This window comes from Homo sapiens, chromosome 4 (assembly GCF_000001405.40).
Source record: "Homo sapiens chromosome 4, GRCh38.p14 Primary Assembly".
Taxonomy (NCBI): domain Eukaryota; kingdom Metazoa; phylum Chordata; class Mammalia; order Primates; family Hominidae; genus Homo; species Homo sapiens.
Window position 1 is genome coordinate 206,043 of NC_000004.12, and position 217,890 is coordinate 423,932.

At 40.8% G+C, this 217,890-nt stretch overlaps 3 protein-coding genes, 1 long non-coding RNA gene, 1 other non-coding gene and 3 pseudogenes across 13 annotated transcripts, besides 6 other annotated features; 6 read left to right on the top strand and 2 right to left on the bottom strand.

Annotated features, from left to right (window-relative positions):
- The first annotated feature begins 6,557 nt into the window (after nt 1-6,557).
- On the top strand, nt 6,558-49,943 carry ZNF876P (zinc finger protein 876, pseudogene; annotated as a pseudogene). The gene is made up of 2 exons (NR_027481.1): nt 6,558-6,739; nt 47,518-49,943. The product of NR_027481.1 is annotated as a zinc finger protein 876, pseudogene (transcript).
- Nucleotides 12,514-13,601, top strand: LOC124900642 (zinc finger protein 141-like). The gene is made up of 2 exons (XM_047416470.1): nt 12,514-12,736; nt 13,252-13,601. Exons 1-2 carry the CDS (start codon nt 12,598-12,600, stop codon nt 13,353-13,355), a joined length of 243 nt encoding a protein of 80 aa, XP_047272426.1. The 5' UTR covers nt 12,514-12,597; the 3' UTR covers nt 13,356-13,601.
- On the top strand, nt 56,778-58,214 carry LOC100533733 (endogenous retrovirus group FRD member 1, envelope pseudogene; annotated as a pseudogene).
- Nucleotides 64,633-99,432, bottom strand: ZNF732 (zinc finger protein 732). The gene is made up of 4 exons (NM_001137608.3): nt 99,266-99,432; nt 89,987-90,113; nt 89,396-89,491; nt 64,633-66,588 (listed from the first exon to the last, which is right to left on the bottom strand). Exons 1-4 carry the CDS (start codon nt 99,266-99,268, stop codon nt 65,057-65,059), a joined length of 1,758 nt encoding a protein of 585 aa, NP_001131080.1. The 5' UTR covers nt 99,269-99,432; the 3' UTR covers nt 64,633-65,056.
- A 1,860-nt stretch (nt 99,433-101,292) lies between these two features.
- LOC105374336 (uncharacterized) lies at nt 101,293-103,748 on the bottom strand. Its single transcript, XR_925020.3, has 2 exons — nt 103,612-103,748; nt 101,293-102,189 (listed from the first exon to the last, which is right to left on the bottom strand). It is a non-coding gene; the product is annotated as an uncharacterized LOC105374336 (long non-coding RNA).
- Nucleotides 130,482-130,541: a silencer, noted in NCBI's record as "silent region_15096". NCBI's record gives its function as "represses an Ori minimal core promoter by ATAC-STARR-seq in GM12878 lymphoblastoid cells {active_cell/tissue: GM12878}" and the evidence as "EXISTENCE:reporter gene assay evidence [ECO:0000049][PMID:35858748]".
- Nucleotides 130,772-130,881: a silencer, noted in NCBI's record as "silent region_15097". NCBI's record gives its function as "represses an Ori minimal core promoter by ATAC-STARR-seq in GM12878 lymphoblastoid cells {active_cell/tissue: GM12878}" and the evidence as "EXISTENCE:reporter gene assay evidence [ECO:0000049][PMID:35858748]".
- Nucleotides 130,896-131,411: an enhancer, noted in NCBI's record as "H3K27ac hESC enhancer chr4:330727-331242 (GRCh37/hg19 assembly coordinates)". NCBI's record gives its function as "activates a minimal SCP1, AML or CMV promoter by ChIP-STARR-seq in naive and primed H9 embryonic stem cells {active_cell/tissue: H9 hESC(naive and primed)}" and the evidence as "EXISTENCE:reporter gene assay evidence [ECO:0000049][PMID:30033119]".
- Nucleotides 131,517-132,477: an enhancer, noted in NCBI's record as "NANOG-H3K27ac-H3K4me1 hESC enhancer chr4:331348-332308 (GRCh37/hg19 assembly coordinates)". NCBI's record gives its function as "activates a minimal SCP1, AML or CMV promoter by ChIP-STARR-seq in primed H9 embryonic stem cells {active_cell/tissue: H9 hESC(primed)}" and the evidence as "EXISTENCE:reporter gene assay evidence [ECO:0000049][PMID:30033119]".
- Nucleotides 131,522-131,621: an enhancer, noted in NCBI's record as "active region_21126". NCBI's record gives its function as "activates an Ori minimal core promoter by ATAC-STARR-seq in GM12878 lymphoblastoid cells {active_cell/tissue: GM12878}" and the evidence as "EXISTENCE:reporter gene assay evidence [ECO:0000049][PMID:35858748]".
- On the top strand, nt 131,772-178,826 carry ZNF141 (zinc finger protein 141). Of its 8 annotated transcripts, NM_001348278.2 has the most exons (5): nt 131,772-131,944; nt 137,740-137,866; nt 138,293-138,388; nt 166,622-166,965; nt 177,053-178,826. In NM_001348278.2, the coding sequence occupies exons 1-5, from the start codon at nt 131,942-131,944 to the stop codon at nt 177,086-177,088; spliced, it is 606 nt and encodes a 201-aa protein (NP_001335207.1). In that variant the 5' UTR covers nt 131,772-131,941; the 3' UTR covers nt 177,089-178,826. The 8 variants fall into 8 exon arrangements, with proteins under 8 accessions (NP_001335207.1, NP_003432.1, NP_001335209.1 ...); NM_003441.4 differs by having other exon boundaries at nt 166,622-178,826; NM_001348280.2 differs by lacking the exons at nt 166,622-166,965; nt 177,053-178,826 and adding an exon at nt 151,861-155,189.
- On the top strand, nt 144,115-144,210 carry MIR571 (microRNA 571). The gene has a single exon (NR_030297.1). It is a non-coding gene; the product is annotated as a microRNA 571 (primary transcript).
- On the top strand, nt 187,492-187,616 carry ZNF519P4 (zinc finger protein 519 pseudogene 4; annotated as a pseudogene).
- Nucleotides 189,096-189,775: an enhancer, noted in NCBI's record as "H3K27ac-H3K4me1 hESC enhancer chr4:388927-389606 (GRCh37/hg19 assembly coordinates)". NCBI's record gives its function as "activates a minimal SCP1, AML or CMV promoter by ChIP-STARR-seq in naive H9 embryonic stem cells {active_cell/tissue: H9 hESC(naive)}" and the evidence as "EXISTENCE:reporter gene assay evidence [ECO:0000049][PMID:30033119]".

Here is a 217,890-nt window from a genome sequence, read left to right on the forward strand (position 1 = left end):
GCCTGGAGGAAGTATGGGCCGTGTGTGTGTGTGTGTAACTGTGTGTGTGACTCTGTGAGTGTATGACTGTGTGTGACTGTGTGTGTGACTGTGTGTGTGTGGGTGACTGTGTGTGAGATTGTGTGTGACTGTGTGTGACGATGTATGTGTGTGATCCTGTGTGTGACTGTGTGTATGTATGAACTGTGTGTATGTGTGACTGTGTTTTTTTGACTCTGCGTCAGTGACTGTGTATGACTGTGTGTGACTGTGTGACTGTGTGTGGGTATGAGTGTGTGTGTGAGTTCATGTGTGAGTGAGTGACTGCATGAGTGCGTGTGTGTGACTCTGTGGGTGGTGTGGGAGACTGTGTGGCTATGTGTGTGACAGCATATGTGTCTCTGTGTGTGTGTCTGTGAGACTGAGAGACTGTGTGTGAGACTGTGTGTATGTGACTTTGTGTGTGTGTGTGAGTGTGAGTGTGCATGTGTGTAAGAATCCTTCCATGGGAAGGCATCAGAGGTGTCTTAGAGTGGCAGTGGACAGCAGCATCCATGCAGAAGGGGCAGCTTGTGGACAGAGTCACAGGCTGGTTAACTGGTGACAAATTCCTGAAGGTCCCTGACAAATTCAAGAAGAGCCTGTTCCCAGATCAGTGGGGTCTGGGTTTTGTGTTCACCTTTTCCCACTGCTCCAATGAGGCAGGACAGTGGGGCCAGATTGCATTCAACCATGGTCAAGGGCTCCCCTACAAGGTGGGGAGGACTAACTCCCTTCCCAGCCCAGGGACACAGAAGGTTAGAGCAGCCTGTCCAGTGGGAATTTGAGCTCAGACAAGGGAAGCCACTGTCTCAGAGTCACAGAGCAGGTCAGTGGCAGGCCCAGGTCCTGGATCCTCAAGCTCTTTGTCTCTGAAGAAATATTCCACCCCAGAGCATGAGAGTTATCTGAGCACTGACTCCCTGGCAGATGAGGTCATTTTGCCTGTTCTCTCTTTTCACCTTCATTGTGTGTGTGGTTTGTGTAAATATCCCCATCATATGGTGGAAAACTTAGGCTCAGAGAGGGGCAAAGGCCTGTGCAAGGCTACAGAGCTCAGAAGTGGCTAAGCAGAAACAAGGACCAGACAGAATTTCCCTTGACTTTGCTGTGGTCCATCTGGAGGTGGGGCAATTTACTGGGGGACAAGAGGCCATCAGCAGCCCTCTTGGTGGCCATGTGGGCTCAGGGGAGATGTGCATGTAGATGCTGGAGGCCATGATGTTTTCACCCTCGCTCATTTCTAAAGGGGCAAGAATCTTTGCATGGCACAGACCCCTCATTTGCCAAAATGACCCTCCCCTCCCTGCCTCTGGCCCCAGAGGTGAGTCACAGGTGGGTGAGGGTGGGGTCAGGCAAGGGCAAGGTGATGTTGCTAGCACACCCTTCAGGCCCTGCTTCAACCCACGACCCTTGGTCTAGACAGGACACTGGGTTTTTCAGGCAAAACCCAGATACATTGTATCAAAATTTGGATTTCAAATAATATTTTCAGGTGATTCACATGCACACTGATAATTTTAACTGGCAGTAATTCTATAAATGAAAGGGAAAAGAATATATAGATATATTGATTGTCAAAAATGTACAGTAAAGACTATGTTTCAATGCATATACATCTTATCTTACAAAAATAACTAAAAACAACAATAAAGAGGGGATAGGGAATGAGTTGAAGTAGAAATTAAACAGAAATAGGGCATAATTAGTAGATGTTGAGGCTGAGCATCATCTTATACTGAAGGGGTGGCCTGCCCCTCCACACCTGTGGGTGTTTCTGGTCAGGTGGGATGAGAGACTGAGAAAAGAAAGAGACACAGAGACAAAGTATAGAGAAAGAAAAGTGGGCTCAGGGGACTGGCACTCAGCATACGGAGGACCAAGGCCAGCACAAGTCTCTGAGTTCCCTCAGTATTTATTGATCATTATCTCTACCATCTTGGAGGGGGATGTGGCAGGACAATAGGGTAATAGTTGGGAGAGGGTCAGCAGGAAAACATGTGAACAAATGTCTCTGTATCATAAACAAGGTTAAGAAAAAGGTGCTGTGCTTTGATGTGCACATACGTAAACATCTCTGTGCATTAAAGAGCAGTATTGCCACCAGCATGTCTCACCTCCAGCCCTAAGGCGGTTTTCTCCTATCTCAGTATATGGAATATACAATTGGGTTTTACACTGAAACATTCCATTGCCCAGGGACAAGCAGGAGATAGATGCCTTCTTCTTATCTCAACTGCAAAGAGGCCTTCCTCTTTTACTAATCCTCCTCAGCACAGACCCTTTATGGGTGTTGGGCTGGTGGATGGTCAGGTCTTTCCCTTCCCATGAGGCCATATCTCAGGCTATCACATGGGGAGAAACCTTGGACGATACCTAGCTTTCCTAGGCAGAGGTCCCTGCAGCCTTCCACAGTGTTTTGTGTCCCTGGGTACTTGAGATTAGGGAGTGGTGATGACTTTAAACAAGCATGCTGCCTTCAAGCATTTGTTTAACAAAGCACATCCTGCGTAGCCCTCAATCCATTAAACCTTGAGTTGACACAGCACATGTTTCTGCAAGCACAGGGTTGGGGGTAGGGTTACAGATTAACAGCATCTCAAGGCAGAAGAATTTTTCTTAGTACAGAACAAAATGGAGTCTCTTATGTCTACTTCTTTCTACATAGACACAGTAACAGTCTGATCTCTCTTTTTTTCCCCCATATTATACTATTTTGGTTATTGTGTATAAGTTAAAATATTCTCTAATAAAACACTTGTATAAAAAGAAAAACTATAGCATTAGCTCTTAAGATCATGATTAGGTTTGGGGAGGAGGAAAAAAGGAAGTGGTTTGTGGGCAAAAACAGGGGTAGTTCTATTCTATAGTTATGCAATGTATTAGTTTTGTTACAACTTATTGAGCATTACATTAATATTTTATTGTGCATATATTTCTGTATGCGTGTTATACATCAATAAAATTTTAAATATTATTTAATCCTAACTTAATATTTCAGAATAATAGCAATGCTTGGTATTGTTTTGTTTGAAAGTGGGGCATTTACACTCAGGCATCATGAGATGGATACTAATATTCCAAGGTATTTACTCATGTCCTGACCCTTGGGCGTCCCCCTCAGTCTTTCATTTTTTATTTCAATTGAGTAAGTAACATGGTTTTAGTTTTGGGGAATGTAAATTTCTTACAGCAAAGTCCTTCCTCCACAACAATATTCACATAGCACAGTGGGCTGCACACAGTGTGCACTCAGTATGTGTGGAACTGGTTTGAATCAGGAACAAAACAAGTAGCAGAGGTCAGTTTTGCAAAGGATAGAATATGGGTAATACGAGTAAGACTGAAAGGCCACAACTCAACAGCAAACACGTTTTACATTAATTTGAGAAATATTTTCAACTGGTTCTCTGAAAGATGTTGGTTTACAGCAGACATTTTGGAGTATGGTTGCATATTGTAATCACCGGGAGAGCTTTAAATCACACTGCTGCCTGGGTCTCACTCTAGAGATTCTGGCTTAATTATTCCCTTGCAACTTGGGTTTGGGAACATTAAACAACACCACCCACATGCACAGCAGTTTATTCTAATGTGCACCCAAGGGTGAGAAGCATTGATTCAGGGTCAGGAATGCATTGGTTGTGTGTGATTTCTATGTGTGCTCTAGGCATTTGCCATATAGCTGCTCCTAGATGGGGGTCTTAGAAAACATCTTGGCCCTTCAAAACATACTCTGCTGGTTGGCTAAATTGCAACAGGGAAAAATATCAGCAGCTCTATCTCTATGTCACTTGCCTTCAGAGCAAAAGTTTTTTCAGGCACAGTAAGTTGATTTAGTCTGTATTAAAAATCACAGGCTGGGCGCGGTGGCTCACGCCTGTAATCCCAGCACTTTGGGAGGCCGAGGCGGGTGGATCACGAGGTCAGGCAGTCGAGACCATCCTGGCTAACACGGTGAAACCCCGTCTCTACTAAAAATACAAAAAAAAAATTAGCCGGGTGTGGTAGCGGGTGCCTATAGTCCCAGCTACTAGGGAGGCTGAGGCAGGAGAATGGCCTGAACCCAGGAGGCGGAGCTTGCAGTGAGCCAAGACAGCGCCACTGCAGTCCAGCCTTGGCGAAAGAGCGAGACTCCGTCTCAAAAAAAAAATAATAATAAAATAAAATAAATCACAAGTATCCTACCAATACAGAATAATGACACAAAGGGTTTGCAGATATGTGGAGTGCATTATAGGTGTTTTCATATTTATCCTATGATAAGAAATTAAAATGTAATGTTGGGCATTAATTTCCTACACTCAATGCTTAGCCATTTCCTCAAATCATTTCCAGTTTTTCCAAGAGACTTCAGAAGCATTCCCTGGAGTGAATTATTTCCAATGGTGAAGAGTACTGGATGGATGGAATGAGATTCTCAAAAAAAAATCTTGCTTCTATTTCAGAAATGTAACTCTTTAGCCCCTTGAAGGACCAGGAAACCTGGCTGAGTAGTGTGGTCTATGGAGGTGCATGGGCTTCAGAGACAACGTTGATCCTGAGTCCAAGCCAGCTGCTTAGTAGATGTGGGAGAGTTTTATACTTACCTGCAAGAAAAGACAAAACAAAATTGATTGCAAAAACAGAAATTAAAAAAATTTTTCTTATTGTATTCATATTCTTGGAAATGGCTTTTATAGTGGTTCCCATCAACAGACAGATTCTGTTTCCCAAACCTTGAATCTTCCTTATTTGCACAGGCCGAAGCTGTGCATATGACAGTGTGCCAGTTTGGGGCCCAGGCTCAAAAGGTCTTAAATGCTTCTGTTATCTTTTTCAGAATTTTTCCATGTCCATGAAAACAAGCCCATTTTAGCTTTCTGTAGGATAAAATAGCATGCTGAGAAAAGCCAAAGTGCGCCAGTTTACAGACAGCTCACTCCCAGAAGCAGAGCCACCTAATTCACCAGCAGCTGACCACTCACACCTGAAGGAGCCAAACTGAGCCCAGAAGAATGGCCCAGCTAAGCCCAGCCTAAATTTCTAACCAGCTCAACCCCCGAGAGAGAAGGCAGTCGAGGCTGGTTAGGAAAATAGGGACGGAGGGTCTCGGGAGAGGAAAAGCACCTGTGGGACTGCACCTGCCCCGCCCCTGTAGCTAGTGGGAAGAAATGTGGTTAAGAACTTCCTCTTATGCCAGGATGTTGCTCAGATGGGACTATCCCAGCTTAGACATAGGCAAAATAAATCAACCTAAATTTCCTTGTCTTCACCCAGCTCATTGTAAAGTCATTAACATGGTATTAGCATTGTGGTTTTAGCTTCTCCCCTGTAAGTTTCCCTTAGGCACTCATGGGTAATAACCAAAATGGAGTCACTGTGGTCAACCCCAGGCATGCGCAGATGCAACACCCTTGGTGGGGAACTTGACCCGTCCCATTTGGGTAGAACCCACAGAAGACTTCCTCGTTCTTGCCACATAAAAGACCCAGAACTCAGCCCCATTTCTGGCAACCTGCTTTCAGGTCCCCTCTTGCTGCTGAGAGCTTTCCTTTTGCTTAATAAATCCTACTCTGCTTTCTCACTCTCTGGTGTCCATGTGCCTCATTTTTCCAGGTCATGGGACGAGAGCCTGAACCTGGCTGAACTGAGGAGACCACCACACCAGCACCAAAGAGCAACTAGGAGACCGTGATATTCACGTGGACACTCTCAGCTTGCAGCCTCTGCTCTCTCTAGGGGCACTGTCCCACCCACCCTTGAGCCTGAGAAGAAAAGTTGGTAGAGAGGTTGTTCCCTCACTTCCAACAGAAAAGAGGTGTCCAGGCCCTCAATTCCCTGAGGTTAGAGCCCTCATGGCTGCACTCAATGTGGTGGCCACCTGCCATATGTAGCTACTGAGTACCTGGAATGTGGCTGGTTTGAAGTAATATGTGCTGCAAACAAAAAATGCACAGTGAGTTTAGAAGAATTAGACCAGAAATATACTTTATTTCTAATTATATATTGATCATGTATTAAAACAATAATATTTTGGATACAATAGGTTACAATTATCATAAACAATTTCACTTGTTTATTTTTATTAGTTTGGATGTGGCCAATGAAAAATTGTAAATTCACAAATAGCCAACATTTTATTTTTTAGAGACTTGCTTCTCTCTTCAAATCTCAGGTGTCCTACTCAAAAGACCAGAGGCCAGAAAGGTTATGAGATCTAAAATTTTAAAATAATTGTGATTATATTGTTTCCGTTTGTGAACAAGTGTGTCTGTGTGTGCGTGCGCGTGCGTGCACAATTTATAAACGGACGTAACCTCACACAACAGAAGTTTAAAAATGAACCCCCAACAGAGCCAGGCCTAGCACAGAAAGCCCTGCCTGAAAGTACCTGGAGACACGAGTCTGTCAGTCTTGCCTCATTAAGTGTATGGTCGAATTTCTGTCACTCGAATTCTGTCACTCAAAGCTTGAGGGCGTAGAGCTAGTAGTTGTATCCAATGAGGGCGCTGGACTGAGAACTGCCCAATCAGGCAAAGGAGGGGGCGGCATCCGGGATCTGGCGCCGCTTTTGCGTCAGGCTTCTGCCTGAGCTCGGTTAGGGCCTCACCGACCTGCTTCCACCCCTCAGGGAGGCCTCAGTGATTCGGCCACAGCCTCAGCCTCCGTCGCTCTGTGACCTGCGGGTATTGGATGATTCGTAGCTAAGACTCTACGACATCCCTGAAGCCGGGAAATGGTGAGTGTGCCGGGCAGGGCGTCCGGAGGCGACGTGGCGGGGAGGCCTTATCGGAACCAGCGGGAAATGGCGGCAGCGGTACCCAGTCTGCGAACGGAGTCCCCGCTGCCGCCGCTCAGCCCTCGGTCCTCAGTCCCCTCCGGTGAGGGACCCGCGCTCCTGTCGGGGGACCCGCGCTCCTGTCGGGGTCCCCGCAAGGCTGCTCTGGCCCAGCCTGCAGCCCTCCTTGTGCAGTTTTGCGCCCGCAGCCCCGCACCTTCCCCGGGCTGTGGGGTGAGGAGTAGCTCATCTGGAAGACGCCTGCGTCGCGTGCGCGATGCCGGAGTGGGAGCAGCTGTGGTCCGGGGGGGTCCTATCCCTACTTGACCCTGTTCGGAATGAGATCGAGGCCCCATCAAAACATAAGAGTTCATGTGAGCAAATGGGGACTCATTAACGGGACAGCGCAGGCCTTGGCTCATGGTTTGAGGACTGCCAGCGGGTCTTGAAGGAAAGGCTTTTGTGAGGTGTGTGAGGAAGCAAAGCAAATCACCCGCCCTCTCTAACTTGCCCACCAGTCCCCTTGCCCTGTGCGCCTCCTCCTCGTGGCTGTTCCTGAGTAGCATCTTTTAGAATACGCTAGTGTGTGCGCGCACAGCGCTTCGCTGAGTTCTGTGAGTAGTTCTGCCACATTATTGAACTTGAGGAGGGTGTGGGCGCCCCTGGTTTGTAGACAGGTGTTCAGAAATGAAGACGGGTGTCCAGAGGCAGGGACTGGCGTCTGCAGGAGGGCAGCTGTAGGAAGAGCGCTGAGCTTGTGGGGTCAGCACTGACTCTGGGTAGTGTCATTAGTGAGTTGCTGGACACCCCGTTGGGGTTGGAGCATTGACTGGTGTTGAGGAAACTCCGCAAGTTTTTTTGTCAGAAGAAAGACATGGCTGAGCCTGGGCTGGGGGGAGTCGCAGGTGTCCGCGGGAGACCTGACCGGGTTCTGCACATGCACTGTCCTGCTGCGCACTGTCCTGTTCCTCCAGGTCTCCTCCCGGGTAGAGAGGGCACTGAGAACTTGGAGGAAAGGAGTTCTGAGAAACATCCCTTCCCCGCACCCTGCTGCCGGCTGCCACCCAATGCTAACCCGCTCCTGAGCACGCCCACTGGGCATTCGCATGGCCACACGCGTCCTAGGACAGGGTTCTACCCTCAGGAATTGTGGCCATGGCAGCTTTGCTCCTACAGTTTTCTCCTAAGAATACACACAGTGCCCAGAAGACTCCACGCTCATCTCAACCCCAGATCTGCAGCAGGAATCTGTTTTCTTCACCTACCCAGGCTTCTGGACCACCTGATCCTAATCTCCTCTGCCTTTATGGACTCAGGAATCAGTCAGAGCGTAGTCTTGCCTGGGCCTGTACCTGTAGCACAAACCAGTCCTTTCATCAATCCTGCCCTGCCCCCACCCAAGGCTCTTGATAGCTCCTTTCTCTCTTATGCTCTTTTCTTACCCACAAATCCTCTTTCCTGTGCACACAGTTTGCTCAAGTGCATCCCTCATGTGCTACAAGAATTCAGATGTTAGTGAGTTCAAGACCATGCCTTTAGACTTGCCTGTTGTAGGACCAAATACAAATTAGAAGAGGCTTAATGCTTTCTCTTTAGAATGAGGGAAGAATTTTTGCTCTTCTCCCTTTTCTTAAAGCATTTAGTTTGAAAACTTTTATATTTAAACATTTTCTCTGCTTCTTTGAAAAATATGTAAATCATTTTTGTCAGTTAACTAGGTCATTTGTCTTTTTTGACTCAAAACTGTCTTTAGGACCTGGGAACTATTGCTAGGAAATGCGAATAGCAAGAATATACACCCTATGCCACAGTTTCTGTAGGCGAGTAGGAGGCTGCCTTCAGCAGGTACCTGGCTCCACATTTCAAAACTATGTCCTATCATGAAGATATGGGAAGTGTTTGTTTTTTTGTTGTTGTTTGTTTTTAATATTACCAATTAGAAAACCCAGATGACCTCCCAAATTAGTTGACGTTATTATAAACTGTGTATGACAAATGGTGCTGTCATGTCTTGTACTTGAGTACTAACGGTGACGTTCTTTCTGTATTTGCAATCTATTAGTAGATTGCCTGTGATGTACATCATATTTTGGTTTAATTAAATAACAAATCATTATCTTGCTCTAATATTATTTTGGAGAGTATTTTAGGATTGGAGATGATTTTGCTTTTAGTTATATTTTCCAAACACTGTCCAGAATTACCAGATGGTATACACAAAGTGCCCACCAGGCTTCCCTTTAGAGAAAACCTTCCTTCTAAGGATTCCAGCCACAATCCACAATTTTGTGGCAAAGTGCAGCAAAGTGCTCCACAAATCTGCAAACAAAAAGGTTTCTCTATTTGGGATCTACAGTCATTTCTAGAGCAGTTAGACTATATTTCTACAAAAATAACTTTTCAGGACAGCCATCAGTTATTCCACTTCCGTGTGTGCTCCTGGCATCTTCAGATCTGACACTGGTTCAGACATCATGGGGCCCATACACCCAACCAGGATCACACATGTGCATTGATTAAACCTGATAACTTCAATTCTGTCCCTTCTCCCCTTGCCCAAATGCCCACAAATGTCCATAGCTCACCAGCCCTCCAGGACCTAAATGTGCAGTTCCAAATTCTGAATTTATGTCCTGGGATTTGAGAGAAAAACAGCACTTTTATCTGAGAAATACAAGTTCTTTTAATTATCAGACCCAGAGACTTGTTAAAATGAGACCACAGTCCTACTGTTCCCCTCTTTGAACTATTTGTTTTTTGAAATTCCTTGCTATTGCCATCAGTGGCTATAAAGTAACCTAATAATACCACAATGGACACTATAACCCACACTCTGTGGCTTAACATATATAGCCAGCCACTAACCAATTTTAATTCTATAAATCAATAGGAATGTCTAACAACTTTGTATCAGTCTCCTCTCTGCCTTCTTTTTTGCCTTTAAAAATACACTTGTAACTGCTTCTAATTGGAGTGTATATTCAGGGCAGCTATATACCCCAAGGTTGCAATCTTCAAGCTTTGGCCCAAATAAACTCTCTACTTATTTACCCCAGCTTTTTCCTTTTAGGTCGAAATATTCTTCAGAATGTGTTGAAGGAGCCTCCATGAGAGGCTCTCTCTGGTTTTACTCTGTTTGCTGTAATCCCCAAGAATGCAGAGGCGCATTGATCCCACCTAGCATCTGCACATAAAAGCTGGCTTCTGCCTAGGAGTCACAAGACAGGGCCAGATTTTGGGTTGAAGACATACAGAAAACTCACAGAAGGCATTTTCTGCATCATGAAAAGTCAACATAGTCTTCTTAAACCCCACTTTCAGAGTGGAGTCTTTGAGTTTTCCAGGTCTTGTCACCTGTGTGAGAGGCTTCTGGTGTGAACAGAATCCTGTGGCAGAATCTGTAGGTGTTAACACGCACCTTAGCAGTGAGAGGTCAGGGCCACAAAATATACAGAGCCATAATCACAACCATAATCACAAGTATGCCATCCTGTATACTGGGGTACTGGAGTACTTTCATCTTTCCTCTTGTCTCAGAGTTAGCTGATCAGGGACAGTGCACATCACATCTGGATCCAGGATCTGCAGCTCTACCAGGGCAGTTCTGTTTTCTGTTTGCACTCCACAAAGTCAGCCTCAGTCTCTCCTGCCTGGATCACTATGGGGGGCTTCAGCCCAGGGTCACTGAGGACACTCTCACCAGCATCAGTGAGTTATTTGAGACATTTGAGGATGTCCAAAGCAGACTGGGGTCAGTCTGACAAGAAAGTCTAATTCTGGTTCCATTTCAGAGAAAGAGAAATGACTTATCAAGGGTTTGTTCCTCCCCTCACAGAAAGAATCTCATTGGTTCATAACCAGATAAGAGTTGTTCCAGTTTTCTGGTTCTGGAGACTCAAACTGATTAATAAGCTAATTGCTTCTATTTTATATGGTCATTAGAAAAAGAGACGAAGCAGTTGTGGTCCCTCCCATCAAGGAACTTGCAGTCCAGAGCACATGAATAAATGGTTGAATTCAGCATCATGTGTTCAGTACAGAGACAGAAACTGCATAGGAAGCTTAAGCTTCATTTGCATTACTTCCCTTTTGTTATTTTGTAAGTTTTGATCCCTCCACCTGAAGGGCTATTCTGGACAGAAGAGAAGTTGTTATTATTTGTATTGTTTTTAGCTTGCTAAGAATAAGTATTTAGCTTCTAATATAATTGGTCTAGAAAAACATAAGGGTTTTGGTTAAATTCCTTCTTATTGTATGTTGTAATATAGACAGGGAAGTGTCTAAAATAGATTAAAATTACACAAACTCTGGGAATAAAATCTCTCTTGGGCAGGCTTAGGAAAAACAAAACTGAAAATATTTAGTGGCCTAGAGAGCAGAAGCCTAGGACCCACCTTCTATCCCAACCCTGCCCAGATCCACCCTCTGCTGAATCTTGTCCAGGTCTAATCCACACTGAAATCTCTCACAGAACTGCTTAGAGGAGATAAGAGTTTGGGGTGGCTACTCCTACTGCCTCTCCAGAGCTGGTGCTCCCAATTTCCTGAAACACAAAAGCAGATAAATGGGGAAAATCCTAGGAATTACGGGACACTTAGTACCCATCTCCCAGGATGTTATGAGAATTAACACACATACTGTGAGCCTCCCAGCAGAGTGCTCTGTGACATACTTCTGCACACATAGTACATGCTCCATAAAGATCACATTAATGCATGTGCACATGTTTTTCAAATGCAGACTTACTCAGACGTTTCCACCATCTCCAGCCTCTGTAACCTTTGAAGGGCCTGCAGAGAATGCCATGTTTCAGGATGACGATTGGTGGTCTTCAGATGAAAAGTATTTGTGTTGGGGTAAGGGACCCTGTGTGCTGTGCCTGCTTACTCTAGCTGAGTGGTACTATAATGGATCTAGGGGGAGGAATATCAGCATTAATAGGAGACTTGCTATAAGAAGCTATATAATTCATGGACCCTTTTCAAACCTGCAGAATTTTGTCACAGTGAGGCCTAGAATAGCAAATAATTTATACGCACATTGAAGCTTGAAAGCCAGTGCTTAGCTAAGTGACTCTCAGCTGAGTCTTCTAATAGTATCACATGGACTGTTTGAAGAGAAACAGTCACTTGTTCCCTCCCCACAGATCCTGTCTATTGTTCTGGGTGGAAACATCCCTGTTTTTTAAACTAAAACATGATTCTACAGTGAGGGCAGGGTCAAGCATGAGGGCTTCCAGATACTTTAATGAGTGGTGAGTTTACCCTTTGTTCCAGGAAGTCACAGGGTCTACTCTGCTTGGTTTTGGTAGCAGCAGGTCAGTGTAGCCCATATTTCCATTGCAGCAACAGTAATTGCTCGCGTGCCATCATTTTTCCTAAGAGTTATAGAATACTTTAGAGAACATGACTGTGTTGAAAGTTATTTTATCAGATAATTACAGTCAGAACTAGCTCCCTTAACTCATTTCTCCTGTAGTCAATTTAAGAACTCTGTCACTGGCCGGGTGTGGTGGCTCATGCCTGTAATCCCAGCACTTTGGGAGGCTGAGGAGGATGGATCACGAGGTCAGGAGATCGAGACCATTCTGGCTAACACAGTGAAACCCCATCTCTACTAAAAATACAAAAAAAAAAAAAAATTAGCCAGGCATGGTGGCAGGCAACTGTAGTCCCAGCTACTTGGGAGGCAGAGGCAGGAGAATGGCATGAACCTGAGAGGCAGAGCTTGCAGTGAGCTGAGATGGCACCACTGCACTCCAGCCTGGGTGACAGAGCAAGACTCTGTCTCAAAAAAAAGAACTCTGTCACTTGATAAATATGTGTTTTCAGGAACTCTTAACATTCAGGGATGTGGCCATAGAATTCTCCCCAGAAGAGTGGAAATGTCTGGATCCTGCCCAGCAGAATGTATATAGAGATGTGATGTTGGAGAACTATAGAAACCTGGTCTCCCTGGGTGAGGATAACTTTCATGTGTAATTCCTAATATTCCCTCAGAGTTTTATTTTTTTTCCTTTGTAGAATGTTTCTTGGGAGCTTCTGCTTTGCGTGAATTAATTTCACCTTGTTTCTTCATGAAAAAATTGGGAGTCTGCTGGTGTAAAAAAAATCTTTAAGATGTTTCATCTTTACCTAAACCTTCTCTTTTATTGAGGGAATTTTTGTCCTTCACTCTAGATTAGTGGTAATTTTATAAATTCAGTGTTGTAAAATATCGTTTTCCACATCTTAAAATCCAATTTGTACCAATTTACCAATTTTTTTTATTCAGTAGTACTGGGTAGTGGAACTTAGAACCCACAGATTTGAAACACTTAAATATTCTAAAGAGCCTATCAGGAAACAATTTTTGGATTAATTTTTTAGAATCTTCCATAATTTCTCTTTTCTTCTTAGCATAGTACTAGGTTGGTAATTGGAGAATCTTCAGCAGTAGTCACGTTATTTTATCTTATTTTTTAAATAAAACAGGTGTTGCTCTCTTTAACTCAGACCTGATCACCTGTTTGGAGCAAAGAAAAGAGCCCTTTAATGGGAAGACACATGAGACAGTAGCCAAAGCCCCAGGTAGGTGAGAGTGAATGAAGGAGAGGACACAGGCAAGGGGACCAAAGGTGATGAAGGAAGTCAGGCCTTAAAATGTACTTTGGAAAGCACTTCTTCAATGCAAATAATTTCTGAAAAGGCTGCATTTTTTCTCATGTTCACAAATAGGGGCATCTTCAGCCCCATGCTGTTAAATCTTCTAAAAATTCTCTTTTTTCTTTTTTTTGAGATGGAGTCTTGCTCTGTCACCCAGACTGGAGTACAGTGGTGTGATCTCAGCTCACTGCAGCCTGTGCCTCCCAGGTTCCAGCAATTCTCCTGCCTCAGCCTCCTGGGTGACTGGGATTACAGGCATCTGCCAATACACCTAGCTAATTTTTGTATTTTTAGTAGAGACAGGGTTTTGCCATGTTGGCCAGGCTGGTCTCAAACTCCTGACTTTAGGTGATCCACCTGCCTCGGCCTCCCAAAATGCAGGGATTACAGGCATGAGCCACTACACCCAGCCCTCTTTTTTCTTTAGAGATCTCCCTTCAAGTTTACAGGGATAGCCAATGTCTACTTTATCACTTATAAGGGGCTGCATGATCTCACTGCTGTTCCATTGCTTTTGGAAATATAGGAATAATTGTGTTATTGAGGAGCTCTATGTTAACGTATTTTTTTCAAATATTGATTTTGTATCATGCCTAAATATGTAAGGCAAGTAGTGGACATATTGGAATTTGGTTCAGAAATCCCAGGAACACTAGGGACAGATGTTGCACCTTTTCTGCTTAGTGATTTTTAATCCTGTTGCAAATGTAATTCTACAAAAATTCTTTCTTAGCAATTTTATAAGAATGATAAGCATTTTCCTAAATATGAAAAATGTATTGTTGATTGTACTTCAAAATGTTATTGATTTAGTATAAACTGAGATTTGTAATTTAAACTCTAGATGTGTAAATTTTCAAATTATAATATAGTTTAAAGCATGGTTTTCCAACCTTTTGGCTTCCCTGGGCCACATTGGAAGCAGAATTATCTTGGGCCACACATAAAATACACTAACACTAATGATAACTGATGAACTTTAAAAAAAATTTCATAAATAATTTTTATGATAGCTACTGCAACAGATAAGTGAAATGTTCTTACATTCATAGCATTGGGCACCACTTGATTAAAGTATCTACTCACCTTCAAGATTTCTTAAATGCACTGTCATTAACTAGCTTAGAACACTGCTAAGTGTATATTATTATTTCTTAATAACTATTATCTTATACTTTTAGTAAGAAGCCTACTGGGGGCCAGGCGCAGTCGCTCACGCCTGTAATCCCAGCACTTTGGGAGGCTGAAGTGGGTGGATCACCTGAGGTCAGGAGTTCAAGACCAGCCTGGCCAACATGGCAAAACCCCATCTCTACTAAAATTGCAAAAATTAGCTGGGCGTGGTGGCAGGCACCTGTAATCCCAGCTACTCGGGAGGCTGAGGTGGGAGAATCGCTGAACCCGGGAGGCCGAGGTTGCAGTGAGCCGAGATGGCGCCATTGCACTCCAGCCTGGGCAACAGAGTGAGACTCCGTCTCAAAAAAAAAAAAAAAAAAAAAAAAAGAAGCCTACTGGGGTTTCATCATTGAGATCTATTGATATCTATATAAAAATGTGGGTCTCACACATACACCCACCCATATAAGTTATATATGTGTATTGTAAATTCTCACTTAACATTGTTGATAGTTTCATGGAAACTGTAAGTGAAGCAATATATTGTTTAAGAAAACTAATTTTGGCTCAGCACGGTGGCTCACACCTGTAATCCCAGAACTTTGGGAGACCGAGGTGGGTGGATCATGAGGTTAGGAGTTTGAGACCAGCGTGGCCAACATGGTGAAACCCCATCTGTACTAAAGATACAAAAAATTAGCCGGGTGTGGTGGCATGCACCTGTAATCCCAGCTACTCAGGAGGCTGAGGCAGGAGAATCGCTTAAACCCAGAGGCAGAATTACTATAGTTGAATTGATAGAAACAAGGTTATGTTTGAATGTCATATACCGACATTGTTTTATTTAAAGACGCAGTTTTCAAGAACCTATTTTGAACATTGAGTACTTACTGTACATCTGTGTTTGTGTGACATGGATTTTTCTGATAAATAAAAATGGTATAACTATATATTTAATGTATACAATGTAATGATTTGATACGCATGTACACTGTGAAACAAAATACAGTCAAGTTGATGAGCACATCTAGTACCTCAATTTTTTTTGGAGTAAGAACACTTAAGATCTACTGTAGTAGCAAATTGTAAGCATACATTACAGTATTACTAACTATAAACACAATGCTATTTGGCTAATCTAATGCTAATTTACATTAGATTTCTCAGACTTACTCAACTTATAACTAAAAATTTGTACTCTTTGAACATCTCCTCATATTTCTACCCTCAGGCACTAGCAACCACCATTTTATACTCTGCTTCTATGAGTGTACTTTTTTAGATTTCTCATCTAACTTAAAACAAGGAGTTTCTTTGTCTTTCTGTGTTTGGCTTATTTCATTTAGCATAACGTCCTCCAGGTCTATCCATGTTGTAAATGGCTACATTTCCTTCTCTTCTGGCGGAATAGTATTCTACTGTCTGTATATAGACACACACATACTATATTTTGGCTATTGTAAACAATACTACAGTGAACATAGGGCTGAAGATCTTTCTTCAAGGTACAAATTTTATTTCCTTTGGTAGGATGCCCAGAAGTGGTATTGCTGGGTTGTATGATATTTCCATTTTTATTTTTTACTGTTTTTTATGACGACTTTATTTATTTACATCTCACCAACAGCATACCGATTTCCCTTATATGTATGGTTTGTCTATTTTTGAATGGGTTATTATTATTGTTTTGCTTTGAATTGCAGAAGTGTCTTATACATTTTGGATATGAACTTCTTATTAGATATATGGCTTGCAAATAATTTCCTATGTTGTAGGGTTTAAAAAATTTTTTTTCTTTGCTGTGTGTAAGCTGTTCAATTTGATGCAGTCCCATTTGTTTGTATTTTTTGTTGCTGTGCTTTTGATGTCATATCAAAAAAGCTATTGCCAAGACCAATATTAACAAGGTTTTTTTTTTTATATATGTTTTCTTGAGGAGTTTTAAGGTTTTATGTCTTACATTTAAGTGTTTCATTTTGAGTTAATTTCGGGGTATGGTATAAGAAAATATTCTACTTTTATTCTTTCACTTGTGGATACCCAGTTTTTCTGGTACCATGTATCAACAAGACTGTATTTTCTGCATTGTATATTCTTGGTGGCCTTTTCAAAGATTAGTTTACCTTGTATTCTGGTTTTGTTTCTGGGCTCCCTATTCTGTTCCATTGGCTTTTGTATCTGTTTTTATGCACATACAATACTCTTGATTACTATAACCTTTAAATAAAATTTGAAATTAAAGAGTATGATGCCCCAGCATTGTTCTTTCTCAAGATTGCTCAGGTTATTTAAAGTTCTTTAAGCTTACACTTAAATTTTACAATTGTGTTTTCTATTACTGTGAAAAATGCCCCTAAAACTTTGATAGGGATCACATCGAATCTAGAGATCATTTTGGATAATATGATACTTTGACAGTGTTAGTTATCCTAATGGAATATATTTCCTTTATTTGTGTCTACTTCAATTTGTCATCAATCTTATTGTATTTAATGTATAATTTTTTTACTTCATTGGTTAAATTTATTTTAATTAAATTTCTTATTTTTATACTATTGCAAATAGAAATTGTTTCTTTTTTTGGAAAGTTTGTTGCTACTGTATGGAAATGCAACAAATATTTGTATGTTGGGCCAGGTGCAGTGTCTCATTTCTGTAATCCCTACACTTTCAGAGTCCAAGGCAGGTGGATGACTTGAGGACAGGAGTTTGAGATGAGTCTGGGCAACACAGTGAGACCATGTCTCAAAAAAAAAAAAAAAAACCCACAAGTATTTGTATGTTGATTATGTATCCTGATACTTTAATGAATGCATTTATTAGTTCAAACAATTTTTCTTGTTTTACTCTAGGGTTTTATATATATATGCATGATCATATTATCTACAAACAGTAACATTTTTACTTCTTTTCCAAGCTGTAGAGCTTTGTTGCCCTTTTCCTCGCCCAATTGTTCTGAAAGAAACTTCCAGTAACATGTTAAGATAGAAGCTGTGGCCCTGCAGACAGGCCTGCATATCTTGGCCTCAGCTGTAGTCTCTGAAGCAGCCCTGTGTCTGTACATTTGAAGGATCTAACAATGATTACAGTTTCTATAAACTATTTTTGACAGGTAAAGATCTCCCATTTGTTTGGTCCACAGGCTGATGAGATTACCTCTGGGGTTGCAGAGAAGAAGGATTGTAGCTGGGTCACAAGGGTGCTGCTGGGTCTGCTGTGGGGTCTGCCTTTGATCGTTGTGTTACCAGATATTTGGACAGTCATGGATTCTTTCTGGGCCATGGAAACATTAAATATCCTTGAGGACATTATATGGCAGGCAGCAGGGTAGGGTTTGAAGTTTGTCTGCATATGATGGGCCAAATATCAGGTGTATGAATGGGTTTGGCTTCTACTGACTACCTGGGAACAGTTTTCACAAGTCTCTATGTGGGTCCCTGAGTGTGTACAACTGGCCACAGACAGTGACTGTGAGGGCTAGAACTGAGTCACAGGGCTGCTTCAGGGAGCACAGCTGAGGCCAAGATATACAAGCCTGCCTCCAGGGTTATGGCTGGGTGTGTCTCCCTGCAGGTCTCTTAATGAGAAGGACCACTTGTGGACTGTAGCTGAGAGGAGTTTGAGAAAGGTTGCAGAACTGCTTCATAATCTTCAGTAACACCAGGCTCAATGTGCCATTTCCTTGTCTGTAGCCATGTCTGTGGGCCCTTGAGTTAGCCACCTGGGTGAGGGCCTGCTTTTTCTAAATAACCCTCCTTGATCTCTGGCTCCACTGAGGTTTCACAACCCTAACCATAGGCAAGCATGTTTCTACTTCTGTTTCCTAGTTTACTACTCAAAATATTGTATAAAAGTGGAATCATACACTGTCACTTTGTCGGTGTCTTATTTCACTTTAAATAATGGCTTTAAGATTTATTCTTATTGTAGCATCTCACAAGATATTTTCATTGAGGGCTAAAGAATATTTCATTGTATGTATAAACCACATCTTTTTAAATCATTCATCCATTGAAGAATGTTTGAGTTTTTTCAGTTTTTGGCTTTTGTAAATGATATGGTTTGGATCTGCATTTTCATTCAAATCTCATGTCAAATTGCCATCCCTAATGTTGGAAGTGGGGCCTGGTGGGAGGTGGTTGGGTCATAGGGTTGGCTTCTCACGAATGGTTTAGCTTAGCCCCTTTGGTACTGTCTTTGACATAGTGAGTGAGTTCTGAGATCTCATTTTTCAAAAGTATGTGGCACCTCTTCTCTCAATCTCTCTAACTCCTGCTCCCACCATGTAAGATGACTCACCGTCCCTTTGCTTTCTGCTATGATTGGAAGCTTTTTGAGGTCTCCCAAGAAGCAGAAGCTGCTGCACTTTCTGTACAGGCTGCAGAACCATGACCCAGTGAAACTTCCTTTTTAAAATAAATTACCCAGGCTCAGGCATTTCTTTATAGCAATGCAGGAATAAACTAATACAGTGAATATTGCTGCAGTAAACATGGATATGCAAATATTTCTTTCAGGTATACTTTGCATATTTTGAATAGATGCTCAGAAGTGGGGCTGGGCACCATGGCTCACCCCTGTAATCCCAGCACTTTGGGAGGCCAAGGCAGGTGGATCACTTAATGTCAGGAGTTCAAGACCAGCCTGGCCAACATGGTGAAACCCTGTCTCTACTAAAAATACAAAAATTAGCCAGGTGTGGTGGTGTGCACCTGTAATCCCAGCTACTTGGGAGGCTGAGCCACAAGAATCACTTGAACCCAGGAGGCGAAGGTTGCAGTGAGCTGAGATCATGCCACTGCACTCCAGCCTGGGCAACAGTGCAAGTCTCTGTCTCAAAAAAAAAAAAAAAAGGAGTGGGATTACTGGGTCATATAATAATTTCATTTTTAATTTCTGGAGGAACCTTTATACATTTTTCAGATGGTTGTATCATGTTTATTTCCACCAACAGTACACAAGGGTTTCAATTCCTCCATGACAAATGACAACATTTGTCATTGTTTGCTTGATATTGGCCATACTAATTAATGCACAATAATACCTCATTGTGGTTTTGCTTTACATTTTGCTAAAGATTGGAAATATTTTTCAATAATTGTTTGCTGTGTGCATTTCCTCTTTGGAGAACCATTTTTATCTTGTTCATTTGTTAATGATGTTACTTACTATTTGTTGATTTTCTTGAAGTTGTTTATTCTGGATGTTAGCTTCTGTCAAATATATGCTTTTTAATTTGTTTTCTTAGGTGGGACTCTTACGAAATGTTTATTTTAATATGCAAAGATAAATTTAATGTAGTCCCATTTTTCTGAGTTTTTTAATTTGTTGCTCAGATATTTGATGTTGTATGCAAGGAAACATTGCTGAGACCAAGGTCATAATCTTACTGTATTTTCTTCTAGAGATTGTATAGGTATATTTCCGACATTCAAATATTTAACTCATTCAAGACAGCTTTTGTATATGGTTTGCGGGTAGGACCCAACCTCAGTTTTTCCCATGTAGTTACAGAGTTTTCCAACACCATTTATTGAAGAGACTGTCTTTTTCTTGTTGTGCGGTCACAGCAACCTTGTTGAAGATCATTTGAGCATATACACAAACATGGTTTGGCTTTAAGTTCTGGGTTCTGTTCCATCACTATTTGTCTTCTTTCAAGTACCACACTGTTTTTATTTATGTAGCTTTGTAATCTGTTCTAAACAAAGGAAGCGTTGTGCCTCTAACTTTGTTCTTGTTTTCTAAGAATGTTCAGGCTAACAGTGGTCCTTTGATGTTCCATGTAAATGTAAGAATTTTAAAAAAGATTTCTTTAAAAAGTATCATTTGGATTTTCATCAGGATTACATTGAATTTGAATATCACTGTGGGTAGTATTGTCATTTAAAAATATTAAATCTTCTGACAAAGAAGAGTATGTTCAAGAGTCTGTTAAGTTTCACATATTTTTGGATTTGGCAATTTTGCTTCTGCTTTTGATTTCTAGTTTGATTCCATGTGGTATGAAAGGATGCATTGTGTAATTCAATCTTTAATGCGTACCAGGCTTAATAATTTGATGACAAAATAATGTGTACAACAAACCTTCATGACACAAGTTTACCTATATAACAAACCTGCACATGTATCTAGGTCTTAAAGTTTTAAAACGTAAGAGTTATTTTGTGTTCTAACAGGTTGTCTGTGAAACAACAACTACTCATTTTCTTCTCCACTTAGCCCTGACACAGTTTAGTCTACTTTCTGTTTCTAGCAGTTTAACTACTTTAGGTACCTTACATAAGTGGAATTATATAGTATTTATCTTTTTGTGCCTAGCTTCTTGCACATAAATAAAGTCTCAAAAATGCATCCTTAGGCCGGGCACGGTGGCTCATGCCTGTAATCCCAGCACTTTAGGAGGCCTGGGTGGGCAGATCACCTGAGGTCAAGAGTTTGAGACCAGCCTGGCCAACGTGGTGAAACCCTGTCTCTACTTAAAATACAAAAATTAGCCGGGTGTGGTTGCAGGCACCTGTAATCCCAGCTACTTGGGAGGCTGAGGCAGGAGAATTACTTGAACCTGGGAGGCAGAGCTTGCAGTGAGCCGAGATCATGCCACTGCACTCCAGCCTGGGTAACAGAGCGAGACTCTGTCTCAAAAAAAAAAACAAAAAAGAAAACTTGGTTCTTCCCACATATTTGCTTTTGTAGATGATGCTACAATGAATATGGATGATGGATGTGTAAATTACTCTTCATTTGATAACATATGCAAGGGATTATTTACGTGCTCTATTCTGTTTCACTGGTATTGTCTTTTTTTGATCCAGTTATAAAGTATTTCAATTACCATAACTTTATAATAGGTTTTCAAAATCAGGATGTATGATGCTTCTCATGTTCCTCTTTTTGACAATTTTTGAGCACTTCTGGCCTCTTTAGTTCTCATATGTCTTTAGGATTGCTTCTTTCAGTAATGTAAAATATGCATAGCTGCTGTCATCCAGAGTATACCACCTTTTTCTTCAGCACTCTATGTCAGGGGAGACAAAACCCATCTTTGACAGCACCCCAAAAACCAAAAATGTGGGCACATATTCTGCGTTTATCTTTTCTCTTCTGAGGAAGCATACAGTTGGGAGTTTCTCATTGTTGACCATGCTGTATTGGCAGGAGGTAAGGCTGTGCCGGACATAATAAAATTTTAATAAAATTTTTCTTCTACATGTTTTTGGCATTTTGCTCAAGTGAAGTAGTACACAGTCTTACTTATGTTTTGGAATTCCCACAAAGGCAATGTGATCAATATGATGTTAAGGTCATATACCTATGAAGAAATGAGGACCAGTGATTTTTATTTTTAAGCTTTGCAATTTAAATTGATATTTTTATTATTTTAATTTTTAATTTTTGTGAATACACAGTAGCTATATATATATATATATCTGTGGGTTACATGAGATTTTTTATATGGACAAGAAGTGCATAAAAATCACATCAAGGTAAATAGGTATTCATTATCTCAACTATTTGTCCTTTGTTTTACAATCTGATTTCATTCTTTTATTTTAAAATGTACAATTAAATTGCTTTTGACTATAGTCACTCTGTTGTACTAGCAACTACTAAATCTTACTCTTTCCAATTTTTTTGAACCCATTAACTTTCCTCACTTCCTCCCAGCCCCCTACTATATTTTCCAGCCTCTGTAACAATCGTTCTTCTAGCTTCATGAAATTAATTTTTAGCTCCAGCAAATGCATCAGAACATGCAAAGTTTGCCTTTATATGCCTGGATTATTTCTCTAAACATAATGATCTCTAGTTCCATATATGTTGTTGCAAATGACAGAATCTTATTCTTTTTTATGATTGAAAAGTACTCCATTGGCCAGACGTGGTGGTTCACACCTGTAATCCCAGCACTTTGGGAGGCCGAGGCAGGCGGATCACCTGAGGTCAGGAGTTCCAGACCAGCCTGGCCAACATGGTGAAACCCTGTGTCTACTAAAAACACAAAAACAAGGCCAGGAGCGGTGGCTAGCGCCTGTAATCACAGCACTTTGGGAGGCCGAGGCGGGTGGATCACGAGGTCAGGAGATCAAGACCATCCTGGCTAACACGGTGAAACCCCATCTCTACTAAAAATACAAAAACTTAGCCAGGCGTGGTGGCGGACACCTGTAGTCCCAGCTACTCATGAGGCTGAGGCAGGAGAATGGCGTGAACCCTGGAGGCGGAGCTTGAAGTGAGCCGAGATCGCGCCACTGCACTCCAGCCTGGGCGACAGAGTGAGACTCCGTCTCAAAAAAAAAAAGAAAAGCCAGGTGTGGTGGTGGTCACCTGTAGTCCCTGCTACTTGGGAGGCTGAGACGGGAGAATGGTGTGAACCCAGGAGGCGGAGGCAGAGCTTGCAGTTAGCCAAGATCGTGCCACTGCACTCCAGCCTGGGCAACAGAGGGAGACTCCATCTCAAAGAAAAAAAAAAAAAGTACTCCATTGTGTGTATGTACCACATTTGCTTTATCCATTCATGTGTTGATAGACAGGTTGCTTCTAAATCTTGGATAATGTGAACAATGGCTGCAATAAAAATGGAGGTACAAATATCTCTTTGATGTCCTGATTTCCTTTCTTTTATGTAGCTACTTAGGAGTGGGATTGCTGGATAATATAGTAGCTCTATTTTTCATTTCTTGAGGAACCTCTAAACTCTTCTCCATAGTGGTTGTACTAATTTACATTCCCACCAAGATAGTGCCAGAGTTCACTTTTCTCCACATCCTCATTGGCATTTTTTATTGCCCGACTTGGATAAGAGCCGTTGTAATTGGAGTAAGATAATATCTCATTGTCATTTGGTTTGCATTTATCTGATGATAAATGATGTTGAGCACCTCATCATATGCCTTTTTGTCATTTGTATGCCCTCTTTTGAGAAATGTCTATTCAAATTTTTGCCCATTTATAATCAGATTATTCAATTTTATCCTATAGAGCTATTTGTGCACTTTACGTATTCTCATTATTTTTTTTCTGATGGGCAGTTTACACATATTTTCTCTCGTTTTATGTGCTCTCTCTTAACTTTGTTAATTGTTTCATTTGTTGTTTAGAAGCTCTTTAACTTGATGTGATTGCATTTCATTTTTGCTTTGGTTGCCTGTACTTGCGGGGTATTATTCAAGACATCTTTCCCCAGTTTCCTGGGCTTCACCTGTAGAGCTTCACCAATGTTTTCTTGTAGGAGTTTCATAGCTTGAGGTCTTAGATTTGTCTCTAATCCATTTTGATTTAATTTTTTTATATGGCAAGAGATGGGGTCTAGTTTCATTCTTCTGAATATGGATATTCAGTTTTTGTAGCACAATTTATTGAAGACTCCTTTTCCCAGTACATATTCTTGACACCTTTGTCAAAAATAAGTTGGTTGTAGATACATGGATATGTCTCTGCATTCTCTCTTCTGTTTCACTGATCAGTTTCATGCTGTTTTAATTACTGTAGCTCTGTAGTATCATTTAAAGTCAAATACTGTGATTCCTCCAGTTTCTTTTTACAATGGCTTTGGGTAGTATTCTGATTCTTTTGTGGTTCTGTCTACATTGTAGGATTGTTTTTTCTATTTCTGTGAAGAATGTCACTGATGTTTTTCTAGAGATTGTATTAAATCCGTAGATTGCTTTGGGTAGTATGGACATTTTAAAAATGTTGATTCTTCCTATTCATGAGCATAACATATTATTCAGTTTTTTGTCTTTTTAAATTTCTTGCATCAGTGTTTTATAGTACTAATTGTAGAGATTTTTCACTTCTTTGCTTAATTCCTACATATTTAATTTTAATTTGTGGCTATTGTAAGTGGGATTATTCTCTTGATTTGCTTTTACATTGTTCACTGTTAGCATACAGACACACTTTTTTTTTAGACGGAGTCTTGCTCTGTCGCCCAGGCTGGAGTGCATTGGTACAATCTCTGCTCACTGCAACTTCTGCCTCCTGGGTTCAAGCAATTCTTCTGCCTCAGCCTCCCACATAGCTGGGACTACAGGCATGAGCCACCACACCTGGCTAATTTTTGTAGTTTTTTTTTTAGCGGAGACGGGGTTTCACCATGTTGGCCAGGCTGGTCTCAAACTCCTGACCTCAGGTGATCCACCTGCCTCAGCCTCCCAAAGTGCTGGGATTACAGGCGTGAGCCACCGCGTCTGACTGAGTTTTAATCTTATATCTTGACTAACCAATTCTAGTAGTGTTTTAGTGAATTATGTTTTTCCAACTACAAGACCACATCATCTGCAAACAAAGATAATTTGACTTCTTCCTTTCCAATTTGGATGCCTTTTTTTTTCTCTTTCTCATTGCTCTAGCTAACACTTCTAGTACTATGTTGAATAACAGTGGTGAAAGTGTGTATCCTTTGTGCCTCTTCTTTTATCTTCTTCAGATGCAGACATCTTATGAGAATGTTTTTGGGTTTAGGTTCCCAACTTTACAAGGTAATTTGTCCTTAGCCATCCTGTTGTCTTTTCCTGGTCCTAGGCTTCAGAACTGTCTGGGGAAGATCCCAGATGCCCACGGTAGCAATGTCTCTTGGAGTGGTTAGGGCATAACAGTTACTGCAGCATCTCATCATAGTGGACGGCCTGAGGTGTGGGGTGGACCCTCTCGGAAGCAGCTGGGTGCCCTGGTACTCAGAGCACTCTTGTGGTTTACACTTCATTCAAAAAGCCACATCCTTGTGGCATTAAGATTTTCTTTTTTTTTTTTTTTTTTTTTTTTTTTGAGACAGAGTCTTGCTCTGTTGCCCAGGCTGGAGTGCAGTGGGACAATTTCGGCTCACTGCAACGTCCACCTCCTGGGTTCAAACGATTGCCCTGCCTCAGCCTCCCAAGTAGCTGGGACTACAGACATGCGCCACCATGCCCGGCTAATTTTTTGTATTTTAGTAGAGACAGGGTTTCACCATGTTGGCCAGGATGGTCTCGATCTCCTGACCTCATGATCCACCCACCGCGGCCTCCCAAAGTGCTGGGATTACAGGCGTGAGCCACCGTGCCTGTCCAAGATTTTCTTTCTCCCAATCCAGTTTCCATTTTTTGGAGACACATTGCTCTTCAGCCAATGGAAGTCTGATATTGAGGGGAAAGGCAGAAATAATTTCTATCATCTGGATTTTTTCAGAATTGTGAAAGGAGAAAAAGATAGTATCCCCAAAGACAATGAAAGTCCATTCTAGCAAGATGGTGCATGGATGACCTGCAAAAATAAATAAATAAATAAATAATAGGCACTCCAGGCACACAGAGGCACAAAGTGCAGAGGCTCTTGGTCATTGAGTATTTCAAAGAGAAAGATGAAGGTAGGAGGACGTACATCATAAGACATTCAGCCCGATTTGACACTTGAGTCAGACATATCATTATTCCAGCCAGTACTGCCACTCCTTGGGTTTGTCATCTTGAAAAAATGTTTACTTATTTCAACTTCCACTTTTAGTAACTGTACAATGCATTTTATTAGTAGTGCTTGAAAAATAGGAATGTGAATTTTAAAAATGTCTAGTGACATATTTTATTTCTTAAAAATTCTTTCATTTTTCCCTTGAGAGTGTGTAATAAGTTTTTGGGATCTGTACATTTTGGGAATGGTTTCATACAGAACCTCAGGGCTTAGTTATGGGAATATTACTGGATAAACAAAAGTAGGAAACAGTTCTCTTCCTTTATGGCTGTGGAGAAGTGAATACATTTTTAGAAGAAATTTTGGTAGATAAATTGGTGATTTACAGAGATGTGCCAAAATATCAGTTTTTCTGCATGGTAGAGAATTTGTGATAATGAATAAGTCTGCTCTGTATCTTGTTATCTGGATGTCTGAATTTAGTGTTAAATTTTATGGAATAGGACTTGACATTTCTTAATGTTCATGTATGATTACCTATTTGTTATTATGGAAATAATACCTAAATGACATATTTATTGTCTGAAATAGATATTTTGGCTTTTCTTGTTGAAGTATAAGATGTAAGTGCCTTACAATCTCCTTTCCTCCTATAAACATAAGCAATGAGTTGGAGGAATTTTGCTGGACTCTTTAAACACTGAGTTCTTTTATATAAAACTAAGTGAATAATCTTGACTGGGAATCAGAGACCTAAGCCTGTTGACTGCAAGGTAAGGCCAATCTTGACCCTGCCAAAGGAGGTCATCAATAGCCCAGTAGTTTCTTCCTGGGAACCTTTTCTGCAGGTGTCCCAGCCTGGCTCAAATTAGACATGAAAGGGGTCTTTATACTGAGAAGCTACAGAGCCCTGGAAAGCTGAGGATCCACAGGCAGATGCAGAGAGAGTTGGGAAGGGAGGAGGGTTGTGATGTCCTCTGAGAGGGTGTAATTGTTATTGTCATCGGGCTGTTTCTAGATATCATCAAATAAATTCTGATGTAGGTAAGAAGTGACTTTATTTTAAGGAGTATTGCAATGGAAAAAGCACCAAGCATAAGATCTGCAAGCACCTCCAAAATGAGACAGATAAAGGCTATTTTTCATATGGAGGAGCAAACAAGATTAGAAAGAAGATGGCAGAGGGCAGAATGGAGAACAGCAAAATCAGATTCAAGATTAGAGAATGTTTCACCCTGAAGTCAGCCTGTTCTTGGGAGAGGTATCAAGAGGGTTGTATGCTGGCTCAGACTGAAGGTGGAGCATAGTCCAGTGGCCTGGGGGAAGGAGAAAAAATTGAGCAGTTTGGTTAACAAGTATTCTGTTTGAACACTGAAGACAAAAATATTTAATTGTTTATGAGGGAAAAATGAGAATGTAGAATCTGTGAATTTGTGATATGTAAAGAGGGAGCATCATAAAAGTCATAATGAAGAGGGCATTTCTTTGCAGTAAGCTTTTCTTGCAGAACACAAAGGATTTGAGAGATGTTAGTCTAACTACCATGATTCACTGCCCGCCTCATGTTTTCCCTGCTTTCCTTTGTCCTATACATTTTTTCCTTTTGGCTTTTACAGGGTTGTATTCAATATAATAACCTGGTAAACATAGGTAAAGTGTTTTTGCCAAATTCTGTGAGTAGTTTTTTTCAAATCCTTTAACTTGAGGGAGGGAGTTATGGAAGCCCATGATTTATAGACAGTTGCTCTGAAGTATAGGTGGGTTCCCCTGGGGCTTGTGACTGGCAGGTGGAGTGGAAGCAGTGTTGTGGGACTAAGCCCTGAGCCAGTGGGGTCTATGCTGACCCTGGTGTTGTCAGAATTGAGTTGTTGGACACCCAGTTGGTGTTGGAGGATTGGTTGGTGTTCAGCAAACTCCATATATTTGGTGTTAGAATAAAGATATCAGGGCACGTGTGATAGCTCACGCCTCTAATCCTAGCACTTTGGGAGGCCACAGAGGGCAGATTGCTTGAGCTCAGGAGTTCAGTGCCAGCCTGGGCAACATGGTGAAATCCCATCTCTACCAAAAATCCAAAAACATTAGCTGGGCACGGTGACACATACCTATATTCCCAGTTCCCTGGGGGTGTGCTGAGGCAGGAGGATCGCTTGAACCCTGGGTGCTTGATGCTGCCATGAGCCAAGATCATACCACTGCACTCCAGCCTTTGTGACAAAGTAAGACCCTTTCTCAAAAAAATTAAGATATCATAGCAGTCTTGGTTGGAGGGAGACACTGGGTCTGTTGTAGAATGGAGAGGCTTTTTTGTTTTGTTGTTGTTGTTGTTGTTTGCACACAAGTTGTCACACAGTGAATTCTCCTGTGATTCTAGGTCTCCTCCAGGGGTCGCAGGGGACTGAGGACTTAAAAGGAAGGAGTTCTGAGGGCAGACTCTTCTCTCCCCCTGCTGCTACAATGTGATTTCTGCACATTCACACACATACATGCTAAGCAATGGTATGGCCATGCTTCTTTCATGACAAATCTTCACTCAGGAATTGTGCTGAGAAAACCTCTGTTTCTAGAGTTTTCCACTAATAGGCCACATAAGTATCCAGAAGATTCATGGCTTCTTTCTATCTCCCAGATCTTGAATCTGCACCAGTAACCTCTTTCCTGCAGTAGCCTAGGCTTCTGGATCACCTGACCATCTTATCTCCCTGCATGCACACATTTATAAGTCAGAGCTGTCCTGCCTGGGCCAGTATCTGTAGCACTAACCAGTTCTTTCACCAACTGTGCACCAACCCTCACCCATGGGTTCTTGATAGCACCTTTTCTATTCTGCATTTTTCCCCCACAAACCCTCTTTCCTGTGAAGACAGTATGCCCACGGTTACCCTGCAGGCGCCTAAATTCAGACCATGCTGGAAATCAGATGTCCATGAGTTCGAAGCAGAGTTTTCAGATGTGGTTATTGTAAATATAAGTGCAAAATAGAAATGAGACTTAGTCCTCCAACTGGAAAATAAAGGAAGAGCATTTACTCTGCTCCCTTTTCTAAAAACCTTTGATTTAGAAACTTTTTATATGTAGATTACTTCTCTGCCATTTATCTTTTTTGTTGTCTTTTAAGTATCTAATTTATCTCTATTGGAGGTCTAATTTTTATTATTTTACTATGCTAACGTTGGGATTAGTTATTTTTCAAGTGTTTTGAGGATTAAAGTTTCATTATTTGAGATCTTTTTTCTTAATATAAAAATATATTACTATAAAATTCTTAGAACATCTTTTGTTACATTTCAGTTTTGATATGTTCTGTTTCTATTTTCAGTTTTCTCAAGATACTTTGTGATTTTTCTTTCTTTTTCTTCTTTACCCAGTGGTTGTTCAGAAGCATGTTGTTTAATATACACATATTTGTAAGTTTTTTACTTTTCCTTATATTGATTTCTAGTTTTATAAAATTGTGATTTAAAAAACATGATATGATTTCAATCTTTTTAAAAATGAAAAGACTTGTTTGTTTTTGTTGTGGGCCAGATTTATGATGTGTCCTGGAGAATGTTCCATGTGTGTTTGAGAAGAATATAAATTATACTGTTGGATGAAATGTTCTATACACGTCTGTTAGGTGCAGTTTTATAGTGCAATGCAAGTACATTGTTTTTTCACTAGCTTTCTGTCTGACTCATGTATTAAGTAGGGCAGTAAAGTCCCCTATTATATCTGTCTGTTTCTTTCTCCAGTTTTGTTAATATATGTTTATATATTTATGTGCTCCAATGTTTGGTACATATATATATTTAATTATGTTTTGACAAATTAGGCTCATCACAATACAATAAAATTCTTTTTTTCTGATAGATTTTTTTCTAGAAGTCTATTTAGTGTGATGTAATTATAGCCACTCCTACACTCTTTTAGTTATTATTGGCATAGAATATTCTTTTTCATCCTTGTACCATTAACCTATGTACGTCCTTAAACCTAAAATAAGTCTCTTGTGCACAGCATATTGTTGACTTTTTAAATCTATTCAGACATTTTGTGAATGTTTCCTTTTTTTTTTTTTTTTTTTTGCTTCAATAACAGAATATCCCAGAGTTCGTAATTCATAAAGAATAGAATTTACTTAGCTCAGACTCCTGGATGCCAAGAAGTCCAAGAGCATGTCATTCCCATCTGATGAGAATCACATTTCCACATCACAACATGACCAAAGGGTTGAGGATGACAGAAGGTGTACACCAGTGCTCACTTTTATAATAGACCCACTCTCATGATGACTAATACACTGTGGTAATACTGATACTAATCCTTTCATGACAGTAGAGTGCTCATGACCTAATAACTCTTAAGGGCCTCATTTCTTAATTTTCTCACAATGTCAGTTAAATTTTAACATGAATTTTGGAGGGGACGCTCAAACTATAGCAATGTGTTTTTATTGGATAACTAAATCTTTATATATTTAAATGAATTACTGATTGATAAGAACTTACTGCCATTTTCTTACTGTTTTCTGACCATTTAGTAGTTTGTTTTTTCATTGTTTCATGCTGTCTTCCCCTGTATTTTCTTGAATTTTTGTTGTTTTTGTTGTTATATGCATTCTTTTTCTTTTGTGTGTAACCACTACAGTTTTTTTTGTAATTTCCAGGAAGCTTATGTAAAACATCTCATAGTTATAAAATCTAATTTCAGATAAGAATTTAGCTTTTGGTTTGTATAGATAGGGTCTTGCTTTGTTACCCAGTGTAGTGCAGTGGTACATTCATAGCTCAGTGCAGACTTGACCTCCCCAGGCTCAAGCAATCCTCAGCCTCCCAAGTAGCTGGGACTACAAGCACATGCCACCATGTCTGGCTAATTTTTTTAGTATTTTTTGTAGAGACAGGGTTTTGCCAAGTTGCTCAGGCTGGTGTTGAACTCCCGGGCTCAAGCAGTCCACCTGCCTTGGACTCCCAAAGTGCTAGTATTACAGGCATGAGCCATCAGGCCCAGCTGCTTCTTTTTTTAAAAGACTAAATAGCTTTCTGAGATCTTTATTTAATTTTATTTATGTACTTATTTAAGAGACAGGGTCCTGCTATATTGACCAGACTAGTTTTGAACTCCTGGCCTCAAGCAAAAGTTAGCTTCTATGTATAGAAAAATTAAACAATTTTACTCCCTTCAACATAGTATTTATGTCACACTCTACATCTTTTTATATCGTATACCCTTTAACAAATTATTGAAGCTATATGTAGTCTTAATAATTTTTTCTTGTAGCTTTTATACCAGAGTTAAATGTGATTAATTCATTCACCATAATTAGTTTTATAGCCTTCTAAATTCGACTATGTATATATGATTTTCAGTAAGATTTATAATTTTGTTGTAAGTTTGGATTCCATTACAACTTAAATTCTCATTAGCATTTGTTGTAAGTCAGGTCTAGTGATTAAAACTTTCAACTTTTTTTTAATCTGAGAAGATTTTGATACTTCATTTCTAAAGAACAGCTCTGTCAGGTATCGTCTTCTTAGTTGTCAAGGTTTTTTCTTTTTCTTCCTTCATTTGCATTTTAAATATATGGTTTCACTCCTGTGTGGCTTGCATGGTTTTTGCTGGGCAATCTGCTGATAACCTTATAGGAGTTCCCTTGAATGTGAAGAATCTCTTTTCTCTTGCTTTTTTTTTTTTTTTTTTACTTTTTACTCTTTATTTTAGGTTTTGCAGGCAAACCCCAGGTAAAGGGTTTTCTTTTTTTAATTTTAATTTTTGTGAGTATGTAGGACATGTATATATTTGTGTGGCACATGAGATGTCTTGATCCAGGCATGTAATGTGTAACAATCACATAATCAAAAATGGGGTATATCCATCCCCTCAAGCATTTATAATTTGGGTTATAAACAATCCAATTATGCTCTTTTAGTTATTTTAAAATGTGCAACTAAATTATTATACTCATACTGGGTATTACTCATTCTTTCTTTTTTTTTTCTTTTTTGTTTGTCTTTGAATTTTGGCAGTTTAATTATAATGTGTTCTGGACAATTTCTGTTAGATTCTTCTTGCTATAGACATTTTGAGCTTTTAAATTTAATATCTATATTCCTTCCAAGATTGGGAAGAATTTAAGACATTATATCTTTAAACAATTTAAAAATTTTTTTCTTTCTCATGAACCTCCTAAAATTGTACATCCTTACCATTGATTATGAAATATGGGGGACAAATGCTTTATTCACTCGCATTCTTTTTTTAAATTCTAACTAGGAACTTTCAAATAACTTTTACATTTGCTGATTTTTTTTTTCCTGTATAACGGAGTCTCCTGTTAAAGCTTTCTCTTAAATATTTTAGATCTCCTATTGTGTACTTCAGCTCCAGCATATCTAACTGGTTCTGTTTTAATGGTTTCTCTTTATTATAATTGTGATTCTGTTCATACGTTGTTGCAAAAAAAATTTAGTAATGTGTGGTTTTTTTGCATCTCATTGAGATTCTTTAAGATAATTATTTTGAATTCTTAGCCATTTTTTAGATCTGTGTTTTACTGTAAGTGGTTACTAGAGAATTTTTAGTTTCTTTTGGTGGTGTTACATTTGCCTGATCTTTCATGGTCTGTGATGCCTTGTTTTTATGTCCTTGCATCTGAAGGAGTAAATATCTCTTGCAGTCATTATAGATTAGTTTGGGGTGGTAAATATTTTCTCCTATTGGATCTCTGTGCTGATGAGATTTCCAGTGAGTTTGCAGTAAGGTGCATTGGATCTGGATCACAGTGAAGTTCATGCTTGGCAGACCTGTTATTAGGGCATCAGACTGTTGTGGATTCTGTCTATTTTCTAGGAAGACTGAACTTTCTTCAGGATCTTGATCAGTAAGACTGGTGCTGAGAAAAAAAAGTCTCCAGTTGTATATGCAGATGACAGAGCTGATATAATCCATGTGAGCAGGTATGGCTTCTGCTGTGTGGCTCTTGCTGGGTTTTTAGAAATCTTCTAACCCAGTCATTGGACAGATTCCTAGATGAGAAGTACTGACCCTTGGTCACAGCTGAGAGGGTGTGGAACTGATTCATAGGGCTGCTTCAGGATACACAGCTGAGACCAAAGTCTTCAGGTTTGTTTCTGGGTTCACGGCATTTCTCCCTCCAGATTCCTGGGTGGGCAGGACTGCTCCCAGACTTTAGTTGACAGGGACTGGAGGTAGGTTTTGGGACTGGAGGTAGGTTTTGGGACTGGAGCTGGGTTTTAGGACTGCTTCAAGATTCACAGTGGGAATAAAGTCAGCCAGCATGCCTACAGGGGCACATATAGGTGTGTTTTTTGGCAGGTCCCAGGTTAGGAAAAACTGCTTCTGGACTTTGGTTTCATGGACTGGGAGCCAGATGATAGTGCCACATCAAGATCCACCATTAAATAAATATCGGCAAGCCTACATCCAGGGGCACAGATGGATGTTTCTGTCGGTTCCTGCATGTGCAGGATTTCTTCCACATCATGATAGATGTGTGCAAGGGGCTAATTAGGAGACTACAGAGAGGAGCAACATCTAAAGTCCTTTCACCTGAGACACAGGACATTATGAATCCTCCTTGGTGTCTTGGCAGATGGTGCTAGTGGCATAAACAAAACCAAATGGCCTACAGCTATACTTACAATGAGAATTAATCATATTTTATTTTGTAGCTGGGACTATGATGGGCAAGCATGCCACTCAAGCAAGGGCATGCCCTCTCAATACAGCCCTCCTGTCTTGGGTTTACACCTTTTGACATGGATTCCAAAGTTCCTATAAAGGTTCATTTGCCAGGGCATAACTGCTGCATTTTTTTATAACCATATAAGATTTAGGTAGAGAACCTCCTATTCTGCCATCTTGCTATGTCACTCCCCTTGTATGTTTTACTTTGATTGTTCTGTGTCAAATATTTTTTATTTCAAATTCAAAATGTCTGAAATAAAATGCTTAAATTTTCAAATTGTGGAATAAGTAAATGTATTGAAATGCCTCATTCTCATCAGAGCATTTTATTAATTATTGAGATTATTTTCTTTTATTGCTGTACCTTGAATGCCAAAGATTCAAAATGCCAGCTCTTCATAAGTACATAGTCACAGTTGAAAACTGTAAAGGATTGTTTTTATGATACATCTATATGATATTCAATATTTTAAAGGTCAGAAATTTTTATTCTTGTTTTCAACCCCATTTTAGTGGTTTGTTTTTAATCTTTATATTTGTATGGTAACTTTAAACCCTGTACCTTGGCCAGGGGCAGTGTCTCATGCCTGTAATCCCAGCACTTTGGGAACTCAAGGCGGGCAGATCATAAGGCCAGGAGTTCAAGACCAGCCTGACCAATGTGGAGAAACCCTGTCTCTACTAAAAACACAAAATTAGCCAGGCGTAGTGACGCATGCCTGTAATCCCAGCTACTTGGGAGGCTGAGGCAGGAGAATCACTTGAACCCAGGAGGCGGAGGTTTCAGTGAGCCAAGATTGCAACATTGCCCACCAGCCTGGGCAACAAGTGTGAAACAATGTCTCAAAACAACAACAACAACAACAACCTCTCTACCTCTTATGACCATGTGGTGTTTAATTCAAATAAATATCATTGGGTTTCACTTCGAGCAAATTAAAAAACATATATATAAATCAGACATTTCTCTTGCCAAGAAAGTTATCTATGTGGTATTTGCCTGTATATATATTGCCCCTACGTTGTTTATAAATTATTTATCAGCCAGGCACAGTGGCTCACGCCTGTAATCCCAGCACTTTCGGAGGCCGAGGCGGGCGGATCACAAGGTCAGGAGATCGAGACCATCCTGGCTAACATGGGGAAACCCCATTTCTACTAAAAATACAAAAACAAAATTGGGCCAGGCGTGGTGGTGGTTGCCTGTAGTCCCAGCTACTCAGGAGGCTGAGGCGGGAGAATGGCGTGAACCCGGGAGGTGGAGCTTGCAGTGAGCCGAGATCGCACCACTGCACTCCAGCCTGGGTGACAGAGCAAGACTCCATCTCAAAAAAATAAATAAATAAATAAAGTATTTATTTACTTGGGTGTTCATCATTGTTTTCTTGTGTGGGTGAGTAGTCAGTGTAAAATTACCATCTATTATTTTATTATGTTATTCTGTGAGAGAAACACTTTTCTTACTTGAAGGTGATTTTTAAAGACTGTAACCTTTTTAGGTAGATCTAAATATTTAATTGTGATGAAAAACATGAAAATGCCAGGGAAAAGAAAGAGAGATCAGACTGTTACTGTGTCTATGTAGAAAAGGAAAACATAACAAACTCCATTTTGATCTGTCTTTTGAACAATTGTTTTGCCTTGAGATGCTGTTAATCTGTAACTTTAGCCCCAACCCTGTGCTCACAGAAACATGTGCTGTATGGAATCAAGGTTTAAGGGATCTAGGGCTGTGAAGGCCATGCCTTGTTAACAATATGTTTACAGGCAGTATGCTTGGTAAAAGTCATCACCATTCTCCATTCTCAATTAACCAGGGGCACAATGCACTGCGGTAAGCCGCAAGGACATCTGCCCAAGAAAGCCTGGGTATTGTTCAAGGTTTCCCCCAACTGAGACAGCCTGAGATATGGCCTCGTGGGAAGGGAAAGACCTGACCATCCCCCAGCCTGACACCCATAAAGGGTCTGTGCTGAGGACGATTAGTAAAAGAGGAAGGCCTCTTGCAGTTGAGATAAGAGGAAGGCCTCTGTCTCCTGCATGCCCCTGGGAACGCAATGTCTCAGTGTAAAACCCGATCATACATTTATTCTATTCTGAGATAGGAGAAAACCGCCCTGTGGCTGGAGGCAAGATATGCTGGTGGCAATGCTGCTCTGTTACTCTTTGCTACACTGAGATGTTTGGGTGGAGAGAAACATAAATCTGGCCTACGTGCACATCCAGGCATAGTACCTTCCCTTGAACTTATTTGTGACACAGATCCCTTTGCTCACATGTTTTCTTGCTGACCTTCTCCCCACTGTCACCCTGTTTTCCTGCCACATTCCCCTTGCTGAGATAGTGAAAATAGTAATTAATAAACAAACACTGAGGAAACTCAGAGACTGGTGCCGGTGCAGGTCCTCCGTATGTTGAGCACCGGTCTCCTGGGCCCACTGTTCTTTCTCTATACTTTGTGTCTGTGTCTTATTTCTTTTCTCAGTCTCTCATACCACCTGATGAGAAATACCCACAGGTGTGGAGGGGCAGGCCACGCCTTCATCTGCCACCCAACGTGGGTGCCTTTCTCTAGGGTGAAGGTACGCTAAGAACATGAGCAGTGAGGACAAGTCGACGAGAGATTCCTGAGTACATCCACGGTCAGCCTTGCGGTAAGCTTGTGCGCTCAAAGGAACCCAGGGTAACGATGGGACAAACTGAAAGTAAATATGCCTCTTATCTCAGCTTCAGCAACCCACGGCGGTGGCGCTTAATCCTACAGCACCACCTAGTGGACAATGTAGCACACTGTATGAAATCATTGATTAAGCCAGAAAACAGGGAGATCTTGAGGCATGGCAGTTCCCAGTAATTTTACAACCGGTACCAGCCGGGGAAGAGACAAGTAGGAGTGCCTACCCAAGCTGAGGCTAGATATGAATCTTTCACCTTGAAAATGTTAAAAGATATGAAGAAAGGAGTTATAAACAATATGGACCCAACTCCCCTTACATGAGAACATTATTAGATTCCATTGTTCATGGAAATAGACTTATTCCTTATGATTGGGAAATTTTGGCTAAATCTTCCCTTTCACCCTCTCATTTACAGTTTAAAACCTGGTGGATTGATGGAATGGAGTACAAGAACAGGTACGAAAAAATCAGGCTACAAATCCCACTGTTAATATAGATGTAGACCAATTGTTAGGAACAGGTCCAAAGTGGAGCACCATTAACCAAAAATCAGTAATGCAGAATGAGGCTATTGAACAAGTAAGGGCTATTTGCCTCAGGGCCTGGGAAAAAATTCAGGACCCAGGAACAGCCTGCCCTTCTTTTAATTCAATTAGACAAGGCTCTAAAGAGCCATATCCTGACTTTGTGGCAAGATTGCAAGATGCTGCTCAAAAATCTATTACAGATGATAACACCCAAAAAGTTATTGTAGAATTAATGGCCTATCGAATGCAAATCCAGAATGTCAGTTGGCCATAAAGCCATTAAAAGGAAAAGTTCCAGCAGGAATTGATGTAATTATAGAATATGTGAAGGCTTGTGATGGGATTGGAGGAGCTATGCATAAGGCTATGCTAATGGCTCGAGCAATGACGGGGGTCACTTTAGGAGGACAAGTTAGAACATTTGGGGGAAAATATTATAATTGTGTTCAAATTGGTCATCTAAAAAAGAACTGCCCAGTCCTAAATAAACAGAATATAATAAGCTATTACAGCAAAAAATAAAGAGCCACCTGGCCTGTGTCCAAGACGTGGAAAAGAAAAACATTGGGCTAATCAATGTCATTCTAAATTTGATAAAAATCGGCAACCATTGTCGGGAAATGGGAAGAGGGGCCAGTCTCAGGCCCCGCCACAAACTGGTGCATTCCTTATTCAGCTGTTTGTTCCTCAGGGTTTTCAGGGACAACCCCCACAGCAAATACCACCACTTCAGGGAGTCAACCGATTACAACAATACAACAGCTGTCCCCTGCCACAGCAGGCAGCACAGCAGATTTATGTGCCGCTCAAATGGTCTCTTTACTCCCTGGAGAGCCCCAACAAAAGATTCCTCCTACAGGGGCATATGGCCCACTGCCAGAAGGGACAGTAGGCCTTATTTTAGGGAGATCAAGTCTAAATTTGAAGGGAGTCCAAATTCATACTGGGGTAATTGATTCAAATTATAAAGGGGAAATTCAGTTAGTGATCAGCTCCACTGTTCCCTGGAGCGACAATCCAGGTGATGATAGAATTGCTCAAATACTGCTTTTGCCTTATATTCAAATTGGGGAAAAGAAAACAGAACAGGAGGGTTTGGAAGTACCAACCCTGCCGGAAAAGCTGCTTATTGGGATAATCGGGTCTCAGAGGATAGACCCGTGTGTACAGTCACTATTCAGGAAAAGCAGTTTGAAAGATTAGTGGATACCGGGGCTGATGTCTCTATCATTGCCTTAAATAGATGGCCAAAAAATTGGCCTAAACAAAAGCCTGTTACAGGATTTGTCGGTGTGGGCACCGCCTCAGAAGTGTATCAAAGTGCCATGATTTTACATTGTCTAGGACCTGATAATCAAGAAAGTACAGTTCAACCCATGATCACTTCTATTCAAATCAACTTATGGGGCCGAGACTTGTTAGAACAGTGGCATGCAGAGATTACTATCCCAGCCTCCCTATACAGCCCCATGAGTCAAAAAAATCATGAGTAAAATGGGATATCTCCCTAAAAGGGGACTAGGGAAGAATGGAGGCAGCATTAAAGTCCCAACTGAGGTTGAGGGAAATCAAGAAAGAAAAGGAATACGGTATCCTTTTTAGGAGTGGCCACTCTAGAGCCTCCAAAACCCATTCCGTTGACTTGGAAAACAGAAAAACCTGTATGGGTAAATCATTGGCCTCTACCAAAACAAAAGCTGGAGGCTTTACACTTACTCGCAAAGGAACGATTAGAAAAGGGACATAGTGAGCCTTCATTTTCGCCGTGGAATTCTCCTGTTTGTAATTCAGAAAAAATCCGGCAGATGGCGCATGCTGACTGACTTAAGAGCTATTAATGCTGTAATTCAACCCATGGGGGCTCTCCAACCCAGGTTGCCCTATCTGGCCAGGATCACCAAAGATTGGCCTTTAATTATAATTGATCAGAAGGATTGCTTTTTTACCATTTCTCTGGCAAAACAGGATTTTGAAAAATTTGCTTTTACTACACCAGCCATAAATAATAACCAGCCACCAGAATTCAGTGGAAAGTGTTGCCTCAGGGAATGCTTAATAGTCCAACTATTTGTCAGACTTTTGTAGCTGAAGTTCTTCAACAAGTTACAGACAAGTTTTCAGACTGTTATATCATTATGTTGATATTTTGTGTGCTGCAGAAACAAGAGAGAAATTAATTGACTGTTACACATTTCTGCAGAGGTTGCCAACCCAGGACTGACAAGAGCATCTGATAAGATTCAAACCTCTACTCCTTTCCATTACTTAGGGATGCATGTAGAGGAAAAGAAAATTAAACCACAAAAAACAGAAATAAGAAAAGACACATTTAAAACATTAAATGAGTTTCTTTTTCTTTTTCTTTTTTTTTTTTTTTTTTTGAGATGGAGTCTCGTTCTTGTCACCCAGGCTGGAGTGCAATGGCGGGATCTTGGCTCACTGTAAAAACATTAAATGACTTTCAAAAGTTGCTAGGAGATATTAATTAAATTTGGCCAACTCTAGGCGTCCCTACTTATGCCATGTCAAATTTGTTCTCTAAAGAGGGGATCCGAAATTGAATAGTAAAAGAACATTAACTCCAGAAGCAACTTAAAAAATTAAATTAGTTGAAGAAAAAATTCACTGAGCACAAGTTAAATAGAATAGGTCACTTGACCCCACTCCAACTTTTGATTTTTGCTACTGCACATTCTCCAACAGAGAATTTTGAACATCATTATTCAAAATACAGATCAAAATGGGGTTTCTTATGTCTTCCTTTTCTACATAGACACAGTAAACAGTCTGATCTCTCTCTTCCCTACATTAAAGATTTTCAAGCATACAGTCTAGTGGTATTAAGTACGTTTACTTTTTTTTTTTCTGCAATGGATCTCTAGATTAATTTTATCTTACAAAAGTAAAATTTAATACGTTATAAACAATAAACTGCCCTTTTTTTCTTTTTCTTCAGCTCCTGAAGAACACCGTTTTACTTACTGTTTCTATAATTTTGGCTGATTTCCATATTCTTATTAGTGTAATTATATAATGTCTGTTTCTTTTTGACTATTTTATATAATGTAATGTTCTCAGGCTTTGTTTTTGTAAGATGTGTCAGAATATCTTTCTGTTTTAAAATGAAATAATATTTCATTATATGTATATGTCACATTTTAAAAATCTAATACTGATCTCTAAAGGGCCATTTGTATTGTTTCCAGGAATTGTCTTGTGTAAATAATAATGAAGAACATGCATGTGTAAATATCTGTTTAAAGTCCTGCTTTAAATATTCTTGGAATAGTTTGGATATAGTGATGTAGTACTATGGGTATGTCCATATTTTTATTTCCTGAGCCTTTGATGTCATATCCAAAAAGTGACTGCTAAGACCAGTTGCATGAATCCTTCACCATCTGTGTTTTTATTACATTCCACATATGTGTAAGATCATGTGGTATTTGTCTCAGTGTATCTGGTTTAATTTCTGCAACATATGATCCAGCAGTTTGAATTCTTTCTTTCTTACATGGTCATCAGTGTTTTATTGTCTTAGAATCAAAAAAACCATATTAAATTACGATGTTTATTGCTTAAATATATGTCACCCTGTGGTACATTTTTTTCTATAATGGCTGTACTAACTTACAATCTTACCAGCCGCATATGTTAACTTTTCTGTACATTCTCACTAACAATTCTTTTTTGCCTTTCTAATTACAGTCATTCTAACTGCAGTGAAGTCATATCTTATTGTGGCTTTGATTTGCATACCTCTGATAGTGATGTTGAGCATCTTTGCATGTTCTTCTTGGCCTTTTGTATTTCTTGTTTTGAAAAATGTCTCTTAGTCCAGGCAGGGTGGCTCATGCCTGTAATCCCAGCACTTTGGGAGGCAGAGGTAGGCGATCACCTGAGGTCAGGAGTTTGAGACCAGCCTGGCCAACATGGTGAAATCCTGTCTCTACTAGCTAGGCGTGGTGGCAGGCACCGGTAATCCCAGCTACTCAGGAGGCTGAGGCAGGAGAATCGCTTGTACCCAGGAAGCGGAGGTTGCAGTGAGCTATCGGGGGAACCAGCCCCCAATATTTCAATGTAAGTTCTTTTCTATTTTCCCTAATTGTCGGCCGGCCTGAGAAATAAAGGGAAAGAGTATAAAAGGAGAAATTTTAAAGCTGGGTGTCCAGGGGAGACATCACATGTCGGCAGGTTCCGTGATGCCCCCCGAACCGCAAAACCAGCAAGTTTTTATTAGCAATTTTCAAAGGGGAGGGAGTGTATGAATAGGATGTGGGTCACAGAGATCACATGCTTCAAAGGCAATAAAATATCACAAGGCAAATGGGCAGGGCGAGGTCACAAGGTCAGGGCAAAACTAGAATTACTGATGAAGTTTCATGTCCCACTGGGCACACATTGTCATTGATAAACATCTTAACAGGAAACAGGGTTCAAGAGCAGAGAAACAGTCTGACTAGAATTCTCCAGGCTGGATTTTCCTAATCCTAGCAAGCCTGGGGGCGCTGCAGGAGACCAGGTTGTGTTTCATCCCTATCTACAACTGCATAAGGCAGACACTCCCAGAGCGGCCATTTTAGGGGCCTCCCTCTGGGAATGCATTCTTTTCCCAGGGCTGTTAATTATTAATATTCCTTACTAGGGAAAGAGTTCAGCAATATTTCTTTTGCCCGTTTCTGGAAATAAGAGAAATATGACTCTGTCCTGCCTGGCTCCCAGGCAGTCAGACCTAATGGTTATCTCCCTTGTTCCCTGAAGATCGCTGTTATCCTGTTCTTTTTTCAAGGTGCCCAGATTTCATATTGTTTAAACACACATGCTTTACAAACAATTTGTGCAGTTAACGCAATCATCACAGGGTCCTGAGGTGACATACATCCTCAGCTTATGAAGATGACGGGATTAAGAGACTAAAGGCAAGCATAGGAAATTACAGGAGTATTGATTGGGGAAGTGATAAATGTCCATGAAATCTTCAAAATTTATGTTTACAGACTGCAGTAAAGACGGGCATAAGAAATTATAAAAGTATTAATTTGGGGAAGTAATAAATGTCCATGAAATCTTCACAATTTATCTTCTTCTGCGGTGGCTTCAGCTGGTCCCTCCATTCGGGGTGCCTGACTTCCTGCAACAGTGAACCTAGACAGTGCCGTTGCACTCCAGTCTGGGCAACAAGAGTGAAACTCTGTCTCAAAAAAAAAAAAAAAGAAGGAAAGAAAAATGTCTCTTAAGGTCTCTTCCCTATTTTCAAATTATGTGTTATATTTGTTAAGTTTGTTATATATTCTGTAAGTTTACCTCTGTATATTTTGCAAATATTTTCTTTCATTCTATAGATTATCTCTTCGCTCTGTTAATTGTTTTCTTTGCTGTGCAAAACATTCTTAATTTATTGTAATCCCATTTGCATATTTTTGTGTGTGTTTTGAGGTCTTAGTTAAAAATTCTTTTTTCTGCAATATCTGGTAAAACATTCCTCTATGTTTACTTCAAATAGCTTTACAGGTTTAGGTTTCCTATTTAAATCTTTATTTGTGATTGAGTTCTTTATATCATAAGAGGTAGGGGCCTAGTTTCATTTTTTTATTATGTAAATAATCAATTTTTCTAGCACCATTTATTGAAAAGACAGTCTTATTCCAAATGTGCGTTCTTGACATCTTTGTTGAAAATCCCATGGCTCTAGGTTCATGGATTTATTACTGGGCTCACTGGATACTTTGACCTGTTTATCTGTTTTTATATCAGTATCATCCTGTTTTGCTCATTACAGCTTTATAGTATGTTTTGGAGCCAGGTAATGTGATGCTTCCAGCTTTGTTCTTTTGGCTCAGGATTACTTTCACCATTTGTGGGTCTTTCGTTCTTCCTCATAAATTTTAAGCTTGTTTTTTCCATTTCTGTGAAAAAAGTCATTGGTACTTTGGTAGAGATTGCATTGAATCTGTAGATCATCTTGTGTACTATAGCAACTTTTATATTTTTTCAATTCATGAGCAAAAAATATCTTTCAATTTCTCATGTCTTTTTCAGTTTTTTTATCAATGTTATATAATTTTCAGTGTAGAGAGTGTTTACCTTAATTAAGTTTGCTGTTAGACATCTAGATATCTTTATTTTTATTGTGTACGTAGAAGGAGTATTTGGCAAAACTCAACATGCCTTTGTGGTTTAAGAAACTCAACAAATTAAGTATAGATGATATATACCTCAACACAATAGAGGCCATGTATGACAAATCAATGACTGATATCATCCTAAACAGGAAGTAGCAGAGCACTTTTTTTCTGACATCTCAGACAAGACAAAGATGTTTTCATTGTGTATGACAATATTCAACTTTGTACACTGTAAGACTGTGGAGCATGACTTGGCATGGTGGCTCACACTTGTAATCCCAGCACTTTGGGAGGCTGAGGTGGATGGATCACTTGGCATTAGGAGTTCAAACCAGCCTGGCCAACATGGCAAAACCCTCTCTCTACTAAAAATACAAAAATTAGCCAGGTGTGGTGGTTGGCACCTGTAACCCCAGCTAGTCAGGAGGCTGAGGCAGGAGAATCACTTGAACCTGGGAGGCGAAGGTTGCAGTGAGCTAAGATCCTGCCACTGCACTCCAGCCTGGGTGACAGAGCGAGACATCATCTCAAAAAATAAAAATAAAAAATAAAAAGACTGTGGAGCACAAGTCATATATGGATCAGTTATAAGTCTATTTCTGAGTCTCTGTGTTTATCTGTATGCATATTGTTCCTGTAGTGTTATATGAGTTGTATACTTGTTCTGTTTATGTGTGTACAATGGTGGTTTTACCCTGCCTAGGTGAGTAGTCACTGAAATTCTCCTAATTTTACCCTCTATTTATTTGTAAATCTATATTTTTGTGTGTGGGGGAGAAACACTTGTGATGTGAAGATAATTTGAAAAACTGCCATACCTCTGTGTCTATTTTAGATATTAATTGTTGTCAAAAACACAAACTTTACAATCAAATATTTTTAAATATTGAGTTTAGTCATATTAATTATATTGACATTGTTATGTACTATATCTTTAGAATATGTTTATCTTGCAAAGCTAACACTCACTACACATTAAACAACTACCTACATTTTCTACTTTCTGGCCCTTTACAAAAACAATTCTGTTTTCTATTTTAGAGTCAAACTGCTTTAGATATCTCATGTGAGTTGATTCACACAGTTTCTGTGTCTTCGTGGCTGACTTATTTCATGTTGCACAATGTCATCAAGATTTATCTTTATTATACTTTTAGAGTTTTTTTTTGCTTTTTACAAACAGTAGTATTTCATTATTTTAATATTACAAATTTATCCATCTATTTGGTGAGAGAAATTTGCATTGCTTTCATTTATTTGCTTTCAGTAACAATGCTACAATAATTATGAGTGTACAAATTACTCTTCATTTAACCATATGTGTGATGGTGTATATTTTTGCCAGATTTTATTGGTCTAGCTGTTCAGCTTTATATCCATACCACATTGTTTTAATTCGTTTGCTTTGTATGTGTTTTGAAATCATGAGCTGTGAAGCCTCCAATTTTTTTTGTTTTTTTAATTCGTGGGTGCTTTATTGTCCCTTGAAATTCCATATAACTTTGGGGTTGCCACTTCTAGTTCTGCAAGAAATTGATTAGAAATTTGACAGGGATTTCACTTAAACTGTAGATTACATTGAGCAGTCTAGACATCTTCATAATATTTCAAAATTTGAACAAGAGCATGCTGGACTGTATTTTTTAATTTCTATAAATATGTAAATGTTATAGTTTTATTAATTTCTACTCTCACTCCACCTTGGTCATTAAAAGTTATCTGTAAAATTTCTATTTAAAAACAAATTTTAAGACTTTTTGTGGCCTAACAGGTGGTTTACCAAGGAGAACATTGTATGAGCTATTGAGAAGTGTGTATATCCTGCTGTTATTGAGGAGTATTCTCTATGGTTCTCTTAGACATAACTGCCATATAGTGCTTCAAGTCTTCTGTTTCCTTATGAGTATTCTGTCTTTTTTGATTATTCATTACAGAAATTGGGGTATTGAAATATTCTACTATAGGCCGGGCACAGTGGCTCACACCTGTAATCCCAGCACTTTGGGAGGCCAAGGTGGGTGGATCACGAGGCCAGGAGATCGAGACCATCCTGGCTAACATGGTGAAACCCCATCTGTACTAAAAATACAAAACATTAGCCAGGCGTGTCAGCGGGTGCCTGTAGTTCCAGCTACTCAAGAGGCTGAGGTGGGAGAATGGCATGAACCCAGGAGGCGGAGCTTGCAGTGAGCCGAGATCATGACACTGCCTTCCAGCCTGGGCGACAGAGCGAGACTCCATCTCAAAAAACAAAAACAAAAAAATCTACTATAGTTATATTGCTCTCTATGTCTTGCTGTGTCAGTGTTTTATTTTTATATTTGGAACCCTAATGTGACACACACACACACACACACACATATTTATATATGTATACACACATTTGTCGTGGGTTCCCAGTAAATGAAACTTTTTATTGTTGTTTAATGTCCTTCTTGGTCTCTTGTGCTTTTAAAGAATATTTTATGAAATATAACAGTTTTGACTTAAGATGTACTTTGCGTCATATAATCTTGACTTCTTTTTTTGATTATTTGCATGAAATGTTTTCTTTCATCTTGCCTTTTGCAGTCTCCTTAATCATTAGATCTCAAGTGATTCTTGTTGAAAAGCAAGTTGGATCTTGTTTTTTAATTTTTTAAATCCATTTGGTGGCATCTATTTTGAATCGAAAGTTTACTTCACAAATACTTAAATAATTTGCTTAATTAGAAGGGCAGTCATTGTTTAATTGTTTTACTTGATGATTATACCTTTGTCCCTTATTTTCTTTCTCTGTCTTCCTCTGTGTCTTTTTTATTTTTATATTGATAGGATTTCTTATACTTTTGTGTATCTATAGATACTTTGTGGTATCTTGGGGATTACATAAAATTTCATAAAGTTAATATATCTTAAAATGCTAAGAACTTCAGTTGCATTTGAAAATTCTTCCTCATACATTTGCCCTCAACTTTGTTATTGGTGTGATTAATCATATTTTATGTTGCATATTAACAGATTATGATTAAGTTTGATTATTTTTATGCTTTTATCTTTAAAACTTTAGAGATTAAAATGTTTTCTGCAATATTATAATGGTACAGAACCTTATATTTGTGTATGTGCATATCTTTTTCAGAAAGTTACGTATTTTCATATGATCATGTTTTGTTTTCTTGCATTGTTATTTTCAGTGGCAGATACTTCCTTCAGAATTTTTTTGTAAGGCAGATGTGCTTTTTGAGCATTCGGTTATCTTGAAAAGTCTTTACCTTTTTTTCATTTTTAAGACAGTTTTGCTGGTTATATTATTCCCAATTAGAAGCTATTTTTCTTTCAGCACTTTTTATCACAGTTTTCTGGTCTGAAAAAAATTTATCAACAGATTCACTGGTTATCTCTTAAGACCACACTTATGACACATCACTTTTATCTTGCAGCTCCTAAGATTCTCTTCCTGTCTTTGACTTTTGAAACTTTGCTTATATATGTGCCTTGCTATAAATCTGTGTGTGTGTACCCTAGTTGAAGTCTGTTGAGCTTCATTTTTTATATCCTTCTTTTGCTTCTGAAAATTTGTCATTATTTTTGTATTTTTCACCTCCATGATGTCTTTTTTTTGTTTTTAATGTTTTCATTGATTCTCATTTTTCTGATTTTATTTAGTTGTATGTATTTCCATTTAGCTCATTGAGAATTATTCAGGTTAAATTTTAAAAATTTGTACATCTTCATTTTTTATGGTTGTTTTCTGAAAATCTTTAAATTTTTTAATTTGGCCATGTTGCCCTAATATTTTGTATGCATTGTAATATTTGCTTGTTATTTGAAGATTAACAAAAAGCCATTTGTCACAATCTTTACAATGTTGCTTTGTCCTGACATAGTCTGAAACCAATTGTCTTTGATAGAGATTATGGGAGCCTCCCATACATGTTTTAAGGATGTGTCTTGTCTGGAATTTCATGTTTTTCAGTTAAAAGGGTTTGTTCATGTTTCTTCTTAACAGTCTCTAATCACTTGCCCTACCTACTTTCTGTATTTAACACTGCAGTCTGCTCCTGAAACATTTACATTTTGTCTCAGCAATCCCAAGCTGTCCTTTCAAAATATACCACTGTTTCTTTCAGCACTCTGTATTATTGGAGACAGAAACCAGTTTTTGTAAAGACTACCAAAAGCCAGAAGTAATGATGTGTGCGTTAGTATTTTTCTTATTTTTAAAGAAAGAAGCCAGGAATTGGCAGTTTACTCCTAAAGACACAATGCTATACTGGGGAGGAGGAAGGGCTGTGTAAATGTAACAAATTTTCCTTTGCATTCTATGTGGCTCTTGGCATTGTTCTTACCTGAGGCATTACATACAATTAACTCATTTCGAGATTTTGCACAAAAGCATTTTGATGAGTATATGTTTGTTACATGTATATGTCTGTGAAGGAGTTATGGCCTGTGGTATTTTGTTGTGCCATCTTACTAATGTACTTTGTATAAGTATATATATATTAGATTTGTAAAGTAAGTATATTCATATGTAAAGTGTATTCATATGAATCTAGTAAGTGGGATAATTTGTTATTTTTCTTTCAGGTGTGTGTTCTCATTTTACCCAAGATCTTTGGCCAGTGCAGGGCATAGAAGATTCATTCCACAAACTTATACTGAGAAGATATGAGAAATGTGGACAGAAGAATTTACAATTAAGGAAAGGCTCTAAAAGTGTGAATAAGTGTAAGGTGCAGAAAGGAGGTTATAATGGACTTTACCAATGCTTATCAACTACCCAGAGCAAAATAATTCAGTGTAATACATCTGTCAAAGTTTTTCATAAATTTTCAAATTCAAACAACATAAGACATACTGGAGAGAAATCATTTAAATGTAAAAAATGTGGCAGATCATTTCGCAAGTTCCTCCAACTAACTTAACATAAGGGAATACATGCTGGAGAGATACCCTACAAATAAATGTGAAGAATGTGGCAAAGCCTTTAATAGGTCCACAAGCATTACTAAATATAAGAAAATTCATGCTGGAGAGAAACCCCTCATGTGAAGAACGTGTCAGAATCTTTACCTCATCCTCAAGCTTTGACAAACATAAGAGAATTCATACTGGAGAGAAACCCTACACGTGAAGAATGTGGCAAAGCCTTGAGACAATCCACAGTTCTGAATGAACATAAGAAAATTCATACTGGAAAGAAACCCTACAAATGTGAAGAATGTGGCAAAGCTTTTAGACAGTCCAGAAGCCTGAATGAACATAAGAATATGCATACTGGAGAGAAACCCTACACGTGTGAAGAATGTGTCAAGCTTTTAACCAATCCTCAAGCCTTATTATACACAGGAGCATTCATTCTGAACAAAAACTTTACAAATGTGAAGAATGCAGCAAAGCCTTTACTCAATCCTCATCCCTTAATAAACAAGAGAATTCATACTGGTGAGAAACCCTACACATGTGAAGAATGTGGCAAAGCCTTTTATAGGTCCTCACACCTTACTGAACATAAGAATATTCATACTGGAGAGAAATCCTACAAATGTGAAGAATGTGGCAACGCCTTTTATAGATCTTCACACCTTACTAAACATAAGAGAATTCATTCTGGGCAAAAACCCTACAAATGTGAAGAATGTGGCAAAGCCTTTAGACAGTCCTCTGCACTGAATGAACATAAGAAAATTCATACTGCAGAGAAACCCTACAAATGTAAAGAATGTGGCAAAGCCTTTAGATGGTCCAGAAGCCTGAATGAACATACGAATATTCATATTGGAGAGAAACCCTACACATGTGAAGAATGTGGCAAAGATTTTACTTGGTCCTCAACCCTTACTGTACACCAGAGAATTCAGACAGGTGAGAAACATAGTTGATAACATAGTTGAATGACATTTCTAGTAATATGTTTCCTTTGGCTTTAAACAGCAAATAAAGTGAAGAATATTGTTCCATGTTCTTTTCTTTATTTCTTAAAATTTTTGTAGGCACATAGTATATGTACATATTTCTGGCATATATTAGTTATTTGAATACAGGCATACACCATGTAATAATCCATCAGAGTAGGCCAGGCGCAGTGGCTCATGCCTATAATCCCAGCACTTTGGGAGGCCAAGGCAGGCGGATCACAAGTTCAGGAGGTCAAGACCATCCTGGCTAACATGGTGAAACCCCATCTCTACTAAAAATACAAAAAAATAACTGGGCATGGTGGTGAGTGCCTGTAGTCCCAGCTACTCAGGAGGCTGAGGCAGGAGAATGGTGTGAACCCAGGAGGCAGAGCTTGCAGTGAGCCTAGATAGCGCCACTGCACTGCACGCCAGCCTAGGCGACAGAGTGAGACTCCGTCTCCAAAAAAAGAAAAAATCCATCAGAGTAAATGAGATATTCATCACCTTAAGTATTTATTCTTTGTATTACACAAGTCCAGTTATACACTTTATTTTTCAATGTACAATTATTTTTTACTACAGATCGTTTTGTGATTGTAATATATCAAAGTATAATTCATATGTTTCTGAGTCCTGAATGAATACTTAAAAAAAATGTTTCATATTTGTCTTTGAACATGTAGTGTCTTGTCCTGCAAACACATACGGACTTTTCATTTTTATTTACATGAAGTTAAATATATAAATGTATTGCTCTAAAAATAAACCGTTAGGTGTAAGAAAATTACAGAGCAAGCAATAGTGTTTGTGTGAGAGTTTGTACCTATTTTCCAAAGAAAAGATCAATATTGGAACAAAGAAGATTCTTTTATAAGGTGGATAATTTACTAGAAATCTAGAAACCTAAAACATTGTGAAATCAAATCTATATTTCTTTGGATTTAATTACTGTAAAATCTAATTGTTGAGACTCTCCCCATGTAAATTGTTTTCATTTGTTACTCATATTACAGCTATAATTTACTTGTTTCTTCTTTTGTTTTTACTTTATTATTTACGATGTGAGCTGGTGAGAAATTATAAGAATGATTTTTATAAAATTTAGTACACAAATTTTTAGATGCAAGTTCACAATTTGTGTATTGTTATATTTGATCTAGTTAGAAAATTTCATTTTGTGGCTTTAACTGGAGAACTCTATATGAACCGTTTTCTTTAGTTGTTCCTTTCACTTTTTACTTGACATAAATGAGTTTATGTATTGTGTGCCAATTTGTTCAGGTAAGTACTGGGAAATCTTTTAAGTCATGGAGATGTTTTGATATAAAATTGTAGTGAACATAAGAAAGTGCTGTGTGTGTAATAGATGCTCCATAATTAGCCATAAATATTCTTTCTGGAGTCAGTTTGTAGCTGCAAGTAAGAGACAGAAAATGTCTATAGTGAAGAAATGGCATTAATTGTGCATGTGGAGAGGACATCTGTTCCCAGGCTGCAAAACTGACTCATTCTGAATTTAAAGAGGGTTTTTTTTTTAATTTAAAAGTAAACTTTAATGTCAAAAATGCAAACTTAGGGAGGACATAAAGATCACATACAAGGCTGCCACTTCACACTTGGAGGGTTGCACAGCATCTGGGCAAAGGCTCTCCTCACTTCCCAGATGGTGCAGCAGCTGGACAGAGATGCTCCTCACTTCCCAGATGGTGGGGCAGCCAGGAAGAGGCGCTCCTTACTCCCAGATGGTAGGGCCGCCGAGCAGAGGCACTCCTCATTTCTTAGTGCGGCCGCCAGGCAGAGGCACACCTCGTGTCCAAGAAGGTGTGGCAGCCAGGCAGAGGCGCTCCTCACGTCCCAGGCGGTGCAGTGGCCGGGCAAAGGCGCTTCTCATTCCCAGACAGGGCTGGGGGCCAGGGAGAGGCGCTGCTCACTTCCCAGACAGTGGGGCAGCTGGGCAGAGGTGCTTCTCACTTCCCAGAAAGTTGGGCAGCTGGGCAGAGGCGCTCCTTAAAGAGGATTTGTTTTATGTTTATCCTCAGCTATGTATGCCTCACAGCTCTTCTCCTTGTGTTATGGCTACGGTTTTCTCACTGTTCTCTTCATGCCATGTAATTTCACATGGACTTTCCAGGTTCTGATAGGTTCGACTTTTTTTAATATGGTAAATTGTTCCTAATTGGGACTGTTTGAGGTTATTTATAGCTTCTCAATGCAGCATTTAGATTGCTTGAGAAGTCTTTTAGTGTTCACAGGTAAGAGAAGTCAGCATTGTTTTTCTGCTTATGAAAGAAAATTTTTGAGATTCTAAAACTGTCTTAAGCATAACACTAAGACTAGGTAAAGCATTAATATGAGTGGGTTGCATATTGTCAGCACCATATGAAGAAAATATCAGAATTTTGAAATTTCTTCAGAGAAAATGTATCTTAGAGGTAAATTTTTTAGGAGACTTAATGGTAGAGAAGAATTTTACATTTAATATTCTATGACATACTTATAGCAAAACTTTTTTCATGCAGAATTTTCTATTTTTGAATGTGAATCTTAAGTGTTGGAAAATAATAGAATGGTCTCTGTAGATTCAAAATTTGGAATGATCTTTTTTGTCCAGATTGATACTGCAATCCTGAGGAATTTCTCTTATGATTTTTTATTTTAGTGGATGCAGTTCATGGTCTACAGTTTTCATTCTTAGTCATCTAACTAACTTTAACCAAGTCCTTGGTAACCTTCTCTGGAAAAATTTTGGAGAGTATCATTTTCTCAGTGATTTTTAATGCAAATTTACTTACTTTGGTCACAGAATGGACAATTATGGGACCTTTAGCAAGTTACCCTTTTAATGTCTTCCCTATAATTACCATCAGCATTAGAAACTCCAGGTGCTTCAAACTTAAAGCAAAAGCCCTAGAGTACATCATCTTGTCTTATATAGTGTTCTGGGTCTCAGAGTACATCATCTTGTCTTATATAGTGTTCTGGGTCTCAAACATGCTGGCAAATATTAGAGTTTCTGTGGTTATTATATTACAAAAACAGCACAAAAACTATTTTTGATAATACTCAAAGACAGACCAGCATTTGAAACATTATTCTTCTGTGATGGCTTTTAAAATGCATTTTTAATTGACAGATAAAGTATGTATTTATCTTGTAGAACATGGTGTTTTGAAGTATATATATGCTGTCAAAGGCTTACTTCTAGGTAATTCACATAGTAATTATTTTTGTGATGAGAGCACATAACATTGACTGTCTTAGCATTTTTCAAAAATACAATTCATTATTATAGTCACCATGCTGTAAAATCGATTTCTTGAACTTATTCCACCTGGACATCTGTAATTATGTATTATTTTACAGACATCCCTCCAAATGCTTTTTTTTCTAAATAACCAAGTATCTGGTAAGCAGCATTCTGTTGTCTGGTTTATTTTCATTTAGCATACTGTCCTCCAAATTTGTTCATATTGTTTTAAGTGACAAGATTTCCTTACTTTTAATCCTGAATTGTATTTCCTTGTGTATACCATATTTTGAAAAAATGAATTGAAATATGCATCAATTTATTGAACAAATCATGTAATGAAAAGATACTTCGGTGTTAAAGCATGTATTAATGAAATCCAGCTTTTACACATTTTATTTTTTTGAGATGGAATCTCGCTGTCACCCAGTCTGGAGTGCAATGGTGCAATCTTGGCTCACTACAACCTCTGCCTCCCGGGTTCAAGCAATTCTCCTGCCTCAGCCTCCTGAGTAGCTGGGACTACAGGCATGAGCTACCATACCCGGCTAATTTTTGTATTTTTAGAAGAGACAGGGTTTCACCATATTGGCTAGGCTGGTCTCGAACTCCTGACCTCATGATCTGCCCACCTTAGTCTCCCAAACTGTTAGGACTACAGGCATGAGCCACCACACCCGGCCTACACATTTTATTAATAGTTAATTTGTACTAAACACTACCCATAACACTGTGTTAATAAATTTAATTTTCACAGTAATTCCATAGCATAGGCATTATTATTATCCTTATTTTAAAGAGAAAGAAATAGAGCCACAGAGAAAAATTACTTGCTCACAACAGTGGAGCCAGTTTTAAAACACAGGGAACTTTGACTCCAGAGAAAACACTCTTTGTTAAACACCCTCTTCAAACAGAAAATAAGTGATTATCTTCAACACCCATTCTTAGTAAATATTTAACAAAATTAAATCAACTGATACATTTTTTGTTATATGTGTGTGCAAATGTGTGGGCGGCAAGCCACCCAGGTGCAGAGGCAAGAGACCGAGGACACGAGCTGTTCCAGTATAACAAAATGTAAAACAACAATAGTTACGCCAGACATAGATCTTAGATATGATTATATATGAATATAATTAATCAGCAGTACTTATTCTTTATTCCAATATTATAATAATCCTCGCTCTATAATCATAACCTAGGAAAAACCAGGCCATACAGAGATAGGAGCTGAGGGGACATAGTGAGGAGTGACCAGAAGACAAGAGTGCAAGCCTTCTGTTATGCCCAGAAAAGGCCACCAGAGGGCTCCTTGGTCTAGCGGTAACGCCAGCGTCTGGGAAGACGCCCGTTTCCAGGCGGACTGTGGTCCAGCGGTAGCGTGTCAAGGAAAAACACCCACTACTTAGCAGACCGGGAAGGGGAATCTCCCTTTCCCCAGGGGAGTTTAGAGAAGACTCTACTCCTCCACCTCTTGTGGAGGGCCTGACATTAGTCAGGCTCGCCTGCAGTTATCCAGAGGCCTAACCGTTTCCCTGTGATGCTGTGCTTCAGTGGTCATGCTCCTAGTCCGCCTTCATGTTCCATCCTGTACACCTGGCTCTGCCTTCTAGATAGCAGTAGCAAAATTAGTGAAAGTACTAAAAGTCTCTGATATGCAGAAATAATGGCATAAGCTGACTCTCTCTCCCTCTCTCTCTGCCTCGGCTGCCAGGCAGGGAAGGGCCCCCTGTCCAGTGGACACGTGACCCACGTGACCTTACCTATCATTAGAGATGACTCACACTCTTTACCCTGCCCCTTTTGCTTTGTATCCAAAAAACAGCAGCACAGCCAGACATTCGGGGCCACTACGGGTCTCCATGACTTGGTGGTAGGGGTCCCCCAGGCCCAGCTGCCTTCTTTTATCTCTTTGTCTTGTGTCTTTGTTTCTACACTCTCTCATCTCCACACATGGGGAGAGACCCACCGACCCTGTGGGGCTGGTCCCTACACAAATGTATAAATTATGATACATAAAGGAGAAATACTTCCTCTAACGAAACTATATAAACTCTAGAAATTGCTCTTTGCTACTGACATGTACTTGGGAACAACCTTTCTTTCAACTGTCCTTGCCACCCCTCCAGCACTTCAGAATATTTATAGCATGATTTTTACGTAAACCTGTAGTCAGCAAATGCTGTAATTAATCAAATATTTACTACAAAGGCAAGCAGTACACTATGATTTTATTACTTTCTTGATACAAATTTTGAGTTAATTATTTCACTCTATATTAGTATCCTTTGTGCCTTTTTCTCAGTTTTGCCTAATACTAGCAATTATCTTACTTTTAAACTATTTGTTTATAAAACTTTATCTCTGGGAACCTCAGCTCAGCAGAGTGCATAGCCCTGACCAGAGCCCTAGAACTAGAAAAGAACCAAGGAGTTAGGTACTTTTTATACAGATTCCAAATATGCCATTTTAGTATTCCACAATTATGCCACCATTTGGAAAGAAAGGATTGTTGACAGCAAAAGATACCCCTACTAAATATGGGTCACAGATATTTTACCCTACCCTAGGCTATCCACCTACCACAGAAAGCTGCAGTTCATTGCTGGGGCTACCAGAAATGCCAAGATGAGATTACCTAGAGAAACAGGAGGGTCGGCCAAGCAGCAACGGCCACCACCCTTTCCGGGGAACTCCTTATGGCCCTTATCCCAACTTTGCCTAACAACCTGCCCACCCTGCAATGGGGTATCAAATGTGAATATACTCTAGGACTGAAAGATTGTATAAATTGGGAGAGGTTCTTTATTTCCCCCAGGTTCTCCAGCAGAAAGCAATAAGGGCACTCCATAATTCTTGTTTCTGTAGGAGAGGCCATCTCCATCAGCTATAACCAAAAAAAAAACAAAAAACTCCTCTTTTTGACAAGTTTGTAAAGCCTGTCCATCTGGGTCTATAATAATCCTCCAGGCCCTATGCCACTCCTCTTTATTCAGCCAGTTCAGCAACAAGAAACCTACCCAGTGGGAAGAATGGTAGGTAGACTTTAATTAATTGCCAGCCTATCGAGGCTAGAAATATCTCCTGATCCTTGGGAATGCCTTTACTGCCTGGGTTGAAGCCTCTCATACTAGAATAGAAAAGATTCAGGTAGTTGTCAAGATCATTCTGAAAGAAATTATCTCTTTGAGCCTCCACAGTCTTCACAAAGTAACAATGGCCTATATTTTATTTCACAAACTACCCAAACAGTGGCAAAAGCCCTAGGGATATAATACTTTTCACACTCCTCCTGAAAGCCACAATCTTCCAGGAAGGTAGAAAGGACTAATCAAGCTATTAAAAGGACCTCGAGCAAATGATGCCAGGAAGCCTCTTTACCATGGCTAAAACTTCTACCCATGGCACTTCTTCAGATCAGAACAGCCCTTAAATTACGTCTATGGCTTAGTTTCTTTGAAGTCCTATACTGGAGACCCTTTCTACATGCAAACCTAATATTATACCCAGAGGTTACGAAATTAACCCAGTACATAAAATCCCTGACTTAATTTCAAGAGGTCGTCCAGGAGTTTGGACAGAATTCTGAGTCTAACCCCCCTAACAACCCATATAACCAGGCAGGAAAACAAGTCATCATTAAAGTCTGGAGAGATGGATCTCTCAGATCTCAACTAACCCCGTCACAAAAGAACAATGTTACTATCATAATTTCCACCCCAATAGCTATCAAGTTTCCTGGCATCCCTAGCTGGACACATTACTTCTGAATACAACTGGAAACACATTAAGGAACCAAAGATTGAACCAACACTTACCTACTCCTGTGACCCACAGGAGGACTTACAAATTTCTCTCCAAATGAGAAGATAAGTAATGCTCTCCCTCCTTTTACCTCAAAGTAGTGTGATCCCAATAATGGCAAGTAATGCTCTCCCTCCTTTTACCTCAAAGTAGAGTGATCCCAATAATGGCAATCTTATTTGCAGTGGTGCTGTTGATTCTTACTTTCACCCTAACTTGTGCACCACCAGGAGTTCCATTAAGAGTTTTTTTTTTTTTTTTTTTTGAGACGGAGTCTCGCTCTGTCGCCCAGCTTGGAGTACAGTGGCGCTATCTCAGCTCACTGCAAGCTCCGCCTCCCGGGTTCACATCACTCTCCTGCCTCAGCCTCCTGAGTAGCTGGGACTACAGGCACCTGCCACCACACCCAGCTAATTTTTTATATCTTTAGTAGAGACAGGTTTCACTGTGTTAGCAAGGACGGTCTCGATCTCCTGACCTCATGATCTGCCCACCTCAGACTCCCAAACTGCTGGAATTACAGGCATGAGCCACCGTGCCCAGCCATCTAATACTAATTTTTTAACCTAATTTAGTTATTTTACTTTTGACTGCTTTAGTCCATCAGCAATGTTAGTAATACTTTGGTGTTTATATTGCAAGTCCTAATACTCTTTGCAAACTTACTAATAAACCTTTGTTACTGTAAACCAACACCCTCTCCAGGGAAGTTTCCTATGTCCCTCCTACATTTACACATCAAAGCCATAATCTGAGTAGTGATCTCTCTAATAATCATTGCATTAACAGTTGCTCTTAACAAGCATCTCAATTTGGCCCTATTCTGAACCATGCAGCCTAATGTTCTCTGGTCATTACTCATACTCTTTTGTTGTTGTTGTTGCACTCTGCAGGCAACTCCACAACTACTAAACTCTACCAATTCTTCCTATGCCTCAAACCTGTTAGCTAGTCATGAATTCCTCTTCATTCAGGGTGGGAATGGCCTACTTGGCCACAATACAAGAATGGGCAACTTCTCAAGCCCAACTTAGCTTCACCTATCATCAGGACCTCTCTATACAAAAACCTTCCCTCTGCTAACATAATATTTTTAATACAACCTAAAGCAGCTTTTAAAGATTTTCTTAAACCCACCCCCATTGATTCAAGCCCCTTGTTCTCCCCTGCTACCCTCATTGGCCAGGCACTCCTATACATCTGTGCTACTGTAAATTCCAGATCCATTGTGGGTGCTTTAGACCCAGCACAATGCAACACAACAAGCACCATTATTGATATTTCTCAAAATTTTGTTTCACTAAATATTCTCAACATCAAATGAGATTTTCTATTCTCCCTCCAAATGTTTTAACACCTGGACCATTCATCCAAAATGATGCCTCTGAGTTCTGCGTCAGTCACCCTTCTTGGAGTCAACCCAACCCATGGTGTTGACCAAGCCAGTATAAATTATGCAAAAGGTTTCAAGTCTTTAATTTCTTTCAGAAAATCCTTTTCTTTGACACTACTAGAAACATGCCTATGTTTAAAAAAAAAAAAATAGGACCCATGTCTGGCTCCCCTGGCAGCAGCAACTTTAGTGGCAGGATCTCACATGTCGGGTAGCCAACAAGGACCCTGGTCAATGTTTGGAACTGACCTCACCTTCTGCATCCATTTTTATCGACTACAGAACTTTACTTCCTGTGTGAAATGCAGGCTTATCTCTGTCTCTCTGGAAACTTGACGAGCACAAGCACTCTGGCTTCCTTCACCCCTAACATTTCCATTGTCCCGGTTGATGCTTCCTTGCTGTTACCCTTTACTACCTCACACCAGATCGACTAAGCAGTTTATCTTTTTTTTTTTTTTTTCCTGAGTTTGGCATCTCAGGTGCCACTATAGGAATAGCTGGCATAATTATTGCCTCCTCAACTTACCAAAACCTGTCTCTGGAACTGACTCACAAAATAAAAACTACTGCTCAGACTCTTACAGAGTGACACCAACAAGTTGATTATCTCGTGGCTGTAGTTTGAAATTGTAGAGGTCTTGCTGCAGCTCAGGAAAGAATCTGCCTTATGCTAGGAGAAAAATGCTGTTTCTGGGTTAACAGATTAGGGAAAGTCCAGGACCATGTTAGAGGTTTTACAAACCAGGCCTGTCACCATCAGAAACATGCCACTGAAAGCTAGTTCTCTTGGGGTGCCACTTGGTTCCAATTCTCATGACATCCCACTTTTTGGGGATCCCTAGCCTTTGTCTTCCTTTCTCTCTTTTGTGAGCCTTGCTCACTAAATCTAGTAACCAGGTTCGTTTCCTCTCACCTAGAAACTCTCAGACTTCAAATGGTCCTGCAACAGGAATATCGACCTATTTTCCCCCAATCTGCACAGCCATGTCCCTACACATTTCCTCTGGACAATGCAAGTTCAACCTTCTGGGAGAACATGGATGGAATCTTTTTCTGACAAAAAGCAAGAGAATGAGATACTGATGAATTCTTTATCTCATATTACCAGGAAGTAGTTACAGAAGACCCACAGTGCCCCTAGACTCAAAGATTTTTGGAGTCTCAATCTATTGAGGAGGGAACGTTAGAGGAGGCAGTTAGACATGAGCAGGAAAAAGCCCCTGGGGGAGAAAAATCTCATGCTCCAAAGACAACCCAAGATATGTACGCTAAATTTGAGCAGAGTGGACAGGAAATACCCATGAAGAAAGAATACCCAGAAACACCCCTTAAGACACCCAATAATTGCTCATACTGTGATTAAACTGTCAGAATGTAGCTAGCTATATGCTGACAAAAAGAGGGAAAGGGCAAAAGGAAACTTCCTAAGAGATATGCAGGCGTAGTAAGTACAGATTTGACTGCTATATGACTTTCCTAGGGTAGTGGTAATAAGCTATTCTGCCATCAAAACTCATTGATCACTGGAACTCACACATGTACATCAGCCGACAGTAAGGAAGCATCTCATAGACCTGGGAAGAAACTCAGTGAGGATAAAAGAAGAGATTTACCAGGAAGCAGGAAACTCCACAAAGACAAAGGCAGACACTTAAGACAGAGGTGGGAATTTTTTTTAAGTCTATAATAATAAAAACTGCAACATGTAAATCTCAGGGCTGTTTCCAGCTGAGCCAATCCACTCCTCCTTTGGTGTGTTCTTTATTTTCCTTTAATGAACTCTCTGCTTGCTTCACTAATTGTCTCTGGGCTGAATTGTTTCTCTCAAGAAAACAATAGCTGAGGACCTTATATATGCTGAATTACATTAATGGAATTAATGAATGTTTGAATTCAATAGCTGCCATAATCGCCTAATTTTTTCTAGAGAAGGTGACCAAGAACTTGGATAAAGTTAGATGACTAAAAATAAAAACTGTACCCCATGAACTGCATCCACCAAAACAAATTTCAAACTCAAGATTGCAATACGAATCTCAACAAAAAAAGATCATTGCAGATTTTGAATCTACACAGATCATTCTATTATTTTTGCAACACTTAACATTTAGTCAAAAATAGAAGATTCTGCATAAAAAATAAGTTTTGCTATGTCATAGAAAATTATATGTAAAATTCTTCATCTACCATTAAGTCTTAAAAATTTTATTTCAAAGATATATTTTAAGAGATTTCAAACTTCTGATGTGTTTCTTCATATGGTGCTTACAATCTGCAACCAACTTATATTTATGCTTTAATATATATTAAGGTATGTTACATTTAACACACTTTGTGTTAGATTCTCATACAATTTTTCTTTTACAAAGAGAAAAACGGTGCTCACTTAATCCTCTTACATGTGGACAGTGAATTAGTCTTACCTCAATTACATGATCTGAATGTTGCATTGATAAGCTATAATCTCAAACACGCCAGTTAAAAACAATATACATTAAAAATTCCAAACTTCTCATCAGAGCCTAGAAAGTCCAAGTGAAATTACATGGCATGAAGAGAACAGTGAGGAAACTGTAGCCATAACACAAAGAAGAGCAGTGAAGCATACATAGCTGGGGATAAACACATGAAGACATCAGAAAACTAAAGACAATTAGAAAATAAAAACAGAGGCCAGGTGCAGTGGCGGATGCCTGTAATCCCAGCACTTTTGGAGGCCGAGGTAGGTGGATCACCAGGTCAAGAGATCAAGACCATCCTGGCAACACGGTGAAACCCTGTCTCTACTAAAACTACAAAAATTAGCTAGGTATGGTGGTGTGCACCTGTAGTCCCACCTACTTGGGAGGCTGGGGCAGGAGAATCGCTTCAACCCAAGAGGCGGAGGTTGCGCTGAGCCAAGATCATGCCATTGCACTTCAGCCTGGTGACAGAGTGAGACTGTCTCAAAAAACAAAAAAAGAAATATAAGGAAAATTAAATGTTCCAATAAAATATAACTATACACATTGTAAAATTACATCTAAAAAGTATTTTCTGTGCACTAACTTTTTAAAAAAATTTTATAATTTCTGACCAGCCCACATACTTTATGGAGTTAAAAAAAAAGAATGAGAAACAAGAAAATTATACCTCTAGCATGAGCACCACATTAAAACAGAGACTTTTTACAGGGAGATTCTCAAAAATGATCCATTAGATTTTACAGTAATTACATAAAAATAAGAAAACATAGATTTTAATTCAAAATGTTTTAGGTTTCTAGATTTCCAGTAAATTATCCACAGTATTAATAGAAACTTCTTTGTTCCAATATTGCTATTTTCTTCGGAAAATAGGTACAAACTCTCATGCAAACACAATTGCTTGCTTCATAATTTTCTTACACCCAAGGTTTATCTTTAGAGCACAACATTTATATATTTAACTCCATGTAAATTAAAACTAAGTCTGTATGTTTACAGGAGAACATGATGCATGTCCAAAGATAAATATGAAACATTTTTGAAAATCATTCAGGACTCAGGAATGTATGAATTATAATTATACTCTGATATACTTATTACAATCATAAAATGACCTGTAGTAGAAAAAATTGTACATTTAAAAATAATTGAAGTGTATAATTAGATTGTGGGTAATATAAAAGATAAATGCTGGAGAAACCCCAACTCTACTAAAAATACAAAATTAGCCAGGTTGCCAGGCGCAGTGGCTCACACCTGTAATCCCAGCACTTTGGGAGGCTGAGGCAGGCAGATCACGAGGTCAGGAGATCGAGACCATCCTGGCTAACACGGTGAAACCCCGTCTCTACTAAAAATACAAAAAATTAGCCAGGCGAGGTGGCAGGCGCCTGTAGTCCCAGCTACTTGGGAGGCTGAGGCAGGAGAATGGTGTGAACCCTGGGGGGCGGAGTCTGCAGTGAGCCAAGATCACGCCACTGCACTCCAGCCTGGGTGACAGCGAGACTCCGTCTGGGGGGGGGGGGGGGGAATTAGCCAGGCATGGTGGCACATGCCTGTGATCCCAGCTACTCAGGAGACTGATTTAGGAGAATTGCTTGAACCTGGGAGGTGGAGGTTGCAGTGAGCCAAGATCGCACCATTGCACTCTGGCCTGGGCAACAAGAACGAAACTCTGTCCCAAGAAAAAGAAAAAGAAAAAAAAAAGATAAATGCTTAAGATAATGAATAACTCATTTACTCTGTCATTTATATATTGTATGCCTGTATCAAAATAACCCATATATACCATAAATATATACATAGTTATGTACCCACAAAAACTTTTTAAAAATTTAAATAAGAATAAAAATGCAACATGGGAACAATATTCAGTTTACTTGCTGTTTAAAGCCATTGGAAAAATAGACTAGAAATGTCATTCAGCTATGTTATCAGATAGTACATTGTTAGCATCTCTTACCTACACCCTTGAGTAAGGTGGAATAGGTGAAAGTTGGTGGCATAACACATCATTCAAGGCACAATAATTTCTACACATTAATAATTTTATTTAAAAAATTAAGGCCAGGCGCGATGGCTCACGCGTGGAATCCCAGCACTTTGAGAAACTGAGGCGGGTAGATCACCAGGTCAGGAGCTCAAGACCAGCCTGGTCAATATGCTGAAACCCTGTCTCTACTAAAAATACAAAATGTGGCCAGGCCTGGTGGTGTGTGTCTGTAATCCCAGCTACTCAGGAGGCTGAGGCAAGAGAATCACTTGAACCTGGGAGGCGGAGGTTGCAGTGAGCCAAGATTGTGCCACTGCACTCCAGGCTGGGCAATAGATTGAGACTCCGTCTCAAAAAAAAAAAATTAAGTTCACACATGATCTTAAAAGACAATTTTAAAATTTACAGCATTTTATTATTAAATAAATGTACAATTGGTAAAACAATTTACTACTAAAATTCAGATTGTTTCTCACAATAATGCAAAATGTTACTCTGAACACCTACTTCATGCATCACTCTAAGTCAACCACAAAAATCCTCTCTGCTTAGATTTTCCTCAGGCATCTTTCATTTGTTTTTTCTCTTTCATGTAAAAGTTCATGAATACTGCCCACCTAATGGAATTTCTCATATCTCTGGTGCAGCAATAATTCATCACATGCTTTCACATAAATGAGAAAACTGAAATACTATAATTTTGGATTTGAATTATTTGCTTTTCAAAAAATCTATACTTTTTTTCAAGTAAAAAAATATACTTTGAACGAAATCTCTTCAAAAATCTACTTCTTTTCAACTTATATACGCAGAACCTTTTTTTTTTTTTTTGAGGTGGAGTCTTGCTCTGTTGCCCAGGCTGGAGTGCAGTGGCACGATCTCGGCTCACTGCAAGCTCCGCCTCCCAGGTTCAAGCCATTCTCCTGCCTCAGCCTCCTGAGTACCTGGGACTACAGGCGCCCGCCACCACGCCCAGCTAATTTTTTGTATTTTTAGTAGAGATGGGGTTTCACCATGTTGGCCAGGATAGTCTCGATCTCCTGACCTCGTGATCCGCCCGCCTCGGCCTCCCAAAGTGCTGGGATTACAGGCGTGAGCCACCGTGCCCGGCCAACAAAGAAAGTTTCTAACAGGTTGAACTTTGGATTTTTTTACACTTAATACTCCGATTTCTTGTAAGGTGTTAGTTCCTTAGTTCTTTCTCCAGTAAATCCTCTGATGTTTACATAGGCTTAATTTTAGCCTAAATATTTCTCCACATTTATTGCATCTACAAATTCTCTTCTAATATAAACTCTCTAGTGTTTCTTAACCTGCAGTTTTTGAACAGATGTTTTTCCACATTTATTACATTTGTCGTATTTCGCTCCAATGTAAATTCTCTGATGTTGAACAAAGTTTGAGCAACTGCTTCTGAGTCTTCCGCTAGTACAAAATGTGTACAGTAAGATCCAGGATACAAGTACAGGTACTACACCCTCTTTATATTTGTATTGTCTGTCTTAAGAATACTCTTCTTCGCTTTAATGGCCTATATTTTCTAAAAGGTCTTTCAACAGAAATTACATTTATAATGCTTTTGTTAACCATAAATTCTGATATCTGGTAAGATGTGAGTAGAAATTAATGGCTTTTGTATTTTTATATTTGTGCAATTATTCTCATGTATAAATGCTATCACATGCAAAAAGATATGAGCATTGATTAAAAGTTTTGCCACATTTTTTGTATTTCTACTTTTCTTCAGTAGTAATTACATACAGTAAGATGTGATGAGAATTTGAAGTCTGCCGGGCGTGGTGGCTCACGCCTGTAATCCCAGCACTTGGGGAGGCTGAGATGGGCGGATCACGAGGTCAGGAGATCACGACCATCCTGGCTAACATGGTGGTACCCCGTCTCTACTGAAAATACAAAAAATTAGCCTAGCATGGTGGCGAGCACCTGTAGTCCCAGCTACTCGGGAGGCTGAGGCAGGAGAATGAAGTGAACCGAGGAGGCAGAGCTTGCAGTGAGCCAAGATCGTGCCACTGCACTCCAGACTGGGGGAGAGAGCAAGACTCTGTCTCAAAAAAAAAAAAAGAGAGAATTTGAAGTCTTTGCCACATTTTAATTTTTCATATGGCTTCTCATCAATATCATTTATCTTATGTTTAGAACACAGTGAGGTGTGGTTAAAAGCTTTCTCATATTTTTCACATTTCTGGAGTTTCTCTCCATTATGAATTATCTTACGATTAGAAAAGATTGAGGAACATTTAAAGACTGCCACATTCTTCATATTGGTAAGACATTCCTCCAGTACGAGTTCTCTTATGTTTAAGAATGCTGGAGTACAGCTTAAAGGCTTTTCCACATCCTTTACACTTGTATGGTTTTATCTCCAGTAAGAATTCTCCCTTTGGGAGGCCGAGGCGGGCGGATCACGAGGTCAGGAGATCGAGACCATCCCGGCTAAAACGGTGAAACCCCGTCTCTACTAAAAATACAAAAAAATTAGCCGGGCGTGGTGGCGGGCGCCTGTAGTCCCAGCTACTCGGGAGGCTGAGGCAGGAGAATGGCGTGAACCCGGGAGGCGGAGCTTGCAGTGAGCCGAGATCCCGCCACTGCACTCCAGCCTGGGCGACAGAGCGAGACTCCGTCTCAAAAAAAAAAAAAAAAAAAAAAAAAAGAATTCTCCTATGTACATAAAGGTTTCCGGACTGTCTAAAGGCTTTGCCACATTCTTCACATGTGTAGGGTTTCTCTCCAGTATGAATCCTATGTTCAATTAGGGTTTTGGAGCTATTAAAGGTTTTATGACATTCTAAACATTTATAGGGTTTCTCACCAGTATGGATTCTCTTACGTTTAGCAGAATTTGAGGATGAGGTAATGACTTTGCCAGATTCCTTACATTTGTAGGTGTTCTCTCCATTATGAATTTTCTCATGTTTATTTATGGGTGAGGACCGTTTATAGGCTTTCCCACATTCTTTACATTTGTAGGATTCATCTCCCATATGAATTTTCTTATGTTCACTCAGGGTTGTGGACCATCTAAAAGCTTTGCCACATTCTTCACATTTGTAGGGTTGCTCTCCAGCATCAATTTTCTTATGTTGATTCAGGTATGCGGACTGTTTGAAGGCTTTCCCACATTCTTTACATTTGTAGGGTTTTTCTCCAGTATGAATTCTTACTTTCATTCAGGGTTGTGGACCATCCAAAAGCTTTGCCACATTCTTCACATTTGTATAGTTTATTTCCAGTATAAATTTTCTTATGTTCATTCAGGTTTGTGGATCATCCAAAGGCTTTGCCACATTCTTCATATTTCTAGAGTTTCTCTCCAGTATAAATTTTATTATGTTGATTAAGGTATGAGGACCACTTAAAGGCTTTGCCACATCCTTTACATTTGGGGGTTTTATCTCCAGTATGAATTGTCTTATATTTATTCAGGACTCTGGAACGTCTAAATGCTTTGCCACACTCTTCACATCTATAAGGTTTCTCTCCAGTATGAATTTTCTTATGTTTACTCAGGTATGTGGACCATCCAAAGGCTTTGCCACACTCTTCACATTCGTAAGGTTTCTCTCCAGTATGAATTGTCTTATGTTTATTCAGGGCTCTGGAACATAAAAAGGCTTTGCCACACTCTTCACATCTATAAGGTTTCTCTCCAGTATGAATTTTCTTATGTTTACTCAGGTATGCAGACCATCCAAAGGCTTTGCCACACTCTTCACATTTGTAAGGTTTCTCTCCAGTATGAATTATCTTATGTTTATTCAGGTCTGTGGACCATCCAAAGGCTTTGCCACACTCTTCACATTTGTGGGGCCTCTCTCCAGTATGAATTCTCTTATGTTCATTAAGGGTTGTGAACCGACTAAAGGCTTTTCCACATTCTTCACATGTGTAGGGTTTCTCTCCAGTATGAATACTCTTATGTTTATTAAGGGTTGCGGATTGTCTAAAGGCTTTGCCACATTGTTCACATTTGTAGGGCTTCTCTCCAGTATGAATTCTCTTATGTTCATTCAGAACTGAGGACCTACTAAAGGCTTTGCCACATTCTTCACATGTGTAGGGTTTCTCTCCAGTATGAATTCTGTTATGTTTAGTAAGGGTTGTGGACCTATTAAAGACTTTGCCACATTCCTGACATTTGTAGAGTTTCTCTCCGGTATGAATTTTCTTATGTTTGGCAACATTTGAGGATGAGGTAATGATTTTGCCACATTCTTCACATGTGAAGGGTTTCTCTTCAGCATGAATTCTCTTATGCTTAGTAAGGGTTGAGGACCTATTAAAGGCTTTGCCACATTCTTCATATTTGTAAGATTTCTCTCCAGTATGAACTTTATGTTTAGCAAAGTTTGAGGATGTGGTAAAGATGTTGCCACATTCTTCACATGTGAAGGGTTTCTCTCCAGTATGAATTATCTCATATTCATTAAAGATTAAATACCATTTAAAGTCTTTGCCACATTCTTCACATGTGTAGGGTTTCTCTCCAGCATGAATTCCTTGATGTTGAGTTAGGTCTGAGAACTTCTGAAATGACTTGCCACATTCTTTAAAGTGTTTCTCTCCAGTATGTCTTATCCTACGTTGGTTTGAATTTGAAAATGTACTAAATACTTTGACATGTACATTACACTGAAATATTTTGCTCTGGATAGTTGACAAGCATTGATTAAATTCATTATAACCTCCTTTCTGCACCTTCCTTTTACAGCTTTTTCTTAATTCTAAATTCTCATGTCCACATTTCTCATATCTTCTTAATATAAGTTTGTGGAACGAATCTTCTATCCCCTGCACTGGCAAAAAGTCTTGGGTGAAATGAGAACACACAGCTGAAAGAAATAAAAATAAATTATCCTGCTTACTAGATTCATACGAATATACTTTAAAAATCTAATATATAAACTTATACAAAGTACATTAGTAAGATGGCATAACAAAATACCACAGGCCATAATTTCTTCACAGACATATATATGTAACAAACATATACTGATCAAAATGCCTTTTAGTGAAATTTATAAATGAGTTACATGCAATGCCTCAGGTAAGCACAATGCCAAGAGCCACATAGAACAGGATACAAAGTTTGTTACATTTACCAACCACAGTTCTTCCTCCTCCCCAATATAGCACTGTGCCATTAGAAGTAAACTGTCAACTCCTGTCTTCTTACTTAAAAGAAAAGAAAAATACTGACACGTATCCTTACTTCTGGCTTTTGGGGATCTTTACAAAAACTGGTTTCTGCCTCCAATAACAAAGAGTGCTGAAAGAAATGGTGATATACTTAGGAAGGACAGGTTGGGTCTGCTAAGACCAAATGTACATGTTTCAAGAGCAGACTGAAGTGCTAAATACAGACAACAGACCAAGTGATTAAAGACTCTTAAGAGGAAACATGAACAAACCCTTTTAACTAAAAAATAAACACAAAATTCTAGACAAGACACATCCTTCCAACATGTATGAGAGGTTACTATAATCCGTATCAAAGACAACTGGCTTCAGACTATGTCAGGAGAAAACAACATTGTAAAGGTTGTGATAAATAGCTTTTGGTTAATGTTCAAATAACAAGCAAATATTATAATGTATACAAAATATTAGAACATGGTCTAATTAAACAATTTAAAATTTTTCAGAAAACAACCATAAAAACAAAGATGTACAAATTTTTAAAATGTAACCTGAATAATGCTGAATCAGCTAAATGGAAACACGTACAACTAAATGTAATCAGAAAAATGAGAACATCAATGAAAACATTAAAAACAAAAAACAAATCATGAAGGTGAAAAATGCAAAATAAAGACAGAAATTTTCAAGTTAAAAAAGGATATAAAAACGGAAGAAGCTCAACAAACTTCAACAAGGTTACACACACAGATTTACAGCAAAGCACATATATAAGCAAAGTTTCAAAAATCAAACTCAAAAACGACATCTTAGGAGCTGCAAAATAAAAGTGATGTGTCATTTATAACTGTGGTCTTAAAAGATTACCAGTGAATCTGTCAACAAAACTATTTCGCAACAGAAAGAATTGGGATATTGTTAAGGTGCTAGGAAAAAAAAAAAAAACTTCTATGTGGGAATCATATAACCAGCAAAACTGTCCTAAAAATGAAGAAAGAATAAAGACCTTTCAAGATAACCAAATGCTGAAAAAGTATATTAGCACAACACGTCTTACCAAAAAAATGCTCAAGAAAGTATCTTCCAGTGAAAATAACATAATGTAAGAAAGCCAAACATAATCATATGAAAATATATAGCTTTCTGAAAAAGATATGCACATCCACAAAGTTCTGTACCACTATCATATTACAGAAAATATTGTAATTATTCTCTAAAATTTTAAAGAGGAAAGCATAAAAATGATCATAAACTGTTCATCATAATCTGGTAATAATACACAACAACAATATGATTACTGACATCAATAATGAAGTTGAGGGCAGATGTAATGAGGAGGAATTTTCAAATTCAATGGAAGTTAAGTTTTTACCAGTTTAAAATATATTATTTTAACTTAAAGAAATTTTATGTAATTCTCAAGATACCAGAAAAAAAGTATCTGTATAGATACACCAAAAAATAAGAATTAAAGGTGTATCAATACAAAAATAAAAAAGACTAAGGAAGACAGAAAAAGAAAATAAGGGACAAAGATAAAATAATCCAGTAAAACAATAAGATGAGTAAGTCTATTTCAGCAAATTATTCAAATATTTATGAAGTAAAGTTTCCATTCAAAATACATGCACCAAATAAGGGGATTGACTGCAAAAATTAAAAAACAAGATCCAACTTGCTTTTCTACAGGAGTCACTTGAGATGTAATGATTTAAAAAGACTGAAAAAGGCAAAATGAAAGAAGAGATTTCATGCAAATAACCAAATAAGAGGTCCAAATTATGTAATACAAAGTACATCTTAAGTCAAAACTGTCCTATTTCATAAAATATACTTTAAAAAGTCATAAGAAAGAAGGACATTAAACAATAATAATAATAAAGGTTCATTTACTGGGAACTAATGACAAACATGTCTATACATACGTTAATATGTGTGTGTGTCTCCCCCACATTGAGTTCCAAATATACAAAGCCAATACTCACAGAATTAAGACAAAGACAGCAATATAACTATAGTAGGATATTTAAATACCCCAGTTTCTGTAAGGAATAATGAAACAAGATAAAATATTCATAAGGAAACAGGAGACTTGAAACCAGTATTAAACTATTACGCCTAACAGAACTGTAGAGAACACTGCTCAGCAACAACTAAATACACACCCTTCTCAATACCTCATACAATATTCTCCTTGATAGACTACATGTCAGGGCACAAAAAAAGTCTTAAAGTTTTAAAATTGAAATTTTACAGATTACTTTTAATGACCAAACTGGAATGAGAGTAGAAATAAAGAAAACTAAAAAATTTACATATTTATAGAAATTAAACAACACACACTTAAGCATGCTCTTGTTCAAAGTTTGAAATAATGAGAATATCTAGACTGCTCAATATAATCTACAGATTAAATGCAATCCCTGTCAAATTTAATTAAATTATTGTAGTAATAGAAACAACAATTCCCATATTATATGGAATTAAGAAACAGTGAAGTACCCAACAATCTTCAAAAACAGAAGCAATCTCAGAGGCTTCACAGCTCCTGATTTCAAAACACATACAAATCTAAAGAATTAAAGCAATCTGGGATAGGTATAAAGCTGAACAGCTAGATCAACTAAATAAAATCTGGCAAAAATATAAACTCTCACACATGGTCACATGAAGAGTAATTTAGACACTCATAATTATTGCAGCACTGTTCCTGAAAGCAAATAACAGCAACGCATATTTCTCTCACTAAATAAATTGAGAAATATAATTTCAATTATTAAAATAATGAAATATTACTCAGTTTGTAAAAAGCAAAAAATAAACAAGTACAATAAAGATAAATCTTGATGACATTATACAACAAAAAGTCACGAAGAGACAAACTATATGAATCAACTTACACGAGATATCTAAAGCAGTTTGACTTTAAAATAAAAAACAGAATTGTTTGTGTAGAGTGAGAAAACAGAAAAAGTAGGTAGTTATATTGAGTGTTAGCTTTGCAAGATAAACATATTCTAAAAATATAGTGCATAAAATTATTAATAAAATGACTAAGCTGAATATTTAAAAATATATAAGATTTTAAATGTTATGCATTTTTGAAAACAATATATAAAAGAGATGGAGGTATGAGTTTTGGAAATTATCTTCAAATCACAAAAGTGTTACACACACACAAATATAGATTTACAAATAAATAGAGGGTAAAATTAGGAGAATTTCAATGACTACTCACCTAGGCAGGGTAAAACCACCATTGTTACACACAAACAAAATAAGTATACAACTTAAAAACAATAGGGAAACAATATGCAGAGAGATAAACACAGAGACTCTTATATTGGAAATAGATATATCACTGATCCATATTTGACTTATGCTCCACAGTCTTACAGTGTACATAGCTGAATGCTGTCATAGACAATAATAATACTAAATAAAAGCATCCTTGTTGTGTTCCAGATCTCAGATAAAAAGTTTTCTGCTCCTTCCTATTCAGTATGATTTCAGCCATTAATCTGTCATATACAATCTTTATTGCACTGAAGTACATAATATCTATACCTAATTTGTTGAGTTTCTTAAATCACAAAGACATGTTCAATGTTGCCAAATGCTGCTTCTGCATCAACAATAAAAAATAAAGATTTCTAGTAGCAAACATAATTAAAAAGGTGAACACTCTTTACACTGAAAATTGTAAATAATTAAAAAGTGAAAAAGACATGAAAATTTGAAAGATATATATTGCTCATAAAATTAAAAAATATGAAAGTGGCTATACTACTCAAGGTGATCTATAGATTCAACGCAATCTCTTATCAAAATACCAATGATTTTTTTCACAGAAATGGAAAAAACAAACTTAAACTTCACAGGGAACCACCAAAGACCCCCAAATAGCAAAAGTAATCCTAAGGGGGGGACAAAAAAAAACAGCTGGAAGCATCACACTACCTGACTCCAAAATATACTATAAAGCTATAATAAGCAAAACAGCATGATAATGACATAGACAGATCAAACTATCCAGTGAGCCCAGTAATAAATTCCTGAACCTAGAACCAAGTGATTTTCAACAAAAATGTCAAGAACTCACATTTGGAAAAAGACAGTCTTTTCAATAAATGGTGCTATGAAAATTATTTACATGATAATCAAAAAAATAAAACTAGGCTCCTACCTCTTACAATATAAAAAACTCAATCACAAATACAGATTTAAATGGGAAACTCAAACCTATAAAGTTATTTGAAATAAACATACAGGAATGCATTACCACATAGTACAGAGAAAAGAATCTTAAGACCTCAAAATCACAGGCAAAAGAAGCAAAAATATGCAAACGGGATTACAAGAAACTAAAAATGCTTTGCACAGTAAAGAAAACAATTAACAAAGTGAAGACGTAATCTACACAATGAAATAAAATATTTGCAAAATGTACATGACAAAAGATAAATTTACAGTATAACAAACTTAACAAAAATAACACACAATTTAAACATAGGCAAGAGGCCTTAAGAGACATTTTTCAAAAGAAATACAGATGGCCAAAAAGTACATGCAAAGATGCTCAACATCACTAATTGTCAGAGAAATGCAAATCAAAACCACAATATAAGACTTGACTCCAGTTAGAATGACTGTAATTAGAAAGACAAAAAAAAATGTTAGTGAGAATGAATAGAAAAGGAAACACGGTAAAACTGTAAGTTAGTAGAGCCATTATAGAAAAAAAACAAGTATCACAGGATAACATATATTTAAACAATCAACAAATGGTATTTTAACACTGTTTCTTTGACTCCCCACCTAGACAATAAACCATGAACTACCACACACACACAAAAAAAATTCAAATTGCTGGATCACAGGTTCTATTTTTAATTTTTTAATTAAATGGGATTGCTGGAACATACGTTAGTCCTATTTTGTTTGTAGCTAAAGAAAACAAAATCAGTATGTCAAAGAGAAATCTACACTCCAATGTTTATTAAAACACTATTTATAGCCAAGGTATTCGATCAATCCAAGTGTCCAAAACTTGGATGAATAAAGAAAATGTGGTATATATACACAACAAAATACTATTCAGCTACAAAAGAGAATATAATTTTGATATTTGCCACAACAGGAATGAACCTGGAGGCCATTACGTTAAGTGAAATAAAAGATACACTGAGACAAATACAAAAGATCTTACCCATATGTGAAATCTAATATAAACATTTATGAGGAAGGCTTTATGCAACTAGTCTCAACAATAACTTTTTGAATACAACATCAAAGGCTTAAGAAAAAAAATATGGACACACACATGGTACCACATCACTGTATCCAAAATATACCAAAAATATCCGAGGCAGGACTTTACATATTTACACATGCATGTTAATTATTATTTGCAAAAGACAATTCCTGGAAACAACACAAATGTCCCTTTAGAGATCAATATCAGATTTTTTAAATGTGACATACATACAATATTTTATTTTAAAACAGATATTCTGACACATCTTTGTGGAGGAAAAGTTAAATATTAAATTTGAACTCAACTGAACATGACAAACAATGGTCACCAAATCCCAGAATGGGTTGTGTGAGCCCCCAGCACTGTTTCAAAGAAATTTCTATTTCAATCTATTCCTATATGTTAGTTATTGAAAAACAATAGACAATCGCAAACACAATTTGACCTTTTTGTGTTCCTTGAGTCCAGTCACAAAGGGCCCTTGTGACTGGGCCTCATGCCAAACAACTCATTACAAAAAGAGCTAGGGTCCCAGACCATGCCGAAGCTACATGAGACCTCTCTTCGTCTGTGCACGGAAGGGTGGCGGACTCTGGAGCCCAGGCTGTTGCTTCCCAGTCTAGTGGTGAATCCTCCACAGGCTGGTGAGTGTAGTGTCTGACTCTGGAGCCCAGGCTATTGCTTCCTAGTCTGGTGGTGAATCCTCCATAGTCTGGTAAATGTAAATATATATATCTCCTTTTCCTTCTCCCCTTCCCATTGCAATTTGCTTATTGTATCATTTGCTTATATATCTGCATTGCCATTTACATGGGATAAAGGTTGTTTACCCTTAAAGATATTGTGTGTGTGTCTTTTCTTCTCCCCTCACGCGTTTCCCGCACAGGACAATCTTACAAAAACAAAGCCTGAGAACATTATGTTAAGTAAACTGAGATAGTGAAAAAAAAAACAGACATGGGGGCCGGGTGCAGTGGCTCATGCCTATAATTCCAGCACTTTGGGAGGCCGAGGCGGGCAGATCACGAGGTCAGAAGATCAAGACCATCCTGGCTAACACGGTGAAACCTTGTCTCTACTAAAAATACAAAAACAAAAAAAATTAGCTGGGCGTGGTGGTGGGCGCTTGTAGTCCCAGCTACTCTGGAGGCTGAGGCAGGAGAATGGCGTGAACCCGGGAGGCAGAGCTTGCAGTGAGCCAATATCACGCCACTGCACTCCAGCGTGGGTGACAGAGCGAGACTCCGTCTCAAAAAAAAAAAACAACAACCAGACATTATATTATATAATTACACCAATAAGAATATAAAAATCAGTCAAAATTATAGAAATAGTAAGTAAAATGGTGTTCTTCAGGACCTGAAGAGAAAAAAATGGCAGTTTATTGTTTATGAGGTATGAACTTTACTTTGATAAAATTAATCTAGAGATCCATTTCAAAATAATGTAAATGTACTTAACTCCACTAGGCTGTACACTTGAAAACCTTTAAGCAATGTTAGGTTTTTCATCACAACTAAATATTTACATCTACCTAAAAAGGTTACATTTTTCAAAAATCACCTTCAAATAAAAAGTGTTTCTCTCACAGAATAACATATACTCAAACAATAAATAGGTGGTAATTTTTTACTGTTTCTTTGACTACTCACCTATAAAAGAAAACAGTGATGACCACCAGAAAGAAAAATTTATAAACCAGGTAGGGGCATTATTTACACAGGCAAACACCACATAGATAACTTTTATAGGCTATAGAAATGTCTGAATTACACATATATTTTAAATTGCTCCAAGTGAAACCCAATGATTTTTATTTGAATTAAACACCACATGGTCATAAAAGGTACAGAGTTGAAAATTACCATACAAATATGAAGATTAAAAACAAAAAATAATTGAGGAGAACCTACATGAAAAAAGACTCCCCAGTAAAATAGAGTTTGAAAACAATAAAAAATTCTGACCTATAAAATATAGAATATAGATGTAGATGTATCATAAAAACAATCCTTCAAACAACTACAGTTTTCAACTGTGACTATGTACTTATGAAGATCCAGCATTTTGAATCTTTGACATGCAATGTACAGCAGTAAGAAAAAAAAAAAAAACGGCCAGCTGCAGTGGCTCACACCTGTAATCCCAGCACTTTGGAAGGCTGAGGCAGGTGGATCTCAAGGTCAGGAGTTCGAGACCAGCCTGACCATCTCTACTAAAAATACAAAACAAAAAAATTAGCCGGGTGTGGTGGCTGGCGCATGCCTGTAATCCCACCTACTCGGGAGGCTGAGGCAGGAGAATTGCTTGAATCCGAGAGGCAGAGGTTGCAGTGAGCTGAGATGGTACCATTGCACTCCAGCCTGGGCAACAAGAGCAAAAAATTCTGCCAAAAAAAAGCAGCAGTTATGTCCTGAAAAAGGAAATTTATGGGAGCTTTGGAATCCATGTCAAGGGTTGTGAACCCAAGACTGAGGAGGGCTGTATTGAAAAGGCATGCCCTTGCTTGAGTGGCATGCTTGCCCATCACAGTCCCAGCTACAGAATAAAATGTGTCCAATTTTCATTGTAGACTTAGCTGCAGACCATTTGGTTTTGTTCCTGCTACTAGCACCATCTGCAAAGACACCTAGGAGAATTTCTAATGTTCTATGCCTCAGGTGAAAGGCCTTTAGAAGTTGGTTCTATCTGTGATCTCTGAATTAGCCCCAAATCCACTCTTTACACATGTCAGTCATGGTGTGGAAGGAATCCTGCCCAGACACCCACAGAGAGAAACATCCATCTGTGCCCGAATGTAGGCTTGCCAATAATTATTTGACAGTGGATCTTGACGTGGCACTATAAGCTGGCTCCAAGTCCATGCAACCAAGTCCAGAAGAAGTTTTTCCTAACCTGGGACCTGCCAAAAAGCACACCTGTATGTGCCCCTGTAGGCATGCTGGCTGACTTTATTCCCACTGTGAATTGTAAAGCAGTCCTATAACCAAGCTCTGGTCTCTGTCATCTAGAGTCTGGAAGAAGTCCTACCCACCTAGAAATCCACAGGGAGAAATACCGTTAACCCAGAAAAAGACCTGAACACTTTGGTCTCAGCTGTGTATCCTGAAGCAGCCGCATGAATCAGTTTCATACCCTCTCAGCTGTGATCAAGGGTCATTACTGCTCATCTAGGAACCTGTCCAATGACTAGGTTAGAGCATTTCCAAACACCTCGCAAGAGCGACACAGCAGGAGCCACACCTGCTCACATTGATTGTATCAGCACCTTAATCTGCATATATAACTGGAGGCTTTTTTCCTCAGTGCCAGTCATATTGATCAACATCTTGAAGAAAGTTCAGTCTTCTCAGAAAATAGAATCCACAACTGTCTGATGCCCTGATGACAGGTCTGCCAAGCAGGAATTTCACTGCAAACCCAGTAGTAGCTACGTGACCCGGATTCCAAAGCACTTTATTGCAACCTCAGTGGAAATCTCATCAGCCCAGAAATCCAATGGGAGAAGATATTTACCTCCTCAAACTAGTCTATAATGACTGAAAGAGGTATTTACTCCTTCAGATGCAAGGACATCAAAACAAAGCCTCATGAATTATGAAGGATCAGGCAAACATAACAGCATGAAAGGAAACTAAAAATGCTCCAGGAAGCACTAACAATAAAACACAGATCTAAAAAATGGCTAACAGAGAATTTAAAATAATTATCTTTAAAAATCTCGATAAGATGCAAAAGTACACATATTACTAAATTTTTTGCAACAATGCATGAAGAAAACCAATGATAATAAAGAAAGATAAGCCATTAACAAAGAACCAAGGCGATATGCTGGAGCTGAAGTACACAATAGTAGAACTAAAATATTTAACAGAAAGCTTTAACAGGAGACTCAGTTATACAGAAGGGGAAAAATCAACAAACTTAAAAGTCATTTGAAAGTTCGTAAATAGACTTTTTTTAAAAAAGTGAATAAAGCATATAGCTTCAATAATTTGTTAATGGTATATAATATAAAAAGATGTAAAGTGTGACATAAATAGTGTGTTGAAAGGAGTAAAACTGTTTAATATTTTTATACATAGAAGTTCACTTTTGCTTGAGGCCAGGAGTTCAAAACCAGCCTGGTCAATATAGCAGGACCCTGTCTCTAAAATAAATACATAAATAAAATAAAATAAAGATTTCAGAAAGCTATTTATTCTTTTTTTAAAAAGAAGCAGTTGGGCCTGATAATGCATGCCTATAAACCTAGCACTCTGGGAGGCCAAGGCAGGTAGATTTCTTGAGCCCAGAAGTTCATGACCAGCCTGAGCAACATGGCAAAACCCTGTCTCTACAAAAAATACCAAAAAAATTAGCTGGACATGGTGGCATGTGCTTGTAATCCCAGCTACTTGGGAGGCTGATATGGGAAAAGTGTTTGATATTGGAGAGTTCAAGGCTGCACTGAGCTGTGAACCCACCACTGCACTACATCCTGGGAAACAAAGTAAGATCCTATGTGGGTAAAAAAGAAGTTAGATTGTTACCTTAAGCTAGACTTTTTAAACTATGAGATATTTTATGGTCCCTTGGAAATTACAAAAAAAAAAATGTTGAAGATACATACACACAAAAGAAATTAAAGCATATAACAAGAAAAATGAAACAAACTCAACACCATACAAGGGAAGGCAGCATGAAAGAAAAAACAGAAATTACTAAATGGTTAGAAAACAATGAACAAAATGATAGTAATAAGTTCTTATCAATCAGTAATTCCTTTAAATATAAAAAAAATTTAGTTAGCCAATAAAATCACATTGCTATGGTTTGAGTGCCCCCTCCAAAATTCATGTTAAAATGTAACTGCCATTGTGAGAAAATTAATAAGTGAGGCCTTTAAGAAGTTATAAGGTCATGAGAGGATCAGTATCATTATTCCACGAGTGGGTTAGTCATCATGAGTGGGTCTATCATAAAAGTGAGCTCGTGTTGTGATGTGGAAATATGATTGTCATCAGATGGGAATGACATGCTCTTGGACTTCTTGGCATCCCAGATTGTGAGCTAAGGAAACTTCTATTCTTTATAAATTACCAACTGTAGGATATTGTTATTGATGCAAAAAATAAACTAAAACACTCGCGAAATGTCTGAATAGATTTAAAAAATCAACAACATGCTGCACACAAGCGACTTACTTTAGATTTAAGGAAATACATAGGTTAGTGGTTCAAGGATGAAAAAAAAATTCCATGCCAGTAATAACTAAAAGAGTATAGAAGTGGCTATATTTACATCAGACAAAATAGACTTCTAAAAAAAATCTGCCACAAAAAAAAAAACTTCATGATATAGTGATAAGAGGCTAATCTGTCAAAAGAATATAACAATTAAAAATATATATATACCCAATATTGGAGCACATAAATATATAAACATATATTAAAAGAAATGGAGAAACAGAAAAACATAATACTGGGGGACTATATTGCCCTACTTAATACATCATTCAGACTGAAAGTTAGTAAGAAAACAATTGCTTGCATAGCACTATAAAACAACTGCACCAAAAGACATATATATAGAACATTTCATCCAAAAGAATAATTTATATTCTTCTCAAACACACATGGAATATTCTCTAGCATACATCATAAATCTGGCCCACAACAAAGACAAACAAGTCTTTTCATTTTTTAAAAGACTGAAATCATATCAACTTGTTTGTGTTTTTTTTAGTTTTTTTGAGAAGGAGTCTTGCTCTGTCGCCCAGGCTGTAGTGCAGTGGTGCGATCTCGGCTCACTGCAAGTTCCGCCTCCAGGGTTCACGCCATTCTCCTGCCTCAGCCTCCTGAGTAGCTGGGACTACAGGCACCCGCCACCACGCCCGGCTAATTTTTTTGTATTTTTAGTAGAGACAAGGTTTCACCTTGTTAACTAGGATGGCCTCGATCTCCTGACCTCGTGATCCACCCACCTCAGCCTCCCAAAGTGCTGGGATTATAGGCATGAGCCACCGAGCCCAGCCTGAAATCATATCAAGTTTTTAAATTACAATTTTATAAATGAGAAATCAATAGCAGAGTGAACATTGAAAATCTTACAAATATGTGTATATTAGACAACATGCTTCTGAACAACTGATGAGTCAAAGAAGAAAAAGAAAAGAAAAATCAGAAAGTATCTTGAGACAAATGAAAATAGAAATAGGACATATCAAAAGTAGAATGTAACAAAAGCAGTTCCAAGACAGAATGTTATAGTAATATAATTTTATATTTAAAAAATCTCAAACACTGTAACTTTAATTCTTAAATAACTTGAAAAACAATAATCTCAATGTTAGGATAATAAAGAAAATAATAAAAAACAGAACAGAAACAAATTAGAGACTTAGAAGACAACAAATACTGGGTGCAGTGGCTCATGCCTGTAATCCCAGCTCTTTGGGAGGCTGAGGCGGGTGGATCACGAGATCAGGCAATCAAGACCAGCCTGGCCAACATGGTGAAACCAAGTCTCTACTAAAAATACAAAAATTCGCCGGGCGTGGTGGCGGGCACTTGTAAACCCAGCTACTCGGGAGGCTGAGGCAGAAGAATCGCTTGAACCCAGGAGGCGGAGGTTGTGGTGAGCCAAGATCACACCACTGCACTCCAGCCCGGGCCACAGAGTGAGACTCTGTCTCAAAAAAAAAAAAAAAAAAAAAAAGAAGAAGAAAAAGAAACAAACAAAAAACAAAAAAGATAAAAGGCAGAGAAAGAATTTACATATAAAAGTTTTCTAAGTCAAATATTTTAAGAAAAGGAAGGAGTAAATACTTTTCCTTTTTTCCAGCTGGAGGATTAAGTCTGTTTCTATTTTACATTTATATTTACAATAACCACATCCAACAATTTTGCCTAGAACTCACGGACATCTGATTTCCAGCAGGGCCTGGATTCAGGCACCTGCAGGGTGACCTGAGGCATACTATGTTCACAGGAAAGAGTGTTTGTGAGGGAAAAAAAAATGCAGAATAAGAAAAGATGTTATCAAGAACCCAAGAGTGAGGGTCAGTGCACAGGTGGAGAAAGGACTGGTTACTGCTATAGATACTGGCCCAGGCAGGCAGCTCTGACTTATGAATGTGTGTGTGCAGGGAGATAAGATGGTCAGGTGATCCAGAAGCCTAGGCTACTGGAGGAAACAGGTTACTGGTGCAGATTGAAGATCTGAGTGGTAGAAAGAACCCATGAGTCTTCTGGGCACTTATGTGTCCTATTATTGGAAAACTCTAGAAGCAGAGGTGCTCTCAGTACAATTCCTGAGAATGAAGCTTTGTCATGGGAGAAGTGTGGCCACACCATTGCCTAGCGTGCATGTGTGTGAATGTGCAGAAATCACTTTATAGCAAAAGGAGTCAGAACTCCTTCCCTTTGAGTACTCAGTCCCCTCTCACCCCCGGAGGATACCTAGAATCACAAGACGATTCACAGTGTGACAGCTTCTGTGCAAAATTTTAAACTCTCCATTCTCCAACAGACCCACGGTCTCCCTCCAACTAGGGCTGCTGTGATACCTTTATGTGTTTTTGAGACAATGTCTCACTTTGTCACCCAGGCTACAGTACAGTGACACAATCTCAGCTCATGCCAGACTCAACCTCCCAGGGTTCAAGCGATCCTTCTGCCTCAGCCCCCAAGTAGCTGGAACTACAGGTGCATGCCACCATGCCCGGCTAATGTTTATCTATTTTTTGGTAGAGATGGGATTTCACCACATTGCCTAGGCATGGTGCAACCAGGAGGAACTCCCAACTCTATGCTTCTTCCTCAGCAGAGAAAGAAAGTGGGATATGTGTCCACATTTCTGGTTTTTGGGGAACTGTGCGAAGATGAGTTTTGTCTCCCCTGACAAAAAGTGCTGAAGGAAATGGTGGTATACTTTAAATTGCAGCAGCTATGCATATTTTGCATTAATATAACAAGCAATCCTGAAATTTTATCAGAATTAAAGAGACCAGAAGTGCTCAAGAATTGTCAAAAAGAGAAACATCAGAAGCATCATACATCATTACTTTAAAAACTAATTATGAAGCTATAGTTATTGAAACAGTTTATAACTAGATTTTAAAAAGACAATGACAGTGAACAGAAGAACATGTAAATAATCCCTTGCATGTATTATCAAATGAAGAGTAATTTACACATCCATATTCATTGTGGCATCATCTACAAAACTGAAAAAAACTTTTCTTAATAAAGACAATTTTGAATATACAAATAAATATTATTCAGCTTCTTAAAAGCAGAAAAGTTTTTCTATATCCACAATGAGGATACATTTTTAAGACTTTATTTAGGTGGAGGAAGCCAGGCACAAGAAGACAAGTGCTATGTAATTCCACTTATGTAAGATATCTAAAGTAGTTAAATGCTTAGAAACAGACTAAACTGTGACAGGGGTTAACTGCAGAAGAAAATGAGTAGCTGTTGTTTAATGGACAACCTGTTAGAATGCAAAACAACTCTTTTTTTAACTTTATTTTAGGATGGGGTATATGTGCAAGTTTGTTATACAGGTAAACTTGTGTCATAAAGGTTTGTTGTACAGATTATTTCTCATCAAGGTATTCAGCCTGGTATGCATTAAAGATTGAATTATACAATACCTCCTTTCAGACCACATGGAATAAAACTAGAAATCGGCCAGGCTCTGTGGTTCACGCCTGTAATCCCAGCAGTTTGGGAGGCCAAGGTGGGCGGATCACGGGGTCAGGAGATCAAGACCATTCTGGCTAACATGGTGAAACCCCGTCTCTACTAAAAATATGAAAATTATCTGGGCGTGGTGGTGCACGCCTGTAGTCCCAGCTACTCAGGAGGCTGAGGCAGGAGAATGGCGTGAACCCGGGAGGCGAAGCTTGCAGTGAGCCAAGATGGCGCCACTGCACTCCAGCCTGGGCGACAGAGCAAGACTCCGTCGCAAAACAAAACTAGAAATCAAAAGCAGAAGCAAAATTGCCAAATCCAAGAATATGTGAAACTTAACATACTTTTTTTTTTTTTTAAAGACGGAGTTTTGGTGTTGCCCAGACTGTAGTGCAATGGCGTGATCTCGGCTCACTGCAGCCTCCGCCCCTCGGGTTGAGGTGATTCTCCTGCCTCAGCCTCCCGAGTGGCTGGGATTAGAGGTGTGTGCCATCACGTCCAGCTAATTTTTGTATTTTTAGTAGAGACGGGGTTTCGCCATGTTGGCCAGGGTAGTCTCGAACTCCTGACCTCTGGTGATCCACCCGCCTCGGCCTCCCAAAGTGCTAGGATTACAGGCGTGAGTCATCGCACGTGGCCAACACACTCTTGAACATACTCTTCTTTATGTCAGGAGATTTAATATTGTCAAATGACAATACTACCCAGTGATATTCAAATTCAATGTAATCCTGATGAAAACACAAATGATACTGTTTGAAAAATATATATATATATTTTTTTTTGAGATGGAGTCTCGCTCTGTCACCCCAGGCTGGAGTGCAGTGACAAAATCTTGGCTCACTGCAAGCTCCGCCTCCCGGTTTCACACCATTCTCCTGCCTCAGCCTCCTGCCTTCAGATATACTTTGGATATTTTGAATAGGTGCTCAGAAGTAGAATTACTGGCTCATATAATAACTGCATTTTTAGTTTTTGGAGGAACCTCCATACATTTTTTTCAGGTGGTTGCATCACTTTTTCCCCACCAACAGTGCACAAGAGTTTCAATTTCTCTACATTCTTTACAACATTTTTTTTTTGCTTTATATTGGCCATCCTAATTAATGCACAACAATAACCTTATTGTGGTTTTGCCTTACATTACTCTAAAAATTAGAAATTTTCTCAATAATTGTTATATGTATTTCATCTCTGGAGAAACATTTTCATCTCTTGTCTATTTGTTAATCATGTTATTCTTTGTTGATTTTTTGGAATTGTTTATTCTGAATGTTAACTTTTGTCAAACACATAATTTTTAATTTTTTTTGCTTTTGTGCTTCTTAGGTGGGACTCTTAATGTTTGTTAATGTGCAGAGATAAATTTAATGTAGTCTCATTTTTCTGTGGTTTTAAGTTTGTTGCTCATGTGTTTGATGTTATATGTAAGAAAACATTGCTGAGACCAACGTCATAGTCTCTATTCCTATATTTTCTTCTAAAAATTGTAAAGTTATAATTCTTACATTTCAATATTTAACTCACTCAAGATAGTTTTTGTACATGGTTCAGGGGAAGGATCCAACCTCAATTTTTCCCATGTGGATACAGAGTATTCCAACACCATTTATTAAAGAGACTGTCTTTTTCTTATTGTATGGTTATAGCAACCTTGTTGAAGATCATTTGAGCATATACATGATGGTTAGTTTTTGAGTTCTCTGTTCTGTTCTATCATCTATTTGTTTTCCTGCAAATACCTCACTGTTTTTATTTATGTAGCTTTGTATTCTGTTCTAAAAACAAGAAGTGTTGTGCCTCTAGCTTTGTTCTTATTTTCTAAGATTGGGCCATGATGGTCCTTGAAATTCTATGTAAATGTAAGAATTTTTAAAAATATTTTTCCAAAAAGTAGGCTGGGCGCAGTGGCTCATGTCTGTAATCCCAGCACTTTGGGAGGCGGAAGTGGGCTGATCATGAGGTCAGGAGATTGAGACCATCCTGGCTAACACAGTGATGTAACAGGGTTTTGAAACCCAAAACATCCATGTTATTGCAACAATATTCACTGTATTAGTTTATCCTCGTATTGCTATAAATACCTGACACTGGATATCTTATTTTTAAATAGAGATTTAATTCGCTCATGGATCTGCAGGCTGTACAGAAGGCATAGCAGCTTCTGTTTCTCAGGAGGCCCCAAAAAGCTTCCAATCATGGCAGGAAGCCAAGCAAGAGTGAGTCATCTCACATGGTAGAAGCAGGAGCAAGTGTGTGGAAGAAGCTGCTTTTAGAAAATGAGATCTCTTTAGTTATTAAAAGAAAACTGCAGAACTCCTCATTGGTTTTCCTTTACCTAATGATTTCTGTGAAGTGAGACTTGGGTAGTAGGAAGAAGGAATTAGACACTCTACCTGCCACCCTGCATGTGTGTGCGCTCGCGCACATGCTGTCTACATGTAATCCACTCCTTTTACTTTCCTTTGAAACTGGTAAGGTTAAAATAGGGGAGAAATCCTACATGTTGCAATGATAGCTTTTTGGAAAATTTAAGAAATCAAACTCTCCAGGCTCTCCATCTTGATTTATGCTTGAATTGTTATGTGCCATATTTGCTTTGAACTCTGATTACCAGAAGTTTTACTAAAATGTTGAAGAAATAATTCACTTTCACCTGCTTTCTAGATTTTGTACATCTCAGTTCATAAAGCAAGCTTATTGTTAGCATAGTTTTCTAAATGCTGCAGATTTGCAGCCATTACCACTACAAAGAATTTTGAATGAGGGATTTTTTTTCTTTGTTAAAATAGTTCGTGTTTCTGTAGAAATTTCACTTTTAGATTGAACTGCAATGGATAAGCTATCAAAAATAAAAAGAAAGAAAATGAGATCTCAGGAGAAGTCACTCACTATGGCAAAGACAGTACCAAAGGGGATGGTACTAAACGATTCATGAGAAGCCAACCCTACGATCCCATCACCTCCCACCAGGCCCACCTCCATGAGGGCTTGTAATTTGATGTGAGATTTGACTGCAGACACAGATCCAAGCCATATTATTTACAAAAGCCAAAACATGAAAAAACTCAAACATCCTTCAACAGTTGAATAATTTAAAAGGATGTGGCTTACACATACAATGAAAAATTATTTAGACTCAAAATGAAAATATCTTGTCAGATGCTACAATATGGATAAATCTTAAAGCCATTATTTTAAGTGAAATAAAACACTAACGAAGTGACAGTGTAAGATTCCACTTATATAAGGTATTTTACTTAGTAAACTCCTACAAAACATAAGTAGAAAATTGCTTGCCTATAGTTAGGGTTGTGAAACCTCAGTGGAGTCAAAGATCAAGGGGGGTTACTTGGAAAAAGCAGGCCCTCACCAGGTGGCCAACTCAAGAGCCCATAGACATAGCTACAGACAAGGAAATTATGCACAGAGTTTGGTCTTACTGAGGATTCCAAAAATAGTTCTGTAACCTCTCTCAAATTCAATCTCAGCTATAGTCCAGAAGTGGTCCTTCCCATCAAGAGACCTGCAGGAAGACACAGCCAGCAATGGCCCTGGAGGCAGGCCTGCAGATCCTGGCCTCAGCTGTGGTCCCTGAAGCAGCCCTGCAGATCCTGGCCTCAGCTGTGGTCCCTGAAGCAGCCCTGTGACTCAGTTCTAGCCATATGTAGTCACAGTCTGTGGCCATTCGTACACATTCAGAGGCTCACAGAGAGACCTGTAAAAACTGTTCCCAGGTAGTCAGCAGAAGCCAAACCCATTCATACACCTGTTATTTGGGCCATCATATACAGACAAACTTCAAAACCCTAGCCTACAACCTGCCATATAGATTAATGTCCTCAAGGAAATCTAATCTTTTCAGGGCCCAGAAGAATCCATAACTGTCCAAATCTCTGGCAACACAACCATCAAAGACACAATGCACAGCAGACCCAGCAGCACCCTTGTGACCCAGCTACAACCCTTCTCTGCAAACCCAGAGGTAGTCTCATCAGCCTGGGGACCCAACAAAAGGAGATGTTTACCTGCCAAAAAATAGATTATACAAACTGTAAATCATTGTTAAATCCTTAAAATATACAGACACAGGGCTGCTTCAGGGACCACAGCTGAGGCCCAGATCTACAAGCATGCTTCCAGGACCACAGCTTCTATCTTAACATATTACCAAATGTACCAGAACAATTAGGCAAGGAAAAGGAGAACAAAGCTCTCCTGCTTGCAAAAGTAGTAAAAATGTTACTGTTTGTAGATAATATGATCATGCATATATATGAAACCCTAGAGTGGAATAACAAAAACTGAACTAATAAAGGCACTCATTAAGGTATCAGGATACGTAATCAACATACAAATATCTGTAGGTAGTTTCTTGGTTTGTGTTTATAAGGCAAGGTCTCACTACAAGGCCCAGGCCCATCTCGAACTCCTGTGCTCAAGTGATCCACATGCCTTGGCCTCTGAAAGTGCTGAATTACAAAAAGGAACCAATATACCTAGCCCAACATACAAATATGTTTCATTTCCATAAAGTAACAAAATTTCCAAAAAAAGAAAAAAATTCAATTTGCAATACTATAAAAATAAGAAATTAATTCAAAATAAATTTAACCAATGAAATAAAAAATTTACACACTAAATACAAGATACAAAATCTAGTGTATAACAATAAATTTAGACACTAAATGATGACAGAAACTGAAGCAGACACAAATAGATAAAACCAGATTCCATCAGGATAACAGATATTGTCAAAGTATATTTTCGAAAGTGATTTGTAGATTCAAATGTGATCCCTATCAAAATTTTAGTGGCGTTTTTCACAGTAATAGTAAACACAATTGTAAAATTTAAGTGTAACCTTAAACAATTTTAAATAACGTAAGCCATCTTGAGAAAGAACAAAGCGAGGGGCATCATACCTTCTAATTTTAAACTTTATTTAAAGGTTATAGTAAGCAAAAGAGTATGGTATGTGCATAAATACAGATATAAAAAAACCAATGGAACAGAATAGCCCAGAAACAAATCCATGCATACAAGGTCAACTAATTTTGGCAAGGGAACCAAGAACACACAATGCAGAAATTACACTCTTGTCAATACGTGGTGCCAGAAAAACTGGATATCCACAAGCTAAAGAATAAAAGTAGATCATTTTCTTACACCATACCCCAAAATTAACTCAAAATGAAACACTTCAATATAAGATAAAAAACCTTAGAACTCCCGAAGAACATATATGGAAAAGCCCTGTTGATACTGGCTTTGGCAATAACTTTTTTGATATGCCATCAAAAGCACAGCAACAAAAGAAAACACAAGTGGGATTGTATCAAAGTAAACTGCTTCTGCACAGCAAAGGAAAAGAAAACAAAATTTCTAAAAACCCTACAGGATATAAATATTTGCAAGCAATTTATCTGATAAAAAATTTGGGAGGCCGAGGCGGGCAGATCACCTGAGGTCAGGAGTTTGAGACCAGCCTGACCAACATGAAGAAACCCCGTCTCTATTAAAAATACAAAATTAGCTGGGCATGGTGGGGCATGCCTGTAATCTCAGCTATTTGGGAGGCTGAGGCAGAAGAATCACTTGATCCCGGGAGGCAGAGGTTGCAGTGAGCTGAGATCATGCCACTGCACTCCAGCCTGAGCAACAAGAGCAAAACTCTGTCTCAAAAAAAAAAAAAAAAAGTTAATATCCCTATCCGAAATGTATAAGAAACTTATACAATTCAAAGCAAAACAATAATGATGATAAGCCATTCAAAAATAGGCAAAAGGTTAGATTTTTTCCCCCCAAAGAAGACATACATACAAGGTAAGTGCTATATGCTGTTGGTGAGATGTAAATTGATAAAGTCATCATAAAAAACAATAAAAAGGCCGGGCGCAGTGGCTCACGCCTGTAATCCCAACACTTTGGGAGGCTCAGGTGGGCGGATCACGAGCTCAGGAGATCGAGACCATCCTGGCTAACATGGTGAAACTCTGTCTCTACTAAAAACACAAAAAAAAAAAAAAAAAAAAAAAAAAAATTAGCCAGGCGTGGTGTTAGGTACCTGTAGTCCCAGCTACTCAGGAGGCTGAGGCAGGAGAATGGCGTGAACCCAGGTGGCGGAGGTTGCAGTGAGCCGAGATCGCGCCACTGCACTCCAGCCTGGGCAACAGAGCAAGACTCCATCTCAAAAAAAAAAAAAAAAAAAAAAAACCAGTAAGAAATAAAAATGGAAATATTATATAATCCAGCAATACCACTTCTGGGTACACTACCAAAGGAAATTAAGTTAGCACCTTGAAGAAATATCTTCAGCCCATGTTTGCTGTAGTATATTTACAATAGCCAAAATATGGTGTGTGTGTGTATATATATATACACATATATATGTATATATGTATGTGTATATATATATATATATGTGTGTGTGTGTATATATATATACACACACACACAGTAGACTACTATTCAGCCATAAAAGAAAAGGAAATCTAGCCATTTACAACCTGGATAGACCTGGAGGAAATGATGCTAAATGAAATTAGCCAAACACAGAGAGACAAAGAAACTGCTTCTTCTCACTTAGACAGGGAATCTAAAAATGTCAACTCATAAAAGCAGAAAGTAGAATGGTGGTTGTTGGTGCCTAAGGGTGGGACCATGAGGAGATGTTTTCAAAGAGTACAAATTTTTAGTTATAAATTGAGTAAGTCTGAGAAATCTAATGTACAATAGCATTAGATTAGCAAAATAGCATTGTTTATAGTTAATACTATAATGTATGCTTACAATTTGCTACAACAGTAGGCCTTAAGTGTTCTTATTACCAAAAAAAATGGTTAGCTATTTGAGTAATAGATGTGTTGATCAACTTGACTATATTTTACAATAAAATATGTGCATATCAATTATAAAATATGTGCATATCATTACATTGTAAATATTAAATATAGTTATACTATTTTTATTTATCAGAAAAATTCATATCACGCAAACACAGATATATAGTAAGTACTCAATGTAAAAAACAGATTCTTGAAAACTGCAACTATAAATGAAGCAATGTTACTATATACCAAACATAACTCTTGTTTACGTCAATTAAAGTCTGGTAAAATTAGTTTGGTTTTGGTTTTTTTGGAGACAGAGTTTTGCTCATGTCGTCTAGACTGGAATGCAATGGCATGATCTCAGCTCAGTGCAACCTCTGCCTCCCAGGTTCAAGTGATTCTCCGGCCTCAGCCTCCCAAGTAGCTGGATTACAGGCGCCCCCCACCATGCCCAGCTAACTTTTTGTATTTTTAGTACAGATGGGATTTTGCCGTGTTGGCCAGGCTGGTCTCGAATTCTTAACCTCGTGATCCACCCACCTCAGCCTCCCAAAGTGCTGGGATTACAGGCGTGAGGCAAGGCACCCAGCCCTAAAATACGCTTTCTAAAATGATACGTTGCTTCACTTCGTTTCCAAGAATCTATCAACAATGTAAGAGTTTATTATACACATATATAACTTATTTAGGTGTGTGTGAGAGACACACATTTTTATATAGATACAGATACACGTCAATGACAGAATCTCAGGCTTCCTACTAAATAAGACAAAATTATAATAGTTATTAAGAAATAAGGTAATGATTGAGCGCTTAATATTAGCAATGTTCTAAGCTGGTTAATGACATAGAACATTTAAGAAATCTAGAAGGTGAGTAAACACTTTAATCCAGTGGGGGCCAAAACTTTGAATGAGAGGGCTTTTTTGCTTATCTAAGGTGGTGGATATCACAAAACTTATTCACGAACCTTTTTCTTTAAGCTCATCAGCTATCATTAGTATTAATGTATTTCACGTGTGGCTCAAGACAATTCTTCCAATGTGGCCCAAGGAAGCCAAAAGGTTGGAAACCTGTGCTTTAAACTATATTATAATTTGAAAATTTTCACATACAGAGTTTAAATCACAAATCTCAGTTTATACTAAAACGATAACATTCTGAAGTAACATTACATTTTTTCATATTTAGGAAAATGCCTATTGTTCTGATAAAATTGCTGAGTAATAATTTTTGTAGAATTATATTTGCAACCTCTATAGGATTAAAAATCACTAAGCAGAAAAGACGCAACATCTGTCCCTGATGTTCTTGGGATTTCTGAACCAAATTCCAATATGTCCACTACTCACCGTGCACATTTTAGACATGTACAAAAAGAATATTTGAAAAAAATACACTGACATAGAGCTCCTCAATATACACATATTCCTATGTCTCCAAATGCAATGGAACAGCAGTCAGATCATGCAGCCCCTAATAAACGATAAAGTGGACATTGGCTCTCCCTGTAAACTTGAAGGGAGATCACTAAAGAAAAAAGAGAATTCTTAGATTTAACAGCATGGGACAGAAGATGCCCCTATTCATGAATATGAGAAAAAAATGCAGCCTTTTCAGAAATTATTTTCACTGGAGCAGAGCTTCCCAAACTACATTTTAAGGCCTAGCTTCCTTCTGGACCTTGGTCCCCTGGCCTGTGTCCTCTCCTTCATTCACTGTCACCTACCTGGGTGTTTGGCTACTGTCTCATGTATCTTCACTTTGTAGGGCTCCTTTCTTTGCTCCAGATAGATGACCAGGTCTGGGTTAGAGATAGCAACACCTGTTTATTTTAAAAAATTAACATGCTACTGTTAGGGATTCTCCAATTACCTACCTAATACTATACTAAGTAGAAAAGAGAAATTATGGAAGATCCTACATAATTAATCCAAAAATTGTTTCCTGGCAGAATCTTTAAAATATTTAAGTATTTTAAATCTGTGGGTTCTAAGTTCCACTACCAAGTACTACTGAATCAAAATAAGCGGTGCAAATTGTATTTTAAGATGTGGGAAACAATAATTTATGTCATTGAATTTCGAGAATTACCACTAACCTAAAATGGAGGACACAAATTAGCTCAAGAAAAGAGAAGGTTTACGTAAAGATAAAACATCTTAATATTCTTTTTTACACCAGCAAACTCCCAACAGTTTCTTGAAGAAAGAAACTGAAATTCACACAAAGCAGAAGGTTCCCAAGAGACATTCTACAAAAATAGAAAATAAAACTCCCTGAGGGAGTATTAGGAATTATTTACTGAAGTTATCCTCACCCAGGGAGATCAGGTTCCTGTAGTTCTCCAACATCACATCTCTATACAAATTCTGCTGGGCAGGGTCCAGGCATTTCCACTCTTCTGGAGAGAATTCTATGGCCACATCCCTGAATGTTAAGAGTTCCTGAAAATATATATGTATCAAGTGACAGAGTTCTTAATTTGACTACAGGTGAAATGAGTTAAGAGAACTAGTTCTGACATGTGACTGACTGAGATTATCTGATAAAATAACTTTCAACACAGTAATGTTCTCTAAAGTATTCTATAGCTCTGCAGAAAAAGGATGGCATTCCAACAGTTTCTGTTCCTGCAATAAAAATAACGGGCTACACTGACCTGCCCCTACCAAAACCAAGCAGAGTAGGCCCTGTGACCTCCTGGAAAAAAAGATTTAACTCAGCTCTCATGAAAGTATCTGGAATGCCTCACGCTTGACCTTGGCCTCGCTGTAATATGCGAGGAACTTAATTTAAAAATCAGAAATGTTTCCACCCAGAACAACAGACAGGATCTGTGGGGAGGGCACAGGTGATGATTTCTCTTCAAATTGTCCGTGTGATCCTACTGCAACACTGGGCTGAGAGTCACTTAGCTAAGCGCTGCCTCTCAAGCTTCAATGCGCATAAAAATTATTTTATATTCTCGGCCTCACTGTAACAAAATTTTGCAGGTTTGAAAAGAGTTCATGAATTAGCTTCTTATAGCAAGTCTTCTGTTAATGCTGATGTTCCTCCACCTAGACACATTATATTACCACTCGGCTAGAGAAAGCAGGCACAGCATAGAGTCCCTTACCCCAACACCCTTATCACAACACAAATACTTTTCATCCCAAGACAAGACCACAAATCATCATCCTGAAGCACAGCATTCTCTGGAGGCCGTTTAAAGTTTACAGAGGCTGGAGATGGTGTCAATGTCTGAGTAAGTCTGCATTTGAAAAACAACATGTGGTCCAGGGGTGGTGGCTCATGCCTGTAATCCCAGCACTTTGGAAGGCCGTGGTGGGGGGATCACAAGGTCAGGAGTTTGAGACCACCCTGGCCAATATGGTGAAACCCTGTCTCTACTAAAAATACAAAAATTAACCAGGCATAGTGGCGTGCGCCTGTAATCCCAGCTACTCAGGAGGCTGAGGCAGAAAAGTCACTTGAATCCGGGAGCTGGAGGTTGCAGTGAGCCAAGACCATGCCACTGCACTCCGCCTGGGCGACAGCGAGACTCCATCTCAAAAAAAAAAAAAACAACAAAAAACAACATGTGCGCCTGCATTAATGCGGTATTTATGGAGCATGTACTATGTGCTCAGGAGTATGTCACAGAGCACTGTGCTAAGACACTCACATTATGTGTAAATTCTTAGGACATCCTGGGAGGTGGGCACTAAGTGTCCAATACTTCCCAGGATTTAAATACAGGGCCCAGAATTACCATTTCCTTTCTATTTTCCTACAATTGATTTGTTTTTTAAAGGTATAGAATAACCGGTCAATATAAATAGATCACAAAGAAACAAAGGATGTATTAAATGCAATTCAGAGAAATTTATTTTTGTGTTGTATTTAAGATTTGTAAAAAAAAAAAAAAAAAAAAAAAAACTGCAGGGATGGAGAACAGGTTGCTGGATGAGATGTCTCTAGAAACACTGGTTTTAATTTTATAAAAAAGAATTTAAGGCACAAAAGTATATTGCTTTTCCCCATTTATCTGCTTTTGTGTTTCAGGAAATTGGGAGCACCAGCTTTGGAGAGGCAGTAGGAGTAGTCACTCCAAACTCTGATCTCCTCTAAGCAGTTCCGAGAGATTTCAGTGTGGGGTCAGACCTGGACAAGGTTCAGTAGAGGGTGGATCTGGGCAGGGTTAGGACAGAGAGTGGGCCCTAGACTTCTGTTCTCTATGCCGCTAAGTTTTTTCAGTTTTGTCTTTTCTAAGCCTCCCCAAGAGAAATTTGATTCCCAGATTTTATGAAATTTTAATCTATTTTAGCCACTTCTCTGTGTCTTTAATAACATACAACAAGGAATTTAACCAAATCCCTTATGTTTCTCTAGCACAATTATATTAGAAGCTAAATATTTATTCTTAGCAAGGTAAAGACAATACAACTTCTCTTCTGTCAATTAATAGTCATTCAGGTGGTGGCATCAAAACTCACAAAACAATAAAAGGGAAGTAACCCAAATGAAGCTTAAGTGTCCTGTACAATTTCCATCTTTGTACTGAACATATGATGCTGAATTCAACCATTTATTCATGTGCTCCAGACTGCAAGTTCCTTGAGGGTAGGGACCATGACTGCATCACCTCTTTTTCTAATGGACCATATGAAATAGAAGTAATTAGCTTATGGATTAGTTTGAGTCTCCGGATCTCACTTTTCACCAAAAAAAAAAACTAGAAACCTGGAGCAACTCTTATTTGGGTACAAACCAAGGAGATTCTTTGAGGGGAGAAACAAACCCTGAATAAGTCATTTATCTTCCTCTAAAATGGGAGCAGAATTAGACCTTGCTGTCAGACTGACCCCAGTCTGCACAGGACATCCGCAGATGTCTCAAATACAGGTGCTGGTTGAGTGTCCCCAGTGACCTTGGGCTGATATCCCCATAGTGATCCAGGCAGGAGAGATTCAGGCTCAATTAGTGGGATGCAAACAGAAAATGAAACAGCCCTGGTGAAGCTGCAGATCCTGGATCCAGACGTGATAGCCCCTGTCCCTGATCAGCTAACTCTGAGGCAAGGGGAAGGACAAAACTACTCTACTCCAGTAAGAGTTTACGGGGAGGCATTGTTGTGACTTTGGCTCTGAATATTTTGTGGCCCTGAACTCCCACTGCTAAGGTGCTTTTTTACACTTAACAGATTCTGCCACAGGATTCTTCTGTTCCCACCAGAAGCCTCCCACACAACTATATCAGGTCACTGGACAAGATCTGGAAAACTCAAAGAGCTCCACCTATGTTGACCTCTCATGATGTAGAAAATGTCTTCTATGAGTTTTCTGTTATGTCTTCAGCCCAAAGTCTGGTCCTGTCTTGTGAATCCTAGGCAGAAGTCAGTTTTTATGTGCATATTCTAGGTGGGATCAATGTGCCTCAGCATTCTTAGGGGTTACAGTAAGCAGAGTAAAACCAGAGGTAAGATTCTCTCATGGAGGCTCCTTCAACACATTCTAAAGAATATTTTGACCTAAAAGGAAAAACCTGGGGTAAACACAAGTAGAAAGTTTATTTGGGCCAAAACTTGAAGATGCAACACTGGAATATAAAGGTGCCCTGAATATACGCTCCAATTAGAAGCAGTTATGAGTATATATACACATATATACACATATGTGTATATATATATACACATATGTACACATATGTGTATATATATATACACATATATACACATATGTGTATATATATATATATACACATATGTGTATATATATATACACATATATACACATATGTGTGTATATATACACACATATACGTATATATGTGTATATATACATATATACACATATATATGTATATATATAGTTTTATATATATAATTTATATATAAATATATATTTATAAATTATTTATATATAAATAATATATTTGTATATATTTATATATTACATATGTAAATTATATATATAATTTTTATATACATAAATATATATACTTTTTTTTTTTTTTTTAAAGAGATGGAGTTTCCCTCTTGTTGCCCAGGCTGGAGTGCAATGGCACGATATCAGCTGACCGCAACCTCTGGCTCCTGGATTCCAATGATTCTCCAGCCTCAGCCTCCCAAGTAGCTGGGATTACAGGCATGCGCCACCATGCCGGCTAATTTTTTTTTTTTTTTTTTTTAAGTAGAGACGGGGTTTCACCATGTTGGCCAGTCTGGTCTCGAACTCCGGACCTCAGGTGATCCGCCTGCCTCGGCCTCCCAAAGTGCTAGGATTACAGGCGTGAGCCACCATGCCCAGCTGACGAGTATATTTTTAAAGGCAAAAAGGGAGGCAGAGAGGGAACTGATAGAAAGTTGTCAGAAATTCTTATTGGCTTATAGAAGTAAGTGGTTAGTGACTGGCTATATACATTAACATATAAGGTGTGGGTTATAGTGTCAAGTATGAAATTATTAGGTTAATTTATAGCCATTTGTGGCCAGGCATGGTGGCTCACGCCGGTAATCCCAGCACTTTGGGAGGCCGAGGCAGAGGGATCAAGAGGTCAGGAGATTGAGACCATCCTGGCTAACACGGTGAAACCCCGTCTCAGCTAAAAAATACAAAAAATTAGCCAGGCATGGTGGTGGGTGCCTGTAGTCCCAGCTACTCAGGAGGCTGAGACAGGAGAATCACTTGAACTCAGGGGGCAGAGGTTGTAGTGAGCAACCACTGCACTCCAGCCTGGGAGACAGAATGAGACTCTGTCTCAAAAAAAAAAAAAAAAAAAAGAAAAGAAAAGAAAAAATTATAGCCATTTGTGGCAATAGCACACAATTACAAAAGACAAATAGTTCAAAGAGGGGAACAGTACATGACTGTGGTCTCATTTTAACACATCACTGGGTCTGATCATTAAAATAACTTGTATTTCTCAGATAAAAGTTCTGTGCTTCTCTCAAATCCCAGGACATAAATTCAGAATTTGGAACTACATATTTAAGACTTGGAGGGCTGGTGAGCTATGCACATTTGTGGGCATTTGGGCAAAGGGAGAAGGGAGTTGAAGTTCTCAGGTTTACCCTAGAAGAAAACCTAAGCAATATCATTCAGGACATAGGCATGGGCAAGGACTTCACGTCTAAAACACCAAAAGCAATGGCAACAAAAGCCAAAATTGACAAATGGGATCTAATTAAACTAAAGAGCTTCTGCACAGCAAAAGAAACTACCATCAGAGTGAACAGGCAACCTACAGAATGGGAGAAAATTTTTGCAATCTACTCATCTGACAAAGAGCTAATATCCAGAATCTACAAAGAATTCAAACAAATTTACAAGAAAAAAACAACCCCATCAACAAGTGGGCGAAGGATATGAATAGACACTTCTCAAAAGAAGACATTTAGGTAGCCAAGAGACACGTGAAAAAATGCTCATCATCACTGGCCATCAGAGAAAATGCAAATCAAAACCACAATGAGATACCATCTCACACCAGTTAGAATGGCGATCATTAAAAAGTCAGGAAACGACAGGTGCTGGAGAGGATGTGGAGAAATAGGAACACTTTTACACTGTTGGTGGGACTGTAAACTAGTTCAACCATTGTGGAAGACAGTGTGGCGATTCCTCAGGGATCTAGAACTAGAAATACCATTTGACCCAGCCATCTCATTACTGGGTATATATCCAAAGGATTATATATCATGCTGCTATAAAGACACATGCACATGTATGTTTATTGTGGCACTATTCACAATAGCAAAGACTTGGAACCAACCAAAATGTCCAACAATGATAGACTAGATTAAGAAAACGTGGCACATATACACCATGGAATACTATGCAGCCATAAAAAATGATGAGTTCGTGTCCTTTGTAGGGACATGGATGAAGCTGGAAACCATCATTCTCAGCAAACTATCACAAGGACAAAAAACCAAACACCGCATGTTCTCATTCATAGGTGGGAGTTGAACAATGAGAACACGTGGACACAGGATGGGGAACATCACACACCAGAGCCTGTTGTGGGGTGGGAGGAGTGGGGAGGGACAGCATTAGGAGATATACCTAATATAAATGACGAGTTAATGGGTGCAGTACACCAACATGGCACATGTATACATATGTAACAAACCTGCACGTTGTGCACATGTACCCTAGAACTTAATGTATAATAAAAAATATATAGACAGATAGATATAAAAAAGAAGTTCTCAGGTTTAATCAATGCACATGTGTGATCCTGATTGGGATTATGGGCCCCATGATCACGGAATCAGTGTCAGATTTGAAGATGCCAGGCACACTGACGAAGGAGGAATAACTGATTGCAGTACTAAAAAGTTATTTTTGTAGAAATCCAGTATAACTGTTATAGAAGCGACTGTAGATAGAAGGAGAGACCATTCTGTTTCCAGATTTGGGGAGCACTTTGCTGCACTTTGTGCACCTTGCCACCAAATTATGGGTTGTGAGTGGAATCCTGAGAAAGGTTTTTCTCTAAAGTGAAGCCTAGAGGGCACTTGTGTATAATGTCTGGTGATTCTGGACAGTGTGAGGAAAAATATAACTAAAAGCAAAATCATCTCCAATCCTAAAAAACTCCACAATAATAGAGAAGTAAGAAAATGTTTTGTTACATAATTAAACCAAAATGTGATGTGCATCATAGGCAATCTACTAAGAGACTACAAACACAGAAACTCACCATAATTCTCAAGTAGAAGACATGACAGCACCATTTGTCATATACGGCTTATTGTAATTTCACCTAGTAATCTGAGAACTCATCTGGGTTTTCTAATTGGTAATATTTATAGAAAAAATAAACTTCCAACATCTTCATGACAGGAGGCAGATTTGCAACGTGAGGCTAGGTACCTGCTGAAGGCAGCCTATTAGTCGCCTACAGAAACTGTGGGATAGGATGCATGTTCTTGCTATTCACTTTTCAAAGCAATAGTTTTCAGGTCCTAGATAAAGACAAGTTTGACTCAAAAAAGACAAATGACTTATTTAACTGACAAAAATGACATATAAATTTTAAAGAAGCAGAGAAAATACTTAAATATAAAAGTTTTCGAGACAGGAGCAGTGGCTCACGCCTGTAATCCCAGCACTTTGGGAGGCCGAGGTGGACAAATTGTAACGCCCAACCTTGTTTCTACTAACCCTGTTTTTAGACTCTCCCTCTTCTTTTAATCACCTAGCCTTGTTTCCACCTGAGTTGACTCTCCCTTAGCTAAGAGCCAGACAGACTCCATCTTGGCTCTTTCACTGGCAGCCCCTTCCTCAAGGACTTAACTTGTGCAAGCTGACTCCCAGCACATCCAAGAATGCAATTAACTGATAAAATACTGTGGCGAGCAATATCCACAGTTCCCAGGAATTCGTCTGATTGATAACGCCCAAAAGCCCCGCGTCTATCACCTTGTAATAATCTTAAAGCCCCTGCACCTGGAACTGTTTACTTTCCTGTAACCATTTATCCTTTTAACTTTTTGCCTACTTTATTTCTGTAAAATTGTTTTAACTAGACCCCCCCTCCCCTTTCTAAACCAAAGTATAAAAGAAAATCTAGCCCCTTCTTCGGGCCGAGAGAACTTTGAGCGTTAGCCGTCTCTTGGCCGCTGGCTAAATAAACGGACTCTTAATTCATCTCAAAGTGTGGCGTTTTCTCTAACTTGCTCAGGTACAACATTAACACCTGAGGTAAGGAGTTCGAGACCAGCCTGGCCAACATGGTGAAACTCCCTCTCTACTAAAATTAGAAAAATTAGCTGGGCGTGGTGGCACAGGCCTGTAATCCAGCTACTCAGGAGGCTGAGGCAGGAGAATTGTTTGAACTCGGGAGGTGGAGGTTGCAGTGAGCCGATATCACGGCACTGCCCTCCAGCCTGGGCAACAGAGTGAGACTCCGGCTCAAGAAAACAAAACAAAAAATGTTTTCAAACTAAATGCTTTAAGAAAAGGGAGAAGAGCAAAAATTATTCCCTCATTCTAAAGAGAGACCATTAAGCCGCGTCTAATTTGGGTTTGCTCCTGCAACAGCCAGGTTTAAAGGCATGGTCTTGAAGTCACTAACGTCTGAATTCTCGCAGGCAAGTGAGGGATGGACTTGGGCACACTGTGTGCACAGGAAATAAGATTTGTGAGGAAGAAAAAAGCAGAAGAGAGAAAGGAGCTATCAAGAGTCATGGTGGGGACAGGGCAGGACTGACTAAATAAAAGACTAGTTTGTGCTACAAGTGCAGGTCTAGGCAGGGTTACCATCTGACTGATTCATGTGTCCATAAAGGCAGAGGAGATTAGGATCAGGTGGTCCAGAAGCCTGGGTGGGGGAAGGAAACAGGTTCCTGCTATAGATCCAGTGTCTGGGGTTGAAATGAGCCAGGAGTCTTCCTGGCACTGTGTGTGTTATTGGCAGAATACCCTAGGAGCAAAGCTGTCACGGGCACAATTCCTGAGGGTAGAACCCTGTCCTGGGAGGAGTGTGGCAATGCGAATGGCCAGTGAGCGTCCTCGGGAGTGGGTTAGCATTAAGTGGGGGCTGGCAGCAGGGTGCAGGGAAGGGATGTTTCTCAGAACTCCTTTCCTCTAAGTTCCCAGTCCCTTCTCTCCCCGGAAGGAGACCTGGAGGAAAAGGACAGTGCCCAGCGGGACAGCACATGTGCAGAACCCGGCCGCGCCTCCCGCAGACACCAGGCATCTTTCTCCAGCCCAGGCTCAGCCATGTCTTTCTTCTGACAGAAAACGTGCGGAGTTTGCTCAACATCAGTCAATGCTCCAACCCCAACGCGGTGTCCAGCAACTCACTAACGACACCACCCAGAGTCAGCGAAGACCCCACAAGCTCAGCGCTCTTCCCGCAGCTGCCCCCCCCCTGCAGACGGCAGTCCCTGCCTCTGGACACCCGTCTTCATTTCTGAACGCCTGCCTACAAACCAGGGGCGCCCACACCCTCCTCAAGTTCAATAATGTGGCAGAACTACTCACAGAACTCAGCGAAGCGCTGTGCGCGCCCACACCAGCGTATTCTAAAAGATGCCACTCAGGAACAGCCACGCGGAGGAGGCGCACAGGGCAAGGGGACTGGTGGGCAAGTTGGAGCGGGCGGGTGATTTGCTTCGCTTCCTCACACACCTCACAAAAGCTTTTCCTTCAAGACCCGCTGGCAGCCCCCAAACCACAAGCCATGCCCGGGGCTGTCCCATTAATTAGTCCCCATTTGCTCACATGAACTCTATGTTTTGATAGGGCCTCGATCTTATTCCGAACAGGGTAAAGTAGGGACTCGACGACCGGACCACAGCTCCTCCCAGGCGGGCACCTCGCACGCCACGCAGGCGTTTTCCCGATGAGCTCCTCCTCACCCCACAGCCCAGGGAAGGTGCGGGGCTGCGGGCGCAGAGCTGCACAAGTAGGGCTGCAGGCTGGGCCAAAGCCGCCTTGCGGGGACCGACATGAACCCGGGTCCCTCACCGGAAGGGACCAAGGACTGAGGGCTGAGCGGCGGCAGCGGAGACTCCGTTCGCAGACTCCGTCCCGCCGCCGCCATTTCCCGCCGGTTCGGATGAGGCCTCCCCAGCCTTGGGACGCCCTGCCCCCACACTCACCATTTCCCCACTTCAGGGGTGTAGCGGAGTCTCAGCTACGAATCATCCAATACCCGCAGGTCACAGAGCGACGGAGGCTGAGGCTGTGACCGAATCACCGACGCCTCCCTGAGGGGTGAAAGCACGGCCGTGGAGACCCTAACCGAGCTCACGCTGGCGCAAAAGGCAAAAGCCGCGCCAGATCCCGGATGCCGCCCCCTCCTCTCCGGCTGCGCGCCTGATTGGGCAGTTCTCAATCCAGCGCTCTGATTGGATAAGATACCAAGCTCCCCACGCTCAGAATTTGAGTGACAGAACTTGCCACCACACAGTGCACTTAATGAGGCAAGAGAGACAGACTCGTGCCTCCAGGTATTTTCAGTCAGGGCTTTCTGTGCTAGGCTTGGCTCTGTTGGGGGTTCATTTTTAACCTTCTGGTGTGTAAGGTTACGCCCATTTATAAATTGTGTACGTACGCGCGCGCACACACACAGACACACACTTGTTCACAAATGGAAACAATATAATGACAATTATTTTAATATTTTAGATTTCATAACCTCTCTGTCCTCTGGTCTTTTGAGTAGGATTTTAAGGGGGAAGCAATCCTTTAAAAAATAAAATGTTAGCTATTTGTGAATTTTCAATTTTTTATTAGCCACATCAAAAATAATAAAAAGAAACAAGTGAAATTGTTTATATTTTAACCTATTGTATCCAAAATATTGTTTCAATATGTGATCAATATATAATTAGAAATAAAGTATATTTCTGATTTAATTCGTCTAAACTCACTGTGTATTTTATGTTTGCAGCACATTTTACCTCAAACCAGCCACATTCCAGGTACTCAGTAGCTACATATGTCTGGTGGCTGCCACATCGAGTACAGCCATGAGGGCTCTGACCTCAAGAAAGTGAGGGCCTGAACACGTCTTTTCTACTGGAAGTAAGGGACCAGCCTCTCTACCAACTTTTCTCCTCAGGATGAAGGATGGGTAGGACAGTGCCCCTAGAGAGAGCAGGGGCTGCAAGCTGAGAGTGTCCACGTGAAGATCACTGTCTCCCCCTTGCTGTTTGGTACCAGTGTGGTGGTCTCCTCAGTTCAACCACGTCTGGGCTCTCTTCCCATGACCAGGAAGAATAAGACATACAGACACCAGAGAGTGAGTAAAGCAGAATAGGATTTATTAAGCATAGGGAAAGCTCTCAGCAGTAAGAGGGGACATGAAAGCAGGGTGCCAGAAATGGGGCTGAGTTTATATGGCAAGAACAAGGAAGTCTTCTGTGGGCTCTGCCCAAATGGGAGGGGTAAAGTTCCCCTATAACAGTGTTGCATCTGAGCATGCCTGGGATTGACCACAGTGACTCCGTCTTGGTTATTACCCATGAGTGCCCAAGCGAAACCCACAGCAGGTGGAAAGGGTGAAGCTAAAACCAAAATACTTATGTCATGTTAGGTAACATTATAAGGAGCTGGGTCAAGTTAATGACATTTAGGTTGATTTATTACACCTGGGCCTAAGTGGGGACAGTCCCTTCTGATCAACATCCTGGCATAAGAGGAAGTTCTTAACCACATTTCTTCCCACTAGCTACAAGGGTGGTGCATGTGCGGTCCCATGGGTGTTTTTCCTCTCCAGAGACCCTCCCTCCCTATCTTCCTAACTAGCTTCTGACTGCCTCCTCTCTCAGGGGTTCCTCTTCCTTTTAAATATCAGACAGTAAACAAGGAATGATGGGTCCACAGGAAGAGAGAGCACCATGTATTCAGATCTCTTCACAGCCTTGCCCTCCAGAGTTTAGATGTGGAGGGAATAGATTAAAGGCAAATTTCTTGTTTTGCTATTTATCTTTGGACCTGTCAGGCTGTAACTGTGTGTTTTTCTCCTGTGGTGTGGGGCACTGTGTGAGTTTAAGCACCAATCACATGCATCCACTTCTACCTGCACTTCTGTTCCCAGAAGGAAGGCCGTGAGTGTGAGTTGTCCAGGTCCTTGATATTTTGAACAAAGAATTGAACAAAATGCAAAATGGAACGAAACACATGAAGGAAACAGCAAAAGCAGGGGTTTATTAAAGCAAGAAAGCACTCCACGGGATGGGTGTGAGCCCCAGCAAGCAGCTCAAGGACCCGGTTACAAAGTTATCTGGGTTTTAAGTACTCCTTTTGAGGTCCCTATCAGCTACCCCTTATCTGGATGAAAGATTTGGTCCGTGGCTAATCAAAGGCTGAGGTGAATTGGTACCCCATGCAGATGAAGGCATGGCCTGTGCTTGGCCCACGGCCACTCCAAGTCACTCTCCTTTTCTATCAGAGAACTGGTGCAAAGGAGAGGGTTGTAGCAACAGTCACCTTTGATCCTTTGCTACTCAGGTGTAGATGAGGTTTTCCTTTTGGTTTAGATGTAGGAAGTTCACGTTAATTGGCCTTAGGTTCCCTGCTCCCAGACCTTGGTGTTTCTTCTTTAGGAATTCAGCACGAATTGGCCTTAAGTTCCCTGCCTCCAGACCCTATTCTCTTGCCTCACTTCTATATAAGTCAATACCATCTTACAACAAATTTAACTTTAAATAAAGGAAACACAATATCAATACTTACAGGGTGCCAAGCATTTGCAGGTTATTTGTAATCAATCTGTCCTGGAATCCTGGAATCCTGTCTTTAATGGGTGTATATATTACTAAGCTATAACTGCATAACAATCCTGAAACATACTAGCTCAGGGTTGAGCTGGTTAGAAATTTAGGCTGGGCTTAGCTGGGCCATTCTTCTGGGCTCAGTTTGGCTCCTTCAGGTGTGAGTGGTCAGATGCTGGTGAATTAGGTGGCTCTGCTTCTGGGAGTGAGCTGTCTGTAAACTGGCGCACTTTGGCTTTCCTCAGCATGCTATTTTATCCTCCAGAAAGTTAAAATGGGCTTGTTCTCATAGAGATGGAAGAATTCTGAAAAAGATAACAGAAGCATTTAAGACCTTTTGAACCTGGGCCCCAAACTGGCACACTGTCATATGCACAGCTTCGGCCTGTGCAAATAAGTCAAGAGAGATTCAAGTTTGGGAAACAGAATCTGTTTCTTGATAGGAACAACTATAAAAGCCATTTCCAAGAACATGAATACAATAAGAATTTTTTTAATTGCTGTTTTTGCGATCAATTTTATCATGACTTTTCTTGCAGATGTGGCTTATATAACTATCCCACAGCTACCAAGCAGCTGGCTTGGACTCAGGATTGATGCTTCCCTAACTCTGAAGCCCCTGCACCTCCATAGACCACACTACTCAGCCAGCTTTTCGTGTCCTTCACGGGGCTGAAGAGTGACACTTCTGAAATAGAAGCAAGATTTTTTTTTTTTTTAGAATCTCATCCCATCCACCCCTTACTCTTCACCATTGGAAATAATTCACTCCAGGGAATGGTTCTGAAGTCTCTTGGAAAAACTGGCAACAATTTGAGGAAATTGCTGAGCATTGGGTTTAGGAAATTAATGCCCAACGTTACATTTTTAATTTATCATAGGAGAAATTTGAAAACACCTATAATGCACTCAACATAGCTGCAAACTCTTTATTTTTTGTATTTGTAGACTATTTATGATTTTTAATATAGACTAAATCAAATTACTGTTCCTGAAACAACTTTTGCTCTGCAGGCAAGTGACATAGCAATAGGGCTGCTGATATTTTTTCCTGCTGCAATTTAGCCAACCAGCAGAGTATGCTTTGAAGGGCCAAGATGTTTTCTAAGACCCCACATTTAGGAGCAGCTATAGGGCAAATACCTAGAGCACACATAGAAATCACACATAACCAATTCATTCCTTGCCCTGAATCAATGCTTCTCACCCTTGGATGCACATTAGCCTGTTGTGCATGTAGGTGGTGGTATTTAAAGTTCCCAAACCCAAATTGCAAGGGAATAATTAAGCCAGAATCCCTAGCTTAAGACCCAGGCAAAAGCCAGTGTGATTTAAAGCTCTCCAGGTGATTACAATATGCAACCATACTCCCAAATGTCTGCTGTAAACCAACATCTTTCAGAGAACCAGTTGAAAATATTTCTCAAATTAATGTAAAAAGTGTTTGCTGTTGAGTTGTGGCCTTTCAGTCTTACTCATATTACCCACATTCTTTCCTTTGCAAAACTGACCTCTGCTACTTGTTTTGTTCCTGATTCAAACCAGTTCCACACACACTGAGTGCACACTGTGTGCAGCCCACTGTGCTAGGTGAATATTGTTGTGGAGGAAGGACTTTGCTGTAAGAAATTTACATTCCCCAAAACTAAAACCATGCTACTTACTCAATTGAAATAAAAAATGAAAGACTGAGGGGGACTCCCAAGGGTCAAGACATGTATGCATACCTTGGAATATTAGTATCCATCTCATGATGACTGAATGTAAATGCTCCACTATTTTTTTTTTTTTGATATGCAGTCTCACTCTGTTGCCCAGGTTGGAGTGCAGTGGACCGCGCCTGGCCAATGCCCCACTTTCAAACAAAACAATACGAAACATTGCTATTATTCTGAAATATTAAGTTAGTATTAAATATGTAATATTTACATTTTTATTGATGTATAACATACATACAGAAATGCATCCACAATGAAATATTAATGTAATGCTCAATAATTTATAACAAAGCTAATACATTCGTGTAACTATAGAATGGAACTACCCTTGTTTTTCCCCACAAACCACTTCTTCTTTTCCTTCCCCCCAAATCTAACCACAATCTTGAGCTAATGTTATAGATGGTTGTCTTTTTAGAAAAGTCTTTTATTAGAGAATATTTTAAACTTATACACAGTAACCAATATAGTATAATAGGCTGATGCTCAGCCTCAACATCTACTAATTTTGTCTCATTTATGTTTAATTTCTTCTTCACTTTTTTTTCTTTTTTTTTTTTTCAGACAGAGTCTTGCTCTTGTCGCCCTGGCTGGAGTGCTGTGGCGCGATCTGGGCTCACTGCAAGCTCCACCTCCCGGGTTCACTCCATTCTCCTGCCTCAGCCTCCCAGGTAGCTGGGACTACAGGTGCCCACCACCACACCTGGCTAATTTTTTGTATTTTTAGTAGAGATGGGGTTTCACCATGTTAGCCAGGATGGTCTCGATCTCCTGACCTCATGATCCACCTGCCTTGGCCTCCCAAAGTGCTAGGATTACAGGTGTGAGCCACCACACCCAGCCTCCCATCTCCACTTTATTATTGTTTTTAGTTATTTTCTGTAAGATAAGATGTATATGCATTGAAACATACAGTCTTTACTGTACCTTTTTGACAAATCAATACATCCATATAACCTTTTCTCTTTCAATCATAGAATTACTGCCACTTAACAATTATTAATATGCATGTGAATTACCTGGAAATATTTGAAATCCAGATTTTGATACAATATATCTGGGTTTTGCCTGAAAATGTGTATTTCTAACAAAGTACAGATTCATAGAGCACATGATAACTACAAGGTCTATTTTGTCTAAAGTGTATAAAACTTGATGAATAAAATTAAGAAAAATTGACCTCAGAGGAACAAATCAAAATGCATGTGCAATATGCTATCTGTAGGAGCATTTCATCAACAATGACTCACAGTCATGTGTGACCTTTACTGAATTGCCCAAAATTCAGTCATTTATACCAAGTGCACTTAAATTTCATAATTTCCTATTAAAATTATATTTAATGCCTTTACAAAATCTAACAGTTTTCTTATAAAATTAAGTAACAATATTTGATATGACATTATAAGTTCCATTTATATTAAACTTAAACTTACATAATTTTATTAGACTGTGTCTATGCATCTACCACTGGATATCCTTTTGGCTTCCAGCATTTGCACAGGCACCACAGCTGAGAAGCACAGGACAGATTCACTAGACACAGGATGTTCCCTGCATCTTTATCTCTAAAGTTCATCAGTTAGCCAAGTCAGGTGAGAATTGAGGTCATGTATTCGCTACCATATAGTGTCTCATGGACCCTCTCTTTAGAGGGAAAAGAGACTAGAAGATTCTTTTAGGGAGCAGTTCCTGGGACAAGGGCTAAGCTGCCTAAGGAGTGAGCATTCTGTCCAGCAGGTACAGACTTCTCAGAAGAGAAAGACGAGGCAGCCATTCTGAACCTGGAGCTCCATTGCCCCTTGTCCCATCTCATTAAGACAATTCTGAGGGGTTGTTCTGGAACATGTCTGGATGATGGCAGTTAAAAGACAGTATGAGCTTTGATGGGACTTGGGTAAGGTCTGTCATTGGAAGGTAGGAGGCCAATGCTCAGCCTCTCAGTTTGTGTTCTTGAGGACAAAGGGTTGCCATTTTAGGCCCTAGTCCATTTTCACTAAAGAGTAGGCTAGAGAGTCTGCATGGCTCCCAGATTCCATTTATGATTATTTCAGGGGGTGGGGTCAGGAAGGGTCTAAGTCTCAACATCTTTGGGAAATTCTGGAAAGCCTGTTTTGGAAACCCGGAAAGAACTCTTGCCTGGTGCCTGAATGCTTGATTTGCTGTTCTGCATTTATATATTCTTCGCAGCCAGATAGCCAGGTTTGCATTCACACCGACAGAGCTGTGAGTCACAGGTTGAAGTGGCCAGAATGAGTGTCTTGGTGGCAGGCTAGGGTACATTATGATAGCAAACTTCAAGACTGTTTACATGCAGCTTGGCAATCAGGGTTGAGTCCTAGCCCAGGTGCTTAGATGCAGCATGGGGCCAATCAATAAATCACGTCCAATCCTTCAGCTGTCTATGAGGTAAAAGGGAGCCCAGTTCATGTCTTGACTGGGGGGCTCTACCAGGTGTTTAGATGACACCCTGGATTTCTTGACTTCTGACTTACTTATAAGAACAGATTCAGGACAGTTGTATTCTTGGATGTGTGAACTGTCATTACCCTGCTAGGATAATGTGAGACAGATTGCATTAAAATAGAAGGTGTTAGAAACCCCTGACAATAGGGAGAAAAATCACAAACTCAATTAAAAAATACACAGAACTTATTTAAAAAATTACACATTAAAATAAGTTGGCCGGGCGCAGTGGCTCACACCTGTAATCCCAGCACTTGGGAGGCGAGGTGGGTGGATCACAAGGTCAGGAGATTGAGACCATCCTGGCTAACATGGTGAAACCCCATCCCTACTAAAAATACAAAAAGAAAATTAGCCTGGAGTGGTGGCAGGTGCCTGTAGTCCCAGCTGCTCTGGAGGCTGAGGTGGGAAAATGATGTGAACCCGGGAGGCGGAGCTTGCAGTGAGCCGAGATGGCACCACTGCACTCCAGCCTGGGCGACGGAGCAAGACTCCATCTCAAAAAAAAAAAAAGAAGTAAAAATGGCCATTTTGCTGGGCGTGGTGGCTCACGCCTGTAATCCCAGCACTTTGGGAGGCTGAGGTGGGTGGATCACCTGAGGTCAGGAGTTCGAGACCAGCCTGACCAACATGGAGAAACCCCGTCTCTATTAAAAATACAAAATTAACCAGGCTTTGTGGCACATGCCTGTAGTCCCAGCTACTCGGGAGGCTGAGGCAGGAGAATCACTTGAACCCTGGAGGTGGAGGTTGCAGTGAGCGGAGATCGTGCCATTACACTCCAGCCTGGGCAACAAGAGGGAAACTCCATCTCAGAAAAAAAAAAAAAAAAAGGCCATTTTTCACAAGGCGCCCAACTTCAATGTGGTTAGAAAAAAAAGCTCCAAAATATATGAATTTTGTCTGGCATCACTTTGGGAAATTAAATGTTTTCTAACATTGTCTCTTTTTATGAGCAGTAGAAACACACTGTTCATGCTTGTAAAGTGTATAAACGGTCAATAACCTTTTGAAAGATAATTTGAAAATATGTATCAAGAGTTGAAAGAAGCCAAGCACGATAGCTCACACCTGTAATTTCAGCACTTTGAGAGGGGAAGGTGGGTGACTTGCCTGAATCCAGGAGTTCAAGATCAGGCTGAGCTACATGGCAAAAACCCCTATTTTTGCATATAAAAAATGCAAAAAATGGCCAAGTGTGGTGGCTCACACCTGTAATCCTAGCACTTTGGGAGGCTGAGGTGGGAAGATTACAAGGTCAGGAGTTCGAGACCAGTCTGGCCAACATGGTGAAACCCCGTCTCTACTGAAGATACAAAAATTAGTGGGGCCTGGTGGCACACACCTGTAGTCCCAGCTACTCGGAAGGCTAAGGCAGGAGAATCACTTGAACCCGGGAGGTGGAGATTGCAGTGAGCAGAGATTGCACCACTGCACTCCAGCCTGGGTGACAGAGTGAGACTCTGTTTCAAAAAAAAAAAATGCAAAAACTACCGTGGTGTTGTGGTCTGAGCCTGCAGTTCCAGCTACTTGAGAGGCTGAGGTGAGAAGATCAGTTGAGTTTGGGAGGTATAGGTCCTAGGAGCTGAGATTGTGTCATTGCACTTCAGCCTGGGCAACAGAGTGAAACCACATTTAAAAATAAAAAAGAAGTTGAGAGTTACATGTTCTTGCATAAAGGATTCTACCTGTTGAAGGACATTTCATAAGAAACTTGAGCATCTGCACAGAGATGCTCACACTAGCATGTTGTTGGTGGGCATATACATAATCAATAAATAAGAAGAAACAAGTGGAAGTAAAAAAAGAAAAAGAAGAAGGAAAAGAAGGAGGAAGAGGAGGAGGAGAAGAAGAAGGAGGAGGAGGAGGAAGAAGAAGAAGAAGGGGTGCACACATATACGTGAATTTTTTTTGGTCATGAACACCTAGAAAATATCTTTCTTGACATTAGGAAAGAATTGGGAAAGAATTTTTGGCCAAGTTCCCAAAAGCAATTGAAAGAAAAACAAACATTGACAAACAGGACCTAATTAAACTAAAAAGCTTCTGCACAGCAAAAGAAGCTATCCACAGAGTAAACAGAAAATTTATAGAATGAAAGAAAATCTTTGAAAACTATGCATCTGACAAAGACCTAATTTCCAGAATCTGTAAGAAATGTAAACAACCAAAAAAGCAAACCAAAACAAAATAAGCCTATTTTAAAATGAGCAAAAACATGAACAGATACTTATCAAAGGAGAATTTACAGGCACCCAACAAACATGAAAATATGCTCCACATCACTAATCATCAGAGCAATGCAAATCAAAACCACAGTGAGATAACATCTCACACCAGCCAAAATGGCTATTATTAAAAAGTCAAAAAAAGGAAGATGTTGGTGAGGCTGTGGAAAAAATGGAACACTTATACACTCCTGGTAAGAATGTAAATCAGTTCAGCCACTGTAGAAAGCAGTATGGAGATTTCTCAAAGAACTTAGAACTACCATTTAATCTGGCAATCCCAGTACTGGGTATTTATTCCAAAGAAACCCAATTATTCTACCAAAAAGCTGTCAGTGGATCTACAATTCTGGGGTCTGGAGGATAGTGGCTCTCTTCTCACAGCTCCACTAGGTGGTGCTCCAGTGGGGACTCTTTGTAGGGGCTTCTAACCCCACATTTGCCTTCCATACTGCCCTAGCAGAGGTTCTCCATGAGGGCCCTGCCCCTGCAGCAAACTTCTGCCTAGGCATCCAGGAATTTCCATACATCATCTGAAATCTAAACGGAGGTTCCCAAACCACAATTCCCAACTTCTGTGCACCTGCAGTCTCAACACCAGGTAGAAGATGCCAAGGCTTGGGGCCTCCACCCTCTGAAGCAATAGCCCAAGCTGTCCCTTGGCTCCTTTAAGTCACAGCTGGAGTGGCTAAAACACAGGGCACCAAGTCCCTAAACTGCACACAGCAGAGGGACGCTGGGCCTGGCCCACAAACCATTTTTTATTCCTAAACCTCCGGGCCTGTGATGGGACAGGCTGCCACAAAAGTCTCTGACATGCCCTTGAGACATTTTCCCCATTGTCTTGGTGATTAACTTTTGGCTCCTCATTACTTATGCAAATTTTTGCAGCTGGCTTCAATTTCTCCTCGGAAAATGGGATTTTCTTTTCTATCACATTGTCAGGCTGCATATTTTCCAAACTTCTATGCTCTGTTTCCCTTGTAAAACCGAAAGTCTTTAACAGCACCCAAGTCACTTCTTAAATGCTTTGCTGTTTAGAAATTTCTTCCACCAGATACTCTAAATCATCTCTCTCAAGTTCAAAGTTTCACAAATCTCTAGGACAGGGGCAGAATGCTGCCACTCTCTTCGCTAAAACATAACAAGAGTCATCTTTGCTCCAGTTGCCAACAAGTTCCTTATCTCCATCTGAGACCACCACAGCCTGGATTTTATTGTCCATATCATTATCAGCATTTTGGTCAAACCCATTCAACAAGTCTCTAGGGAGTTCCAAAACTTTCCCACATTTTTCTGTCTTCTTCTGAGCCCTCCAAACTATTCCATCCTCTGCCTGTTACTCAGAACTTCATTTCTGGTTACCTTTTGAGCAGTGTCTCACTCTACTGGTACCAATTTACTGTATTAGACCGTTTTCATTTTCACGCTGCTGATAAAGACATATCCAAGACTGGGCAATTTACAAAAGAAAGAGGTTTAATGGACTTACAGCTCCACAATGCTAGGGAGGCCTCACAATCACGGCGCAAGCTGAAAGGCACATCTCACATGGCAGTGGACAAGAGAAGAGAGCTTGTGCAGGGAAACTCTCCTTTATAAGCAAGCCATCAGATCTCATGAGACTTACTCACTATCACGAGAACAGCATGGAAAAGACCTGCCCCCATGAATCAATACCTCCCACTGGGTCCCTCCCACAACACATGGGAATTCAAAATGAGGGTTGGGTGGGACACAGCCAAACCAAGTCAGGCTCCTCCTGGGCTTCTGTTGTTTTCTGGGTGAATGGGTGATCCCTTCCCCTAGAGGACTCCACCTTAACCCAGCCCCTCCCAGTCAGTAATCTCCCCTACTAGTCCCCCAGATGCTAATTATTGCTCACTTGAGTCTTTCTCACCCTAATTGAAAATTAATGTCTGATTCCTCTCTCTCCCCTGCATAACCTCTGTGAAAAATGTCAGATGCCTTAGACCCAGGAGGTTTCCTGCCTGTATTTCCTTTCCCAGCTCTCTCTCCCAGGTATGTAGACTCCATAAATTCCTTCACACATATGTGTCCAGAGCGTACCCTGTTCCAGCCCCTGGGGATATAGCAGTGAACAAAAAAAAATGCCCCCATCCTGCGGGAGCTTGAGTTCTAGTTGGGGAGACAGATAAGAGTCAAGACGAATAAATAATATGTAAGTGTGATCGATAGCGATAAGGACTGTGGAGAAAAAGAGATTGAGAAAGGAAGACAGTAAATCCCCGGGGGGAGGCAGTTCTGCAACTTTAGAGGCAGATCAGGGAAGACCTCACTGTGAGGGTAACATTTAGGCAAAGGCTTGAAGGAGGTAAGGGAGGGAGCTGTGCAGCTATCTAAAGGAAGAGCAGTCCAGGCAAAAGGAACAGCAGGTGCAGGGGGCCTGGGAAGCCCATATGTTCCAGGAACAGCACAGGGCCAGGGTGGCTGCAGGGCAGCAAATGAGAGGAGGTGCAGTGGGAGGTGAGCTCAGGGGGGTGACGTGCAGGCAACATGGGCCAATTCTCCAGGGTCCTCCGGGTCATCTTAAAGCCTCTGGTTTTTACTCTGATGAGACAGGAAGCCAGTCCATGGTTCTGTGCAGAGCACTGATATGATCTCACCCAGTGTTGGGTTGCAAAGGCACTTCAGGGGTCAACAATGGAAGTGGAGACCAGTTAGGGGGAGAGGGATGAAGGCAATGAGTAGTCATGGGGGATGAGAAGCAATTGAAGGTGGGGCCCACAGGAGGTGGGTGTGAGAGAGGAGGTGAGGACAGTGGCCTGGATCACTAACTGGAAGGATGGGGTTTTGGGAGGAGCAGGTCTGGGGAGGAGGATGCAATGTGGGCAGCCTGCACACAGCACTTACAGCCTTCTCTCCAGCTGTGTGTCAGTGGGTACTTGCCGCTGTGCTTTTGCACATGCTGGCCTCTGTGCCTGCCAGTCATTCCTTGCCCTGGGAGAAGAACTTTAACTGCCCTCTCAAGGGTACCTTCTGTGAATCAGTCCTGTTGGCCTCCACCTCCTCTATCCCTCTCTTTGCTTCATGCACATGCTGGAACTCATGCACATTGCACAACCTCGACCATATTGTGCCCTGGAAGGTGCCCCAGAAATAAGGACAGCGTGCCATCCATCCCTGAAGCCTGTGTTTCTCAGAGTGCCCACACCTCAGAGTGTCCACCACACAGTAAAGGCTCAACCACAGACTGACTGCGGACCTGACTGGGGTCTTGCTCTCCCTTTAACTTTAAGCCCCAATTGGCAGCAATCGCAGAGCTTTGTCCCTCCCTGTGAGCCTGTCTGGCTGTTTATGCTGGATGACATGCACCCCCTCTGCCAGGAGTGCATAGTCTATGGCCTGGCCAGGCAGCCATTGCAGATGAGAAGAGCTTCAACCTCAACTTTATTGTGCTGCTGGGTTTTTTCTGCTGGCTCTTAGCACGTTTCTCATGAGCCATGATTAGCCTCAGGTCTATGGAACCTTCTGCAGCTATGTCATGGTGACTGAGGACATCATCTGAAGCATGTGCCACTGCTACCCCAAGGCAGGTGTTGGTGAGGCTGTGTGGGGATAGGAGGGTTGGAGACCATGCCTCTATCTCATAAATGAATTCTTCATCCTTCAATCATCTCCTCATTCTCATTTTGACTCTCTGTTTATTTCTTACTGCTCTCATGAGCATTCATCCATCCATCCATGTTTCCATCCATACTTTCATCCACCCATCCATTCATCTATTCATCCATCACTTAGCAGAGGGGTTGATCAGAAGCCCCCAGGATCTGAAACCATGAAACAAATACCATGGAAGGGAAGAAATGAAGCACAACACATTACTCACGTGCTTAAACTAAAAGACAATGAGTGCTTTAAAGCTGAGGCTGAGAAAGTGAGGTTCTATAGCTGAGTGGCAGGGTTTGGATTGGAGCTCAGATGTGCAAATGTAGGCATCATTCTTGTTTTTGATTTCTCCATTTCAGGGTCCCAGAGCTTTCTGGGGTGGGTCAGGTCTAATCTTGGTGGAATGCATTAAGCAATTCCTTTTTTTTTTTTTTTTTTTTTGAGATGGAGTCTCACTCTGTCGCCAGGCTAAAGTGCAGTGGCACAATCTTGGCTCACGGCAACCTCTGCCTCCTGCTTACAAGCAATTCTCCTGCCTCAGCCTCCCAAGTAGCTGGGACTACAGGTGCACACCACCACACCTGGCTAATTCTTGTATCTTTAGTAGAGAGGGAGTTTCACCACGTTGGCCAGGATGGTCTTGATCTCTTGACCTCGTGATCCGCCTGCCTTGGCCTCCCAAAGTGCTGGGATTACAGGCGTGAGCCACCGCATGTGGCCTGAGCAATTCTTTATCTTTTGGAGTCTTAATGTATTCCTAGCCCTAGGAGTGATTTAGGATGGGAAAAGCACTGGTATGAGAGTCTTGTGTTCTATTCCCAGTTCTGTCGCAAACTTTGTGTGTGATTTTTGTCTTTCTGAGCCTCAGCTTTTTATCTGAAAAATGGGACTCAAGCCTCTGTTTTGCACAGCCTCACAGGGTATAAAGATCAGAGAAGAGATTATAGAGAAGACAATTTTGTAAACTCTACAGTGTTGTAGGTAGGTGAAAGGCTGCCAGGTACTGATAACCCTGAGAGAAGGACATGTCAGCTCCAAAATCAAATCTGTTACTTTTTCATTTTTATTTTTAACTTTAGACACAAAAATGTTTCCTTTTTCTTGAAGTACATGCTTAAGAAGCTCTGATAACAACATGAATGTTTTTCTCTCTCTTTTTTTTTCTGAGATGGAGTCTCACTCCATTGCCCAGGCCGGAGTGCAATGGCGCAACCTTGGCTCACTGTAACCTCTGCCTCCTGGATTCAAGCAATTCTCCTGCCTCAGCCTCCCGAGTAGCTGGGACTACAGGCGCACACCGCCATGCCCAGCTAATTTTTTGTATTTTAGTAGAGACAGGGTTTCACCATGTTGCCCAGGCTGGTCTCGAACTCCTCCACCTGCCTTGGTCTCCCACAGTGCTGGGATTACAGGCATGAGCCACTGTGCCCGGCCCTGTTTTTCTTTTGAAAATATTTTAATTTACTTTTTTTGTTGAAGGTATTGCAGGTAAGTATTCATTTCTAGCTTTAAAGATAATTTATCTCAGATTCATTTATGTTTCTTTTTCTGGTTTTCATTCTATGCAGCTGTGGAAATGTTACTTCCATCTTTGTACATTTTTTTTTCTCTCACTGATTTATACTGTTTTTTTCTACTGTGGTCTCATGCAGCTTGGCTATTTTTCAGTATTTAATCTATTTATGTTGTTGACACACTGCATTTCTGAATTCAAAGACTTATGTCTGGTTTTCGATTTTAGAAACTATAAGTCACCAAGTCTGAATATTGACTTTAATTTTGAAAATATATTCTGTAGGCCAGGCACAGTGGCTCACGCTCACGCAGTGCTGTAATCCCGGCACTTTGGGAGGTCGAGGCAGGTGGATTACCTGAGATCAGGAGTTCAGGACCAGCCTGGCCAATATGGGGAAACCCCATCTCTACTGAAAATACAAAAAATTAGCTGGGCGTGGTGATGAGCACCTGTAATCCCAGCTACTTGGGAGGCTGAGGCAGGAGATTCACTTGAACCTGGGAGGCGGAGGTTGCAGTGAGCCGAGATCATGCCATTGCACTCCAACCTGGACAACAAGAACGAAACTCCACCAAAAAAACACACAAACAAATGAAAATATATTCTGTAGAAACAATTGGGTTTGTTTTAGTTCCTTTCATCCTACTTTTCATACATGTATATTTGAGGTTATATAACTTCTCCTTTTCTGTTTTTACACTGATTCTGCTCAGTATTATAGTTGACTAATCTCATCAGCTAAGACAAATGTTTCAGTGATATGTTGTAAATTAAGTAGATTATTTACATTTTTAATTGTTTGCTTCATATTTGGCTGTTTTTCAAATATGACTTGTCACCCTCATATCTTCTTGTTCTTTCCACATTATTAATATGTTGTCTATTTTCCTGATTGTATTGCCTTGAAACATTTTAAATGTAAATCCTGTAAATGTAGGCAACATAAGTTGTAATTGTTTCACATTAATGGGAGATACCACAATTGCAATGTCTGCAGTTAGTTTATGGTTCTTTCCCCATTTGCCTATGTCAACTTGGTCAACCCCCAGGAACTTGTCATCTCTGTCTTTACCTATATCCAAGAAGAGCTCTTGTTTCTTAGATTGATCACATTCTGGATAGTTTATTTGGTCTTCTTCACTACCTAGAAAGTTCTCATATTTTTCTTGCTACTCTACTCAGAATTTTAAAAGTTCTTGTTGCTGGGCGTGGTGGCTCATGCCTGTAATCCCAAGCACTTTGGGAGGCCAAGGTGGGTGGATCATGAGATCAGGAGATTGAGACCATCCTGGCTAACACGGTGAAACCCCGTCTCTACTAAATATACAAAAAATTAGCTGGGCATGGTGGCGGGCGCCTGTAATCCCAGCTACTCAGGAGGCTGAGGCAGGAGAATCGCTTGAACCCAGGAGGCGGAGGTTGCAGTGAGCCCAGATGGCACCACTGCACTCCAGCCTGGGTGACAGAGAGAGACTCTGTCTCAAAAAAAAAAAAAAAAAAAAAAAAAAAAGGCCGGGCGCGGTGGCTCACGCCTGTAATCCCAACACTTCGGGAGGCTGAGGTGAGTGGATCACCTGAGGTCAGGAGTTCGAGACCAGCCTGACCAACATGGAGAACCCTCATCTCTACTAAAAATACAAAATTAGTCGGGCATGGTGGTGCATGCCTGTAATCCCAGCAACTTGGGAGGCTAAGGCAGAAGAATCGCTTGAACCCGGAAGGCGGAGGTTGCGGTGAGCCGAGATTGCGCCATTGCACTCCAGCCTGGGCAACAAGAGTGAAACTCTGTCTCAAAAAAAAAAAAAAAAAAAAGGTTATTGTAACTTCCTAAGAATTTTAGCTTTCTATATTTAAAGTTTCTAGAATATGTATTTTCCCAAACAGCAAACATATCAACAAAGCATCCCTGAGAAAAATATTTCACAATTTTTTTGGCAGAGAACAGCATCTCATGAAAAATTTCAAGTTATTTAGAATATATCTTTCCCTCAATTATACTACAAAGTAACAATAATTCATAGAGTGTATTTTTACTACAGAAAAACTGATTTTATGTCTTCACAAAATTTTGAAAACTACCCCAACTGGAAGGAATAATATCTAAATATGGGCAGAATGCCACTTTCCTCTATGATTAAGATAACACTCGCAGGATTATTTACTGAAATTCAGGGTTTTGGCGTCAATCACCATGCTTCATCATGAACACTTTTCTGAATCCAAATTCTATTTGAATTTTCTATTTAATCCAGAAATTAATTTTTTAAATCTTATAGAAGTTTTATGTAGATAGATATTACTTGTGAACTCACTTTAGTAGATGCCTTCGACTGTTATTTACAATGCCTAGAAAATACTACCTGCTGGGTTTTTGCTCTCATGCATTCAACGACATATTTCGGTCCTAAAACCTTTCCATTTAATGGGTATTTTTTGTTTACTGGTTAAAAATTATTCCCATTGGAGCGCCTCTGCCCGGCGACCCCATTGTCTGGGAAGTGTGGAGCGCCTCTCCCTGTCTGTCGCACCATCTGGGAAGTGAGCAACGCCTCTACCCGGCAGCTGTGCAACCCTCCAAGTGTGAAGCGACAGCCTTGTGTGTGATCTTTCTGCCTTCCCCAGGTTTGCATTTTCGACGTTAAAGTTTACTTTTAAATTAAAAGTTAAAAAAAATTCTTCCCATTTATTTCTATGGCTATTTAGTCAAACTTTCTTATACAGCCATTTAACATTATTTATGTTCATGTAGTTGTTGTATACCAAAATAGTTAATTGATGCAATGGCCTTAATATAACTTAATAGGCCGGGCGCGGTGGCTCATGCCTATAATCCTGGCACTTTGGGAGGTCAAGGCGGGAGGATCACGAGGTCAGGAGTTCGAGATCAGTCTGACCAACATGGTGAAACCCCGTTTCCATTAAAAATACAAAAATTAGCTGGAAGTGCTGGTGCGTACCTGTAATCCCAGCTACTCAGAAGGCTGAGGCAGGAGAATCGCTTGAACCAGGGAGGCGGAGGTTGCAGTGAGCCAAGATTGTGCCATTGTACTCCAGCCTGGGTGACAGAGCAAGACTCTGTCTCCAAAAAAAAAAAAAAAAAAAATATATATATATAAAAATCAGAGTGAAAATGTGAGTGGCTAGGAGAGGGAGTGGATGTAGAAAGCGAAATTGTAACAAGTTTCACTTAGATGAGAGAATAAGTATTAGTGATTGATTGCACAGAATGGTGACTATAATAAATAATAATGTATTGTATATTTCAAAATTGCTATGAAGTAGATTTCAAAAGTTTTCACCACAAAAAAATCATATGTGAGCTAAAGAATTTGTCACTTAGCTCAATGTAATCATTTTACAGCATAAAAATATCAAAATATGACATCATACTCAACAAATATATACAATAATAATATTTCAATTAAAAGTATAATTTTTAAAGGTACCGGTTTTTCTTATTCAATAAATGTTTAATATATTCACTTTAAACTCTTAGGTGTTAAGCCTATAAATGTTTAATGGCTTAGAATAATGTCTCACACATTGTATGCACAAAATACTAATGACAATAATGGTCAGATTACCTTATGCTCATAGTTTTCTTTAAAGACAATATTATTTTGTATTTGTTCTTATTAAAATGTATTTTCTTTCTTTTTTTTTTTTTTTAGACGAAGTCTTGCTCTCGTCCCCCAGGCTGGTGTGCAATGCTGTGACCTCAGCTCACTGCAACCTCTGCCTCCCGGGTTCACATGATTCTCCTGCCTCAGCCTCCCAAGCAGCTGGGATTACAGGTGCGTACCACTGCGCCTGGATAATTTTTTGTATTTTAAGTAGAGATGGGGTTTCACCACGTTGGCCAGGCTGGTCTTGAACTCCTGACCTCAAGTGATCCACCCACCTCAGCCTCCCAAAGTGCTGGGATTACCGGCATGAGCCACCGCACCCAGCCCGTATTTTCTGTCTTACTTAAATATTGATAAATATAGAAGGGAGGCTTTGTTCTCCTGCTTTATACATTCCAAAGTCAAATTGCAATTTTATTAACTTCCTTCTTATTCAGTAATTCATTTGTCTCCCACAGTAAACGTAAGTATTAACTAACACAATTATAGTCATATTCTCCATCTTAATAATGCAGTAAAATTTGTGTTATTCATTGACTGGGTTATAGCCTCATATTTTTATCTCATGTTATTTCATGTGAAGTACCTAAGATATAAATTTTTATAAAATACTATGAACTAAAAATAAATGTCTTTTGCTTGAGCTCAGGAGTTCAAGACCAGTCTGGGCTACATGGAAAGACCCCATCTCTACTAAAATTACAACAGACAGCCAGGAATGATGGTGTATGCCTGTGATCCCAGCTACCTGGGAGGCTGAGGCAGGAGGGTCCCTTGAACCAAGGAGGCAGAGGTTGCAGTGAGCCAAGATCATGCCACTGCACTCCAACCTGGGTGACACAGCGAAGCTTTGTCTCAAAAAAAAAAATACATACATACATAAATGTCTTAATAGGCAAAAATTATGATAGTAATGTTATAGTTACAATGTCATAGTAATCAAATAATGTAGTACCACCATAGGAATAGAATTATGTAAATTAAAAGAATAAAATTGAAGGTATATTAATAAACACATTAATTTTAGGTAAACATAATTTTGTCAGTCATGCTAGGAAATTCCAATAGGAGAAATTGTTCAAAACATAATGCTGAGAAATCAGTTTTCAACATGCAAATATAATGGATATACATACATATATGTTAAATAGAATAGAGTAAATGAATAGCCATATAACAAGTAAAAAGAAAGTATTAATTAAATTATTTTCACATAGAAAAGCTCAGTGTCAAATTGCATAAATTCTAAATTTCACCAATATTTAATAATACATAGTATAATTTTTTCACAAAAACTTTCAGCAATAGCAGAGATAACATTTTTCTATTAATCTATTAGCCAGGGGTACTGTGGTACCAAAACCGTGGCTGGGCGCGGTGGCTCACGCCTGTAATCCCTGCACTTTGGGAGGGCCAAGGTGGGCAGATCACAAGGTCAGAAGATCAAGACCATCCTGGCTAACACGGTGAAACCCGTCTTTACCAAAAATATAAAAAATTAACCGGGCATTTTGGCGCGTGCCTGTCATCCCCACTACTTGGGAGGAGAATTGCTTGAACTAGGAAGTCAGAGGTTGCAGTGACCCAAGATTGTGTCACTGCACTCCAGCCTGGGCGACAGAGTGAGACTCTGTCAAAAAAAAAAAAAAACAAAAAAACAGACAAAATAATCACACATAAAGAACACTATGAACCAAAATTCCATATAAATATAGAATTCCTGATGAAATTATTAGAAATGTTAGCAAACTAAATCCAGCAACATGTAAAACTGATTGCATACCATGACCACGTAATAGTTTGTCATAAATGCAGTGTTGGCTTAATATTTTAAAAATCAACCAACATATTACAAAATGTTACCTGAAGAATAGAAAAAGGTGATAATTTAAATAGACACAAAAAGTATGACAGATCCAGCACCCATTCATTATAAAACACTCAGAAATCTACTAGAAAGGAACTTGTTAAGACCTGCTAAAAAGCATCTATAAGAAATCAATACCTGGCCGGGCATGGTGGCTCATGCCTGTAATCCCAGCACTTTGGGAGGCCAAAGTGGGCGGATCACCAGGTCAGGAGATCAAGACCATCCTGGCTAACACGGTGAAACCCCATCTCTACTAAAAATACAAAAAATTAGCCAGGCATGGTGGCGGGCGCCTGTAGTCCCAGCTATTCAGGAGGCTGAGGCAGGAGAATGGCGCGAACCCGGGAGGCGGAGGTTGCGGTGAGCCAAGATTGCACCACTGCACTCCAGCTTGGGCGACAGAGCAAGACTCTGTGTCACAAAAAAAAAAGAAAGAAAGAAATCAGTAGCTAATAGTATACTTAATGGTAGATGATTGCAGGCTGTATCTGTAAGTTTAAAAATGGAACAAGAATGTACACTTTTTCCACTCTGTTTAACATTGTACTGGAAGTATTAGCCAGAAAACTATACTGGATAAATAAATAAAACCCTCAGATTAGAAAAGAATTAGAATACTATTTTCTTGCCACAATGTTATATAAAAAACTATAATAAATTTACCAAAAATGTACTTGAGTTAATAAACAATTTTATTAATGTCACAAAATACAAGATTAATAAACAAGGTTAAATAATACTTTTATATAACATAATCAACAGACTGAAAATCAAATTATGAAAAAAATAATGTCATAAAAACCATTTAGGAATATATTAAAAGCAAGTACACATGCTTTACATTGAAAATTATTTAAAATGCTGAAAGAAAATTTTAAAACTCTATAAGTAAAGATACATCTAATATTCAAGGTTATCAATGAGAAATATTAAGATCAAAATACCCAGCAAATCTATCTACAGATTCAATGCAAATTTCAAAGTAAATTATTTTCTTTCTTTCTTTTTTTTTTTTTTTTGAGATGCAGTTTCGCTCCTGTTGCCCAGGCTGTAGTGCAATGGTGCAATCTCGGCTCACCGCAACCTCTGCCTCCCGGGTTCAAGCAATTCTCCTGCCTCAGCCTCCCAAGTAGCTGGGATTACATGCATGCCTGTAATTAACCATGCCTGGCTAATTTTGTATTTTTAGTAGAGATGGGGTTTCTCCATGTTGGTCAGGCTGGTCTCGAACTCCCGACCTCAGGTGATCCACCCGCCTCGGCCTCCCAAAGTGTTGGGATTACTGGTGTGAGCCACTGCACCTGGCTATTTTCATAGAAATTGACAAGCTGCTCTTTCTAAATTCTATACAGACATGCAAAAAAATCAAACACATGAGAATTTTGAAAACAAAAATGAAATTTATTTCTGATATTCTTACTAAAATGTTATACTAACCAAACAATATGGCATTACCATAAGAATTGATTTTGAGGTCCCACCCAGGATTGATACAGAGCCAAAGGAACCCCCACCCCAGCCAAGAAAAATGGTGAGTGAATGTGCAACCCCAGGAAACCACACTTCTCTCAAAGATCTTTGCAACCCTTGCATCAGGCGATTCAGTTGTGAACCCACTCCACCAGGGTCTTGGGTCTGACACACAGAGCTGTGTGGAGTCTTGGTAGAACAGCTGCTCAGACACAAACAGAGTCCCAGGAGCTTTACATACCTCAGCCCTGGGACATCCAACAAAGATGACTGCAACTCAGGCAAGGTGGGAGATTGGTGCATACCCCTAGGAAGGGGGCTGAATCCAGGAGGCTGAGCAGCATCAGTTTGTGGATCCCACTTCCATGGCACTTCACAAGATAAGACCCACAGATTTGGAATTCCAGCTAGTTACTGGTAACAGTGTAGCACCTGCCTGAGATGGGTCAGAGCTTCTGGGTGAGGGATGGGCTGCCATATTTGCTGTTCGGATGACAAAGTCATTGCAGCCTGTGGGCTTTGGAGAGTCCAAATGATCTGAATGAGGCAGGGACCCCACAGCACAGCACAGCTGCTTTACCAAAATGTTGCCAGACTTCTTCTTTAAATGGGACCCCAATCCATTTCCCTCACTGTGTGAGTTCTCCCAGCAGGGGCCTCCAGCTGCCCCACCCATATTCTATGAACAGAGTTCTGATTTCTCTCTGGGATGGAATGCCCATGGTGGAGGGGCGCCCTGCCACCTTGGCTGTTTGGGGGACTAAGCCATTTAAGCCTGAGGGTTTGGAGAGTCCAAGCAGATTTGGGCAGAGGTGGTTCCCCAGCATGCCATGGCTGTTTTGTTGAAGCATAGTCCTACTGCTTCTTTAAGTGGGACCCCAATTCATTCCCCCTTGCTGGGCGGGTCCTCCCAGCCAGGGCCTCCATCTACTTCTGCCCAAGTTCTAAGGCCAATAGAGTTCTAATTTCTCCGTGGGATGGAGTGCCCAGGGGGTGCGGTGGGCCACCATTTTTGCTGTTTGGGCAGGTAAGTTAGTGCAGACTGTGGGCTTTGGATAGCCCAAACCATTTGAGAGCTGAAGGAATCCACAACACAGCACAGATGCTCTACCAAAACACAGCCAGACTGCTTCTTTAAGTAGGCTGCTGACCCCATTCCTCCTGGTTGGGTGAGACCTCCAATCCAAAGCCTTCAGCCACCTTCTACAGGTGTGTTCAGGCAGGCAACAGGTCAGTATGCATTCTGACCTGACAAAGGGGCAGGCTGCCATCTTTGCTGTTTCACAGCCTTAACTGGTGATACTTCCAGATACTGAAAAAGCCAAGGGCACCAGGGTCTGGAGCAGACCTCCAGAAAACCACAGCAGCCCTACACACAGTGGTCAGACTGTTAAAAGAAAAACAATAAATAACAAAAAATAACCACAATAACCCTATCCAAAGGTCAGCAATCTCACACATTGAAATAGATAAGCCCACAAAGATGAGAAGTGGCACAAAAATGATGAAAACTCAAAAGTCAGAGTGTGCCCTTTTCTCCAACTGACAGCAACACCTGTCCAGCAAAGGATCAGAACCAGGCTGAGGCTGAGATGGCTGAAATGAGAGAAGTAGGCTTCAGAATATGAATACAGATGAACTTGGCTGAGCTAAAAGGGCACACTGTAACTCAATGCAACGAAGCTAAGAATCACGATAAAACAATGCAGGAGCTGGCAGCCAAAATAGCCAGTAAGAAGAGAAACACAAACGACTTGATAGAGCTGAAAAACACACTACAAGGCCTCCACGATGTAATCACAAGTATTAATAGCAGAATAGACCAAGCGGAGGAAAAAACATCCCAGAGCTTGAAGACTGTCTTCCTGAAATCAAACAGGCAGACACAAATAAAGAAAAAAAAAAAGGAATGAATGAAACCTTAGAATATGGGATTGTGTAGAGAGTGAATATACAACTGATGGGGGTAGCTGAAAGAAATGGGGAGAACTGAACCAAATTGGAGAACATATTTCAGGATATCATCCAGGAGAACTTCCTCAACCTAGCTAGACAGGCCAACATTCAAATGCAGGAAATGCAGAGAGCCCCACTAAGATATTCCATGAGAAGATTACTCCCAAGACAGGTAATCATCAGATTCTCCAAGGTCAAAATGAAATAAAAATATCTTAAGGGCAGATAGAGAGTAAGGCAAGGCCACCTACAAAGAAAAGCTCATCAGACTAACAGCAGACCTTGTGGGGGTTCAGACAGACTGGTGAAAAAAGTTTTAGTTATAATAGCCATAAACCCTCTTGGAAGGCCTGAGGGTTTTGCAAAACTTCGGTAATAGATCTGGCTGAAGGCGGCCTGGTCACTTTACCTTAAGTTATTAACTTAGGGCACAAATACAAACGGATGTAGAGTAGTTTATCTAACTACCTTGTTTACTCATGTGGTCCTCAGACTAACCTTTGATCTTGGGTGCTTAATTGCTTTCTACTCGCGAAGTCGGCAATGTCAATTACCTTCTAGTGGTGTTTACTCAAAGTTTTGTTACTTAATCTTTACCAAATAAATGCAAGTTTCGCTGGCTGGTTGGTGTGGCGGCTGCTACTCCCTACAGCACCTCTGTTAGTCTGTGAGGCAGCCTGGACCCTCAGTTGCACTGGCAAAGCAGAATATCTGCATCAGTATACATTGTTCATCCGTCATTGAGTCAGGGTCAGCGGGTCGGACCCCCGCAAGACTTCTCACTGGAAACCCTACAAGCCAGAAGAGACAGAAATAACAGGCTGGGCACAGTGGCTCATGCCTGTAATCCCAGCACTTTGGGAGGCTGAGGCAGGCAGATCACTTGAGGTCAGGAGTTTGAGACCAGCCTGGCCAACATGGTGAAACCCCGTCTATAATAAAAATACAAAAAATTAGCCAGGCATGGTGGTGCATGCCTGTAATCCCAGCTACTTGAGAGGCTGACGCAGGAGAATCGCTTGAACCTGGGAGGTGGAGGTTGCAGTGAGCCAAGATCATGAATCGCACTCCAGCCTGGGCAACAAGAGTGAAACTCTGTCTCGAATACATACATACATACATACATACATACATACATACATACATATATATATATATATATACCTATGTAGGGACCAGCCCCACAGAGTCTGTGGGTTTTTCTCTCCGTGTGCGGAGATGAGAGATCGTAGAAATAAAGATACGAGACAAAGAGATGAAAGAAAAGACAGCTGGGCCCGGGGGACCACTACCACCAAGACGCAGAGACCGGTAGTGGCCCCGAATGCCTGGCTGCCCTGTTATTTATTGGATACAAAGCAAAAGGGGCAAGGTAAAGAGTGCGAGTCATCTCCGGTGATTGGTAAGGTCACGTGGGTCACGTGTCCACTGGACAGGGGGCCCTTCCCTGTTAGGTAGCCGAAGCGGAGAGAGAGAGGACAGCTTACGTCATTATTTCTTTTACGCTCTTTTCAGAAAGATCAAAGACTTTAATACTTTCACTAATTTTGCTACTGCTGTCTAGAGGGCAGAGCCAGGTGTACAGAGTGGAACATGAAAGTGAAACAGGAGCGTGACCGCTGAAGCACAGCATCACAGGGAGACGGTTAGGCCTCCAGATAACTGCGAGCAGGCCTAACTGATGTCAGGCCCTCCACAAGAGGTGGTGGAACAGAGTCTTCTCTAAACTCCCCTGGGAAAAGGGAGAGTCCCTTTCCCGGTCTGCTAAGTAGCGGGTGCTTTTCCTTGGCACTGATGCTACAGCTAGACCATGGTCTGCTTGGTAATGGGCATCTTCCCAGACGCTGGCGTTACCGCTAGACCAAGAAGCCCTCTAGTGGCCCTGTCTGGGCATGACAGAAGGCTCGCACTCTTGTTTTCTGGTCACTTCTCACCGTGCCCCCTTCAGCTCCTATCTCTGTATGGCCTGGTTTTTCCTAGGTTATAATTATAGAGCAAGGATTATTATAATGTTGGAATAAAGAGTAATTGCTACAAACTAATGATTGATATTCATATATAATCATATCTATGATCTATATCTAGTATAACTCTTGTTGTTTTATATATTTTATTACACTGGAACAGCTCGTGCCCTCAGTTTCTTGCCTCGGCACCTGGGTGGCTTGCTGCCCACATACCTAAATGGTTTTTATGATATTATTATTACATTTTGTTCTTAATTTTCAGTATGTTGATTGCTGTTATATAAAAGATTTAACCTTGTCTATTAATCTTGTATTTTGTGACATTAATAAAATTTTTTATTAACTGAAGTATGTTTTTGGTAAATTTATCATAGTTTTTAACCCAATATTATGGCAAGATAATAGTATCCTACTTCTTTTCTAATCTGAAGATTTTATTTATTTTTCTAGTATACTTTTCTGGCTAATACTTCCAGGACAGTGTAAAAACAGAGTGGAAAAAGTGTACATTCTTGTTCCATTTTTAAACTTACAGATACAGCCTGCAATCATCTACCGTTAAGTATACTATTAGCTATTGATTTCTTTTTTTTTTTTTTTTTTTGAGACAGAGTCTTACTCTGTTGCCTAGGCTGGAGTGCAGTGGCTCAATCTCGGCTCACTGCAACCTCTGCCTCCCGGGTTCAAGCGATTCTCCTGCCTCAGCCTCCTGAGTAGCTGGGATTACAGGCACACACCACCACGCCTGGCTAATTTTTGTATTTTTAGTAGAGATGGGGTTTCACCATGTTGGTCAGGCTGGTCTCAAACTCCTGACCTCCTGATCTGCCCACCTCTGCCTCCCAAAGTGCTGGGATTACAGATGTGAGCCACCGTGCCCAGCCAGCTATTGATTTCTTATAGATGCTTTTTAGCAGGTCTTACAAGTTCCTTTCTACTAGATTTCTGAGTGTTTTATCATGAACGGGTGCTGGATTTTTTATACTTTTTTTGCTTATTTACATTGACACTTTTTTCTATTGTTCAAGTAACATTTTGTAATATTTTGGTTGATTTTAAAAATATTAAGCCAACACTCCATTTGTGACAAACTATTGCTTGGTTATGGTATGTAATCAGTTTTACATGTTGCTGGATTTAGTGTGCCAACATTTCTTTTTTTTTTTTTTTTGAGATGGAGTCTTGCTCTGTCACCCAGACTGGAGTGCAGTGGCACAATCTCGGCTCACTGCAACTTCTGCCTCCTGGGTTCATGCGATTCTCCTGCCTCAGCCTTCCAAGTAGCTGGGACTACAGGTGCGCGCCACCACGCCCAGCTAATTTTTGTATTTTTAGTAGAGACAAGGTTCCACCATGTTGGCCAGGATGGCCTTGATCTCTTGACCTCATGATCCGCCTGCCTCAGCCTCCCAAAGTGCTGGATTACAGTCATGAGCCACCATGCCCAGCCGTGTGCTAACATTTCTAATAACTTCATCAGGAATTCTATATTTATATGGAATTTTAGTCCATAGTCTTCTTTACTTGTGATTCTTTTGTCTGGCTTTGGTATCACAGTACCCCTAGCTAGTAAATTAATAGAAAAATGTTACCTCTGCCATTGATGAAAGTTTATGTGAAAAAATTATATTACATTTTTATTAAATGTCAGTGAAATTCAGAATTAATGCAATTTGACACTGAGCTTTTATATGTAAAAATAATTTAATTAATACTTTCTATTGTTATATGGGTATTCACTTACTCTCATTTAATATATATGGATGTATATTCTTCATTTTTGCACAATGAAAACTGATTTCTCAGCATTATTTGTTGAACAAACTTCCTCCATTGGAATTTCTTGGCATCTTTGACAGAATTATTTTTACCTCAAATTAATACCTTCAACTTTATTCTTTTAATCTACACAAATCAATTCCTATGGTAGTACTATATTCTTTGATTACCATAACATTATAACTATAGCATTACTATCATAATCTTTGCCTATCAAGAGTTTTTTTTGTTTTTTTTTTAGACAGTGTCTTGCTCTTATCGCCCAGACTGGAGTGCATTGGCGCGATTTCGGCTCACTGCAACCTCTGCCTCATAGGTTCAAGTGATTCTCCTGCCTCAGCCTCCCAAGTAGCTGGGATTACAAGTGCCCACCACCACACCCAGCTAATTTTTGTATTTTTAGTAGAGACGGGGTATCGCCATGTTGGCCAGGCTGGTCTCAAGCTCCTGACCTCAGGTGATGTGCCCGCTTTGGCCTCCCAAAGTGCTGGGATTACAGGCGTGAACCACCATGCCCATCTGGACATTTATTTTTTTATTTTTTGAGACACCGTCTTGCTCTGTCAACCAGTCTGCAGTGCAGTGTGATGATCTTGGCTCACTCCAACCTCTGCCTCATGGGTTCAAGGGATCCTCCTGCCTCAGCCTCCTGAGTAGCAGGGACCACAGGCATGCACCACCACATATGACTGACTTTTGTAGTTTTGGTAGAGATGGGGTCTTGCCATGTAGCCCAGGCGGGTCTTGAACTCCTGAGCTCAAGCAAAAGACATTTTTTAATTTTATACTAGTTTACAAAAGTTTATATCCTAGATACTTGACATGAAATAATATGAAATAAAAATATAAAATAGGCTGGGCGCAGTGGCTCACGCCTATAATCCTAGCACTTTGGGAGGCTGAGGCTGGAGGATCACCATATCAGGAGATCAGTACCATCCTGGCCAATATGGTGAAACCCCGTCTCTACTAAAAATACAAAAGTTAGTTGGGCGTGGTGGCGGGTGCCTGTAATCCCAGCTACTCAGGAGGCTGAGGCAGGAGAATTGCTTGAACCAGGGAGGAGGAGGTTGCAGTGAGCCAAGATCATGCCACTGCACTCCAGCCTGGGCTGTAACTTAATCAATAAATAACACAAATTTTACTCCATTATTAAGATGGAGAATATGACTATAATTGTGTTAGTTAATACTTATGTTTACTGTGGGAGACAAATTAGTTACTGAGTAGTTAACTGAGTAGTTAGAAGTTAATAACATTGCAATTTGACTTTCGAATGTATAAAGCTGGCAAACGAAGCCTCCCTTCTATATTTATCAACATTTAAGTAAGACAAAATGAATTTTAATAAGAACAAATAAAAAATAATTATATTGTATTTAAAGAAAGCTATGAACAAAAGATAATCTGACCATCACAGTCATTAGTATTTCATTCATACAATATGTAAGACAATATTTTAAGCCATTAAACATTTTTAGACTTAACACCTAAGAGTTTAAAGTGAATATGTTAAATATTTATTGAATTAAAAACTGGTACCTTTAAAAATTAGATTTTAATTGAAATATAATTATTAGGCCGGGCACAGTGGCTCACACCTGTAATTCCAGCACTTCGGAAGGCCAAGGCAGGCAGATCACCTGAGGTCATGAGTTCGAAACCAATCTGACCAAAATGGTGAAACCCAATCTCCACTAAACATACAAAAATTAGGCGGGCGTGGTGGTGTGTGCCTGTAATCCCAGCTACTTGAGAGGCTGAGGCAGGAGAATCACTTGAACCTGGGAGGCAGAAGCTGCAGTGAGCCAAGATCACACCATTGCACTCCAGTCTGGGCAACAGAGCAAGACTCCCTCTCAAACAAACAAACAAACAAACAAAAGATTATTCACAAAAATGGAAGTAAAATTTCCACAAATGTATAGAGCTAAAACCAGAGAAATAAATATAAATGGAACTGAGAGAAATTGTCCTTAAAGCTGGAAATGGATTCTTACAATACCTTCAACAAAAAAGGGTAAATTATTTTCAAAAGAAAAACATTAATTTGGTTATCAATAGGAGCTTCTTAAGTGTGTAGTTCAAGAAAAAAGAAACATTTTTGTGTCTAAAGTTAAAAATAAAAATGAAAGAGTAAGAGACTTGACTTGGGAGCTGACATGTTCTTTTCTCAAGGTTATCAGTACCCGGCAGCCTTTCAACTACAAACAACATTCTAGAGTTGACAAAATATTTGTATATCCCATCTCTTCTCTGATCTTTATATGCTGTTTGGCTGTGCAAAATAGAGGCTAAAGTCCCATTTTGCAGATGAAAAAGCTGAGGCTCGGAAAGACAAACATCACACACAAAGTTTGGGTCACAACTGGCATTAGAACACAGGACTCTCAAACCAGTGCTTTCCCATCACTAAACCACTCCTAGGGCTAAGAATACATTAAGACTCCAAAAGATAGAGAATTGCTCAATGCATTCCACCAAGATTAGACCTGACCCACCCCAGAAAGCTAAGCCGCTCTGGGGCCCTGGGGTGGAAAACTCAAGAAAAAGAATGATGCCTACATTCACACATCTGAGCTCCAATCCAAACTCGGCCAGTCAGTTATAGAACCTCATTTGCTGAGCCTCAGCTTTTTCTGATATAAAATGGAACTACAGAAGGCTCCAAAAAGATCAGGATAAGGGCAGAACTGCACTCTAAATGCAGGAGTGCCTGGCAGGTGGAAACCACTCACTGACTTTTAGTTTAAGCACATAAGTAATATGTTGTGTTTCACTGTGTCTCCTCCATGGTGTCTGTTTCATGGCTCCAGATCCTGGGGGCTTCTGATCAATCCTTCTGCTAAGTGATGGACGAATAGATGAATGGATGGGTGGTTGAAAGGGTGGATGAAATGATGCATAGATGGATGAATGCTCAGGAGGGCAGAAAGAAGTAAACACAGAGTCAAAATAAGAATGAGGAGATGATTGAAGGATGAAGAGTTGATGCATGAGATAGAGACATGGTCTCCAACCCTCCTATCCCCACACAGCCTCACCAACACCTGCCTTGGGGTAGCAGTGGCACATGCTTCAGATGATGTCCCCAGTCACCATGACATAGCTGCGGAAGGTGCCATAGACCTGAGGCTAATCATGGCTCATGAGAAACGTGCTAAGAGCCAGCAGAAAAAACCCAGCAGCACAATAAAGTCGACGTTGAAACTCTTCTCATCTGCAATGGCTGCCTGGCCAGGCCATAGACTATGCACTCCTGGCAGAGGGGGTGCATGTCATCCAGCATAAACACCCAGACAGGCTCACAGGGAGGGACGAAGCTCTGCGATTGCTGCCAATTGAGGCTTAAAGTTAAAGGGAGAACAAGACCCCCTCAGGTCCAGACCCAGTGCCTGGGCCCACAAGTTCAGATGGCAAGAGGCAGCACACTTCAGTGAACAATTGCACCCACCCACCCACTCACCTTCTCTCCTCACCATCCTGCCTTCTCTGCAGGCTAAGCAGTCCTGCAGGGCATGTATGAATCTGAATGAGAGAGTATGCAGGAAAGAGAGAAGGGAAGATTACCAGGACTGGGCCCCAGCCAAGGATTTGACATCACCTTATTTGCCTACTATAGGGATGAACTAGGTGGTCAAGTGGCCGTATTATTTCACTGTATTAATACAAATACACCTTCCAGCCCTGGGAAGCAGCATACAATTGCCAAGAGACGTTAGAATGCTGCTGGAGGATTCCAGGGTCTCACAGTCTGGATTTTAGAGTCCTGAATTTTAGACTTTTCAAGGACATGTGCTCCTCTGGGGTTCAGGCATAATAGACTATATTTACCGATGGTGACTGTGTGCATGACGCCATAACATGTTACACTATTAACTCACTTAAGGGACTCCATGAGGCAGGTACTGCTATCTTCACTTTACAGAGGACACTGAGCACAGGCAAGTAACTTCCCCATGGTCACACAGCTGGAAATAGCAGAGCAGCTGGGATGTGCACCCAGAGTCTGTGTACTTAGCCACAGTGCAATCCTGCATAACTACAAAACAAACTTATGTGTGTGAGCATCTATCCGCCCAAGCAGACAAGTGTCAAACTACGCGAATGCTGTCCAAGCACTGCGTGAGCATACACTTCTCTGAAAGCGTTCTGCTCATCAACAGGGCCAGCCAGTGACTTTTCTGATCGCTTAATGCACCTATCCAGTCTCTTCACAGGCGGCTCCTGGGGTCTGCCGGGGGTGCTGGCGTCGGGTTGGCCCTGGCGCTGTCCCCAGCCCCCACTCCCCAGGCCCTGCAGCGCCATGAGGTCGGACTCCTGGGCGTGTCCTGGGTTCTGACCCACCCGCGACGCCAGCTGCCCGCGCCCGGAGCGGATGGGCCTGGCCCGGCTCCACCCCGCGGGGCTCCGCGGCTCAACGGGTCGCCCAGGGGCGCGGGCCCGGCTTCGTCCTCGACGGTGTCCGCCCCGGCCCTGGCTAGGCCGACGGCAGCCGGGTCCGGGTGGGGCTCGGGCTCGGGGCGCGCCCCTCCCATCTCTCCAGGGTCCGCGTCCTCGCTGCCGCCAGGTCCCGCCGAGATCCCCGGTGGCCCCGGCTCCAGCGGCTGCAGCGTCGCCATCGCCGGGCAGACCCCGGCCGACCTCAAAGCGACCGCGCGGTGGGGCCGGCGGGGACTGGGGCTGCGCAGCGCGGCCTGGGGTGGGGGCGGCGGGGCCCCCAGGAGCTCCTGGGAACCGAGGGTCCTGGGGCGGTCCCGCCCCGCACAGCTCCGGGTGAGCTTGGGGAGGGAGACACACTCTCAGCCCACCTCGCCCCGCCCGACAGCGCTCCGAGTCCTGAGTCCCCTCACCCCCATTCTACAGACACGAAGGTGAAGCCAAAGACGGGACGCTCACTTCCTGAGAATTTGCTGCCTGCTGCGTGGACACCACCGACCTATTGTTTACAGCGGTCAGGGACCCGCCCCCCAGACCCCCAGGACCGCGCTTCCGGGGGAGGAGGGTGTCCTCAGCAACGGTGACCCGCACCAAAGCCCTCCTCACCGGGGTCACCGCCACAGCCGGTGCGAGGCCCGCAGGGCGCTGGGGATGCGCGACCGACTCCCGTGAACCTGCTCCTCGCGCGTCAGGGAGAGCTGTGCACCCAACTAGGCTCTGTGAGGACGGACTGAGGTCGGCCTGCAGGCTGCGGCCCCGAAGGCAGGATTTGTGGAGAGATGATTCGCGAGCCTTGGAGGAAGGATGGGCTGTGCGTGCGTGGGTGCGTGCGTGTGTGTGTGTGTGTGTCTGTGACTTTTGTATGTTTATGTGAGACTGCGTACGTGCGCGCGTCTGTGTGTGCGCGCGCGCGTATATGTCTGTGTGTGTGCGTGCGTGTATAATTTCTAAATGGACGTCACCTTACACATCACAAGGTTAAAAAATGACCCCTGGGCTGTGCCAGGCCAAGCACGAAGAGAAAGCCCCGCCTGAAACTGCCTGGAGGCCCCCCGGCTGTCACTCTCGCCACATTCCGTGGAGTATGTGGTTGCAACTTCTGTCACTCAAGGTCTGATGGCGGGGAGATTGGAGCCGTATCCAATCAGCGCACTGGAGTGAAAACTGCCCAATCAGGCACGCAGCCAGAGAGGAGGCGGTGGCTTCCGGGATGTGGCGCGGGTCTTTGCGTCTGGCTACTACCAGACCGCGGGTTAGGGGCTTCATCTCTCTGCGTTCTCAGTTGTGGGAGGCCTTGGTGATTCGGCCACAGCTCAGCCTCCGTCGCTCTGTGACCTGCGGGTATTGGATGATTGGTAGCTAAGACTCCCGAATACTTCAGAAGTGGGGAAATGGTGAGTGTGCGGGGCAGGGCGTCCCAAGGCTGAGGAGGTCTCATCGGAGCTGGCGGGAAATGGCGGCGGGACCGAGTCTGCGAACGGAGTCCCCGCTGCCGCCGCTCAGCCCTGGGGCCTCAGTACCCTCCGGTGAGGGACCTGGGCTCCTGTCGGTCCCCGCACAGCGGCTCTGGCCCAGCCTGCAGCCCTCCTTGTGCAGCTCTGCGCCCGCAGCCCCGCACCTTCCCCAGGCTGTGGGGTGAGGAGTAGCTTATCTGGAAGCCGCCCGCGCGGCGTGCGCGATGCCGGCGTGGGAGGAGCTGTGGGAGAAGCTGTGGTCTGGGGATCCCGTCCCTGCTTTACCCTGTTCGGAATGAGATCGAGGCCCCATCAAAACAGAGTTCATGTGAGCAAATGGGGACTCATTAATGGGACAGCGCCGGCCGTGGCTCGTGGTTTGGGGGCTGCCAGCGGGTCTTGAAGGAAAAGCTTTTGTGAGGTGTGTGAGGAAGCGAAGCAAATCACCCGCCCGCTCCAACTTGCCCACCAGTCTCCTTGCCCTGTGCGCCTCCTCCGCGTGGCTGTTCCTGAGTGGCATCTTTTAGAATACGCTAGTGTGGGCGCGCACAGCGCTTCGCTGAGTTCTGTGAGTAGTTCTGTCATATTATTGAACTTGAGGAGGGTGTGGGCCCCTGGTTTGTAGACAGGTGTTCAGAAATGAAGACGGGTGTCCAGAGGCAGGGACTGGCGTCTGCAGGGGGGCAGCTGCGGGAAGAGCGCTGAGCTTGTGGGGTCTGTGCTGACTCCGGGTGGTGTCGTTAGTGAGTTGTTGGACAGCCCGTTGGGGTCGGAGCATTGACTGGTGTTGAGCAAACTCCTCACGTTTCCTGTCAGAAGAAAGACATGGCTGAGCCTGGGCTGGAGGGAGTCGCAGGTGTCCGCGGGAGACCAGCCGGGTTCTGCACATGCACTGTCCTGCTGCGCACTGTTCTGTTCCTCCAGGTCTCCTCCCGGGGAGAGAGGGCGCTGAGAACTTGGAGGAAAGGAGTTCTGAGAAACATCCCTTCCCTGCACCCTGCTGCCAGCCCCCACCCAATGCTAACCCACTCCTGAGCCCGCCCATTGGGCATTCGCACGGCCACACTTGTCCCAGGACAGGGTTCTACCCTCAGGAATTGTGCCCATGGCAGCTTTGCTCCTAGGTTTTTCTCCCAAGAACACACACAGTGCCCAGAAGACTCCTGGTTCATTTTAACCCCAGATCTGTAGCAGGAATCTGTTTTCTTCACCCACCCAGGCTTTTGGACCACCTGATCCTAATCTCCTCTGCCTTTATGGGCTCAGGAATCAGTTAGAGCTTAGCCCTGCCTGGGCCTGAACTTGTAGCACAAACCAGTCCTTTCGTCAATCCTGCCTTGCCCCCACTCAAGGCTCTTGATAGCACCTTTCTTCTGCTCTTTTCTTCCCCACAAATCCTCTTTCCTGTGCACACAGTTTGCTCAAGTGCATCCCTCATGTGCTACAAGAATTCAACGTTAGTGAGTTCAAGACCATGCCTTTAGACCTGCCTGTTGTAGGACCAAATACAAATCAGAAGAGGCTTAATGCTTTCTCTTTAGAATGAGGAAAGAATTTTTACTCTTCTCCCTTAAAGCATTTAGTTTGAAAACTTTTATATTTAAATATTTTCTCTGCTTCTTTGAAATATATATAACTCATTTTAATCTGTTAACTAGGTGATTTGTCTTTTTTGACTCAAAATTGTCTTTAGGACATGGAAACTATTGCTTTGAAATGTGCATAGCAAGAATATATAACCTATTCCGCAATTTCTGTAGCAGAGTAGGAGGCTGCCTTCAGCAGGTACCTGCCTTCACATATCAAATCTACCTCCTGTCCTGAAGCTGTGGGAAGTTTATTTTCCCTTTGAATATTACCAATTAGGAAACCCGGATGACCTCCCAAATTACTAGGTGAAAGTGTAATAAACTATGTATGATACATGGTACTGTCAAGTCTTCTACTTGAGAGCTAATTATGGTGACTTTCTTTGTTTTGGCAGTCTCTTAGTAGACTGCCTGTAATGCACACCACATTTTGTTTAATTCTCTAACAACACATTTTCTTGCTGTTCTATTATTTTGGACAGTATTTTAGGATTGTAGATGATTTTGCTGTTATATTTTCCACACGCTGTCAAGAATTACTAGATGTTATACACAAAGTGCCCACCAGGCTTCGTTTTAGAGAAGAACCTTCTTTCTCAGGATTCCAGTCACAACCCACAGTTGTGCAGCAAAGTGCACGAAGTGCAGCAAAGTGCTCCCCAAAGCTGCAAACAAAATGATCTCTCTATTTGGGATCTACAATCCCTTCTATAGCAGTTTGACTAGATTTCTACAAAAATGACTTTTTAGGATAGCGATCAGTTTTTCCACCTCTTTCAGTGTGCCAATGATCTTCAGATCTGACACTGATTCAGAAATCATGGGGCCCATAAATCCAGCGAGGTTCACACATGTGCATTGATTAAACCTGAGAACTTCCATTCTCTCCCTTCTCCCCTTGCCCAAATGCCCACAAATGTGCTTACCAGCCCTCCAAGTCTTAAATGTGCAGTTCCAAATTCTGAGTTTATGTCCTGGGATTTGAGAGAAGAACAGAACTTTTGTTTGAGAAATACAAGTTCTTTTAATTACGAGACCAAGTGATGTGTTAAAATGAGACCACAGTCCTACCGTTCCCCTCTTTGAACTGTTTGTCTTTTGAAGTTGTTTGCTATTGCCACAAGTGGATATAAATTAACCTAATAATGCCATACTGGACACTATAACCCACACCTTATAGCTTAACAACGTACATAGCCAATCACTAACCAATGTTACTTCTATAAACCAATAAGAATTTCTGACAGCTTTCTATCAGTTCCGTCTGCCTTTCTTTTTGCCTTTAAAAATATACTTGTAACTGCTTCTAATTGGAGTGTATATTCAGGGCAGCTTTATAGTCCAGGGTTGCAATCTTCAAGCTTTGGCCCAAATAAACTCTCTTCTTATATTATGTTTACCCCACCTTTTTCCTTTTAGGTCAAAAAAACATTTTTCTTTTTTTTTTTTTTGAGACAGAATCTCGCTCTGTCGCCAGGCTGGGGTGCAGTGGTGCGATCTCGGCTCACTGCAACCTCCGCCTCCCAGGTTCAAGCAATTCTCCTGCCTCCGAGTAGCTGGGATTACAGGCGCACGCCACCATGCCCGGCGGATTTTTTATATTTTGTAGTAGAGATGGGGTTTCACCATATTGGCCAGGCTGGTCTTGAACTCCTGACCTTGTGATCCACCCGCCTCAGCCTCCCAAAGTGCTGAGATTACAGGCGTGAGCCACCGTGCCCAGCCTGTTTTGTGAGTTTTGATGCCATTATGTGAATGGCTATTCATTGACAGAAGAGAAGTTGTTATTATTTGTATTGTGTTTACCTTGCTAAGAATAAATATTTAGCTTCTAATATAATTGTTCTAGAGAAACATAAGGGTTTTGGTTAAATTCCTTGTTACTGTATGTTATACAAAAGACAGAGAAGTGGCTAAAATAGATTAAAATTTCACAAATTCTGGGAATCAAATTTCTCTTGGGCAGGCTTAGAAAAGACAAAACCGAAAGTACTTAGTGACATAGAGAGCAGAAGCCTAGGGCCCACTTTCTGTCCCATCCCTGCCCAGATCTACCCTCTTCTGATCCTTGTCCAGGTCTGAGCCAACACTGAAATCTCTCACAGAACTGATTAATAGAGGAGATCAGAGTTTAGGGTGGCTACTCCAGTCTCCTCTCCAGAGCTGGTGCCCACAATTTTCTGAAACCCAAAAGCCAATAAATAGGGAAAAGCTATATACTTTGGGGCCTTAAATCTTTTCTATAAAATTAAAACTAATGTTTCTAGAGACATCCCACCCAGCAACCTGTTCTCTATCCCTGCAGTTTCAGTGGCTTTTTCTTACAAGTCTCAAAGTAAATACAAACACAAAAATAAAAAAATTCCTCTGAATTGTACTTAACACTTTCTTTGGCTCTCTCCCATCTATTTATATTTAGCTATTATTCTATACATTTTTTTAAAAAGTCAGGGGAAACAGAAAGGAAATGGAAATTCTGGGCCCTGCCTTTAAATCTGGGAAGTATGGGACACCTAGTGTCTACCTCCCAGGATGTTATGAGAATTAACACACATAATATGAGCTTCCCATCACAGTGCTCTGTGACATACATCTGAGCACATATTACATGCCCCATAAAGATGGCATTAATGCAGATGCACATGTTGTTTTTCAGATACAGACTTACTCAGACATTGCCACCGTCTCCAACTTCTGTAACCTTATAGGGTCTGCAGAGAATGCCATGTTTGAAGATGATGATTGGTGGTCTTGGGATGAAAAGTATTTGTGTTGTGATAACGGTGTTGGGGTAAGGGACTCTGTGTGCTGTGTCTGCTTTCTCTAACTGAGTGGTACTATAATGGGTCTAGAGGGAGGAGCGTCAGCATTAACAGGAGACTTGCTGTAAAAAGCTAATTCATGGACCCTTTTCAAACCTGCAGAATTTTGTTACTTACAGTGAGGCCTACAATATCAAATAATGTATATGTACAATGAAGCTTGAGAGGCAGTGCTTAGCTAAGTGACTCTCAGCCCAGTCTTCCAGTAGGATCACATGGACAGTTTGAAGAGAAACCATCAGCTGTGTTCTGCCCACAGATCCTGTCCATTGTTCTGGGTGAAAAGTCCTTATTTATTTTATTTTTGATTGTTGTTGTCCCAGATTTATTGAAAATAATACAGCACTACAGAAAAAATTCAAACAGGTCCCCGAGGCATTTTGAAATTCATCCCAACTGTAGGCTGAGTGACCTGAAGGTTGAACAGACTGCCGAAGTCCAAAAGCTTCAGCATTTCCTTAGTGTCAGGATCTACTTCAATTATCTCCTGATCCAAGGCTGAGACCTTATTTTTTAAAATCAGTTCCTTGCGTGGTTAAAAAAGTATTAAAAAAGTTCCTTGCATGATTAAAAAAGTATTAAAAAAGTTCCTTGCATGATTAAAAAAGTATTTAAAAAGTTCCTTGCATGATTAAAAAAGTCCTTATGTTTTAAAATCAGTTCCTTGCATGATTCTACAGCAAGGCCAGGGTGAAGCATGAGGGCTTCCAGATACTTTAGTGAAAGGTGAGTTCACCCTTTGTTCCAGGAGGTCACAGGGCCTACTCTGCTTGATTTTGGTAGGGGAAGGTCAGTGTAGCCCATTATTTTTATTGCAGCAACAGAAACTCTTGGAATGCCATCCTTTTTCTGCAGAGCTATAGAATACTTTAGAGAATATTACTGCGTTGAAAGTTATTTTATCAGATAATCCCAGTCAGTCACATGTCAGAACTAGCGCTCTCAACTCATTTCACCTGTAGTCAAATTAAGAACTATGTCCCTTCGGCTGGGCGCAGTGGCTCACGCCTGTAATCCCAGCACTGTGGGAGGCCGAGGAGGGCGGATCACAAGGTCAGGAGATCAAGACCATCCTGGCTAATATGGTGAAACCCCGTCTCTACTAAAAATACAAAAAATCAGCTGGGCGTGGTGGCGGGCACATGTAGTCCCAGCTACTTGGGAGGCTGAGGCAGGAGAATGGTGTGAACCTGGGAGGCGGAGCTTGCAGTGAGCCGAGACTGCGCCGCTGCACTCCAGCCTGGGTGACAGAGCGAGACTCCGTCTCAAAAAAAAAAAAAAAAAAAAAAAAGAACTATGTCCCTTGATATATTTGTATTTTCAGGAACTCTTAACATTCAGGGATGTGGCCATAGAATTCTCTCCAGAAGAGTGGAAATGCCTGGACCCTGACCAGCAGAATTTGTATAGAGATGTGATGTTGGAGAACTACAGGAACCTGGTCTCCCTGGGTGAGGATAACTTCAATACATAATTCCTAATTTTTCTCAGAGCTTTATTTTATTCCTTTGAAGAATTTCTCCTGGGAACTTTTATGTTTTATCTTTACATAAACCTTCTCTTTTCTTGAGCTAATTTGAGTCCTTCACTCTAGGTTAGTGGTAATTCTAGAAATTCAATGACATAAAATATTGTTTCCCACATCTTAAAATCCAATTTGCACCACTTATTTTTTATTCGGTAGTACTTGGTAGTGGAACTTAGAACCCGCAGATTTAAAATACTTAAATATTCTAAAGATTCTGTCAGGAAACAATTTTTGGATTAATTTTCTAGAATCTTCCATAATATCTCTATTCTGCTTAGCGTAGTACTAGGTTGGTAATTGGAGAATCCCCATCAATAGTCATGTTATTATTTTTTTTAAAATAAAACAGGTGTTGCTATCTCTAACCCAGACCTGGTCACCTGTCTGGAGCAAAGAAAAGAGCCCTACAATGTGAAGATACATAAGATCGTAGCCAGACCCCCAGGTAGGTGAGAGTGAATGGAGGAGAGGGCACAGGCAAGGGGACCAAAGGTCAAGAAGGAAGCCAGGCCTTAAAATGTGGTTTGGGGCCGGGTGCAGTGGCTCATGCCTGTAATCCAAGGACTTTGGGAGGCCGAGGCAGGCGGATCACGAGGTCAAGAGATCGAGATCATCCTGGCCAACATGGTGAAACCCCGTCTCTACTAAAAATACAAAAATTAGCTGGGCATGGTGGTGCGCACCTGGAGTCCCAGCTACTCGGGAGGCTGAAGCAGGAGAATCACTTGAACCCAGGAGGCGGAGGTTGCAGTGAGCCAAGATCACACCACTGCACTCCAGCCTGGTGACAGAGTTAGACTCCGTCTCAAAAAATAAAATAAAATAAAAAATAAACCAGGTAGTTTGGGAAGCTCTGCTCCAGTGAAAATAATTTCTGAAAAAGCTGCATTTTTTCTCATGTTCACAAATAGGGGCATCTTCTGTTCCATGCTGTTAAATCCAAGAATTCTCTTTTTTCTTTAGTGATCTCCCTTTAAGTTTACAGGGAGAGCTAATGTCCACTTTATCGCTTATAAGGGGCTGCATGATGTGACTGCTGTTCCATTGCTTTTGGAGACACTGGAATATTTGTGTTACTGAGGAGCTGTATGTCAAAGTATTTTTTTCAAGTATTCTTTTCGTATTATGTCTAAAATGTGTAACGTGAGTAGTGGACATAGTGGGATTTGGTTCAGAAATCCCAGGAACACCAAGGACAGATGTTGCCTCTTTTCTACTTAGTGTTTTTTAATCCTATGGAGGCTGCAAATGTAATTCTACAAAAATTCTTACTTAGCAATTTTATCAGAACAATAAGCATTTCCTAAATATGAAAAAAAGTAATGTTATTTTACTTCAAAATTACTGTTTTAGTATAAACTCGTTTGTAATGTAAACTCTATATGTGCAAATTTTGAAATTATAATATAGTTTAAAGCATGGATTTCCAACATTTTGGCTTCCCTGGGCCACATTGGAAGAAGAATTGTCTTGGGCCACACATAAAATACACTAACACTAATGATAGCTGATGAGCTCGGATCATCTGAGATCGGGAGTACAAGACTAGCCTGACTAACATGGAGAAACCCTGTCTCTACTAAAAATACAAAATTAGCTGGGCGTGGTGGTGCATTCCTGTAATCCCATCTACTTGGGAGGCTGAGGCAGGAGAATTGCTTGAACCCAGGAGACGGAGGTTGCGGTTTGCCGAGATTTTGCCATTGCACTCCAGCCTGGGCAACAAGAGTGAAACTCTGTCTCCAAAAAAAAAAAAAAAAAAAAAGTTTTTGAAAAATTTTTGTGATATCCTCCACCACAGAAGATAAGCAAAAAAAGTCCTTGCATTCAAAGGGTTGGAAACCACTGGATTAAAGTATCTACTCACCTTCTATATTTCTTAAATGCACTGTATCATTAACAAGCATAAATGTGCTATGTCATTAACCAGCATAGAACATTACTAAGTGTATATTAAGCTCTCAATTGTTCTCTTATTTGTTAATAGCTATTATAATTTTGTCTTAGTAGGAAGTCTGTTGAGATTCTGTCATTGAGATGTATCTCTCTGTAGCTATATAAAAATGTGTGTCTCACACACACACCTATATAACTTATTTAAGTGTGTAGTAAATTCTCACTTAACATTGTTGATAGGTTCTTGGAAACTGAGGGAAGCAACATATTAAGAAAACTAATTTTACCAGAGTTTAATTGATAACCAGAGTTTAAAAGATAACGAGTTATGTTTGAATGGCATATAGCAACATTATTTCATTTAACAATGCAGTTTTTAAGAACCTAATTTGAACATTAAGTGAGGACTTACTGTACATCTGTGTTTGTGTGACATGGATTTTTCTGATAAATAAAAATTATGTAACTTTATATTTAATGTGTACAATGTAATGATTTGATATGCATCTACATTGTGAAACAATATAGTCAAGTTCATGAAGAAATCTATTACTTCACCTAGATAACCATTTTGTTTGGTAGTAAGAACACTTAAGGCCTACTGTTGTAGCAAATTTAAAGCATACATTATAGTATTAACTATGAATACAATGCTATTTTGGTAATCTAATGCTAATATACATTAGGTTTCTCAGATTTACTCAACTTATAACTAAAAATTTGTGCTCTTGAACAACATCTCATATTCCCACCCTAGGCACTAACAACTACCATTCTGCTCTCTGCTTCTATGAGTTTACGCTTTTAGATTTCCTATCTAACTGAGAAAATTTAGTTTCTTTGTCTTTCCGTGTTTGGCTTATTTCATTTAGCATAATGCCCTCCAGGTCTATCCATGTTGTAAATGGCTAGATTTCCTTCTCTTTTATGGTTGAATAGTGTCCTGTGTATGTGTGTGTATATATATATGTATATACATGTATGTATATATATGTATACACACACACACACACCGCCCCCCCCATATATTGGCTACTGTAAACGGTACTACAATAAACATGGAGGGGAAGATAGTTCTTTGAGGTACTAATTTTATTTCCTTTGGTAGTATGCCCAGAAGTGGTATTGCTGGATTATATGATACTTCTAGTTTTATTCTTTTTTTTTTTTTTTGAGATGGAGTTTCACTCTTGTTGCCCAGGCTGGAGTGCAGTGGCACGCTGTTGGCTCACCACAGCCTCTGGGTCCTGGGTTCAAGCAATTCTCCTGCCTCAGCCTCCGAAGTAGCTGGAATTACAGGCATGTACCACCATGCCTGGCTAATTTTGTATTTTTAATAGAGACGGAGTTTCTCCACGTTGGTCAGGCTAGTCTCGAACTCCCGACCTCAGGTGATCCACCCGTCTCAGCCTCCCAAAGTGCTGGGATTACAGGAGTGAGACACCACGCCCGGCCAAGTTTTTTTTTTTTTTTTTTGAGACTGAGTCTCTCTCTGTCGCCCAGGCTGGAGTACAGTGGCAGGATCTCGGCTCACTGCAAGCTCCGCCTCCTGGGTTCACGCCATTCTCCTGCCTCAGCCTCCCGAGTAGCTGGGACTACAGGCGCCTTCCACCACACCCAGCTAATTTTTTGTATTTTTAGTAGAGACAGGGTTTCGCTGTGTTAGCCAGGATGGTCTTGGTCTCCTGATCTCATGATCCGCCTGCCTCGGCCTCCCAAAGTGCTGGGATTACAGGCGTGAGCCAAGGAGCCCGGCCGCGCCCAGCCTAGTTTTATTCTTTACTGTATTTTTGTAAGTTTATCAATTTGCATCTCACCACCAGCATACAAGATTTCCCTTGTATGTATTTCTTCTTTGGGAAAAAAAAAAAATCTAACCTTTTGCCTATTTTCGAATGGGTTATTCATTATTATTGTTTTGCTTTTTTGCTTTGAATTGCAGAAGTTTGTTACACATTTTGGATATTAACTTTTTTTTTTTTTTGGAGACAGAATTTCTGTCGCCCGAGCTGAAGTGCAGTGGCACGATCTTTGCTCACTGCAACCTCTGTCTCTCGGGTTCAAGCGATTCTCCTGCCTCAGCCTCCCGAGTAGCTGGGATTACAGGCACGTGCCACCATGCCCAGCTAATTTTTTGTATTTTTAGTAGAGACGAGGTTTCACTGTGTTAGCCAAGATGGTCTCGATCTCCTGATCTCATGATCTGCCTGCCTCGGCCTCCCAAAGTGCTGAGATTACAGGCCTGAGCCACCACACCCAGCTGGATATTAACTTATCAGATATGGCTTGCAAATGCTTTTCTATTTTGTAGGGTTTTTAAAAATTTTGTTTTTATTTTTTCCTTTGATGTGCAGAGGCTGTTTACTTTGATGCAGTCTCACTTGTTTATATTTTATTTTGTTGCTGTGCTGTTGATGTCATTTCAAAAAAAGTTATTGCCGAGACCAATATCAACAAGGTTTTTCCATATGTTTTCTTCATGAGTTTTAAGATTTCATGTCTTAATTTCAGTCTTTGTTTTGAAGTCTGAAATTAGAAAGCATGATGCCTGCCAGACAAGGTGGCTCACACCTGTAATCCCAGCACCTTGGGAGGCCGAGGTGGGCGGATCACTTGAGATCAGGAGTTCAAGACTAGCCTGGCCAATATGGTGAAACCCTGTCTCTACTAAAAATATACAAAAACTAGCTAGGGGTGGTAGTGGGCGCTTGTAATCCCAGCTACTCGGGAAGCTGAGGCAGGAGAATCACTTGAACCCAAGAGGCAGAGGTTTCAGTGAGCCTAGATCACTGAACCTAGATTGTGCCACTGCACTCCAGCCTGGGTGACAGAGCTGGACTCCATCTCAAAAAAAAAAAAAAAACAAGTATGATGCCCCCAGCTTTGTTCTTTCTCAAGATTGATTGCTCAGGTTATTAAAAGTCGTTTAAGGTTACACCTAAATTTTACAATTGTGTTTTCTATTAGTGTGAAAAATGCCAATAAAATTTTGATAGGGATCACATTGAATCTATAGATCACTTTGGATAATATTCTTTGACAATATTAGTTATCCTAATGGAATATGTTTCCATTTATTTGTTTCTACTTCACTTTCTGTCATTGATATCTTATTGTATTTAGTGTATAATACTATATGTTTTTTATGTCATTTGGTTAAATTTATTTTGATTAACTTTCTTATTTTTATACTATTGCAAATGGAAATGGTTTCTATTTTTGGAAAGTTTGTTTTTACTCTATGGAAATGCAAGAAATATTTGTATGTGGTGCCAGGTGCAGTGGCTCATTTCTGTGATCCCAGCACTTTCAGAGCCCAAGGCAGTTGTATCATGTGAGTACAGGAGTTTGAGATAAGCCTGGGCAATAGAGTGAGGCCCTGTCTCAAAAAAAAAAAAATCCCAACAAGCATCTATATGTTGATTATGTATCCTGATACTTTAATGAATGCATTTATTAGTTCAATCAATTTTTCTTATTTTACTCTAGGGTTTTATGTATATGCATGATGATATTATCCACAAACAGTAACTTTTTTATTTCTTTTCCACTCTGGAGAGCTTTATTCTCCTTTTCCTTGTCTAATTGTTTTGATACAAACTTCCAGTCACATGTTAAGATAGAAGCTGTGGCCCTGGAGGCAGGCCTGCAAGTCTTGTCCCCGGCTGTGGTCTCTGAAGCAGCCCTGTGTCTGCATTTGACAAATTTCACAGTTTGTATAAACTATTTTTGGCAGGTAAAGATCTCCTTTTGTTGAGTCCCAGGCTGATGAGATTACCTCTGGGGTTGCAGAGAAGAAGGGTTGTAGCTGGGTCACAAGGGTGCTGCTGGGTCTGCTGTGGGGTCTGCCTTTGATGATTGTATTACCAGAGATTTGGACAGTCATGGATTATTTCTGGGCCCTGGAGAGATTAGATTTCCTTGAGGATATTAATCTATATGGCAGGCAGTAGACTAGGGTTTTGAAGTTTGTCTGCATATGATGGGCCAAATACCAGGTGTATGAATGGGTTTGGCTTCTACTGACAACCTGGGAACAGTTTCCACACTTTTCTCTTTGGGTCCCTGATTGTGTACAACTGGCCATGGACTGTGACTGTGAGGGCTAGAACTGAGTCACAGGGCTCAGGAGCACAGCTGAGGCCAGGATATACAGGCCTGCCTCCAGGGCCATGGCTGGGTGTGTATCTCCCTGCAGGTCTCTTGATGGGAAGGACCACGTCTGGACTGTAGCTGAGATTGAATTTGAGAGAGGTTACAGAACTGCTTCAGAATCCTCAGTAAGACCAAGCTCAGTGTGCCATTTCCTTGTCTGTAGCCATGTCTATGGGCTCTTGAGTTGGCCATCTGAGTGAGGGCCTGCTTATTCTAAATAACCCTCGATCTCTGGCTCCACTGAGGTTTCACAACCCTAACCATAGGCAAGCACCTTTCTACTTCTGCTTTCTATGTGCTTACTACTTAAAATATTGTATAAAAATGGAATCATGCATTGTCACTTTGTTAGCGTCTTATTTCACTAAAATAATGGCCTCAGGATTTATCCTTATTGTAGCATCTGACAAGACATTTTCATTTGAAGCTAAAGAATATTTCATTGCGTGTATAAGCCACATCTTTTAAAATCTTTCATTCATTGAAGGATGTTTGAATTTTTTCACTTTTTCACTTTTGTAAATTATACGGTTTGGATCTATGTCCCCATTCAAATCTCATGTCAAATGTAATCCCTATTGTTGGAGGTGGGGCCTTGAGGGAGATGATTGGATCGTAGGGTTGGCTTTTCATGAATAGTTTAGTACCAGCCCCTTTGGTACTGTCTTTGCCATAGTGAGTGAGTTCTCCCGAGATCTTATTTTTTATTTATTTATTTTTTGAGATGGAGTCTCGCTCTGTGGCTCAGGCTGGAGTGCAGTGGCATGATCTCGGCTCACCGCAAGCTCCACCTCACGGGTTCATGCCATTCTCCTGCCTCAACCTCCAGAGTAGCTGGGATTACAGGTGCTTGCCACCATGCCCGGCTAATTTTTTGTACTTTTTTTTTTTTTTAGTAGAGACGGGGTTTCACCATGTTAGCCAGGATGGTTTGGATCTCCTGACCTCATGATCCGTCCACCTCAGCCTCCCAAAGTGCTGGGATTACAGGCGTGAGCCACCGCGCCCGGCCTGAGATCTTATTTTTTAAAAGCATGTGGCACCTCCCCTCTCACTCTTGTCTTGCTCCTGTTCCCACTGTGTGAGATGACTCACTCTCCCTTTGCTTTGTGCCGTGACTGGAAGCTTTCTGAGGCCTCCCCAAAAGTAGAAGCTGCTGTGCTTCCTGTACAGCCTTCAGAACTATGAGCCAGTTAAACCTTTTTTTTTTTTTTTGAGACAGAGTCTCGCTCTGCCACTCAGGCTGGAGTACAGTGGCGCGATCTCGGCTCACTGCAATGTCCGCCTCCCAGGTTCAACTTATTCTCCTGCCTCAGCCTCCCGAGTAGCTGGGACTACAGGTGCCTGCCACCAAGCCTGGCTAATTTTTTTAATTTTTAGTAGGGGCGGGGTTTTACCATGTTAGCCAGGTGGTCTCCTGACCTCATGATCCGCCCCTCGGCCTCCAAAAGTGCTGAGATTACAGGCGTGAGCAACCATGCCTGGCCGGAGAAACATTTATACTTCCATATACTTGTTGAAGTATAAAATGTAAGTGCCTTACAATTTTCTTTCCTCCTAAAACATAAGCACTGAGTTTGAGGCATTTTCCTGGATTTTTCAACCACTGAGTTCTTTTTATATAAAACTAAGTGAATAACCTTGACTGGGAATCCGAGACCTAAGCCTGTTGACTGCAGGGTAAGGTCAATCTTGATTCTGCCAAAGCAGGTCATCAATAGCCCCGTAATGTGTTGCTGGTGAACCTTTCTTTCAGGTGTCTCAGCCTGCTCAAATTAGACAGGGAAGGAGCCCTGGAAAGCTGGGTATCCACAGGCAGAGGCAGTGAGGGTTTGGATGAGAGGAGGTTGTGATATCCTCTGAGAGGGTGTAATTGTTATTGTCATGGGGCTGTTTCTACATATTGTCAAGTAAAATAAATTTTGATGTAGGTAAGAAGTGAGTTTATTCTAAGGAGTATTGCAGTGGGGAAAGCATCAAGCATAAGACCTGAAGTCATCTCCAAAATGAGGCAGAAAAAGGCTATTTTTCATACAGAGGAGCAAACAAGATTAGAAACAAGGTAGGAGGGCCAGGCATGGTGGCTCACGCCTGTAATCCCAGCACTTTGGGAGGCCGAGACGGGCATATCAGGAGGTCAAGAGATGGAGACAATCCTGGCCAACATGGTGAAACCCCATCTCTACTAAAAATACAAAAAATTAGCCGGGCGTGGTGGTGGGCACCTGTAGTCCCAGCTACTCAGAAGGCTGAGGCAGGAGAATCACTTGAACCCGGGAGGCGGAGGCTGCAGTGAGCCAAGACTATACCACTGCGCTCCAGCCTGGTGACAGAGCGAGACTCCGTCTCAAAAAAAAAGAGGAAGGTGGGAGAGGGAGAAGGCAGAATGGAGAATGGCAAAATCAGATTCAGGATTGGAGAATGTTTCACCCTGAAGTCAGCCTGTTCTTGGGAGGGGCATCAAGAGGGGTTGTATGCTAGCTCAGACTGAAGGTGGAGCAGAGTCCAGGGGCCTGGGGGAATGTAGAGTTTGTGAATTTGTGATATCTAAGAGGGAGCATCTTCAAAATCATAGTGAAAAGGGTATTTCTTTGCAATAAGCGTTTCTTGCGGATCACAAAGGATTGGAGAGACCTTAGTCATAGCTATTTACCAAGATTCACTACCCACCTCATCTTTTCCCCCACTTTCCTTTGTCCTATACATTTTTTCCCTTTGGCTTTTACTGAGCTGTATTCAATATAATAACCTGGAAAACATATAAATCGTTTTTGCTAAGTTCTGTGAGTAGTTTTATCAAATTATTAAATTTGAGGGAGGGAGTTAGGGAAGCCCATGATTTATAGTCAGTTGCTCAGAAGTGTAGGTGGGCCCCTGGAGTTTGTGACTGGCATGTGCAGCGGAAGCAGTGTTGTGGAACTGGGTCTGAACTTGTGGGGTCTGTGCTGACCCTGGGTGTTGTCAGAATTGAGTTGTTGGGCACCCAGTTTGTGTTGGAGGATTGGTTGGTGTTCAGCAAACTCCATATATTTGGTGTTGGAATAAAGATAATCAGGCTGGATGTGGTGGCTCACGCCTGTAATCCTAGCACTTTGGAAGGACGAGGAGTGCAGATGGCTTGAGGTCAGGAATTCAGCACCAGCCTGGGCAACCTGGTGAAATCCCACCTCTACCAAAAATACAGAAAGTTAGCCAGGCATGGTGGCACGAACTTGTATTCCCAGCTACTTGGGGGACTGAGTCTGGAGGATTGCTTGAACCCTCAGAGGTCAAGGCTGCTGTGACCTGAGATCATGCCAGTGCACTCCAGCCTGAGTGACAAAGTGAGACCCTGTCTAAAAAAAAAAAAAATCACAGCAGACTTGGTCAGAAGGAGATGGTGGGTCTGTTGAAGAATGGAGAGTTTATTAATTTATTATTATTATTATTATTTTTTTTTTTTTGGAGACAGAGTCTCACTCTCGTCCAGGCTGGAGTGCAGTGGCGAGATCTCGGCTCACTGCAACCTCCACCTCCTGAATTCAAGTGATTTTCCTGCCTCAGCCTCTCAAGTAGCTGGGACTACAGGTGTGTGCCACCATGCCTGGCTAATTTTTTGTATTTTTAGTAGAGACGAGGTTTCACCATGTTGGCCAGGCTAGTCTGGAACTCCTGACCTCAGGTGATCCCTCCACCTTGGCCTCCCAAAATGCTAGGATTACAAGCATGAGCCACCACTCCCCGCTGAGAGTTTTACTTCTTTTGCACACAAGTTGTCACAGTTAGGTGTAATGTGATTCTACGTCTCCTCCATAGGGGACTGAGGACTTAAAGGGAAGGACTTCTGAGGGCAGACTCTTCTCTCCACCTGCTGCTACAATGTGATTTCTGCTCATTCACACACATGCACGCTAAGCAATGGTATGGCCGTGCTTCTCTCATGACAAAGCTTCACTCAGGAATTGTGCTGAGAGCACCTCTGCTTCTAGGGTTTTCCACTAATAGGCTACATAAGTGCCCAGAAGACTCATGGGCTCTTTCTACCTGCCAGATCTTGAATCTGCACCAGTAACCTGTTTTCTCCAGTAGAATAGGCTTCTGGATCACCTGACCATCTCATCTCCCTGTATGCACACATTTATAAGTCAGAGGTGCCCTGCCTGGGTGAATATCTAGAGCACTAACCAGTCCTTTTACCAACTGTGCACTGATCCTCACCCATGGTTCTTGATAGCACCTTTTCTTATTCTGCATTTTCCCCCCACAGACCCTCTCTCATGTGAACACAGCATGCCCAAGGTCACCCTGCAGGTGCCTAAGTCCAGGGCCTGCTGGAAATCAGGTTTCTATGAGTTCAAGGCAAAGTTTTTGGGTGTGGTTATTGTAAATGTAAATGCAAAATAGAAATAAGAGGCTTAATCCTCACATTGGAAAATAAAGAGTATTTACTCTCCTCCCTTTTCTTAAAACCTTTGATTTAGAAAACTTTTATATGTAAATTCTTTCTGTGCCTTTTATCTTTTTTGTTGTCTTTTAATTCTCTAATTTGTTTCTGGTCTGATTTTTGTTATTTTGTTTATTATGCTAACATTGGGATTATTTAGTTATTTTTCAAGTTTTTGAGGATTAAAGTTGGTTTATTTGAGATTTTTAAAATATAAAATATATTACTATAAAATTCCCAGAACTGCTTTTGTTACATTCATTTTTATATATTATGATTCTATTTTCATTTTTCTCAAATACTTTATGATTTCCTTTTACCTTCTTTGACCCATTGGTTGTTCAGAAGCATGTTGTTTAATATCCATTTATTTGTAAGTTTTAAAATTTCCTTCCGGTGTTGATTTCTAGTTTTATAAAATTGTGATTTAAAAACTTGATATGATTTCAGTCTGTTTAAAAATGAAAAGACTTGTTTATTTTTGTTGTGGGCCAGATTTATGACAGGTCTTGGAGAGTGTTCCATGTGTGTTTGAGAAGAATATAAATTATACTGTTACTATCATATTTGTTTTTTTCTCCAGTTTAGTTAACATATGTTTATATATTTGTGTGCTCCAATATTGGATACATAAATATTTTTAATCGTTATATTCTTTTGACAAATTAGCCTCATCACTATATAATGAAGTTTTTTTAATGACGAATTTTTTTCTTTATTTTATTTTATTTATTTATTTATTTATTTTTTGAGACAGTCTCACTCCGTCACCCAGGCTGGAGTGCAGTGGTGCAATCTTGGTTCACCACAACCTCGGTTCACCACAACCTCTGCCTCCCAGGTTCAAGCAATTCACCTGCCTCAGCCTCCCTAGTAGCTGGGATTACAGGTGCCCACCATCACGTCTGGCTAATTTTTGTATTTTTAGTAGAGACAGGGTTTCACCATGTTGGCCAGGCTGGTCTCGAACTCCTGATTGCAGGTGATTCTGCTGCCTGGGCCTCCCAAAGTGTTGGGATTACAGGTATGAGCCATCGTGCCCAGCTATGACAGATTTTTTTCTAGATGTCTATTTAGTCTCATATAAATATAGGCATTCCTACACTTTTTAAGTTATTATTGGCATGGAATATTCTTTTCATTTTTGAATCGTTAACCTATGTATTTCCTTAAATCTACAGTAAGTCTCTAGTTTGCAGCATATTGTTGATTTTTAAAATCGATTCAGACATTCTGTGAATGTTTTAGATTGTTTTTTGCTTAATAACAATATTCTAGGGTTGGTAATTTATAAAGAATAGAAGTTTACTTAGCTCACAATCCTGGATGCTGAGATGTCCGAGAGCATGTCATTCCCACCTCATGAGAATCACATTTCCACATCACAACATGACCAAAGTCTTGAGGATGATGGAAGGTGTACACCAGAGCTCACTTTTGTAATAGACCCACTCTCATGATGACTAACGCACTCTTAGAATTATAATACTAGGCTGGGCACAGTGGCTTACACCTGTAATCCCGGCACTTTGGGAGGCTGAGGCGGGTGGATCACAGGTCACGAGTTTGAGACCAGCCTGGCCAAGATAGTGAAACCCCCATCTCTACTAAAATGACAAAAACTAGCCGGGTGCGGTGGCGGCTGCCTGTAATCCCAGCTACTCAGGAGGCTGAGGCAGGAGAATCTCTTGAACCTGGGAGGCAGAGGTTGCAGTGAGCCGAGATCATGCCACCGCACTCCAGCCTGGGTGACACAGCAAGGCTCCGTCTCAAAAAAAAAAAAAAAAGAATAATACTATTAATCCTTTCATAAAAGTAGAGCCCTCATGACCTAATAACTTCTTAAAGGCCTCACTTCTTATTTGTTTGTTTGTTTTTTGAGACAGAGTCTTGTTCTGTCACCCAGGCTGGAGTACAGTGGAGTACAGTGATCTCAGCTCACTGCAACCTTCACCTCCCAGATTCAAGCGATTCTCCTGCCTCAGCCTCCCCAGTAGCTTGGACTACAGGCGCGTGCCACCACACCCGGTTAATTGTCTGTATTTTTTGTAGAGTTGGGGTTTCACTGTGTTTCAATCTCTTGACCTCGTGATCCTCCCGCCTCAGCCTCCCAAAGTGCTGGAATTAGAGGTGTGAGCCACCGCACCCGACCAAGGCCTCACTTAATTTTATCACAATGGCAGTTAAATTTTAACACGAATTTTGAGGGGACACTAAAACCATAGCAGTGTGTTTTTATTGCATAGCTAAATCTTTCTATATTTAAATGAATTACCGATTGATAAGAACTTATTACTGCCATTTTATTCATTGTTTACTGACCATTTAGTGGTTTCTGTTTTTTAATTCCTTCATGCTGTCATCTTTTGTGTTTTCTTGAATTTTTGTTTTGTTTTTGTTGCCTTCTTTTTCTTGTATGTGCATCTACTAGTTTTTTTTTTGTAATTTCCAAGAGACTTACATGAAACCTCTCATTTTAAAATTTTGCCTTCAATTTAACCTTTTGTTTTGTACAGATAGGGTCTTACTTTGTTACTCAGGCTATAGTTCAGTGGTGCATTCACAGTTGAGTGCAGCCTCAACCTTTGTGGGCTCAAGCAATCCTCCCATCTCAGCCTCTTGAGTAGCTGGAACTACAAGCACATGCCACCATATTCAGCTAATTTTGTCAGTGCTTTTTGTAGAGACGGGGTTTTGCCATGTTGCTCAGGCTGGTCTTGAACTCCTGACCTCAAGCACTTGATTTGACCTCCCAATGTACTAGGATTACAGGCATGAGCCATCAGGCCCAGTCATTTCTTTTTTTAAAAGATTGAATAGCTTTCTGAGATCTTTATTTTATTTATGTATTTATTTTAGAGACAGCGTCCTGCTATATTGACCCAGGAGGTGGAGGTTGCAGTGAGCCGAGATGTCACCACTGCACTCCAGCCTGAGTGATAGAGTGAGACTCTGTCTCAAAAAAAAAAAAAAAAGAATCTCTCTTTGTCTTTGAATTCTGGCAGTTTAATTATAATGTGTCCTGAGCAATTTTTATGAGGTTCTTGCTATAGAGATTTTAAGCTTCATAAAACTGAATGTCTATTTTCCTTCCAAGATTGGGAAAATTTAAGACATTATACCTTTACACAATTAAAAAAATTTTTTTTTCTCTGTCTCCTGAACCTCTTAAGAGATGTACATTCCTACAGATAATTATGCAGTGTGGGACCCAAATGCTTCAGTCACTCTTTCTTTTTTCTTTTTTCTTTTTTTTTTTTTTTTTGAGACAGAGTCTCACTCTGTTGCCCAGGCTGGAGTGCAGTGGCACGATCTTGGCTCACTGCAGCTTGCGCCTCCCGGATTCAAGCAATTCTCTACCTTAGTCTCCTGAGTAGCTGGGACTATAGGCGCGCGCCACCACGCCCGACTAATTTTTTCTTTTTTTCTTTTTGTATTTGTAGTAGAGACAGGATTTCGCCATGTTGGCCAGGATGGTCTCGATTTCCTGACTTCGTGATTCGCCCGCCTCAGCCTCCCGAAGTGCTGGGATTACAGGCATGAGCCACCATGCCTGGCCTCATTCTTTAAGTTTTAATTAGGAACTTTCAAATGACTTACTTTTAAGTTTGCTTATTTTTTTTTCCTGTAGAACTGAGTCTTCTGTTAAAGCTTGTTGTTAAATTTTTTAGTTCTATTGTGTACTCCAGCATATGTATTTGGTTCTTTTTTAAGTTTCTCGTTCTTTTTTTTTTTTTTTTTTTTAAAGATGGAGTTTCGCTCTTGTCACCCAGACTGGAGTGCAATGGCACGATCTTGGCTGACTGCAACCTCTACCTCCCGAGTTCAAGTGATTCTCCTGCCTCCGCCTCCCAAGTAGCTGGGATTAGTCATGAGCCACCACACCTGGCTAATTTTTATATTTTTAGTAGAGATGGGGTTTCACCATGTTGGCCAGGCTGGTCTCGAACTCCTGACCTCAAGTGATCCGCCTGCCTCAGCCTCCTGAAGTGCTGGGATTACAGGTGTGAGCCATTGTGCCCAGCTCTCCTTCTTTTTTATAACTCATTTTGTTCATGCATTGTTGCAAAAAAAAATTAGTAATCTGTGTACTTTTGCATTTTATTTTTCTTTTGTTGTTTTTTTGTTTGATTGTTTGAGATGGAGTCTTGTTCTGTTGCCAAGCTGGAGTTCAGTGGTTCAGTCTCGGCTCACTGCAACCTCCGCCTCCCGGGTTCAAGCAATTCTCCTGTCTCAGCCTCCCAAGTAGCTAAGATTACAGGAATGTGCCACCACACCTGGCTAATTTTTGTATTTTTAGTAGAGACGGTTTCACCATGTTGGCCAGGATGGTCACGATCTCCTGACCTTGTGATCCATCCGCCTCGGCCTCCCAAAGTGCTGGGATTACAGGTGTGAGCCTCCTCGCCTGGACTCTTATTGAGATTTTTTAAGATAATTACTTTGAATTCTCTGTTAGACATTTTCTAGATCTGTGTTTTATTGTTAGTTGTTCCTGGAGCATTTTTAGTTTCTTTTTGTGCTGTTAGGTTTGCCTGATCCTTCATAATCTGTGAAGCCTTGTTTTGATGTTCTTGCATCTGAAGGAGTAAATACTTCTTTCAGTCATTACAGACTAGTTTAGGGAGGTAAATATCTTCTATTGGTTTTCTGGGCTGATGAGATTTTCACTAGGATCACAGTCAACTGCATTGGATCCTGGTCACGTAACTACTACTGGGTCTACAGTGAAGTTAATGCTTGGCAGACCTGTTATTTAAGCATCAGACAGTTGAGGATTCCATTTTCTGAGGAGACTGAACTTTCTTTAAGATCTTGATCAATAAGACTGGTGCTGAGAAAAAAAAAACCCAGTTAATATCTGCAAATGGAGATGCTGATACAATAAATATGAGTAGGTGTGGCTCCTGCTGTTTGGCTCTTGCGAGATGTTTGGAAATGCTCTAACCTAGTCATTGGACAGGTTTCTAGATGACCGTTACTGAGCGTTGATCACAGCTGAGAGGGTGTGAAACTAATTCATAGGGCTGCTTCAGGATACACAGCTGAGACCAAAGTCTTCAGGTTTGTTCTGGGTTCATGACATTTCTCCCTCCAGATTTCTAGGTGGGCAGGACTTCTCCCTGCCTCTAGCTGCCAGGGACTGGAGCTTGGTTATAGGACTGCTTCACAATTCACGGTGGGAATAAAGTCAGCCAGCATGCCTACAGGGACACATGTAGCTGTGCTTTTGGGCAGGTCACAGGTCAGGAAAAACTCCTCCTGGATTTTGGTTGCATGGACTTGGAGCCAAGTTGTAGTGCCACGTCAAGATCCACCATCAAATAAATATTGGCAAGCCTACATCCAGGGGCAGAGATGGATATTTCTGTCTGTGGGTCCCTGTGTGAGTAGGATTTCTTCCACATCATGACTGACATGTGCAAGGGGTGCAGTTTGGGGTAATTCAGAGATCACAGACAGAAGCAACATCTAAAGGCCTTTCACCTGAGACACAGGACATTATGAATCCTCCTAAGTGTCTTGGCAGATGGTGCTAGTGGCATAAACAAAACCAAATGATAGCTATGTTTACAATGAGAATTAATTACATTTCATTCTGTATTGTGGGCAAGCATGCCACTCAAGCAAGGGCACACCCTCTCAATACAGCCCTCCTCAGTCTTCGGTTCGCAGTCTTACACATGGATTCCAAAGTTGCCGTAAAGGTTGTTTTGTCAGGGCTTAACTGCTGCATTTTTGTTACTGTAGAAAGTGTGGGTAGGGAGCCTCCTATTCTGCCATCTTGCTATGCCATATGTTCCGATATGTTCTATGTCAAATTTATCTGATTACAGATTCAGAATTTCTGAAATAAAGTACTCAGATTTACACATTGTGTAATAAGTAAATGTATTGCAATGCTTCATTCTCATTAGAGCATTTTATTAATTATTGAAATGCATTTGCTTTTATTGCGGCGCATGGCATGTCAAAGATTCAAAATGCCAGCTCTTCATAAGTCACAGTTGAAAACTAGTTATTTAAAGGATTGTTTTTATGATACGTCTGTATTATATTCAATATTTTATAGGTCAGAATTTTCTCTTGTTTTCAACTGTATTTTACTGGGGAGTCTCTTTTCATGTAGGTTCTCCTTGATCATTTACTTTTTTGTGTGTTTTTAATCTTCATATTTGTATGGTAATTTTCAACTTTGTACCTTTTATGACCATGTATTGTTTAATTCCAATAAAAATCATTGGAGCAAGTTAAAAAAATATACATAAATATATATGTGACATTTCTGTTGCCTATAAAAGTTATCTATGTGGTATTTGCCTGCAAAAATCACTTTGGGCAAATTTTAAAAAATATATAAATGCGAATTTTCTATTGCCTATAAAAGTTTTCTATATGGTATTTGCCTGTATAAATATTGACCTACTTTGTTTATAAATTACTCATTTTCTTGGGTAGTCATCAGTATTTCCTTGTGTAGATGAGCAGTCAAAGAAACTGTAAATTTACCATCTATTTATTGTTTGATTATATATTATTCTGTGAGAGAAGCACTTGTTATTTGAAGGTGATTTTTGAAAAATGTAACCGTTTTAGGTAGATGTAAATATTTAATTGTGATGAAAAACATAAAATTGCCATCTTAAACATTTTCAAGTACAGTCTAGTGGAGCTAAGTACATTTACATTATTTTGCAATGGATCTTTAGATTAATTTTATCTTACGAAAGTAAAATGTAATAATAAATAAACTGCCCTTTTCCTCTCTTCAGCTCTTGGAAAACACCATTTTACTTACTGTTTCTATACTTTTGGCTGATTTTTATATTTGTATCACTATAATTATATAATGTCTCTTTTTGACTATTTTTTTTAACGGAATGATCTCAGGCTTTGTTTTTGTAAGATGTGTCAGAATATCTTTCTGTTTTTTTTTTTTTTTAAGTTCTAGGGTACATGTGCATAACGTGCAGGTTTGTTACATATGTATACATGTGCCATGTTGGTGTGCTGCACCCATTAACTTGTCATTTACATTAGGTATATCTCCTAATGTTATCCCTCTCCCCGCCCAACCCCACGACAGGCCCCGGTGTGTGACGTTCCCCACCCTGTGTTTGAGTGTTCTCATTGTTCAATTCCCACCTGTGAGTGAGAACATGCGGTGTTTGGTTTTCTGTCTTTGTGATAGTTTGCTCAGAATGATGGTTTCCATCTTCATCCATGTCCCTACAAAGGACAAGAACTCATCCTTTTTTATGGCTGCATAGTATTCCATGGTGTATATGTGCCACGTTTTCTTAATCCAGTCTATCATTGATGGACATTTGCGTTGGTTCCAAGTCTTTGCTATTGTGAATAGTGCCGCAGTAAACATACATGTGCATGTGTCTTTATAGCAGCATGATTTATAGTCCTTTGGGTATATACCCATTAATAGGATGGCTGGGTCAAATGGTATTTCTAGTTCTAAATCCTTGAGGAATTGCCACACTGTCTTCCACAATGGTTGAACTAGTTTACAGTCCCATCAACAGTGTAAAAGTGTTCCTATTTCTCCACATCCTCTCCAGCACCTGTTGTTTCCTGACTTTTTAATGATTGCCATTCTAACTGGTGTGAGATGGTATCTCATTGTAGTTTTGATTTGCATTTCTCTGATGGCCAGTGATGATGAGCATTTTTTCATGTGTCTTTTGGTTGCCTAAATGTCTTCTTTTGAGAAGTGTCTGTTCATATCCTTTGCCCACTTTTTGATAGGGTTGTTTGATTTCTTCTTGTAAATTTGTTTGAATTCTTTGTAGATTCTGGTTATTAGCCCTTTGTTGGATGGGTAGATTGTAAAAATTTTCTCCCATTCTGTAGGTTGCCTGTTCACTCTGATGGTAGTTTCTTTTGCTGTGCAGAAGCTCTTTTGTTTAATTAGATTCCATTTGTCAATTTTGGCTTTTCTTGCCATTGCTTTTGGTGTTTTAGTCATGAAGTACTTGCCCATGCCTGTGTCCTAAATGGTATTGCCTAGGTTTTCTTCTAGGGTTTTTATGGTTATAGGTCTAACATTTAAGTCTTTAATCCATCTTGAATTAATTTTTGTATAAGGCGTAAGGAAGGGATCCAATTTCAGCTTTTACATATGGCTAGCCAGTTTTCCCAGCACCATTTATTAAATAGGGAGTCCTTCCCCCATTTCTTGTTTTTGTCACATTTGTCAAAGATCAGATGGTTGTAGATGTGTGGTATTATTTCTGAGGGCTCTGTTCTGTTCCATTGGTCTATATCTCTGTTTTGGTACCAGTACCATGCTGTTTTGGTTACTGTAGCCTTGTAGCATGATTTGAAGTCAGGTAGCGTGATGCCTCCAGCTTTGTTCTTTTGGCTTAGGATTGTCTTGGCAATGCAGGCTCTTTTTTGGTTCCATATGAACTTTAAAGTAGTTTTTTCCAGTTCTGTGAAGAAAGTCATTGGTAGCTTGATGAGGATGGCATTGAATCTATAAATTACCTTGGGCAGTATGGCCATTTTCATGATATTGATTCTTCCTATCCATGAGCATGGAATGTTGTTCCATTTGTTTGCGTCCTCTTTTATTTCATTGAGCAGTGGTTTGTAGTTCTCCTTGAAGAGGTCCTTCACATCCCTTGTAAGTTGGATTCCTATGTATTTTATTGTCTTTGAAGCAATTGTGAATAGGAGTTCACTCATGATTTGGCTCTCTGTCTGTTACTGGTGTTATAGGAATGCTCGTGATTTTTGCACATTGATTTTGTGTCCTGAGACTTTGCTGAAGTTGCTTATCAGCTTGAGATTTTGGGCTGAGACGATGGGGTTTTCTAAATACACAATCATGTCATCTGCAAACAGGGACAATTTGACTTCCTCTTTTCCTAATTGAATACCCTTTATTTCTTTTCTCCTGCATGATTGCCCTGGCCAGAACTTCCAACACTATGTTGAATAGGAGTGGTGAGAGAAGGCATCCCTGTCTTGTGCCAGTTTTCAAAGGGAATGCTTCCTGCCCGGGCGCAGTGGGTTACGCCTGTAATCCTAGCACTTTGGGAGGCCAAGGCGGGCAGATCATGAGGTCAGGAGATGGAGACCATCCTGGCTAACACCGTGAAACCTCGTCTGTACTAAAAAAATGGAAACAACTAGCCGGGTGTGGTGGCAGGCACCTGGAGTCCCAGCTACGCGGGAGGCTGAGGCAGGAGAATGGCATGAACCCGGGAGGCGGAGCTTGCAGTGAGCCAAGATCGTGCCACTGTACTCCAGCCTGCACGACACAGTGAGACTCTGTCTCCAAAAAAAAAAAAAGGCGGGGGGGAATGCTTCTAGTTTTTGCCCATTTAGTATGATATTGGCTGTGGGTTTGTCATAAATAGCTCTTATTATTTTGAGATACGTTCCATCAATACCTAGTTTATTGAGAGTTTTTAGCTTGAAGGGCTGTTGAATTTTGCCGAAGGCCTTTTCTGCATCTATTGAGACAATCATGTGGTTTTTGTTGATGGTTCTGTTTATGTGATGGATTACGTTTATTGATTTGTGTATGTTGAACCAGCCTTGCATCCCTGGGATGAAGCCGAGTTGATCATGGTAGATGAGCTTTTTGAAGTGCTGCTGGATTTGGTTTGCCAGTATTTTATTGAGGATTTTCACATCGATGTTCCTCAGGGATATTGGTCTAAAATTCTCTTTTTTTGTTGTGTCTCTGTGAGGCTTTGGTATCAGAATGATGCTGGCCTCATAAAATGAGTTAGGGAGGAGTCCCTCTTTTTCTATTGATTGAAATAGTTTCAGAAGGAATGATACCAGCTCTTCTTTGTACCTCTGGTAGAATTCGGCTGTGAATTCATCTGGTCCTGGACTTTTTTTGGTTGGTAGGCTATTAATTATTGCCTCAATTTCAGAGCCTGTTATTGGTCTATTCAGAGATTCTGTTTCTTCCTGCTTTAGTCTTGGGAGGGTGTATGTGTCCAGGAATTTATCCATTTCTTCTAGATTTTCTACTTTATTTGCATAGAGGTATTTATAATATTCTCTGATGGTAGTTTCTATTTCTGTGGGATCGGTGGTTATATCCCCTTTATCATTTCTTGTTGCATCTATTTGATTCTTCTCTCTTTTCTTCTTTATTAGTCTTTATTACTCTTGCTAGAGTCCACTCCAGACTCTCTTTGCCTGGGTATCACCAGCAGAGACTGCAGAGCGGCAAATATTGCTGCCTGATCCTTCCTCTGGAAGCTTTGTCCCAGAGGGTCACCTGCCTGTATGAGGTGTCAGTCGACTCCTACTGGGAGATGTCTCCCAGTTAGGCTACATAGGGGTCAGGGACCCACTTGAGGAGGCAGTCTGCCCATTCTCAGATCTCAAACACCATGCTGGGAGAACCACGATTCTCTTCAGAGCCATCATACAGGACGATTAAATCTGCAGAAGTTTCTGCTGCCTTTTGTTCAGCTATGCCCTCCCCCCAGAGGTGGAATCTACAGAGGCAACTGGCCTTGTTGAGATGCAGTGGGCTTCGCCCAGTTCAAGCTTCCCTGGCTGCTTTGTTTACTTACTCAAGCCTCAGCAATGGTGGACGCTCCTCCCCCTGCCAGGCTGCTGCCTGGCAGGTCAATCTCAGACTGCTGTGCTAGCAGTGAGCAAGGCTCTGTGGGTGTGGGACCTGGCAAGCCAGGCGTGGGATATAATCTCCTGGTGTGCCGTTTGCTAAGACCATTGGAAAAACACAGTATTTGGGCAGGAGATCCCGATTTTCCAGATACAGTCTGTCACAGCTTCCCTTGGCTAGGAGAGGGAAATCCCCCAACCCCTTGTGCTTCCCAGGTGAGGTGATGCCCCACCCTGTTTCAGCTTGCCCTCAGTGGGCTGCACTGCACCCACTGTCCAACCAGTCCCAATGAGATGAACCAGGTACCTCAGTTGGAAGTGCAGAAATCACCCGTCTTTTACGTCAGTCACGCTGTGAGCTGCAAACCAGAGCCGTTCCTATTCAGCCATCTTGGAACGGGAGGTCTCTGCTCTATTTTTAAATTGTGTGTTATTTTTGTTGTTAAGTTTGTTAAATATTCTATAAGTTTATCTTTTGTTGTGTATATTTCACAAATATTTTCTTTCATTCTGTAGATTATCTCTTCACTTTGTTAACGTTTTCTTTGCTGTGCAAAACATTTTTAGTTTGTTGTAATCCCATTTGCATAATGTTACTTCTTTTGCCTGTGCTTTTGAGGTCTTACTTAAAAATTCTTTGCTCTGTAATATGTGGTAAAGCATTCCTCTATGTTTATCCAAATAGCTTTATAGGTTTGGGTTTCACATTTAAATCTTTATTTGCGATTGAGTTTTTTATACTGTAAGAGCTAGGGGCCTAGTTTCATTTTTTGATTATCATGTAGGTAATCAATTTTCCTAGCACCAATTATTGAAAAGACTGTCTTTTTCCAAATGTGTGTTCTTGACATCTTTGTTGAAAATCACTTGCCTCTAGTTTCATGAATTTATTACTGGGCTCACTGGATAGTTTGATCTGTCTGTTTTTATGCCAGTATCATGTTGTTTTGCTTATTATAGCTTTATAGCATATTTCGGAGTCAGGTAGTGTAATGCCTCCAGCTTGATTCTTTTTGCCCAGGATTACCTTTGCTATTTGGGGGTCTTTGGTTGGTCCTGGTTAATTTTAAGCTTGTTTATTCCATTGCTGTGAAAAAAGTCTTTGGTATTTTGATAGAGATGGCATTGAATCTGTAGATCACCTTGGGTAGTATGGCCACTTTCGTAATGTTTTTTCAATTCATGAGGAAAAATATCTTTCAATTTTTATGTCTTTTTCAGTTTTTTATCAATTTTGTTGTTGTTTGCTTTTTGAGACAAAGTCTCACCCTGTTGCCCAGGCTGGAGTGCAATGGCACAATATCAGTGCACCACAACCTCTGCCTCCTGGGTTCAAATGATTCTCCTGTCTCAACCTCCTGAGTAGCTGGGATGACAGGCGTGTGCCGCCCCACTAATTTTTGTATTTTTAGTAGTGACGGGGTTTCACCATGTTGGTCAGGCTGCTCTCGAACTACTGACCTCGTGATCTGCCCACCTTGGCCTACCAAAGTGCTAGGATTACAGGCGTGAGCCACCACACCCAGCATTATCAATGTTTTATAATTATCAGTGTAGAGAGTGTTCACCTTTTCAATTCGGTTTGCTGCTAGACATATTTTATTTTATTTATTTAATTTGGGATGGAGTCCTGCTTTGTCGCTCAGACTGGAGCGCACTGGTGCGATCTTGGCTCACCACAACCTCTGCCTCCTAGGTTCAAGCAATTCTCCTGCCTCAGCCTCCTGAGTAGCTGGGAGTAGCTGGACTGCACCTGGTTAATTTTTGTATTTTTAGGAGAGACAGTGTTTCGCCATGTTGACCAGGCTGGTCTTGAGCTCTGGACCTCAGGTAATCCTCCTGCCTCAGCCTCCCAAAATGCTAGGATTACAGGCGTGAGCCACTGAACCTGGCCAACTGGTGGATGTAGAAGCAACACTGGCAAAATTGAACATGGCTTTGTGATTTAAGAAACTCAACGAATTAGGTATAGATCATATGTACCTCAATACAGTAAAGACCCTATATGACAGATTAATAGCTGATATCATACTGGATAGGAAAGAGCAGAAATCTTCTTTTTTTGAGATCTGGAACAGGACAAGTATGTTTTTATTTTATATTATAATTGTGTATGACAGCATTCAGCTGTGTACACTGTAAGACTGGAGCACAAGTGAAATATGGATCACTGATATGTCTATTTCCAATATGAGTCTATCTGTATGTGTATTGGTTTTGTATTGTTTATGAGTTGTTTACTTGTTCTGTTTATGTGTGTTCAATGGTGGTTTTGAATAGTCATTGAAATCCTCCTAATTTTACTTTCTATTTATTTGTAAATCTATATTTGTGTGTGGGAGAAACACTTTTGCGACTTGAAGATAAGTTCAAAAACTGTCATATGTCTGTATCTCAGATTTTAGATACTATTTTTAATTGTCAAAAACACATAAACTTTACAATCTTTTTTTTTTTTTTTGATGTGGAGTCTCACTCTGTCACCCAGGCTGGAGTGCAGTGGTGCGATATCAGTTCACTGCAACCTCTGCCTCCCAGGTTCAAGCGATTCTTCTGCCTCAGCCTCCTGAGTAGCTGGGATTACAGGTGCGCACCACCATGCCCAACTAATTTTTGTATTTTTTGTAGAGACGGGGTTTCACCATATTGGCCAGGCTAGTCTTGATCTCCTGACCTCATGATCTGTCCGCCACGGCCTCCCAACATGCTGAGATTACACCGCGCCCAGCCAAAACTTTACAATCTTAAATACTGTTTTTTTCCAAAGTTTGTTGTCATAATTTAAGTTCTGGGGTACACGTGCAGAACATCCAGATTTTGTTACATAGGTATACACGTGCCATAAATACTTTTAAGTATTTACCTTAGTCATATTATATCGATATTCTTATGCACTCTGTCTGGAATATGTTTATCTTGCAAGGCTAACACTCATACACATTAAACAACTACCTACTTTTTCTGTTTTCTGGCCCTTTACAAAAACAATTCTGTTTTCTATTTTAGAGTCAGACTGCTTTATATATCTCATGTAAGTTGACTCATGCAATTTTTGTCTCTTCATGGCTGACTTATTTTGTGTTACACAGTGCCATCAACATTTATCTTTATTATACATATTAGGATACTTTTTGCTTTTTATAAACAGTAATGTTTCATTTTTTTAAAGGATTTTTTTTTTGAGACAGAGTCTTGCTCTGTCACCCAGTCAGAATGTAAGTGCAGTGGCACCATCTCAGCTCACTGCAACCTCCACGTCCCAGGTTCAAGCAATTCTTGTGCCTCAACCACCCAAGTAGCTGGGATTACAGACGTGCACCACCACACCCATCTAATTTTTGTATTTTTAGTAGAGACAGGGTTTCACCACATTGGTCAAGCTGATCTCGAACACCTGACCTCAAGCGATCCACCTGTCTCGGCCTCCCAAACTGCTGGGATTACAGGCATGAGCCACCATGCCTGGCCAATCGGCCAATGTTTCATTATTTTAATATTTCAAATTATATTTATCCATTGATTTGGTGAGAGAAATTTTCATTACTTTCATTTATTTGCTTTCAGTAACAATGCTACAATAATTGTGAGTGTCCAAATTACTCTTTATATGACCATATGTGTGAGAGTTCATATTTTTGCCGGATTTTATTGATTTAGGTGTTCACCTTCATACTCATACCAAATTGCTTTAATTCTTTAGCTTTGTATGTTTTTTGAAATCAAGAACTGTAGTGTTTCTGACATTGTTACTCTTTTTGAAGATTGTTGAGTGCTTCATTGTTTCTTGAAATTCCATATAATTTGGGGGTTGCTGTTTCTTTTTCTGGAAGAATTTAATTAGAAATTTGACAGGGATTGCATTTAATCTGGAGATTGCATTAAGGAATTTAGACATCTTCTTTTTAGGCAAAATTGTTTTATACTGCTTTCAAGTCTTCTATTCCTTTATGAATATTCTGTCTTGTTTCATTATTCATTATAGAAATTGGGGTATTGAAATATCCTACTACAATTACATTGCTCCCTATATCTTGCTTTAATTCTGTCAGTATTTGCTTTGTATATTTTGAACCCTAGTGTAAGATACACACACACACACACACTCACACACACACATTAATATATGTATACCCACATTTATCATGGGTTCTAAGTAAATGAACTTGTTTATTATTGTTTAATGTCTTCCTTTGCCCCTTATGAGCTTTTAGTTAAAGTATATTTTATGAAATAGAGTTTTTGACTTAAGATGTACTTTGTGTTATATAACTTGGACCTGTTCTCCTCTTATTTGGTTATTTCCATGAAATGTCTTCTTTCATCTTGCCTTTTTCAGTCTCCTTTAATCATTAGACCTCAAGTGACTCTTGTAGAAAAACAAGTTGGATCTTGTTTTTTAATTTTTGCAATCAGTCCCTTTATTTGGTGCATGTATTTTGAATGGAAAGTTTACTTCATAAATATTTGAATAATTTGCTGAAATAGAAAGGCTTACCTGTTTTATAAATTGTTTTACTGGATTATTTTATCTCTGTCCCTTATTTTCTTTTTCTGTCTTCCTGTTTGTCTTTTAGATTTTTGTGTTGATAGGACTTTACTTCTTATACTTTTGTGTATCTATACCTTTGTGGTATCTTGGGAATTCTGAAAAATTTCTTAAAGAGATATATATATATATATATATATATATATTTTTTTTTTTTTTTTTTTTGAGAGGGAGTCTCACTGTGTCGCCCAGGCTGAAGTGCAATGGCATGATCTCAGCTCACTGCAACTTCTGCCTCTTGGGTTCAAGCGATTCTCCTGCCTCAGCCTCCTGAGTAGCTGGGACTACAGGCACACGCCACCATGCCCAGCTAATTTTTGTATTTTTAGTAGAGACGGGGTTTCACCATGTTGGCCAGGATGATCTCGATCTCCTGACCTCGTGATCCACCTGCCTCAGCCGCTCAAAGTGCTGGGATCACAGGCATGAGCCACTGGGCCTGGCCAAAATAATATATTTTAAACTCTTAAAAATGTAACTTGAATTGCATTTGAAAATTCTTCCTCTTTACATCTGCCCTGAATGTTGTTATTGATGTCACTAATCATATTTTTTTGCTGTATATTTATTACCAGATTATGATGAATAGTTTATAATCATTTTTATGCTTTTATCCTTTAAATTTTAGAGAAAAACTTTTTTGCACTATTATAATGATACAGAACTTTATATTTGTGTTTGTGCATATGTTTTTCAGAAAGTTATGTATTTTCATATCATCATATTTTTTTTCTTGCATCCTGTTATTTTCAATGGAAGATAGTTCAGCATTTTTTTTTATAAGGCAGGTGTTGTGCTAATATACTTTTCAGCATTTGGTTATCTTGAAAGGCCTTTACTTTTTCTTCATTTTTAGGACTGTTTTACTGGTTATATTATTCCTACTTAGAAGCTATTTTTCCTTCAGCACGTTAACTATATCGCAACTTTCTCTTGTCTGAAAAAATGTTGACAGATTCACTTGTTATCTTATAAGAGCATACTTACAAATCACACATCACTTTTATCTTGCCGCTTCTAAGATTCCATTTTTGCCTTTGACTTTTAAAACTTTGCTTATTATGTGCTTTGTTATAAATCTCCTTGTATATCCTAGTTGAAGTTTGTTGAGCTCCTTCTTTTTTTTTTGAAATGAAAGTCTTGCTCTGTTGCCCAGGCTGGAATGCAGTGGCACAATCTTGGCTCACTGCAAGCTCCGCCTCCCAGGTTCACACCATTCTCCTGCCTCAGCCTCCCGCATAGCTGGGACTACAGGTGCCCACCACCACGCCCAGCTAATTTTTTTTGTATTTTTAGTAGAGACAGGGTTTCACCGTGTTAGCCAGGATGGTCTCACTCTCCTGACCTCCTGATCCACCAGCCTCGGCCTCTCAAAGTGCTGGGATTACAGGCATGAGCCACCATGCCTGGCCACATCTTTTTTTAACTTTTGAAAATTTCTCAGGCATTATTTTTGTATTTTTCACCTCCATGTTTTTTATATTTTTAATGTTTTCATTTATATATATATATATATTTTAATTATATTTAGTTTTGTTACCATTTAGCTCATTGAGTTTTATTCAGGTCAAATTTTAAAACTTTGTACATCTTCATTTTTAATTTTTGTTCTGGAATTTTTTTTTTTTTTGAGATGGAGTCTCATTCTGTCACCCAGGCTGGAGTGCAATGGTGCAATCTTGGCTCACTGCAACCTCCACCTCCCGGGTTCAAGCAATTCTCCTGCCTCAGCCTTCCGAGTAGCTGGGACTACAGGCATGGGCCACCATGCCCAGCACATTTTTGTAGTTTTAGTAGAGACAGAGTTTCACCATTTGGGCCAGGATGTTTTCAATCTCTTGACCTCGTGATCTGCCCTCCTCGGCCTCCCAAAGTGCTGGGATTACAGGCATGAGCCACCATGCCTCACCTTTTGTGATAATTTGTGTGTGTGTGTGTGTGTCAGAGTCTCGCTGTGTCTCCCAGGCTGGAGTGCAGTGGCATGATCTCGGCTCACTGCAAGCTTTGCCTCCTGTGTTTACGCCATTCTCCTGCCTCAGCCTCCCGCATAGCTAGGACTACAGGCACCCATCACCACGTCTGGCTAGTTTTTTTGTATTTTTAGTAGGGACGGTGATTCACCATGTTAGCCAAGATGGTCTCTATCTCCTGACCTCGTGATCCACCCGCCTCAGCCTCCCAAAGTGCTGGGATTACAGGTGTGAGCCACCATGCCCGTTCCCTTTTCTGAAAATTTTTAAATTGTTGGACTGTGTTGTTCTAATATTTTGTATACATTGTCATGTTTGGTTGTTATTTGTACATTAACAAAAAGCTATTTGTCACAATCTTTACAATGTAGCTTTTTCCTGACATAGTCTGAAACCAATTGTCCTTGATAGAGATTATGGTAACCTCTCATACATGTTCTAAGGATGTGTCCTCTCTGGAATTTTGTGTTTATTTTTCAGTTAAAAGGGTTTGTTCATGTTTCTTCTTAACAGTCTCTAATCACTTGTTCTACGTGTTGCCTGTATTTAGCACTGCAGTCTGCTCCTGAAACATTTACATTTGCTTTCAGCAGACCCAATCCCTCCCAAAGTGTATCACCATTTCTATCAGCACTCTGTGGTATTGGAGACAGAAACCAGGTTTTGTAAAGACACTCAAAAGCCAGAAGTAAGGATATGTGTATCAGTATTTTTCTTCTCTTTAAAGGAAGAAGCCAGGAGTTGATACTTCACTCCTAATGGCACAGTGCTATATTGGGGAGGAGGAAGAGCTGTTGGTGGGTAAATGTAACAAACATTCCTTCCTGTTCTATGTGGCTCTTGGCATTTTGCTTACCTGAGGCATTGCATACAATTAACTCATTTATAGATTTCACAGAAAGGTGTCTTTGTTAGTATATGTTTGCTACATGTATATGTCTGTGAAGAAGTTATGGCCTGTGGGATTTTGTTATGCCATCTTACTAATGTATTTTGAATAATTTCATAAGATTTGTAAAGTATATTTATATGAATCTACTAAGTGGGATAATTTGTAATTTTTATTTCTTTCAGCTATGTGTTCTCATTTCACCCAAGACCATTGGCCAGTGCAGGGCATAGAAGATTCATTCCACAAACTTATACTGAGAAGATATGAGAAATGTGGACATGATAATTTACAATTAAGAAAAGGCTGTAAAAGTTTGAATGAGTGTAAGTTGCAGAAAGGAGGTTATAATGAATTTAATGAATGCTTGTCAACTACCCAGAGCAAAATACTTCAGTGTAAAGCAAGTGTCAAAGTTGTTAGTAAATTTTCAAATTCAAACAAACGTAAGACAAGACATACTGGAGAGAAACACTTTAAAGAATGTGGCAAATCATTTCAGAAGTTTTCACACCTAACTCAACATAAGGTAATTCATGCTGGAGAGAAACCCTACACTTGTGAAGAATGTGGCAAAGCCTTTAAATGGTCTTTAATATTTAATGAACATAAGAGAATTCATACTGGAGAGAAACCTTTTACTTGTGAAGAATGTGGCAGCATCTTTACCACATCCTCACACTTTGCTAAGCATAAAATAATTCATACTGGAGAAAAACCCTATAAATGTGAAGAATGTGGCAAAGCCTTTAATAGGTTCACAACCCTTACTAAACATAAGAGAATTCATGCTGGAGAGAAACCCATCACATGTGAAGAATGTAGGAAAATCTTTACCTCATCCTCAAACTTTGCCAAACATAAGCGAATTCATACTGGAGAGAAACCCTACAAATGTGAAGAATGTGGCAAAGCCTTTAATAGGTCCACAACCCTTACTAAACATAAGAGAATTCATACTGGAGAGAAACCCTACACATGTGAAGAATGTGGCAAAGCTTTTAGACAGTCCTCAAAACTGAATGAACATAAGAAAGTTCATACTGGAGAGCGGCCCTACAAATGTGATGAATGTGGCAAAGCCTTTGGACGGTCCAGGGTCCTGAATGAACATAAAAAAATTCATACTGGAGAGAAACCCTACAAATGTGAAGAATGTGGCAAAGCCTTTAGACGGTCCACAGATCGGAGTCAACATAAGAAAATTCATAGTGCAGATAAACCCTACAAATGTAAAGAATGTGACAAAGCCTTTAAACAATTTTCGCTCCTGAGTCAACATAAGAAAATTCATACTGTAGATAAACCCTACAAATGTAAAGATTGTGACAAAGCCTTTAAACGGTTCTCACACCTGAATAAACATAAGAAAATTCATACTTGAGAGAAATCCTACAAATGTAAAGAATGTGGCAAACCTTTGGATGATCCACAAACCTTAATGAACATGAGAAAATTTATACTGTAGAGAAACCCTGGAAATGTGAAGAACGTGGCAAAGTTCTTTACCTCATTCTCAAACCTTGATAAACATAAGAGAATTCATACCGGAGAGAAACTGTACAAATGTGAAGAATATGGCAAAGCCTGTGAATGGTCCACAAACCTGAATGAGCAGAAGAAAATTATTACTGGAGATAAACCCTGCAAATGTAAAGAGTGTAACAAAACCTTTAAACAGCCCTCACCGGTGAATAAACATAAGAAAAATCATGCTGGAGGGAAGCCCTACACATGTGGCAGAATGTGGCAAAGCATTTAATTGGTCCTCAATGCTTAATAAATATAATTCATGCTGGAGAGAAACTTCACATGTGAACCGTGTGGCAAAGCCTTTAAATGGTCCTCAACCCTTAATGAACGTAAGTGAATTCATGCTGGAGCAAAATGCTTCACATGCGAAGAATGTGGCACAGTCTTTACCACATCCTCAAACTTTGTTAAACATAAGAGAATTTATACCAGAGAGAAACCCTACACATGTAAAGAATGTGGCAAAGCCTTCAATAGGTTCTCAACCCTTACTGTGCACAAGATAATTCATTCTGGGGAAAAAAATGCTACAAATGTGAAAAACGTGGCAGAGCCTTCAGACCATCCACAAACCTTTATGAAAATTCATATTTGAGAGTAGAAGATTCATTCCACAAACTTACATTGAGAAGATATGAAAGATGAATATAAGAATTCATCCTAGATATAAAACCATAGAAATGTAAAAGATGTGACAAAACCTTTAAGCCATACTCCAGGCTTCTTAAACATAATGAGAACTCATACTGGAGGAAAGTCTTACAAATGTGAAGAATGTGGCAGTCTTTAAATCTTCCTCAGTCTTTTCTAATCATAAGATAATTCACACTGAAGAGAAACTGCAAACGTGGAAAGTGTGACAAAGCTTGCAACCACACTCAATCTATTCTAAATATAAGAGAAATGATATTGGTGAGAAGCCACAAAAATATGAAAAATGTGGCAAAGCCTTCAAATGCTTGTCACATCTTACTGTATATATATAATTCCTACTGAAGAAATCCCCTGGAAATGCAAAAAATGTGGCAGGATTTTTACCAATGCTCATCTTTTTGCACATGATATCCTTTATATTCGAGAAAAGTTATAGAAATATAAAAAATATAGAAAAGTCATATCTCCTCACATTTTACTAACTAGCAATGTTCATACTTAATAAAAACATTATAAATGTAATTTCTGTTGAAAGACTTCAGAAAATATAGGCCTTTAAAGTGAAGAAGAGTATTCTTAAGACAAACAATACAAATATAAAGAGGGTTGTAGTACCTGTACTTCTCTCATGGATTTTGTTGTACACATTTTATAATAGGGGAAAACACTGAAGGAGACTTTCTTCAACATCAGAAAATTTATATTGGAGAGAAATCCTACAAATGTAATAAATGTGGAAAAACATTTGTTCAAAAACTGCAGCTTAAACAGTTTACACTAGAAAATATTTTGTAGATGCAGTAAATGTGAAGAAATATTTAGTCTAAAAAGAAGAGTATGTAAACATCAGAGGATTTACAGTAGAAAGAACTAAGGAACTAACACTTTAGACACTGCAGTAAATCAGAGTATTAAGTATTAAAAAAATCCAAAGTTGAACCTATTAGAGAATTTCTTTGTATATAAGTTGAAAAGAAGATTTTTGAAGAGATACTACATTTAAAGTATATTTTTTCACTTGAAAAAAGTATAGATTTTTTGAAAAGCATATAATAGTTAATTCAACTCAAATTATTTCATACTGTTTCAACATTCCTGTTTATGTGAAAGCATGTGATGAATTGTTGCTGCATCAGAGATAAGAGAGATTCTTTTTCATTAGGTGGGCATTATTTGTGAATTTTTACAAGAAAGAGTGAGGACAGAAATGAAAGATCCATGATGAAAATCTAGCAGAGAGGCTTTTTTGTAGTTGACAATATTGAGTGATGCATGAGGTAGGTGTTCAGAGTAATATTCTTCTGCATTATAGTGAGAGAAAATCTGTTTTAGTAGTAAATTGTTTTACCAATTATACATTTATGTAATAAGATACAGTAAATTTTAAAATTATTTTAAGATTATGTGGGAACATAATTTTTTAACTAAACAAAATTTTTAACGTGTTGAAATAATTGTTGCTTGAATGAAGTGTCATTATGCCACCAACTTAAACCTATCCCACCTTACTCAATGGTGTAGGTAAAAGATGGTAACAATGGTAACATAGTTGAATGACATTTTTAGTATTCTCTTTTTCCAGTGGCTTTAAATAGCAAATACATTGAAGAATATCATTCCCATATGTTGTATTTTCACTCTTGTTATTTTCCGAAATTTTTGTGGGTACATAGTATGCATATTTATCTATGGCATATATGGGTTATTTTCTTATACAGGCATACAACATGTAATATACCAGAGTAAATGAGTTATTCATCACCTCAAGCATTCATCCTTTGTATTACACACAATCCAATTATACACTTTAATTATTTCTAAATGTACAATTATGATTGTAGTATTATATCAGTATAATTATAATTCATACATTTATGCATCCTGAATACTTCTAAAAAATGTTTTACATTTCTCTTTGAACATGTGGCATCTTTTCCTGCAAACTTATACAAACTTTAGTTCCATTTACATGAAGTTAAGTATGTAAATGTGTTGCTGTAAAGATAAACCTTAGGTGTAAGAAAATTATAGAGCAAGCAATTGTGTTTATGTGAGTTTGTACCTATTTTCCAAAGAAAATAGCAATATTAGAACAAAGAAGATTATGTTAATACCATGGATAATTTACTGGAAATCTAGAAGCCTGAAACATTCTATATTTTCTTCTTTTTATTTAATGACTCTAGAATCTAATGGATTGTCGTTGAGAATCTCCCCATACAAACTCCTTGTTTTTATTTGTCTGGTGCTCATGCTAGAGCTATAATTTCTTTGATTCTCTTTTTTGTTTTCACTTCATGAAGTGTTTATTATGTGAGCTGGTCAGAAATTATAAGAATGATTTTTATAAAATGTAGTGAATGTAAAATTTTTAGATGTAATTTCATAATATATGTATTAAGTTATTTTAGTTAGAACATTTCATTTTGTTGTTTTAATTTAAGAACCCTATATAAGCTGTTTTCTTTAGTTATTGTTCCTTTCAGTTTTTGTAATTGACATAAATGAGTTTATTTTGCCAATTTGTTCAGGTAAGTACTTGGAAAACTTTGTCAGTCATGGGGATGTTTTGATCTATTATTGTAGTGAACAAACAAAGTTCTGGGTGTGTAATAGATGCTTCATAATTAGCCATAAATATTCCTGGAGTTAGTTTGTAGCTCCAAGTAAGAGATTGAAAATAATCTGTGGCGAACAAATGGCATTAATTGTGCATGTGGAGAGGACGTCTGTTCTCAGGCTGCAGAACCAACTCATTATGAATGTAAAGAGGATTTCTTTTCTTATTTTCTAATTATCTTCAGTTTTGTGATATCTTTATGATTTATCCCCAGCTATGTATGCCTCAGAGCCTTTCTTCATTTTTGCGTTATGGCTAGTTTGTCACTGTTCTCTTCATTCCACGTAATTTCACGTGGACTTTAGGTTAACTGGGGTGTTTGAGGTTATTTATAGGTTATCAGTGCAACATTTAGATCACTTGAGATAAGAGTAATTCACTATCAACAGGTAAGAGGATTAAGTCAGTTGGCATTGTTTTTCTGTGTTTGTAAAAGAAAAATTGTATGAGATTCTATCATAAAGTGTGTAAAATGTAACAAAAGTTAGAATAAGTAAAACATTAATATAAGTGGGTTGTATATTGTACCACCATATGAAGAAACATCAGAATTTTGAAATTTCTTAAGAGGAAATATATCTTAGAAATAAAATTTTTAGGCCAGGTGGCGGTGGTTCACACCTGTAATCCCAGCACTTTGGGAGGCCGAGATGGGTGGGTCATGAAGTCAAGAGAGCAAGATCATCCTGGCAAACATGGTGAAACCCCATCTCTACTAAAAATACAAAAATTAGCAGGGCGTGGTGGCATGTGCCTGTAGTCCCAGCTACTCGGGAAGCTGAGGCAGGAGAATCGCTTGAACCCAGGATGCAGAGGTTGCAGTGAGCTGATGTTGTGCCACTGCAGTGCAGCCTGCCAACAGAGTAAGACCCGTCTCAACAACAACAACAAAAAAGAAGAAAATTTTTAGGAGACAATGGTAAGTGAGGAATTTTACATTTAATTTTCTGTGACATAGCAAAACATTTTTCCATACAAAATCTTCTATTTATTTATTTATTTTAGATGGAGCCCCACTCTGTCACCAGGCTGGAGTGCAGTGGTGCAATCTCAGCTCACTGCAACCTCCGCCTCCCAGGTTCAAGTGATTCTCCTGCCTCAGCCTCCTGAGTTAACTGGGACTACAATCGCCTGCCACCACGCCCAGTTAATTTTTATATTTTTAGTAGAGATGGGGTTTCACCATGTTGGCCAGGATGGTCTCGATCTTTTGACCTCATGATCTGCCTGCCTTGGCCTCCTGAAGTACTGGGATTACAGGCATGAGCCACCGTGCCTGGCCAGAATATTATATCTTTGAGTGTGAATGTTAAATGGTGGAAAAACAATAGAATGATCTCTGTAGATTCAAAATCTGCACTGATCTTTTTTGTCCAGATTCATATTACAATCTTGAGGAATTTCTCATAATTCTTTGTTTTAGTGGATGCATTTCATGGGCTACAGTTTTCATTTTTACTCACCTAACTTTATCCAAGTCCTTGGTCACCTTCTCTGGAAAAAAATTTGAAGATTATGGCAGCTGTTGAATCCAAACAGTTTCTCAGTGATTTTTTTTTTTTTTTTTTTTTTTTTTTGAGATGGAGTCTTGCTCTGTCACCCAGGCTGGAGTGCAGTGGCACAATCTCAGCTCATTGCAACCTCCACCTCTCGGGTTCAAGCAATTCTCCTGCCTCAGCCTCCCAAGTAGCTGGGATTACAGGTGCCCACCACCACACCCAGCTAATTTTTGTATTTTTAATAGAGATGAGGTTTCACTCTGTTGGCCAGGCTGGTCTCGAGCTCCTGTCCTCGTGATCCACGCACGTCAGCCTCCCAAAGTGCTGGGATTACCGGTGTGAGCCACTGTGCCCAGCCTCTCAGTGATTTTTGATGCAAATTCATTTACTGTGTTCACGAAGTGGCCAATTTTGGGACCTTTAGCATCACTTGCCCTTTTAGTGTCTTACATATGTATGATTACCATCAGCACTAGAAATTCCAGGTACTTCAAGCTTAAAAGTAAGAGCTCTAGAGTGTATTGTCTTGTATTATATATTGTTCTGGGTCTAAGCCATGCTAGTAAATATTAGAGTTCCTATGATTATTTTCTTCTTTATTTTATTTTTGAGACGGAGTCTCGCTCTGTCGCCAGGCTGGAGTACAGTGGTGCGATCTCAGCTCACTGCAACCTCCGCCTCTCAGGTTCAGGCGATTCTCCTGCCTCAGCCTCCTTATTAGCTGGCATTACAGGTGTGCACCACCATGCCTGGCTAATTTTTATATTGTTAGTAGAGATGCGGTTTGACTATGTTGGCCAGGCTGGTCTCAAACTCCTGACCCTGTGATCCTGCCACCTTGGCCTCCCAAAGTTCTGGAATTACAGGCGTGAGCCACTGCGCCCAGCCTCTATGGTTATTATATTACAAAAACAGCACAAAAACTATATATTTTTTATAATACTCAAGTTGTTTGACAAAGATACTCATCATTTGCAACATTATTCTGTAATTTTTAAAATATATTTGTTAATTGACAGATAAAATATCCTGTAGAATATGGTGTTTTGTAGTATATATACATTGTCAAAAGCTTAATTCTAGCTGCTTAACAAATACTTCACCACACATAATTACTTTTGGGATAAGAGCTCATAACATTGACTGTGTTAGCATTTTCCAAAAATACATTATTGTTAACTGTAGTCACCATGCTGTACAATAGATTTCTTGAATTTATTCCTCCTAGGCAACTATGTGTTGTTTTACAGACATGTCTCCAGATGCCCCTTTCTTGTAAATACCCAAGCATCTGGTAACCAGCATTCTACTCTCTGGCTTATTTCACTTAGCATAGTGTCTTCCACATTTATCCACATTGTTTCAAATGAAAAGATTTCCTCCCTTTTAACGTTGAATTGTATTTCCTTGTGTATACCACGTTTTTGGAAAAATACATTCATTTCTTGGTTGAAAAACTCACGTGATGAGAAGATATTTCTGTATTAAAGCATGTATTGGAATTCCGTATATACATGTTTTAGTAATAGTTGATTTCTACCAAATGCTAACCATAATACTGTATATGTGTTAATAAATTTTATTTTCGGCCAGGCGTGGTGGCTCACACCTGTAATCCCAGCACTTTGGGCGCCCAAGGCAGGTGGATCATGAGGTCAGGAGTTTGAGACCAGTCTGGCCAACATGGTGAAACCCCGTCTCTACTACAAATATAAAAATTAGCTGGGTGTGGTGTCAGGCGCCTGTAATCCCAGCTACTCAAGAGGTTGAGGCAGGAGAATCAGTTGAACCTGGGAGGTGGAGATTGCAGTGAGCCAAGATCATGCCATTGCACTCCAGCCTGGGTGACAAGAGCAAAACTCCATCCCCCCTGCCCAAAAAAAAAAATTAATTTTCACAGAAAATTAATAGCATAGGTATTATTATCCTCATTTTACAGAGAAAGAAACAGCCATAGAGAAAAATGACTTGCTCACAACACAGGCAACTTTGACTCTAGAGATAACACTTATTACAGTAAAATCCCTCTTCAGACACAAAATACATGATTATCTTAAACACATTCTTAATAAAAATTTAACAAAAATTGTTAAATGTTGTCATATATGTGTGTGCAAAACGTATAAAATATACAGAAAAGAGAAATACTTCCTGTATTTAAACCATATAAACTCTAGAATTGCCCTTCGATACTGACGTACTTGGGAACAGCTTTCCTTTCAACTGTCCTTCACCACCCCTTTAGCAATTCAGAATATTTATAGCATAATTTTTACCTATACCTGTAGTCAGTAAATGCTGTAATGTAATTAAATATTATTTACTACAAACTCACATAGTACATTATGACTTTATTACTGTTATAATACAAATTTATTTCTTGAGTTAAATATTTGACTCTATTAGTTTAGTTTCCTTTGTGCCTGTTTCTCAGTTTTGCCTAAATGCTACCAATTATCTTACACTGGCTCCCCAAATAGGTTTTTATTTGTTTATAAAACTTTAAATTTATCTCTAGGAACCTCAGCCGAGCAGTCAGAACTCACAGCTCTGACCAAACCCCTAGAACTAAGAAAGAACCAAAAAGTTACTATTTAATACAGACTTCAAATGTGCTTTTTTTTTTTTTTTTTTTTTTTTTTGAGACGTTGTCTTGCTCTGTCGCCCAGGCTGGAGTGCAGTGGTGCAATCTCGGCTCACTGCAACCTCCGCCTCCTGGGTTCACACAATTTGCCTGCCTCAGCCCCCTGAGTAGCTGGGACTAACAGGTGCGCCCCACCACGCCTGAAAAATTTTTGTATTTTTAGTAGAGACGGGGTTTCACCATGTTGGCCAGGCTGGTCTCAAACTCCTGACCTTAAGTGATCCACCCAGTCAGCCTCCCAAAGTGCTGGGATTACAGGCGTGAGCCACCATGCCCTCAAATATGCTTTCTTAGTACTCCACATTTATGCAGCCATCTGGGAAGAAAGGAGACTTTTTACAACAGAGAATACCCCTATTAAATATGGGTCACAGATTTTTACCCTAGTCCAGCCTATCCACCTACCACAGAAAGTAGCTGTAGTTCATTGCTGGGGCCACCAGAAGGGTCAAGATGAAATTGCTCAGAGAAACAGGAGGGCTGACCAAGCAGCTAGGGCCACCACCATCTCTGGGAACTTTTTTTTTTTTTTTTTTTGAGACGGAGTCTCACTCTCGCCCAGGCTGGAGTGCAGTGGCTCGATCTCGGCTCACTGCAAGCTCCACCTCCCAGGTTCACGCCATTCTCCTGCCTCAGCCTCCCAAGTAGCTGGGACTACAGGCACCTGCTACCATGCCCGGCTAATTTTTTTGTATTTTTAGTAGAGACGGGGTTTCACCATGTTAGCCAACAAGGTCTTGATTTCCTGACCTCGTGATCCGCCTGCCTCAGCCTACCAAAGTGCTGGGATTACAGGCATGAGCCACCGCGCCCGGCCTTAGTTGTGTGTGATTTCTATGTGTGCTCTAGGCACTTGCCCTATAGCTGCTCCTAAATGTGGGGTCTTAGAAAACATCTTGTCCCTTCGAAGCATACTCTGCTGGTTGGCTAAATTGCACTGGGAAAAAATAGCAGCAGCCCTATTGCTATGTCACTTGCCTGCAGAGCAAAAGTTGATTCAGGAACAGTAATTTGACTTTGTCTATATTAAAAATCATAAATAGTCAACAAATGCAAAAAATGCAAAGAATTTGTAGGTATGATTAGTGCATTATAGGTGTTTTCAAATTTCTCCTATGATAAATTAAAAATGTAATGTTGGGCATTAATTTCCTAAACCCAGTGCTCAGCAATTTTCTCAAATTGTTTACAGTTTTTCCAAGAGACTTCAGAACCATTCCCTGGAGTGAATTATTTCCAATGGTGAAGAGTAATGGATGGATGGCATGAGATTCTCAAAAAAATCTTGCTCCTATTTCAGAAGTGTCACTCCAGCCCCTTGAAGGTCCAGGAAACCTGGCTGAGTAGTGTGGTCTATGGAGGTGCATGGGCTTCAGAATCAGGCCAACGTTGATCCTGAGTCCCAGCCAGCTGCTTAGTAGCTGTGGGATAGTTACACAAGACACATCTACAAGAAAAGTCATGATAAAATTGATTGCAAAAACAGCAATTTGAAAAATTTCTTATTGTATTCATGTCCTTGGAAATGGCTTTTATAGTCGTTCCTATCAAGAGACAGATTCTGTTTCCCAAACCTTGAACTTCTCTTGACTTATCTGCACTGGCACAGGGTGCCAGTTTGGGGCCCAGGTTTAAAGGTCCTAAATGCTTCTGTTATCTTTTTCAGAATTCTTCCATCTCTATGACAACAAGCCCATTTTAGCTTTCTGGAGAATAGCATCTGAGAAAAGCCAAAGTGCCTCAGTTTACAGACAGCTCACTCACAGAAGCAGAGCCACCTAATTCACCAGCATCTAACCACTCACACCTGAAGGAGCCAAACTGAGCCCAGAAGAATGGCCCGGCTGAGCCCAGCCTAAATTTCTAACCAGCTCAATCCTGAGCTAGTATGTTTCGGGATTGTTATGCAGTTATAAGTTAGTAATATATACACCCATTAAAGACAGGATCTCAGGACAGATTGATCACAAATAACCTGCAAATGCTTGCCACCCTGTAAGTATTGATTTTCTTTTTTCCTTTATTTAAAGTTAGATTTGTTGTAAGATGATATTGAGTTACACAGAAGTTAGGCAGGAGAATAGGGTTTGGAGGCAGGGAACTTAAGGCCAATTCGTGCTGACTTCCTACAAGAAAAAACACCAAGGTCTGGGAGCAGGGAACCTAAAGCCAGTTAACGTGAACTTCCTACATCTAAACCAAAAGGAAAGACCTCATCTACACCCGAGTAGCAAAGGATCGAAGGCGACTGTCGCTACAACCCTCCCCCTTGTACCAGTTCTCTGATAGAAAAGGACAGTGCCTTGGAGTGGCCGTGGGCCAAGCACAGGCCATGCCTTCATCTGCATAGGGTACCAATTCGCCTCAACCTTTGATTAGCCAAGGACCAAATCCTTCATTCAGATAAGGGGTAGCTGATAGGAACCTCAAAAGGAGTACTTAAAACCCAGAAAACATTGTAACCGGGTCCTTGGGCGGCTTGCTGGGGCTCACACCCACCCTGTAGAGTGCTTTCTCACTTTAATAAAATCTTGCTTTTGCTATTCCCTTCCTGTTTTTCATTCCTTTGTGTGCTTTGTTCAATTTTTTTGTTCGAAATGTCAAGGACCTGGACAGTTCACACTCACGGCCTTCCTTCTGGTAACAGAAGTGCAGGTATATGTGGATGCATGTGATTGGTACTTAAACTCACACAGTGCCCCATACCACAGGAGAAAAACACACAGTTCCAGCCTGGCAATTAGGTCCAAAGATAAATAGCAAAACAAGAAGTTTGCCTTTAATCTATTCCCTCCACATCTAAACTCTGGAGGGCAAGGCTGTGAGGAGATCTGAAGACATGGTGCTCTCTCTTCCTGTGGACCCATCATTCCTTGTTTACCATCTGATATTTGAAAAGAAGAGGAACCCCTGAGAAAGGAGGCAGAGGCTGGTTAGGAAGATAGGGAGGGAAGGTCTTGGGAGATGAAAAACACCCACGGGACCACACCTGCACCACCCATGTAGCTAGCAGGAAGAAATGTGGTTAAGAACTTCCTCTTATGCCAGGGTGTTGATCAGAAGAGACTGTCCCACTTAGGCCCAGGTGTAATGAATCAACCTAAATGTCATTAACTTGACCCAGCTCCTTATAATGTTACTAACATGACATAAATATTTTGGTTTTAGCTTCACTCTTTCCACCTGCTGTCGGTTTTGCTTGGGCACTCATGGGTAATAACCAAGATGGAGTCACTGTGGTCAACTCCAGGCATGCACAGATACAACACCCTTAGCGGGGAAATTTACCCCTCCCATTTGGGCAGAACCCACAGAAGACTTCCTCGTTCTTGCCACATAAAAGACCCAGAACTCAGCCCCATTTCTGGCAACCTGCTTTCATGTCCCCTTTCTGCTGAGAGCTTTCCTTTTGCTTAATAAATCCTATTCTGCTTTATTCACTCTCTGATGTCTGTGTGCCTTATTCTTCCTGGCCATGGAACGAGAATCCACACCTGGCTGAACTGAGGATACCACGACACTGGCACCAAACCGCAACTGGGAGACCGTGGTCTTCACGTGGACGCTCTCAGCTTGCAGCCCCTGCTCTCTCTAGAGGCACTGTCCCACCCACCCTTGAGCCTGAGGAGAACAGTTGGTAGAGAGGCTGTTCCCTCACAGCAGAAAAGAAGTGTTCAGGCCCTCACTTCCCTGAGGGAAGAGAGCCCTCATGGCTGCACTCAGTGTGGCTGCCACCTGCCATATGTAGCTACTGGGTACCTGGAATATGGCTGGTTTGAGGTAAAATGTGCTGGAAACATAAAATACACAGTGAGTTTAGAAGAATGAGGTCAGAAATATACCTTATTTCTAATTATATATTGATCACATATTAAAACAATAATATTTGGGGTTTAAATTTTTTATTTTATTTATTTATTTATTTTGAGATGGACTCTTGCTCTGTCACCAGGCTGGAGTGCGGTGGCACGATCTTGTATCATTGCAACCTCCGCCTCCCGGGTTCAAGCAATTTTCCTGCCTCAGCCTTCCCAGTAGATGGGACTACAGGCACACGCCACCATGCCTAGCTAATTTTTTGTATTTTAGTAGAGACGGAGTTTCACCAGTTTGGCCATGATGGTCTCGATCACCTGACCACGTGATCCACATCAGCTTCCTAAAGTGCTGGGATTACAGCCGTGAGCCACTGGGCCCGGCCAATATTTTGGATACAATAGGTTAAAATTATCACAAACAATTTCACTTGCTTCTTTTTCTTAGTTTTGATGTGGCTAATAAAAAATTGAAAATTCACAAATAGCTAACATTTTATTTTTTAGAGGTTCGCTTTCCTCTTCAAATCTCAGGTATCCTACTCAAAAGACCACAGGCCAGAAAAGTTACGATATCTAAAATATTAAAATTATTATATTGTTTCCATTTGTGAACAAGTGTGTGTCTGTGTGCATGCGCGCGCGCGCGTGCGTGCACAAGGTTAAAAATGAACCATGTGCAGAGCCAGGCCTAGCACAGAGAGAAAGCCCTGACTCTAAGTGCCTGGAGGCACGAGTCTGTCACTCTTGCCTCAATTAGTATACTGTGTTTTCGCAATTTCTGTCACTCAAAGCCTGAGGGCGTGAAGCTTCGAGCCCTATCCAATCAGGCCGCTGGACTGAGAACTGCCCAATCAGGGATGCAGCCGGAGAGGAGAGGGCGGCATCCGGGATCTGGCGCGGCTTTTGCCTTTCGCTCCAGCCTGAGCTCGGTTAGGGCCTCGCCGTCCTGCTTCCACCCCTCAGGGAGGCCTCCGTGATTCGGCCTCAGCCTCCGTCGCTCTGTGACCTGTGGGTATTGGATGATTCCTAGCTGAGACTCTGCTACACCCCTGAAGTGGGGAAATGGTGAGTGTGTGGGGCAGGTCCTCCCGAGGCGACTGGGGAGGCCTCATCAGAACCGACGGGAAATGGCGGCGGCGGGACCGAGTCTGTGAAGAGAGTCCCCTCTGCCGCCGCTCAGCCCTCGGGCCTCAGCCCCCTCCGGTGAGGGACTCTGGTTTCTGTCGGTTCCCGCAGGGTGGCTCTGGCCCAGCCTGCAGCCCTCCTTGTGCAGCTCTGCCCCCGCAGCCGCGCACCTTCCCTGGGCTGTGGGGTGAGGAGGAGCTCATCTGGAAGACGCCGACGCGGCGTGCGCAGTGGGCGCGTGGGAGGAGCTGTGGTCTGGGGGTCCCGTCCCTACTTGACCTGTTCGGAATGATGTCAAGGCCCCATCAAAACATAGAGTTCATGTGAGCAAACGGGGACTCATTAATGGGACAGCGCCGACCATGGCTCGTGGTTTGGGGGCTGCTGGCGGGTCTTAAAGGAAAGGCTTTTGTGAGGTGTGTGAGGAAGCGAAGCAAATCACCCTCCCGCTCCCACTTTCCCACCAGTCCCCTTGCCCTGTGCGCCTCCTCCGCGTGGCTGTTCCGGAGTCGCATCTTTTAGAATATGCTAGTGTGGGCGCGCACAGCGCTTCGCTGAGTTCTGTGAGTAGTTCTGCCATATTATTGAACTTGAGGAGGGTGTGGGCGCCCCTGGTTTGTAGGCGGGAGTTCAGAAATGAAGACGGGTGTCCAGAGGCAGGGACCGGTGCCTGCAGGGGGGCAACTGCGAGAAGAGCGCTGAGCTTGTGGGGTCTGCGCTGACTCTGGGTGGCGTCTTTAGTGAGTTGCTGGACACCGCTTTGGGGTTGGAGCATTGACTGGTGTTGAGCAAACTCCTCACGTTTTCTGTCAGAAGAAAGACAGGGCTGAGCCTGGGCTGGAGGGAGTAGCATGGTGTCTGCGGGAGGCGTGACTGGGTTCTGCACATGCGCAGTCCTGCTGGGCCCTGTCCTGTTCCTCCAGGTCTCCTCCGAGGGAGAGAGGGGACTGGAAACTTAGAGGAAAGGAGTTCTGAGAAACATCCTTCCTCACACCATGCTGCCAGCCCCCACCCAATGCTAACCCACTCCTGAGCCCACCCACTGGGCATTGGCATGGCCACACTCCTTCCAGGATAGGTTTCTACCCTCAGAAATTGTGCCCAATGGCAGCTTTGCTCCTACAGTTTTCTCCCAAGAACACACAAAGTGCCCAGAAGACTCCTGGCTCATCTCAACCCCAGATGTGTAGCAGGAATCTGCTTTCTTCACCACCCAGTCTTCTAGACCACCTGATCCTAATCTCCTCTGCCCTTATGGACTCAGGAATCAGTCAGAGTGTAGCCCTGCGTCGGCCTGCACTTATAGTACAAACCAGTGCTTTAGTCAGTCCTGCCTTGCCCCCACCCAAGGCTCTTGATGGCACCTTCCTCTCTTCTGCTCTTTCCTTCCCCACAAATCCTCTTTCCTGTGTTCACAGTGTGCCCAAGTCCATCCCTCAGGTGCCTACAAGAATTCAGACGTTAGTAAGTTCAAGACCATGCCTTTAGAACAGGCTGTTGTAGGACCAAATACAAATTAGAAGCTTAATGCTTTCTCTTTAGAGTGTGGGAAGAATTTTTGCTCTTCTCCCTTTTCTTAAAGCATTTAATTTGAAAACTTTTATATTTAAATATTTTCTCTGCTTCTTTGAAAAATATATAAATCATTTTTATCAGTTAACTAGGTCATTTGTCTTTTTCGACTGAAAATTGTCTTTATCTAGGATCTGGAAACTATTGTCTTGAAATGTAAATCGCAAGAGTCTATACACCCTATGCCACAGTTTTTGTAGGAAAGTAGGGGGCTGCCTTCAGCAGGTACCTGGCTCAACATTTCAAAACTACGTCTTACCATGAAGATGTGGGAAGTTTTTTTGTTGCTGTTGAATGTTACCAATTAGAAAACCCTGCTGGGACTACAGGCGCCCAGGTGACCTCTCAAATTACTAGGTGACATAAACTGTGTATGACAAATGGTGCTGTCATGTCTTGTACTTGAGAACTAATTACGGTGATGTTCTTTCTGTATTTGCAATCTATTAGTTGATTGCCTGTGATGCATATCATAGTTTGGTATAATTAAATAACAGAACATTTTCTTGCTGTTCTGTTATTGTGGGGAGTATTTTAGGATTAGAGATGATTTTGCTTTTAGTTATAGTTACCACACTGTTCAGAATTACCAGATTTATACATAAAGTGCCCACTAGGCCTCACTTGAGAGAAAACCTTTTTTCTAAGGATTCCAGTCACAATCCACAATTTTGTGGCAAAGTGCACAAAGTGTAGCAAAGTGCTCCTCAAAGCTGCAAAAAAAAAACAGCCGGGTGCAGTGGCTCACACCTTTAATCCCAGCACTTTGGGAGGCTGAGGTGGCCAGATCACGAGGTCAGGAGATTGAGACCATCCTGGCTAACACCGTGAAACCCTGCCTCTACTAAAAATATAAAAAATTAGCTGGGCGTGGTGGCAGGCACCTGTAGTCTCAGCTACAGGGGAGGCTGAGACAGGAGAATGGCATGAACCCGGGAGGCGGAGACTGCAGTGAGCCAAGGTCGCGAGACTGCACTCCAGCCTGGGCAAGTGCTGGTGAGAGTGAGACACCATCTCAAAAAAAAAAAAAATCTCTCTATTTGGGATCTCTATTTGGGAACAGTCACTTCTAAAGCAGTTAGACTAGATTTCTACAAAAATAACTTCTCAGGACAGCAATCAGTTATTCCATTTCTTTTAGCGCTCCTGGCATCTTTAGATCTGACACTGGTTCAGACATCATGGGGTCCATAAACCCAACCAGGATCACATAAGTGCATTAATTAAACCAGAGAACTTCAATTCTCTCTCTTCTCCCCTTGCCCAAATGCCCACAAATGTGCATAGCTTACCAGCCTTCCAAGACCTAAATGTGCAGTTCCAAATTCTAAATTAATATCCTGGGATTTGAGAAGAAAACGGCACTTTTGTCTGAGAAATACAAGTTCTTTTAATTATCAGACCCAGAGATTTGTTAAAATGAGACCGCAGTCCTACTTTTCCCCACGTTGAACTATTTATTTTTTGAAATTCCTTGCTATTGCTACCAGTGGCTATAAATTAACCTAATAATACCACAATGGACACTATAATGCACACCCTATGGCTTAACATATATATAGCCAGACACTAACCAGTGTTACTTCTATAAACCAATAGGAATGTCTGAGAACTTTCTATCAGTCCCCTCTCTGCCTTCTTTTTTGCCTTTAAAAATACACTTGTAACTGCTTCTAATTGGAGTGTATGTTCAGGGCAGCTTTATACTCCGGGCTTGCAGTCTTCAAGCTTTGGCCCAAATAAACTCTCTAGTTATGTTTACCCCAGCTTTTTCCTTTTAGGTCAAAATATTCTTCAGAATGTGTTGAAGGAGCCTCCATGAGAGGATCTCTCTGGTTTTACTCTGTTTGCTGTAATCCCCAAGAATGCAGAGGCACATTGATTCTGAGAGGAGAGACCCTCTCATATTGTTTTATATTGTTTCATACTCAGTAAAAACAACAAGGAAGTAAAATCAAAGACAGGCAGCCCGGCGCCAGGCCTCAGCCTGCCTGGCCTAAACCCAGTAGTTAAAAATCAACTTATGAATTAGAAGCCGATGTTATTCATAGATTCCAAACATTGTATAGAAGAACATTGTGAAACTCCCTGCCCTGTTCTGTTTGTTCCTGATCACCGGTGCATGCAGCCCCTGTCACATACCCCTTGCTTGCTCAAATCAATCACGACCCTTTCATGTGAAATCTTTGGTGTTGTGAACCCTTAGAAGGGACAGAAATTGTGCACTCAGGAAGCTCGGATTTTGAGACAGTAGCTGGCTGATGCTCCCAGCTGAATAAAGCCCTTCCTTCTACAACTCGGTGTCCGAGAGATTTTGTCTGTGGCTCGTCCTGCTACAATTCCACCTAGAATCTGCACATAAAAGCTGGCTTCTGCCTAGGATTCACAAGATAGTGCCAGACTTTGGGTTGAAGACATACAGAAAACTCACAGAAGGCATTTTCTGCATCATGAGAGGTCAACATAGACATCTTAAACCACACTTTCAGAGTGGAGCCCTTTGAGTTTTCCAGATCTTGTCTAGTCACCTGGTACAACTATGTGAGAGGCTTCTGGTGTGAACAGAATCCTGTGGCAGAATCTGTAAGTGTAAACAAGCACCTTAGCAGTGGGAGGTCAGGTCCACAAAATATCCAGAGCCATAATCACAACCATAATCACTAGTCTGCCATCCTGTATACTGTGGTACTGGAGTACTTTTATCTTTCCTCTTGTCTCAGAGTTAGCTGATCAGGGACAGTGCATATGACATCTGGATCCAGGATCTGCAGCTCTACCAGGGCAGTTCTGTTTTCCGTTTGCACTCCACAAAGTTAGCCTGAGTCTCTCCTGCCTGGATCACTATGGGGGCTTCAGCCCAGGGTCACTGAGGACACTCTCACCAGCATCAGTGAGTTATTTGAGACATTTGAGGATGTCCTGTGCAGACTGGGGTCAGTGTGACAACAAAGTCTAATTCTGGTTCCATTTTCAGAGAAAGAGAAATGACTTATCCAGGGTTTGTTCCTCCCCTCACAGAAAGAATCTCCTTGTTCATAACAGATAAGAGTTGTTCCAGTTTTTTTGGTTCTTTGGTGAAAATGAGGAGATCTAGAGACTCAAACTGATCAATAAGTAATTGCTTCTATTTCTTATGGTAATTAGAAAAAGAAATGAACCAGTCATGGTCCCTACCATCAAGTAACTTGCAGTCTGGAGCACAAAGATGGAAACTGTACAGGAGACTTAAGCTTCATTTGGGTTACTTTTATTGTTTTGTGAGTTTTGATGCCTCCACCTGAAGGGCTATTCGTGGACTGAAGAGAATTTGTTGTTGTTATTATTATTATTTGTATTGTTTTTAGCTTGTGAATAATAAGTATTTGGCTCTTAATATAATTGGTCTAGAAAAAATAAGGATTTTGATTAAGTTCCTTCTTACTGTATGTTGTAATATAGACAGGGAAGTGGCGAAAGTAGGTTAAAATCACACAAACTCTGGGAATAAAATCTCTCTTTGTCAGGCTTAGAAAAAACAAAACTGAAAACACTTAATGGCCTAGAGAGCAGAAGCCTAGGGCCCACTGTCTGTCCCAGCTCTGCCCAGATCCACCCTCTGCTGAATCTTGTCCAGGTCTGACCCCACACTGAAATCTCTCACAGAACTGCTTAGAGGAGATAAGAGTTTGGGGTGGCTACTCCTACTGCCACTCCAGAGCTGGTGCTTCCAATTTCCTGAAACAGAAAAGCAGATAAATGGGGAAAAGCAATATACTTTTGTGCCTTAAATTCTTTTTTATAAAATTAAAACCAGTGTTTCTAGAGACATCTCATCCAGCAATCTGTTCTCCAGCCCTATAGTTTTAGTGTTTGTTTTTCTTTACAATTTTCAAAGTAAATACAAATACAAAAATAAAAAATTCCTCTGAATTGCACTTAACACTTTCTTTCTGTTTCTCTCCCATCTATCTATATTGAACTATTCTATACATTTTTTAAAAAATCAGTCATAGGAAAACAAGAAGAAATAGAAATGCCAGGCCCTGCATTTAAATCCTGGGAATTATGGGACACTTACTACCCACCTCCCAGCATGTTATGAGAATTAACGCACATAATGTGAGCTTCCCAGCAGAGGGCTCTGTGACATACTCCTGCACACATAGTACATGCTCCATAAAGATCACATTAATGCATGTGCACGTGTTTTTCAAATGCAGACTTACTCAGACATTGCCACCATCTCCAGCCTCTGTAACCTTTGAAGGGCCTGCAGAGAATGTCATGTTTCAGGATGATGATTGGTAGTCTTGTCTTCAGGTGAAAAGTATTTGTGTTGGGATAAGGGACCCTGTGTGCTGTGCCTGCTTTCTCTAGCTGAGTGTTACTATAATGGATCTAGAGGGAGGAATATCAGCATTAACAGGAGACTTGCTATAAGAAGCTGTGTAATTCATGGACCCTTTTCAAACCTCCAGAATTTTGTTACTTACAGTAAGGCTTAGAATAGCAAATAATTTATATGGACATTGAAGTCTGAAAGCCAGTGCTTAGCTAAGTGACTCTCAGCTGAGTCTTCTAATAGTATCACATGGACTGTTTGAAGAGAAACAGCCACTTTTCCCCTCCCCACAGATCCTGTCTATTGTTCTGGATGGAAACATCCCTGTTCTTTAAATTAAAACATGATTCTACAGCCAGGCCAGGGTCAAGCATGAGGGCTTCCAGATACTTAATGAGAGGTGAGTTCACCCTTTGTTCCAGGAGGTCACAGGGTCTACTCTGCTTGGTTTTCATAAGGGCAGGTCAGTGTAGCCCGTATTTCCATTGTAGCAACAGAAATTTCTGGCATGCTGTAGAAAATGAAGTAGAGATTCCTCTTCAAAGGGACTTTCCTCCCAGTCTAATTGAGAATAAATAGTAACCTCTCTTAGAAGCAAAATTTACTCAAAGACCTATGCTGGTATTTTTAAATATCTGCTAACCGTAATAAAGAAATCAATATACTTTGTATTCTTAGCTCCCACATTTTAGCCTAAGATATTTGCCCTGGGATGCCTAAGCAGGTCCAAGCAAGTATTAGGTCATAGGCTGTTCCTCTTACTTATTTGGAGGTGTTTTTGGCCTTTCTCAGCATTCCACAAGTTACTTCCTCTTTTCCTTTATTCTCCTCTGCCTTCCCCTCTTTTGGAAAGTTCTAAATTGCTAGCCAGTCGGGACAAGGACAAAATGTGAGGTCCTATTCCAGCCAATGGAAACCAGACACAGCCATAGGGTGGATGCATCAGGTTATAAATGACCCTGCCTCCTTTATTCATGTGTGCTCTCATGGCAAGACTGCTAGTGAGTGGCACCCTTTCTACAGAAAGTAAATTAGCCTTGCTAAGAAGATCCTTTGTCCCAGTGTTGATTTTTGTTGACACCGAATACCCATTCCTGACACATGCCGTCCTTTTTCCTCAGAGTTATGGAATAATTTAGAGAACATTACTGTGTTGAAAGTTATTTTATCAGATAATTATAGTCAGTCCCATAAGTCAGAACCAGCTCACATAACTCATTTCTCCTGTAGTCAATTTAAGAACTCTGTCCTTTGATAAATATGTGTTTTCAGGAACTCTTAACATTCAGGGATGTGGCCATAGAATTCTGCCCAGGAGAGTGGAAATGTCTGGATCCTGCCCAGCAGAATTTATATAGAGATGTGATGTTGGAGAACTTCAGAAATCTGGTTCCCTGGGTGAGGATAACTGTAAAATGTAATTGCTAATGCTCCCTCAGAGTTTCTGAAAAGGCTGCATTTTTTTCTCATGTTCACAAATTAGGGGTGTCTTTAGTCCCATGCTGTTAAATCTTCTAAGAATTCTCTCTTTTCTTTAGAGATCTCCCTTCAAGTTTACATGGACAGCCAATGTCCACTTTATCACTTATAAGGGGCTGCATGATCTGACTGCTGTTCCATTGCTTTTGCAGACATAGGAATATTTGTGTTATTGAGGAGCTCTATGTTAATTTATTTTTTTCAAGTATTGTTTTTGCATCATGTCTAAAATATTTAAGGCAAGTAGTGGACGTATTAGGATTTGGGTCAGAAATCCCAGGAACACCAGAGACAGATGTTGCAGATTTTCTGCTTACTGATTTTTAATCCTATTGCAAATGTAATTCCACAAAAATTCTTTGCTAGCAATTTTTTCAGAACAATAAGCATTTTCCTAAATATGAAAAATGTTGATTGTACTTCAAAATGTTATTGTTTTAGTGTAAACTGAGATTTGTAATTTAAACTCTATATGTGTAAATGAAAAGTTATAATATAGTTTAAAGCATGGGTTTCCAACCTTTTGGCTTCCCTGGGCCACATTAGAAGCAGAATTGTCTTGGGCCACACATAAAATACACTAACACTAATGATACCTGATGAGCTTTAAAAGAAAAGTTCATGAATAGTTTTTATGATATCTACCACAACAGGTATGCAAAATATTCTTACATTCATAGGGTTGGACACCACTTGATTAAAGTATCTACTCACCTTCTAGATTTCTTAAATGTACTGTCATAAACCAGCTTAGAACACTGCTAAATGTATATTATTATTTCTTAATAACTATTATCTTATAATTTTAGTAAGAAGCCTACTGGGATTCTGTTATTGAGATCTATCTGTATCTAAAAATGTGGGTCTCATGCATATACACACCTATATAATTTATATATGTGTATTGTAAATTCTCACTTAACATTGTTGATAGGTTCATGGAAACTGTAAATGAAGCAACATATTCTTTAAAAAAAAATAATTTTGACTGGGCACGGTGACTCAAACCTGTAATCCCAGCACTTTGGGAGGCTGAGGTGGGCAAATCATGAGGTCAGGAGTGCAAGACCAGCCTGGCCAACATGGTGAAACCCCATCTCTACTAAAAATACAAAAAATTAGCTGGACATGGTGGCATGCACCTGTAATCCTAGCTACTCGGGAGGCTGAGGCAGGAGAATCGCTTGAACCCGGGAGGTGGAATTACCATAGTTTAATTGATAGAGCTCTCCCTCTCCCTCTCCCTCTCCCCACGGTCTTCCTCTCCCTCTTTCCACGGTCTCCCTCTGATGCCGAGCCGAAGCTGGACGGTACTGCTGCCATCTCGGCTCACTGCAACCTCCCTGCCTGATTCTCCTGCCTTAGCCTGCCGAATGCCTGCCATTGCAGGTGCGCGCCGCCACGCCTGACTGGTTTTCGTATTTTTTTGGTGGAGATGGGGTTTCGCTGTGTTGGCTGGGCTGGTCTCCAGCTCCTAACCGCGAGTGATCCGCCAGCCTCGGCCTCCCGAGGTGCCGGGATTGCAGATGGAGTCTCGTTCACTCAGTGCTCAATGGTGCCCAGGCTGGAGTGCAGTGGCGTGATCTCGGCTCGCTACAACCTCCACCTCCCAGCAGCCTGCCTTGGCCTCCCAAAGTGCCAAGATTGCAGCCTCTGCCCGGCCGCCACCCCGTCTGGGAAGTGAGGAGCATCTCCGCCTGGCCGCCCATCGTCTGGGATGTGAGGAGCCCCTCTGCCTGGCTGCCCAGTCTGGAAAGTGAGGAGCGTCTCTGCCCGGCCACCATCCCATCTAGGAAGTGAGGAGCGCCTCTTCCCGGCCGGCCACCATCACATCTGGGAAGTGAGGAGCCTCTCTGCCGGGCCGCCCATCGTCTGAGATGTGGGGAGCACCTCTGCCCTGCCGCCCCGTCCAGGATGTGAGGAGCGTCTCTGCCCGGCCGCCCCGTCTGAGAAGTGAGGAGACCCTCTGCCTGGCAACCGCCCTGTCTGAGAAGTGAGGAGCCCCTCTGCCCGGCAGCTGCCCCGTCTGAGAAGTGAGGAGCCCCTCCGCCCGGCAGCCACCTCGTCCGGGAGGGAGGTGGGGGGGGTCAGCCCCCCGCCTGGCCAGCCGCCCCATCCGGGAGGTGAGGGGCGCCTCTGCCCGGCCGCCCCTACTGGGAAGTGAGGAGCCCCTCTGCCTGGCCAGCCGCCCCGTCCGGGAGGGAGGTGGGGGGGTCAGCCCCCGCCCGGCCAGCCGCTCCGTCCGGGAGGGAGGTGGGGGAGTCAGCCCCCCGCCTGGCCAGCCGCCCCGTCCGGGAGGGAGGTGGGGGGGTCAGCCCCCCGCCTGGCCAGCCGCCCCGTCCGGGAGGGAGGTGGGGGGGTCAGCCCCCCGCCCGGCCAGTCGCCCCGTCCGGGAGGGAGGTGGAGGGGGTCAGCACCCCTCCCGGCCAGCCGCCCCATCCGGGAGGTGAGGGGCGCCTCTGCCCGGCCGCCCCTACTGGGAAGTGAGGAGCCCCTCTGCCCGGCCACCACCCCGTCTGGGAGGTGTACCCAACAGCTCATTGAGAACGGGCCATGATGACAATGGCGGTTTTGTGGAATAGAAAGGGGGGAAAGGTGGGGAAAAGATTGAGAAGTCGGATGGTTGCCGTGTCTGTGTAGAAGGAGGTAGACATGGGAGACTTTTCATTTTGTTCTGTACTAAGAAAAATTCTTCTGCCTTGGGATCCTGTTGATCTGTGACCTTACCCCCAACCCTGTGCTCTCTGAAACATGTGCTGTATCCACTCAGGGTTGAATGGCTTAAGGGCGGTGCAAGATGTGCTTTGTTTAACAGATGCTTGAAGGCAGCATGCTCCTTAAGAATCATCACCACTCCCTAATCTCAAGTACCCAGGGACACAAACACTGCGGAAGGCCGCAGGGTCCTCTGCCTAGGAAAACCAGACCTTTGTTCACTTGTTTATCTGCTGACCTTCCCTCCACTATTGTCCTGTGACCCTGCCAAATCCCCCTCTGCGAGAAACACCCAAGAATGATCAATAAAAAAAAAAAAAAAAAAATTTGATAGAAACAAGTGTTATGTTTGAATGCATATAACAACATTGTTTTATTTAACGATGCAGTTTTCAAGAACCTATTTTGAACATTAACTGAGGACTTACTGTACTTCTGTGTTTGTGTGACATGGATTTTTCTGATACATAAAAATGGCATAACTATATATTTAATGTGTACAATGTAATGATTTGATATGCATGTACATTGTGAAACAAAATACAGTCAAGTTGATGAACATATCTATTACCTCAAATTTTTTTTGTAGTAAGAACACTTAAGATCTACCGTTGTAGGCCGGGCATGGTGGCTCACACTTGTAATCCCAGCACTTTGGGAGGCTGAGGTGGGTGGATCACGAGGTCAGGAGTTCGAGACCAGCCTGGCCAACATGGTGAAACCCTGTGTCTATTAAAAATACAAAAATTAGCCGGGTGTGGTTGGACGCACCTGTAATCCCAGCTACTCAGGAGGCTGAGGCAGGAGAATTGCTTGAACCCAGCAGGGAGAGGTTGTAGTGAGCCGAGATCACGCCACTGCACTCCAGCCAGGGCAACAGAGTGAGACTCTGTCTCAGGAAAGAAAAAAAAAAAGCAAATTATAAGCATACATTACAGTATTACTAACTATAAACACAATGCTATTTGGCTAATCTAATGCTAATTTACATTAGATTTCTCAGACTTGCTCAATTTATAACTAAAAATTTGTACTCTTTGAACAACATCGCCTCCTATTTCCACCCTCAGACACTAACAACCACTATTCTACACTCTGCTTCTGCTGGGCGTGGTGGCTCACACCTGTAATCCCAGCTCTCAGGGAGGCAGAGCTGGGAGGATAGCTTTAGCCCAGGAGTTTGAGACCTGCCTGGGCAATATAGCAAGACCCCGTGCTCCATAAAAAGAAAGAAAAAAAAAAGACAAAAAAATAATAAGTGTAACTACACTCTGCTTCTATGAGTTTATGTTTTTAGATTTCTCATCTAACTTAAAACAAGCAGTTTCTTTGTCTTTCTGTGTTTGGCTTATTTCATTTAGCATAATGTCCTCCAGGTCTGTCCCTGTTGTAAATGGCTAGATTTCCTTCTGTTGACGGCTGAATAGTATTCTGTGTATATATACACACGCACCATATTTTGGCTATTGTAAACAACACTACAGTGAACATAGGGCTGAAGATATTTCATCAAGATAGAAATTTTATTTCCTTTGGTAGGATGCCCAGAAGTGGTATTGCTGGATTATACAGTATTTCTATTTTTATTTTTTACTGGTTTTTATGATGACTTTATTTATTTACATCTCACCAACAGCATACAGATTTCCCTTGTATGTATGTCTTCAATGGGAAAAAAAGTAACCTTTTGTCTATTCTTGAATGGGTTATTATCGTTGTTTTGCTTTGAATTCTAGAAGTTTTTTGTATGTTTTGGATATTAACTTCTTGTTAGATATATGGCTTGCAAATATTTTCCTATGTTATAGGGTTTAAAAAAATTTTTTTCTTTGCTGTGCAGAAGCTGTTCGATTTGATGCAGTCCCACTTGTTTGTATTATTTGTTGCTATGCTTTGATCTCATCAAAAAAGTTAATGCCAAGACCAATATCAACAAAGTTTTTTTTTTTAATATGTTTTCTTCAGGAGTTTTAAGGTTTTATGTCTTACATTTAAGTCTTTCATTTTGAGTTAATTTTGGGGTATGGTATAAGAAAATATTTTACTTTTATTCTTTCACTTGTGGATATCCAGTTTTTCTGGCACCATGTATTGACAAGACTGTATTTTCTGCATTGTATATTCTTAGTGGCCTTGTCAAAGATTAGTTGACCTTGTATTCCTGGTTTTGTTTCTGGGCTCCCTATTTTGTTCCATTGGTTTTTGTATTTGTCTTTACGCATATACCATACTCTTGATTATTATAACCTTTAAATAAAATTTGAAATTAGAGAGTATGATACCCTCGCATTGTTCTTTCTCAAGATTGCTCAGGTTATTTAAAGTTCTTTAAGGTTACACTTAAATTTTACAATTGTGTTTTCTATTACTGTGAAAACTGCAACTAAAACTTTGATAGGGATCACATTGAATCTATAGATCATTTTGGATAATATGATACTTTGACAGTGTTAGTTATCCTAATGGAATATGTCTACATTTATTTGTGTCTACTTCAATTTCTGTCATCAATCTTATTGTATTTAATGTATAATTTTTTTATTGGTTATATTTATTTTAATTAAGTTTCTTATTTTTATACTATTGCAAGTGGAAATTGTTTCTTTTTTTGGAAAGTTTGTTGCTACTGTACGAAAATGCAAAAAATATTTGTATGTTGGGCCAGGTGCAGTCTCTCATTTCTGTAATCCCTGCCCTTTCAGAGTCCAAGGCAGGTGGGTCACTTGAGGACGGGAGTTTGAGATGAGTCTGGACAGTGCAGTGAGACCCTGTCTCCAAAAAAAAAAAAAAAAAAAGAAAAAAAAACCCACAAGTATTTTTATGTTGATTATGTATCTTGATACTTTAATGAATGCATTTACTAGTTCAAACAATTTTTGTTGTTTTACTCTAGGGTTATAATATATATATGCATGATCTTATTACCTACAAACAGTAACATTTTTACTTCTTTTCCAAGCTGGAGAGCTTTGTTCTCCTTTTCCTTGCCCAATTGTTCTGAAAGAAACTTCCAGAAATATGTTAAGGAAGCTGTGGCCCTGGAGGCAGGCCTGCAGATCTTGGCCTCAGCTGTGGTCTCTGAAGCAGCCCTGTGCCTGTGCATTTGAAGAATCTAACAAGGGTTTCTATAAACTATTTTTGACGGGTAAAGATTGTCATGCGCGTCCGTGTGAAGAGAGTCCACCAACAGGCTTTGTGTGAGCAACAAGACTGTTTATTTCACCTGGGTGCGGGTGGGCTAAGTCTGAAAAAGGAGTCAGCAAAGGGTGGTGGGATTATCATTATTTCTTATAGGTTTGGGATAGGCATACAAAGTACCTTCTTAAGGGTGGTATGGGGGAGAATATTACAAAGTACCTTCTTAAGGGCAGGGGAGAATATATGTATCAGGGTGGGGCAGGAACAAATCACAATGGTGGAATGTCATCATTTAAGGCTATTTTCACTTCTTTTGTGGATCTTCAGTTGCTTCGGGCCATCTGGATGTATACATGCAGGTCACAGGGGATATGATGGCTTAGCTTGGGCTTAGAGACCCGACATTCCTGTCTTCTTATATTAATAAGAAAAGGAAAACAAAATAGTGGTGAAGTGTTGGAGCGGCAAAAAATTTTGGGGGTGGTATGGAAAGATAATGGGTGATGTTTCTCAGGGCTGCTTCGAACGGGATTAGGGGTGGCGTGGGAACCTACAGTGGGAGAGATTCAACCGAAGAAAGATTTTGGGTTAAGGGGTGATATTGTGGGGTAGTTAGAAGGAGCATTTCTTGTATAGAATTATTGGTCATGGCCTGGATGCGGTTTTGTGTGAATTGAGAAACTAAACGAAAGACACAAGGCCGAGTAAAAGGAGGAGAAAAATAGGTATTAAAGGACTAAGAATTGGGAGTACCTAGGACGTCCAATTAGAGAGTGTCCAGGGGGGGTCAACGTTATCGTTTGCTTGGTTGGTGAGTTTTTGGACTCTATCCTTGAGTTTTTTTATGTTGTCATATACCAGGCCAGATTGATTTAGGTAAAAACAACACTCTTCATTTAAAAATATACAAAGTCCTCCTTTTTCAGCAGTGAATAAATTGAGGCCTCAGCAGTTCTGGAGGACAACTGCAGCTAAAGAGTCAACTAGGGCTTGGAGAACAGACAAACTTTGTGATATGTCTGTAATGCTAGCAGAGAAGTCATTAGAGAGGCTGCAGAATGTTGTGACAGAGGTTAAGATGCCTGCTATTCCAGTTCCAAGTGCAATAGTGGAGGCAGAAAGTCTTAGACCCACAAGTAAAGGGATTAGTGGGATGACTCTTTTTTTGTCATGTTGGTGTCATGAGAGGGACAGGCAGTTTTTCGTTCCCATCTGCAAACTGGATTTGGGGGGTAAGGAAGACTAGAGTACATGTGCCTGTCCAGTTGGCAGGTAGGCACATGTAGGTGGAAGAGCCACATAAAAAGAAGAGACCTTGTGTCAGGCAGAACTGGAAATGTAAAGTGAAAAGGTGAGAGGGTGTACTGAAAGAGGAATCCTGCACCTAAAATCCTAGAGATCCAGCAAGGGCAGCAGCCATTAGAGGTTGTAATGGGGATTGATGGTGCAACTGTGTAGAGGGAGGGGTTTGGTTTTCATGGTGTATGAGAAAGCGCATAGTGTCTACAAGTAACCTTTCACTGCTATTCATGGGGCTGGGTATAAACAAGCAAGAGGAGGGGCTAGGAGGAGATTCAGATGAGCAGGGGGAGGGTAGCCAAGGATGGAGTGAGATGCAGGGTAGGTGTCTTCCTAAACAATAGTGACTGCCAATGCTTTTTAGTTTGTAACGATAGAGGGCTTATCAGTAATGCAAAGTTGGAATGCTCCCATCCGTTTGGTAATGTGTGTGGCTGGGTTCTGGAGATAAAGAGTAAAGGAATATTTGGACAGTGGAAGGTTGCCTGCAGGGATTCCAGTAGGCTGTTGTTGGGAGATGCGTAACGGAGCGGCAACAGGGATAATTGTTTGTGAGGTTAGGGGTCCAAATATGGGTGGGGGTGGAATTGACATAAGGAGAAAGGTGCTATAAGTAGATGCGGAGAAGTGTGGCAGACAGCTTGTTGGTGTGAAATGTCTGAGGAGTTCTCACCAAATCTGTCTAGAAAGTAAAGAAGTTCCCCAGGTGCGTAAATATGAGTGCTATCGAAGGAGGTTCGGAGGTGCAGGGAGACGGGAGAGGTAGCCCAATCGGCCTGTAGAGCGGGGTGGCTGTGTAAGAGCAGGAAGAAAGGGAAACACATAGCCAACAATTCTTTGCTAGAGAAGGATTGGAGGCAGTGAGGAGAGAGTGGGTGAAATTGACAGTATGCTGGAGGCAATTTGGGAGAGGTAAAGAGTGGCATAAGAATGGGAATGACAATAAGAGTGAGTATAAAAGTAAAGAATAGAACTTCATCAGGGTGGAAGTATTGGAGGGTGCCCTGTCAGCAAAGATCATCTATCCAGTCCAAGAGGGAGTCAAGAGTGGTGGTTTGGGGATAACACCAGGAGTTATCAGCTGTGAAGTCTTGGCAAAACAATGTAAACTGGCAGTGTAAACAAGAGCAGGTCATTTATGAGTAGTTGAGAATGGTGAATAGGAGTATGACTAGACAGAAGATAGCAGGGATGACAAGTTTTTGGGGTGTAGTCCAAGTAGTGGGGATGACTGCATAAAGCCCTGTTGCAAAGAGTAGGGTAAGGATGGATACACCTAACAGAATGAAGGGATGTATTAGGCTCATAAGGGTTATTATTATTCTTCAGAAATGCGAGTGAGTTTAAGGGAAGTAGGGGAGAGTACTTGTGACTTCCAGGAGGAAGAGGAGATATCAGGCTGGCTGGCTGATGGACACAGCTTTATTCTGGAATGGTGAACCCAATGGGGAGGGTCCTGCAGGTGGACGGCAGTTGGGGTACTATAGATGACTAAGTAGGGTCCAGTCCATTGAGGTGGTAGAGTTTGAGGGGTCAGAATCTTAACAAGAACTGATCGTCCAGCTAGGGTGTCTTTATATCGCTGGGAATCTGGAGTGGGCAAGAGAAGATTAGCAGCCTGGCGAATTTCATGTCTAGCCTGCTGGAGGACTGGAAGATAGTTGTCTAGAGGGCTGGTGTCTGGGACAAGGTTTGGGCCAAGTAAGAATGTGCGTCCATATAAAAATTCAAATGGACTGTGCCCGGTAGCATCTCGAGGACAGTTTCTAATTCTGAGAAGGGCAAGAGGTAAAAGTACTGTCCACTCCTTTTTAAGTTGGAGGCTGAGTTTGGTAAGGTGTGTATTTAAAAGACCATTAGTCCATTTTACCTTTCCTGAAGATTGAGGACGGTAAGGGGTATGAAGTTTCCACTGAATACCAAGAGTCTGAGAAACTGCTTTGGTGATTTGACTAATAAAGGCCTGTTATTGGACTGTATAGAGGTGGGAAGGCCAAACTGAGGAACTGTCTGACAAAAGGGAAGAAATGACCATGGTGGCCTTCTCAGACCCTGTGGGAAAGGCCTCTACCCATCCAGTGAAAGTATCTCCCCAGACCAAGAGGTATTTTAGTTTCCTGACTCGAGGCATGTGAGTAAAGTCAATTTGCCAGTCCTGGGCGGGGGTAAATCCCTGAGCTTGATGTGTAGGGAAGGGAGGGGGCCTGAACAATCCCTGAGGGGTAGTAGAATAGCAGATGGAACACTGAGAACTGATTTCCTTGAGGATAGAGTTCCATGATGGAAAGGAAATGAGAAGTTCCAAGAGGCGGGCTAGCAGCTTGTAACCTACGTGGAAGAGGTTATGAAATGATGATGTGTCCGGAATTGGTGGGTTCTTGGTCTCACTGACTTCAAGAATGAAGCCGCGGACGCTTGCGGTGAGTGTTATAGTTCTTAAAGGCAGCATGTCCGAGTTTGTTCGTTCTGATATTCGGTTGTGTTTGGAGTTTCTTCCTTCTGGTGGGTTCATGGTCTCGGTGGCTTCAGGAGTGAAGCTGCAGACCTTCGCGGTGAGTGTTACAGCTTATAAAGGCAGTGTGGACCCAAAGAGTGAGAAGCAGCAAGATTTATTGCAAAGAGGGAAAGAACAAAACTTCCACAGTGTGGAAGGGGACCCGAGCAGGTTGCCACTGCTGGCTCGGGCAGCCTGCTTTTATTCTCTTATCTGGCCCCACCCACATCCTGCTGATGGTCCATTTTACGGAGAGCTGATTGGTCTGTTTTACAGAGAGTTGATTGGTCCATTTTGACAGAGTGCTGATTGGTGCGTTTACAATCCCTGAGCTAAACACAAAAGTTTTCCATGTCCCCACTAGATTAGCTAGATACAGAAGGTCGATTGATGTATTTACAAACCCTGAGGTAGACACAGAGTGCTGATTGGTGCATTTACAAACCTTGAGCTAGATACAGAGTGCCGATTGGTGTATTTACAATCCCTTAGCTAGACATAAATGTTCTCCAAGTCCCCACCAGACTCAGGAGCCCAGCTGGCTTCACCCAGTGGATCCCGCGCCGGGGCTGCAGGTGGAGCTGCCTGCCAGTCCCACGCCGTGTGTCCGCACTCTTCAGCCCTTGGGTGGTCAATGGGACTGGGCGCTGTGGAGCAGGGGGCGGCACTGATTGGGGAGGCTCGGGCCACGTAGGAGCCCATCGCTGGGGGGGTGGAGGCTCAGGCATGGTGGGCCGCAGGTCCTGAGCCCTGCCCCGCGGGGAGGAAGCTAAGGCCCAGCGAGAAGTCGAGCACAGCAGCTACTGGCCCAGGTGCTAAGCCCCTCACTGCCTGGGGCTGGCGGGGCCAGCCGGCTGCTCTAAGTGCAGGGCCCGCTGAGCCCACGTCCACCCAGAACTCACACTGGCCCGCAAGCCCTGTGCGCAGCCACAGTTCCCGCCCACGCCTCTCCCTCCACACCTCCCAGCAAGCTGAGGGAGTCGGCTCCGGCCTTGGCCAGCCCAGAAAGGGGCTCCCACGGTGTAGCGGCAGGCCGAAGGGCTTCTCAAGTACAGCCAGAGTGGGTGCCAAGGCTGGGGAGGCACCGAGAGCAAGCGAGGGCTGCGAGGGCTGCCAGCACGCTGTCACCTCTCAATGATAGAATAGAATGGGCCTTTGAGGCTGGAAGGAGACATTTTCCTTGGTCCAAGAACCATTTGACTTGTGTGGGAAGAGATTAGATTGATAGGCGGAAGTTTCAGTGGGAGTATAGGTGGGAGTGACCGATGAGGAGAAAAACTGGCCATAAGGGACAGAAGTTGGAATGCTAGCTGCTTCTTTAGCTACCTTATCAGCATAAGCATTGCCCTGAGTGATGTGATCTGATGCCTTTTGATGGCCCTTGCAGTGAATGACTCCAGCTTCCTTTGGAAGGAAAGTGTCTTTGAGAAGAGTTTTTATTAAAGAGGCATTAATGATGTAGGACCCTTGCATAGCGAGGAAACCTCTTTCACCCCATATAACAGCATGTTGGTGCAGGATATGGAAGGCATATTTAGAGTCAGTATAAATATTGACATGTAATTCCTTGGCAAGAGTGAGGGCTCAAGTTAAGGCAAAGAGTTCAGTTTGCTGAGAGATAGTGGAGGGGGCAGAGTGGTAGCCTCAATGATAGATGTGGAAGATACTATAGCATAGCCTGCCTTTGCTGTTGAGTGGCAATTAGGCCTGGTGGAACTGCCATCAATAAACCAAGTGTGATCAGGGTGAGGAACAGGAAAGAAGGAAATATGGGGAAATGGAGTGAATGTGAGGTGGATCAGAGAGATACAGTCATGGGGGTCAGGTGTGGTATCTGGAATAATGTGGGAGGCCGGATTGAAGTCTCGGCCAGGAACAATGGTATTTGTGGGAGACTCAACAAAGACTGAGTATAGCTGAAGGAGCTGGGGGGCAGAAAGTATATGTGTCAAGCGTGAGGAGGAAAATAGATTTTGAAAGTTATGGGAACTGTAGAGAGTAAGTGGAGCATAGCTTGTGATTTTGAGGGCCTCTAAAAGTATTAAAGCAGCGGCAGCCACTGCACACAGACATGAGGGCTATGCTAAAAAAGTAAGGTCAAGTTGTTTGGATAGAAACGCTACAGGGCGCGGTCCCGGCTCTCGTGTAAGAATTCTGACCACACATCCCTGCAGTTTGGCTGTGTGTAATGAAAAATGTTGGGATGAGTTAGGCAGAGCTATGTGGGAGCAGCTTTTAGGGCTGTTTTTTAAGGAATGGAAAGAGGAGTGGGGAAAGGATTTAGGATTTGTGGGGTCAGCTAGGTTTATCTAGAACAGAATAATGGGTTGTGGAGGGAGGTACTGAGGATAGGAGAGCATATGGGTTTGGCACCACGGGGTGGATAGGCAAGACAATTTGATTGATAAGGCGCAGATCCTGAACTAACCTGTAAGACTTGTCTGGTTTTTGGACAGGTAAAATGGGAGAATTGTAAGGAGAGTTTATAGGCTTTAAAAGGCCATGCTGTAACAGGCGAGTGATAACAGACTTTAATCCTTTTAAAGTGTGCTGTGGGATGGGACATTGGTGTTGAGCGGGGTAAGGGTGATTAGGTTTTTTTTTTGAGACAGAGTCTCGCTCTGTAGCCCAGGCTGGAGTGCAGTGGCGCGATCTCTGCTCACTACAAGTTCTGCCTCCCGGGTTCACGCCATTTTCCTGCCTCAGCCTCTTGAGTAGCTGGGACTACAGGTACCCGCCACCACGCCCGGCTAATTTTTTGTGTTTTTAGTAGAGATGGGGTTTCATTGTGTTAGCCAGGATGATCTCGATCTCCTGACCTCGTGATCCACCCGTCTCAGCCTCCCAAAGTGCTGGGATTACAGGCGTGAGCCACCATGCCCAGCCGGGTGATTAGGTTTTAATGGGATAGCAACAGGTGTGCGATCAGTTGCCATGGAGGGAGTGGAGGTGTCCCATACTTGTGGGTTAAGGTTGGGGCTTTACGAGAGGAAGACGCGAAGGAGGCTTTGGGTTGGGAAGAAGGGTGGCAATGAGATGTGGCTGTAGTCCAGGAATAATCAGGGAAGCAGATAATTTGGTTAAAATGTCTCAGCCTAATAAGGGAACTGGGCAGGTGGGGATAACTAAAAAAGAGTGCATAAAAGAATGTTGTCCAAGTTGGCACCAGAGGGGGGAAGTTTTAAGGGGTTTCGAAGCTTGCCATTAATACCCACAACAATTATGGGGGCAAGGGAAACAGGCCCTTGAAAAGAAGGTAATGTGGAGTGGGTAGCCCCCGTATTGATTAAACAGGGGACGGACTTAACCCTCCACTGTAAGAGTTACCTGAAGCTCGGCATCTGTGATGGTCCAGGGAGCTTCCGAGGTGATCAGGCATGTCAGTCTTCAGCTACTAAGTTGAGGAAATCTGGGAAGGAGTTGGCTAAGGAACGTTGGGTTTGGTCTCCAGGGGCTTGAGGAGCGGTGGTGATGTGAGTCGGACAGTCTGACCTCCAGTGGGGGCCCACACAGACAGGGCACACCTTAGGAGGAATCCTGGGCTACAGGCATGCTGAGGCCCAGTGGCCAGGCTTTTGGCATTTGAAGCAAGGTCCATGAGGATGTTTTGAGGGACCCCTGGGAGCTGTGGCTTGGAGGTTCTGAAGTTCTTGTATGCTAGAGATGTGGTTGTGGGTTGTCTTACAGTGGAGGCAAGTAGCTGTAACTCAGAAATGCGTTGCTGTCTGGCTACCTCCTCCCTATTATTGTACACCTCGAAGGCGAGGTTGATTAATTCCCGTTGTGGGGTTTGAGGGTCAGATTCCAATTTTTGAAGCTTTTTCTCATGTCAGGAGCTGACTGGGTGATAAAATGCATATTAAGAATAAGGCGGGCCGGGCGCGGTGGCTCACGCCTGTAATCCCAGCACTTTGGGAGGCCGAGGCGGGTGGATCATGAGGTCAGGAGATCGAGACCATCCTGGCTAACAAGGTGAAACCCCATCTCTACTAAAAATACAAAAAATTAGCCGGGCGTGGTGGCGGGCGCCTGTAGTCCCAGCTACTCGGGAGGCTGAGGCAGGAGAATGACGTGAACCCGGGAAGCGGAGCTTGCAGTGAGCCGAGATTGCGCCACTGCAGTCCGCAGTCCGGCCTGGGCGACAGAGCGAGACTCCGTCTCAAAAAAAAAAAAAAAAAAAAAAAAAAAAAAAAGAATAAGGCGGCCTTCTGGCCCCTCTGGGTCTAGGACGTAAAGCATCTCAGGGTTGCTGCCAAGCGGGCCAGGAACCGGGCTGGGTTTTTATATTTGACGAAAAAGAGCCTAAACGCTAACTGATCTGGGAGAGGTCAGATAAAGAAAAAAGAAGCATTAACTTTGACTGTGCCTTTAGCTCCAGCCACCTCTTTAAGAGGAAATTGTTGGGCAGGTGGGGGAGGGCTAGTTGCAGAACGAAACTGTAAGCCAGACTGGGTGTGAGGAGGGGAGGTGATAGAAAGATTATAGGGTGGGGGAGCAGAGGCTGAGGAAGAACTGGGACCTGGCTCAGCCTGGCGAGGAGCAGCCTGGGGAGAAGGGGAGAGGTCAGATGAGTCTGTAGAAAACAAGGATTCAAAGGATTCAGATCTTGGGTTGGAGACTGAAAGAACAGACAGGAGAGAAAGAAGAAAGATTTGGGATGAGTCGGATTGGGAACAGAGACTAGGGAGGGACCAATGTGTAAAGAATGCCTGGACGTCAGGCACCTCAGACCATTTGCCCATTTTTCAACAAAAATTATCTAGATCTTGTAGGATAGACAAATCGAAAGTGCCATTCTCTGGCCACTTGGAACTACTGTCGAGTTTGTATTGGGGCCAAGTGGTACTGCAGAAGAAAATAAGGCATTTAAGCTTTAGGTCAGATGTGAACTGAAGAGGTTTTAAGTTCTTGAGAACACAGACTAAGGGAGAAGAAGGGGGAATGGAGGGTGGAAGTTTGCCCATAATGAAGGAGGTAAGTTTAAAGAGAAAGGTAGAGACAAAGAGAAGAGGGTGGGTGAGCAGCCCTGGGCTGCAATGTGGGTGAGCAGCCAAGCAGGTGTCCCCGCAATTGACTTGCCACCAAGGGAATGTGGGTGAATGACCAAGGCAGGCATCCCTGCGGTTATCAGACACCAATGGAATGTGGGTGAATAATCAGGCAGGCATCCCCATAACGATTAAACATCAAGGGAAGACTGTCTTCCTGAGTCTGTGACCGGCGCCAGAGTTTTGGGTCCACAGATAAAATATGTCTCCTTTGTCTCTACTAGAGAGGAAAAAGAACTGGAATTGGAAGGACAGGGAGATTGAAGGGTAGCGAGAGAGGAAGATTGAAGTGTAGTGAGAGAGGCTAGAGAAGAGTGAAGACTGCTTACCTGATTTGAAATTGATGAGATGTTCCTTGGGCTGGTTGGTCTGAGGACCTGAGGTTATAGATGGATCTCCTCACAGAGTGAGGGCGAGAACAGGGGACTGGTCTCCCAAAGGAGTCCCTCTGACCTGGGTCCTTGGCACCAAATGTCAGGCGTGTCCATATGAAGAGAGTCCACCAACAGGCTTGTGTGAGCAACAAGGCTGTTTATTTCACCTGGGTGCAGATGGGCTGAGGCCAAAAAAGGAGTCAGCAAAGGGTGGTGGGATTATCATTAGTTCTTACAGGTTTGGGATAGGCATACAAAGTACCGTCTTAAGGGCGGGGTGGGGGAGAATATTACAAAGTACCTTCTTAAGGGTTGGGGGAGAATATATCAGTTAGGGTGGGGGCAGGAACAAATCACAATGATGGAATGTCATCAGTTAAGGCTATTTTCACTTCTTTTGTGGATCTTCAGTTGCTTCAGGCCATCTGGATGTATACATGCAGGTCACAGGGGATATGATGGCTTAGCTTGGGCTCAGAGGCCTGACAAAGATCTCCCATTTGTTTGGTCCACAGGCTGAGATTACCTCTGCGGTTGCAGAGAAGAAGGGTTGTAGTAGCTGGCTCACAAGGGTGCTGTGGGGTCTGCCTTTGATGATTGTGTTACCAGAGATTTCGACACTCATGGATTCTTTCTGGGCCATGGAAAGATTAAATATCCTTGAGGACATTAATCTATATGGCAGGCAGTAGGTTAGGGTTTAAAGTTTGTCTGCATATGATGGGTCAAATACAAGGTGTATGAATGGGTTTGGCTTCTGCTGACTACCTGGGAACAGTTTTCAAAGTCTCTATGTGGGTCCCTGAGTGTGTACAGCTGGCCATGGATTGTGGCTGTGAGGGTTAGAACTGAGTCACAGGGCTGCTTCAGGGAGCACAGCTGAGGCCAGGATACACAGGCCTGCCTCCAGGATTATGGCTGGCTGTTTCCCTGCAGATCTCTTGATGGGAAGGACCACTTGTGGACTGTAGCTGATAGGAGTTTGAGAAAGGTTGCAGAACTGCTTCATAATCTTCAGTAAGGCCAAACTCTGCACTGTTTCCTTGTCTGTAGCCAAGTCTATGTGCCTTTGAGTTGGCCACCTGGGTGAGGACCTCCTTTTTCTAAATAACCCTCCTTGATCTCTGGCTCCACTGAGGTTTCACAGCTCTTACCATAGGCAAACATCTTTCTACTTCTATTTCCTAGTTTACTACTTAAAATATTGTATAAAAGTGGAATCATGGGCCAGGCATGGTGGCTCACTCCTGTAATTCCTAGCACTTTGGGAGGCCGAGGCGGGCGGATCATGAGGTCAGGAGATTGAGACCATCCTGGCTGGTGAAACCTCGTCTCTACTAAAAATACAGAAACAAAATTAGCTGGGCGTGGTGGCGGGCACCTGTAGTACCAGCTGCTCAGGAGGCTGAGGCAGGAGAATGGTGTGAACCCAGGAGGCAGAGCTTGCAGTGAGTTGAGATTACACCACTGCACTCTAGCCTGCTGGCCTGTACCTATAATCCCAGCTACTTGGGAGGCTGAGGCATGAGAATCACATGAACCCAGGAGGCAGAGGTTGCAGTGAACTGAGATCGCACCACTGCACTCCAGCCTGGGTGACAGAGCAAGACTGTCTCAAAAAAAAAAAAAATTGCTGAGACCAAGGTCATAATCTTACTGTATCTTCTTTTAGAGATTATATAGGTATAATTCTGACATTTAAATATTTAACTCATTCAAGACAGTTTTTTTTATATGGTTCAGAGGAAGGACCCAATCTCAGTTTTTCCCATGTGGATACAGAGTTTTCCAATACCATTTATTGAAGAGACTGTGTTTTTCTTGTTGTGCGGTCATAGCAACCTTGTTGAAGATCATTTGAGCATATATACAAACATGGTTTGGTTTTAAGTTCTGGGTTCTGTTCCATCACTAGTTGTCTTCTTTCAAGTACCACAGTGTTTTTATTTATGTAGCTTTGTAATCTGTTCTAAACAAAGGAAGCGTTGTGCCTCTTTGTTCTTGTTTCCTAAGAATGTTCGGGCTATCAGTGGTCCTTTGATATTCCATGTAAATGTAAGAATTTTAAAAAAGATTTCTTTAAAAAGTATCATTTGGCACTGGGCGCAGTGACTCTCGCCTGTAATCCCAGCAGTTTGGGAGGCCGAGGCAGGTGGATCACAAGGTGAGGAGTTCAAGACCAGCCTGGCCAAATGGTGAAACCCTGTCTCTACTAAAAATACAAAATTAGCCGAGTGTGGTGGTGGGCGCCTGTAATCCCAGCTACTTTGGAGGCTGAGGCACAGGGAATTTCTTGAACCCAGGAGGTGGAGGTTGCAGTGAGCTGAGATTGCGCCACTGCCCTTTAGCCTGGGCGACAGAGCAAGACTTCATCTTAAAAAAAAAAAAAGTATCAAGTATCATTTGGATTTTTACCAGGATTACAATGAATTTGAATATCACTGTGGGTAGTATTGTTATTTAAAAATATTAAATCTTCTGACACAATGAATAGTATGTTGAAGAGTCTGTTAAGTCTCACAAATTTTTGGATGTGGCAATTTTGCTTCTGCTGTTGCTGTCTAGTTTTATTTCATGTGGTATGAAAGGATGCATTGTGTAATTCAATATTTAATGTGTACCAGGCTTAATACCTTGATGACAAAATAATCTGTACAAAAAACCCTCATTGACACAAGTTTACCTATATAACAATCCTGCACATATACCCAGATCTTAAAATAAAGTTTTAAAAAATAAGAGTTATCGGGCGCTTGTAGTCCCAGCTACTAGGGAGGCTGAGGCAGGAGAATGGCGTGAACCTGGGAGGTGAAGCTTGTAGTGAGCCGAGATCGGCCACTGCACTCCAGCTTGGGCGACAGAGCTATTTTGTGTTCTAACAGGTTATTTTGTGTTCTAACAGGTTGTCTGTGAAACAACAACTACTCATTTTCTTCTCCACTTAGCCCCTGACACAGTTTAGTTTACTTTCTGTTTCTAGGAGTTTAATTACTTTAGGTATCTTGCATAAGTGGAATTATATGGTATTTGTCTTTTTGTGCCTGGCTTCTTGCACATAAACAAAGTCTTTAAAATGTATCCTTATTGGGGATATAACAAAATTTTCTGCTCTTAAGAAGTTAATAATATTTAGTTATTTATACATTCCAAATTATCTTTATTCATTTATTAATAAAACTTGGTTCTTTCCACATACTTGCTTTTGTAGATGATGCTACAATGAATATGGATGTGTAAATTACTCTTCATTTGATAATATATGCAAGGGATTATTTATGTGCTCTATTCTGTTTCACTGGTATTGTCTTTTTTTGATCCAGTTATAAAGTATTTGAATTACTATAACTTTATAATAGGTTTTTAAAATCAGGATGTATGATGCTTCTGATGTTGTTCCTCTTTTGACAATTTTTGAGCACTTCTGGCTTCCTTAGTTCTCATATAACTTTAGGATTGCTTCTTATAGTAATGCAAAAATGCATAGCTGCTGTCATCCAAAGTATACCACCTTTTTCTTCAGCACTCTGTGTCAGGGGAACCCATCTTTGACAGCCCCCTAAAAACCAAAAATGTGGACACATATTCTACATTTCTCTTTCTCTCCTGAGGAAGAAGCATAGAGTTGGGAGTTTCTCCTTGTTTTCACCATACTGTATTGGGAGGAGGTAAGGATGTACTGAGCATGTGTAATAACATTTTTCTTCTCTTCTACATGTTTTTGGCATTTTGCTAAAGTGAAGTAGTACATATTCTTAACTATGTTTTGGAATTCCCACAAAGGCGATGTAATCAATATGGTGCTAAGATCATTTATCTATGAAGAAATGAGGATCAGTGGTTTTTGTTCTTGCAGTTTAAATTGATATCTTTATTACTTTAATTTTTAATTTTTGTGAATGCACAGTAGCTATATATCTATGGGTTACATGAGATTTTTTTTTTTTTTTTGAGATGGACTCCTGCTCTGTCGTCCAGGCTGGAGTGCAGTGGCGCCATCTCGGCTCACTGCTAGCTCCGCCTCCCAGGTTCACCCCATTCTCCTACCTCAGCCTCTCTGAGTAGCTGGTACTACAGGCGCCCGCCACCACACCTGGCTAATTTTTTTGTATTTTTAGTAGAGACGGGGTTTCACTGTGGTCTTGATCGCCCGACCTTGTGATCCACCCGCCTCGGCCTCCCAAAGTGCTGGGATTACAAACGTGAGCCACTGTGCCCGGCCAACATGAGATTTCTAATGTAGGCAAGAAATGTATAAAAATCACATCAAGGTATAGGTATTCACTATCTCAAGTATTTGTCCTTTGTTTTACAAACAATCTGATTTCATTCTTTTAGTTATTTAAAAATGTATAGTTAATTTGCTTTTGACTATAGTCACTCTGTTATATGAGCAACTACTAAATCTTACTCTAATTTTTTTGAAACCATTAACTTTCCTCACTTCCTCCCAGACCTGTAGTATACTCTCCAGCCTCTGGTAACAATCCTCCTTCTAGTTTCATGAAATTAATTTAATTTTTAGCTCCAGCAAATGTGTGAGAACATGCAAAGTTTACTTTATATGCCTGGATTATATCTGTAAACATAACGACCTCGGCCGGGAGCGGTGGCTCACGCCTATAATCCCAGCACTTTGGGAGGCCGGGGCGGGCGGATCACGAGGTCAGGAGATCCAGACCATCCTGGCTAACATGGTGAAGCCCCGTCTCTACTAAAAATACAAAAAATTAGCCCGGCGTGGTGGTGGGCACCTGTAGTCCCAGCTACTTGGGAGGCTGAGGCGGGAGAATGGCGTGAGCGGAGATCGCGCCACTGCACTCCAGCCTGGGCAACAGAGTGAGACTCTGTCTCAAAAAAAAAAAAAAAAAAAAGCATAATGACCTCTAGTTCCATACTTGTTGTTGCAAATGACAGGATCTTATTCTTTTTTATGATTGAAAAATATTCCATTGTGTATATGTACCACATTTGCTTTATCCATTCATCTGTTGATAGACACTTAGGTTGCTTCTAAATCTTGGATAATGTGAACACTGATGCAATAAAAATGGTGGTATAAATATCTCTTTGATGTCCTGATTTCTTTTATGTACCTACTTAGGAGTGGGATTGCTGGATAATATAGTAGCTCTATTTTTCATTTTTTGAGGAACCTCTAAACTGTTCTCCATAGTGGTTGTACTAATTTACATTCCCACCAAGAGAGCACTAGAGTTCACTTTTCCCAACATCCTCATCAGCATTTGTTATTGCCTGACTTGGATTAGAGCCATTGTAATTGGAGTAAGATAATATCTCATTGTCATTTTGATTGCATTTCTCTGATAATAAATGATCTTGAGCACCTTGTCATGTGTCTTTTTGTCATTTGTATGCCCTCTTTTCAGAAATGTCTATTCAAATTTTTGCCCATTTATAATCAGATTATTCAATTTTATCCTATAGAGCTGTTTGTGCGCACTATGTATTCTCGTTTTTTTTTTTTTTTCTGATGGGCAGTTTACACATTTTTTCTCATTTTATGTGTTGTCTTTTTGTTAATTGTTTCATTTGCTCTTTAGAAGCACTTTAACTTGATGGGATTCCATTAGTTCATTTTTGCTTTGGTTGCCTGTGCTTGTGGGGTATTACTAAAGACATCTTTGCCCAGTTTAATTTCCTGTAGAGTTTCAGCAATGTTTTCTTGTAGGAGTTTCGTAGTTTGAGATCTTAGATTTGTCTCTAATCCATTTTGATTTAATTTTTTTATATGACAAGAGATGTTGTCTAGTTTCATTCTTCTGAATATGGATATTCAGTTTTTTTAGCACAATTTATTGAAGACTCCTTTCCCCAGTATATATTCTTGACACCTTTGTCAAAAATAAGTTGGTTGTAGATATGTGGATATGTCTCTGCATTCTCTCTACTGTTTCACTGATCAGTTTCATGCTGTTTTAATTACTGTAGCTCTGTAGTATCATTTAAAGTCAAATACTATGATTCCTCCAGTTTATTTTTCTTACAATGGCTTTCGCTATTCTGATTCTTTTGTGGTTCTGTCTACATTGTAGGATTGTTTTTTCTATTTCTGGGAAGAATGTCATTGATGTTTTTCTAGAGGTTGTGTTAAGTCTGTAGATTGCTTTGGGTAGTATGGACATTTAAAAAATGTTGATTCATCCTATCCATAAACATAAAATATTATTCAGTTTTTTGTCTTCTTAAATTTCTTGCATCAGTGTTTTATAGTACTCATTGTAGAGATTTTTCATTTCTTTAATTTCTAGGTATTTAATTTGAATTTGTTGCTATTGTAAATGGGATTAGTTGATTTCTTTTTCACATTGTTCACTGTTAGCATGTAGAAACACTACTAATTTTTAAATCTTAAATCTTCACTAAATTCATCAATTCTAATCATGTTTTAGTGAATTTGGTTTTTCCAAATATAAGACCACATCATCTGCAAACAAAGATAATTTGGCTTCTTCCTTTCCAGTTTGGATGGCCTTTATTGTTTTCTCTTGTCTCATTGCTCTAGCTAGCACTTCTAGTACTATGTTGAATAATAGTGGTAAAAGTGTGCATCCTTTGTGCCTCTTCTTTTTTCTTCTTCAGATACAGACACTTTATCAGAACGATTTGGGGTTTAGGTTCCCAACTCTAGAAGGTAATTTGTCCTCAGCCATCCTGTTGTCTTGTCCTGGTCCTAGGCTTCAGAACTGTCTGGGGAAGATCCCAGATGCCCACGGTAGCCATGTGTCTTCGAGTGCTTAGGGCATAACAGTTACTGAATCATCTCCTCATAGTGGACGGCCTCAGGTGTGGGGTGGACCCTCTCGGAAGCAGCTGGGTGACCTGGTGCTCAGAGCACTCTTGTGGTTTACGCTTCATTCAAAAAGCCACATCCTTGTGGCATTAAGATTTTCTTTCTCCCAGTCCAGTTTCCATTTTTTGGAATCACATTGCTGCTCAGCCAATGGAATGCTGATACTGAGGGGAAAGGCAGAAATAATTTCTACCATCTGGATTTTTTCAGAATTGTGAAGGGAGAAGAATATAGTATCCCCAGAGACAAAGTCCATTCTAGCAAGATGGTGCATGGACCTGCACCCACACACACAAACACACACACACACACACACACACACAAAACACCACTCCAGGCACACATGGGGATGCAGTGCAGAGGCTCTTGGGAGGGTGGTCATTGAGTACTTCAGTGAGAAGGATAAAGGTGTGAGGATGTACATCACACGACAGACAGCCCAACTTGACACTTGAGTCAGACATATCATTATTCCAGCCAGTACTGCCACTCCTTGGGTTTGTCATCTTGAAAAAAATGTTTATTTATTTCAACTTCCATTTTATTAACTGTACAATGCATTTTATTGGTAGAGTTTGAAAGATAGGAGAATATTCTCAAAGAGGCATAAATATGTAAACTTAAAAAATGTCTAATGGTATATTTGTTAAAAATTCTTTCGTTTTCCCTTGACACGTGTAATAAGTTTTTCAGATCTGTATATTTTGGGAGTGGTTTCAAACAGAACCTCAGGGCCTAGTTATGGGAATATTACTGGGTTAAAAAAAGTAGGAAACATTTCTCTTCCTCTATGGCTGCAGAGAACTGAATGCATTTTTAGAAGAAATTTTGGTAGATAAATTGGTGATTTAGAGATGTGCCAAAATATCAGTTTCTCTTTTCTGCGTGGTGGGGAATTTGTAGTAATGAATAAGTCTGCTCTGTATGCTGTTATCTGGATGTCTGAATTTAATGTTAAATTTTATGGAATAGGACTTGACATTCCTGGTTAATGTTCATGTATGATTTCCTATTTGTTGTTATGGAAATAATACCTAAATGATTATTGTCTGAAATTGATATATATTTTGGTTTTTCTTGTTGAAGTATAAAATGTAAGTGCCTTACAATCTCCTTTCCTCCTATAAACATAAGCAATGAGTTTGAGGAATTTTGCTGGTTTCTTTAAACACCGAGTTCTTTTATATAAAACTAAGTGAATAATCTTGACTGGGAATCAGAGACCTAAGACTGTTGACTGCAAGGTAAGGCCAATCTTGACCCTGCCAAAGGAGGTCATCAGTAGCCCGGTAGTTTCTTCCTGGGAACATTTTCTGCAGGTGTCCCAGCCTGGCTCAAATTAGACATGAAAGGAGCCTTTATACTGAGAAGCTACAGAGCCCTGGAAAGCTGAGGATCCACAGGCAGATGCAGTGAGAGTTGGGATGGGAGGAGGGTTGTGATGTCCTCTGAGAGGGTGTAATTGTTATTGTCATCGGGCTGTTTCTAGATATCATCAAATAAAATAAATTCTGATGTAGGTAAGAAGTGACTTTATTTTAAGGAGTATTGCAATGGAAAAAGCACTAAGCACAAGATCTGCAAGCACCTCCAAAATGAGACAGATAAGGGTGATTTTTCATATGGAGGATCAAACGATTAGAAGGAAGATGGGAGGGAGAAGGCAGAATGGAGAATGAGAATGGCAAAATCAGATTCAAGATTAGAGAATGTTTCACCCTGAAGTCAGCCTGTTCTTGGGAGGGGCATCAAGAGGGTTGTATGCTGGCTTAGACTGAAGGTGGAGCATAGTCCAGGGGCCTGGGAGAAGGAGAGAAACTTGAGCAGTTTGGTTAACAAGTATTCTGAACACTGAAGACAAAATTATTAATTATTTATGAGGGAAAAATGAGAATGTAGAATCTGTGAATTTGTGATACCTAAAGAGGGAGTATCATAAAAGTCATAATGAAAAGGGTATTTCTTTGCAGTAAGCTTTTCTTGCAGAACACAAAGGATTTGAGAGATGTTAGTCGTAACTACCATGATTCACTGCCCACATCATGTTTTCCCTGCTTTTCTTTGTCCTATGTGTTTTTTCCTCTTAGCATTTACTGAGTTGTATCCAATATAATAATCTAGTAAACATAGGTAAAGTGTTTTTGCCAAGTTCTGTGAGTAGTTTTATCAAATCCTTTAACTTGAGGGAGGGAGTTATGGAAGCCTATAATTTATAGACAGTTCCTCAGAAGTATAGATGGGTCCCTGGGGCTTGTGACTGGCATGTGGAATGGAAGCAGTGTTGTGGGACTCAGCCTTGAGTCAGTGGGGTCTATGCTGACCTGGGTGTTTTCAGAATTGAGTTGTTGGACACCCAGTTTGTGTTGGAGAATGGTTGATGTTCAGCAAACTCCATATATTTGGTGTTAGAATAAAGATATTAGGGCCAGGCACGGTGGCTCACGCTTGTAATCCCAGTACTTTGGGAGGCCAAGGCAGGCGAGACCATCCTGGCTAACACGATGAAACCCCGTCTCTACTAAAAATACAAAAAATTAGCCAGGCGTGGTTGTGGTGGGCGCCTGTAGTCCCAGCTACTCGGGAGGCTGAGGCAGGAGAATGGCATGAAGCCGGGAGGCGGAGCTTGCAGTGAGCCAAGATCGCGCCACTGCACTCCAGCCTGGGCGACAGAGCGAGACTGACTCAGAAAAAAAAAAAAACATTAGGCTGGGTATGGTGGCTCACGCCTGTAAACCTAGCACTTTGGGAGGACGAGGAGGGCAGATTGCTTGAGCTCAGGAGTTAAACACCAGCCTGGGCAACATGGTGAAATCCTATCTCTGCCAAAAATCCAAAAAAACTAGCTGGGGACAGTGGCACACACCTGTATTCCTGGCTACCTGGAGGGGGTGCTGAGGCAGGAGGATCGCTTGCACCCTGGGTGGCCAATGCTGCCATGAGCCAAGATCACACCACTGCACTCCAACCTATGTGACAAAATGAGACCCTTTCTCAGAAAAGTAAAATTAAGATATCATAGCAGCCTTGGTTGGAGGGAGACACTGGGTCTGTTGTAGAATGGAGAGGTTTTTTTTCCTTCCTTTTTTTTTTTTTTTTTTTTTTTTTTTGCAGACAAGCTGTCACACTGTGAATTGTCCTGTGATTCTAGGTCTCCTCCAAGGGTCAAAGGAGACTGAGGACTGCTTCTAGAGTTTTCCACTAACAGGCCACGTAAGTGTCCCGAAGATTCATGGCTTCTTTCTACCTCCCAGATCTTGAATCTGCACCAGTAACCTCTTTCCTGCAGTAGCCTAGATTTCTGGATCACCTGACCATCTTATCTCCCTGCACGCACACATTTATAAGTCAGAGCTGTCCTGCCTGGGCCAGTATCTGTAGCACTAACCAGTTCTTTCACCAATTGTGCACCAAAGCTCACCCATGGATTCTTGATAGCACCTTTTCTATTCTGCATTTTTCCCCCACAAACCCTCTTTCCTGTGAAGACAGTATGCCCAAGGTCTCCCTGCAGGTGCCTAAATCCAGGCCATGCTGGAAATCAGATGTCCATGAGTTCGAAGCAGAGTTTTTGGATGTGGTTATTGTAAATATAAGTGCAAAACAGAAATGAGAGACTTAGTCCTCCAACTGGAAAATAAAGGAAGAGTATTTTCTCTCCTCCCTTTTCTAAAAACCTTTCATTAGAATTTTTTTTTTTTTTGAGATGGAGTCTCACTCTGTCACCCAGGCTGGAGTGCAATGACGCAGTCTCAGCTCACTGCAACCTCTCAGCCTCCTGGGTTCAAGCGATTATCCTGCCTCAGCCTCCCAAGTAGCTAGGACTACAGGCCCATGTCACCACACCCGGCTAATTTTTTTGTATTTTTATTAGAGACGGGGTTTCACTGTGTTGGCCAGGCTTGTCTCAACTCCTGACCTCGTGATCCCCCCGCCTCGGCCTCCCAAAGTGCTGGGATTACAGGCATAAGCCACTGCACCCAGCCTTAATTTAGAAAATTTTTATATGTAAATTCTTTCTCTGCCTTTTTTCTTTTTTGTTGTATTTTAAGTATCTAATTCATTTCTATTAGAGGTCTAATTTTTATTTTATTATACTAACATTGGGATTAGTTATTTTTCAAGTGCTTTGAGGATTAAAGTTTCATTGTTTGAGATCTTTTTTCTTAGTATAAAAATATATTGCTATAAAATTCTTAGAACATCTTTTGTTACATTTCAGTTTTGATATGTCCTGTTTCTATTTTCAGTTTTCTCAAGATAGTTTGTGATTTTTTTTCGTCTTTGACCCATTGGTTTTTCAGAAGCGTGTTGTTTAATATACACATATTTGTAAGTTTTTTACTTTTCCTTATATTGATTTCTAGTTTTATAAAATTGTGATTTAAAACTTTGATATGATTTCAGTCTTTTTAAAAATGAAAAGACTTGTTTGTTTTTGTTGTGGGCCAGATTTATGATGTGTCCTGGAGAATGTTCCATGTATGTTTGAAAAGAATATAAATTATACTGTTGGATGAAATGTTCTACATATGTCTGTTAGGTACAGTTTTATAGTGTTAAGCAAGTACATTGTTTTTTCACTAGCTTTCTGTCTGAATGATGTATTAAGTAGGGCAGTATATTCCCCTATTATATCTGTTTCTCCACTTTTCTTAATATGTGTTAATATATTTATGGGCTCCAGTGTTTGGTACATATATATATTTAATTATTTTTTGACAAATTAGACTCATCATTATATAATAAAGTTCTTTTTTTATGACAAATTTTTTTTCTATAAGTCTATGTAGTCTGATATAAATATAGCCACTTCTACACTGTTTTAGTTATTATTGGCATGGAATATTCTTTTTCATCCTTGTACCATTAAGCTATGTATGTCCTTAAATCTAAAATAAGTCTTTTGTGCACAGCATATTGTTGATTTTTTAAATCTATTCAGACATTCTGTGAATGTTTTCATTTATTTTTTGCTTCAATAACAGAATATCCCAGAGTTGGTAATTTATAAAGAATAGAAGTTTACTTAGCTCAGAATCCTGGATGCCAAGAAGTCCAAGAGCATATCATTCCCATCTGATGAGAATCATACTTCCACATCACAACATGACCAAAGGCTTGAGGATGATGGAAGGTGTACACCAGAGCTCACTTTTATAATAGACCCACTCTCATGATGACTAACCCACTGTGGAAATGATGATACTAATCCTTTCATGAGAGTAGAACTCTCATGATCTAATAACTTATTAAGGGCCTCATTTCTTAATTTTCTCACAATGGTAGTTAAATTTTAACGTGAATTTTGGAGGGGATGCTCACACTATAGCAATGTTTTTATTGAATAACTAAATATATATTTAAAGGAATTACTGATTGATAAGAACTTATTACTTCTATTTGCTTTTCTTTTCTTTTCTATTTTTTTTGACAGAATCTCACTTAGTCGCCCAGGCTGGAGTGCAGTGGCACGATCTTGGCTCATTGCAACCTCTGCCTCCTGAGTTCATGCAATTCGCCTGCGTCAGCCTCCCAAGTAGCTGGGACTACAGGCACCCGCCACCACGCCCAGATAATTTTTGGTATTTTTAGTAGATACGGGGTTTCACCGTGTTAGCCACGATGGTTTTGATCTCCTGACCTCGTGATCTGCCCACCTCAGCCTCCCAAGGTGCTGGGATTACAGGCGTGAGCCACCACACCCAGCCCTATTACTGCTGTTTTCTGTTTTCTGACCATTTCGTTTCTGTTAATTCTTTCATGCTGTCTTCCCTGGTGTTTTCTTGAATTTTTGTTTTGTTTTTGTTGTTTTATGCCTTCTTTTTTTGTATTTACCCACTACAATTTTTTTTTGTAATTTCCAAGAAACTTATGTAAAACATCTCATAGTTATAAAATCAAGCTTCAGATAGCAATTTAACTGTTTGTTTTGTACAGATAGGGTCTTGCGTTGTTACCCAGGCCAGACAGGGTCTTGCTTTGTTACCCAGGTTGTAGTGCAGTGGTGCATTCATAGCTCAGTACAGACTCAACTTCCCCAGGCTCAAGCAATCCTCCTATCTCAGCCTCCCAAGTAGCTGGGACTACAAGTACATGCTGCCATGTCTGGCTAATTTTTTTACTATTTTTTATGGAGACAGGGTTTTGCCATGTTGCTCAGGCTGGTCTTGAACTCCTGGGCCCAAGCAATCCACCTGTCTTGGCCTCCCAAAATGCTAGGATTACAGGCATGAGCCATCAGGCCCAGCTGCTTTTTTTAAAAGAATAAATAGCTTTCTGAGATCTTTAATTTTAATTATGTACTTATTGAAGAGACAGGGTCCTGCTATATCGACCAGACTGGTTTTGAACTCCTGGCCTCAAGCAAAAGTTAGCTTCTATGTATAGAAAAATTAAACAATCTTACTCCCTTCAACATAGTATTTATGTCACACCCTACTTTTTTTTTTTTTTGAGATGGAGTCTTGCTCTGTCACCCAGGCTGGAGTGCAGTGGCGAAATCTCGGCTCACTGCTAGCTCTGCTCCCAGGTTCATGGCATTCTCCTGCCTCAGCCTTCCTACTAGCTGGGACTACAGGCGCCTGCCACTGTAACCAGCTAATTTTTTGTATTTTTAGTAGAGACGGGGGTCACTGTGTTAGCCAGGATGGTCTCGATCTCCTGACCTCATGATCCACCCACCTCGGCCTCCCAAAGTGCTCAGATTACAGGCGTGAGCCACTGCGCCCAGCCTCACACGCTACATCTTTTTATATCGTATACCCATTAACAATTTATTGAAGCTATTTTTAGTAATTTTTTCTTATAGTTTTTATACCATAGTTAAAAGTGATTTTTGACCATAATTACAGGTTTATAGCCTTCTAAATTTGACTATGTATATATGACTTTCAGTAATATTTACTTTATTGTTGTAAGTTAGGATTCCATTACAACTCGAAAAATTCTCATTAGCATTTTTTGTAAGTCAGGTCTAGTGATGAAAAATTTCCTCAACTTTTTTTAAATCTGAGATTTTGATTGATACATCATTTCTAAAGAACAGCTTTGTCAGGTGTATTCTTAGTTGTCAAGGTTTTTTCTTTTTCTCTCTTCATTTGCACTTTAAATATACGGTTTCACTTCCATGTGGCTTGCATGGTTTTTGCTGGGCAATCTGCTGATAACCTTATAGAAGTTCCCTTGTATGTGAAGAATCTCTTTTCTCTTCCTTCTTTTAAGGATCTCTCCTTGTCTTTGAATTTTGGCATAATTACAACGTGTTATGGACAATTTTTGTTAGATTCTTCTTGCTACAGACATTTTGAGCTTTTCAATTTAATGTCTATATTTCTTCCAAGATTGGTAGAAATTTAAGACATTATATCTTTAAACAATTTTTAAAATTTTCTCTCTCATGAACCCCCTAAAATACGTACATTCTTACTGTTTACTATGCAGTATGGGACCCAAATGCTTTATTCACTCTTACATTCTTTTTTAAAATTCTAATCAGAAACTTTCAAATGACTTACTTTTACATCTGCTGTTTTTTTTTTTCCTGTGTAACGAGGTCTCCTGTTAAAGCTTTCTCTTAAATATTTTAGATCTCCTATTGTGTACTTCAGCTCCAGCATATCTATTTGGTTCTCTTTTAATGGGTTCTCTTTATTATAATTGTGATTTTGTTCATACGTTGTTGCAAAAGAATTTAGTAATGTGTGGTCTTTTTGCATCCATTGAGATTCTTTAAGAAAATTATTTTGAATTCTTGGCCATTTTTTAGATCTGTGTCTTACTGTAAGTGGTTACTGGAGCATTTTTAGTTTCCTTTGGTGATGTTATGTTTGCCTGATCCTTCATGATCTGTGATACCTTCTTTTTATGTCCTTGCATCTGAAGGAGTAAATACGTCTTTCAGTCATTATAGATTAGTTTGTGGAGGTAAATATTTTCTCCTATTGGATCTCTGTGCTGATGAGATTGCAGTAAGGTGCACTGGATCTGGATCACAGTGAAGTTCATTCTTGGCAGACCTGTTATTAGGGCATCAGACCATTGTGGATTCTATTTTCTGGGAAGACTGAACTTTCTTCAGGATCTTGATCAGTAAGACTGGTGCTGAGGAAAAAAAGTCTCTGGTTATACAGGCAGATGACAGAGCTGATAAAATCCATGTGAGCAGGTATGGCTTCTGCTGTGTGGCTCTTGCTGGGTTTTTGGAAATCCTCTAACCCAGTCATTGGACAGGTTCCTAGATGAGAAGTACTGACCCTTGGTCACAGCTGAGAGGGTGTGGAACTGATTCATAGGGCTGCTTCAGGATACACA

Excerpts from the sequence above, each read along its gene's own strand:
- LOC124900642 (XM_047416470.1), top strand. The coding sequence starts at position 12,598 with ATGTGTTTTCAGGAACTCTTAACATTCAGGGATGTGGCCATAGAATTC. Across the intron at positions 12,737-13,251 it reads TAGAAACCTGGTCTCCCTGG|GTGTTGCTCTCTTTAACTCA; the intron begins GTGAGGATAACT and ends TAAATAAAACAG.
- ZNF732 (NM_001137608.3), bottom strand. Across the intron at positions 89,492-89,986 it reads CAGGAACCTGATCTCCCTGG|GTGTTGCTATCTCTAACCCA; the intron begins GTGAGGATAACT and ends TAAAATAAACAG. Across the intron at positions 66,589-89,395 it reads GACAGTAGCCAAACACCCAG|CTGTGTGTTCTCATTTCACC; the intron begins GTAGGTGACAGT and ends TATTTCTTTCAG.
- ZNF141 (XM_017008591.3), top strand. The coding sequence starts at position 136,202 with ATGCCCCATAAAGATGGCATTAATGCAGATGCACATGTTGTTTTTCAG. Across the intron at positions 136,385-137,739 it reads GTTGTGATAACGGTGTTGGG|GAACTCTTAACATTCAGGGA; the intron begins GTAAGGGACTCT and ends TTGTATTTTCAG. Across the intron at positions 138,389-166,621 it reads GATCGTAGCCAGACCCCCAG|CTATGTGTTCTCATTTCACC; the intron begins GTAGGTGAGAGT and ends TATTTCTTTCAG.